General features: G+C 39.9%; 4 protein-coding genes across 15 annotated transcripts; 2 read left to right on the forward strand and 2 right to left on the reverse strand.

Annotated features, from left to right (window-relative positions):
• The first annotated feature begins 1836 nt into the window (after positions 1-1836).
• On the forward strand, positions 1837-13511 carry usp38 (ubiquitin specific peptidase 38). Of its 2 annotated transcripts, none has more exons than XM_057330934.1 (11): positions 1837-1999; positions 2545-3270; positions 3714-3849; positions 4086-4215; positions 6003-6104; positions 6581-6739; positions 6829-7022; positions 7213-7306; positions 10707-10813; positions 10976-12224; positions 12787-13511. In XM_057330934.1, exons 2-11 carry the CDS (start codon positions 2589-2591, stop codon positions 12949-12951), a joined length of 3018 nt encoding a protein of 1005 aa, XP_057186917.1. In that variant the 5' UTR covers positions 1837-1999; positions 2545-2588; the 3' UTR covers positions 12952-13511. The 2 variants fall into 2 exon arrangements, with proteins under 2 accessions (XP_057186917.1, XP_057186918.1); XM_057330935.1 differs by lacking the exon at positions 1837-1999 and adding an exon at positions 2003-2114.
• Positions 13512-16329: 2818 nt separating this feature from the next.
• Positions 16330-133415, forward strand: gab1 (GRB2-associated binding protein 1). 7 transcript variants are annotated; one of them, XM_057330941.1, is made up of 13 exons: positions 16339-16860; positions 16958-17079; positions 115871-116168; positions 119048-119273; positions 121118-121764; positions 123956-124050; positions 124158-124455; positions 126336-126419; positions 126700-126741; positions 128947-129040; positions 130574-130649; positions 131362-131490; positions 131582-133415. In XM_057330941.1, the coding sequence occupies exons 2-13, from the start codon at positions 17008-17010 to the stop codon at positions 131738-131740; spliced, it is 2220 nt and encodes a 739-aa protein (XP_057186924.1). In that variant the 5' UTR covers positions 16339-16860; positions 16958-17007; the 3' UTR covers positions 131741-133415. The 7 variants fall into 7 exon arrangements, with proteins under 7 accessions (XP_057186926.1, XP_057186927.1, XP_057186924.1 ...); XM_057330939.1 differs by lacking the exon at positions 130574-130649 and adding an exon at positions 129429-129555 and having other exon boundaries at positions 16344-16860; positions 121118-121734; XM_057330938.1 differs by lacking the exon at positions 130574-130649 and adding an exon at positions 129429-129555 and having other exon boundaries at positions 16346-16860.
• Positions 133416-134106: 691 nt separating this feature from the next.
• Positions 134107-182985, reverse strand: frem3 (Fras1 related extracellular matrix 3). Its single transcript, XM_057332796.1, has 24 exons — positions 177844-182985; positions 177627-177716; positions 163717-163863; positions 163032-163262; positions 162637-162762; positions 156602-156853; positions 143871-144020; positions 143550-143759; positions 143214-143411; positions 142962-143126; positions 142668-142850; positions 142327-142457; positions 141727-141885; positions 141327-141630; positions 140997-141128; positions 140549-140880; positions 139803-139995; positions 139494-139598; positions 138414-138541; positions 138166-138300; positions 137517-137643; positions 137226-137413; positions 136902-137048; positions 134107-136804 (listed from the first exon to the last, which is right to left on the reverse strand). The coding sequence occupies exons 1-24, from the start codon at positions 182870-182872 to the stop codon at positions 136277-136279; spliced, it is 9390 nt and encodes a 3129-aa protein (XP_057188779.1). The 5' UTR covers positions 182873-182985; the 3' UTR covers positions 134107-136276.
• A 4340-nt stretch (positions 182986-187325) lies between these two features.
• On the reverse strand, positions 187326-218366 carry si:dkey-27h10.2 (uncharacterized). Of its 5 annotated transcripts, none has more exons than XM_057332482.1 (10): positions 218254-218366; positions 215395-215583; positions 215091-215186; positions 209412-209453; positions 209208-209236; positions 208887-208980; positions 208721-208810; positions 205764-205937; positions 203787-203863; positions 187326-188069 (listed from the first exon to the last, which is right to left on the reverse strand). In XM_057332482.1, the coding sequence occupies exons 1-9, from the start codon at positions 218306-218308 to the stop codon at positions 203814-203816; spliced, it is 819 nt and encodes a 272-aa protein (XP_057188465.1). In that variant the 5' UTR covers positions 218309-218366; the 3' UTR covers positions 187326-188069; positions 203787-203813. The 5 variants fall into 5 exon arrangements, with proteins under 5 accessions (XP_057188465.1, XP_057188463.1, XP_057188464.1 ...); XM_057332480.1 differs by having other exon boundaries at positions 209208-209287; XM_057332481.1 differs by lacking the exon at positions 203787-203863 and having other exon boundaries at positions 209208-209287.
• Positions 218367-263425: the final 45059 nt, after the last annotated feature.

A 263425-nucleotide genomic window follows, 5' to 3' on the forward strand; every position in this document is an offset into this window, starting at 1 on the left:
AAGATCATGTTATGTTGACAAGGATGAGACTTGGACACACAGGATTGAACTCATTTCTATTTATAACTGGAGTACATGAGAGTGGTTTGTGTGAGTTTTGTAGGGAGTGGGAAACAGTGGAGCATGTAATATCTGATTGTAAAAAATATGATGAAGAAAGGAAGGAATTAATAACATATTTAAGTGGAAAAGGAAAAGTAATTAATGATATAGGATATGTGTTAGGATATGAGATTAATAAAGACATGAAGGATATAGGTTACTACTAAGGTACTTTAACAATACAGGGTTAAATGTGAGGATTTAAAATTAGGTTGGACAATGTAGGGATTTATAGGAACATTCTGGAGGAGCTGAACACGCAGCGCCAGATTGGACCATAAACCCTACGAATTCGTGTTGATAGGGTTTTTTTTCTCTCCTTTTATTTATTATATTTATTTTCTAAATGTCTATTTTCTAAATTTTATTTTCTGTGTCTCAATTCGGGGGTTACAACCTTCTTACGTCGCAGACTTAAAAACGATGACTTGTTTTTCAAAGCACGCAGCCTGAAAAGTCCAAGAACCGAACTGAAATGAGACGATCTAGCCTCGCGGAGGATTTCCTAATTGCGTCACCTGCTGCTCTTTTTTTATTTTTATTTAATTTTTATTATTGGAGATCTTGAAAATTACAATATTATACAGATCCAACAAAGGACCATACAAAGAGGAAAAGAAACAAGAAAAGAAAAATATATATATATAAAAAACATGTATTTCTTCTCCTTGCTATGGACAAATTCTAAATACAAAAAAAAGAAAATTTAAGATATTAAATTGAAAAAAAAAAACGTCTCCATAAATTTTAACAACTTGTATTTTTTTTGTTATTCATAAGCAATAGAGATTTTTTTAAATCAATTCTAACAAAAACAAATTGCAGCTAAGTGCAGATTTTACAAACTTTAGTCTATGAATATAATATTTGCCATGTAAAATATAGAAGTTCACCACATAATCAAACATTTTACAATCATTAGTGTATGAACATATAATATCTTTAAGAGATAACATATAAAAAAATTTTTTATGGGTAAATAAAAAGGAGCTAACATCAGACCAAAATGTAAGAGTTACATGACAGTTATAAAATAATTGCGCCAAATTTTCCTCCTGCATATTACAGAAAGAACATTTATTACCAATATCCATAAATTTAGATATAAATAAATTGCAAGGGGCGTCACCTGCTGCTCATGTTGCGTGGCGACACAGCAGTGACGTTTCTGACTTTTTTAAACAAATACGGAGCCAGAAAAATTAAATTTTATTTTAGAGACTATGACACGTTTATGTAGCTTAAAACAGCCCAACAGTATATTAAATTAACCAACCTTAAAACACAGTAATGCACCAATAATGTTAATGAACAACATATATAATATTAAAAGACTGAAATGGACCGTTTTTGTGAATTACATACTTTTATTTAACTAAAGTTTTGAATGATTATTAAAAAAATTCAAGCCGTTACAGGCGCGCAATGAATCTCGGGATAGCCGAGGCTGTGAAGGATACATTCGTTCTATCCTTAAAAACCCACGGAAATAAGGTCGCATTTTGGGGCTGCATGTGCCTTTAAATCGGGACAGGCTTACCAGCCTTCAGTCGCGCTGCTGTGACGCAAACGGTCTTAAAATGCCCCCCCCCCCAATTACAATTGTATTTTGTGATTATTGATGTAGACTCTTGGCATGTTATATTCGTTCTTTGAGCAATAATTAAAAAAAAAAAAAAAGAACGCGGCCCCCGAATTGGGACACAGCTGTGGCCGTTGAATCGACTGTGCGGTCCTGACAGCGTCGACGCGCGTTCAGATGACGTATGTGAGTTTCAACAGCTGATTGAAAGAGGTCGCAGTTTATCAAACAACTCACAACATAAACCTGCAAAAAAATCCTTTTGGTGTTTATTGTGACTTCTACACTGAAACATTTACGTAATGACTTAGTCTGGTGAGTGTCGGTGATTGTTGCGGTCTTTACGTAAGGTCAGGGAAGGAAGAGATTTGTTTTTGCTAAGTCAGTGCTGCTGCTGTGTACCGGTTTTATTTCGAAGTCAGTCAGTTAGGTAGGAATTTTATCTTACTAAATATTAAAAACGTATTTAACGTAGTAACAGTGTTTGTATTTATTTATTTTCTTTGTTGTGTCGTACTACTACATATGTTTTAATTCATTATTGCTCTTACTGTTAGCATAGCTAGCTAGCAGGGCAGTTACGTTTCAGTGTAATCTTAGTTATAGTTTAAGAGAGAAAAGATGTTTGTTGGATGTGTTGCGGTTTTACTCTGGCCTACTATAACTTTTTTCAACTCATTATTTTCATCATTCATCTTTTTTGAAGCGTTGTTTACATACATGGGGGTGATACAATAATGCCAGTTGGAATTTTGCCTTTTTTTTAATAATTGTTCAATAGTTTAACTAATTAAACTTTAAATTTAATAAAAGTTTATATCAGTTCCTCGTGTTTAATGCCAAACCTTCTCTTTTTGTAGTAATATCTTACCTCGCATTTTCTGTGGCGCCACACTGTCCAACCATGGATAAGATTTTGGAGGCACTGGTCAGCTCCTCCCACCCCGTGTCAGTCAAACGTGCTATTGTGAAAAAAGTAATGGAGGCTGCAGAAAAAGAGGTGACAGAGGAGCAATGCCAGGCCTTGTACCATCTCACTACCCGTCTTATTCTCGTGGGCGAGGATTCTTTTCAGCAACAGGTCGGTCTCCAAGTGCAGGAGGCCTATGCACGCTACCACCGTGATGAGTTTGCAAGCTTCTTCAGCAAGGAGTATGTGATTGGTCTCCTTCAGCAAGGTTACGGCTCTTTGGACCGCCGAGACCCGGCCATCCTGGATTATCTTCACAGCTCCCTGAGGCTGCTCATCAGTTGCCCGGCCGTGTTAGAGTTGGCACCACTGCTACAGACGGAAGTCCTGCGGATCATATGTGAACGGCCAGAGCCAGCAACCTGTGCCAAGCTAGCCATCATACTGACGGACTTCCCCCAGTGCATTCCACGAGAGAAGTCAGGAGTTCTCTTCTGTCAGCAGCTTGTACGCACTTTTGTGTATTTCCACTGTTCTGCCTCTGAAGAGCGGGAGTTGCGGGAGTATGTGACCCAGGTGACCAGGGTGAGCACGCTACTTCAGGGCATCTGGAAGGTGGAGACGGCCACACTGCTGCCCTCGCTTCAAGAAGTGTTTGCAATCATCTCCTCTACAGGTCAGCAAGCCCCTGCCTTTTCTTATGGTGAAATTTACATGATGATGATGTTATGGTTTTATGATATTTCAAGTAGAGATTCCCCGTCAGACGTTTTTAGATTGTAAGGTTGTAGTCCTGTATGATGTCAAGTTCAAGTGTGTATCAAGTTAAAGTAGATTTAAAGGGTTATATGGGAAAATAAGTAATATTACTCAAAATGTGTGACCATTTTGCGTTGTGACCATTCACAGGGCAAATACAAAACATTTAGAGTTGGCCCCTTCTGAGGCCCACTGTCTAAGCTTTGCCCTTTGAGGAGCGTTTTGTACACAAAAATGTAATAATAATAATAATATTAAAAGTCTTATGATCCGCTTTAAAGGATTCTAAATAGCTTAAGGACACAAAAATGATGAACTAACAGTTTCAGTTTAATGAGATGTAATTTGTTTCTATTGCAGACCCTTCATTTGAACCCTCAATTGCCCTGGCAAGCCTGGTCCAGCACATCCCTCTGCAAATGATTACAGTCCTCATCAAAAGCCTGACTACTGACCAGAATGTCAAAGATGTCAGTATGACACAAGCACTCTGCAGGTCAGACAGTGTGTGTTTACTGTGAATAGTGCTTTTGTGTTTTAAAGCCCTCTATCCAACTGCTTGATGAATGGCCTGATGTATTTTAAATGCTCAGTGATGATGTGTTTTTGGGGGGTTGTGAGGATTGAGGTCAAAATGTTGGCAATGTTGTTTTTTGTGTTTCTGTTATGTAAGGCTTTTATTTGATATGTGACACACGTTGACCTTTTTCTCTTGCTATGTTTCTCTTTCAGGATGATTGACTGGTTGTCCTGGCCTTTGGCCCATCATGTGGACACCTGGGTCATTGCTTTATTGAAGGGACTTGCTGCTGTTCAAAAGTTTACCATTCTCATAGATGTCACACTGCTTAAAATTGAACAGGTTTGTCTGTATTTACTAATGTAGAAGCTTTTGTGGTCATTCAGAGAACCACAGACAGCACACAGAAGAGAATATGTACAAACCCGATTCCAAAAAAGTTGGGACACTGTACAAATTGTGAATAAAAACAGAATGCAATGATGTGGAAGTTTCAAATTTCTATATTTTATTCAGAATACAACATAGATGACATATCAAATGTTTAAACTGAGAGAATGTATCATTTTAAAGGAAAAATAAGTTGATTTTAAATTTCATGGCATCAACACATCTCAAAAAAGTTGGGACAAGGCCATGTTTACCACTGTGTGGCATCCCCTCTTCTTTTTATAACAGTCTGCAAACGTCTGGGGACTGAGGAGACAAGTTGCTCAAGTTTAGGAATAGGAATGTTGTCCCATTCTTGTCTAATACAGGCTTCTAGTTGCTCGACTGTCTTAGGTCTTCTTTGTCGCATCTTCCTCTTTATGATGCGCCAAATGTTTTCTATGGGTGAAAGATCTGGACTGCAGGCTGGCCATTTCAGTACCCGGATCCTTCTTCTACGCAGCCATGATGTTGTAATTGATGCAGTATGTGGTCTGGCATTGTCATGTTGGAAAATGCAAGGTCTTCCCTGAAAGAGACGACGTCTGGATGGGAGCATATGTTGTTCTAGAACTTGGATATACCTTTCAGCATTGATGGTGCCTTTCCAGATGTGTAAGCTGCCCATGCCACACGCACTCATGCAACCCCATACCATCAGAGATGCAGGCTTCTGAACTGAGCGCTGATAACAACTTGGGTTGTCCTTGTCCTCTTTAGTCCGGATGACATGGCGTCCCAGTTTTCCAAAAAGAACTTCAAATTTTGATTCGTCTGACCACAGAACAGTTTTCCACTTTGCCACAGTCCATTTTAAATGAGCCTTGGCCCAGAGAAAACGCCTGCGCTTCTGGATCATGTTTAGATATGGCTTCTTTTTTGACCTATAGAGTTTTAGCCGGCAACGGCGAATGGCACGGTGGATTGTGTTCACCGACAATGTTTTCTGGAAGTATTCCTGAGCCCATGTTGTGATTTCCATTACAGTAGCATTCCTGTATGTGATGCAGTGCCGTCTAAGGGCCCGAAGATCACGGGCATCCAGTATGGTTTTCCGGCCTTGACCCTTACGCACAGAGATTGTTCCAGATTCTCTGAATCTTTGGATGATATTATGCACTGTAGATGATGATAACTTCAAACTCTTTGCAATTTTTCTCTGAGAAACTCCTTTCTGATATTGCTCCACTATTTTTCGCCGCAGCATTGGGGGAATTGGTGATCCTCTGCCCATCTTGACTTCTGAGAGACACTGCCACTCTGAGAGGCTCTTTTTATACCCAATCATGTTGCCAATTGACCTAATAAGTTGCAAATTGGTCCTCCAGCTGTTCCTTATATGTACATTTAACTTTTCCGGCCTCTTATTGCTACCTGTCCCAACTTTTTTGGAATGTGTAGCTCTCATGAAATCCAAAATGAGCCAATATTTGGCATGACATTTCAAAATGTCTCACTTTCAACATTTGATATGTTATCTATATTCTATTGTGAATAAAATATAAGTTTATGAGATTCGTAAATTATTGCATTCCTTTTTTATTCACAATTTGTACAGTGTCCCAACTTTTTTGGAATCGGGTTTGTACAAAAAAGGAGTATGAGATGGCTTAAAAATGTATTAGAAAGCTGTTTAGTTTATATTTCTGTTTAGTGGTGCAGCTCTTCATCTGTGTTTGTTTATGAATGTTTGTTTGCAGGTCTTTAATCGTCTCTGGTACCCCATTGTGAGACAGGGAGCGCTGGTGGTTCTGTCACACATGCTGCTTAGTTTCCAGCACTCTCCTGAAGCCTTCCACTTAGTAAGGCCATCATAAACCATTGCTTTACTTTAATCACTCCAGAAACCTCTAGAGAATTGAGAATTTTAGAATTGAATGTAACATTTTTAGCACAGTTTTATTTCACATGAAATTAATAATATTCACTAAACATTTGCTGATTCATGATATAAATCAAAATAGAAGTGCTTTTAATTCTCTATTGCATGCGTTATAAAAGTGATGTTTAAAATATTTTTTAGAAGAAAATTAAAAAATATTGTCTGGGGGAAAACTGACCAGTGATTTTGCTTTTTTCTTTAACAAACATGATGTTTACAATCGTAGTGTAAAAATAAATGGATAAAAATAGGGAAAATATACCTGAACAAAAAAAGGCATCTTCGATGGGATCATTGAATCTCACAAAAAACGGACATTTATATTAACATTATAACTAATATTCTCTAGTGGTTGCATTTATTGCATCTTATTTGATCTACTCTCGTTTATACCAGGTAGTACCCCACGTAGTGCCATTGGTGCAATCTTTGAAGAATGATGGCCTTCCCAACAGCAAAACCTTTCTGCTGCAGTTCGCAGAACTCATCCACTGCATGATGTACCAATATTCTGGCTTCCCAGACCTCTATGACAGCATTCTTGAATCCATTAAAGTAAGACGGGATGTTTTATGAGCTACCTTGCATAGTTTGTTTTATTTAAAGTGATTAAGACACCTTATTAACATCTGGTTCTCTTTTAGGACCTGCCTAAACCCAATGAAGAGAAGATTACATTTGTTCTGAACCAAAGCGCCTGGACCTCACAGTCCAACTCATTTGCCTCAGGCTTGCTCAAGCTCACAGGCAAATCAGAAACGGGGAAGACGGGACTTGTGAATCTGGGCAACACATGCTACATGAACAGCATCATCCAGATTTTATTCATGGCTACGGAGTAAGTCTGACATCTATTTTCTTGTATTAGATTTGCATCTTAACTCTTAAGTAATTTGTCCAGCTATTTTTAAGTCTTCTACATGTAGTGAAATTCATAATACATAAATGATTCTCCAGCATTTAAATATTTTCCATTAAACTATTCAACCTAAAGATATATCTCAGCTCTAACAGTTTCCCCTTAAAAGTTTCAGACGACATGTTTTGTCACTGCATCTGAATGGCTCCAACACCCTTATGAAGAAGCTCCAGCTTCTTTTTGCTTTCTTAGCCCACACACAGGTTTGTTTGCAGTTTGTCTGTCTGTAATTTAGAATGTTGCAGAAATAGCTGATCTTTTAGTGTCTTAACTCTTTCCCTGCCATTGACGATCTCGTCATTTAAAAATCAACCTTCCCTGCCAAAGACAAGTTACGGCAATCGGTGTTTGTACTGTTGTACAGCAGGTGGCGCTGTTACATACCTTTGGAAGAAGTACAGAATCTCTGAACCTAGAATGTATATATTTGATCTGTTTTTAATCATTGTTCTGAGTCTAATCTGGGCGGAGTCTTTGACAATTTTTTTAAATTATCTCAGCTGTTTAATCAAAGTGATGCATTTTTGAAGAAACCTATCCACATCTAAGGGGTGATAAAAAAGAATCAATGAAGATAGAAGAATACGGTTTCTTTTGTTTAAAAGCAGAGAGACTGTTCTTTCATTTGAGATATTGTTTGTCCATATATTAGTTACAGAAAATGTACTGTGAACCATCAAAGTTGAGTGAAAAATGTTAAAAACGCTGGCGCTGGCTGGCAACCTTTTTTTTTAAAGGCTGGTGGGGTCGTGGGGAAAGATTTAATTGTCCCAAAATATCTTAAATTTCTTAATACCCAAAAATATAAATGTAAAACATTAAAATACAAATATTTGTTTATCAAAAAAGGAGATTCCCCCCATAATTTGTTTTTGCAAGCATTTACAACAAATGGGGACTGGGGCTTTTGATTGGTTAATGCTAAAAGGAAAATTTAGTAAATATTTAGATATTATTTGTGTTGTGTAAGTTCTCATGGCTTTCTTCATTTTAGTACTTTGTATTCACGAGCTATTGTTTTGATTTTTGCTTTCATTGGGAGTGGATTGTCACTGCCAAGTCTCAAGAGGACACAAAGGCTTCATAAAATTCATCTATGTTACTCCTGTCCTGTTGCATATTTGGTTTCTCAGACAGCACTTAGATTAAGCACAAGAGTTGGCCTTAGTTAAGATAAGACATTTAAGTTGCTTATACAGTTAGGTCCATAAATATTTGGACAGAAGCACATTTTTTGTTATTTTAGCTGTGTATCAAAATGTATTCAAGTTACAGTTTAATAATGGATATTGCCTTAAAGCACACACTCTCAGATTTATTTAGAGTGTATTCACATCCAGATTAGTTGAAGGATTTAGGAATTACAGCTCTTTAATATGAAGCTCCCCCCTTTTTCAAGGGACCAAAAGTAATTGGACAGTTGAATCAAAAGCTGTTTTATTCACATGTATGGGCTTTTCCTTAAATAATTTCTTCATAAATGAAGCGTGTTAAAGGTGTGGAGTTGATTCTATGTGTGGTGTTTGCATTTGGAAGCTGTTGCTGTGAACCAACATGGGGTTCAGGGAGATCTCCATGCAAGTGAAACAGACCATAGTTAGATTTCAAAAACGCAACAAATCCATCAGAAAGATGCCAGGAACATTAAGAGCGGCCAAATCAACAATTTAGTACATTTTGAATTTTCTGAAAAAATTCTGTAATGAATTACTCACTCTCTAGTTGTTCCAAACCTGTATACATTTCTTTGTTCTGATAAACACAGAGAAAGATATTTGGATGATTACTTGTAACCAAACAGTTCTTGGACCCTATTGACTACCATAGTAGGAAAAAATACAATGGTAGTCAAAAGTGCCGTAGAACTGTTTACTGTCCTACATTCTTCAAAATATCTTCTTTTGTGTTCAACAGAACAAAAAAATATAAAGTAATTTTAGAAACACTTTGCATTAAGGTTCCCTTCATAAAGCATTTATAAATGTGTTCATTAATGATTAATAAGTAATTTACAATGCATTACAAAAGCAGTTATAACTGCGTAAATAAAAAGGATTCTAACGAAATACCTGCCAAATAGTGAGCCATTTTTAATTAACATGTTATAAATGCTTAATAAATGTATTTATTCATTATTTATTTGCAAAAATAGGCTGTCAGACTGCAGACTGTAGGGTGTTATGTTGTTTTTTCTTATTATTGTATATTTCATATGTTATGTCACTTTTCAAACCATGTTGCTTACTTTATCCGATTCTGAATGTATTACGGTGCCCTCCAGAATGGGCTTATCCAAATCAGTTTTTTCTTGCTTACCAAGAAAAATTAACTTTTGATTCAACTTTTGATCACTTTTTAACACTAAATGCACAAAGGTAGTTGTAAACTTGTTTGTGTACAATGTTTTATTAATGATTCAATTACTTCCAATAGTTAATCAAAACCAGAAAACATTTATTTATTATTTATTGTAGAAACAGAATGCTTCCTCACAAGGCTACATCTCTGATGTGAATCTTATATTTAGAAGTATTGACAGCCCATGACAGCACTTTAAAAAAAAGTGGATGCCTGTGAAGTATTCATTCACAACTTCAAAACACCAAACTTGAAATAAAAAATGTTAAGAGTTGTAAATGTTAGCAAACCATGAAAGTGTGCCTTAATATAGTGGATTCATGTGAACCATTTATTAATGTTGCATTTTCACAGGTTACTAACGTTCATAACTCATGAATAAATGGTTCACAGGTGATCACTTTACATTAAGGTGCATTTTCACAGGTTACTAATGTTCATAACTCATTAATAAATGGTTCACATGAATCCACTATATTAAGGAACACTTTCATGGTTTGCTAACATTTTATAAGTTAGGTGTTTGAAGTTGTGAATGAATACTTCACAGGCATCCATGTTTCTTTATAGTGCACTTTCATGGGATGTCAATACTTCTAAATATATGATTCACATCAGAGATTCTGCATTCTGTTTCTACAATTAATAATAAATAAATGTTTTCTGGTTTTGATTAACTATTGGAAGTAATTGAATCATTAATAAAACATCATAAACAAACAAGTTTACGACTACCTTTGTGCATTTAGTGTTAAAAAGTGAGCAAAAGTTTGATGAATTTATCTTGGTAAGCAAGAAAAAACTGCTTTGGATAAGCATCATGATCTGAAAGCATTCTGGAGGGCACCGTAAGACATTCGGAATCAGATCAAGTAAGCAACATGGTTTGAAAAGTGACATAAGATATGAAATATACAATAATTAGAAAAACCACTACAATCTCCAGTCTGACAGCCTATTTTGCAAATAAATAATGAATTATAACAAAAATGTTTCATGAATTTCAGTTCGGCTTTAACACAAATCTAGTAGGGCTTTTTGTTGTGAGATGAGAAATACATTACAATTCTATGAAATACTTCAATGGTGTTTTTGTTCTCTATTCATTGTAACCACACAGAATAAAAGACTGTTTTGTCTTACACATAAGAAAGTCATTGCATAGTAAATTAAATAATTTTAGAGTGATTTTTCCTTAATGTCTGTTTATCATTGACTACTATCTTTATATATAATATTCACCAGAGAGCAGCATATTCACCAAGAAATTTTTTGGAGGCATCTCGACCGCCCTGGTTTACAGCTGGATCCCAGCAAGACTGCTCAGAGTATTTACGTTTTCTGTTGGACAGGTAATCTGTCTTTCAAAATGGTTACAAAAAAAGGAATTTTAATGTTCAGTGCAATACATTTTTTATCAAAATATAAATGTTGCTGACTCGCAACAGCAGGGAGAGTTGTTTGTAAACCATAGGCTTTACAAAGTTTTTCCTCTGTTTATCTGTCATGTCAAGGTTGCATGAGGAGGAGAAGACCCTCTCTGACCTTCAGGTGATCAGTCCAAAACCTGAACCTGCTTCCCCATCTGCTGAAACCGTTCACAGTGCTGCAGGTCAGCCGGTTGCTGACGTGCCATCAAGCTCTGATCCCATGGTTGCCAAAGAAGGACGTACTCTCGTGGAGCGCATGTTTGGTGGAAGACTGTCAACAGCCATCCGGTGCCTGAAGTGCCACAGCCTGTCAGAAAAAGAGGAGCCGTTTACAGATCTCTGCCTCGCCTTCTGCCCCTCCATGTCCCAACCACAGGGCCCCACTGATGAGTACAAAAGCTCCTCCAACGTGGGGCCCTGCCAAGGGGCAATGAATGGGGGCAGTGAAAGCTCAGAGAGTTCTGTAAAAGAAGCAGGAACCAGGACGGATAGGCCTGTGGCAGAGCCCACTTTGTCTGTGCCAGATTTAGTAGACTATTTCCTGGCACCAGAAATCCTAGAAAATGACAACTGCTACTTTTGCGAACACTGCGGCTCGCTCCAGAGGGCCGAGAAGGTCATGCGGGTGGTGGCAGCGCCCGAGTACCTCATACTGACTCTGCTACGCTTTTCTTATGATGCCACGTGCCACGTACGTCGCAAGATTATGGACAACGTAGGCATCCCGCTGCGCATGTGCCTGCCTCTGTGCCAACATGCCAGCGCTGCTTCCTCAGATGCAGCTTCACCATCCGAGTCACCCGACAGTGGTGAGAATCTAGCTAAGAAACTCAAGCCTTCTCAGAAAGAAGAGGGTGTGACGGACAGCAGGACGAAAATCGAGAGAGCCGAAAGCGGTTTGGAAACGCTTCCAGTGCCGTATGTTTTAAGTTCAGTTGTAATGCATTCTGGTATGTCTTCTGAGAGCGGTCACTACTACTCGTATGGAAGGAATGTGAGTAGTACCGATGGGTATGTAGCTCACCCATGTCCTAAAAATCTGGAAGGTTCCAGCCTATCACAAGAAGAAATGGGGTGTGCCGACCACAAGCCCATCGACTGGTTCTTGTTTAATGACAGCCGAGTGACTTTTACAAACTTTCAGTCTTTGCAGAATGTCACAAGTCGCTTCCCTAAAGACACAGCCTATGTTCTGATCTATAGAAAACAAGAAGTTAATGGACAAGAAAGCAATGGAGGGGCAGTAGTTAATGGCTCGAGACTGAATGGAGAGCCACCCCTACAGAAAGATCTGATGGATGCTATTACCAAAGACAATAAACTCTTCTTACAGGTGGGAACATATTACTTGTCACTTTTCCTGTGATTGATGAGATTTTCCGACTTTCCATGTTTTTTTTCCAAGTTTGCAATTATTGTAAGTTCATATAAAAGAACATATTGGTGCCATCAAAGTTTTGTGAAAGTTATAAAAAAACGCTGTCATGGGCTTGCAATTTTTTTCAAATCGCTGACAGGGAAAGAGTTAATTCATGCTGCTTCTAAAAAGTAAGGTGACAGCCATAAAGCAGTCCCTCTCATTTGTTCTTTGCCCTGAGTAATGCAGATCAAAGTGCCTCTTGTGTTGGCAGGGCATAGCGTCTGGTTGAACTTTTGCTGACAAATTAGAACTCCTTTTATTTATCCTGTGTTTGTACATTTTTTCTTTAAAAATTAGATAAGAGAACCTAATGCTGGTGCGAATGCAACCAGCAAAACCGTCTGATGGAAAAAAAATTGTGGGGACTCGCCCTTATATCTGGTTCTGCAACTTTTTTCTTATAACTATCCAGTGCACAAATGGTTTATGTTACCACATCCAGAATTTAAAAGGATATTCATTACTTTCCTTCCAGGAGCAGGAACTGAATGCCAGAGCCCGGGCTCTCCAAGCGACTTCGGCCTGCTCATTTCGGCCCAATGGTTCTGATGACAATGATCCCCCTGGCAGCTGTGGACCCTCAGGTGGAGGTGGAGGTGGAGGAGGAGGCTTCAATACCATCAGCAGACTCGTCTTCTAAGAAAGCATCAACACTGGACAGTCTCACCGACAACATCAGACTCAATTTTGTGTCCTAATTACACTAATCTGGTGCCACTTCAGATCAGATTTGTCTTTTTTTGTGGTTTGCATGCATTTTTTGCTTTTCTTTAAAGTTTAATGAATCCAGTACTACAGGTCAAAAATAGGCATGCAATAAATTTGTACAGAATACAGTCATTTTGGTCTCAACCTAAGAACTTTTGTTCCTTTTTTAAACAACACCTCATGAGGCAGAGAATAATTGTAAAAATTTAATATTTTTGGATCAAACAATAAACTATGTGCATTATTTTTTAACCGGAAGTTCTTTAACTTCTGGTTTTGGTATTATAGTTGTAGTTGTAGCGATTATTTAATTGCACTTAAGTTGTTGTATTCAGGGGAAATGTTTTTACATTTTTAGCTGATTTTATGTGCCTTTCAATTAAGATTTCACCGAATTATTTGACTGGATAGAAAAGAACCTTGCTCTTGCTGTACAGTGTCAATATGTAATGATTGTTTTTGCTCTTTAGTAAAGAAGACTCCTTAATGAATAGTGTGTATTAGTTATTAATTCTTAATTAAAACTTTAATAACTTTTAGTTTTGTACGTTTTGTACATTTACTTTGCAAAATGTCAAAAGACCATACATTCCACCTTTGGTGCTTAGCAATGTAACAAATAGGTAAAATTACTGTTCATTGTGTTTTATAATATTTGAATTGAAGACAAATACACTACACAAGACAGAGTCTTACCCTGTAGCTTCCATCGATAACCAAAGCAGAATTTAAAGGGGTGATATTACACGGCTAAAACAAATATTATCGTTTGTTTTAGATGTAATGCAATGTGTATACACATTTTAAGGTTAAAAAACGCTGTATTTTCCACATACCGTGCATGTTTGTATCTCCTCTTTGCCCCGCCTCTCTGAAACGCGCAGATTTTTTACAAAGCTCATCGCTCTGAAAAGCGAGGTGTGCTATGATTGGCCAGTTAACCAGTGCGTAGTGATTGGTCGAATACTGCAAGCGCATGGCGGAAATGTAACGCCTATTGCCATATTTGGAACATCAGGTTCCAAAGCAATTGTACTGACAGTGGTACGCCCACCTTACTTGCGTATACATTTGGGCGGTCTTAGTCAAATCATACCACGAACTGACGTAGATTTGTTGGGGTGTGGTTAAACGAGGCGTTTCAGGCAGGTCTCGGTGAGCATTCGCTTTTAGATAGATTGCATCTTTTGTCCCGACACTTTAATTTTTGCAATTATAAGTGTCTAATACATGCATGGGCAACTTATAACACACCAAAGACAGAAAAACACATATTCGCGCCATATGACCCCTTTAAACAAGTGTTTCGTCTGGGAACATGATATGGGAAGTTGGTTGAAATAGCACAAAGCATGAGGTTTGTTTTTTACTATCAAAACAGGAGACCTCTGTCAGTCACCTAATGGTCATCAATCTATAAGTAACCCCCAATCCTCCAATGTCCTCCGTTTGAACCATTGTGCCCCTGTCCTTGGGTGAACTCTAATACAATGCTTCTGTTCTTCAGCTCAAAGTTCTGTTAAAATCAGTACAGCACCACCAGCCTAGCACATTAGCTTGTGACCTTCCTGTTCAAAATGAATAGACACTATATTCTGTGTAACTGTTCACTTTCTTGAGATGCACATTAATTGAAGAAAACCAATATATGTAATGTAGTAAAACAGGGCTTGTGGTTTTGAGATGAGGGCACCTTCATTCTCTCACAGAGCCATTAGCTTTATAACATGTTGTGAGCTGCAGTGTTGCACCACTCACGCTGTCCCTAAGACCATTTGGTAAAATCAATGACACTCAATTATTCAACAACTGAAGCCTACATATTTCCTTGATAGACCACTCCCACTAACATGTGAAGACTGGGAGTATTTAATGTTTTTATTTTAATTATGTGTGATTTTTTACATTTTGCATTATGTCTGAGTTTGCAATTGAAGAAAACAGCCATGATGCTGATTGTAAATGATGTCTTTGTGGGGTATTAGTGCACACACAGATCATGTGCTTAATATAAATTCTAGCCTACACTGATAGCCTACACCTACATTAGATTTGCTTTTAACATTAACAACAGGCCTGTAGGCATTTTTGATTTTGTCATTTAAAAATACATTATTTACGATTTGAAGTTGATTATTTACATTACTGAAATGATGTCGTTTCTGCCAAGCACATGTAAACAGTGCTACACATCTAGTTTTACAATTTCTTAATATCACTGTTAAAATATGTTTTACTTTTCTCACCATCATACCATTCCAAATATGACTTTCTTCTGCAGAACACACACAAATCAAAAAGAGTAGTATATTGACAAATAAACCATAAATATGTCCTACGTTGTGACAGCAAAAAATAGAGTACAAACTGTTAATAATATATTATTTTATATTATTAAAATGTATATGTGTTATATAAAATAGCATAGAGAAATTTATCTTCATTGTTAGTTTTTTCAATTTTTTTGCCATGTCATAGGACACATGTACGGTTTATGCAACTACCCATATTTTGAGCTAAAAAAACTACACGATGTATATAATTAATAATATATGTAAATAATATTTTCTTAAAAATGTACATTTACATACATACTACCTCCAGTGGACTGGAATGTTAGTGCACTTCCATAAATCCAGACGCGAAATATTATAGGATGGTAAACCGACTAAATCAATTATTTGCACTGCAAATCTGATCACTCAGTCAGTAGGCACAACGATACAGAGATAACTGAGTCGTTTAGCATTACAATAACATTCCGAAGATGCCAATCCCACAAAGTTTCATGAATGTGCTTTTCTGTAACTTTTTCGATATACTGCTAGTAATTATCACTAAAATAATCAGCATTACTTAATAATACTTTAAGGGCAATTACTTACTTTTTAAAGAGTCCCATTTTGAATCTTTATTGATGTATACCCCCATATATTTTTGCCTACGATTAAACCGAATTTAAAATAAAAAACATAGTGTTTCTCAAATTACTGATAAAAAGTAATAAACTAAAGTAATTTATTATTCTCTTTGATGTAATTTGATTTATGGTTGGGATAACCGCAGGCTAAAAGTGTGACAGCATTCTGGTAAGTGTAGTATGCACATGATCATTAGCGTTCAAGACGTTGTCGCTTTCCACAAAGCGTTTTTTATCACAGTCTATTATGACTAAACCAAACTCACACGTTTCTATTCGGAACATGTGTAAGAGATTTGTTTACAGTGACTCAGACCACTGAGTAATAGAAGCCACGGTCCCTGTGTTTTCCTTCTGACGGGGCAAAACTCCAAGACTACATTTCCCATGATGTAATGTGCTTTATTCTCTGTCTTGTCCGACTTCTCCCTGCCTCCATACGCCAGAGGAGGCTGAGTTTAGGGAAAGTATCGACGTTTAAGCTTGTCAATCATCGAGGAACCGTGGGGAGTGAAACTGGAGGGAAGGTCGACGATCGAGGAGGATTTCTAGTTCAAAAAGCACTTCGGCGCCAACGCGACCATGTTTTGGAAAAATATGGGAGAACTGTATACATTTTTAAGGAAACTATTTGGTTTTACTTTTAAATAAGAAAAGCTTTCGCTACGGTGAACTTGGCGAGCGCCTGTCGCCGCTTCGTTGCATTTCAACTCGGGAAAACGAAAACAGTGGATTACTTACGCCAGCAAAGTGTGTAAGCTCAACTAAGAGACGGATATTGTTGAGTTTAAGTACACTGTGTTTGATATATTTCGCCCGTCAGAGGAGAGGATTCAATCCAGAAGAATTTGTTAAAGCCGCGTCGCTGTTGGGAAGCTCTCTTCTCTTCCAGTGTGGACGTGCTGGAAACCAGGAGTGACGGTATTTTCATATCGTTTTGAAACATTTAACGTTACTAAAAACACGCCGACGCAACTTCCATCTCACATTTCGGGACTTGGGCTTTGATGTTTTGCAGGTCGAAACTCGAAACATAAGTTGGGTTTTTTCCTGAAAGGCTGCAAGAAAATGAGCGGAGGAGATGTGGTGTGCTCTGGGTGGCTCAGAAAGTCTCCACCTGAGAAAAAGTTACGGCGTTATGTAAGTACGGTTTTAATCGTATTCAAATGCACAAAGACCGCAGAACTGTTGGCACAAGATTCATGCAAATGTACAGTTTGCTTTCTAACAACCGCTGGTCAGTCACTACTCCACGGCCGGACGCACAAGGGTTTGGCATTTGCTTTGTGTGTGTTTAAGAAATGCTAACATTCAAGAATAGCTTTCGTATCAGCTCCAGTCCCTTAAAATATACGCGTGTGTGAACGGGGACTTTGGCGTTTTGAGCCGTTGTGTGATAATGGCACTAAAATAGTTGTTTGTGCAGAACCCCTTTTGTTTCGTCATCATGGTATGTGTGAGACACGCCTACCTGTGCTATGTGAGAACATTTTTGGGTTGTTTATTTACTGTATGTGTGTTTGTGAATGTAAATCGAAATGAGTAACTGCGACATGATCTGCATTAGCAGGAGTCATACATCACCTACTGTAATTACTAATTACTCGTGCGAAAGTTGTTAGCAACCTACTTTGGCTTCATGCTAAATATGTACTCTTTTAGTATACAGATTGTTTGCGCAATGTTTGGATATTTGAACGTGAAATAAGAGCTAAATGTTGTTCAGTTGATGTGATTAATAGTAAACAAAAGTGATTGTTTACTTAGACTTGTGATTTAGCTTGCATCTTGAGATTTAGAAATGAAGTAGGCCTATGCATATTATGGCAATATACTGTATGTACAATAACTAATATATAATACACTTCAGTGCTTAAAATATTTTAAGCTGTGTCTTTTGTAAAAAAAACTAAAACATGTTTTTCTGGTTTACAAGACATTGCCACTTTCTATATTCAAGGATGATTAAATATCAAAAATTATTTTCACCAAATCATCTAAATTTCTGTTGTTTGCTACTTCAGTTGCCAAGACAACTGAACACTAAACTATCCATTCTGTCTGTGCCTGATGAGTCAATGCGTTCAGTCATTCTCCCATTGTACTTTACCATGGGGTCTTCCCTTCCTTTTAGTGGTAATACACACTGATAATCTGTAATGAAATCACTCACTCACAGCCCTGCCTGCTATCAAGCTTCAACCAAACATGTTAGAAATGTCCTCTAGGCTCATGTGATGCTTTTTTTATTGGATTCCTTTAATCTAGCGAAGCTCTGCTTGGAACACTGCTATTGAATTCATATTTATCTTCTTATATCAGCAACACTTTTTTCAATTGATAGAGCCATGTATTTGGCAAAAGCAATTTTTTTTGGCATTTAGTAATATTTTGATTGGAAAAACTAATATGAATAGTTTGCATAAGGGCTGCACTAAGATTAATCACAACTAATCGTTTGCAGAATAGACGTTTTTGTTTACATAATATATGTTGGTAGGTGTACTGTGTATAATAATTATGTAATATATATAAATGCACACGCATGCATGTATCATTTTAAGAAAAAAAGGTATTTGTATATTAAATATTTATATATAATATAAATTATGTATAAATATAAAAATGTATATACGCATGTAAATATTTATTAAATATATACATACATGTGTATGTGTTTGTATATAATTATTAAACACAGTACACATATATTGTTGTGTAAACCAAATTTTTATTCTACAAACGATTAGATTTATTTTGATACTGTCAAATGCCAGCCACGTCCGTAGACATTTCCAATTCATTTTCAAGTTCATTTCAATATGCTTTGGATATTAGCAATATAGAGCAGATCTTTTAGGGTCAAAAGTATGTTGTGTTCTTGACAGTGTGGCAACAGTTCAAGAGCAGAGCAGATCATTTGACTCAGCTGTTTACAGGGAAATGCTCTTGATGGCTCGAAGTGCAGTGCTAAGGACCCTCACAGTTCAAGGCTGCTACACTGACTGCTGTTAACAGCATCTGTCTATTAGACATCAGATTGGAGGAATCAAAAGATTGTACACTGTGTCTTCCCACAACAACCACTTTGTAATGCACAAACAACAAACACAATGACGTTTGTAGAAAATGTCCCAGAGGACCAATTTTTAGCATCTTTGCAATTTCTATTTGGCCTCATCCTCTCATTTTTGTAAACTTCCTCTTTCGCACCCTTCTTGCAAAACAGTCAAGTGCAATTGGGAACAAGAACTTTGCAGGAATCTGGCAGTTTGCATTAAAGTTGAATATTAATATTCACATATTTCGTCACATTATTATTTTTCAGTTATTTTGTATAATTAATCATGTAGGGTTCCTGCAGATGGATTAAATTTGCATGCGTGTTTTCTTCATTGTCTCAATGTAAGTCAAACGTTTATCAATTTAAATTACCAAAATGTGGATGTGTGTATTTACTTTTGCTTTTTCAGTTCTGTTTTTCAGTAGCTTATTTCTGAGATTGTGAAATTGTTGCGCACAGTGGTATACTACGGAGCAATAAGTGTCAAGGATGATTAAGGAATCTGAGCTAAACCGAAAGAAATGGACAGACCGACCAACGACATGCTCCACCCTTCTCTTTTAATGCAACTTAGCAAGCTACTAGGTGCTCTAACCATTTAAGAAGGCCAGTTAGCCAGAAAGCCATTATCCGTACCGTGCTGACCTCACTCTCTGCTACTAAGCATGCTGTTGCATTTTAAAAGCTCTAGTGAAGTGCTCTGAAAAACAAAAGAATAGTTTTTTTTAATTGGTCATTACATTATTTCTTCTCGTCAGGATTCATTAAATCTGCTTAGGTGGGGAAATGTAGCCATGCAACTGCTGAAACAAACATGCACAGAGAGCAGAAACAAACAGTGTTTGTGGCCGGGGTTATCGGCTTAGCTAGGTGCTGGTGTGGACATTTTTGCTTTTTTGTTTTTTCTCCCCTCCCCCGCTTCTTGTCGGTCTCGCTCCCACCCTGACTGGTCTGCCGTTTGTGTCCCGAGGCGGAGCCCTGAAAATGTATTGGCTTTGCTATCAATTATTAATTGTAACAAATAAGAAAAACTTTTTGCAATATTAACATGCTGTGTTGTCACGATACCAAATTTTTGACTTCGATACAATACCTAAGAAAAGTATTTCGATACCAATACTAAATTGATACCATGCAAAAAGACCATACAGGAAGTAATTAAATAGAAAATGATGAAGCATAAATAGCTTAAAATTCTGTTATTTTATTTTTTACACTTACAACTTACACTGTGTTCCTGCCTTGCTTTTTGAGCATGTCTTCCCCCTTATTTAAAAACAACATGTCACCACACAGACCTACATATGAGTGTCAGGTGTCAATCTATGATACAGTCCTAAACGTGTACCTGTCTCAGTGTTTGCTGCTGTCTATTAAGGTGAAACGAGAAAATAAACTGTTTAAACTTAAATGAATCTACATAAATACTAGCTAAGACCTTAAAGCATGGTTCAATTCATTCACTTCAACACATAAAAATTCATTTAAAACATTACATAATGCATTCTGACATGAACTAACAATAAATCTCTTTTTACAGCATTTGTTAATTTGTTTATGTAACTTAATACAAATCTAGTTGTTTATTCATATTCGTTAATTGATAAATGTTAACAAATACAACTGTTAATATTTTAAATTGATTGAAATATTTATTAAATATCGAAATATTTATTAAATCCGTTGAAATGAACCATTACGACAAATAAATGCTGTAGAAGTATTAGTATCCATTATTAGTTCATGTTAGCTAACTAATGTTTAGAAATGGAACCTAGTTGTAAAGCGTTATCAATAATGTTGGCCTGTCACAAAATAAATCAAAGCATTATTCAGGCTATTGTTATCATTCACATACTACCTGTCAATTTTAAAGTTCTTTTGGTGAAATGCTTTGCCAAGCCGATCATGTTGGCCCGTTTGCGCATCTGCTTTACTGACAAGTCGTGAACAGACGGAAAAGGCACTTATGTTTGCCGCCATGACTTTAATTTCATCGTCACCCTGAAATCTGCAGCGCAAATACGAGGAAAGAAAGTTGTACGCGTCCACTGACTGGAGAGTGCGCTGAGAGCATATGCGCGCGCACATACGGCTGCCGCAAATGGACGCATGGGATGTGTTTTCTCTGAAACGCGCCCGTCATTAAAGTATTGGTACCAAATAAATGAGAAATTGGTATCGTTTTAACAGAAGGGTATTGCGGTTCTTTTCTAGTACCGGTGTATCGTGCAACACTAATATGCTGTATAGTGAGGCTCGAAAATTCTTGGCCAAAGCTGAAACTTTTGGGCATACAGAAGCAAAAAAAGCTAATTTTAAAGTTAGCAATGATTTGGAAAAACTGAAATTGGATTAACAGGGCTCTAGACTAACATTTGAGAGAGATGGCACTGGTGCTCCAGCTCTTAATTTGGTTGCACCAGAGTCATGGAGTGAGGTAAGAAAAATGAAAATAGAATTACTAAAACTTCATTCAAATGTCAGGGCTTGACATTAAGCATTGTCATGTGGTTGTCCTTCGGACAAGTAAATTTGACAATCACTTGTCTGAGTACAAAAATTACTTGTCCAAAGATAAAAAAAATTATATTTCATTTGAATTACAATATAATATAATCAATATTGTTTCGGATTTAGATTGGTCACGTTTGCTTCTAAGCATTTTAACTAGTGTCCGCTTTGGCCGCCTGAATTTAATTATAGGCCTACGCTCCGTGACTGCTATAAAACAAAGGCAAGCAGTAATTATTATTAGTGTTAAGGCTGTAAATTAACTTTTTTTGCACATAGCACTGGTGCTAGAGAGGTTTAAAGTTTGGTAGCACAGGCAGAAATGTGCAAGTGTAGTTCAACATAAATAAGCAGATAACTGACAAAAGACATTAATGTTACGTACAGATGGATAAATTAGGGCCATATCATTTTTCGATTACCTAAATTTGTTTTAATATTTCTAAGTTCTGTGTCTTTCCTTTTTTACTATACAATAGTGGTATATTTGTCCACATAAATTACTGTAGGTTACTATAGTATTTACTATAGTAAACTGCAGTAAAATTCCTACTATATTGTTTTTGAACTTTACTATAGTACACAGTGTTTATCAATTTACTACAAGGGCACTTCAATTTTCAATAGTACACTACAGTATTTTTTTGTCTGAGTGTTCAATTTAACGGGACTTTTATTTTGACGGGTCTTTGGGAAGAGGCTTGTTTGCAGATAGCTTCACTCAAACAGTAAAACACTCGTAAAATAAACTCTCAGAGCAACTCTGGAGATGAAGTTCATGTGTTCATGTCCTCATGCAGTGCAGCACAGATAAATCCTCGACCATCACTCCTGTTGTATGTTAAACTGTGCACATAATTCACTCAGACACCCAGAACAGCCAGATGACATTTAACGTTAAATAACAGGATTCCGCGTCCGCGTGGACTCAGTGCGGTGCGCATTGATTATTGTCACACACAAACAAGCACAACCACGACAAACACGCACCTCTGTCTAATGCACATATTCTTATTATTCTACATATATGTCGCACTGTTATTTTTTTCAAGTTACTTGTCCGGTCGGGCAAGTAAAATTCTCTCTCACTTGCCCATACAAAACATTTACTTGTCGTTAATGTCGAGCCCTGAATGTGTTAAACACACACAGCCAATCTCATGTTAATCTTGAGTACCTATAGAGTGGTATTGCATACTTTGTATCTTCGAAGAGTATTTAGTTTGATCACATTTATAAACGACAGATACAGCTGTACGATTATTTCCGAAAGCATACGGCGCGTGCCTAGGCTGAACTAAAGCACGTGCGTATCCATTGCCAACAAAACATAGACATCAGTTTCACTCACCGCATGCGGTTCATGTCCGGCATCTTTTAGCGCTGGGACGGCTCCATATATCAGTTTCAAACAGTTTCCAAAACCAAACAGGTTCAAACGTTATATCCAGGGATGCACATGGTGCGCATGCGCGACCAAAATTAAAAATGTGCTCTGTAAATAAGTTTAGAACGCTCATTTGCGTACTGACATGGTTGAAACCTTTTGATGCATAATCACTGTTTTAGACCGACTAAATGTAATTCTGGATAAGATTTCTGTTTGTACTGATTGCTGCCAAATCTACTGATATCTCGTTTGTTCCCGGTAATAAACGGGACCTGGGTGTAAATGATGAAAAACGGAGTATTGGTAGCTCCGCTTTCGTTACTAGAGAAGCACGCGGGCGGCACGCGCAGCCTCTGTGAATGTCTGGACCTGCACTGCGCTGCACTGCACGTCTACCAAAACACCGCTTCTCTTAAACTTTCTAAAAGGACAAGCTGTTTAAACTTGACACTTGCACGCAGCTTGTGTTTCTCTATGCTATACTCGATCCTAGCTCCGCACCGCAAGTCTCCATGTGTGCTCGCAAGTGCACTTCCCAGCAACCTGCCAAAAACCAAAAAGGTTGTCGTTTTAGGTTTCAAAATTGGTGTTGAAAATTAATATTTACTAATGTAAAAAGAAAAACAAGAAGAAATACATTATCATTGTATTTTAAGTGTACTTTAAAGTAATATAAATATAGTATTATCCCACTTTATTATTTTGTTTATTGTTCATTAAAAAGTAGCTACTTTTTTACTTTTATTTTTAATAGGTAAATATAATTTGTCACACTATGTGCAATGTGAGCACCAAACCGAATCTCCAGGTGCTCTCTTGAGAACCAGATAGAAAAACTTATGTGCACCCCTGGTTATATCCACCGTTTATATAACATTCATCACCCAAATGCAGTGAACAAACGAACACCTGAATTCGCGAACGTATGCTCTCTCACTCTCTCCTGCACACAAGTGACATCTGCACATGCTCCTTCTCCTGCTCTCCTTTATGCCGCGTGGGTGTGCCGCATGCTTTTTTGGGAGAATCGTCCAATAAGGGACTAAGAAAAATTGTTACGAAACAGTTTTATCCACCTTAGGATGCTCATATTGACCGTTTAACCGTTAACTGATAGTAAAAAATTTGACCGATTAATACTATCAGTTAAACGATTTAAAAGGTATGTTTATTTTAAGTTAAATAATATATTTTTTAATAATAATAATTTAATAATACGTTTTTAAATAACTATTAAATCATACATGTTTTTAGTTTTCTGTATGGTGAAAGAAAAATATGCTAAACATGTGTTAACTCACAGAGCTTGCAGACGCATGCGACCAGGTGTAAATGCCCTCCGAAACGTTTTCGAGACAGATTAAAATCACGCAAATCGCTTGACAAAACTGTACAAGTGTAATTCATCTGATTGTTGAGGCCACATTTGTCAGGGCTTTACTCCTCCAAACGGAGTGCGTCACTGGCAGCCTTGCTCAAGTTCGTTGTTTTAAATGTAGACACGCGACATGCGCTGTGACATTCTCTGTCTTCCCGGCGTGTCTACACACCACAGCGAAATGAAGCTCAGCAAAGTAAATAGCAGAGCTACTGCAAGGGAATTTTAGTGCTAGCCATCAATTTATCCTTTACATAAACTTATCTCATGAATGCTTAGCATCGGCCGCCTGTGCGCTTTGGAAAGGAGAAGAAAACGGCACGACCCGTGGTTTCCCTTTTTTTAGACGTGATGTAAAAATGTGAATGTGAAATATGAATAAGTCATAATAATGTTTGTATTTTGCGTGGGGTTAGCAGATCGGATTTATATATGTTAAAACAAATTTATGCCCTCTTTGGATATTAATCCTGGCTGTTGGAAAGCAAATGAAACGCGATTCCCGAGGCGTTATCTCTGCATTCCTGGGACATCCGTGCCATCTGAAAGGGTGTTTTCTGCCGCGGGTCTAACTGTCAACAGGCTCCAGACTGTCCCCACAACACGTAAACATGTTACTTTATTAAATAAAAACTCCAAGCTTTGTATTGAGGTAGGCCTGCTATTTTTATTTGATGATAAAACTTTCTGACAGAAATAAACTTTGCCGGTTCTTCTGTGTTTTCGTTTTGTCATAATTTGTTAATTATTCAAGTTATTTTCTTGCCTGTTATTTTATGCTTTGGAATTATATTTTAGTTTTTCTCCATTTTCCAAAACGCCGCAGGTTTGTGAAAAATCATCATGTGAATGCAGGTGCTGTTGATGATTTATTAGTTATGCTGCTGTTTGCATGTTAAAATAAATCTGTGAAAATAAAATGTTTGTATTTTTAAAATGTCACAGACCCTCGTCAACTGTAGCTGTGTCTCATTTCGAAGTCTGCGTCATCCGGATGTCGCATGCAATGGCGGACAAACGCGACCTCCGGTGGACGCCTTCGAAATGAGACGCAGCATGTATCTTTATTTAATATTATAATCTCATCAGTTAACGGTTAATGTTCGGTTCTCGGTTAGGGAAATTAACTGAAATGAGCATGCCTAATCCACCTTTTTCTTGACGTCTTCATGGAGGGCGCCATTACCGCGAGTGACTTCCTGCTTTATGCTCTGCACTTCCGTTTTGTATTTGTTACTATGTTAGAGGACATTTCTGTTAATGGGTAAAAATAAAGTTTCTCTAATAATTTTTGCGGTAAAAGGCTTTCACAACAGCCACAGAAAGCTCAGAAAACCTTACGAACGAGTGTTACCACATGACACAACAAGAGCGTAAAGTAAATAACATTTAAAGACAGCTCGGTCTTAGCTCTGACTACTGCATTCTGCACATCTCAAAAACATCACAATATTGTTTACTTCGATATTTACTTTATTGTTATTGCACAGTACATCACTGTTAACACATGAAGCATATATCCAGGGCTAAGTGACATAATAATTCATTATAATATCAAATGTTAAAGTTTAAGTTTAATATTACAGTTGTGCTGTATTCAGACATACGTATTCGCCATGGATGAAGCAGGAAATGCACACAATTTAAAAGTAATTTGTATGTAATTTATTTAAGTGTATGTTTGGCCAAGTCAGTATTGTAGCTCTATAAATAAACTAAAGGCACGTTTAACAACACAGCAGTTGTATCGCTACATGACATACCAAAACCAGTCACACTGAAGCATCCAGATGTCTCCAATACTGCGTTATTTTATAAAAGATCCTATGCGATATGATCAGGTTTATTTATATCTGGTGTGGGTATCAAAAATCTTCCCGTTAGATTATGACTCCCCTGTTAAGAACACTGGATTCAGCAACCTCCGCTTTAGAAATGTGAACTGTTGAGGGTTGATGTAGATGGCAAAGAATTTGTCCAATGTTAACGCTGCGTAAAGTGTTTTTATTAATTGGCCGCCTACATACATAAGGATATATCAAATGTGCCTGCTGGCTGGAGTTTAATGTCATCATCCCAGTAGATGTCGCTGTCCAACTTCTTATGGTGAGAGACAAGGTTGTTTTTTACGTTCTAGGTTAAAAACTCATGCCTGTGCGGCCCCTGTGAAGTAATTTAGAGACTGCTCTTTGACATTATACTGTTTTAAATGACATAAAAGTGTTATAACGTCCGTTTAAAAGCTTTCAAGCTAACTTGGTAATGCCTAACTAATGGGATCAAGCGGCGAACCGGAACTCTTAAGCATCAGCCCTACATGCATACGCAAGGCATAATGGGTAATTTCGCGCATCGCGAAAAAGGTGAATATGTTGGAAAAAAACTTTCGGAAACCTGTACGATCGCTGGGGGAGTGTATCGAGCACAGAAATACTACGTAATACGCCCAACTCGTTTTTTGACAAGTTGACCATGTTAAGCATGAGAAGACAGCACGTTTAACATTGTAAAGTCAGAATGCATGACATAATTCTTTTAATATCAGTGTGTGTTTTTGGGCTCGTCCTTTGTTGTTTGATGAACATTATAAACAGAGATCTTTATTATGCTGCTGCCCCTTTAAGAGCTAACGTACTATACTGTAACACACATGCATTTTGTTTCCCAACTGTTTGTTCATGAAACGAACTACCTTTACAAGGATTCATGTTAATATGGGAATTTTGACGTCCTTTTGTGTTATATGTCCGTTTCAGAGTAAGAAGACGTGAAAGAAAACTCAGTTTAGTATTTTGTGCTTTGACTCCCTGGGCGTGCGTATATCTCAAACCAGCAGCGAACCCTCAGGGTCCTATCGTAAAAAATAATATTTAAAAACTTTAAAATATTATTTTCAATAAAAGTTGGACGATTTTCTCTATTAGATATGTATATTTGACTTCCTGGATCGATGTGGACTCTATCCACGTGAGATTTCCAAGTCTCACGAGAGTATTTCAAGATCACAGAGCAGTCACAGTTCTGTGATGTCATACGCTGTCTGCACAGCCTGCGCATGCTGCAAGAAGTCGAACGTGTGCTTACACGGGGTTGGGGCGCCTTCTAGTAGCATACCGCTGGCTGACAGTACAGTAAATCAATGGGAGAGATTCATTTTGAGTGACAGTAAATGAGTAAAACTTGACTTTTCTCTAAATGGGTGTGCTTTGTTTTTTGCTAACTTTCCGCCAATTGGGGGGTTGTTCACCCACAGTCTTGTAAAGCAGAAGAAGCACACGAAGTTGGTTCGCCAACTGCCAAAAAACTGCAAAAGAAGAAGGAATGTGGAAAACGTCATTCAAAACAGCATGTGGATGAACTTTATCAAGTCTAGGAAAAAAAAAGAGAAAAGCTGATAAAAATTGTTCAAAACAACTGGAGGGAGAATTCATTTTGGTTGCTGATGTGAACAATTGAACAATTGAACATTGACCTTTATTTGAGACGAGTGATTTTTTCTTAAATTTCATATTTGCTGTTATTCTGCATAACAGTGACATTTTATCAGATAAATGGTAAATTTACTACGGTCAGTTCCATACGTTTAGTTCACTGTAACGTTACCAGTTTAATATTAATGTTTATTATATTCATAGTTTATTCGCTGGTGGATCTCTGTTTACTGTCTGCTAGTGTAGCACCGGTTTTCTTTGCTGAGAGCCCTCTCATGAGGTGTCGCTTTTTAAACTGGCATTGTGTACGTTAGTCTGTGTTGGTTTATGATCAAACTGGGAGGCAGTATCTGTCATGTGGTCCATTATTCCGTTGAAGAGCCGATCATAATGCATATGTTTAATAATGATTTGTATTTGTATTGCATGTTATTTTTGTGATAGCTGTCTTGCTGTGTTCGGCTTGTTGCGTAACAAGTCTGGAGTAGCATTGTAAATGTATCATGTGGTAAGTGTGATGGTATAATGTAGGGATGCACCGATATGTAAATTTTGGCCGATAACCGATAATTATTTAACACTGGAAGCCGATAATCGATATATTGGCCGATATACAGTATCTAAATATTAATATTGCATCTTCTGAGACTGAAACAAAAGGCAAAAAGTGGACAGCTGCTTTTATTTGAAAACATTCACTGCAGAAAACAAGGTAACCATTAGTTCTCTTTTTCCCAGAAAATCATGCACCAAGCCTACTTTACACTAATTAATGATTCTTTAACTTTTAAACTTTTCTGGTATGTTTATTTAATTAAAAAATTATAGATGTTCTTCCAGAGCAACCCAGAAAAGTGATTTTAATAGCCACGTGTCTAACTGGTTTCAAGACAGAAAGCCTTCAGACAGCAATCGGCTTTAAAAAAATATGCTTTTGTTCCTATAATTTACACATTCATAAATATCTACACACTGTATCTACATTAACAATGTCTTGCTAATAAGTAAGTGAATGATCATGACAGAACGACAGTATTGTACTGGGTTTTAACTTAGCGTGCAGCTGAAGTGGTTTAACCAGAGAAAATGATTCATAATTTATCGGCTATAATTTACCGATATGGCCGATAATTTATCGTGCATCCCTAGTATAATGATGTAGTCTCACTTCTATTGGAAAGCACAGTACTGTGGTAAGTGTGTGTGTGTGTGTGTTGGGGGGGGGGCTGCGCGTGCGCAGAGGGCCAAGGCTCAAACATCACGGCTCACTACTGTCTCAAACAACCTGCGAGACCTGAAGGCTTTTAGTGATTATTCTTTTTTTTCATTCTTCATGAAAGCTGCATTGATACGCGTTTGGCTTTTACCAGTAGCGACTCACAATTAAATAGTATTTAACGTGATGTATAGCGTTAACATTTTGTATGCTTTGCAGTATTGTTAGAGAGCTTTATACAATAGTATATTTCTTAAAGTTTAAGCAAAACATATTTATTTCAGTTACAAGATTAAGTGCTTCACTCGTTTGCTCTGTCGGATCTTCCGCTTCATCATAGCATGCGCCTCTTACACGGCTTTGGCTAGAAGGGATACAGCTACCTCCACTGGGTATGCTCACTTCAATACCGCATGATTTTTGTCACGCTGACAACAGTTAATTACTATTTTATTATTGTAAGGTTAGGTTTAGGGTTGGGGTAGGCATTAGCTAATGTAATTTATTGTAATTTTATTGCGAGATTTTGCATTACTTCCGGCCGTAGCTGTATCCCTTCCAGCAACAACCCTCTTACACCCGCGCATTAGGCTTCGTCTTTGGGGGTGTGGGCACTGATAGATAAGTGAATGGTTGAAGGACGGGAGATGAAAATGAGTGACTGAATGCACAATATAACATTCCTGCCTATTAAATTTATTATATAAACATTGGTTAGGCATAGAATTTTACAGTCATTTCAAGGTCCTGACATAAAAAGCGAGCACATCTCTTATTAATAATAGATGTGATTATTGACTGATGAAAATTAGAATAGAAATTAAACTTTATGAAATGCGAAAAGGATTAATAAGGTTGTCTGCTTAAGATTCAGCAAAACAGCTTACGTAATCATCTGCGAAATGGATGTCTTTGGTTGGTTGCATATGAAGAGTTTGGTTCCAAAATGAGATAACTCGGTTTAAATTTTTTTTTCAAAAATCATGTTTTTTATTATGTTATCATGTTTTTATTGTGTTATATTGTGTTAGTTAGCTGTATTTTTGAGTTATTATTGCTTAAATAAAAACTGCAGTTTGATTGATATTAATTGGAATGCACAATAAAAAACATGATTCTTCAAAATGTTTAAAAATCTAATTTTGGAACCAAACTCTTCATATTTAGTTACTTGATGTTTTTTTGTCATAGGACTTGTTTTGCGTTTTGTTTAATATTAAGTTTGCATACTTGTTTTTGACAGGAATAAAGGCTTCTAGTTGTCTTCTAATCCTGTCCAAACAGTTCAGACATCTAAAAACAATCCAACAAAATATTTTTTTTGACGTGTTTGTGCATAGTTGTCACTGTATTTTGATATTGAAATGTGATGTGGTGTGTTATTGCTGTCTCTTGTGTCTTCAGAAGCTACACCCATCTCTCATCAAACTGCACAGTAATGGGATGTTTATTGAACACCAAAAAACTTTTTCACGTGAAATATAAAATTGAATGCCTTTCAAATACAATGACATAACATTTTCATACTATAGACTGTAATTCCTCTGAGGAGAATGTGCATAAAATTGCATATGTTTTGTTATGATGCTTCACCCTATTTAAAAACAGAAAACATACTAAGGGTGCTCCGATTGATCGGTCGCCGATCATTATCGGCCAATAATTGCTTTAAATAGCTTCACTATATACACTGCGTTCCAAATTATTATGCAAATTGGATTTAAGTGTCGTAAACATTTAATTTTATATTGTTCAATTAAACTTATGGATGGTATTGTGTCTCAGTGCTCTTTGGATCACTGAAATCAATCTCAGACACCTGTGATAAGTAGTTTGCCAGGTGAGCCCAATTAAAGGAAAACTACTTAAGAAGGACGTTCCACATTATTAAGCAGGCCACAGGTTTCAAGCAATATGGGAAAGAAAAAGGATCTGTCTGCTGCCGAAAAGCGTCAAATAGTGCAATGTCTTGGACAAGGTATGAAAACATTAGATATTTCACGAAAACTTAAGCGAGATCATCGTACTGTGAAGAGATTTGTGGCTGATTCAGAGCACAGAAGGGTTCGTGCAGATAAAGGCAGAATGAGGAAGGTTTCTTCCAGACAAATTCATCGGATTAAGAGAGCAGCTGCAAAAATGCCATTGCAAAGCAGCAAACAGGTATTTGAAGCTGCTGGTGCCTCGGGAGTCCCGAAAACCTCAAGGTGTAGGATCCTCCAGATGCTTGCAGTTGTGCATAAACCTACTATTCGGCCACCCCTAACCAATGCTCACAAGCAGAAACGGTTGCAGTGGGCCCACACATACATGAAGACTAATTTTCAAACAGTCTTGTTTACTGATGAGTGCCGTGCAACCCTGGATGGTCCAGATGGATGGAGTAGTGGATGGTTGGTATATGGCCACCATGTCCCAACAAGGCTGCGACGTCAGCAAGGAGGTGGCGGAGTCATGTTTTGGGCTGGAATCATGGGGAGACAGCTGGTGGGCCCCTTTAGGGTCCCTGAAGGTGTGAAAATGAACTCTGCAAGGTATGTAGAGTTTCTGACTGAGCACTTTCTTCCATGGTACAAAAAGAAGAACCATGCCTTCCGTAGCAAAATCATCTTCATGCATGACAATGCACCATCTCATGCTGCAAAGAATACCTCTGTGTCATTGGCTGCTATGGGCATAAAAGGAGAGAAACTCATGGTGTGGCCACCATCCTCCCCTGACCTCAACCCTATTGAGAACCTTTGGAGCATCCTCAAGCGAAAGATCTATGATGGTGGGAGGCAGTTAGCATCAAAACAGCAGCTCTGGGAGGCTATTCTGACATCCTGCAAAGAAATTCAATCGGAAACTATCCAAAAACTCACAAGTTCAATGGATGCAAGAATTGTGAAGGTGATATCAAAGAAGGGGTCCTATGTTAACATGTAACTTGCCCTGTTAGGATGTTTTTGATTGAAATAGCTTTTGATTTCAGTAAATATGACCTCCTAATGCTGCAAATTCAACAAATGACCATTTTCAGTTTTTTACAACCTATGAAATGTTTTCAAACTCTGTTGTGCATAATAATTTGGAACAGTGCATTTTGAGTTTTTCATTTTTTAAATAAATACTGTTGTCAGTGGGAGGTTTGTTCAATAAAATTCCAAATGTACCCTAACTGTTGATTACTTGAAAATTATACTGACTGTCATTTGCATTGACAAATTAGGAAAACCAGAGAAAGATATCATTTGCATAATAATTTGGAACGCAGTGTAGAAGGCCGATCAAAAGAGCTCAGTCACTCACTCAGCTGTCGGTTGCCTGTCACTCCTTTTTGTTGCACTCTGAAGTAAACTGCAGTACACACTGCAGATAAATTCTGTTTACCAGAGTGATAACTGCATTCTACTATCGAATTAACCCCCGAAAAATGCAGACAGTGACAACAGCATTTACCAAAATTATATGCATTGTGTACGGAACCGAACTCAATAATTATGTGTTCATGACGTTTCTAAACGCCCATGTGCTTTTGTCTGTATGTGAGGTGCTAGAAAACAGCAATGAAAGAAGTCTTTTGATACGGGGCTAACGTTAGCCACTCTCACGAGCCCTTCGCTAAAGTGACAGTGTTGCCAGATCTTCATAGAGGAAAAAAACAGGAAACAAAAGTCATATTTGCACTGGATTAGTATTACCTAGGGCAGTGTTTCCCAACCCTGGTCCTCAGGGCACACCGTCCAGAATGTTTTAGATATCTCCCTATATACTGTAAAACTCACCAATCAGGTGTTTCATATAGGGAGAAAACTAAAACATTTTGGAAGGTGTGCCCCGAGGACCAGGGTTGGGAAACACTGACCTAGGGACCTCTAGTCATTTGTAAAAATTGCAGAGGTTGTCTGTGATCTTAATCCTGTGCGAATCGGCCATGTCTGTAATTTGTACAGTAAAAATTCCCCCGCAAATTACCTACCATATTTTGACGAAAACCGAGGTCCTGTGGTAATATTAGTCCCGTGTGAATCGGCATCTCTGTGATTTGGCGGGCTCATATATCATTTTTTAAGGTTTTATCTATCGATATCGGCCCGATACCAAGCTCATGTACTCGTAATTACAGACCGATACCAAAGACCGATACCTCACGTGACATACATAGAGCCCTATGATTTCCGCAATCTGGAAAACGCGGACAGAATCGAGGAATCCAGGCATTTCCTAACAAGAAATTAGCACTGAACAGCTAACGTAACAGTTAACGAAATATTCAGATACTGTTTAAATATGTATTCTGCTTGTTTTATGTTACAGTGTGTGAAAGAGTGGTGCGGTTGCGTGTACTGAACGCATTGTGCTTGTGGAGCTTTCAGCGCCAGCGTTTCACTGCACGAGGACACGAACACATAAACAAACACCATTTGTGGCGATACGTCAAAATAAAAGTCCGGGTAATTTAAACAAACGCTCTTTGCAGCGTCCCGTCAAAATAAAAGTCAGGTTGACTTGAACAAGTTATAATACACTCACATTTTACCACACCACCCCCCTTAAATTTTTTATAATTTGACCACAGAGTATATTGTTTACTTCAAACTGAAGTAAATGTGCTAGTAAAATTGTGCTACTTATCATAAAAAATAGAACTTGATTAAAAAGTAGTACTTAAATTTAAGTAGACCTAAAAACAAAAGAAAAAAAGAAAATGCACCAGTAAGATACTGGTTTATTAACATTATTGTACATTATACAGGCATCGGTTATAGGTATCGGCGAGTACCAAAAAAAAAATATCGATACTCGTACTCGGTCTTTAAAAAATGGTATCGGTGCATGCCTAGTTTTATCCACCGTTTGCGAATAATGGAGGCTGTGTTGAAGTGTTTTGATATTATTTCGGGTGCTATGTCATATCCATAAGTCTGCCAACACTGTCGTTTTGGCCGGGAGTCTCCCGTTTTGTTATTTCTCATGGAAACTCTCGATCTTCTGTCTGGTTCGCGATCGCGGGTCTCAAATGCTGACAGGTAAAGTCATATATCATTATACACCATACAATATAGGCTATACAAACTATATGCAAAGCCTTGCCATCATATCCAGAAAATAAGTCCTTAAATTTGAGTAAAATCACAGGCTTCACTTATCCCGTGCGAATGCGCCACGTGAAATACAGATGTGGAGAGGTCATTTCTAAATCGCACGAGGTCCCCAGATAATACTAATCCCGTGCGAATAGGGCTAAAGACAAGCCCAAAATAAACCTTAAAAATACAAATAATTTATATTTCATAAGACCCAAAAATCTCTTGTATCTGCAACTGACCATTTTTAACACCTAAAGTGTCGAGCTTTATAATCTAAGACCAAACAACAAACATAAAAGTGGTTAAAAATAAATGAACATGGCAACACTGCAAAAGAGCGCTCTACAACAAAACACCAAAACATCTGTCAGAGGTACTGATGGGTAAAGCGAATCTCTGAAGAATAACAGATACCAAACGGGTTATATTCTTACAGCTGCGAGACGCCAGAACCAGGGCTTGACATCAAGCATTGTCATGTGGTTGTCCATCGGACATGCAAATTTGTCATTCACTTGTCCGAATACAAATATTACTTGTCCTAATATAAAAAATGATATTTAATTTGAAGTGTCAATATAATTGTTTTGGATTCTGATTGGTCAAGTTTGCTTCTAAGCATTTTACCTAGTGTCTGCTGCGGCCACCTTAATGTGTTAATACTCTCCATGATTGCTATACAACAAAGGCAAGCATTAATTATTATTAGTGTCAAGGCTGTACGTTAACTTTTTTGCACATAGCACTGGTGCTACAGAGGTTTAAAGTTTTGTAGCACAGGCCAAACACTTGTAGCACAAGTGTAAAACATCTGTTGTCATCTTAAAAAAAATGCAAGTGCAGTTCATCACATGAATACAGGCAGGTAACTGACAAATGACATTAATGTTACATACAGATGGATAAATTGGGGCCAGTATACTTTTTAGTTTAATTTTACATAATTTAATTTTTACCTAAATTTGTTTTATTTTTTCTAGTTCTGTTTATTTCATTTTTTACTATACAATAGGTATATAGTATTTGTCAACATAAATTACTATGGTATACTATAGTGTTATTTGCTATAGTAAACTGCAGTATATATAGTATAATAGTATACTACAGTGTTTACTACAGTTTATCAATTTATTACAAGGGTACTACAATTTCCTTTAGCAAATACTACAGTATCTTTTTTCGTCTGAGTGTTCAAGTTAACAGGACTTTTATTTTGACAGGTCATCGGGAAGACGCTCGAGTTATTGTGCGTTTGACGATAGCTTCACTCAAACAGTAGAATACTTGTAAAATAAACTCACAGCAACTCTGGAGATGAAGTTTTTGTTTATATCCTCATACAGTGCAGACGCAGACTAATCCTTGACCATCACTCGTGTATATGTTTATCTGTGCCGCTCAGACACGCAGAACAGCCAGATGACACTTAACGTTCAATAACAGGATTCAGCGTACGCATATATCCGTTATATGGACTCAGTGTGGTGCGCCATTGATTATTGTCACACTCAAATAAGCACAACGGCAAACGCAATTCACACAAACACGCGGCTCTGTCTAATGTGCTATTCTTATTATTCTTAGCACAGACCGATTTTTTTTCGTAGCACTGTTATTTTTTTCAAGTTGCTTGTCTGGTCGGGCAAGTAAAATTCTCTGTCACTTGCCCATACAAAACATTCACTTGTCCCGGACAAGCAGACAAGCATTAATGTCGACTCGAGCCCTGCAGAACATTGCTATGGTTACTAGTGTGTCAATCATCACAAATGCGGACACGTGTAACTATCAGAGCATTCACTCCCACATTTAAATGGGGTTGTCATTCCCGAAAGTTTGCTGTTTGTACGTGTTTGTTTTATTCTGTTGCTTTTTCATAATTATTAAACATGTTATACTCTGTTCCTATGGCTGCTTTCATTTATGTTTACTTTCTAAAAAGGCAGAGGAATATGTTGTTTGCAAGTTGTCAATTTATGATTCCTTTTCATCTCTTAATTCATTAGGTAATATCCACCTTATTTTTGAATGCGGATGTAAACAATGTGATGTACTTCCTTTTTGGCTTGAGACTTCCGTTTCATTAGCCGACCAGTGGAAAACAATGGAAGTGGTGTCGCGGGAGCATGCTCAAAACACCTTTAAAACAGCTCTGGTGAATATTTTTCCACACCCGTGATGTATTACACAGTAGGAGGATGAAGTGGCCTGATATATATGAAGATATATTCAATTCTTCGATGCGCAACTATAAAAGCACAGAGACGTAACGTTAAGTAACCAGTAACTTACATGCACAGTGGGAAAGTTGGTCGAAATTTGTACATGACATAGACCAGAAATTCGTGTTTTTAATAGCAGATGTGAATCCCAGTCAAAGTGGAGCAAAATGGATATTTTAGATCTTTACAACTAATAACGGAAGAATGGAGACGGCTGGTTGCTCTTGTATCGCAGGTCTCCACCAAGCTGCAGCATCCATCACAACTTTCTAAAAACAACTCAACACATACTAACCAATAACTGTCTGTTTGTATGTCTATTAAATAAAAATGATTTCATGTTGTTCATTCTCTCCCTTGTTTACTTCAGCTTTAATCCTCATAGTAACATGGCCTGGTAAGCTAGGCTATCAGTACTGTTTAGCGTGTTGACAAAACGTTAAATGTGATTGGGATGAAAGTGTCTGCCAAATTAATGAAAAGTCATATCCTGTAACTGTTAACTTAGTTATGCAGCTGCGATCCGCTGGCAGGAAGGTTTACTTTAGCCTGTTAAGTTTTAAACTGCTAAATACACATAAAAATGCTAACAGCTAAATTGTAAATGCTGCTAATATTATTATACCACTATTTGCGTACTGTTTATTTAGTTGTGCTAACTATGTTTTGTTTATGTAATTATATTAATACATTAATTATGGAATCTATGATATGTAATAATTATATTTTTCTACATTTAGTGTCACTCTCACCATAAATGCCTGCCTTTGAACGAGGTTTATTAGTTATTTTAGTCTAGAAGGTGAATTGTCCAGTAGGGCTGTGACGGTGGCAGTTTTTTACCACCGCGGTGGTAATAGACAAATCGACCACGGTGGTGCGGTGGTTGAGAAATATATATTATTTATATAAATAATATTTATATTATTATATTTGCATGTAGCAACCACTTGACGAGTGGAAGAGAAATACAGACCTTATTTAAATACTTGAAATTGTTAAATACTTGAAATTGAAATAAATGAGGATGAAACATCCGTCAATGTTTAACGCGCAAATCCGTCAGTGAAACGGCACACTACAGCATATAAAACATTTAAATAAACATCAGTAACTAATGAAAACTTAAATGATATAAGGAAGTTAAATATGAAATAAAAAAGTTGCAGTAACTCTTGTTGCAGTAACTTCAGTCAGTGGTGTATTAACCCTTACAGTCCTTAACAATTCCATTTGAAACAAACTGTTTAAACCTACATTGGCTTTCCTATTCAGATTGCCATAAAAACTTTACTTTTTCCGACTCGTTGATGTGAAACTTACTTGTTGACATTGTCCAGATTAAAATGTGTACAGCTGCACTAAATGCGCGTTCAGAAGATGTGCGCAGGAGCGCAAATGAATAGATGTCTCTCCTAGGGCTGAAACGATTCCTCGAGTAACTCGAGTTTTTCGTATACAAAAAATCATCGAGGCAATTTTTGTTGCCTCGAAGCCTCGTTCAATCCATTTAACTACAGTACACACGGAGCACTGCGTTTCCCCACGGACCGTTATTACTGACGCACAGCCCGCTAAACTCTATTCATGTTACAGGGCTCTCAAGTCTCATGCAAATGCATTCACCGTGCGACACACGCATTTTAGTATGTTCACACGCTCACACGTATTTCTCATGCTGATAAATAACTGATAGCTTATAGGGCTGTGACGGTTGCCGTAACAACCGCACCCGATGGTAAAGTGCCATGACGGTGGCGAACTGCCACCGGCGGTAGTGCACGTCACTCTGACAAATATAGGTGTAATAAATATGAGAGTTGCGATAACGATTGCTAGTTGTAGCCTTTCAGTTGTGGATGGTTTTATTTAAACGATTTTAAATTAACAGAAATTATTGGCATACGTTTCCGTTGGTGCGTTCGAGCGCAGGCCTGCACGGCAAAACCCAGGTTATTCTGCGGGTTTTGCAATGGATCTTGTTGTGAAATGAACAGATACGTAAAACCAAAACTGGCTATGACCCGCTTGCTTTTTTAGTCGGAGCGCGCGCAGGTTTTTGCCGCGGTTGCGGAGAGACATCTCTTCATTTGAGCTCCTGTGCACATCTTCTGAGCGCGCATTTAGTGCAGCTGTACACATTTTAATCTGGACAATGTCAACAAGTAAGTTTCACATCAACGAGTCGGAAAAAGTAAAGTTTTTATGGCAATCTGAATAGGAAAGCCAATGTAGGTTTAAACAGTTTGTTTCAAATGGAATTGTTAAGGACTGTAAGGGTTAATACGCCACTGACTGAAGTTACTGCAACAAGAGCTTTTTTATTTAGTATTTAGCTTTCTTATATCATTTAAGTTTTCATTATTTACTGATGTTTATTTAAATGTTTTATATGCTGTAGTGGGCCGTTTCACTGATGGATTTGCACGTTAAACATTGAGGGATGTTTCATCCTCATTTATTTCAGATATCATATTTCAATTATTTAACAATTTCAAGTATTTAAATAAGGTCTATATTTCTCTTCCACTCGTCATGTGGTTGCTACACGCAAATATAATAATATAAATATTATTTATATAAATAATATATATTTCTCAACCGCCGCACCACCGCGGTCGATTTGTCTATTACCACCGTGGTGGTAAAAAACTGCCACCGTCACAGCCCTAATAGCTTATTGAAATGGTGAACTGATATTTTACTTAGTTTTAGTCTATTTTACGAGTGAAACTTGTTTTCCGGCTGCATTGAGTCCATCAAACTAGATGCGGACTAGTGGACACCGAATCCTGTTATTTACACATTTCATCTGTCTGGTCTGCGTGTCTGAGTGAATGAACTGCACAGTTTAACGTGCTACACGCGTGATGCTCATGAATTTGTCTGCGTCTGCGCTGAATGAGGACATGAACTTCACCTCCAGAGTTGCGCTGAGAGTTTATTTCACAAACATGTTATTGTTTGAGTGAAGAAACAGACATACTAAAAAATAAGCGTCTTCTGACAACCTGCCAAAATAAAAGTCATAGGCTATTGTTTGAAATTATTATTTCCATTTTTATTCATGTTTCTTATTTATATATTTGTATTATATTGCATTTTGAATTTAATATGGCAATGGAATGTACTAAATGGGTTTAGTTTTCACAGATATTAATGTATGCTATTTCAGCAATAAAAACTAATTGTTCTAAAAAGGAAACAAATTAGTTGTTTTACTCATTTTAAGAGACCTGTCTTATTTTCTCTTGTATATTTAGTATTGCTTTTTAATAAAGAAAAAGTACTTATTATCCGAATACCCGATTAATCAATGGAAAATCAGTAGAATACTCGATTAGTAAAAGAATCGATAGCTGCAGCCCTAGTCTCTCCGCAACCGCGGCAAAACCTGCGCGCGCTCCGACACTAAGCAAGTGGGTCATAGCCAGTTTTGATTTTACGTATCTGTTCATTTCACAACCAGATCCATTGCAAAACCCGCAGAATAACCTGGGTTTTGCCGTGCAGGCCCGCGCTCGAACGCACCAACGGAAATGTATGGCAATAATTTCTGTTAATGTAAAATCTTTTAAATAAAACCATCCACAACTGAAAGGCTACAACTAGCAATCGTTATCGCAACTCTCATATTTATTACACCTATATTTGTCAGAGTGACGTGCACTACCGCCGGTGGCAGTTCGCCACCGTCATGGCACTTTACCACCACGGTGGTGCGGTTGTCACCGTCACAGCCCTATTGTCCAGGAGAAAGGGCATTCAGTGGGCTAAAATAATGAATAATGGATGCAGATCATTGGGTTCGCGACGTCCAGATTCAGCTCTGGTGCGTGGATTAAGGTAAAAACCAATGTTTTGTAGACATTTTTTTGCATTTGTACCGGCTATTATGGCAAGCTCTAACTGCACACATTAAGCCATAATAAATATTAACTAGCCAATCAAAACAACACACTTGTCTCATTCGCAATGCAACTGCCATTAGCTATAGTGGCTCACTGGAAGACTAAACACAAACAGTTCAAAGATGGCGGCGCCCACATTTACGGCAAAAATAAGGTGGATACACAGTTCTTTAAAATTGTTAAATAAATAATTCTACATAAAAAATAGAAGGCTGTGATCTAGGGCTGCAACAACTAATCGATAAAATCGATAATAATTGATAATGAAATTCGTTGTCAACGAATTTCATTATCGATTAGTTGGTCTGTGACGTCACTTGCGAGCTGCGCAGTTATAAATCAAGCACATCTTCTTCCCTTTTAAAATTACCGTTTTAGATGTGTCTCTCCGTGCAGCATGAGTTGCGCAGTTTTAAAGTCAGACGTGTCTCTCCGTGGATGCGTCTCTTCGTGCAGTGCGAGGTGCGCAGTTTTAAAGTCAGACGTCTCTCTCCGTGCTGCGCGAGGTGCGCAGTTTTAAAGTCACACTTGTCTCTCCCTGCAGCCGGAGATGCGCAGTTTAAAAGTCACACGTGTCTCTCCGTGCTGCGCGAGATGCGCAGTTTAAAAGTCACACGTGTCTCTCCGTGGATGCGTCTCTCCGTGCGACACAAGTTGTGCTGTTTTAAAGTCAGACGTGTCTCTCGGTGCATGCGTCTCTCCGTGCAGCGCGAGGTGCGCAGTTTTAAAGTCAGACGTGTTTTACATGCATCTCTTCAAGCTGCGCAGTTTTAAAGTTTAAAAGGGAGAGGTGTTTTAAATGACAAAATTAAAGATTATATTAGTAAAACCCAATTTGTGGCGTTTGCACTTTGCAAAGTACATAATAGGCTAAATACCCTGGTTTGGTGGTTTATTTAGTTCAGAGGTGGGTAACGAAGTACATTTACTTGAGAACTGTACTTAAGTACAAATACTCAAAAAGTGTACTTAAGTATTACTTTTTCTGTTTACTTTTTACCGTACTTCACTACATTTGAATGACAAATATCTCACTTTTCATGGCACAAAAAAATGATTTCCTTGGCCGACCCTCCCCTCCCCTCGCTCCCACGTTTGGGAGAGACTATTGTCAGTTGCTTCTAATATGACAAACCTGAATCAACTCACCAGGTGTATTAATTATGGAGACATTCACAACATTTTGGGAGAAGGCTAATGAGTTCAGTTGTGTATACTTTTCCCATATCTGATTTACTTATTAAAAGCAAAAGATGCAATTACATTTTTATCCGATTAATCGAAAAAATAACCGCCCAACTAATCGATTATCAAAATAATCGTTAGTTGCAGCCCTACTGTGATCGGTAATCGGTGATCGTATCGGCAGATACTGGTTCTAAAGATCGGTGATCGGTGCTCTACAGTTCTCACAAGATACAGCTGGTATGATGTTGGCACTTTTAATGCATACTTTTGCCATAGTTATGTTGTCGTATTAGGTGATCTATGTGGTCGGTTCCAGGCAAGTTCCAGTGCCATAGGTGTGTGCCGATTCTCACGAGAGCCTTGCGTTAGCAATGAGCATTTGTTGCTCAGTTGATGTGATTTTATTGGCAAGATGGTTTGTGTTTTAGGATTCTAGTGGTGAGGGAACAGGCATCAGCTGTCGTAACGCATTCACATAGTCTTCTCTCTAGAGGGCCTCCAAAGGCATCCTCTGTCTGGGAACTGGGAACTGGGAAGGGGACCTGCCCCTTTAAAAGGCACGCACGCACACACAGACAACCATACATAGTCTCCGGCTTTACTCTGCGACCTTTCTATTTTTGGTTTGTAGCTTGAGATGTCTTTATTATTCAGGGCTCCATTTGTTTGATCCAGAAACAAGAGCACACAACTTTATTTGCATTCCTTGTTGGTGGGAAAATTTCGGAAACAAAATTGCATTGTTTTCATTTCGTCGTTTTAATGGCTAATGTGTGAAGTGTTTAATAGACCTTGCATGGTTGCTCGAGAAAATTTGAGTTCTGTGGCGTTTCGTCCATGTTTGGATTTGAAGCCATCTGTATAATAATGTACAAGTAAAAGTTAACGAAAAGCTTTTGAAGATTTAAGCATTTAAAAATAAATGTATTAATTTTATATAATAAAATTATTTTGGGGGGGAAATATAGCTTTTACGCATCTTGACCTACACAGATTTTTGTCCAATCAGATACTCTCTAGAACAGTGGTTCCCAACCTTTATTATCTCATGGCCCACACAACCAAACACAAATGTTTCCGCGGCCCACTGCTATTTTGTTAATGAACCCGCTATTTGTGTCGTGTTGGTAATTGAGTACTCAGAAGCATTACTGTTACCTGTCTTTATTGAATGAACTGGTAATTAATTGAATAAACATAAAATGTACATAACAAGTCACCAAGCCCCATGAGACTCGGGTTGACACTTCTTAAATGAACGGAAAACCAAATCCAGGCAGAGGTCGGCAGCGGGTAGACCGTCAGCGGAGCAATCAGTCAGAGGTAACAGGAAAAGCAGGGTTGAGCCCGTCACAAACAGTCAAAACCGGAAAAGAAGAGAACTGGAGCACTGGACAAAGCAAGATTAGAGTCTGGCGCGAGTGACAAGCGCAAATCGAAAGCACGTACAGAGCGAACAACCAAGAAAGTTAAACTGATAACAAAAAATCACTTAACAATCAGACATCATTAACAATCATAGGCTAAATCTATGTCACTCACCTAATGCGAAGGTTGATGTTGTTTAGCATTTACTAAGCGCTGTATGTCGGGCTGGAGTGAAGAAAGTTGCCAGCGGAGATCAGGCTCGACGTTAAGCTTATTCCGGTATTTTGTCTTGAGTGCCACCAATGCAGAAAATCCAGCTTCGCATAAGTATGTTGTCGGAAATGGCATCAAAAACAGAGAGAGTATGAATCCAAAAATCAGTCAAAGATTTTTGAGAAAACGTAAATTTTAAAGCACTGTTACAAGATAAGTCAATGAGGCTGTCATGCTCTTTTGCACTTAAACTTGTGACGGATCCCTCACACAAGTTTGCAAAAGGATTTTCCATCCAGGTTACCTGGACATCTAGAGATGGAAAGTAGTCACGCAACTGGCTCTTCAACCCTTGGATATGCTCTTCAATCAGCTTTTTAACCAAAGTGGGTAGGCTCGTTGCTTCTTCTGAATGAATTAAAAGAGCCCTTTCATGCCTATCCTTGAATCACTTAACTAATCAAGGTTGATATACACTGTAAAAAATAAAAAGTTGACTTAACTTAAAATTTCAAGGCAACTTGCTGCACAGCTTTTTTGAGTACTCAACTTTGGACCAAGTGGTTCACTCAACTCAAATCACTGAGTAAAGTCACAGGTCACTTTTTTGTTCAGCGAACATAGTTTTGTTAGTTGAAAAGACTTCTAATTCTTTTCCAATCTGTCTCAATAAATTATGTCAAGTGAACTTTTTTCTGTGAGTTTTTGGACAAAGATGTTATGTTCTTGTGTTCAATGTTATAAAATAAAACTATAACTGCAGGTTTCAAGTTTTGTTTATTATCCTTAATGTTGAAAGAAATATAAATAAGGTCAAATAAAAGCCATACTTCCTAACAGGAAAAAATGTTGAAAGAAATATAAACAAGGTCAAATAAAAACCATACTTCCTAACAGAATCAAAATGACAGGCAATAAAATAAAAAAATCCTGGAAATATTTCAAAATGAATTTAAAACTAAAGGAGGATAAATTAAGATTCACATTTAACCTTTTAATATGCTTAGGCTTTGACTCTATTTCTTTGAATGCATAAAACATTAAAACACCAATAAACATGTGAAATAAACAGTTTTTAGAACTGCAACTTTGAAACAAAGCAGTTCAACACTGGATGGTCTGCCCACCTTTCAGCAATGTAATATTGTCAACAATGTGATCGTTTATAATCAGCATTAACATTTTCAAACAAACAATTAACTAAATAAAAAAAAAAACAAGAGTAAAAATACAAATTAAATTCAAATAAATTAACAAATAACATGGCACAAAAAAGATTCTGAAAAATAAATAAAAATAAATGCACTATCAACAACAAAACAAATTTTTTATTAAAGTGACATTGTGAATTTGCATTTCAACAACAACAAATTTCCGATAACTGGTAAATATAGCCAGGATTGCAAAACATGAAGTTAGATTTGTTAGATTGCATGTCGCAAACAATATGCTTAATGGTCACACTGATGTTTTACAAACATTTTAACAATCTAATAAATATAACAAAATGAATAAATATACTTACTTTAAACGATGAAGTTTGAAAAGATTAAGTTTGTCGTGATCTCGTGCTGCACGTTTGACTGAGGATCAAAATGGCATATCATGTTACAGCGCCCATGCTCCAACCACCAAACCAACATGTGTGCTTGTAAACTTGCATGTGCACATCCAGTCAACAGTTTAAATTAAGTTGGTCAGACAATTTTTAACCAACTTATTTCCACTTGTTAAGTCAACTTTTTATAGTTTTATTGTTCAGTTAACTAATAGATAATAGTTTTTACAACTTTTTGCAAGTTGGATTTTTTACAGTGAATATAGAAAGTAATTAGTAATAAGTAACTAAATACTTTTTGGAGAGAGTAATTTGTACAGTAATCTAATTACACCATTGAATATGTAATTAGTAACTAGTAATTAATTACTTTTTGAGAGTAACTTACCCAACACTGCTGAAGGGGCCTAGTCTTTATGAAATTTACTATTTTAACAGCCTCATCCAAGACACATTTGAGGTCTGTGGGCATCTTCTTGGTCGCTAGTGCTTCCCGATGAATACTGCAGTGTACGGAGCTCACGAGCGGTGCAAGTGTTTTCACGCGCGGAACGAGTCCGTTGCGATGCCCAGTCATGGCTCTTGCACAGTCTGTGCTCAGACCCACGCATTTAGACCAATCAATTCCATTTGAAACAATGAATGCATTCAAAATATCAAATATGGCTTGGGCAGTTGATTGACCCGGCAGCGGCTTACAGAAAAGGAAATCCTCTTGTAGTTGTCCATTATGTACATACCGTACAAAGGCAAGAAGGTTGGAAAGGTTTGCTATATCAGTCGATTCATCCAACTGTAGGGCATAAAAAGGACTCTCTCGAATGTTTTTAACCAACTTCTGAGTTATATCTTCTGCCATTTCATTTATTCTTCTCTCAACTGTATTATCTGAAAGTGAAATCAGATTTAACTGCTTGCGAGCTTTGTATCCACACATCACGCTAATCATTTCTTTTGCGGGAGGTAAAATCAAGTTTTCACCAATTGTGTGAGGTTTTCCAGCCTTTGCGATGAGTTTGGCAACACGATAAGATGCCTCCACTGCTTTACTGTTGTCGTTGCTAGAGAACGCAGTTTCAAGAGTTTTTTTCCTGCTTTGGTACTCTTTAAGTTTGTTCTCAAAAAACTCAATAGGCTTGGATGCATATTCGCTATGTTTTGTCTCCAAGTGTCATCGTAGTTTGTTTGGTTTCAATGCTTCATTTGACAAGACTTCTGTGCATACAACACAGAGCGGTATCTGCTCGTTCTCCGTTCCCACACATGTGAAACCTAGCGCTAGTTAGTCACTACTATATTTTCTTCGTTTAGGTTTATTTTGAGTCTTTTCAGTGTCGTGCTTACTTGTAGATGAAGAAACGTCTGTATTTGTCCTTTTCAGCGATCCCGTTGACAACCATTTATCCATGTTTAAATTAGAGATCCACCGATTGCAATTTTCTTTGCCGATTCCGATTTCCGATTTTATTACAAGTGAAACCTGCCGATTCCGATTTTCTATCCACAAACTATAATTGACAGTATACTGTATATAAAACCATATTAACTTTTCTTCAATACACTTTTTTTTAATTTTCATTGAATAAATGATTGAACATTACAATTTCCCCAAATTTCCCTAAATGCAGTTCTCCAAGCTGCATTAAATTACAGAATCTTCTCTTTCCCAAACAACTCTTAAATTTACTTAAATTTAATTTATAAATAGTTTATAATTTATATACAGTACTGGGCAGTCGTGGCCTAATGGTTAGAGAGTCGGACTCGTGACTAGAAGGTTGCCGGTTCGATCCTCAGGGCCGGCGGGTTACGACTGAGGTGCCCTTGAGCAAGGCACCTTACCCCTACTTGCTCCCCGGGCAGCTGCAGTGATAGCTGCCCACTGCTCCAGGTGTACGTGTGTTCACCACTTGCTGTGCGTGTGTTCACTACTCTCTGGATGGGTTAAATGCAGAGGTCACATTTCGGGTATGGGTCACATGCGAGTATAAACGAGCCGAGAAAGACAGGCTGTGCGCGCGGACGTTTACATGTTTACTTGCGGCTTTGAGTGTACTGACGGCTGTGACGTTCTTGCCCGCATCACGGGAAACAGAAGATCGGCTTGGAATCGGCGAGATGTGAGACTGACCGGCCGGTCACCGGTCGGGTCGATCATACGAAAAACCGGCCGATTCCAATCTCTTGCCGGTCAATCGGTGCACCTCTAGTTTAAATCTACTGTAGCATGTATGCAGCAGAAATGTGTAAGATAAATTGGCGGGTTGTTAATACACCAATCAGTGAGCTCTAATAGTGAACGCATAGTAACAGTTTATTATTTATTTCTTGTTATTTAATTATATTTCTCAAATTATATTTAATCACGACTAGACATTTTTACATATTAACAATAGTATTTCTATGAATAATTGGTGGCCCACAGGTTGAAAACCACTGCTCTAGAATGTCCCTTCCCCCAGCACCACTACACAGTTATGTAATGCACATTTCCTGCTGGTACTATATGTGTCTCATTCAGTGTTTAAAGAAGTATGTTTGTTTCGAAATTCTGTTGATTTCAAGAGCCCACTGCAGTCATGTGCTCCTGACGTGGCGTTATCTATTCGATCATTGACCATGACAAGCTCAACTAATTATATCCACTGAAGTGGTCAGTAGGCCACGATAAGTTTGATTCATGTGTGTGTCATCGTCTGGTCTGCATATGCACTCTGTTGCTGTTGTTTGATAAGCGGATCCCAATTTAGCCTTTGGCCTTAGTGACAAAATTGCACAAGCATGGACACCGATGAGAGGGTGACAGGAAAAGACAGATTCACCTTAAACATACAAAGCCTGTTTGCAAGTTTTCATCTGGCAGAGGTTTAGTTTTAAGTAGATGAGTGTGCTTTTATGTGCGGGGGTATTTGTTCAGTCATGTACTTTCCCATGCAGAGATTAGATAAGTTCAAAATGGAAGGCTCACGCTTTAATTTTCTTAGCTTTCTTTTTTCCCATCATGCAGTACATTCACACAGCAGTAGAAAAATATGACGGCCAGTTTTCTATTATTGCTGACTACAGATTATGCTTAAAATAAAGTACATACACAGATGTTGTTGGTTAATTAAAAATATATTTGGTAGACTCGCACCTCCACTGGTCTCCTTAAGTAATTTTCCAGTACTGCAAAAAAAATAAAAAAAATATTTGTATGAAGACAATATTATTCGTTTATAAAGACAGAAGGTTTTTAAGCTTCTCCTGTGCAATGCCCTGCGGGGTGCTTTGAAAGTGAAGTGAAAAAGTGAAAGTGACCTATTAGTCAGATATGGTGACCCATACCCGAAATGTGACCTCTGCTTTTAACCCATCCAGAGAGTAGTGAACACATGCACAGCAAGTGGTGAACACACGTACACCCGGAGCAGTGGGCAGCTATCACTGCAGCACCTGGGGAGCAAGTAGGGGTAAGGTGCCTTGCTCAAGGGCACCTCAGTCGTTACCCGCCGGCCCTGGGAATCGTACCGGCAACCTTCTGGTCACGGGTCCGACTCTAACCATTAGGCCACGACTGCCCATGTGAGTGTCGAAGTGTTCACTTGAAGTGATTTGATTAAATTGAATGCCGTTAGTTTTGATCACAAGCCATATTGATTAAGTTCTCAAGTTGATGCCATGAATTTGTCACCACCAGTAAAGTTTGACTGTAGTATACCTTTATACATTTTGCTTAATGGAATTAGGAGCTGTAAAAGAAGCGTAAAGAAGCTTAAGAAGGTAAAGGACATTTTACATTATTGAGTTTAGTTTAATAAATAGGTTTGAACATTTTTAGAAGGCGCTGTTTTAAGACCACAGTCCCTCCCCATAAATGTACACCGATGACTAAAGATGGTCCCTTAGGTTTGCCCAAAGAATGTTTAGCGCAGGACAGCATATCCAAAATACGTAAAGCCGAACTGTTTTATGGACATTCCAGTATTCACAAACCAGTTCAACAATTTTATAAAAAAAATACTTTTGCACTGCTGAGTGGCTATATCAATAATTCATTTTAGTTAACTTAAGGTTCATTGCTAACACAAAAGAAGATCCTATGTTTCTGCTACAGGTTTGAAATGACTATAACACCTTGTGTACACCGGAGGCGGCGTGACAGCTTTTTCTAATGTGATTGTCGCGCCGCGGGTTCTAATGTCTTTTGTCACATCGTATCACACCGTGTCAATTATGACAGAATTTTTATTTTGGGGTGAACTGTCACTTTAATTCTTTTTGGAGGCACCCTAGAAGTTTTTTTCCCCAGAGACCCATGCTGGGGCCTCTTAGGTCTCTCTCTCTCTCTCTCTCTCTCTCTCTCTCGCTCTCTCTCTCTCTCTCTCTATGACATCATCATGGCGACCATTTCCTGTGCTGCTGTGTTACCAATGCTGATGGATCACAGATGGCTGTTGAGAGTTTTCTCTTTTCTTTGTTTGGAATAAAGCCTAGTTATGGGCTCAACTACATTAAGTACAGTATGAGATAGGGGTGTAACAATACACTCGGCTCACGATTCGGTACATATCTCGATGCTGGGTTCATGATACGATACACATCTCAATATTTCGAACAAAATTTAAAAATGAAACTGAAATTCAAATAACATTTATTTTCAAAATATTAACAGTTTCAGTAACTTTTTTTGTTTCACATACAACTTAATAAATAATTTTAACATTTTAAGGCTTAACTGAACCTGCTGTACTGCAGGTTTGTCACCGAGTGTCAATTTTGACAGCAAATTTTGATTTAGATTTAGTCATAGTCTTTTCACTAAAATGCAATTTAGTTTTAGTCATATTTTAGTCACATCTGTAAACAACTTTTGTGCAACAAGATGGCGCCGCAGATGGCTGCCTCGGTGTGGAGCTCTCCAGTTGTTTTAGTGTTTTTCCTGTTTTATGTTTTTCCCATACAATCAGTTTCACAAGAGATGAACTGCTGAACATTTGGCAGTGCACACCATCTGATCTTTTACCGGTTTTTACAGCCCACTCATCATCTCTTCACAATCTTGTTTCGAGTGCACCGATTGGAGTGTTTTTGAAGCTGCTACCACCGATCTGGACGAGCTCAATGATAAACCATGGTTCTCAGCAAAACTCTGACAGATTCGCCAAGCCAAGGAGGATGCCTACAGAAAAGGGGACAAAGTCTTGTACAGGCAGGCTAGGAACACATTGACAAAGGAGATCAGAGTGGCTAAGAGAAACTACTCTAAAAAGTTTGAAAACCGGTTTTCAGCCAACGACCCTGTGTCTGTGTGGAAAGGCCTGAAAGACATAACTAACTACAAGCCACCATCCCCCAATTTTGCAGGCAATCAACACCTGGTCAATGATCTGTATGACTTTTACTGCAGATTTGAAAATGCTAACTTTACACCTCACACCAACTCTGACATTCTCTCTACACAACACCTATCACCTTCAGTCACCCCACCTCCTGCACTTCAGATCAGTGAAGAGGATGTGTGCCGAGTCTTTAGGAAACAAAAGACAAGAAAAGCACCAGGCCCAGATGGTATCTCACAAGCCTGTCTTAAAAGCTGTGCTATTCAACTGGCCTTCATCTTCTCACAGATCTTCAACAGATCACTGGAGCTGTGCACAGTTCCTTCCTGTTTCAAGCGCTCCACCATAATCCCCATCCCAAAGAAACCCAAAATCACAGAACTGAATGACTACAGACCCGTCGCTCTCACATATGTGGTCATGAAGTCATTCGAGAGACTGGTACTGGCATATCTGAAGGACATCACAGAACCCTTAATGGACCCCCTGCAGTTTGCCTACAGAGCAAACAGGTCTGTTGAGGATGCAGTTAACATGGGGCTGCATTTTGTCCTGAAACATCTGGATAGACCGGGACCTATGTGAGGATCCTGTTTGTGGACTTTAGCTCCGCTTTCAACACCATAACCCAGCTATCTGTTCCTGGCTCTATCTGTGAGTGGATCACCAGATTTCTGACAGACAGGCAGCAGTTAGTGAGAATGGGGAAACTCACATCCAGCACCCGCACAATCAGCACTGGTGCCCCCCAGGGGTGCGTTCTCTCCCCACTGCTCTTCTCCCTATACACCAATGACTGCACTGCCCAGGACCCTTCTGTCAGACTTCTGAAGTTCGCAGACGACACCACGCTCATTGGCCTCATCCAGGATGGTGATGAGTCTGCGTACAGACAGGAGGTTGAGCAGCTGGCTGTCTGGTGCAGTCATAACAACTTGGAGCTGAACACGCTTAAAACAGTGGAGACGATTGTGGACTTCAGCAGAAACCCCCCTGCACTCCCCCCTCTCACCATCATGAACAGCACTGTGGCAGCAGTGGAGTCATTCAGGTTCCTGGGCACCACCATCTCTCAGAACCTGAAGTGGGACAATCACATTGGCTCCATTGCTAAAAAAGCCCAGCAAAGGTTGTACTTCTTACATCAGCTGAAGAAGTTCAACCTACCACAAACTCTATTAAAACAGTTTTACTCAGCTGTCATAGAGTCTGTCCTCTGCACATCCATCACTGTCTGGTTTGGCTCAGCCACAAAGTCAGACATCAGAAGACTACAGAGGACGGTTCGGACTGCTGAGAAGATCATTGGTGCTCCCCTGCCCACCCTCCAAGAACTGTATACATCCAGAGTGAGGAAAAGGGCTCAGAAAATCACCCTGGACCTCTCACATCCAAGCCATCANCTGAAGTTAGTTGTTTACCTTTGAAATTATTCTTTCTATTTTTATTAATGTTTCATATTTATACATTTGTATTAGGCCTATATTGCATTTTGAATGTAATATGGCAATGGAATGTACTAAATGGGTTTAGTTTTCACAGATATGAATGTATGCAATTTCAGCAATAAATATGTTAATTTTTCTAAAAAGGAAACAAATTAGTTGTTCATTTTAAGAGACCTGTCTTATTTTCTCTTGTATATTTAGTATTGCTCTTTAATAAAGAAAACATACTTATCCGAATACCTGATTAATCGATGGAAAAATAAGTAGAATACTCGATTACTAAAATAATCGATAGCTGCAGCCCTAGTGATGAGTCTGCGTACAGACAGGAGGTTGAGCAGCTGGCTGTCTGGTGCAGTCATAACAACTTGGAGCTGAACACGCTTAAAACAGTGGAGACGATTGTGGACTTCAGGAGAAACCCCCCTGCACTCCCCCCCTCACCATCATGAACAGCACTGTGGCAGTAGTGGAGTCATTCAGGTTCCTGGGCACCACCATCTCTCAGGACCTGAAGTGGGACAATCACATTGGCTCCATTGCTAAAAAAGCCCAGCAGAGGTTGTACTTCTTACATCAGCTGAAGAAGTTCAACCTACCACAAAATCTGTTAAAACAGTTTATACTCCGCAGTCATAGAGTACAGAATACAACTTTTTCTGTAAATTATATTTCATTCTGCTGTATATAGCACATACCTTGTACTACAAAAGTCTATTCTTATTTTTTACTTGTACATATTTATATACACACATAGCTCTACTCTCTATATATTTATCTTATGTTTATTGTATTGTATTTCTTAATTTTTTATACCCATAGGCCCTTATTTAAATCATCTGTGTACTGTATTCTATTGTGTTATGGTCTCTGTGTACTGTTGTTGCTGTTTCTGTGTACTGGATGCTCCTGTCACCAAAACAAATTCCTTGTATGTGCAAACATACTTGGCAATAAAGCTCTTTCTGATTCTGTTACGTCCATGCTAATAGGTGTCAACATAAAGGCACATAAGGCACATAACCAGCAAAAAAAGAATACTTTTTGTACCTCGAAACAGCAAGACTCCAACCACAATGAAATAGAGCGGTTGGTGTTTGGAAAGTGGCTTGTTGAAACTGGAGACGACGGCCCTTAAGGAAAAGGTTTTTGAATTTTGGATGTCCCAGTTTCTCTCTGTACCCAGTCTGTATCACAGTGGGGTACTGGACTGTAGGAGGGGTCAGTCTGGAGTCAAGCCGCGAAATGCCGCCGCCGCCCCGTGTAATTTCTCGGGTTACTGCGAGTCTGCAGAGCCCGGTTCACATTGGACTGTCCTCTCCCCCACTTCACTGCCAGAGTGTGAGAGCGAGAGAAAACTCTCAGTGGTGGTCCTGTGAGAGTGCTTTCTTTCTCTCTTTCTCCTGATTGTATTAGAAGGGCTGCTCACTGTGGTTTGATATCTCCAGCCTGGCATTAAGCCAACTGAGATACTGTTCACGTATATAGCAGCAAAAGGCAGAAATGCTTTCAGTATTATAGAGCGTGCAATATACACGCACTGTTTTTTTCCGATGTGAATCACCAATGTGTTGTGGATGCATCTGTCCACTCACAGTCCTAATTCTGGATAGCTTGGCAAATCTTGACTTCAGTCTTATCAAGCCTTACATTATTAGTCTTTTTTAGACAACTTTGGATTGAGTTTCGTTCCACTGTTTAGTGCTCAAGGTCAGTATGGATTCCTTGAATTTTCTCATTGCATGTTTTGTTGATTTTACTGGACTTGGAGAAAGACAGTTTCTTTGTACTGCAGGTGAGTGGCTCCAGAGTTTCTGTTGAAATCTTGTCATGAGCAGGTGCTTGTAAACTGCAGGTGTTGAAACTGACAAGGAGTTTGCTTAGGTTGGAAAGCAAGGTTATTACATTTCCTGATATATGAAGCTAACTGATTTGTATCTGGTTTGTCTCATTTCAGAGTACTTTGTCTTTCACATGCAACTTTTTTGAAGAACTATGTTTATAGATGTTTCTTTCTGTTATATTTGATTTTATACAACAGCGGGTCCTGGTTGAAGAAGCAGTTATCTTAAAGTGCTAATATTTAGTATAACAGAGGGCTCTAGACTAACATTTGAGAGAGGTGTCCCTGGTGTTACCAAGTTATTCAGTTGGTGGCACTGGGGTGAGGTAAGTAAAAATAATCACTAAAACTTCATTAAAATGTGTTTAATACATTAATAAATAAAATAGAAATTAATACAAATCATTGTTTTTGATTTAATTAGTTTTATTGTATTTGTAAACTCTGTTTCAACACTTTACCATATTTAAAGCACATCTTTCTTAAAGCTTCCTTTATTTGTTGTGAACAACTCATATAAGAGAACACAATTTCTTTAATATCAGTGAGTGTTTTGGGCCCCTCATTTGTTGTTTGATGAACATTATAAACAGAGATCTTTATTATGCTGCCGCCCCTTTAAGAGCTAGCGCTAGGTGTGTGACGAGACGACGAGACACCGAGACTGGGTTCACGAGAATGAGACGAGACGAGATTTTAAGTCTTTTTAAAAAGAAATCCTCAATGATGAAATATATAGGGAAAATTTGTTTTTTATTCACCTTTACACAAAATGCAAAAAATGTAGGCATTGTAAATCAACTTGTACTTTATGAAACGCATTATAAAGTCAACTTGTACTTTATGAAACAAATTAATTAAAAATTCTATTTTAATGAATTATATTATGGAGTAATAAACAATATGTAAACACTGCAAAATGTTTTGTCACAAACTCAAATGACAGGCAGTAATTGCACAAAATGTATGTTTTGTTTTCTTAACAGGCGTAGCTTTTAGTAAAGAGCTGTGGTTGTTTTCTCTATGATTCAGAGGTGGCGATCAAATCACACTGTCAATCCTCCTTCCTCCACTGACTGAACCCTCATAATCTTCAGAGAAACAGTTAAAACTATATAAACACATCATGTTTTATGCTTACATTGCACATAAAGACAGATGATCCGTTTTGTTTCCTAACTGTTTGTTCACGAAGCGGACTAACTTTACAAGGATTCTTATGCAGGTAAATCGTGCCAAAAAGATTTGCATGCGCAGGATAACATTTGTAAAGCGTACGTGACATTGTAAGCATAAAATAAATTTGCATTCGCAAAAAAGTTTTGTAAAGGTGTAAATCAAGCTGCAAGCAAAAGAAAGCAAGTTTTGCAGCATTGTATCATTTTTCGTAAGCGTAATTCATGTGTTGTGAAACGGCAACTTCATATTACGTCAAATAATTATGATCTGTATTCTTCTGACCTCCATTTTTTCCACGCTTACACTTTTGACACGTTTTTTGCACTGAAATACTATGGCGTTATTATAATGACAAATGTCGCGAGCGCATTATTACAAGGCGAGAGCGCATTCTTGTCATACGAGCGCGCGAATCTCTCCGCTCGCACGCCGATTTCCTTTGCTCGTGCACAAAACTGGACGCGCGCTTTCAACTATACGCTGCTCTCTTATGAATTGTCTCTCCTCTCGCTCAGTGAGCGTGTGCGCACTCAAAATGCGTTCCGTGCGTCCACGAATCCTTCGGTACTCTTGCTCTAGAGAGGTCCTCCTGTGTGTTCCAGGCATTATAGGCTGTCAAAAGTAGTCAACCAATCAGGGATAGGCTTCCACGGCGGGCCAATGAAAATGCGACCTCTTAACTACAGTAGGCCTAATTGTTAAAAATGCTTGATGAAGAGTTGTTTTTCGTGTTCTTTTCTACAAAAGTGTCATGTTAATGTGTAATTCTTGTAAAATAGTATATTGTAAATTGCTGAGTTTCATTCTTATAAAATCTTTTAATATATAAATCTTTTAATGAGTGGATTCTTGCGTGTGGGTAGGTGGGTGGATGGGGGGCACCAAGAGGTCTTAATACGCCTCTGGATCCACCACGTTCTCAGGTAACAATTTTAATATATTTGATGCAACATTATTCATCAAATGTATATTATAAATGAACGGTAAGGGAGCGTTTGGTATATTGCATAGAAGTTCAGTTGTGTGCCCTGAACTTCTGGAACACTGAATGCAGAACACTTACAGTGTGTGTCTGCAAACGCATTAAATGCATAACCAAATAGGTATAGAATATTATATGATATTTCCAAATGCTCCAGTGCTATTATTGTTTTGATATGTACCGTTACTTGTAGTAAATATTATTTTAGAATAAATCTAACTTAAGACACCAATCTAAATTGTTCGGTAATCAATTTAGTACTATTTTGACAATACTATGTTTAGTGTAGGACATGCATGAGGACCACATGAACTTGAGGGTGTTGGCCTGTTTTGTCTGAATAACATGGTAGTTAAACTGACGTTTATATGTAGCCTACAAAGCATCCTAATGCCCCGTTCATTTCTAATACACATTTGACTAATAATGTTGCATCAAATATATTAATATTGTTACCTGAGAACGTGGTGGATCCATCTCGCTTCGTTGAAAACGTCGAGTCACTTTCAACCAATAAGATGCCATGTAAAAGGTCGCGTTTTCATTGGCCCGCCGTGGAAGCCTATCCCTGATTGGTTGACTACTTTTGACAGCCTATAATGCCTGGAACACACAGGAGGACCTCTCGAGAGCAAGAGTACCAAAAGATTCGTGGACGCACGGAACGCATTTTGAGTGCGCACACGCTCACTGAGCGAGAGGAGAGAAAATTCATAAGAGAGCAGCGTATAGTTGAAAGCGCGCGTCCAGTTTTGTGCAGGAGCAAAGGAAATCGGCGTGCGAGCGGAGAGATTCGCGCGCTCGTATGACAAGAATGCGCTCTCGCCTTGTAATAATGCGCTCGCGACATTTGTCATTATAATAACGCCATAAAATACGGCCAAAAGCATTGCGAGTCTGTAAACAGAGGTGTGCGTGCAAAAACAATGGTGTTATGAACTGCAAAACGGATTCATCGCGCAGAACCTGTCTCTGTGTATGTAAAATAAATCTGTTGCAAACATCTTGCCTACGCAGGCGAATACTGTTTCTTGCAATAACCCGATGTGTACGGTTCCGTCTCGCTTGTAGCTGCGCTTACACTTTTGGCACGATTCTCTCACTAATTTGAGTTTGCAAGCGTGAAGGGGGAGGCGGGGCTACCTTCTTGTGACCAATCAAATGAGGTTTCTGATGACTCATCGTTTTCTCTTATCTGATTGGTTCAATAACGCGCCAGTCAAGCAGACATCAGACACTTTAATGCATGCACCCAGACGATCATAGATATCTTAATACTTAATATATACGATTCTTTAATCATTTAGCTGATTGACATGTGTTGATACTGAATTCTTAGCTGGTGTCTTGGAAAGAAAATCTTGTTTAAAATGTATTGAATTATCAGTGCTATAAATTCTATACATCATGTAAATCTGCTTAAACCATTAACTATAATTATACAATCTACAATTAAAACAGTTAATACCAAGTTTCTAGGTCTCGCGTTTATGCAGTGCTTCTTACCATCAATACCAGAAGCCATAATTTACTGCAAATGGCTGAGATTTGGGTGACTCAAGTTCTCAACACGTTTTTATATTTTTAAACTGTTTATGCAGGAAATTTATAAAATGTGAATAGCTAATATGCATAGTATGCTAAATCCTGGGAAAACTTAAACTCCAATAAATCTTAATCAATTGGTTGTGGACTAAGCAGGTGGGACAGTCGCAAATGAGCCTATCCAATACAGCATCCATCATCAAATCCTTAAGAGACAATTAAAATTACAGTGTAAATTCTCATACATTTGGAATTAACAGTTTTAATTATAGATTGTAGCATCAGTTCAATGGTTTAAGCACATTTTCATGATGTACAGAATTTCTATCCTTATGAAATTAACCATGTTTTTGTAGTAGCAACCATGGTGTTAGGATTACCATTAGCAAACCCATAGTTTTACTGTGGTTAAACAATTATTTTTTAATTTTCATAAGGGTATATAGTAGTAATTCAACACATGTCAGTCAGGTTAATGTTTAAAGAATCGTGTACAAATGAGATATCTATGATCGTCTGGGTGCATGAAGTGTCTGATGTCTGCTTGACTGGCGCATTATTGAACCAATCAGATAAGAGAAAACGATGAGTCATCAGGAACCTCATTTGATTGGTCACAAGAAGGTAGCCCCGCCTCCCCCTTCACGCTTGCAAACTCAAATTAGTGAGAGAATCGTGCCAAAAGTGTAAGCGCAGCTACAAGCGAGACGGAACCGTACACATCGGGTTATTGCAAGAAACAGTATTCGCCTGCGTAGGCAAGATGTTTGCAACAGATTTATTTTACATACGCAAAGACAGGTTCTGCGCGATGAATCCGTTTTGCAGTTCATAACACCATTGTTTTTTCACGCACACCTCTGTTTACAGACTCGCAATGCTTTTGGCCGTATTTCAGCGCAAAAAACGTGTCAAAAGTGTAAGCGTGGAAAAAACGGAGGTCAGAAGAATACAGATCATAATTATTTGACGTAATATGAAGTTGTCGTTTCACAACACATGAATTACGCTTACGAAAAATGATACAATGCTGCAAAACTTGTTTTCTTTCGCTTGCAGCTTGATTTACACCTTTACAAAACTTTTTTGCAAATGCAAATTTATTTTATGCTTGCAATGTCACGTACGCTTTTACAAATGTTATCCTGCTCATGCAAATCTTTTTGGCACAATTTTACCTTCATAGATTCTTGTTAATATGGGAAATTGGACGTAATTTTGTTTTTATATATCCGCTTCAGAGTAAGAATCCGTGAAAGAGAACTCAGTTTAGTATTTTGTGCTCTGACTCCCCGGGAGCGCGCATATCTTAAAAAAACCCTGCGACTCGAGACCTGGAGGCTTTTAGTGATTATTCTTCATGAAAGCATACACGTTTGGCTTTTTTCAATAGCGACTCACAAATAAATAGGATTTAACGTGATGTATAAGGTTAACATTTTGTATGCTTTGCAGTATTGTTAGAGTTAAGTGCTTACAGTATTGTGCTTAACGTTTAAACACATGTTTCCTGTATTAGCTCCACATGTACAGTATACAATACACGCAACACATTTCGTTATCTTTGCTGTTTTGTACCTTAGCCGGGGAAATTATTGTATTCTGCAGGCGGCAAAACATATTTATTTCAGTTGCAAGAATGAGCGCTTCACTCCTTTGCTCTGTCGTTCCTTCCGCTTCGTCATAGCATTAAATGCGCCTCATACACCCGCGCATTACGTCTTTGGGGGCTGGGGCACTGATAGATAAGCGAATGGTTAAAAGAGGGGAGACGAAAATTAGTGACTGATTGCGCCGCTTGCTCAATATAACATTTCTGCGCATTATATAATTATTATAATTTTATAATACGCAAAAATTATATATTGATCATTTTGGCAGTTGCAAAATGATATATTGATCAGTTAAAATAGTCGCAAGATTCGACCATTTGGTCTCAGTCTAGAGCCCTGTAACAGCACTAGAATTCCTCACAGTTTGTCTGCCTTGCAACACTTAATTTGGAGCTTTTTAAAACCGAGCAAAAATATACACAGGGCAAAAATATACACAATAACAACCCGTATTATAGGGCTGTCAAACGATTAATCATGATTAATGGCATCCAGAATAAAAGTTTGTGTTTACATATATTGTGCAATTCTTATGCTCAGTTTCTCAATGAATTTGCCTATTTCACGAAATGGCGACAGAGACTGGAAGTAGGGAAAAACTTTTTCCATTTAGAATTTAGAAGAAGAACCATTTACACATGTAGTTCTAGGAAATGCCAATGAGCAAATTCTATTGCTGTTCTTCAAACCTTTTCAGGTATTATCATGATAATAAAGTATATTTGAAGAGTTTGGTTCCAAAATGAGATAACTCCGTTTTTTTGTTATCATGTTTTTATTGTGTTTTGTTGTGTTAGTTAGCTGTATTTTTTAAGTTATTATGGCTTACATCAAAACAATCCAACTGCAGTTTGATTGATATTAATTGGAATGCACAATAAAACATTTTTAAAAACGTAGGTATCCATTTTGGAACCAAACTCTTCATATATAATGATGATGTTTGACGAGTGTTGCTTTTCAAATGCACGTTATAAACGACTCAATCGCGTAGTGATTTTAGATTGAGCAGAACTTCGTACTGATCAAAAAGCCGTAGTTCACAGAAGAGCTGTGCATAAAACACAGTATCGAAGCCTTTGCGATTTCAGAATCGCCCTAGACAGGTATAATTAGTGTGAATCGCGGTATATCCTCCCAGCCCTATTACATAATATATGTCTGTGTACTGTGCATATTATTTGTGTATATATAAACACATACACATGCATGCACATATTTAAGAAAAATATAAAATACAAAAACAAATAAATATTTAATCTACTATTGGTTAATATAAATAAATACATGTAAATATTTCGTAAATATGAATACATGTACAGTGTTTCCCACAGGATTTTGAGAGACTTGTGGTGCTGATGACATCACAGACTAATTAGCATATTCATGACATCATCACGTTGTGTTTGCGTTTGGACTTGACATCGGTTTCTCTTCCACTCTCTGATCTGTCACATTATACTACATTTTATACAACTGAATGCCATTCTTACATATTTTCTGTTCTGTTGTCAGAAATGAAACGACTATATAATAGTTACTGAACGTGACCCAATAATGTTTAATACAGCCAGCAGTCACTTTAACTGCTGCTAAATTCCTGATTTATAAACTCGACATCGTTTGACAAAATCACCATACATCTACATTAAAGAGTGGATATATGGTGTGATTTTGGCTATGCCACTTATTTGTCTCATGGAGCGCACATCCTTTACTGATGTTGCTCTTTATCCTCAATGTGTTGCTGTATTATGAGCGCTTCTTTGATTTTAAATGCAAGTTATAGTCTTATTATGCATCGCGTATGGTGCAGACAATTCGGCACAAATCCAGAAATATGTGAGAATACACTGTTAACACGGAGCTAACTATACGCTCACACACACCGTACCAAACTCATTGGTAGAGGGCGAGGGCTCGCGCACACACACCGAGCTCATCCAGAAAGACAGAACATGCGACGCGCACACGCCACTCACATCAAACAAGTCAGCAAAGAGCTGTTTAGAAGCACTGTTTATCAGCTTAATCGAACACAAATACAGTCATTATCACAGATGGATAAAACATTGCAATATGTGATGCCAAATATACTTGGACGGCCATTAATATAGATGCCCAAGTAAAGTCTATGTGGGAAACACTGCTAACCTTCCGTTAAGTCCAGCCGTCTTCTCTGTCAGTAACTCTGTGACTGTTGATGTTTACGTGGGAATGCAAGTTCACGGAGTAACGAATATTGAAAACACGCTACCTTTTAATTCGTTCACTGTCATTTGAGAGAGAGAGGCGCTTTGCGTTGAGGCGCTGCACGCAACATGAGAGAGAGAGAGGCGCTGAGCGTCAACAAGTTGCATGCAACTCTACAATGAATTAAGCTGTTTTAAATAAAAATTTAAAGGGGAATCGGGCAAAATCTATTTGTGGCAGCCAGCGTTGCTATTGTGGCGGTCCACCAAAAATAAATCAATGTATGGGAAACGCTGCGTGTATGTGTGTGTTTATAAATACAAAATTAATATGCACAGTTCTCATATACTGTATATATTAGGTAAACACAAACTTTTATTCTGGATGCGATTAATCACGATTAATTGTTTAACAGCCCTATCATAGTTTGCCTGAAATATCAGGGTTTTTCCTACATTGAAATTTTTTTGTGGCCGCCAAAACGAATTTTTGCCCCGCCAAAGATTTATTTGATCACTGAATGCCATTTTTGAGCAATGTAGATGACTGCCGTGCTTGTGATGACTGCAAGAAAGAGCAAATAGAGAGCCCTTGCAATCTACAAACTAAGGTTCCACTCATACAACTGACATAAACAAACGAAACAAATCCTATGCAGCGATTAAGTGTTTTCCGTGTTAACTTCTATCTTTTGCACTGTCCTAACAGCTGTTATTAACACACAGAACATTTGCTAATGTCCGATTCGTGATCCACTGATTTCTTTGAACCGATTCATTTTAATGAATGAAATAAGAACTGTTACTTAAAATATGGATGTGTATTAAAGCCACAATATGGAATATTTGGACCGCTAGATTGTGCACTTTCGAAACAACAACAAGAGGCAAAGCTAAATGATGTAATGTAGGAGAGTGGAATTATGGGACATCCAGGTTTTCACCATCCAGAGGCGTATGGAGATCGCCCATCATGTTCACGGACGAGGTAATGAATGAATTTTATTTTATGTGAGCTTGAAAGAAACGTGGAATGTAATGCTACGTTAGGCCGTGATTTTACGTGTTTAAAACAGTCATACAGTCGTCGTTTAAAAAGTAAATTTGAACGAACCCACAGTATTTACAAGTCACGTTACTGGCTACATATTTTTGTGCGACATATACTTTATTTCATAGGGTAACTGCATCCATAACTATTCAAATAATCTGTGCATGAGTATTTCGTGTACAATAAAAAATTTTTGCTTACCGGTCTATTAAAACACATGCAAGAGCGGAGTCTCTGTCGAGTCCAATAAGTTGGTCGTGAAGCTCTCTCCATTTAGAAAACGCCACGCCGATATTAATCCTTGTTTTATTTCGTCGTTTGTCCATAAGCCTGCTTGCCTCATTTGGCCTCTGTTTACACTTTTTTGGGTTTCCTTTACTCGCCAAAGAGTAATTGTGATCCATAATAACAAAACAACAGATGCTGCGTAACCATTTCCTCATTTGCATGTTGCCGTAGTTTTTACAACCAGAAACTGGGGGTAGTGCGGAGCAGCGGATATTAAGTCACTATGCGACAAATACAAGGGAGACAAGGGACGGGCCATTATTTTAAATAGGAATTTCTCTGGATTTGCACATTCTTGGGAACATTTGGGATCATGTAAGTACACAACTGCATGAAATATATCACACTGTACAAGTGATTTTTGGATATTTCATAACAAAATTATTCCATATTGTGGCTTTAATATACTTTTTAATACCCTTAGATGGCAAGAAAGGAGTGAGAGTGACAGGTAATATATCTGTGACATAAGATTTTAAAACCTTTATATAACTATCAAATGTTTCTTGGCATTTTTCTTGGATTTATTGTCAGTATTAGGCTCGCAGTTCAAGAGTAGGTGGATGGATGACTATGTTCGTCAGCCACCACTGAAGACCAATTTTGACATGCAGGAAAAACATATATTGATATTAGGGCTGTCAACGTTAACGCGTTAACGCATGCGATTAATTTTTTCAAATTAACGCGTGAGAAAATATTTATCGCAATTAACGCAGCATCCGTTTGTTTTGACATCCTTTGTCTAGCGTTACATTATGTAATCACGCTCTTATTCGTGTACAGGCTTTTAAACCTCTTAAGCGCGATTTTAAACAGTTGCTTTGACGCGTTCAATGGAGATAGACCGCTTCTAAACTGTGGGACGCGGCAAAACGCAACGCAAGGTCCAGTCTGGTGTAAACAGTCACCTGCTAAGGGCTGCGTCGGTGAATCTCTGTCAGACAGCGCATCCGTGTTAAGTTCTCTTTCGTGCTTGAATGGATAAAACCACACAAGATTATGTCAGAAAGCCCGTTTTGTCTAGCATTTTCTTAAGCAAGACTTCAAAGTGTAAAATAAAATCTTAAATGAATGCAAAGTGTTGTGAAAATGGGAGTGCGGTGAGTCAGATCTGCGAACTGAGACAGCTCTTAAAGGGCCACGTTCTTAAACGTGCTGCTCTGACTCCTGTCACTAATGTTAATCAAAGAACAAAATAAAAGAAGAAATCAATGTGATTTTGTAGCTTTAATGAGAATTCTTCTGCATTTAATTTATAATTTAGCATTAATAAAGACTGTAAAGTGTCCTTCAATTCCTGTATGTTTCCTACATGAGCTCTCAATTATACTGTTGAATGGCTATAATTCATGTTAAAATAATCAATTTAATAGAGACATCAGTTACAGTACTAATATCAAAATGCTAGCTTTCATAAAATGATGCTGTTAAAGAAATATGTTGTTTCTACATCAATTTGAAGATTAAATGTGAAATTATTAAAATGTAAAAGTATATTTTAAAATATAATACAAACCCGATTCCAAAAAAGTTGGGACACTGTACAAATTGTGAATAAAAAAGGAATGCAATAATTTACGAATCTCATAAACTTATATTTTATTCACAATAGAATATAGATAACATATCAAATGTTGAAAGTGAGACATTTTGAAATGTCATGCCAAATATTGGCTCATTTTGGATTTCATGAGAGCTACACATTCCAAAAAAGTTGGGACAGGTAGCAATAAGAGGCCGGAAAAGTTAAATGTACATATAAGGAACAGCTGGAGGACCAATTTGCAACTTATTAGGTCAATTGGCAACATGATTGGGTATAAAAAGAGCCTCTCAGAGTGGCAGTGTCTCTCAGAAGTCAAGATGGGCAGAGGATCACCAATTCCCCCAATGCTGCGGCGAAAAATAGTGGAGCAATATCAGAAAGGAGTTTCTCAGAGAAAAATTGCAAAGAGTTTGAAGTTATCATCATCTACAGTGCATAATATCATCCAAAGATTCAGAGAATCTGGAACAATCTCTGTGCGTAAGGGTCAAGGCCGGAAAACCATACTGGATGCCCGTGATCTTCGGGCCCTTAGACGGCACTGCATCACATACAGGAATGCTACTGTAATGGAAATCACAACATGGGCTCAGGAATACTTCCAGAAAACATTGTCGGTGAACACAATCCACCGTGCCATTCGCCGTTGCCGGCTAAAACTCTATAGGTCAAAAAAGAAGCCATATCTAAACATGATCCAGAAGCGCAGGCGTTTTCTCTGGGCCAAGGCTCATATAAAATGGACTGTGGCAAAGTGGAAAACTGTTCTGTGGTCAGACGAATCAAAATTTGAAGTTCTTTTTGGAAAACTGGGACGCCATGTCATCCGGACTAAAGAGGACAAGGACAACCCAAGTTGTTATCAGCGCTCAGTTCAGAAGCCTGCATCTCTGATGGTATGGGGTTGCATGAGTGCGTGTGGCATGGGCAGCTTACACATCTGGAAAGGCACCATCAATGCTGAAAGGTATATCCAAGTTCTAGAAAAACATATGCTCACATCCAGACGTCGTCTCTTTCAGGGAAGACCTTGCATTTTCCAACATGACAATGCCAGACCACATACTGCATCAATTACAACATCATGGCTGCGTAGAAGAAGGATCCGGGTACTGAAATGGCCAGCCTGCAGTCCAGATCTTTCACCCATAGAAAACATTTGGCGCATCATAAAGAGGAAGATGCGACAAAGAAGACCTAAGACAGTCGAGCAACTAGAAGCCTGTATTAGACAAGAATGGGACAACATTCCTATTCCTAAACTTGAGCAACTTGTCTCCTCAGTCCTCAGACGTTTGCAGACTGTTATAAAAAGAAGAGGGGATGCCACACAGTGGTAAACATGGCCTTGTCCCAACTTTTTTGAGATGTGTTGATGCCATGAAATTTAAAATCAACTTATTTTTCCCTTAAAATGATACATTCTCTCAGTTTAAACATTTGATATGTCATCTATGTTGTATTCTGAATAAAATATTGAAATTTGAAACTTCCACATCATTGCATTCTGTTTTTATTCACAATTTGTACAGTGTCCCAACTTTTTTGGAATCGGGTTTGTAGTTATGTGCGATTAATCGTGATTAATCACAGAAAAAATGTGTGATTAATCCGATTAATTTTTTTAATCGATTGACAGCACTAATTGATATATTGAAATTTGTACATAATACTGATGCATAAACTCATTGTCACACTCGCAGTGGTGCTGTTGTACTGTACATCATCACTATCCAAATTCAGTGCAACACAACTCTTTCTTGTGCTTAACAAGCTTAAAATTGTCTTCTGACAATTGTTTGGCTTTTCTTCCATACACCTGAGGTTTGAAGGTGTTGCTGTTCGTTTGGGTCCTGTTGCCCTGTGCACAGAGTGTGTGGTGCTACAAAAGAGGGGATTGTTTGAGAAGACAGTCGAGCAGACCTAAGCAGTGTTCCAGTCATGTGAACACAAGCTGCCCAGCCCAGAAGAATGTGTTGAATGTGAATGACGCAGCTTTGACGAAGACATGTGACTCGGAGAGCGTAAGAGAGAGAGGAAAGAGGACCAGGGAGGAGGGAAGTTGACTCATGCAGGCAAAGTGCCACCCCGCTGACCTTTTTATGCTAGCGTAACTATCGGCTGCCTTGGATGCAACAAAGGAAAAATCGGAGGGTAGAGGCAAGAATGGGAGGAGATGAAGAAGAGATTATTGCCCTGTTTGCGTATCTCTGAGGTTATTGATGTCATGCCCCTTTGTTCCACTTCTTGGTCGCATGGTCTATAGCCCATGCTATACTTCTTGGTATCCCACAGCTAGTGCTTGGAAACTAAATATTTGAAATGTATTTCGAATGACCTAGTAATTGGTACATACCCTTATAACTGCATGCGCAAACTTTGCTAGTTTTATTATGTGCATTAGTTCATAAAAGGAACACCTGGACTACAGGCTAAACAAATGTAATTGTTGGTCTTTGGAATAAACTTTTTCCTTTATTTTATCATAATGCAAATGCACCGTAACAGCCAAGTGACTTTGCGTGGCCCTCCTTATGACCCAGAGATTGGGAACCTCTGATATAATTGTCCCTTTTAAAGACCAGTGTTAATGTAGCGGGTTGAGGCATGATTTAGGCTACATTTGGGTTGCAGGTTAGCATTTCAAAATTAAATAAAATATCCAGGGTTATATGCAATTTAAACTATTTCTGAAGTACGTCTTTTATTAAAGAACACCGCTATCTTATAGTGGATAATTGATTGTTGAGCGATCGTTATCCATTTATTCGGCACCACCGCCATGGACAGCACCTGTTAACGTGGCATATAGTTCGGGGAACACACGTAGAAAAGGTATACCTGTAGTTAAGGTGTACCTTTAGTCTTCGTAGCATGCTAAGAGACAACGTTATCGGGAAACGTAGCCCAGTTCAAATATGGTGGCATGTCAATAACATCGAATCTCATTGGTCTTATGCGTGAGTAGTCATATGCATGCTTTGTCACGAGATGACAACCAAGAACTATTGAAATTTGATGCCAGATTTGACCTTGCCACTTTTATAAAACTGTTCTTATATACACTTCTATATACACAAAATGTGTGTTCTAGAAAAGGTCTACCTTAAGGTCATAGTCCAGACTAGCCTGGTTTTTGCATTCTAACTGGCATGTTTTTTTCCCGGTCTGCTCTCGAACATAATGTTCTCCTTTAGGGGGTCACTGCCTCTAATGGGCCGAGAACATGCTTTTTACAGACTTCTCTCAGCCTGCTTTGAGTTTAACAAGACTTTAATATATGTGTGTGCACAACCACAGGAGACATGCTATTGTTGATTTTATTAACTGATTTATTATTTGAATTAAATATAATATAGTGAAATTCTTGAACATAGCGTTTTTTAGCCAGTATGCATTTCATGCCTTTGTGCAAAACCTGATCAAAGTTTTGTCTTGTTTTTGTATAAAATGTAAGCACACGTCTCACTTACACACAGGTCTTGCATGTAAGGCTTTGTGAATGTGTCCGAAGGTTCTCCAGATTAAGCTTGTTGCGATAGTCGGTGTCACCGGTGATACACGGTGTCCACCCATCTACCGATTACATCACTTGTCCACTACGGCACCGACCCACTAAGTTTGTGTACCGAAACCCGGTGCCAATATCCCGTTCATCTCACCTACGCTATACATAAGTAAGGTATACGGCTCAGTTCAGCAGTGTTGAACTCCAGTAAGAAGGCTAATTTATTCACGTTAAATGAAGTGATTCTCTTTAATGTAGTTGATGCTGATTCATTAATAAATTACTTGTGGAAAAAAAGGCTGATTACTGATGTATTTTTCCATGAATCTGCTATGTTAGCAATTAAAACGTTACTTGGCTAGTTAACATTAGCTTGTTTACAATATCTTGTTGCATAGTGCGTCACACACTGCAACTAACACGCCGAAGCCATTTCCCGTGCATTGTTTTATTTGTGGCGACCTGACATAATGTTAACATTAACAGCCACAATTAGCCACCGATCCTTGCCATTCAGGTCCCGTGTCACACACAGTCGCGCACATACCGGTGACAATTTTGTGACTTTGGCACTATATTTAGTGAATTTCAGACCCGTTTTGTCCACAGAAGGTGCACAGCTTTCATTCAGTTGGACAAGCTCGTTTTCTCAGCATCTGTTTTGTGCAGTGTGTGCGTGGCGGATAAGCTAAACATTCAGTTGATTGAAACTCGACGAATCATCAACGAGTACAACACATAATTTAAGCATCTGTCACTGTTACTGACTGTTTGGGTACACGAACATGAACACAGTACATCTATGCACATAGTTTGTTGGCGGAGGCAGTGCTGCGCACTACATGGGAAAATAACCACCACTCTTTAATGTAGATGTATGGTGACTTTGTCAGACGATGTTGCAGTATAAATCAGGATAAAATTTAAAAAGCGTTTAAAAAGTGACTCATTGTTAACATGTAGTATCATGAGTAGTGTGTTTCTTGACAACAGAGACCAAAAAATGGAAATGGAAACAGCTTTATTAGGTGTTCACTTGTATTACAGTACATGGCAGTTCAGTTCAGTTATAATATGACTAATATGCAAGTCTGCATGATAAACCTATGAACCTAACGCATATTGACGCTTTGTGTTGTAGTAAGTACAATTTTGACTGTATTATTTGTGTTCCCTTCAAAAATTGCACTTGAGAAATTTTATGTTTATTGTCCCCCCTACTGTTAAATGAGATTTACCTTCCTGAATGCAAGCGATCACAATAAAACTGTTGCGCACGTTTAAAATCAATGGGCGCTCGTTCTTAACACAGTAACGCATTTGACAAGAAAGACAAGCGAGACAGCAGTGAAAGTGCTAAAACCTTATAATTATAAACCTTATAATTATCAAGCTTTTTACTTTGACTGCATGTATAGGCATACTTATTCATTATAATGTCTGTTTTTAAAATAATGCACATATAATGTAGCCAAGAAGGCTCTCTGTTAATGGACTTAATCTGTCGATATATTCAACGCATTTTCTGCCCCTATTTAATACAACTATAATGAGCATTTAGTTGTAGCTGGAGGGTAAACCGTAAACACGATAACTTCTTTCTAGCAATGTTTGTGTCCATGCTCATTTCACATTCACTTAAAACTTTAATCGTGAATTTGTTGTGTATGTTTTTATTACTTAATAAATATTTTTTATTGGAACATTTTGTTCTTTAAAGCCACAATATGGAATATTTAGACCGCTAGATGGCGCACAATATATCGCACTGTGCAAGTGATTTTGGGATATTTCATAACAAAATTATTCCATATTGTGCTTTAATGTCATCCACCTGTGTTTTGTGGCTCTTTTTTAACAGTATCGATTTAGGCACAGTTTAGGCACCGGTACCATTTTAAAAGTATCGATTTGGCAACGGTATCGGAAAAAAACCCAAACGATACACAACCCTACGACCCACCAGCGTCATTTTGAATTTTTATAGTAATAAATCACTCAACAATCAGATGAATTACACTTGTCCAGTTTCGTCAAGTGATTTGTGTGATCGGATTTTACTCTGTCTCGAAATCTTTTCGGAGGGCATTTACCTCTGGTCGCACGTGTCTACATGCTCCGTGAATTAACACATGTATAGCATATTTTTCTTTCACCATACAGAAAACTTAAAACATGTATTATATTTAAAAACTTAAAAAATTATAATTATTAAAAAATATTATTTAACCTAAAAAAATAAACATCTTTTAAATCGTTTAACTGATAGTATTAATCGGTCAAAATTTTTACTATTGGTTAACGTATAAACGGTCAATAGGAACATCCATAGTTTCTTAATTATTTTTTGCTTGATGTGTGCTGAGATTATTCGTTTTGTAAGGTCTGGGTTTAATTTAAGCAAATGTCATTGTAGTTTTGTGTTTTATTAATGGAGTCATCGGATGAAAATCCAAAATTTTCTGTGTTTAAGTGCTATAATCGGGTCCCCTGTGCATCTAGCAACCCAGAAAATGTGAAAAACAAGAACCCAGTAAGTTTGTTTTGGTAAGCCTTTCCCTGCAAGCATGTGAGAAATCGAGCCATTCAGATTTCGCTCCTGTTGTGACGTAAAAGCAGATCTTATTATAATATTACCGCCCCTTAATCTACACAATTCCACCCACGGCGCTGCCACCATTGTTGTTTTCACAAGCGACAACGGTGTACGTGACGCCATGGCTAAAGTTCGTGGACAACATGCAATGTAGTCGCAGTACAGAGTCCTAACGTCGGAAGAGACAGGAGTGGATTTATTTTATTTTTTTAGTGAAAATCCCTCATAAACCATAAGTAAAAACCTGATTGTTTGCACGAATCACTTCAAGCCGGAGTGCTTTATCAACCTGGGACAGTACAAGCAGGATTAAAAAAAGTTGTTCCTCAAGAGGGATCGAGACCAACTGAACAAGACAAAGCTGTCGATGTAAGTAATATTTATCAACAGTCTGAATTGACGTGCATGTACCGTATATATAGGAGAATAACGTTAGCATATGATAGCGAAGGGAGCTAAGTCAATCACAGGCTAAATAGAACATTCAAAGCCAGTGTTAAACTTACTCTATATATATGTTATCTGGCAAATGAGCACTTGGAGTTTAGCTGTATGTATGTTAATACATTATGTGCGTTAATATGTTCAGCAGCAGCTGTTTGTTTTGCACAGTTTTGAACAGGGGCGAACACTGCGGTTAGTTTCGTTTTAAACGTCTCAAATCATTCGTCCTTAGGCTGAAAAATCTGTCGCAGCATACTAGTTGTGCTTTCACGTTGTGTGTGTAACGTTATAACTTGTCAACGAAAAGCGCTAAAATCCATTTTAGGCAAGCATACATGCACAACGTGAGCGCATTAGGATGCGCTGTTTGCTGTGACGGATTTTTTAGTCTCCAGACGAATGATTTGAGATGTTTGAAACTAACCGCAGAGGAGTTCAGGAAACATAATTTAGCTAAACCATTGCCATGGCAGTACTACACGTGTGTTGTGTTGACATGCCAGACGGAAGGGGGGTGGAGTGCACTGTAACTCATTATCATTTAAAGAGACATGCCCAAAACGGGTTGCTGTGAGCATAGCTGTTTTTGACGAGGCAAAAGGGTTTTGTTTACACAGCCATTCAGTGTTTTTAAGCAAAATATGTTCCAGACATTTCATGAAGACCCTAATAAATCATACCAACTTGTTGAAAGTGCTCATCCGATCAGTCCTTTAAGACATTGAACTCTCCATTAATTTAAGCAGTTGCTGTTTCCGAAGTGCCGCTAATTCAAATCTGAAAGTAAAATGCGTAATGCGCACGGCTGCATCTTAGACCACCCCACAGCAAACCCCCAGTGTCACCGGTACTACCAGTGTTTTTACACGTTTTTCGACCACCCCACAGCAAACCCCCGGTGTCACCGGTACTACCAGTGTTTTTACACGTCTATTAACCGGTGGGAAAATTTCATCACCGCCACATCCCTACTCCAGATCCACTTCTGCAGTTCTGTGATCCTGCAGACACAAATACTCCGTTACCAAGTCAAAGTGCATGACAGCATACCATGCATGGAATCACCGCTTAAGAACTTTTCCTATGCTGGTGAGTTATATGGCGGTCATAAATAACTGAGTGACAAACATCAAAGCTGGTATTGTTTGGGACTTATCTAATCAGTGCAAGAGAAGCGTGTGAAGGATGCTCTGGGATGCGGCCTCTTTTGCCTTATCGCCACTACACCGTAGCTCTGTTTCCTGTTCCTCTCGCTTCTTTAGGCATATAGGGACACTTAGATTTGGCCCAAATAAATTCTAGCCTGGCGCTAAATATGATTTGCTGTGGGTAGCACTGACTTGTGATTGGATAATGCTGTGTAAATGGGATGACATTGTGTTATGGCAAGAGGCAACCAAGTTTGCTTGAAAAAGGTCTTTCGATGTCTGGTTCATGGGAGCTGCAATACAGTTGGCAATAGGTATGAAAGCAGTCTGAAAAGCGAACTGCTGTTCACAATGATTGTTTACGTCTTTGCATGGTTCCATTCAGACTTAATAGAGAATAGTGCTTTTTATTTTTGCTGTTTCTCTTCGAATAGATAGCCTTCAGAGAGCAACTCTCTTTTTGTGTCCTGCAAAACATCTGTGGCAGACAGATTCAAGTGTTTTTCATGTGAAAAGTTACTTTGGTACATCAGTAATATCTGTGGGGGCAGGTGGAGGTAGATGGAACTGAACTCTGGTTTGGGCCAAGGAGTTGAACCGAGTGCAAAAGGTTCATGGGCATAGTCAAAGTGCTAAGAAATCCCATAACTTAAATGACACATAGAAGTTTTCTGAGCCTATAGAAACTCTAAACATTATTTTCAATAGGTGTATTGTTTTGGTCCTGTAACACGACGTAGAAAAGAGGTGTTGTTGTCGTCTAAGGGAAGGTGGAGTGAGGAAAATGAAGAGAGGGGGAGGAGGTGGCCTCTTGTTATTTTCAGTCTATTGTGTCTACTTCCTGTAGGTCAGGGGTTATTGGAGTAGGGAATTGCAGACTAGCTGTAGAGCAAGAGTGAGACAGAACTTCCATCGATTCAGCATCGCAACGGCAAGATAAATTTGGAGAAAGCTTGGGACTACCAGCAACCAACCTCAACAGGTAAATGCAAGGCAGGGCAAAAATGTTGGTTTATGCTATCACTTATTTTCTGACTCTTTATGCCACGTGTTTAGTGTGGGATGTTTTGTGCATCTCTTTCTTGTTCTGCAGTACATTTATTAGCGTTTGTGGTTTTGCGCGTAAATTAGCGCGCACCTCAACATGTTTACTGCCTTTAGTAGTCTCGTGACCAGAAGTGGATGAGATCGGAAGAGGTTGGAATTGTATTTTTTCAAATTGCTCTTATGTAACTCACAAGCTTCCTGAGGTTAGCCATATTAGAGCCTAGTTAATGGAGAAGGGAATCTCTCCTGCCATTAGCCAATATAGCAATGGTCAAATCACATTAGCTCTGGACTGCAGTACTGCAGGGAAAGATGCAAATCAAATAATCTGCGTTTATCTGGCTCCTTCCGAGTCTCTCTGTTTGGTTTTTCAGAATAGCTTTCAGTGTTAGGTGACTGAGGTGTAGGTGTAGAGGGGTGTTTTCTATGTAGAACTGGATGATTTTTAACAGTATATGTTAATATTTAACATGTATTTTGCATGTTAGGATGTTGAAGGTGCTAGCTTTGCATTGAGAATCGGAAACATTTTTAAACCTGGACTTTTGGTTGATTGTAGGGCTGTCAAACGATTAATCGTAATTAAACGCATCCAGAATAAAAGTTTGCTTTTACATAATATATGTCTGTGTATTGTGCATATAAATGTTGCATTTATAAACACATACATTCATATTTAATTAAAATATACAAATTAATAAATGTTTATATATAATTTGTTATTTGTAAATATAATAAATGCATCTATATATATATACAGTATATATATATATTTATATATATACACATCCAGCTTTTGTGGGCGGAGTTTGGAGAAGAGTCGTGAACTGATATGGTTGTCAGTCAGCATCAGTCAGAATTGCTTGCATTGGATGTTTTTTTTCTTTAAACCATTTTGCAATGTAGCCTATAATAATCCAACAGTTTTCGTTTATTCGTATTTTTACCTTATAGGTTGAACACTTTTTAATTAACCGTTTTGTTGTAGGGGTACAGAGTAACTTACATTACATTCTTTTAGCACTCAGTTATAGGCCTAATATAGCCTATTCATGAAGGGAGAGGGCTAAAAAATTTTTGTTTTAATTGATTTTGTTTTGCTCAATTTTATTTTAAGTTATGTTGTATTTTATTGAAAAGCAAGACAAATTATAAAGACCACATTTTGACCATTCAGTTTATGCAATAGTGAAAAAAGGGCTAAATAAATAGAAGCAATGCAAAAAAACATGTTCGGTTTTCGTCCTTCGGCCAAGTGTTTCATTTTTATTCGGCTTCGGCCAAGAATTTTCATTTCGGTGCATCCCTAACACATTTATACAGTATATATATTTATGTATATATTGTGTTTTTGTGTTGATAATACAACATTTATATGGACAATACACAGACATATATTATGTTAACACAAACTTTTATTCTCGCCGCTATTAATCACAATTAATCGTTTGACAGCCCTAGTTGATTGTATGAAGTTTTGAAATTGAGCATTTTAATAAGCCTTATGTTGTCCTTATTTTGTGGTTACTGTTTGATAAAACCAAAAAGGCAGTTAACAAAGGTGATGTATTGTGAATGTAATATGATGTATATCAAGGCCCAGGACATAATAGAACATAGAAGTTATTAGGTAATAACTTAATAAAATAGGTGAACAGTACTTGATTATTTTCAGGTGTGTAGCTGTAATATTACAGTAAGTGTTTAGGTAAACATTCATTGTTTGAAAAAAAAAATGTTGACATCCCTAATTAAATCTCAGTTTGTCATGTCTCGTGGAGTGTCTGTCTTGCTCTAGTTCTGACATCTGACAAGGAATAGTTCACTTAAAAGTAATAATTCTCAGTCATCTTTTATTCACCCTAAAGCTTGCATGACTTTATTCTCTATATCAGAATAGATTATTTTTTAGAAATGTTCCAGTGGTTTTGTATCCATACAATCAATGGCAGTCAGTGGGAGCCAATGTTCTCATGCTTGAAAATATCTTGCAAACAAGACATACATCAGTCATACAGGTTTGGAATGATGTGAGGGTTAGTAGATAATGATTTTTTTTCCAAGTACAAAAAGTTTAGAGATTTTTTGAAGGCATCCCCTTACCAATATTAAACGTCTAAACTTAGACGTGACCAGCCAGCAAATGAGTGACAATGGAGGAAAAACAGGATGTCTTTTTCTCAAAGTGTGTGTTGGGAACAGATGACCAGGAAAATGAAAATTGCCAACGAAGTGGAAACTTCCACTTTGTATCTGTGTGTTTTTGCCCAGTTGAGACCAGTTGCTCATCTGTTGGCCCATAGCCGAGTGTGATGGTGAACTGTAAATGATTAAGCCCCTCTTTCCTTCTCTCACTAATTTCTATTTTTTTTCTTTTTCTGTTCCACACTCTAGTTCACTTCTCGGTTAATGCTTTACTCAGTCCTGAATCCCATTTCAGTGCAGATTTTTTAGGTGCCTGTCGCTGCATCTGTGCATCTGTGGGCTCTCAGCTTACATTACTCTCTAGCGGAGGGAGAGATAAAGAAACTGAACCAACTATATAGAGGAAATGAAACCAGGCTGTTCCCCTGGGATGTCTTTTAAGGGCTATTGATCTCTCTCTCTCCCCTAATGATTTATATGGAATGACCTCGGCTTGAAAACATGCTTCTCTTCATGTCCTTATATCTGTCACATTAGCTGTCATTTGGAGAGGGAGCAGTGTGGAATAAGAGATAAACGCCTAGGTCAACTATTCGGCATGAGATCCAAGGACAGCCCCAGTCGGAATCTTTCATAGGGACTTGTGGACGATAGTTAAACCTGCTTTCCAGAGAAACAGTTTACAAAGTATCTGCTGATACACAAAGCTGGAAGTGAGACCATGTTTTGTCAGGAGTGAATTTTAGAGCTGAAGTGTTGCAGGACTCTCCTTGTTTTTATCTTGTGTACGTCTCGCTTCGGAGCAGTGGGCGAAGATCTGCAGTGGAGAGTACGCCACAACTTCAGGCTCAAGGTGAGAGAAATGTCTTATTTCATGTCCTGGCTGAGTCATGTCTCAGGCATCTTATCATTTGTGTCCTTTCCAGCAAGTATATCCACCGTGTGTGAAAGCCCTAACAACTCTCCAAAAAAAGAACGATGGTGCCAAGCTTTGTTACAAAAAGCTATTTATGTTAGGTGGGTTATTCTGAGCAGGAACTGTGCCTTATGACTGTTGCAACTTGTGTTATTTTCTAAACTGCTAGCTATTTTGATTAGGGCTGCAAGGACGCGTCGGATTATTTACGTTTATCTGCTGTAATAGCAGTTTCTGTTCCCGGGCGTGTGTAAGTGAATCAGCAGAACAAGAGAAAGTATAATACACTCGACAAACAGCGATCGAGAGCCTCGGATGCAGTTAGGTAGTGAATGGACGGAGGAATTCCCCCTAACGTTACCCACGGAATGGGATCATCACAGCATGGACACGCAATCACAAACGGACGGAGGGGGAACGTAGATGTAGATGTAACGGAGGCCAGCTAGTGAAGAGCTGTGCAGTGTGTAAACCTCACTCCCCGACCAACAGAGACGCTCTAGCGACAGATGCTAGAGACTGCGGTCTTTAGCCTCCTCGTAAGAGGGCCCGTCTCCCATCCGGACCGTCGCCGGTTCGAGGCCCGCGTGGAGCGGGGAAAGTAGGACCGGTTACATAGACTTTCATAATAAATTACTTTATTTTAACACTACGCTTTACATGGATGATTTACATTAACGCTATTGTACTAGTGTAAGTTAGTGTATGTGAACCTTTGCAGATTGTGACCCTGCTTAAATTACTCTTAAGCTTCAAAAAGGACTAACTATCATGAAACCACCAATGCACTTTTTATGTCATACGATGAATAAACCAATATAACATAATTAAGAAACTCTGACCTCCGCTGGTGCTGTCTGTCAATTTCCAGTCAGCATGCGTGTGTACGGTGACGGTCAGGACGCTACTCTTTCCAAGATGTTCCAATGTTTTCATTATTCTTCAAAATGACAAGATGATAGTCTATGGTTTTGTTTAAAATGTATTTTGCTAGAGACTGTGAGTTAACCTTACTAGCTGAGTGTAGCTTAGCTTATTAGAAGCGCTGGAAGCGGTCTGAATATTTTGCGTCTTCATACGAAATAACTCTTTTTAAACCTCTGATTTAACTGTAAACTGTTGGATTGATGCAACGCACTATGTGTTAAACATGTAACATATCATCTCTTCTCGTTGTGTTCTAACTATTATTTACTTTGGGGAGCAAAATTATCCCCGGGACTTCAGAAGGAGTAGGTGCTTTAAGCGCATCATTGTGCGTCCGGGATGCGCATAACTGTAAATATGAAGCGAATGCATTAAGCGCATCATTCTGGGTTCAGGGTGCGTGGGCTCGCTTTAACGCCACTCTGAATTAGAGTCTTTTATACAGTGATAGTTTTGTACAATAAATAGAGACAGATAGTAGTATTTTTACTTTTACTCAATTACATTATGAGACTGAAAATACCGATTGGATATAGATATAGAGTTGGATGTTACAGGGAGGAAAAAATGCAGAGCATATATCATGCTCTAGTATTTCATATACACATTTTTTAATGTTTTTACATTTACATTTATTCATTTAGCAGACGCTTTTATACAAAGCGACCTACAGATGAGGGAAACAATGGAGGCAATTGGAATAACAAGGACAACAAAAAGCATAAGTGCAATAAAAAAACCAGTCTCATATAGCCTACCACAGTATACAGACTCAGAGCTAAGTTTATTTTTTTCACCTTTAATACAGTACTTAAGTACATAAAAAATCGGTCTTTTTTACTTTTAAAATTAAAACTACTTAATTAAAAGAAGATAGTGATTTTAATGTAAACACGGATTAAAATGGTCTCATATAGCCTACCACAGTATACAGAGCTAAGTTTATTTTATGTTTTCACCTTTAATACAGTACTTAAGTACATCAAAAATCTGTCTTTTTTACTTTTAAAATTAAAACTAATTAAAAGAAGATAGTGATTTTAATGTAAACACGGATTAAAATGTTAAAACAACAATATTTATTTATAAGATGTAGTGAAGTAAAAAGTATGATTTGCTTTATAATGTAAGAAAATACTAGCACTTATTGTTTATTTGCAAAGTTTGCCAAAGGATTAATAAAGTAATCCAAAAAATCTTTATTAGATTAATAAAATAATAATCGTTAGATTAGTCGACTAATCGAAAAAATAATCACTAGATTAGTCGACAATTAAAATAATCGTTAGTTGCAGCCCTACAATGAATGCGCTTAGTAAAGACATAATTGCTACTGTACAGGAATAAAACTTTAGTGATTTTCTTTATTATCTGAATTACATTCATTTACGTGAGGATGAGGAGGACGCTTGGATCCACACCACGCATGACTTACCTACTTCAAATACCAATTACTAATATACTAACTAAATAAGAAAGTAGTTTTAAGTACAAACAATAAAGATAACAGCATGCAGATCGTTCTCTAAGATTCGTTGCACTGTACTGTCTTCAGTATCGACTTCCTTGTCAGGGAGCTATCAATCAAAAACTCACTAGCCAATCAGCGTAAAGCGGCCATAAATCCTGCCTACTCGTGAGATTTGTGCCAGAAAGGCGAACGAAATATTGAGAAGCGTAAACGAAAACTCGGAAAGTGCAAATGAAAAGTCCAGCAGCGAATTCAAAACTATTATTTGCAAAAACGAAACTTAGAAAATTGTTAAGAAAAATAGCAGTTTATTTGAAAATCAAGTCACATTCTTGCAATTGAGTTTATTGTTTTCATTATCAAAGTGTTTTTTTTCTTTCTCATTGTATAATTTTGTTCGTTTTTTAAAAGTTTGCGTTCATTTTTATTGGCACAAAAGGAATCCCATATTAACCCGGCTTTGTTCCACAAATCTATTAAACCCCCTTTCCCTGAGGCTCCACACCACCTCACATCTCCAAGTTTGTCCGCGAGCTGCCATGCTAGTGCAAACTGTCAACAACCACTTGTCATCATTCTACGGCAGCTGGTTTAGTCCAAAAAAGTGCAGTACTTTTTGCATTTGGGTCTGTTCGAAGTCGGATCACATTCTCACCACAAACAAACCGCTCCAGGGTTCGTTTGAAAGCGTACTAAGACCACCTCTTCAAGGAGGTCTCGGTACGCTTATTTGGTCCGCTTTTGGTGCGCACTCGAGTGCGATTGCTGCATTCACACCTGCCTAAACGAACCGCACCAAGAAGAAAAACAAACTCTAGTTAGATTCAACCATACTAAATGAGTCAGGTTTGAAAGCACTCTCAAACATCAACTTAACTGAAGCGAATGAGACGAGTGGATGAAATCATTGATGAGCGCACATAAAGACAGAAATCCGTGCAATAAACATGAGAACTTTTGTGGAGACTCTGTACTGGCCATCTTTCTAACATAAACAATGTTTACCCAGGGTGAATGAAACGAGTGGATGAAATGTGACCCTGGATCACAAAACCAGTCTTAAGTAGCACGGGAACATTTTTAGTAAAAGACAAAAATACATTGTGTGGGTCAAAATTATTGATTTTTCTTTTATGCCAAAAATCATTAGGATATTAAGTAAAGATCATGTTCCATGAAGATATTTTGTAAATTTCCTACCTTAAATATATAAAAACTTTATTTTTGTGAGTGGATGGTCTGCCACAGTGCCCCTGATTAACAACTTCAAAGGCAATTTTCTCAATATTTTGATTTTTTTGCGCTCTCAGATTCCTGAGTTTTAAACGGTTGTATCTCAGCCAGATATTGTCCCATTTTAACAACTCATATCTATAGAAAGTTTATTTATTCAGCTTTCAGATTATGTAAAAATCTCAATTTTGAAAAATTGACCCATAAGACTGGTTTTGTTGTCCAGGGTCACAAATTATTGATCAGCACACACACAAAGAGTGCTATGGTAAACATGGGAAGCGTATAAGCTAGCGTTCACCAAGCACCAGATGTGTTACTGATAGTGATGCATAGGGATGTAACGATTCACTCAGCTGACGATGCGATGCGATTCACGATTCTGATCTCACGATGCGATTTATTCACGATTTACTCACGATTTATTTTTACAAAATGAGTTGAAACAAATTAGAAATGAACAACTTCCCTTGCATTATTTCTTAAATGCTTCACGTTTCTTTGTATAATAAAATTATGTTTTATTTCAAATAACAAAACTAAACTGCAATTTTATAACAAATTAATAATAGAAAAAGTCTCTTTAATATAAACAAACTAATACTGTCTGTGTTTTTCTTGGATTTTTTGCATTTAAAAAATATCAGCATGTCAAAGTTTAGGTTTGCAGTGAACATGGCGGCCCGATTCAGTTCACACCTCAACCGATTTGAATCGTCACACATTATAATCGATTTTCAACCGGCTCACGGTGAATCGTTACATCCCTAGTGATGCACGATATTGGATTTTTGCCGATATCCGATATGCCGATAATTTCCACCTCGATTAAGCCGATGCCGATACCGATATATGCTGTCTATCCACCGGGCGTTTTTACGCAGCTAAAAGCGCAAGGCGCTGGACAGTGTTTTTTCAACCAAGGTGCTTTAGTCGCAATTATAAGCTGCATGGAAAAAAAATAAGCACCAGCACTGAGCCTGTGGAAAAAAACAAGGGGGCATAGCCCGGTCACTTCAGTGACTGTGCCTTTTCACAGGGCTTGACATTAAGCATTGTCATGTGGTTGTCCTTCGGACAAGTAAACTTGTCATTCACTTGTCTGAGTACAAAAATTACTTGTCCAACGATAAAAAAATTATATTTCATTTGAATTCTCAATATAATTGTTCCGGATCTAGATTGGTAAAGTTTGCTTCTAAGCATTTGAACTAGTGTCCACTTTGGCCGCCTGAATTTGGTTATAGGCCTACTCTCTGTGACTGCTATAAAACAAAGGCAAGCAGTAATTATTATTAGTGTTAAGGCTGTAGGTTAACTTTTTTTGCACATAGCACTGGTGCTAGAAAGGTTTAAAGTTTGGTAGCACAGGCCAAACTGTAGGAGTATAAATCGTCTGTTGTCATGATTAAAAAAAAATATGCAAGTGCAGTTCATCATGAATAGACAGGTAACTGACAAAAGACATTAATGTTACATACAGATGAATAAATTAGGGCCGTATCATTTTTAGATTACCTAAATTTGTTTGAATATTTCTTAGTTGTGTATTTTTCCTTTTTAACTATACAACAGTGGTATATTTGTTCACATTAATTACTGTAGTATACTATAGTAAACTGCAGTAAAATTCTTAGATACTATAGTGTTTTTGAACTTTACTATAGTATACAGTGTTTATCAATTCACTACAAGGGCACTACAATTTTCAAAAGCAAATAAAAATATTTTTTGTCTCAGTGTTCAATTTAACGGGACTTTTATTTTGACGGGTCTTCGGGAAGACGCTTGTTTGCAGATAGCTTCAGTCAAACAGTAAAACGCTCGTAAAATAAACTCACAGAGCAACTCTGACTGGAGATGAAGTTTGTGTTCATATCCTCATACAGTGCAGACGCAGATAAATCCTCGACCATCACTCGTGTTGTATGTTAAACTGTGCACGTAATTCACTCAGACACGCAGAACAGCCAGATGACATTTAAATAACAGGACACCGCGTCCGCATGTAGTTACATGGACTCTTGCAGTTACAATGGTGCGATGCGCCATTGATTATTGTCACACACAACAAGCACCACCACGACAAACGCAATACACACAAACACACAGCTCTGTCTAATGCACATAATATTCTTATTATTCTACATATATGTCGCACTGTTGTTATTTTTTTTCAAGTTACTTGTCCAGTCGGGCAAGTAAAGTTATCTCTCACTTGCCCATACAAAACATTAACTTGTCCCAGACAAGCGTTAATGTCGAGCCCTGCTTTTCACATTTTAAAATTATGATAAACAAAATATTTTAAAACATTTGGAAAATGAATTTGGTGAATATTAATTAAAGAAGCAACAAGAGCATAGGTGTCTTTGAAATGGAGACTACAAAACGGCAGTGTGCAGAGACGAAAGTCACAGGGCGGTGCGTTGCATATTATGCACGCTTCAGCTCAAGTTCAAAGTCTACTCCCGATGGACGATGGGCAGGATTCAACTTTATTTTTACTTTGTGTTTTAGTTAAAAACGTTAATCAATAAAATCAATAAATAGGCAGTGCGCGGCTGACAGGCGCAGAGATGGATTTCTTTGCGCACTCAGTTAATGTAAGAATGTGCTGCTTTTACAAGCATGATTTAAATACAGCTTCCTATCGGCGAGGCATATCGGCGTTATTTTCTTTATCGGGCCGATGCCAATAATTAATTTATAAGCCATTATCTGCCGATAATATTGGCGTGCCGATAATATCGTGCATCCCTAATTACTGAGACTCTGCACTGGCCATCATTTTTAACATTACTGCCGCAAACGAGTCAAGTCTCTGAGAGGAGGCGGGGCTGTGTTGTGACTGCGTTCACGTGCAGTGTGTGTCAACTTATCGTTGGAAAAAAAGAGAGAGCGAGAAAGCGCAGCTGGTATCGATACGTGGGACATGCGTATTGGAACCGTTTCAGATTTTCAGTATGTAGTGTATTTCACATAAAAATATACTTTTATGTATAATTATTGTAATGTGTATTTTTGCAATGTGCCATGAATGCCTCTCTCTGAAGGGTCATGAATAATTATTAGAAACGCTTCTTTGATGTACTATCGTACATCGCCACGTCACAGATGAGGATTTTAAACCCAGAAGGCAAAAATAGCACAAAAATACTCAAAATTAACTAGTTTTCCCTACTGTTTATAACTAACAGTTGCTAACATTGTTTTCTATGATGTGCAACACAACTAACTCTGTTGACATCTAAACAAATATTGTTTACTGTTTCATGATGCTTTAACATTTATTAGAGAAGTCACGTCAAAGTCACGAAATTGGTTTAATAACAACCATATTTTAGTAAATAGTATCTGTGTAACTTGTTACTACTAACTGTTCTGGTATAGCCACCATTAGTCATTATGTCCTAAACAACACGAGAGAGAAAATGTATCTGCTGGTGTGACATTGTTTCTTCAGAAACAAAATACATTTACATTATCTGAATATTTCATCGCCTTAGAATTATAAGGTTCTATCTGACATTTTGGTCAAATATTCTTATTCTGACAACTTATTTACATTATGCCATGTTTGTTTTTTTAATGTGTGCATTTTTGGGACTTTTTCAAGGAAAAAAAAGGTTCTATCTACAAAATCCAATTATAATTTGGTTCTATAAGGTTCAATCTGCGAGCCAATCAGGATCAGCTTTCTTTGTCATGTGGCCGGGCTCCTCGGTGACAGTGGGAAATATGTGAGGAAACATTTAAACCAAAACAACGCTTAAAAGAAACATCAAGGTTGACTTTTATTGATACTCTTGTCAAGGAGATCAGCTCAAACTACAATATTTTTTTGTTTTGTTTTAGGTTTTGTTGAGGAGATCATTTTTCTATATTTATAGATACAACACTAGCCAGGAGTGCTAGCGTCCTAATTCCTATGTTTACATACACTCTCATAATGCGATTAATGCCTGAAATGTTACAATATTAAGCCCTAAAAGCCAAATAGTCAACAATGTCAACAGTCTTAATTACAACAATTAACATTACACATACTCATCATTCACTCGAAAATAATTTTACCTGTCCCACCTTCTGTGGATAAAACATTTAGATACAACAATTAGCACAGCATTTTAGGCTTAACTTGAACAAGAAAAAAGCATCTAAAATATAAAATACTGTAATTGTCATAAAACCCATGTAAATGTAACTTTTTTTACACATTATTATACACTGATTTGATTGAAAATGTAATATATATATATATACATATATATGTTTTGCAGATACAACCTTATAATTGTAAGCTGAAAGTGATTTTTCAGAATCAGAATGTTCTATCTGCATTTGACCTGTTCCAAAAAGCCCTGTTTACAAATTTCAGAAAATGTTAATATTGTACATTTAGAATACATTTAGGGTCCCTGTCTTTGTCACATACGAAAGAGATTTGTTGTTCCTCATATCATTTTTGCTTTATGAAATCCAAAACCTTTGAAGCTCAATATCTCAAAACTACTCAGAACGCAATTCCAAGGCGACGATTTGTTACTGCTGTCATGGTGTTTTACACAAGTATTTTGTTTATTGTTGACCAATTAATAACAAACATTTTCAGCTGTCTGGGAAATTATGCTGTGACACGTCAGTTTCACATTAACTTGTACCTAGGGTAATTATATCAGATTTCAATGCTAAGTTTTAGGTAGTTTCAGAGCATGCTAGCTCTCTGGATGACCTTGCTATGGGCTTGGCTTCATAAAAAATAAAATGATTGGGGATGGGTGTTCTGCACAGCTGCCTGAATCGTTCCCAAGGTTATTTGAATCAAGGGTGTACAGCAGGCCCAACCCTACTCGGATGCTAGCCTAGATATCTGTTTTACTTTCTCCGTTCCCTCACATGACATCCTGACAGAGAGATTTCCTTCAAGATCTACTACAGTACTTCAGGTTTTCAATGTAGAGTGTAGGTCATAGAGCATGCAGAGCATGAGAAGTTTATCCATGGACAGGAAGAGCAGAGCACAGCAGTCCAGACTTCATTTTACGTTGTAGCTCACTTTTCTCCAGAAAATATTTTCTCATTCTGTAGAACCGTTTAGGAAAAGCAAAACAAATGCAAAGTGCCAAGTTGTGTCAGGTGTTGATAGAAACTAAACACAGCTTTGGCATGACTGTCTGAAAATCTCTTTTCAGAAATGGTAGTTGAGAAAGCGGTATTATGGTTCAAGGTTGGACAGTCTGACTCACTTTTCACACAAACATTTCTTGAGCTACTCACGTGTGACCTGGCTCCCGGCTGCCCAGCAACGTCAGTGCTGTAAACATGAGCATCCTTGCCTGGATTTAACACGTGTGTTTCTGTCTGTGCAGAAAGAATAATTGTGTCTGGTAATGTCCCAGGATTGCTGTGCACAAATTGTAATGCTAACACTAAACAGAGAACAATAATATCAATCTTGGAACTGAAGTAAATAACAATTGCAGTTATTATTCGATTGATATGTTTACTGTATAGTCACAGTGTGAATGTAGTACTTTCTGTATGTTAAACTTTTTTTTACTAACTTGTTTATCTATCAGTTACTTTTTTTTGACGTTCTCAGAACTTTCCTCAAAAATAAGAACTTACAAATGTAATTAAATTCTTATTATTTTATTTATCTTTTGCCAAGAGAGTATTGTAGCTTTTATTGTAGCCAAGAGAGTATTGTAGCTTTAATCCTCCTAGTAACATGGCCTTGTAAATTATCGGTACTATTGGTACTGTTTAGCTTGTTGACAAAATGTTATATGCTCTCCTACTTGTAAGTCGCTTTGGATAAAAGCATCTGCCAAGTTAATAAATGTAAATTGTAGAAAAAGTCACTCCCCTTCATTTATTATACAAAACGTATCTGGGGCATAACAGAAATTAGATATGCATCATATCATACCGAACACGTTGAAACTGATATCTGTTACATCTGAATATCCGAAGTCAGACGAAGTGTGCATAAATCAAAATAATTTATGATAATTACAGAAATTTTGGGAAGTACCTGGGGCAACATTTCCTGCCCACTTTCCAATTTTTTTTCTTTTTCTTGCTACATTCGTGATAAGTTATGTAGATGGAGTATTAAACTTAGCGAGTCTGTTTCTGTGCAGCTGAGTGAAAATCCATATGATTGCTTAATACGGTGGGTCAGTGTTAGGGCTGCACGGTATTGAGAAAATATGCGATATGCGATTTTGTTGTTGAATATTGCGGTAACGATATTTCTTGCGATATAACATTTCCTAGAGAAATGCACTTTTTTTATTTATATACATGTAATTATCATACTGAAATAAACAGGTAATATATATTCTTCTAATGTAACTAACAAGAGACATTAATGTTACATACAGATGGATAAATTAGGGCCATATAATATTTAGATTACCTAAATTTGTTTTAATATTTCTAAATTCTGTGTTTTTCCTTTTTTACTAAACAATAGTGGTATATTTGTCCACATAAATTACTGTAGGATACTATAGTAAACTGCAGAAAAATTCCTACTATATTGTTTTTGAACTTTACTATAGTATACAGTGTTTATTAGGAGTGTAACGGTTCTCGGTAAATAATTGAACCGCACGGTTCTCCACCAACGGTTCAGCACACGGTCCAACGCGCTTGGACCGCGGTTCGTCTTAAATCTGACGACGCATTTATAATGTGGTTCGTTAAAAATGATAATGCATAAAACAGACTGACAAAGTTCAGCTAATGTATGTTTGTCGATGGATACACATTTAATACCTAAAACAAATAAAATAACGTAGACAAATTTCAATTGACGTATGCTGTAATATGACCAGTCATTTATGCTTTCATCACCCGGTGTTGTGAGCGCGCGAGTGCAGGTGAGACCTGAACAGCACGTGTTGCTGTTTAAACTAAACTCATTCAAGCCTTGCCAATTTAAACATTTAAGTGCAAGATGATGCAGAAGAAAACTCACTTGCGCGCTGTGAGAAGATCCGAAGCGCGCATAAGGAAAGTCTCAGACATGGCGCAAATATTGAGTTGTCTTTGAAGCGCTTAAACGGACAAATTCACACACGAAGTAGGTCAACATGCCTATCTTGTCAAGTATCTTAACAAACATAATAGGTTATGTCCTAAGTGAACGGACGAAACGGACGAAAAACAATGCATGTGTACAGTATCAGTGTTCTGGATGTGTTTCATTCCTCTTAAAGCGACAGCAGCATATTCCTGCTGTCTGTTAAAAGTCAAGGAAATCACTCACTGCTTGTGACTCAATAGCTTCTGTAACTTCAATTATGATTCGTCTTTATTTAATTTGTACATATGCAATGTTATGTTTTATTTGATTACTTTAATCCATTTCTACCTTAAAAGGTATATATACAGTATCTTATTTAATTTTCTGCTTTGCTCTGTTGTTTTATTGCTGTGTTTAGTGCTGTTACTTGTAGCTTGATTATTTGTTCTTATTTTTATTTGTCTGTAGTCCCTTTTCCCTGAACATAGCACAAATCGAACCGAACCGAAACCGTGACTCTAAAACCGTGACACAGACCGAACCGTGAGTAATTTGAACCGTTTCACCCCTAGTGTTTATCAATTTACTACAAGGGCACTTCAATTTTCAATAGTACACTACAGTATTTTTCGTCTGAGTGTTCAATTTAACGGGACTTTTATTTTGACAGGTCTTTGGGAAGACGCTTGTTTGCAGATAGCTTCATTCAAACACTAAAACGCTCGTAAAATAAACTCTCAGAGCAACTGTGGAGATGAAGTTCATGTGTTCATGTCCCCATACAGTGCAGCGCAGATAAATCCTCAACTATCACTCGTGTTGTATGTTAAACTGTGCACATAATTCACTCAGACATGCAGAACAACCAGATGACATTTAAATAAGAGGATTCCGCGTCCGCATGGACTCAGTGCGGTGCGACATTTATTTTTATTTTATTTAGGTTTATTTGAAAGGGACCATGTACAATTATAACATTAATGTTTCCATTTCATGCATTGTACCGAATTTAGCCCACAGGCTAATTTCCATCCGCAGTCCCTTGGCAGGTAAACATAAATTATAACACAGATATACATATACAATACACTAGAACAATACAATATAGTTACTTATACACATCCCGTCAGAGCAAGGAAAAAAATTAAGGGGAAAATAAATAAAAAAATAAAAGGTCAATGGTCACAAATTTGTGTTAATTTTAAATAAGATTTAAATTTTACTTTAAACAAATCAATAGATGTACACACCCTGATTTCTTCAGGTAAAATTTTCCAATTAGTAAGAGCTTTCACTGAGAACTAGGATAGTCCAAAAGCAGAGCGACGAAATGGAATCACACAGTCACTAGTAGAGGATGATCTAGTGTGTCTAACAGAGATTGACACACACAAATTTGAAAAAAGTTTGAAATTGTCAAAACTTAATAAATTATGTTTCTCTAAAATCCTACAAAAGTGATAGCGAGTAGGCTTCTGATCTAAAAAATTTTAGAGTCTGTTTATAAAGAGAGTGTAGTGGTTTGACGACTGTCTCTCCTGCTTGACTCCAGCATGTTAAACAGTATGATAGATGAGAATAAATTGTAGCGTGCATAAAGGTTTTCGCTACACCCATTGGAAGACAATGTCTAATTTGCCTAAAACTGTACAAATTATATTTTATGGTTCTCACCAGTTTCTTAACATGTTTCTTGTAGTTAAGATTTGAATCCAGAAGCAAGCCTAAATAATTTAGCTCTGTAACAGCTTAAATCTTCTCACCATTAATGAAAATATCTGTACCAGAAAAACAAGCATTCGTTTTAGAGAAAAACATAGCTTTTGTTTTACCCGTATTCAAGGTAAGGCATGACTGCTCTAACCACTGTGTAATCCTATCCATCACAGCGTTTAGTTTTCCAGCTACTAACTCTGCTGTTTTTGCGTATGCGAAGATAACAGTGTCGTCAGCATACATTTGCACCTGCATCCCTTCACACCGTTGTGGGAGATCGTTAATATACTAAATAAATAAAGCTAAATAATAAGGGTCCCAATATTGCTCCTTGGGGAACACCCATCTTGCAATTTAAATTAGTAGAGCGAGATCCTTTAATTTTTAGACATTGCTGTCTATCTGATAAATATGATGAAATCCATGTTAAAACTGCTGATGAAAGGTTAAACTCAGACAATTTAGAAATGAGGACCTTGTGATTTACAGTATCGAAGGCTTTATGCAAGTCTAGAAACACAGCACCAATTATCCCACCTTTATCAAACCTGAATTTTATTTGCTCTGTTAAGTGCAAAATAGCTGTTTCAGTTAGGGCTGTCACGATTATTAAATAATCGATGGTTTCAGATCATCGCGATTATTGCACATCTCTATAGAAGACACTAGGGGGAGCTGTAGTGTATCTGCATATTGCATATTTTAGTGTATATATTGTTACTTAAGCATGGTAATACTTGAAAAATGTACCACCACAACACAATCACTTAAAAAAAACTAAAACATATACAAATTACCTGCAGTACAATTTGATATTATTTAAGCAAATCTAAGTGTGAAAACCAGTCTACCAAAATTTCACTACCACACAAGTTAAATTTTACTGTAGTCTTGCAAGTGAGAAAAAAACAGACTAGAAGCTTTTCTATGACTGATAGTATTTTAATGGAGGCTTCAATTCACCCCTGATCAATTTACTTCATTTACAAGTATTTGGCAGTTATATTATTGACAGGTAAAAGCCTAAACCTTAAATATATGATGACCCAAATTTTTCCGATGTATTTCCAAGAAAGTCTTGTATTCAGAACAATATGGTCGTTTCAATCGCTGAATCAAAAATGCATGAGAATTAAATGTCAAAGCTCAAAAACAGACAATTAATCGGCATAATCGCCAAAGCCCTAAAACAGACAATTAATCGCCATAATCGCAATGATTTATTAGACAATTAATCGTCAATCAAATTTCATAATCGTGACAGCCCTAGTTTCAGTAGAATAATTAGCTCTAAAACCAAATTGCATACAGTGTAATCCAGTTTTTGCTGAGTTGAGATAAGATGTAAGTTGTTCGAGAACTATCTTTTCCACAACTTTGGATACCACTGGCAGAATGCTGATAGGTCTATAATTGCTAACCTCCGAACTGTCCCCAGATTTAAAAATAGGCGAAATGATAGATTGCTTCCATACAGTGGGAAAGATACTATATTTAAAAGATAAATTGATTAGATGAGAGATAACAGGAGCTAATATGCAGTTATGAGTTTTAAGAAATTTGGTATTAAATTGATAAATATCTCTACAATTAGAGTTTCTTAGCAAGCTGATCACTTTGGTAACCTGCGCTTCGTCTGTCATTGCTAAGTTAAAACATTGGTTATCAGTATTGCACGTCAAAATACTTTCCTCGGCCTTTATTGCAAATTTTCCCCCCAATTTATTAACAGAATTTATAAAATAATTATTAAAATTAGTAGCAATGGAGAGCTCATTACTAATTATGTTACCTTGCACTTTAATCCTAAAGTCTGGTTGATAATTACCCTCCTTATGTATAAGACTATTTATATTATTCCAGATTAATTTAGTATTTCCTTTTGCTTCATTCAATAAGTTAATGTAATATTTAGATTTAGCTACTCTCAATTCTCGAATAACTTTATTCCGCAGTCCTTTGTAACAAAGCCTATCAATATCTCTACCTGACTTCATAGCTGCCTTTAAAGCAGCATCTCTATTTTTCATCAGCTCCCATATGTTTTAATTTAGCCAAGGTAAATTATTTTTATGCCAATTTTTTTTCTGAATTTTTACAGTGAATTTATCCCTTACGGTGTTTATCCTTTTGATGAAAGTGTTGTAGCCATACTCTATATTGGTAGAAGATAAAATGTCGTCCCACTTTAAACTAATTATTTCCTCATTAAACTCTGATAACTTTCCCTTAGGTATGCAACTGAAGGCATTGTTTGAGTTTGCCTTATTATTTTTGAATCTGTTATTGGTCAATTTCCGAGCAACCAGTGTTAGGTTATGATCCGATAACCCAGTGATCAGGTTATAACTCTTAATTATCCGTTCCGGTTTGTTGGTAAACATTAAGTCTAGCTGCGTTTTGGAGGATTTAGCAATTCTGGTGGGCCCTTTAGTTACCTGGAGTAAGAGATGTTTGTCTGCAAGGTTTTTCAATTTTTTCTTTTTAGATTTATCCTCCCAGTTCACATTGAAGTCACCCATAAGAATGATTTCTTTGTTATGGTTACATTCCTTTAGAACTTCTGAGAGTTGTTTGTAAAATATGTCATTTGCAGAGGGTGGTCTATAGACACATATGATAATAAATGACATTTGTGGAGACAAAATAATTTTCAGCCCTATGAGCTCCAAATTATTAACAGAGTTAAATACAAGGCGTTCACACATAATGCCATCTCTCACATATATTAGTACTCCACCTCCCTTCCCCACAGGTCGATCACGTCTGAAACATTGGTAACCAGGCATCATAAATACACTTGGAGATGAATATTGATGCAACCATGTTTCAGATATGCAGAGGAAGTCCAGATTAGAATTAGATAGTAAATGAGACAACTGATCGCTTTTTGAAGCAATGCTTCAGATATTTAAATGTCCTCCAAAAAGTCCTCTGGGTTTCACAGTGCGGTCCCAAAGAACCTTCGCGTGATTAACAGCTTTCTTACCGCTGGGTTTAGACACGTGGGGACGCCAATAGCAGTAGTTGTTGTCTCGGAAGATCTTGTAGAATCTCCGCCGAGCAGTGTAGAGATGTTATACACTTGAGGATTTTGCACATTGTTGGTTGAAACGACATTGCTAGCTGATAAGTCGAGTTGATCCCTAGCAGGGACCCAAGCAGTCATCGCGTCGTGAAACCCGGTCGAGCTCGATCCCAAAAGAGGTTCAGATCGTGAGTCCACCACAGGATTGCAGCACATGGAGACGTTTGAAACTGCCACTGTAGCCTCGGAAGATCTAGTAGACTGTCCACAGAGCAGTGTTGAAACAGGCCCTGTAGGATTTTGCAGGTTGTTAATTAAGCAGACGTCGCTGTTAAAGGAGCAGGCACAATCCCCAGTATTCATCGCATAAAACACCGCTACACTCGATCCCAGATGAGTCTCAGCTCCAGAGTCCACCTGTGTCCTGGGGCTAACCGGTCCCGGATTCATTTGGACATCCCCGGAAAGCAGTAGCAGAATAAATATAAGCCCATGAATTTTCCGTGAAGGCGCAGCAGAACCCTGCTGTCTGGCAGGATTTTTGCGTATCACAGCGTGACCAAAATCCAATACAGATGAGTAAATTGCATAATATCCAAGCAAGTTGTGACGAAAACTTCCCAAAGAGGATGAATGTTGAACAAAACCAGGATGTTGGCAGTAATTACCCTGGGCACCCAAACGACTTGAGTTATAAGAAATCAACTGGCCCTCGTGGATAGTTCTAGTCACAATTCGTACCGGAAGCGCAGCCAGAGAAAAAAGCAGTAGTACGATAAACACACTGCGAAGCGAAGATTCGACGTATCCATAGTTGTAGCGTTTAACTCCGCGAATAAGGTTTAAAGTAAGCACTGACAGGGGTGTATAAAAACAATACAGGCGGGCTGCTAGATGTAAAAGAAATGGAGCCGTTACGCCTGCCAGAGTACGACAACACGTACCCGCCATATTGGATTTCCTATATGGATTTCCTATATGGTATCCTATCAACCTTGATTAGTCCCTATTAACATTGATTATTGTCACACACAAACAAGCACAACCACGACAAACACGCAGCTCTGTCTAATTCACATATTCTTATTATTCTACATATATATCGCACTGTTCTTTTTATCAAGTTACTTGTCCTGTCGGGCAAGTAAAATTCTCTCTCACTTGCCAATACAAAACATTCACTTCTCCCGGACAAGTGTTAATGTCGAGCCCTGCAAATTATTGCCATATTTCAGACGTAACGTACCGTTCTTTTTAGGCACAAGTTTGTCGCTGTCATTTTCCTCGCTCGTCTCTATTCCTGCCATATTTATTTTCCGCTCTCTGCTTTGAGCCGCTAGGTTCACCTTTGGGCCCGCGATCTAGCCAATAGTATAATAGCACCTACTAGTTGGTGGGTATAAAGATTGTAATGCCCCTTCTGATTGGTCCAATTTGGACAATCTAAGCATTCAACACACAAATGATTGACACATGAAACAAATTTAATTTATCGCAACTCTCTGCGATATGGATATCGCATATACTATTATCGAGATAATGACAATTTTTCGATATATCGTGCAGCCCTAGTCAGTAGGAGTGTAACGGTTCTCGGTAAATAATTGAACCGCACGGTTCTCCACCAACGGTTCAGCACACGGTCCAACGCGCTTGGACCGCGGTTCGTCTTAAATCTGACGACGCATTTATAATGTGGTTCGTTAAAAATGATAATGCATAAAACAGACTGACAAAGTTCAGCTAATGTATGTTTGTCGATGGATACACATTTAATACCTAAAACAAATAAAATAACGTAGACAAATTTCAATTGACGTATGCTGTAATATGACCAGTCATTTATGCTTTCATCACCCGGTGTTGTGAGCGCGCGAGTGCAGGTGAGACCTGAACAGCACGTGTTGCTGTTTAAACTAAACTCATTCAAGCCTTGCCAATTTAAACATTTAAGTGCAAGATGATGCAGAAGAAAACTCACTTGCGCGCTGTGAGAAGATCCGAAGCGCGCATAAGGAAAGTCTCAGACATGGCGCAAATATTGAGTTGTCTTTGAAGCGCTTAAACGGACAAATTCACACACGAAGTAGGTCAACATGCCTATCTTGTCAAGTATCTTAACAAACATAATAGGTTATGTCCTAAGTGAACGGACGAAACGGACGAAAAACAATGCATGTGTACAGTATCAGTGTTCTGGATGTGTTTCATTCCTCTTAAAGCGACAGCAGCATATTCCTGCTGTCTGTTAAAAGTCAAGGAAATCACTCACTGCTTGTGACTCAATAGCTTCTGTAACTTCAATTATGATTCGTCTTTATTTAATTTGTACATATGCAATGTTATGTTTTATTTGATTACTTTAATCCATTTCTACCTTAAAAGGTATATATACAGTATCTTATTTAATTTTCTGCTTTGCTCTGTTGTTTTATTGCTGTGTTTAGTGCTGTTACTTGTAGCTTGATTATTTGTTCTTATTTTTATTTGTCTGTAGTCCCTTTTCCCTGAACATAGCACAAATCGAACCGAACCGAAACCGTGACTCTAAAACCGTGACACAGACCGAACCGTGAGTCATTTGAACCGTTTCACCCCTACTAGTCAGTGTTTCATTCAATTAGATTACAGAGGCCTGGAAGACATTAGACTGGCTGCAGAGCAGCTCAGGGCCCAGAGCTTGAGTGCTTGAGAATTCTCTGCCAAAGATTTGATTTGCGATATATTACAGTAATTCAGCACACACACTTTAGTACTCAATGGGCCTCATTCACGAAACATTCGTAAATATATGTGTAAATTCAGAGTAATTTGCGCATAAAACAGACAGATTCACAAATACTTCGTAAACGTCAGATTTAATAGTAAAATGTGTGCGTGTTAATGAATTCCAATCACTCGTAAACAGGCCCTGCATGCACGCTCATTCGCAATTAGCATAATCCCCGCCTATGAATTACAGCAACGCAAATTACATATTAGGAATGCTGGAATCCTCTGGACTTCATTCTCTGGTTTGGCTACATTATATTGCATAAATGCATAAGAGACTAATAGGCTATATGCTTACAAATAAATTCATCAATTAAACTGTGTCCACCAAAGCGTTTTTAGCCAGCTAAAATAATAATACCTGGTGCTCTTCTGAAAACGACCAGCTGGTGTCGACTGAGAACACTTTGGAGGCACTAAGCATTATTCAGGAGATACGTTGGTTGGTGTGATTTAGAAAATCCGCAACAGTTAGCCTACTTGTTACTAGTATCTTATTATAAAGAATATTACTTAATATGAAAATGCAGTAACCATTAATATTAACTTCTACATTGTTGTGTATGATGGTTGCTCAATGTAGTGTTTGTCCTGCCTCTTCTCCACTGTGATTGGACAGCTGTGTAAAAAAGGACAGTGACGAGCTCTGCGTTTTACCCAAAGTAAAAATGATAAAAGACAGGGCAAAAGAACTCATGAAATATCATTATGATACATAGTGCATCAAAATGCAGTGTCATCAGTTTGTCTAAAAGAGTAAAGAATGTTATGTGCGGTTTTACGCACTATTTACACGTGGTATGGAACAGGTGTACATTTCTTTCTTACCAACTAAATAAAAAAAAACATTTTCATGAATCCGAAAATTTACATCAAAATGACTTTACGAACGATTACACACAAAAAAAGGTTCTGCTGGTGTTTCATGAATGAGGCCCAATGTGGGATTGATGAGATGCAAATATTTCGAATGGTTGTGGTTTTTGAAGTCTGCTTTTAGTTATCGCTGACAACAAGTGCCAGATATTACAGAAGATTACCTATTTTTGTCTGTCGAGTGTTCTGAAACCAAACAGTTTAAGAATATGTTTTCGTTTTTTAAGTTCTGAAGTATTCTGTCAGCATGAGTGAGTGAGTGAGTGTGTTTGTTTATATGCGTGCACACCCTTTCTTCTCCCCTGCTTTCAGTTCACCCCAGACCCTCTGATTTAGTGGTCATGGTTTGCAAGGCGTTCTGGGAGGGTCTGATTACCCGTACACAGGAAGTCAGAGGTGGGAGAGGTCCCTCCAGAGTTCCATGTAAAAAGACTGGTATTCTTGATAAAGACTCACTCGTGCTACACATTACAGACACATCACTCTCAGCTATACTGTCTTTGGAAACTATGTTAGGAAGGTAAGCTCATTGTTGATTTTGAGATCTTTAGAAATCGGGGTCCACCCAGGAAGGGTTGTTTTGGGTTCCGGTGTTGATGTGAAAGCTTAAAAGTATCAATACGTTGTAGTAAAGAATGAAGAAGTTTTGTGTGCTCTCGTTTTGGTGGCTTGTTTATGCAGAAACCTTGTGGTGCTGCCATGCCGCTTTAGGGATGACCCTGTTTGGGCTGTTTTTCTCAGTTGAAGCGGTGCACCCTTACGGTGGACTCTAGAAACTCTAGTCACTCTTCAGTTACATTTTGATCAAACATCAGCATACAACAGTTCAGATTTATGAGGTCAAAATGTAGTTTAAAAGAACTGATTTTGTATTGGATTTAAGGAGTAGAATGTGTGGATTGAGTTGTCATTCGCTTAAAGGGGAGACCTGAAAATTGTTTTGGGAACGTTCCTAGTTGTTTTTTCCTGAACTTATTTCATAAATAATACACTGCTCACTACAACTAGAGTAGACAGTCAATACAGGTGTCAATTCATGCACTTTAGAAAATGTCAATACATTTTAGAAGTAAAAGCAAACCTGGTATAACAAACCAATCAAATGTTGGTTTTCTATGGTTTTAGGTTTCAGGTAAGATTGTTCATGAAATTAGAAAGTGCTGAGGTCAAGTTGTCTTTCTGTTAAACAGGCCTGTATTTGGCCCGTACAAAGAGTAAATAAGTGCAAGATGTGTCATTAAAATTGAAGGCAAGCTTAAAGGTGACGTGACATGATAATGGTCTGTTGGATTAGTTTTTCTATTCTGTAACGGGCTAACCCTAAAAACTACTGTGTTTGCCAAAGTTACAAAAGTGCCAAACCTGGTGTTCACAGCAGATTTGATGCCAATTCTGACCAGGCTGCTCTTGGATTGCTTGGAAAGAAATAGCATTAGTCCTCATTAGGGATTTTCACACTGCGCTTAACCCTGGGTTATCTTCATTCTAAACCCCGCTTTTAACCCTGTGTAAATAAACGTTTCACACTTGAAGCGGGGTTAGCCCTGCTTTTGCAGGGTTTACCCTACATTGCAGTGCCAAACGTGTGCAGTGTGAAAGGAAGCGGGGGTAGAAGGATACGACCAGATGCTTTGCAACTAGGGCTGTCACGATTATTAATAATGGTCTCATCACGATTGTTTGACTTCATCGCAATGGTTTCAGATAATCGCAATTATTGCACATCTCCATAGGAGACACTAGGGGGAGCTGTAGTGCATCTGCATATTGCATATTTTATTGTATATATTGTAACTAAAGCATGGTAATACTTGTAAAATGTACCACCACAACACAATCACTTTAAAAAAAAACTAAAGCATATACCATAAAAATAACCTGCAGTACAATTTAATATTATTTCAGTGTGAAAACCAGTCTTCCAAAATCTCATTAACATAGAAGTAAACTTTTATTGTAATCTTGCAAGTGAGAAAAAAACAGACTATAAGCTTTTCTATGACTGATAGCATTTTAATGGTGGCTTCAATTCACTCCTGATCAATTTACTTAATTTACAAGTATTTGGCGGTTGTATTATTGACAGGTAAAAGCCTAAACCTTAAGTATGATGACCCAATTTTTTCCTATGTATTTCCAAGAAAAAGAACATAGTCTTTATATTCAGAACAATATGGTCGTTTCAAAGCTGAGTAGAAAATGTATGAGAATTAAAAGTCAAAGCTCTAAAACAGACAATTAATCGTCATAATCGCAATGATTTATTAGACAATTAATCGTCAGCCAAATTTCATAATCGTGAAAGCCCTATTTGCAACGGACACCCAATCAAAAACTGAACAGCTCTTACCTCATTTTACAAGCTGTGCACACTGCACAGTCACAGAAACTTGAGTAAGTAACGTCTTAGCAGGCTTAAAACAGCCAAAAAGGATTTGTAAGGTGTCATTTTTTCTCGGATGCGGAACAACTAGGTATTCGGTTATTTAAAGTGACTACGCACTATTTTTATTCAGTCAGTTTGACACTACATTTATCCAATCATGACTGTTGACACCGCAAATATGCAAATAAGAATGTTAAGTTTAGGGTTTAGTGATGTACAGTGTGAATTGCCATGTTATGAATACCCAGGGTTATCTCTTAACCCCTGGTAAATTATAAGCAGTGTGAAACGTGAAACAGATAACCCAAGATTCTGTTTATCTGGGGTTTAGAATAACCCAGGGTTGAAGATCACGTATCACAGGCAGTTTCTGCCAATCTCATATTAAGCTTGAGTGCCTATACAGAAATATTGCATACGTCGTATCTTCGAAGAGTATTTAGTTTGATCAAATTTATAAAAGAGAGATACAGCTGTACGATTATTTCTGGAAAAACACGAGCTGCTAGAGGTGGGACTAGTAGGGAAAGTGGGATGGAACTACAGCACGAACAAGCAACACATCGTCACATTAATCCCTTCGACGTATGACTTAGTTTACCGCGTGCATGTCCGGCATCTTTTAGCACTGGGACCGCACCATCTAACAGTTTCAAACGATCTCCAAATCCAGCGTTATATCTATCGTTTATATAACATCCATCACTGAAATGCCGTTACCCGGCAGCGCAGCCCATCTTGACGCAGCGCAGATAATCTTGATGGTAAGCGGGTCTCGCTCGTTTGTTGGCTCGTGGGCGGGCTATTTCTTTCGCCTTGCCGTGCTTTTCTGGGAGAATTGCCCAATAAAAGGAATAGGATCCCTGTTAGGAACAGTGTTGGGCAGTAATGCGTTACTGTAGTTTGATTACTTTTTTGGTAACGGAGTAATTTAACGATTATAATTCCTAAAATAGTAAATAGATTATAGTTCCAAGCCCAGGTAACTATACGTTAAAGCTGCATTACATCGTTGCCGTTGTATCGTTTTATCATTTAAATTGTAAAAAGCGAAATAGCTTTTTCAAAGTCTGGATGCCTGCCGGTCGTACCTGCGACGTCATCAAACTGAAACGCGCCTGCGCGGAAAGTACTACCAAAGCCATTCCATGGAAAGCCTGCCACCTTAAGCTAAAAACTCGTAACGGCCAATGCTATCTCCGCGCGGAACGTAGGCAAGGAGACTAGACACCGGATATGATTGGCTGAGGTGCCTCTCGTGATCGATGTTAGCCTTTATGCTCCAATTGTACAGACCCATACATCTCCCTATCACAAGACAATCTTTGGTACTACCAGTGAAAACAAACTCAGCATGGAGAGAGAAACGTATGCGTTCTGTAGCTGGAAATACAATCATTATTTTGAGTTTATTTCTGTCAAAGGCAAGAACATTGTTGTGCGTTGTCTGTCATGTGGAGGTAAACAAAACCCTCTCTCCCGCAAAAACAGTACAGCGCGGTTAAACTTCTGGAGAAAGTAACGTCACCGGGCACGGAGAGCAATGAATCAACTTCTACTGTCGAGTGCCAGGCTGCTATTAGCAACATGTTATGTTTTGTCAGACTAGTTTTTGCTGCTCTAATGCTGTTATATTTGTTAAATGACGAAGAAATCATCATAGAAATATGCAGAAGCACTAGTTAAGATATACAAGTTATAAGAAACTAAGGAGAGACTTTTTACATTATGGAGTATGCCGGTTTAGAAATACTAGTTAACATATGAAAAAATGTTTTAAGTTAAAATATCACAGAGTTTAATTATTATTATTATTTATGACAGGCTTTAGTATGGAATAAGCAGAAAGAATGTATTAAAATAATTAAAGACAACAGAGTAGAGTATGCACTTCCCAATAAAGTTTAGTCTTGAGAAGGCTAAACAGGTTATTTTGTGTTTTTGAGGGGTGGGGGTAGTAATGTAATGAGTAGTGTAACTTATTACTTTTGAAATAAAGTAATTAGGGATGCACCGAATGTTCGGCCACCGAAAATGTTCGGCCGAAAATAGCAAAAAACACAAGTTCGGTGTTTGGCCATATATGTGAAATGACAGAATAAATTTTACCGAACATGACTCGTGATACGATCAAGCAGCAACCAGCGCAGAGAGAGAGACAGAGACACGCGTGCGCTTTATTACTGCCGCAAACATTTTGGCAGTGCGTGTGTGTGTGTGTGTGTGTGTGTGTGTGTGTGTGTGTGTGTGTGTGTGTGTGTGTGTGTGTGTGTGTGTGTGTGTGTGTGTGTGTGTGTGTGTGTGTGTGTGCGTGCGTGCGTGTGCGTGTGTGTGTGTGGAGCATTTTAAAGTGTCAGAGAAAGACACAGCACGAGACTTGTCGCATGGAAGTAAATTTCCGAATGAAAGCGTCTTTACCGGTCGGTAACTTTACTTCAGACGGAAGCGGGCTGTCTGACAGTAGCCCCGCTGCTCGTGACATCCTTTGACATCATACAGTCTTCGTGTGCACACAGTTCCCTGTACTAAACAACTTGTCAAAGTATGTTCTGTGCATCCCGGCCACGAGTGCACCTTCTGAGAGAACAGTCAGCTTTTGTGGGCGGAGTTTGGAGGAGAGACGTGAACTGAAATGGTTGTCAGTCAGCATCAGTCAGAATTGCTTGCATTGGATGTTTTTTTTTTCTCAAATAATTTTGCAATGTAGCCTATAATAATCCAACAGTTTTAGTTTATTTGTATTTTTAGCTTATAGGCCTAATGTGGAATGACAGTTTTTAATGAACAGTTTTGTTGTAGGGGTACAGAGTAACTTACATTACATTCTTTTAGCAGTCAGTTATAGGCCTAATTAATATAGGCTATTCATCAAGAGAGAGGGCTCAATTTTTTGTTTGAATTTACTTTGTTTTGCTCAATTTTATATTAAGTTGTATTGTATTTTATTGAGAAGCAAGACAAATTATAAAAAGCACATTTTGACTATTCAGTTTGTGCAATAGTGAAAAAAATAACTTAATAAATAGAAGAAATGCAAAAAAGCATGTTCGGTGTTCGGTATTATTCGGCCTTCGGACAAGTGTTTCACATCATGTTCGGCTTCGGCGAAGAATTTTCGTTTCGGTGCATGCCCAACTTGCCCAACACTGGTTACGAAACAGGGATCCAGACTTATAAAAAACTTTCCGAAACAAGTTGGCGTGCTGGGGGAGTGTATCAAGCACAGAAATACTATGTCATACGTCAAACTCGTTTTTTAACAAGTTGACCGTGTTAAGCATGAGAAGCCAGCACTGTCAGAATGTATGACATAGCATGATACCCGATCTTTAACGATTTCAAGTGTGAAAAGCCCTATTGGCTCTTTTTGCAGAGGTTACTGTTGATTTTGAATAACTAAAAAACTCAAGATTCAACCTGAAGCACTGAACAAAATGACGATGAAATGTTATCAAGGTTTTATTAGTGAGAATTAGGGGTGGGCAGAATGACCATAAATCTATTTCACGGAATGAGTCATTTTATTTCATGGTAACAATATTTTTCACGGTAAAATCTCCCATTATAATTCTATATCTTATACCTAATTTTTCTTAGATTGACTTTATTTATTTATTACAGTTCATTTGAATGCTCACCATAGTTATAATGTAGGCAAGTTATGAAAATGTACTAAAGATATCAAATTAAGTTCTGATAATGAGATTTATCATGTATTTATCTTCTGGCTATATCATATGTATACAGTAGGAAGATAGACAACAAGTATAAAAATGAAGTTTGAATATGCACAAACAATGAGAGTACAGACTGATGTTATAAACTGGTGTTCATGGGGTCTGTACTGTAGGTCTTCATCGCTCTTTACTCTCTATTAGATTCATATTTTTAGTGTATTGCGAATCTCTTTCTTTAGGTTTGTTTATTCTCGCTCTTGTCTTTGCAGTCTCTGGTGACTCCACACGCGTCTCCCAAAACGGAGTTTGTGGCCCGTCACGTCAAAGCGCTCACGCTGTGAGCATCATCGTGCATTTCAACGCAAGTTTCGCCTCGGCTCGCCTAAAGTTGAACTATTAAAACTATTAACAGCTTTACAAAACAATCTGACTTCTGAAATACGTGAGAAGGAGCTTTTTTAATATGCATGCGCAGATTCCTGCACCCCTGCACGCACTGCAGCGCCGGACTGGAGCGAATCACGAAACTGAAAAGAAGGTCAAAAGAGTATTTGATTTGTTACTTTGTTATGGGTGCATTAATTCACATGTTTTTTCATCATAACTCCCAACTTACAGAGCACCGAGTTAACGACGCCAGCCCTAGCGAGAATGCACCAAGAAAGACATTTTAAACTGTTGTTGCTGTAATAAGAAATGTCTGATCTAGCCTACTATTCATTCTACAAGGCCAGCGATGCCTTTCAGAAAACTGGCTTTTGAAGCTATCACGTGGGTGCGAGGTAAAGATGGTTTATTAAACGTCTCATCTGTTCCACAAGTGCCGACGATGACAACAGTGTACCATTGTGACAACAGGAGTCGTGCCACTGGCGCATTAGTATCCGTCACTAATTCTGCACTGATGTGTTTTAGCTGTGGCTATTTTAATGTTTCACTTTTTTGTAAGAATTCCAAAAATCTCATTTTTTCTGTAACCCATAACAAAGGCTGATTTTACAAAGATGTTGGAACAGCACAGAAGGTCTTTGTAGCTTGTCTCCTTTAAGACTTCATCACTCTATGAACCACGGTAGCACGGCCAGGGTGGTCGAAGACTTTGACACTTCAGAGCAAAGCTCTTTCAAGAACTACATTGTTCCTTTGCGGCCTAAGGGACTGCAAAATGATTTACATGGTGGTAGGGTTGGGAATCGAAAATCAATTCCAATTTGGAATCGGAATTGAAAGGCTAGGAATCGGATCGGAATCGAAAGGAATAGGAATCGGATACTTGAGATTAAAATTTGAATTCCTCTTATCAATTCCTGTGTGCATATTTTCAGAAAAGTACATGCGTTGCATGATCTGCTGATATCTCAATAAAAGCCCTTATGAAAATTATCGATATTTTTTACTATAGTAAGCATAGTTTAGCTATAGAATTTGCATTAAAGCACAGGAATCACAAATTAACCATAGTTGCATTATAGTAACTGCAGTTTAACCATGATGTAGTTCAACTATTATAATACAAATTGTAATAAATCAGAAAAGGTGTGTTTCTATGTGTAAATATATACAAAACAATGAGGGGCCGTACAAGCCGAAATTCATTCTAGCACTCTCACACACTCACATTCTCCTCTCACACACTCACATTCTCCTTTCACACACATACATTTTCCCTCTCACACACTCACATTCTCCTTTCACACACTCACATTTTCCCTCTCACACACTCACATTCTCCTTTCACACACTCACATTCTCCTTTCACACACATACATTTTCCCTCTCACACACTCACATTCTCCTTTCACACACATACATTTTCCCTCTCACACACTCACATTCTCCTTTCACACACTCACATTCTCCTTTCACAGACATACATTTTCCCTCTCACACGCGTACATTTTTCCTCTCACACACGTACATTTTCCTCTCACACACTCACATTCTCCTTTCACACACATACATTTTTCCTCTCACAAACGTACATTTTTCCTCTCACACACTCACATTCTCCTTTCGCACACATACATTTTTCCTCTCACACACGTACATTTTTCCTCTCACACACGTACATTTTTCCTCTCACACACGTACATTTTTCCTCTCACACACGTACATTTTCCCTCTCACACACGTACATTTTCCCTCTCACACACGTACATTTTTCCTCTCACACACGTACATTTTTCCTCTCACACACGTACATTTTTCCTCTCACACACATACATTCTCCTTTCACACACACTTACATTCTCCTTTCGCACACACAAATTTTTCCTCTCGCACACATACATTTTTCTCCTTTCACACTCACATTCTCCTTCCACACACATACATTTTTCCTCTTGTGCTCAAATATTTTAACGCGCACATTCTAACGTTTTTCTCTTATATTCATATATTTTTACGCACACATTTATACATTTTGCTCTTATGTAAACGTATTCAAAGTATACATTTAGTATTAAAAATTATAAATGTATGTAAGAAGAAAATATATGTATGTAAAAGAAGAATGTATGTATGTGTGAGAGAGTATAGTGAAAACGGAAGGTGTATGATGGAAACGGAAGGCAGGTCATGCAGACAGCGCTTCCGTGTATCAAAGACGTCGTAAAATGCGGCGTTTTCTATAATATTAAAATCAGCAGCGCCTTTTCTACACAGTCCAGCCCCTCCAATGAACAGAAAGACCTGTGTAGTAGAATGTCGATCTGAATAACGTTTCCTGTTTTTAACTTTATTGCGAATCATGTTTACACTTTCATTGTGTGATATTTTTTCATTGGGCACGTTTTTGAGAGTGTGTACGTTCATGACTCTGTGTACGTTCATGTTTGTAAGTTGTCAGCCTCGGTAGCGGAGTGGACCGCGTGCGCGGCAGCAGCACAGTCTCGCTTTTAACGACAGAAGTTCGACTTCGCGGTCCGACCATATTCTTCGTTCCTTTTGAATTGTTTTATTGGGTCATGTTTTTAAATGTCGGAACACTACCCTCATGCTGACATCTGATTAAATGACAAGAAACGCTTATTAACAAGCCAACCGGTGTAAGGCCTTAATGCATGTAACAGCTGCGGGCTAAATAAATGTCTTTACGATCTAATGTGTGATGGGAAAAAGAGGCAAATGGGAGGTTCGGACTCACTTACACTTAAACAAAATCACTTACATAATGCTGTTATGCATAAGTCCCAAACTAAAACTGAGATAAGTGAATGCGGCCTCGCCTGCCTCGTCAAAATAACCATCCCAAAATACAAAACGTTTTTAACAAACGCGCACGCGGTCCACTCCGCTACCGAGGCTGACAACTGTACAAGTCATGAACGTACACACTCTCAAAACGTGCCCAATGGAAAAATATCACACAATGAAAGTCTAAACATGATTCGCAATAAAGTTAAAAACAGGAAACGTTATTCAGATCGACATTCTACTACACAGGTCTTTCTGTTCATTGGAGGGGCTGGACTGTGTAGAAAAGGCGCTGCTGATTTTAATATTATAGAAAACGCCGCATTTTACGGCGTCTTTGATACACGGAAGCGCCGTCTGCATGACCTGCCTTCCGTTTCCATCATACACCTTCCGTTTTCACTATACTCTCTCACACATACATACATTCTTCTCTTACATACATATATTTTCTTCTTACATACATTTATAATTTTTAATACTAAATGTATACTTTGAATACGTTTACATAAGAGCAAAATGTATAAATGTGTGCGTAAAAATATATGAATATAAGAGAAAAACGTTAGAATGTGCGCGTTAAAATATGTGAGCACAAGAGGAAAAATGTATGTGTGCGAAAGGAGAATGTGAGTGTGTGTGAAAGGAGAATGTAGTGTGAGAGGAAAAATGTACGTGTGTGAGAGGAAAAATGTATGTGTGCGAAAGGAGAATGTGAGTGTGAAAGGAGAATGTGAGTGTGTGAGAGGAAAAATGTACGTGTGTGAGAGGAAAAATGTACGTGTGTGAGAGGAAAAATGTACGTGTGCGAGAGGAAAAATGTACGTGTGCGAGAGGAAAAATGTACGTGTGTGAGAGGAAAAATGTACGTGTGCGAGAGGAAAAATGTACGTGTGCGAGAGGAAAAATGTATGTCATGTGTGTGCGAAAGGAGAATTGAGTGGAAGAATGTGACGAGGAGAATGTGAGTGTGTGAGAGGAAAAATGTGAGTGTGTGAAGAATGTAAGTGTGTGAGAGGAAATGTAGTGTGTGAGAGGAAAATGACGTGTGTGAGAGGGAAAATGTACGTGTGTGAAAGGAGAATGTGAGTGTGAAAGGAGAAAAATGTATGTGTGCGAGAGGAAAAATGTATGTGTGCGAAAGGAGAATGTGAGTGTGTGTGAAAGGAGAATGTATGTGTGTGAGAGGAAAAATGTACGTGTGTGAGAGGAAAAATGTACTGTGTGAGAGGAAAAATGTATGTGTGTGAGAGGGAAAATGTACGTGTGTGAGAGGAAAAATGTATGTGTTGAAAGGAGAATGTGAGTGTGTGAGAGGAGAATGTGAGTGTGTAGGAGAATTGATGTGTGAAGGAGAATGTGATGTGTGTGAGAGGAAAAATGTACGTGTGTGAGAGGGAAAATGTACGTGTGTGAAAGGAGAATGTGAGTGTGTGAAAGGAGAATGTGAGTGTGTGAGAGTGAAAATGTATGTGTGTGAAAGGAGAATGTGAGTGTGTGAGAGGGAAAATGTATGTGTGTGAAAGGAGAATGTGAGTGTGTGAGAGGGAAAATGTATGTGTGTGAAAGGAGAATATGAGTGTGTGAGAGGAGAATGTGAGTGTGTGAGAGTGCTAGAATGAATTTCGGCTTGTGCGGCCCCTCATACAAAACGGTGCTCATAAATATATATATATATTTTGCAAACAAGTCAATAAGCAGGCTAAATGACCATACAGGTTGATATCTAAATGTTTTACTTCAACTGTGGAATCGAAACTGGGAATCGATAAGAATCGAAATCTATAAGCAGAATCAGAATTGGGATCGATAAAATTGAAACGATTCCCAACCCTACATGGTGGTAATGTGGAATGGGGTTGGTCTGACGCTCAGTATGCTTTGGAGAGATGATGAGGAGACTGAAATGACACATTTCAGGAGACACAGTCCTGCCCTGGAACGGTTATGCAATCTTGAGCACATCAGGAGTTACACGCCTTGATGCGCTTTCTAAGAACCTAAAAGATATTCTGTCGACTGCCTTCTCTTTTTAGCAGATGAAGTTATATTTGCTTCATGCCTTTATCGAACATGACATTGTTGTATAGACACATATTTTGTCAGCATTTGTACCCATGCAGATATGTATTAGTTTAGCTCTGAATAACTGTAAATTTGGAATCTGACAGATTGTCAGATTAAAATGTATCTTAAAAACGGTTGTATAGTTCTGGTGTGAGTTCTAAACAGGTTTTTGGGGTTCTGGAATCGTCAGGTGTCCAAAGTAAAACTACATTATTGCACAATAATTTTATATTCCGATAAGAACTGCAATCTGTTTGGTTGAGCTGCTCAACTTGGCTGAAAATTACAGTAAGTTGGTACCATTAATGGCTTGAATTTGTCCAACCATTAGCACATGTTGAAAAGTTGTTTTGAATGTTTTTGCAATTACTTTTGAATTTTGATGCCTCTACAGGGCTCTAGACTCATTTTTCCAGTGCGACCCACTTTCTCAATTCGTCGCACCAATTTGGTCGCACCTTTTTTATAGTAATCATATAGTAATTTATATATTATTCTGCTATCCACATTCCCCTGCATAACTTGTATATAACACAGTATAATTTGTATATAGCACATCTGTACAAACAATATACTGCCTATTGTCCTTTTGACTAATATTGTCCTTTTTGCCAAATGTGTATTGTCTCTCACATATTTATTTTTTACGTTTTGTTACCTGTGCCTTATCACTTTTTTAACCTGTATGTGCACTGGAAGCTTCTGTCACTACGACGAATTCCTTGTGCATCCAAGCACACTTGGCAATAAAGCTCTTTCTGATTCTGATAAAGACCTTGCATAATGACCTCAGTTGATGAATCGTTCTGTTAATTTGTCACTCTGTCTTTTAAAATAGTCAGCTGTAGACCACTTTATATTTGCGCTTTAACACTTGCGAGCCCAACAAATCCAAAATAAATGCAAAGAAACGTTGTATTTGTTACTTTATACAGTTGTTATTATTTAGTTTTATATTCAAGTTATATATTGGCTATGAAATTATCTGACACAAATATAACCTGTCACTCTTCACAATCCTCATTTATTGTCCTCTTTACATAAAGCTGTAATTTTGCCACTGCCTTCTTTATTTTTACCAATTAAAATTAAATCAAATTAGCTAGCTCAAAACTCAAAAGTAACTCAGAACTTAATTATTATATATGTACTTTACTAAACATTGTCATAAATAAACTTTAAGTAGTCAATACTAAATCTTACTAACCACTCTTGTTAAATGGTGTAAGCATGCTTGTGTTCTGAGGTGTTGTGAGTGACTGACTTGATGGGTTCAGACAGTGAGTCTTGTGAGTTCAGTGTTTGACATACAGTATGAGTTGTTTCAAAAAAATGAATCGGTTCAAATGAGTCATCACGTCGCGAATCGGACATTAGCGGAAATTGACGTGCTTTGTCTTTTTCACAGCTGTTAGGACGTCGCAAAAGATAGAAGTTAACACAGAAAACATTTCATTGGATAGAATTTTTCCTTTATGTCGCCTGCATGTTCAGAACACTTGTCAGGGAAGAAAAGTCAACATGTTTTTGAGCACATTAACACTTCAGGTAAAAATATTCTCAGAATGCGCCACGTGAAACATTGATTCTGACTTCCGACCTTGCTTTTGATTAAAATGTGAGGGAGAGAGACAGTTCAGAAACCAACGTGTTCGACTTCATTAAGTGCTGCACAGAATGATCGGAATATGACATCAATGTTCCGTGAGAGCGTTTTTAAAGCATATGGAGCGCTCTGTCCCGCGATGCTTTTATGCTGTTCGGTCTGCGCAACACCGAATGAAGTCAAACACACACTTTAGTTTGGAGACAGAGGGAGTGCACGAGCTCTCTGCTCGCTCTTTCCTGCACTAATCACAAGCGCGTCATTCTTCACTCGTAAATCACATTAAATGTTAAAATAAATCTTTGGCGGGGCAAAAATTTGTTTTATGCACTCGCACCAATGTGACCCTCTGAAGTTTTATGTCGCACATTATAAAAAAGGTTGCATTTGCGAGCATTTTGGTCGCAGTCTAGAGCCCTGCACTAGTGATGTAGAAAGTACTTCAAATGCTTGTGTTATGAATTACAGTTTGTATGTCTGTGTTATTCCAGTTTATTACATGGCTCGTTGGAATACTTGATTCTGATTGGGCAGTTGCGACATTCCAAGGTCTGTTATTCCCAGATAACAACCGCTCAAACTAATAACACGTGACCGGTACTACTTGTATGTTTAATATCCCTCCGCTCCAACAAAGATTACCGTCTGGCACCATCTTGTTTGTTAGGAACGTTCATAGCCGCTTGGGACTACATCTTTTCGCGGAAGGTTTACGCTTTTAAGATAAAACATTAATAAGCTAATAAAGTTTCAAAAGTTTAAAATGTTTCAAATTCATATTTTTTGTCCAGTTTTTTTTCTCATGTGGCAAGTAGCCGTGTAATAAGCGGGATAATGTTCAAGCAGCCGGTTGTTATCGCGAAATGAGCCCCATCTGTGTGATACAAGACCCTCTGCTTCACGCCGGGTCCTGATCACATTGTCGGGGCTCATTTCTGTGATAACAACCGGCTGCCTGTACATTATCCCTTACTTAACACTCAGCTAAAGCCACAAAGTGGATAACCAAAATCACTGATTAAAAACAAGTCTGTGGAAAAGAGAAGTAAAATCTGCTTCTCTCACTTCTCTTTTCTATTCTTTATACTTTAAGGTGGAGAAAAAATAAGCAAAGCAAATGTGCTTTTTTGTGAACTTGAATACAAATGTTTACAGAAAATAAATTTACTCACCCTCAGGACATCCAAGATGTTGGTCACATTCTTTCTTCAGTTTAAAAAGTTTAGTACGATTTTATTACAATGTTTAAGTTAAAATGTCAATTGATCTATTTTAATTGCATCATCACTGTGCAACTCCAACATGCTCTGGGTTCCTTTCATTTTCACTTTTGCATATTTTCAAATATTTTTGACCATTGCAACTTAAAGGAATAGTTCACCCATAAATGGAAATTCTTTTCATTTACTCACCCTTATGCCATTCCAAACCTGGATGACTTTCTTTTGCACAACACAAACGAAGATATTCTGAAGAATGTTTGTAACAAAACAACATTGACCCCCATTTACTTCCATTTAATTTTTGACTGAACTATCCATTGGTAAAGCTGATGTAAAAGAAAGACACGGTAGACAAAATGACCTTTTTTCAGATTTGCAAAGAGCATTAAAACATTTTGCACATCTACCTAAAACAGAATGCACAAATGCACATTTATTTGTTTACCCAGCACTAGTTATTTATTTCCTCTCATCTCACTGTTGAAGATGAATAAGGTGTTGTCTTGTGTTTTTTACCTCTCATGCTTTGAAGTGCAAGTAAGTATAGGAGTTATGTGGTCAATGTTAGATAGGAAAACCATTAATGCTGTGGTCCAACAAAAGGCTATCAAACACAAAGTTTGTTTGCTTTGTACTTATTCCAGTATAATGCATTTGAGATCACAGAGCAAGAAAGACCCGTTCTGAAAAGCAAATGTTATTCAAAAGATGAGTTTTTGTTTAAACAGTTTAATATCAGCCTGTGATGTTAATGGCTTTTTTCCACGCTGTCTTTGGCTTTCTCTAAGCACTTCTAACAGTGTGTATAAATGTTTTGTATCACAACGCTGCAGTAAAAACACGGAATTTAGAACAAATCGAACATTGTTCCTATTCCAGTGAACTCCCTTTAGGAAAAGAGTAAAATGGGTAACAGCATTTGAGTTCACTGCATCCAAAAGCAAAAGAAAAGTGAAATGTTGAAAATAAATTGAAAAAAGCTTTTATATTTAACCTAATTTTGTTATTACGTATTATGAGAAATAGGGAAGAAACTCTTAACTGTTTTTAGTACAAAACTGATGTGATGTCATAGATGAAGGTATCAACGCTGTTTTGCAGTTTCACACTGTCACTAAAAATAAAGAAAGTGAGACCGAGAGCAAGTTGGATGGTAAACAGACAAGTGGCAGGTGTGACCCAACCTGGGCTTTGCCCTGACATGTAGCCAACAGCGTGTTCTTGGCAGAATGGCATCCCGACACACCCCTCTTTACCCGAGAGAACTTGAACTGCGACGCATACTTGCACATGCTCTATACTTGAAGTCACCTCTGAGACCAAAACTGAACCCCCACATCTAGATTTAAGTACAGATACAGAACGCTGACAAACCACCAAACTAACCGCCACTGTCACCCATTTTACCCACTCATGAGCGTCATTGGACTACTGTGGCGGCAGTCCTGTTAAAGTACACTGTACATTGGCCTGTTTAATGAGTGTAAAATCAGATTTGTCCCACCAATCAGAAGCCATTTAATGAATTTCAGCAGTGACTAGCATGGATACTGCACACAGAGTGACCTGTGTCATGTAGAGATTCATGGGAGTGAGGCTTAAGGGAATGATGTCATGCAGAGGACATGGAGAGGCGGTAAGCGGCGATGGGGAGGCGTCTGTCTTCATTTATTCAGGTCTGGACAGGCTAGTTCTATTATTATGCACTTAGCTCTCTACCCAAACACACAAGGCTGTTTCCTCATGTCACAGGGTTTAAAAAGCATAAAAGATCTGGCCCCTCAAGAAGTAGTTCCACATATATACTTAATATACCAATATACTAATAATACAATACAATATACTGTATTATTTTTATTATTTTTTAACCCACAAAATTTTGGCAATAAAGCTCTTTCTGATTCTGATTCACAATATTATATCTCAATATTGTTTTATTATTATCATTTTTTGGGGACGAAAAAAGATTAACTGACACAGTTTAATGCAAATGTAATACATAAGCTAAGAATATAAGATGTAAGGTCTTTATTCTTCAGTCTATAGTATTTTTGTAGCTGTATTATTGCCTGTTGTTAAATTGTTTAAAAGAATATGAAACAGACTCTTTTTGACTGAAATGTATATAGACGTGGTGTGGACGTGGGAATGTTACAAATTCTTAAAAATATACATGCTTTAAATTGTGTGTGTGTGTGTATATGCTGTAAATATTTTGTTTGTATTTTATGCAATATTGTGTCCCTGTTGCTGCTTTTTTTCAGCACTTTATCACGTGCCTTGCACTTTTCATATACATTATATTGAATGCAGGTGGCCTTTACATGCCTGTGAACCTGCTCATCAGGTAAACCTTTGTAATGAGCTCATATATGACATACTACACACAGCGCATAGTCATGATGGAGAGACTTTGGCAGGCAAACGCGATCATGTCCTGGTTATTCCGTCTCTGAACGATCTCACACTTACAAATGATCCAACTGTCAGTTCTCTCGCGCTCTCCAGCTCTGGTCTCCTTAGAGACCGCCGATATACCTCGTGCTGCCTTCTAACGTTCACAAATACTGAATCATCTCAACTGTCACATACCAGTGGGTGAAATGTCCTGAAAATGAGATCATGGTATTTTTAAAGGATTTTGGATAGAGTTGTATTTATAACACATTTAGCAGTGTGGGAAGCATTTATGTGGGAACAATAGAGTTTTTCACTTTTAGAGTTGTTTGTGGATTTGGCTGACAACTCCGCTAAGAATAATATTGTATTTCAAAGAATAATGCCCAGTGTTTGTAAACTGAACTATTCAATATTTATTAAAGGGATACTTTACCAGCAAATCAAAATTCCCCCATGTTTTACTTTTAAGGCATCCTAACTGAATATGGTTTTCTTCTTGAAGAATAATGCAGTCGGAGTTATAATATCACGTATCATTTTACTTCCAAGCGGTAGAATGGGAGTGAATAGGGGTTGACTTTTTGTAGCTCCAAAAAGTGCATCCATCCATCAAAGAACTGCTCGACACGGCTCCGTGGTCTTAACAAAAGTCTTCTGAAGTGAATAGATGCGTTTGTTTAAGAGAAATATCCGTATTGACAGCGCTATTAACGCCAATGTCCAGTTTCCGTCATCTCTCGAATACGTGTGAACCAGAGGCTTGTTTTTCCAGCAGATGCCACAGGCGTGTCGTAAGTTCTGGTGACGAACGCTAAATTTTTTGTTTTGTTCCAATAGGATAGCGTCTACACTGGCTGGAGCTTTCGTCACTGTCATTTGCTGGAAAAACAAGCCTCTGGTTCACGCGCATTTTCACATTGCAACTTAAAGTAATAGTTCACCTATAAATGGAAATTCTTTCATCATTTACTCACCCTGATGCCATTCCAAACCTGGATGACTTTTTTATGGACAATACAAACAAAGATATTTTGAAGAACGTTTGAAACAAAACAGGAAAATAGCGAAGTCCACAACACAACTGTAATGATAATGATACAGAGAACAATATCAACAATACATTATTTATCTAATACTCGCATAATTACTGAAAAATCAAGCAAAATCGAAAGGGACACATTAAAGCTGTCTGCTCTTTGTGAGGGTCTTTGTGGTTTCAGAGCTCTTGAGATAGAAGACTGAAACACTGTGCATGTCCAGATGCTCCAGAAAGCAACAGTCTCATTGTGCACTCCATCCGAAATATAGCGCAAGCTAATGCGTATGGAATTTCAGGCATGAGAAAACTTTGCAACCTTGCAAACCGATGCATTCGCAGTACTTGCGACTTGTGCTGTTTTGCAACAACAGCAAGAGATCACGGTCTAGCGTAGCATGACATTTTTGCATTACATTATTTATTTCTGTCTCTCTGTTGTCGTTGCGCCCGTTTTACGTCAATTATACGCAGAGAGACTGACCACTTAGTGATTCAGTTCAGCTGGCATTCCCCTATATTTGGGCCTCAATGGTGTCTCTGTCAAGCCAAGACAGTGACACTGTGGCCCTATGCCTTTGTATGCATCACACTTGTGTGTGTGTGTGTGTGTGTGTGTGTGTGTGCGTGTGCGTGTGCGTGTGTGCGTGTGCGTGTGCGTGTGTGTGCGTGCGTGTGAGGCAGACAGCAGCTGCCACACTTGGAGGGGCCTCTTCAATTTAGTCCCACCCTGTCCCCACTCCCTCTGTCTCCTTATACACAGACACGTTTATTTTACATACTCCTCCTGGACCTGAAGGACTTTCAGGAGGACATTCGAGAAGATCACTGTGCAGCTCAACTAGTCTTGGTTGTTGTTTAAACTGGTCTGGGGACAATTTGCATGTCTTCAGACTTTAAGTGTTCTCAGATGCAAGTCCGTCTTGTAGGTTTTTGGAAAGTAGTGCATCTCCTGTTCTTCTTAAGATCAGTCTTCATCTGAGAGTCTTTGGCTTTATGAGCTGTCGTTGGTCTCTGGCATCAAACAGAATGGAAGAAACACTCGCAACAGGTGGCTGAACACTACACGCCCTGTGTCTGTGCATTCGGGAGCCGGGACTCAAGGTAGGATTGAATCGAGTTGAGTTGGATGGCTGGATGGGTGTCATGTGGGAGTGTTTTTGTCTGAAATGGGGACATCTTGCTCTGGTAACAAAGGAGAGTGTGTTGGAGAGATACCACAGTTTGTGTGTGTGTAAGTGACGGAGAGAGATAGAAGAAGTTGGAAATTGGAGAGTGGCACTCATGCCTTATTCAGCATGCCACTCTTCTCAAAAATAAAAATATTCTCCTCCGATATGGAACAAATTTGACACCTTTACTGCAGATGCTACGGCTCAAAAGTCCAGTTATACTCATTTTTCAATATTATAAAACACTATGGCGTAGACACAATTTTTTTAAGTTGACTATTTCTAATCTAATGGAATTTTATTGATAGTTACTTCCCCCACTTTTCTGCATTCTTCTTTTATGACTAGATTTCTCTTGAATGTTCACTTAAGCCATTCTCTTGAAGATGTTGTGTTCTGTTTGTGTCAGTGCATGGATGTAAGATGATCCGTGCAGCAGGTTAGCTGGGTCTCTCTCATGCCAGTAAACATAGGCGGGCACACACTATCTGTGTAACTTGAGCTGCAAGTGCTTTGTTTTGAAGCAGCGGTTAGCGTCTAAGAGCTTTCTGTGTTGGTTTATTCACAGCAGACAAACAAAGCTAATGCTGGTGATTGTAAAGCTTGTGATGTCAGACTCTATCTGTGGATTTTTTTTAATCTATTACAATATACTGTGTTGCAATAAAACGGCATAGAGGTTTCCAAACTCATGGGTGGCATGGTGCTGTGATGATACTTCATGGAAATTTAGGTCACATCACACAGTCAGGTCTATCATGCTGATCAGTTCATGAGTGTCATGTTGTGTGCGTTCGTGTGTGTGTATTTGGTTTGGCATTGCGGGGCTGTTGCCTCTTGTGCTGTGTGGTGGTATCCAGAGGGTATGAGCTTGGCTCTCTAACAAAGGGAACCCTGTGGATGGAAAAAACAGCTGAGAGGGGAGGGGGGGTAAAATACAGCATGGTTGATTCGTCTTTCAAACCTGATGGTAAAAAATAAACAACAACACAGATTAAGCATTCCTGGCAGTCTGGTTAGTTACATGATGGAAGCCTGTGATCTGTTCCTGTTATCTTGTTTATGACAAGAGTTCTGTTGTGTGCAGATCTAAGGAAAACTGTTTTTTTGGGGGGGGAAACAAAACCTTTGGCTCTGATTAGGTTTTAAACTGTATGTCTATATAACAAATAACATTGTTTGAATGTTTTTTCTTACGTTTTTTTGAAATACCTTTTTCTGATTGGTCAATTATGGCAATAAGCCATCAAGTACCAATGACTGCTTAAGCCCATTGCACATTGAGTCCGAAATTTGCGTCCGAAATTTCCACGCGTTAAAAAATAAATACGACCTCACGTTGTGTCAATCACATTTACACACTGCCTCCGATATTTTCGTCCGTCATAAAAAAATTCGGACCAGGTTCGATTTTCTGCGTTTTTCGCATCCGTCAAGCATTTTGAGTGGCCTTTTTTAACAATTCAGAGACACAGTACAAACGAGAGCCAAATACGAAAAAAACGCATACGACAATTTCGGACTGTATGTGCAAAGACCTTTAAGCAGAGCGTTTTCCATGGCCACATATTGGTGCTACATTCATGTCTTTTGTATCACTCTATGGTATATCTTAAGTTATATTCAAGTTATTTTGTAGTAAGGGGTAGTGAGGTGCTTTTTGGAGGACTTGAGCATTCATTCATAGTAAGCATAATATTTTCAGTGTAACTCAATGTTACCTAATCAATTTAAAAAGTAACCTGGAATGCAGATAGCACTGTCAAATCGATTAATTATGATTAATCAATAATCATCGCATGCTCCTTCTCCTGCTCTCCTTGCTGCAGCGTGGTCGTGCCGCATGCTTTTCCGGTAGAATTGTCCAATAAGGGACTAAGAAAAATGGTTACGAAACAGTTTTATATGTTAAAAAAAAAAACTTTCCTAAACCTGTGCAATCGCTGGGGGGGTGGATCGAGCACAGAAATACTAGGTAGAACGCCCAACTCGTTTTTTGACAAGTTGACCATGTTAAGCATGATAAGACAGCACATTTAACATTGTAAAGAAGTCAGAATGCGTGAAACACCGTTCACGGCCACTTTAAATATAAACAAGCATGTTTGTGTATGTATACGTATTTATGTTGTGTGTGTATATATATATACGCCACACACACATATATTATATAAACACAAACATTTATTTTGTAATCAAAAAATAAAGCTTTGCGAAAGCTTTAAGCTAATATAAAAGTGCTTTACTGTAAACTAAACCCTGACAGGGTGATTGAGAATGGAGGGGTCTTGTAGGTTTGTTAAACACATGCACACTGAAAAGAGATCTGACTGTAATGACCGTCTGACCCCTTAGTTTTAAATGGGAAAAAATATTTTCAAGCTGTAATTGGCAGTTACCTCTTTTAGACCGAGTGCTTTGCATACTTTTGGAGTGTTTGCGGGGGGGACTGTTTAACACCAAAGTGTGTCTGTAGAGAGTTTAGCCAGTATCTCCAGGCAGAGTTTTGAAAGGAGTCTGGCCAGAAGGAGCTGGACAGAACCCACAGTGTCCACTTCATGGGGCTGGATCAACAGGATCAAATGCCACAAAATGGCCTGCAATGATTTTTCTGGGTCTGAAACACAGATTTACACAAAATATTTTAGCACAAAACAGAATGTATCAATTTATCAAAACAAAAAATAGGAATATTTAATTACAGAACTTTGTTTGAACGTGCGACGCTATATGCAACATGACTCATGGTTGCTGTCTCTTCTTTCAGGCATGGAAGAAGCGATGGTTTGTTCTGCGCAGTGGGAGGCTGACAGGAGACCCAGACGTGCTGGAGTATTACAAGAATGACCATACCAAGAAGCCCATCCGCGTGATTGATCTGAATCTGTGCGAGCAGGTGGACGCCGGTCTCACCTTCAACAAGAAGGACCTGGAGCACAGTTTCATCTTCGACATCAAGACCATCGACCGGATTTTCTACCTAGTGGCCGACACTGAAGAGGAGATGAACAAGTGGGTCCGTTGCATCTGTGACATCTGTGGCTTCAACCCTACCGATTCAGAAGGTAAATCACATATAAACCGCAAAAACATTTTGCTTACTGATGGACACTTTAAAGGGGTCATATGGCGCGAATACGTGTTTTTCTGTGTCTTTGGTGTGTTATAAGTTGCCCATGCATGTATTAGACACGTAAAATTGCAAAAATTCAAGTGTCGGAACAAAAGATGCATTCTATCTAAAAGCAAATGCTCACCCAGACCTGCCTGAAACGCCTCGTGTAACCACACCCCCACAAATCTACGTCAGTTCGTGGTATGATTTGACTAAGACCGCCCAAATGTATACGCAAGTAAGGTGGGCGTACCTGTCAGTACAATTGCTTTGGAACCTGATGTTCCAAATATGGTAAGAGGCGTCACATTTCCGTCACACGCTTACAGTATTCGGCCAATCACTACGCACTGGTTAACTGGCCAATCATAGCACACCTCGCTTTTCAGAGCGATGAGCTTTGTAAAAAATCTGTGCGTTTCAGAGAGGCGGGGCAAAGAGGAGATACAAACATGCACGGTATGTGGAAAATACAGCGCTTTTGAACCTTAAATCGTGTATATACTTTGCCTTACATCTAAAACAAACGATAATATTCGTTTTAGCAGTGTCATATGATCCCTTTAACAAATTATGTTTAACAGCAGGATATATGTAAACTAAATATACATGTTAAACTAAACTAAACTTGTCTGAAGTGTCCAGTGTCTGACAAATCCATGTCATAGTTTTTTTTGCACTCTCTGGTGTGTCCTCTTAGGATCGACTCTGTCAATGCATTCACTGTTCTGTATTGATCTCAAATGTATTCACTTACTGTGTTCCTTTTAGATCTCATGTGAAGCTCTGATGCTTGTGAATACTGTTTGTAAATGATGCATTTACTGTGGTGAATGATGCTGATGTTGGTTACCACTAAATTGCTTAGTGTGTTTGGGCTACTGCTGAGGTAGTGGGTTGTAAGCTCTACATCTGGCTTTCATTTCCTTCAGTTTTTGTTGCTTAATTTTCTGGAAACAGTAGATGACATTTTTGGGAAACAGTGGAAAAATGGCTTCTGGATTGTTGTAAGCTACAGTCAAGCACCAGTGACTTGTTATTTAAAATGTCTATAAATCATAGTAACTTGGTGTATGTGAATTTGACAATGTTGGATAGTACACCTTAAAATGTGTTCGAAAATGTAAGTTTAATCTGCACTACTTTATGACTTGCTGATGTTATTGTAGGCCACTTCTGGAAGTTTGTAACTGACAAGCATAATGAGTGAATATTAATTGTGCAGACATTGCTAGAAATTAAATGAATGTTGAATTTGTAATGTGAAATGTATTCCCAATACCTTGTTTTTTTTACCATATCAACAGCGTACCAGGCCGTATCCAACAGTTAATTTTGTCTGTTGTGAGACACCTACCGGCCTGCCATTATTAGCAACCAATATTAACTGACAATACAAATGTGCAGGGGGGATTTTCCAGGGCTTGGATGAATCAGCAGCATGTCTTGACAAACACCAGTGAGGGTGGGGAGAGAGAATGAGGAAAGGAGGAAAATAAAAATAGTAAAGAGCCCGAAAGAGACAAAGTGGCCCTGACAGCCTCGAGCCGCCTGCACTAAGAGAGTCAAATGCACCCAGTGAGTGAGTGGGTGTGTGTGGGTGTCAAAGTGTGCTCGCAAGCTATGTGTTTGTGTGAGTTTCAGCAGATAACTGAAAGCAGAGATTTGTACAAAAACATGCGTAACCAACCCCGATAACCGCACTACTGTGACCTTGAGAGGAGGCTGTTCAAAGAGAAATAGAAATAAGAATAAAGTCAAAGATGTACAAAAGCTCATTTAAAAGACTGTGGACAAAAACAAACACACAACTGAGATTCAGCCAGGACTGGATTAGTGGCATCTTGTGTTCAGGGTTCCTCTTTATGTACTTCTGTACTTTCACATGGCCTGTTTAGGTGGCTGTCCTTAACCTGGTTTGTTCCTTTAAAAACAATGATTTTAAGCTCAAAAACATGAACATCTTCGCTCCACATGTTTTATCCAAACACAATCCCAACAATTAAGGAATCGGTTTTGTAAAAGGCAGCCAGAAGCTTTGGCAGAAAAGAACAACAAATTGTCAAGGTTCTTTAGCTAAAGGGGTTTAATACAACTTATTAACTGTTTTAAATCAAATTGAGTGTTAATTGCGTTTTGGTCCATCTCTATTGGCTTTGAAGTCAAATGTGGACAAAACCTTGTACTACTTGAGTTTGGCTATTCCAAGAATTTTAATGGGTGCAAATCATATTGGCACACCATAGTAATACGTTCTATAGAGCTTCCAAATTTCTTAAGGCAGCTTGTTAACAGCATTTTTTGTTGTTGGTGTTGTTGCTTAATGCCAATGTGCAACTTGAAGTCCATATAGAAAAGTCAATTTTCTGGCGTTAAAGAACTTGACTGGCCTGCACAAAGCCTGGACGCAAACCCTGCATTACTGAACATTTAACTTCAAAACATGACAGGAAACATTAACCTTTAAAACAGCTTCCACAATTTTGGAAAGACTGTCGCTGGATGTTGGAACATGGATGCAGAGATTTGATCCCATTTAGACAAAAGAGCATCAGGGAGGTCACAGACTGATGTGGGGTAATGGGGTTTGGCTTGCAGTAAGTGTTTCATTTCATCCCAGAGGGGTTTAGGTTCAGTGGGGTTGTTTGCAGGCTAGTCATTTTTTTTCCACTCTTGACTCTTTCACTATGCTGTATAAGTGCAGTTTTCGAGACAATTGTAATTGGTCCGTACATGGATGATTTGAGAAGTGGGACACATTTGATCTGTAGTTTTTCTCAAAGTGTGCGATTAAGTTCTCCTCTCTCACTCCTCCATGTTTTTTTCCAGACCCGGCAAAGGTGTCTCACCAAGCAGGTGTGGCAGGAGGTCTGGTGGTGGATGTGTCCCCGAATGTTGGCCTGGGGGGAGTTGTGGGGGCTTCTGCACTGGCTAACATGCCCCCTCCCTACCAGCCCGTCAACGTCAGACACCTGGAGTCCTCCTCCAGTCAGGATGCCCCTCCGGACTACTTGTTGCTGGTCAACTGTGAGACCAAGAAACCTGAGCTGAACAGGTAAGACGCCGAGTAAGGGGATAGTATAATTGGTTAATACGAGTAAGTAGTTTATGAAGTTGGTAAACTGAGAAGTTAGGGTGGGCTTTTTTGGTGACAATAGAAATATAGCATCACAGGTGTGATTATATGGGTTAATAGCTTTGACTGTTATATTTCAAACATTCACAGTTCTACTGTTATTGTTTTGAGTCTTTTGTTTTTAGCTCAAGTGGATTTGTAATGTCAAGCAGCTGTTTTTTCGCTTGGATTTTCTTTTGTTATGAATCATCTCAGCTTTTGTTTTGCATATGTTCGGTTTGCAAATTAAGTAAATATTTGCATTAATACATGTAATATGTAAAACATTTTGGGATTAAAGTAATAGTTCACCATTAGTTTCTGTCATCATTTACTCACTCTCTTGTAATTTCAAACCTGAACGACTTTCTTCCGCAGAACACAAAGAAGATATTTTGAACAATGTTGTTAACTGGCCTTCATTGACTTGCATTGGTTTTGTGTCCATACAATAGAAGTGAATGGGTGCTGGCACTCTACGGTTACCAACTATCTTCAGCGTACTATGCACCATGCACCACAGTACAACAATGCAATTTCGCATTACGTTATTTAAATACATCAATGAGCAAAATATCTTCCAGAACGTCATCAGAGCGCTTTTTAAGTAGATTGCATAACTATGATTTGTTATATCCGCCTGCTTCATGCTCTTTTAGATCTACGTAGTACAAGTTATGAATAAAAAGCCATCGTGCTTTGAATGATACGAAGTCACTAAAGGGTTAACTCACCATAGGAGAGAGTGACTGACTTGTGATGCGAATCGCTTTTCTCTCACACATAAGCAATATAAGCATATAACATGATGTCTATGTAGTTTTATGTTTTTTCAGAAGGTGATGACAGTGGGTTTCAGACAGTACACTGATAGCGTAATGCGATCGTTTTCCACTCCTTCATATGTAATAAAAGCATTTAAGATCTACTTGTATTATAAATCCTTTAAATGTGCTGTTGTGGTTTTGGCCAAAAAACTCCTGGCAAAGGTGTTTTAAAAAGTCATGTCGACTGGTTAAACATTAGACACCACTTTAAAGGTAAAAGTGTTACTTTTTTCTGTCAATCCATGTGGATTTTGTCCGTAAAGAATGCACTGTCGCTTTAAGTGAGCGTGAGCAGCACAGCAAAAATAGACTCCGTGCCGAAATGATCGCTGCACTGCTGCTTACACGCCACTTCTGCTCCGCGAGCATGCGCTGCTTACGTGTGCGGTATGAATGCTCACATCTGTAAACATGTGCGCCGAAAAAAATATGCGCTGCTTACGCACTGCTTGCGCACTGCTGACGCGTGCTGTGTGAAACGGCAGTAAGATGTCGTCAGGTTTTTGCTTTTTTGTCGAATGAGATAACATATTTACAAAACACGCTCTGTAGAGCAGTTTGTCCATTCAGGGCTACTGTAGAAACAACATGGCAAATTCCATGCAAGGGGACACACGATGTATGTAAATAGAAATGGCTCATTCTAAGGTAATAAAAACATAACACTTCATTATGTAAGGTCTTTGTACACCTCTGAAGACATAGTAATGTGTATTATATTGCATTTCTGTCAGTAGATTCTGCAAAGAATTGCACGTTGGACCTTTGAGACTAATTTGCATTGAGATTTCGTGACGTCCAAAGTTACTTGCAAGCAGCATTGATATGATTATGATGCTCTGCTTTTTTGTACATGTACAGCATAGTGCCTAAATTTGTTGGTTATGAATACACTTGTCATTTGTTTTGTGTGTATTATTTATCTAATAGTCTTTATGTGCATGGATATCTCTGCAGGGCTCATGGCGACTGTTCCAAGTCTACCTCCTCCGAACCCGACTGTAACGACAACCTCCCTTCCCACTGCACGCCCACATCCGCTTCCTCCTCCAAGCACGCCTCTGTCAACGGCTTCTTTCCTTCCCATCATGCCGCTGTGCTCTATGACTCCCCTCCTTCGCGCGGGCAGTCTTTGTCGGCCGATTCGCAGGGTCTTTACCACCTGCCCCGAAGTTACTCTCAGGACACTGTGCTGCTGCCGAAGTCTGCGTCCTCCCCACATGCTCCCGATGGCGACTTTGGTGAACTCTATGTGTTTAACACGCCTGCTCGCAAACCCTCTATAGAGACCCAGTTTGGGACCTTGTTGGTCAGTTACGATATTCCACCCACACCTGGAAGCAACAGCACCTACCAGATTCCGCGGACGGCTGGGGTGGAGACCGTTTCGGGAGCCACAGACGTGGTACCACCTCCTCGTCCGCCCAAGCCTTCACTAACCGCGGGATTGATTCCACCTGAACGGTCGCCCACAGACACGTATGTGGTACCGCGGTCTGTGTCTGAGACCGATGGGAATTACTGTGTGCCCTCTGGTTCAGGAGGGAACAAAACACTGAGGAGCAACACCATTGGTACAGTGGATTCATCACGCCTCCGTAGGGGTAGGGGCTGATTGGGAATCTCGCTCACCTGTGCTATTTTAGCTTGATTGTGAAAGGGATAGTTCACCCCAATGTAAAAAATTCTCATCACTTACTTATGCTCATGTCGTTCATGACCTATATATGACTCTTTCTTCTGGGCAACTCAAATGAAGATATTTTGAGAACTGTCTCAGAGGTTTTGTGCTCATGCAATATAAGTAAATGGGGCCTATGGTATTTGGTTACCAACGTTCTTTAAAATATCTTCTTTTGTGTTCTGCAGAAGAAAGAAAGTCATTCAGGTTTAGCTAAAGAAGTCTGCAGTTAGATATTTAGATATATGTATGCATCCTGCAAAATCGCAAGAAAATAAGGTTCAGCATAAATTTGAGAAATTTGCCAGTTTCAATCCCAAATATGTCATTTACTTACTTTGTATAAACAAAATATTTGTGTTTGCAGTGCAAAGGGGATAGATTTGATTCCCAGGTAACACGCATACCGATAAGACAGATAGATTGCATTTGTAAGACATAGAGGTGTAGGTTGAGGGCCCTGTAAGGTAGCTTTGGATAAAAGCTAAAATAGTGTAAAGATATTACATATGTAATTTAATAGCTACGGTGCAGTTTCATGGTGGTTTTGTTTTGTCATTGTCAATTTTCATCCTGTTTTCATCTCAATGAGCCAGAAGGATTCACATGTACATTAAAAAGCACTTACATATGACCTATGTTTCCCAGGCAACCAAAATCTTGAATTTATTTAACATCTCTTATTGTTTGGATCATTGAAAGTGAAAGTTGTTTGTGCAGTTGCGGCAGGTTGTTATGAGTGGCTCCCTCTAGTGTTGTTTAATGGTATTGTGTGAGGTGGTTTTACAGTTAGGTCCATAAATATTTGGATAGAAGCACATTTTTTGTTATTTTAGCTGTGTATCAAAGTGTATTCAAGTTACAGTTTAATAATGGTTATTGCCTTAAAGCACACACTCTCAGATTTATTTAGAGTGTATTCACATCCAGATTAGTTGAAGGATTTAGGAATTACAGCTCTTTAATATGAAGCTCCCCCCTTTTTCAAGGGACCTAATGTAATTAGACAGTTGAATCAAAAGCTGTTTTATTCACAGGTATGGGCTTTTCCTTAAATAATTTCTTCATAAATGAAGCGTGTTAAAGGTGTGGAGTTGATTCTATGGAAGCTGTTGCTGTGAACCCACATCATGGGGTTCAGGGAGATCTCCATGCAAGTGAAACAGACCATAGTTAGATTTCAAAAACACAACAAATCCATCAGAAAGATGCCAGGAAGATTAAGAGCGGCCAAATCAACAATTTGGTACATTCTGAGAAAAAAACAACACACTACTGAGCTCAGCAACAAAACATTCCTGGGCGTGGAGGATGATGACATTATCCTCTCCATGATAAAGAAAAACACCTGCACAACGTCCAGACATGTTAAGAATTAATCCGGATGCTTCTGTCTTCTGTTACATCACCAAAAAACACCAGTGATGGAGTCACACTGCCTGAACACTATTTTACTGAAGATGTTGTCTGCTCATATCATGAGATATTCCAAGCCTTCTCCATATCTTTTATTCTTTTTAGTCATATGCAGGGTGAAATTAATTTGATCTCTCCAAAAAAAAGCTTTTTTAAAACAAATAGCTAGTTCAGCTATTTTAGAAGTCTAATCTACCCATCCTATTCTTGAGGCTTTTTGCACCTTATTGTGAACCCTCTGTATTTTTCCATGTATTGTCTTGATTGTTTTGATTGACAAACATTGACATGTTTACCTCTTGGAGAGTGTTCTTCACTTGTCTGGAAGTTGTGAAGGTGTTTTTCTTTATCACCACAACCACTTTTATTTCATATGGACACCCAGGATTGTTTTGTTGTTGAGCTCAGCGGTGTGTTGTTTTTTATCAGAATGTACCAAATTGTTGATTTTGCCGCTCTTAATGTTCCTGGCATCTTTCTGATGGGTTTGTTGTGTTTTTGAAATCTAACTATGGTCTGTTTCACCATAAAACTGTAACTCGAATACATTTTGATAAACGCCTAAAATGTGCTTCTGTCCAAATATTTATGGACCTAACTGTATGTCCACTTCCTTCTTGACAAACATCTCTATGATACATATAGTATAGTATATTAATTTTACAGGATTTAATATTTGCTTTTTATGCATTTCACAGATTATGGATCTCAAGACTGCTATGATATACCCCGTCCCTTCTCCTCAGACAAAAGTTGCTCATTCGATTTTAATGAAAGCTTCAATAACTATTTTGTAAGTTTCCTTTGTTATTGTTGTATATTGTAGCTACATCACATCCAGCACCAAATCTATCCATAACTTGCCACTAATATTTTCCTCCTGTTCGCTGATGTCTGTAGAAGAATAAAGGCATGGTGCCTGTAGGAAGCACTGAAGAGATGGATGAGAACTACGTGCCCATGAGCGTCCACCCTTCGTCACATCACCACTCGGGCAGCCTTTCCGAACCCATCCAGGAGCCAAACTACGTGCCCATGACACCTGGTTCAGTGGAGTTCCCCTCCCTCGGCAAGCAGGTTCCCCCTCCAGCCCACATGGGCTTTCGTTCCAGCCCCAAGACCCCGCCACGCAGACCAATGCACATAGGCGAATGCCAGCCTCCACCCGTCGACCGAAACCTCAAACCTGACCGTAAAGGTGAGTTTTGAGGGTTCTGTATTTTTTGAGAGGTGTATGTGTGCGTGTGTGAATTAATTGCTTTGTAAAATTGTGTGGGTTTAGGGCTTTTAAAAATCTGCTTGCATTACAACCTTTCTCACTAACAGGTGCTGGCCCATGCTTATGAAACGTCTGTTTTGCATGAAATGTTGCCATGTACTGACATACAATCTACTAACATTATTCAGACTCTTTCTTAAGTTCTTAAGGTGCCTAGTCCGTCATTAGATATTAGATCGTAACTCGCATTAGAGATCTTGCTTAGTGACCTAGTCTGCACCACTGTTTCGGTGGCCTTTGCTTTTTAATCATTAGCATGTGACCTCACAAATGAAAGCGGCTATTGTTCGCAGGCTCGGAGCCCTGGGTATGAGGGAGCCTGTCTGTGCTGTTAGCCTGGAGCGGTCACCTCTGTCCCCATTGTGCCTTAGTGAAAGACCCCTTTGATGGCCGGACCTGCGAGGGGAATTTCAATCTGGTCTGAGAGAAAAAGGGGGACGCGCTGAAAGTTGCACAAGCGGGCAGAAACATCAGCAGCCAGCTGGGACGGCGTTATTGATCAAAACTTTAATGGCACCAGCACTCCGCGCTCATCCAAAACCATTTTGCATCTTGAGTTACATGTTACTGTTTGTGAGCCGACTGATGTCTGTGCACAGGAAGATGCACTACGTGGCTAAACGTATGTCGATGCCCCTTTATAATCAATGGGTGTGGCTTATTCGGCTACATACTGTACGTTACTGGAACGTGCGTGTCATGAACCACTCAACCTTACATGAACATTTTAGAAGAATGGGAAGTGCTTTTTTTACTATAATGAACATCATTATAGTAAACTGGAACATCGCCCGACATCTGTACCTGACCTCACTAAAGCTCTTGTGTACGAACTGAAGTACATCCCCACATCTACGTTCCATCATCTACAGAAGACGTGGAAGCTGATAAAACAGCAAAACAACGACCAACTTCTTATTAAAAGTTATGAAATGAACCTGTATGATTTCTAGGTGTCCTCATATGAATGGCCATGTAATGTATATACAGTAGAATAAATAAATTAGTTCAAATTCCACTGCAGTACGCCACAATTTTTTAACCATGGGCCAAGCACAATACTAACTGTTCACTCATCACTTTTCAATGTCGAGTTTTGTGTAATTTCTGCTGTTTCACTGCAGCTTGTGTACACTTTTGTGCCGTATGTACATGCTTTTGCTGAACATAGCGATATTCAAATGGCTTTGGTGGTGTTTTATCTTCAGTTGTCGGGTACTTTGTGTCTTGGTACATTGTACTCTTTCGTCTCATGCTACTAGTGGCTGTTTTTTTATTATAAAGCTTTCACATTTTGGTGTTGGTTCTGTTTTCTCTCTTTCTGACTTTCCTTCACACTTTAGAAATAATACTTTGTGTATAGGGTCTGTATTGTTTCATGTTGTTAGTCGTCGCTGTTCATGTGTGGCACTTTTTTGTTGTGGCTACATGGGTAAAACAGCAGGAAAAGTCTGTATTTTGTCAAATATTTCTGACTGATCCATGTTGTCTGGCTGAGCCACACGCTGGTGTGTTGTCAGTTGGTGCGAATGCTAAACTCACCCACGTTTTATCTGTTTAACCCTGTGCATGTCTCGCCCGTCCGTCTTTGTGGGGAAACCTTGTTTGTCGCATGACTTACAGTAAATGCATGAAGAGTTGTTGCCATGGCAGCAGCCCAATACATATTTGTGTAGCGAACGATTAGACGAAAGTGATGGAGGTGGCTGTGATTTTTCTACATTGCATGGGTGTGAGGTTTAGAGGAGTAAAAATGCGCCAAAGCCATGTAACAAACAAGTTTTCTCTCACCAATTTAGGTCAAAGCCCTAAAATAAACAGAGCTGTCGGTCTCGAGCGAACCGACTCCCAAACCATAGGTGAATTCTCAAGACGCCGTAAGGGTACGTACCTCGACAGAATGCTGCTCTCACTGTTAACTCCTTAGCTTCAACAAGCTCTTTTTTGTGAATAACACATGTCCAGTGGAATATTTCTTTAAAAAGTGTGGCCTCCATTTCATGCCTGAGACTGAAAAGGACTTTGAGAGGAATCATAGACTAGTAATACAAAACACTTACGTATAGGAGGATGCAAACTTGCATTTGCACTCAAATGATGATGCAATTTTACAGTTAGGCCACTGATGCTGTTGTCCGTGTGTTGTATTCTCTGTGTGCATAGATTGCAGTCCCTCTGAAGACGCTTGGACTTGTTTCATGAATGGTTGGTCAGCTGTTGGGGACATATAGAGTCCTATACATATAGATTTCAAGTGTTGACATTGGTAAAGGCTCTTTCACACTGATCGTGATGTAAAGTGACACAGAACACAACACGAAAACAGACAACACAGCGGTTGAAAAAATAACCATGACTATGGCATCTTGTTTGAATAGCACTATGTCGATCTATTATTTTGATTCAAGAGCATCAACAATATTTCGCATCACTTCATCACGCTCAGTGTGAAAGGGGCTTGAAGGTGGTGCTTAACTGGTGAAGGGAATCTAACACTTGTTTATAGGAAAAACTAATTGATTAACATCGTCTCCACAAACACTTTACAAGCTCTTTTCAGTACTTTTGATTGGTTAATTATTTGCAAAACCTACAGAAAAACATGAAGGTTGACCAATAGTAATGATTCATGAAAAATATAAAGATTGAAAAATTGAGAGGTGTTAGTTCGACAGCGAAGATTTGCATTTTTGTGATATATTGTAAAGGCTGCCGGTGGACAGCTGAATTAGAGAACCTGAAGGTCACATTCAAGTGTCTGGTTAAAATATTGGCAACTTCTAAACGCTGTTTTGTTTATTAGCATAAAGGTATGTCTGCCATGATCAGTCTTATGGTGGTTGCACATGGTACGCGGCAGTCGCGTTTGTCCAGTTCATTTTCAAAGGGAAACATGCGGTAAGCAGCAAAATTCGGGCCGCTTCATCGGTGGAGCAGAGGCGGTGCGCAAGCGGTGCTAGTACATCCAAAATCATGAACTTCCACAGGCACGGCTCATTGTGGCATGCGCAGCTGAAGATAAAAATATTTTATCTTTTTGCGAACGGCAGCGGCAGCCACATCAGCTTAAAGGCGGCTACCGCGTGGCAATTCCACCACTCGTGTGAATCCAGCATTACAGGCTTAATCATTTAGAAGGTTGAACATGTAAGAAAACATATAGAAAACATAGGTGTTCTTTATTGCAATGAGCCTATTTCCAAGGCTTATTTGTCTTTTTAAACCGTAATTGACTCCTGTTGGTGTGAAGGCATAATTTTTGTTCCTGTTTACCAAAGAATTAAGGTTTAGCTGGTTATCATGGTCCATTGATTCAAAAATGTATTTATACAGTGTTATACACTAATATTGGTAATGAAGGCTGTGAAAAAAAATCTTTATTGTTTAACCTTTTGATATGAATAAAAATACTCTTTTTATTAAAAAATAAAAAAACAATTGCAAACACAACATCTGTAACAAAAAAGCAAATTTGTAAAAATATGTGACATAACACACAGCAGCTCTCAGTCTTCTATAATACTGGATGATGAGGCTGCCGGAGAATACATAGCAAATGATCTCTCCAGATATTTCAAAGATCGCCACTGGACACAGGAGTTCATATGCAATAATACACCCATGGCCAGCAAAAATGGCAAAACTGGTCATGTGATCTTAACATGGTAGACAAGGCCTGTCTGGGCCCATCCGTGTTGTGTTTTGGAGTTAAACTATTGATTTGTTTTTGTGACTTCCTCAGGCCATATTATGTGCCCGAAAGTTAAATTAGGGCTTTGAAATGCATTGCCAATCTGTGCTCTCTTCCCTCACACACTGGCACCAGCTGGTGAATGTTTCAGCCAGTTACAGCTACTCCTCGCATGCCAGATTGGGCTCTTCTCAGCTCAGCGGAGTTTCGGGCCAGCTGCGAGAACTGAATCAGATGCTGTTGATAGGGGGGGGGTTTGGAGCAAATATGTGTTTGTGATTATCACTTATTTATGTATTTCGTGGAACAGTGGCCTTGCCTTTTCAGTCATCTTTTAAGAGTCATTTTAGTTCATCTAATACTGTGTTTAAATAAAACTTTGACTGTCAGGCAGCGGAAGTGGCGGATGGTGCTCTCTACTGGCTAAATGACTCATTTCAACTGAATGGAATTCTCCAATAGCTGTATCTTCCTGTGAAGTCATAAGATTTTGTTTAATCTCTCATAAATTCTCATGGTAAAAGTATTGACACCGTCCCAAAATAGAAATTCAAGGGTAATTTCATCAGTTATGTTTGAAAGCCATTTTATTCGCTTACCTCTTAAAATGACATACACTTGATCTTTTTTACAATGAGTGCTGTATATGCATTGGGGTGGGCTTTCGGGGGGTATTACTTACATTCTGAACATTGTGCATTGAATTGCCTCTCTTGCAGTTAAGCCGGCCCCTTTGGAGATCAAGCCTGTCTCTGAGTGGGAGGAGCTTACGGCACCAGTCCGTTCACCTGTGACCAGGTCCTTCGCCAGGGAGTAAGTGTCAACTAAAACAGATCACCGTTTGGGCATGATTCTGCATGGCGTCCACACAACAGACTCCACAGGCTAAATAACTAATCGTTCATGCATTTCTGTAGTCATGTCCTAACATCCCATCATATAGAAATGGTAGTGATAAGAGAAAAGGTTGAATTGTATTCTTGAATGCTTTATCTATATAACAGTTTTAAAGTGTCAGTCCGCAATCAGCTGAGAAGTTCCAGACAGTGAGAGTTTGTCATGCTGTTGTGTGTGTGTGTGTGTGTGTGTGTGTGTGTGTGTGTGTGTGTGTGTGTGTGTGCGCGTGCGTGCTGTGCGTGCGTGCGTGCGTGCGTGTGTGTGTTTACACGAGCGGCAGTGTAAACGTTGTCCTGCTGCTCAGCCCCTCTAGGTTTCCCATGCCTCCCAGACCGCCCTCGGGGCATAGCACTGCATCCAGCACCGACTCTGAGGACTGTGAAGAGAATTATGTAACCATGCAACACGCTAATATGTCTACAGATGAACCAGTATGTAAAACCAACACCACAGCTATTGTTCCACTCCAGTTATATTCTACTTATTCGTGCAGTCAGGATTGGAAACTGAAGATGTTTTTTTTTTTGTTAGTGTAGGTTTTTGAGATGTAATGTACGAGAACAAGTGTTATTTCGTGTATATAGTCAGTGTGTGAAAACCCTTCAACTGAGACTATATTCACAATATGACACATCCTTGAGTGCTTTTTATAAAATGATTACCACATAATAAATGCACATTTTGATTTTTACATTTACATTTAGTCATTTAGCAGACACTTTTATCCAAATGATATTTTTAGAAATATCATTGCACAAAATTATTTTGTTTTGCAACAAAAATAGAGGGAAGCTACAGTATGGGTTATGCACAGCGCTAGAAATATATTATCTCAGTATATAATTGCGAATGTAAATAAATATATTGATCAGAATCAGAACTATTATTTTTTATATCTATTAACAGAATAAGAGCAATATTAAGTAATTCCTTATATAGTATACCCAATTTGTGGTGTATTTTACTTAGAAAGAAATGCCAGTTTTGCAGATTTGTAGGATAAGATGTACAGTAAGTGGTGAACAGCATCATGTGGGCATCTAGCAGCCTGAAAAGAAGGACCCCTCGCTCATTTTCCTTCCTTCATTTTTCTCCAGGGTTTTCTTCATTTTTATGCTGTGTCTGTCCTCCCATTCATTTTTGGCTTCATGGTTTTACCTACAGATGAATGGCCTCCTATCTTTTCTGTTTCGTGTTTTAATGCATTTCTTATCTAATTTCTTATTTAATGCATGAATTGTTTGGTTTTCTAACAAGTTGTCTTTCAAAAAACTGCATCTCAAAGAGTGTTTAACCAAACTAACAGGTTGGTCCCTGCATTCTGTGTGTCCTTTCATTCTGTGTGTCCTGCTTTTTATTTGCTCTCATCTGTTTTCTGCTCGTCGCTTCTTTTTTCTCTGCTTTGCCATCGGTTTCCTTTTTCCTCTATGATTTTTTTCCATTCTGTAGAGAGGAGTCCTTCTACTGTACTGTTCCCATCACCCCTATAAAGAGAGAAGTGTCAGGTCTAGACCACCTGGAGGAGGTGAGCAGGGTGGATGTGTGTTTTCACACAACGTAGATGGCATATAAAGCAAAAACAACTATAGATGTTATTCCTTCATCCATGTGACTGAGTATTGGTGTAAATGCGTTCAACGTGGGTCAAAGTTAGTAGCGGTTTTAGCGTAGATGAATGCCTAAACCAGATTGTTTTCACACGTAATGATCAGATTGTATTGATTTTTTTCTTGTGCTTTTTATTAGCAATGCAATGATGTTACTCCTCACAGTCACATAATAATTTTGCTTGTATTGAGTTAATTTCGCAGAATGAGAAGGACTTTTGGAGATTATTTAAAAAATTATAATCATGTAAGTCTGCAAGCAAAAGGCAGCAATTCTAGACTTGGAAAGGAATTGTTGAAAGGAAACAATGTTTTTAACAATCTTGTAGAACTAATGGTACATCATTTTAGAATGAGCAGGAATCGTTATTTATCTAGGAGCCCATTTCTCTCTTAAAATATAAAGACGCATCATATCTCAATGATTCAATCTTAGTAATGTTGTGTCAACCAACATTTGTTTACATTAAAGAAAACTTTAGTCTGTTTACTCATATCACCTAGCAGCAGCGTCATACAGTAGTTTCATATATCAGTAGTATAAATCTTTTAGTGACTAATTCTGACTGCCATATTGATCATTAAATGATTATATAGTTTTGTAAGTGTTTCTTTCTTTTGGAATCTCAGAACATAAAGCTAGGTGCACCAATGAATGCTGATGTTGGGGGAAGTCCCATGGTGAAGCCCAAAGGAGACAAGCAGGTGGAGTACCTGGATCTCGACCTGGACACTGGGAAATCAACTCCTCCTCGAAAGGTAAGGCACGGCAGAAGATGATTTGCATTTTTATTACTGGAAAAGTGTTTTTCCCTATGTTTACTGCTGTCTTCCCCATCTCCAACTTTAGAAGAAGAGTAACGGGACTGGTATTTCAGTGTCAGACGAGCGGGTCGACTACGTGGTGGTAGATCAGCAGCGCACGCAAGCTCTCAAGAGTACACGTGAAGCGTGGAGCGACGGACGGCAGTCGACGGAAACAGACACCCCTACCAAAGGGGCCAAATGACACCCATCTCTTTCCTCCTTTGCGCTTGATCAGGACTCGCATTAGGCCTGGGAACAGAGAGAGCTGCAAGTAGTCCCAGCCTTCAGCCTCCTCTTTTTCGACCTCCATCTTTGATTTTTAGATACAGCTGTGTAGGTCACAGCTCCCAGATCAGCTAGCTTACACTGCTTCCTGCTAGACGACAGCACCCGTTGCAGGGGAGAGCTGATCTGAGGGAACCTCATGTATAAGCTGACAGACTTTAAGTAGGATGGACTGGAATGTGCACATAGGGGCTGAAGGACATGTTGAGCCTTTCTGGCTAAAAGCCAAATAAACAATTGTGCTAACAGAGGAGCATTATTCATAGTACACACTGCCCAACACTTCACCTTTTCTGATTTTGGAGATCTTCCCCTCCATTTGTGGTGTTAAAGCACACTGTTCCACAGGCTTGAGATGCATCAGGTCTGTCAGATATGGCTGTTTGACTAACTTGAACAACTGAAGTTTTTTCTTTTAGTTTCACATGCTTACAAAACTGCCACGGTGGGATTTCAAGACCGCTTTTTAGAAGCTGTTCTTTTTATAAAGTTCCATGATAATCTGAAAACTGTAGACATCCAGGTTTTTCCATTTGTTTCATTTTTTAGGCCTCACTTGTAATTCAGTAGTGCAATCAAAAGGTTTTGAACTGCTTGTGCAGCAAATGTACTACAGTTTTAGAGATGAATTACATTTGCAAGACAGCAGACAGACTGTATAGTGTTATGTACATGAATAAAAGTGTCCTTTATTTGTATGTAATATCTGATATGTTAAGGCTAAAGTGTAGATTCTGCAGGGTAGAAGTCTACACGGTCTGAGGTGGTATCAGAAACTTGGAAATGTTATTTGGTGGAATTAGGAACTGTGATCATTTTAAACAGAGAACTCTGTTTTTATGTGTTGTTTTATTTTTCTTTAAGCAAGGTATCAATTTACAGAATCGCCAAGGTTAGGTACTCACTGAAAAGTTTAACACAGATTTTATTTTCTGCTATCTTGCAATTCACATGTTCTCATTGAAACCTTTGGTATTTCGTAACATTGCAAGATATTATTGTGCTGTATAAGATGCCTTTATAGGTGAGGAGCGGAAAGCCGGTCGTGTAGTTTCAGGAATTTTTATTTGACTTTGCATTTTCTGTGACTGGTGTATCAATGCATTTTAGCGCCACTTTGATAATTTATTTCAGAATTCCTCGGCTCTTGGAAACTAATTGCCTTACCATTGCAACTTTTTTGAATGTTGTAAATACGATCCGTTCAGTGATTTTTAGCTCATGTCGGAATACATTCAAATAGAACTTCACTGTTTGTGTGTGTGTGTGTGTGTGCGTGCGTGCGTGCGTACGTGCGCATGTGTGTGTGTGTGCGCAAATTAGCTCTACTAACTACTGTTCTTAAGCCAAGAAGACACAGGTGATGTGTTGCAATACCATTGGTGACTTCAGTTGTATATATCTATACAGGCTTTTCAAGCATGTCTTTTTTGATTCAAACAAAGCTGTGCCTGTATTTTTTCCCTTCTACTCAAATCTTTTTTTTTCTTTACGAGTCCTCAGACCCTGATGCTTTTTTATCTTTTTTAATGAATCCAAAAGAAATGTACATTTTAAAATGAACTCAATAAAAATGATACTTCAGGAGATTACTGCTGACATTGCGGTGTTTGCTTTTTTAACATTTATTAGCTGCACTTAAAAATGAAAATTCTGTCTGTCAGCATTTATAAGTAGCTCCAAATCTGTATAAATTTCTTTGTTCTGTTGAATGCAGAATGCAATTGGAAGAATGCAATTTTCAGTTCTGGGACATCACTGACTACCATAGTAGAAAAAATACTGCTTAATTTTTGTTCTAATAAACACAACATGAGATATTTTGAAGAATTTAGGAAAGCAAACCGTTCTGGGCACCTTTGACTAGCATTTTATTTTTCCTACTATGGTAATCAATGATGTCCCAGAACGGAACTAACATTCTTCCAAATATCTTTCTTTTTGTTCATCAGAACAAAGGAATTTAAACAGATTTGGAACATCTTGAGGGTGAGTAATTGATGACAGAATTTTTCATTTTTAGGTGAAGTATCCCTTTAAGTTCATTTAGTTACATCCCATGTGGTTGAAGATAAGACTAAAATTGATGAAGTTGAAGATACCCCAGCTTTTTCTTCCTTCCAGTGAGTATAAACTACAAACACAGCTTATTTTCCAGTGTAGATAGATTGTACTTTGAGACATGTTGCATGTCAAGTGCGCCAAAGAACTATTGAATTGGAAGTTTAATTAAAACTCATCACAGGTTAGAGAAGTAGGCTTTTAATTTATACTTTAAGCATTTAAACAGGCACTTTATGATGAAACAAGTATATTTTTGCAATGTCAAGAAAACTAAAATTCAAAGTAAGGTAAACTATCATTCATTATCTGTTGGCTATGAGAAATCTTGTGCATTTCAGGTGAGGCAGTTTTGAACAACAATTTTGTACTAACAACGTTGTACTAAAAGGTGTGATAAAATATAGCAACAAGGATAATGGTCAGTAGTTTCTTTGAATCTGCTGGTGACTAAACCAGCAATTTCCACAATATAGTATACATGAAAAAATATATAAAAGTTGGGAAATGGAATAACGTTTAATGATTGGTGTTCTGTCCACTGCTGTATTAATTTAAAAATATATAATGCAATTTAATTTGAATGCATTACACCAGGGGTCTCAAACTCGCGGCCCGGGGGCCAATTGAGGCCCGCGGGATGATATTTTGTGGCCCCCTACTTGACATCAAAGTTTAGTGTTAGTGCGGCCCGCACGTTGTTCTCAAACGCACCTTTTTGCTGAGTCTTGCCACGCTTTAATTTTTATTTTTTTATCACTTACTTTTTCTATCACTTATATCACCTTTTTTATGATATGCGCTGTTAATGCAGCGTTAGAAAACTCCGTCAATTTTTTTTTATTTTCACTTTCTGTATGACTGAAGTATCAACGTTAGTCACTTGGTTGAAACGTGTTCCGGAGTGACACCAAGTGGACGGAAAATATATAGTGTCACCCAGTTCCAGTCATGTCTCTCTCAAAACGTGCTGTGAAGAGAAAGGTTGGTCGACGAGCACAGGCAATTTTAGGAAAAGTGGGAGACGGAATATTTTTTTGTCGAGCACAGGGGCACCCCTACGTGTCTCAAATGCACAGAGAAAGTTGCGGTGTATAAGGAATACAACGTCAGACGTCATTACTCAACTAGACATGCTGAGGAGTATACAAAATACCAGGGGGATGAGAGAAAGAACCGGGTCGCCAATCTTAAAAAATGTCTATTGAGGCAACAAGATTTATTCAAGAAAGCAAGCAAAGAGAATGAAGCAGCACTTAATGCGGCCCAGCCTGACCCAGACTCTACCTCCAGCGGCCCCCAGGTAAATTGAGTTTGAGACCCCTGCATTACACAATGCTTAAACCGTAAAAAGGGTCTGGCTATTTTGGAAGTAAAAAAAAGCACCTTAGTCAAAGTAGCAAATTCACTATTCCTATAACAATGATTGAATTGTGTGGGTTGACAACTTTTCAAGTTTTACCAGGGTGTTCTAAAACCTTTTGTTGAAACTCTCTCCTTTTGACACCAGATGTGAACAGCCATGTACACTCAATTTCATGTGTCATTCTGAACCACATTTTACATGTCCGGAAAATGTATAAAAAATACATTCTGAATATTTACGAACTTCAATTAATAAACATGATGCTCCCTTGCATAGCAATACAATCATGTGGGAACATGGATATGTGCTCTTGTCATGAGGCATATAAAAATAGATTTATCACATAAACGTGTAAAGAAACCAGTTCCTGCATCTTTTCGTTTGCTCATGAACCTCCCACACTGGCATAAGAACTGTTACATATAAATAAAACAGACTGCTATTAAAAAATACAACTACTTTCAATACTCCTCACAAAATTTAAATCACTGAATTGTAGAGGCCACTGCTGCCCAATATATTATTCATGGCAAAGTGAGGTGACCTTTATCTTTGCTTTGAAATAAAAAATCTATTTTTTACTCTTTTTTTTTTAAATGTGTTCATTCATCTACTAATAGAGCTAATGTAACATTTTCAGATACAAGCTGAGGTAACAGCGAAGCACAGATTTCCTCTGTTTGTCCAAGCACAGGTTTACTGCGGCCACTAATAGTAGCACACTACAACAATATTAGTACTATGAAGCTCAACAAGCCAGCTCCATTGGTTAGACTAGGTCATATGAGAGTCACTACTGATCTTTTGATGCAAGATGAGTTCAGAATTAAGATGATAATTGTAACTTGGCCGAAGCCACATATGAGGTGGTGTCATTTTTAGTGAGGCCTAAAATGCCGGCACTGTTTCCTCACCTTGAATATTTATGTGTCCTCAATTTCATCCGCTATGCTTCTTTGAGCAACCTTTTACTTTACGTGTGAATGTTTGAATGAACAAGGATGATTTGAGGAAACAATGGGCTGTTTACACCTCAGAGCTATCTCCGTTGCTCCTCACTCTTGAGGTATTTCTGCCGTAGGCTGCGCAGGAGGAAGTAGAATACACTGGATACTTTTTCTCTTTCCTCTTGCGGCGCATCAATAGAACCACCAGCAATACTACCAGACATACCAGCAGGATGAGCCCAGCCACCCCCAGCAATGTGGACATACCGGCAGGAAGAGAGAAATCTGAACCGGGCTCCTTACTCAGGCTCCCCTCCACCAGAGGATGCTCCAAGTTGATCTCGTGGCCCCATGGCTGGCTCACCCGCAGTCGGTTGGAGCTGTCCAAAGCAATGTGCTGGATGTTGGTGCCTTTGTTATTCTCAGCACCGATGTCCAAAGCCTCTGGGTCAGGCACGGCACGTCGGTTGCGACTTTGTATGCCGGGTTCAGCTATAGCGGATGATAAAGCATGGTGGTACTCGAGGCTTCTTTTACCACGGTTCGCATTATCTCTAGAACGGACCGTGTAGATGGTGTGGATGAACCATTCACGGCCAGCAGCGACCTGAAGAATGAAATGAGAATGTGAAAATGCATCTGTTGATTTAGGTCAAACAAAGGAAACTATGGGTTTTGCTTTGATTATGAGAAAGGTCTCTGACCTGGAAAAGAGGAGATGATGACAAGGTGAATCCATCAGATCCAGGTTGTAGGACTAAGGAAAGAGCTCCAGGGGTATCCAAAGCCAGGAAAGCATCAAACGGTACATTTCCAAAGGCAGTGGCCTGGGTTTCTGGCTGGGCTTTGTCCTAAAGTTTAAAAACCAACATGTTTTCAATTTGATGATAAACAAAAAGGGGATTTACTGTACCTAAAATGGAGCCTTTCTGCAACTGTAAACTGTGAAAGTTTGACACAATCCAGTATTTCACATAATTGTAAGATAGTAAGTTTATACAGTACGAAAAAAGCAAAGAATCACATACCAGGATCTTGAGTCTGTAAAGCAGTGATGGAGCATCAGCCAGACATCCGTACTCTTTATTGATAGGGTTATACTTGGGCACGTAGCCATCGGTGCCTGTACAGAGGAAAACCTTCTCTATACTGCAGGAGAAAGAGTCACCCAAATTCTGCACTGGGTCCACCATCACACGCCCATAGATATTAGAACCTAGAGAGAAAACCAATATGAATTAGGTTTTAAATGAGCATCTATACTGAAATAATAGTGATCCAATCCAGTTTTTACTTAAATATTTTGTTAATATCAGCACCTTCAACAAAGGCAGTGTCCGTTCCATCGCCAAAGCCCATGGAACCATCAGACAGCCACAGCTCCTTCTTTGACAGCAGAAACATCTGTGTATTCAAGCTGAACTCTGCTGCTACAGGATCACTCACCTGAGAAATACCACAAAAATATCAGATGTTTACACCGCAATGCTAAATGACACTGTCACCCTCTTACATTCTCTACTGATTCCTTTAAAGATGTGCAATCCAAAATCCATATAAATTTTTAGAAATACATTTAGGCCCGGTTTCATAGACAAGGCTTAGCCTAAGCCAGGACTATGCCTTAGTTAATTTAGGCTATATTGAAAATGCTTTTATTGAAATGCCTTAAAACAATGGGACTGACATATTTTAAGATATGTCCCAGCAAGTTATTTTCAGTTAAGACGGCTCAAAATTCATTTTAGTCTGGGACTAGTCTTAAGCATTGTCTGTGAAACCGGGGCTTAATGTTTTACAGGCATGATGATCACTATAGTTAAATTTCAAATGAGTTCCAATGTTGTCAGATGAAAGCAAATGTATACAGTTTTAAGCAATTAAAACCACTTTGTTAATGTCGTTATTTTAATAAAAAGTGGGAATATGGAAATAGGGTGGTGGAATGATGAGGGGGCTGTAACCAACCTGCTGGAAGCGAATGTCCATGTCAAAGGTGAGAGGCTCCCGCGGATGACATACGGGAGGAATGCTGAACTCACCATTAGGTGAAGCACTGCACGGAATCAGCTTCACAGTATAGGTACCGGAATAATCCCTCACCTAACAGACATAGAGTATTTTTTCTTTTAAAATTTTCAAGAAAAATCTTAAAATTTGTATTTTACACATTTTAATGATAAATAGTGAAAGATAAATAAACCGAATAAACTTACGGCAAAGTCAGAAACAAAGCTCCACTGTTGCATGGGCTGGTTGTAAGTTGGCTCAGTTCGGACCAGAGTGAGGGTGAATGTGAGTCCAGGGTGATCAGCTGACATTATCATGGAGGTCAAAGTGGTTCCTGAAAGTCGACACACATTCATGTTGTTGACATTCATTAAGGAGTATTTCACCTGAAGGCATATTATTTCGTTCTAGTGTACCTAGAACACTTTGTTAATTCTAAAATCACATTTATAATTATTTTACTAATTATGTTAACACGAAAACACACAAAAGTATATAAAAAGTACACAAAAGTATACAAGTTAACTGTACAAAGAACACAAAATACATTTTACAGTATTATTCATTTAGCCAAAATGTCAGTGTGTCGACCAATCAGATGCCCAGGTACAAGCGCGCGAACAATGCTGGGCAGAACCAAAAAGGCGTGTTCAACACGCTCAAAGATGCGTGAGGTAAATACGAAGATAAATGTATGATGATATTTTCACGTTGTCTGAGTGGAATTACGTTATTATCGTGGATTGGTGGCCAAGAATTCAACAACTTCTGTTTGGGAGTATTGTAGTTACGTCGATATCAGGTAATTTGCAAGACAATTTCCACGAAATAAGCGCCCTAAATATTTGTTTGAACACATAACGTTATATTGCTGACAAAAAAAGAGCGCCAACAACACGCCCATTACCATTACTCCGTTATTAAGGTGACATTTAAATTAAAAGACATGCCACAACCACTCCTAGCAGTTTCCATAGCTATTTTTCACACGCACGCACGCACGCAAAGAAAAAGTGAAACACTAAATCATGTTTAAAGCATCATAAACTGTGTAAAACATACTTCCCATATTCATTTCTTACTTTTTTTTTAAACTGACATGCTCAATGTACTAGATAAGCACAGCAGGGGCGACATAAAAACAGCCAGAAGATGGCAGTAATAAGCTTCTTTTTGCTTTTGTAAAATAACCTGAGTAATATGGAGGATGACCAAAAGTAATACGCATTTATGCTGTTTCAGTGAAACGGTCTATCAGGAGGGCCTGTCTAAGTATTTTGGGTTACCTGGATGAGACATGACAAACTGCCCCCTGAATCGAGCCTCGGTCTTGAAGTTGACTACAAGACGGCCTTCATCATTGATTCTCATGCTGGTAGGATACATGGCGCCTGTAATAAAATGATTGCACAAATTAGGATAACGTCAGAGATGTTCAAATTTTTTGGATTCATTTGTAGACAAAGACGGACATTTAATGAAAGCTGTGTTTAACCCGTCTAAACTGTATTAAACTATTCCTCAGTATTTTTGTGAGCACTATCAGTAGTTAACTTTGGTATTTCAATACTTGCAGTATGGAATTTGTATACTACCTTGTAGCTCAGCCTCTGGTGGGCTTCCAATACCATCTTGCCATAAAATGGCAGTGTCATACACAAAGGTGAGCCTTAGCTCAGATCGCAGGTCAAAATGTTGCCAGCCGCCAACCGCAACAGGAGAGTGGAAGACATAGGACACGAACAGAGGCACCCGTAATGTTACATAGGACTGAACAAGATTCAGCACCTACAGAAACAGGTACAGAAACAACATTAAAAATGACAATAAAACATTTCTTAGTCTTAAAGAAATAGTTACCTCAAACATGAAAGTCCTGTCATATGTTCACCCTAATGTCTTTTACAACCCATATGTCTATGGAACAAGAAACTAACTATTTATGAATGTGCTGAATGTCCAAGCTTTTCTTTATTTCAATGAAGGTGATCAAGACTGCAGAGCAAAATCTTTGTTAGAATTTGTTTGTTTCCGTCTTAACTACAATATTTTGTCCATTATTTTGTCCATATTTTGTCAAGCCTCCACTTATCCACTTTCTTTAGTGTCTAACAGATAAGGAAAAGTCACATGGGTTGTATATAAAAAAATATATAAAAAGTGTACGCCATTATAATACTGTAGATGCTGTTCCAAGAGGATGCAAAAATGTTGTGTATAAATGTTGGGTATATGGTTTCAAACTCCCTCACACACTATTTTAGGATAATCTTTACATGAAAAGTCTTTTACTCCGTGCATATCTTTACATTTTCAACTGTCTAGTCTCTGAAGTCCTCACCTGTCCATCTGTGCCAATGGATCCCCCACAATCATTCAACAGCTCTGACATGTCAAAGTAGCTGCTGAACTCCCACAGACATGCCTCCTGGTTGAGATTACGGTAGAAGCGAAGGGAATTGGCGCTACGCATGGCCACACTATACTGGTATGGTGCCGTCTCGCCAATAATTTCTGGGTTCTTAGTGCCATCAGTAATGAAGCCATGTGCTGTCTGGATCTCATTGAAATCTAAAAGGTTAGAGCAGCGGTGGTTCCCTACTCGTGTCCCATCTGGACTAAGAGTAAGCTCAAAGTTGGACAGCGGACGTGTGGAGATAACTGGCAGCATGCCTAAGGAAAAAGAATAGAGATTAATGTGATCTGTAGTTTAATTTATAAAATATCTTGGCCTTTTCTTGACATTTAGGTTGTTTATTGTGTTGTTTTTGATTGTGATAGTTGCTTACCATCCATGTGGGGCATAGTGACAGTGAGTTTGATCAGATTAGGATAGTCAGGGTCATCCGGGCCAGTGTACCGAATTTTAGCTGAGAATGGTTCAGCGCCCACTGTGCCAGGTATACGAGGTTGACAGAGACCTGTGGTTGGTAGACATCAACATGTTACCTGTTTTTCTGGGAGTCACTTTTATCAATCTTTTAAATTAATTTTACCCGGCACTACAAAACACAGAGAAACAAAACAAGAAATGCTAAGTAAAACCTAATGTTTATTTTATAATCTCAAAGTAATCCAAAACTGTGTAATCCACACCGTGGTGGTGAAATCAACATTACCCTCCTTTCGGCTCATGACCACAATGGGTGAGCTAAGCTCTAGCCCAGCGTCCCCATTGGCATTTATGGCTCGGGCAGCACATTGCACGCGGGAGCCAGCCTGGAAATAGATGGAGTCCAGCACGATAGACTTAGTGTTAGTGAAGAAGGTGTTGGTGTCCACTTCCCTCATGGGGGTGGTAACTCCATCTGGCCCACTTGGGGCACTAACCAACCACCGGTACTGAGTTAGTGTGTCATTGATGTTCTCTACTGAGCAAATGGAGCCAGTCTTATCAAAGTCAAAGTATTTGGGGTTGCAGGCCTGATGAAACATGGACATAAACAAGGCAATTAGAAACAGAACAAAACTACAAACAATTAATTGTACATAATTGACTAAATGATTGGTGTCACATACAGTCACACACACAACAGGATATCCAGTCGGAGGGTGGGGGTTGTCCTTAGCCCGAGTCGTATCATCGTACAACAGCAATGACACCACCTGAGGTACAGCTGGGAAGGTGACATCAGCCACACTATTCATCTCTTCAATGTACACAATAGCCTTGTTCATCTATAAAAAGTAGAAGAAGAAAAGACAACCATAAACGTAACATAATAAAATCCGTACAGCAAAAAGATTAAACTCAATACGAACGTTGGATGTTATGTGTTAAGTTATAAATTACACCCAAATTCAATTTGACTTGCATCTATTCCCCTAATCTCATCAGAATATTAGCACAAAAAAGGGAAAAAATCAGGGTTCTAAGGTCGTGACTGTAGAGGGCAGTGTACATGTTCAAGGCATAATTCTGTTTTTAGGTCAGTGTGTCCACTGAGACCCATTTACATCACACAGACTCCTCTGAAAGAGACTGGAGGCTGTGATTGCCCCTCGCTGACAGAAGCAGCTGCCACATGGCTATTTTAGCAAGAGAGGGATGTTGGCGAGTGTCTACAAGTGTGTGATGTGGCGACTTGGGGGGTATTTATAGAGATGATGGTCTCTGACCTGTGTCTCAGCCACCATATACTCGTCAGGCTTCATGTGAACGGTGAAAGCCTCACGGATCTCTCTTTGTCCATCATAAAGAACCTGGATCTCCACAACATGCTCTGTCTCACCCTCCTTAAACTCCATGTCTGAAAGAACATAAAATCAAAAGTACATTGAGGACCCTGATTTGAGTACTCTTAACTGTTTTACATACAAAAAGTGACAGAATATGTTATAATGTCAAATCTTCATTCCGGTAGTGCAAGATGTTAAGTGTTACTGATCATGGTAAATTAATATCTCTAAACACTGTGGAATGGGATCCTGGTTTGGTTGTTTATGAGACTCGTGCTGACCTTGAGAAAGAGGATTGTAGTCCTCTCCTGATGTTGCAGAGCCGTCCTTGGTGTGAATTCTCACCACAGAAACCTTGGATGTATCACCCTGACGCACGACAGGGATCTTCACTACAGCAATCTCGCCAGGAACCTGTGGCTCTTTAATGCTGTATTTGATCTCAGCGAACCTGATGATGGGTTCTGGGAGACAAAACACACATATTCATTAACTCATTTCTTGTAAGTGAAGCTCATTTAATTTTTTTATGATTTTGTTTGTTGCTCAATGTGAGAAAACAAAAATATACTTACTGTCCTTATGATCGGTGATGGTGACCAGAGTCACTTTTTGTTCACCGACTGAAGCTCCATATGGTGATTTGCTATTTGGTGTACCCAAAACTAAGCGGAACTCCTCATCCTCCTCATGAATGGAGTCATCCACAAAAGTAACTACACATGGCTTCTCAATTTCACCTGTAAGCATTTAGATTTGTGAGCATATCATGAGACCATAAATGGATAAAAGGATGAGTAATGGAGCAGAGGGTGGGTGGGTTAGACCTGGTAGGAACTCTATGATAGAGGCATCAGTATTAGGTCGCTCATTGTAGTCCATCATGACTTGGGCAGATCCCTGGCGAGTATAACAGCGAACTGTGGACTTCTGACTGACGTCACCACTACGGTACACCATTGCCTTTAACTCTCCATCAGCCTCATCCACCTTGTACTCCGCCTCTCTGAACTGTACCTTGGGCACTGCCCGCACAAAACCCAGCATTGATAATTACCCAGTGCCACTTGTACTTTGATCGACACTAATACACACATTTTCTTCTCACATAAAACTGCTAGGTCATATTTAAGCCCATTAATACATTTTATTTAATTACTTACAGTCTGTGACAGTGTCATTTATAGTAATGACAGTCTTGCTAGGCTCTCCAAGAACTGCGTTCATTGGCATACGCAGCACCATCTCAAACATCTCTGGTCCTTCCAGCTCTGGCTGACCCAAGTCATCCAGGATTGTGACACGGAAAGTCTGTACGGTCACTCCTGGAGCAAAATCCAAGTTACGGCTGATTCCCACATAATCTAGACCCGCTGTGAACAGGAGATAGGGTGGGGGAGGGGTGGTATAAAATAAGATTCACCTGAATTATTGACATTTTGCTCAAAACATTTAAATGTTTATTTTTTGACTCCTCTCTTTACCTTCTGCCGAACCAGGGTCACTCTTCCTGGACCGGACTGTTACGGTGGCTGTCTTTGAAAGGTCAGTGCCAGTCCTCCACACTTTTACCTCCACAAAACCGTCACTCTCATCCACTGTGTACTCCGTCTCTCCAAAATAAAAAGATGGCTCTGTACCAGAGGAAAGTTAATTCAGCTTTCATTCAAAAAATAATTTTGTGCTTTTTAACCCTTTCATTACCAATAAATGTCACTTTAGAAGGAAACAAGCTAGCATATTTCACATATATTAGACAAATGCAAAGAGTTGGCAGCTGTTACAACAACATTTAGAGTCACCTTCCTCATGTTTGTGTTTAAAGTTACACAGAGGTTTTCTCTCCCATTAGTGCTTCAGATGAAGAGTTGGATCTGTCATCACCCCCATGACAAGAAACCACCTACCAAGTACCATCATTTCCAGCTTCCTGTCTGGGTGTCAAAACCAGACAGTTGAGTCTAATACCCCAGTCAGGATGCCTTTGGGTGAGTGTTTACTTTTGTGTATGTTTGAGGGAGTCTGAGAGATATATCAGCTTCATGTGGCTCAGGACTTATGAATGCGGTGGGAAAAGGGCTTTCCAGGGTGGGGGAAGAGGCCGTAAGTAAGGGGAGGCGTACAAAGAGAAAGAGTTGTGACACCTCCATAGAAAACAACTCAGAGACACAACAAAAAGATCCCAACTTTGTGTGGCATCCGGACCACAAGTCTGTCCAGCAGAGTCCCCATCCCCCTGTAACCAGACACAGATATACTACTGAGCCTATTCAGACCTACCAAGATGCTGAGCTACAATATGAGCATTAATCTCTGCTATTAAGCCTAGGCATGTAAAGTACATAAATTATTTACACAAATATCTTTTAGGGTTTTGGTTCCAAATTGTGAAGGTTGTGGTTGATGTTGGTTGGAGTCACTATTGGACAGTCACATTTATTCCAAATACATTATAGGGCAGTTTCCCAGACAGGGATTAGAGTAAGCAAGGACCAGGCCTTAGATAAATTAAGACATTTAAGTATTTTTTACAAGCATGCCTTACAAAAACATTACTTGTGCACATTTTTAGACAAAACAATGGCACTGATATTTTTAAAATACTGTATGTCAGTGTTAACATTACATTTACATTTAGTAATTTAGCAGACGCTTTTATTCAATGTTAACTGTTGTTAACTTATATTAACTGTTTAGACAGTTCTAACATTTATTTTAGTCCAAGATTAGTCTTAAGCCCTGTCCGGGAAACCACCGCTAAATGTTCTAGATTTCTAATTTCCAGATCAAAAAGCAAAGTTAGTTTGGTACAAGGAGCAGGGCTTCAAAAGTCACATTCTTGAATTAAACAACAGTTTCACCGACTGCAAACTATGCCCTTTGTTTGGATAGTGCCCTGTTCCCTTTGAGCAATGCACACAAATCTTTAACCAGCATGGACAGGATATTCACAGAGCTCTTTCATTGCCCACACCGAGGTTTATGGGTGGGTGCAGAGGTCACAGGGCCTCAATTGTACTCACTCAACTTGTTTTGGGTTATCATGTTACTACATAGTCAAGGAAAACAGTGGCATGACCAAAACGAGGATGGATTGTTATGTGGATATCTATCCTGTCAAAGTATGGGTAATAAAAAGAACAACTGCATTGAATCAACAGGTGCGATGTTAACGCAACCAAAGAAAATGGAAATGCTTTTTTTGTCTTTGAGGATGAAGGGATACCATTTTACATCTATGGTTATGAAAGGGCATGTTGGTAGTTTATGGAAATGCATGTGGGCTTAGTCCCAACTGTAATGAAATACATATGTACATATGGATATACAGCATATACACACAAAACTGGGTTCCCCTTCAGTCGGTCTCTCGACATTGTGTTGAGAGACAGACTGGGGTTTGATCTTGAGAACCTATCATCTCCGAGAGGAATTTTAAGACGCCAATGGGCTTGGTGAATGGCACACGCACGCTAGTCCCCACCCCGTGCATACGGGTATAAAAGGGAGATGGCGGCGGCCATTCACTCATCTTCCTTTGTTCTTCGGAACCTGCGTGGCTTATGTCAAGCATTATCTCTTCAAGACTCTTCACGATTTCTACTGCTGGATTTACGACGCAGAGCAGCGGACTTCTTCCTCCTGAGAGCGGACTTCCCCTGGGCGTCTCGGCAGCGAGCTACAAACCTAAAAGAGCAAATTTCTCACAGTTGCGAGCATGTCTTGCAGCTATGTCCTTGGGTGTAACAGACTCATCCCTGAGTCAGATGGGCATGACACCTGCGTCACATGCTTGTGGGTCAAGCTTCCTGTCAACTCGTCTGCTTCCCAGGCGAGTTCGACTGCCACCTCGGCAAGGTGGACCGCTTCGTGCGAGCAGCGGGGGTGATTTGGGGGTACCTATGGATGTCGCTCCATCAGCTTCGGCTTCGCGGACCACCTATACCCCAGCACGCTCACCTGGCTCGTCCCCGATGGGCAGCGGTGGACCGTCCCATAGCGGGCAGACTCGACAGAGGGATGAGCCCGCAGACAGCTGCCACCTGGAGGGGTCGGCCTAGACTTCCATCCAAGGCTTGTAAGCTTTCTTCGACACTCGTGTCGAAGGCTTACAACATTGCAGGACAGGCTGCTTCCGTCCTCCATGCTATGGCGGTGCTTCAGGTTTTTCAGGCTAAAGCCCTGAAAGACCTGAATGATGGGAAGGCCGACCCAACTTGCATGAGCGAGTTACGCACGGCCACTAACCTCGCGCTCCAGGTGATGAAGGCCACGTTACGTGCCTTGGATCGGTCGATGTCCACACTTGTGGTCCAAGAGAGGCATCTGTGGCTCAATCTTGCAAGCTGGGCTGTTTGGTGACACCGTGGAGGATGTGTCGTAACAATAGATCAAGCAGATCCACCTAGCAGTCATCACAGTCCTGAGCGCAGCCTGCTTCCCAGCAGCCCCACTCCCCACGGCAGCTCCTCCGGTTCCAGGGCCCTCCCAGATGATGGCCCGCCCGAGACGCAGGCCCCAGCGGAGGAAGGCATCTGCCGCCCATCAGCAGGCCGCTAAGAAGACCTCTAAGCGGCCCTGACGGGAAGAACCCAGGGAGTTCAACATCGGGCCCGACCCTGGCCATACCAGTTTTATTTCTCCACAGCACCCTCGACTCGACGGTGTCTTGGACGGACGAAGCTGCCGGCCGCAACCTCCACCGGACGTTGCGTCGGTCAGCGACAACAAGCAGGTAAGTCAGCAGAGCCGTCGACCTCCCCAGGGTTCCGCCCCGTGCGAGGTGACCGCTCTGTCAGTCACCAAAACAGCCTCTCATGGCACGGTGAAGCAGATCGTCCCTCTGGTTCCGCTGTCACGGTTCTTGGGTGCTTGGCAAAAGTGCACCAGCCCGTCACGCTGGCTAGAGAGGACGATCCGTCTCGGTTATGCGATGCAGTTCACCAGGCACCCGCTCAAGTTTCGGGGCATTCTCCACACCTCGGTTCGAGGGGAGAACGCTTCTGTGCTTCATGCCAAAGTTGCAGCTCTTCTGGCGAAAGGTGTGATCGAACCCATCCGTCTAACCGAGATGTCTTTTGGGTTTTTCAGCCCGTACTTCATAGTGCCCAAAAATGGTGGGGGGCTGTGCCCCATTCTGGATCTGTGCCTCCTGAACAGGCACCTACACAAACTGCCATTTAGGATGCTGACGCAGAAGCGCATCTTGGGCTCAGTTCGTCACCAAGATTCGTTTGTGGTAATCGACCTGAAGGACGCGTACTTTCACGTCTCCATCCTCCCTCGGCACTGACCGTTCTTGTGGTTCGCATTCAAGGGAAGAGCGTATCAGTACAAGGTCCTGCCCTTCGGTCTGGCCCTGTCTCCTCAGGTTTTTACCAAACTCGTAGAGGCTGCATTAGCGCCCCTCAGGGAGCAAGGCGTGCGGATACTCAACTATCTCGACAACTGGCTTATCTTGGCACACTCGCGAGATGTGTTGTGTACGCACAAGGACTTCGTGCTCTGGCACCTAGTCTGGGCCTACGGGTCACTGAGGAGGCTCTGGCCCCTCATGCAGGACAAACATGTGCTGGTCCGTTCGGACAGCATGGCTGCCGTGGCGTACATCAATCACCAAGGCGGCATACGCTCACGGCAGATGTCACGACTCGCCCGACACCTCCGACTCTGGAGTCAGCAGGTGATCAAGTCCCTGCGAGCCACTTTCATTCCAGGCAACCTGAGACAGCCGATGCGCTCTCTCGTCAGGGGATGCCACACTGAGAATGGCAACTCCATCCCCGTGCAGTCCGGCTCATATGGGAGCGGTTCGGCCAGGCGCAGGTGGACCTGTTTGCCTCCCCGAACTCCACCCATTGCCCGCTTTGGTACTCCCTGACCGAGGGACCCCTCGGCATGGATGCCTTAGCACACAGCTGGCCGCGGGACAAGCGGAAGTACGCCTCCCCCCCCAGTGAGCCTCCTTGCACAGGTCCTTACCAGACTTTGTTCTCAGACCTGGTTGCTCTGACGACAGTTCCCCCCTGGCCGATTCCCCTGACGAAGCACGTTCTATCGCAGGGGAAGGGCACAGTGTTGTACCCCATGCCAGGCCTCTGGAATCTCCATGTCTGAGGGACCTTGGAGACCTTGAGTGACTTGCCGCCGGCGGTCAGAGAGACCGTCCTGCAGGCTAGAGCCCCCGCCACTAGGCGTTTATTTATTTTTATTTTTTGTTTTTATTTCACCTTTATTTAACCAGGTAAGCTAGTTGAGAACAAGTTCTCATTTACAACTGCGACCTGGCCAACATAAATCAAAAGCAGTGCGACACAAACAACAACAAAGAGTTACACATGGAATAAACAAACATACACAACCCCCCCAAAAAAAACCACATATATATACATATATACACATATACATATATATAATAATAATAAATAAATAAATAAATGGGGATGAGATTGGGTGGGCTAATTTCCGATGGACTATATACAGCTGCAGCGATCAATAAGCTGCTCAGATAACTGATGTTTAAAGTTAGTGAGGGAAATGTAAGTCTCCAGCTTCAGCGATTTTTGCAATTCGTTCCAGTCATTGGCAGCAGAGAATTGGAAGGAAAGGCGACCAAAGGAGGTGTTGGCTTTGGGGATGACCAGTGAGATATACCTACTCGAACGCGTGATACGGGTGGGTGCTGTTAATGTGATCAGTGAGCTAAGGTAAGGTGGAGCTTAACCAAGCATAGTCTTGTAGATGACCTGGAGCCAGTGGATCTGGCGACGAATATGTAACGAGGGCCAGCTGACTAGAGCATACAGGTTGCAATGGTGGGTGGTATAAGGGGCTTTGGTAACAAAACGGATGGCACTGTGATAGACTGCATCCAACTTGCTGAGTAGAGTATTAGAAGCTATTTTGTATATGACGTCGCCAAAGTCGAGGATTGGTAGGATAGTCAGTATCACTAGGGTAAGCTTGGCGGCATGAGTGAAGGAGGCTTTGTTGCGAAATAGAAAGCCAATTCTAGATTTGATTTTGGATTGAAGGTGTTCGATATGAGTCTGGAAGGAGAGATTACAGTCTAGCCAGACACCCAGGTATTTATAGTTGTCCACATACTCTAGGTCAGAACAGTCCAGAGTAGTGATACTAGGCAGGCGGGCGGGTAAGGGCAGCGAACGGTTGAAAAGCATACATTTGGTTTTACTTGCGTTTAAAAGCAGTTGAAGGTCACAGAAGGAGTGCTGTATGGCATGAAGCACGTCTGGAGGTTAGTTAACACAGTGTTCAAAAAAGGGCCAGATGGTGTCGTCTGCATAGAGGTGGATCAAAGAATCCCCCGCAGCAAGAGCGACATCATTAATATACACAGAGAAAAGAGTCGGGCCGAGAATTGAACCCTGTGGAACCCCCATAGAGACTGCCAGAAGTCCGGACAACAGACCCTCCGATTTGACACACTGAGCTCTATCAGTGAAGTAGTTGGTAAACCAAGCGAGGCAGTCATTTGAGAAACCAAGGCTACCGAGTCGGCCGATAAGAATACGATGAGCTGTTGGCCGGGGTTGCAGAAGCCAGGAGAAAAGCGTGGCCAGCCGTAGAGAAATGCTTATTAAAATTTTCGATTATCATGGATTTATCAGTGGTGACCGTGTTGCCTAGCCTCAGTGCAGTGGGAAGCCGGGAGGAGGTGCTCTTGTTCTCCATGGACTTTACAGTGTCCCAGAACTTTTTGGAGTTAGAACTACAGGATGCAAATTTCTGTTTGAAAAAGCTAGCCTTTGCTTTCCTGACTGACTGAGTGTATTGATTCCTGACTTCCCTGAACAGTTGCATATCGCGTGGACTATGTGATGCTTTTGCAGTCCGCCACAGGATGTTTTTGTGCTGGTCAAGGGCGGTCAGGTCTGAGGTGAACCAAGGGCTATATCTGTTCTTAGTTCTACATTTTTTGAAAGGGGCGTGCTTATTTAAGATAATAAGAAAATTACTTTTAAAGAAAGACCAAGCATCCTCGATTGATGGGATTAGGTCAATATCCTTCCAGGATACCCGAGCCAGGTCTATTAGAAAGGCCTGCTTGCAGAAATGTTTTAAGGAGCGTTTGACAGTAATGAGGGGTGGTCGTTTAATCGCGGACCCATAGCAAATGCAAGCAATGAGGCAGTGATCGCTGAGATCCTGATTGAACACAGCAGAAGTATATTTGGAGGTCAAGTTGGTCAGGATAATATCTATGAGAGTGCCCATGTTTACAGATTTAGGGTTGTACCTAGTGATTTCCATAATAATTTGTGTGAGATTGAGGGCATCTATCTTAGGTTATATAACTGCTGGGGTGTTAAGCATATCCCAGTTTAGGTCACCCAGCAGAACATACTCTGAAACTCTGAACTAGGAGCTGAGGGGGGTCTATAACAGGCGGCAACAGTGAGAGACTTATTTCTGGAGAGATTATTTTTTAAGATTAGAAGCTCAAACTGTTTGGGTATAGACCTGGAAAATATGACAGAACTGCAGGCTATCTCTACAGTAGATTGCAACTCCTCCCCCTTTGGCAGTTCTATCTTGGTGGAAAATGTTGTAGTTGGGTATGGAAATCTCAGAATTGTTGGTGGCCTTCCTAAGATAGGATTCAGACACGGCAAGAACATCAGGGTTGGCAGAGTGTGCTAAAGCAGTGAGTAAAGCAAATTTAGGGAGGAGGCTTCTGATGTTAACATGTATGAAACCAAGGCTTTTTCAATTACGAAAGTCAACAAATGAGAGAGCCTGGGGGCACGCAGGGCCTGGGTTAACCTCCACATCACCCGAGGAACAGAGGAGAAGTAGGATGAGGGTACGGCAAAAAGCTATCATAACAGGTCGTCTAGTGCATTGGGGACAGAGAATAAAAGAAGCAGATTTCTGGGTGTGGTAGAATAGATGCAGGGCATAATGTGTAGACAGGGGTATGTTGGGGTGTGGGTACAGTGGAGGTAAGCCCAGGTACTGAGTGATGATAAGAGAAGTTGCATCTCTGGACAGAGGTGGGAGGTGGAACAAACAAAGTATTTGAGGCATGTAGAGTGGAACTAGGGGCTCCGCAGAAAACTGATACAATGATAACTATCATAAACAACAGTAGACAAGGCATATTGACATTTGAGAGAGACATAAAACCAGACATAGAATAATCACAGGTGTTGATTGGGAGAGATAAGTAAGACAACAACAGGTAAGTCAACATCAGCTAATCAGCCAAGACAACAAACAGATGAAATGTCCGGGGCTAGGGCCGACAGTAGGGATGTAACTGTATCAACATTTCACGATACGATAGTACCTCGGTATGAAGACTACGATACGATATTTATTGAATTTTGTGCTGGAAAAAAACAAAACAAATGAAGACTTTGAAAAATGTGGCATAAGTGTTTATTAAACTATGACTGAACAAAGATCACATTTATTATTTTTAGATTAGGTAATTTTAAAAGTGCAAAGAACAGTAATATAATAGCATAAAAATTAATAACATAAAAATTGAGAACATGAAACATGAAAAAATTTAAATGAAAAAAGTTTGAGTTGTTTGTCAACTTTTAACAACTCACAACCAGTCAGGTACTCACCTCATTCACTGCTTCACTCACTGCTATTTTTTTTTCTCCTCGTATCATCATGAAACTTTTCGGGGTGATGTAACAAATGGCTCTTCATATTAGTCGTATTCCCCGAATTGTACTTCACCGCAGTCTGGCAGTGTCTGCATATTGTTTTTTGTCTGTCCGTCACCTTTTCTCGTTTCTTGTTACGGGAAAACCGAAATGCTTCCACACATGCGATTTATTCGCTTTAGCTTCAACTAGAGGTGGGCGGAATGGCCAAAAATCTATTTCAAGGAATGAGTAATTTTATTTCACGGTAACGATATATTTCATGAAACAATCTCCCATTATAATTCTATATTTTATACCTCATTTTTCTTAGATTGATTTAACTAATTTATTTATTACAGTTCATTTAAATGCTCACCATAGTTAAAATGTAGGTAAGTTATGAAAATGTACTAAAGATATCAAATTAAGTTCTGATAATCAGATGTATTATTTATTCATATGTATACAGTAGGAAGATAGACAACATATATAACAATAAAGTATGAATATGCACAAACAATGAGAGTACAGTATATGACTAAACTGGTGTTCATGGGGTCTGTACTGTAGGTCTTTATCGCTCTTCACTCTCTATTAGATGAGCACTTTTAGTGTGTTGCGACTCTGTCTTTAGGTTTGTTTATTCTCGTGCTTGTTTTTGCACTGCGAGTCTCTGGTGACTCCTCACATGTCTCCCAAAACTGGAGGTAGAAGCGCGTCACATCAAAGTGCTCATGAGCATCATCGCGCATTTCAACGCAAGTTTCACCTTGGCTCGCCTGAAGTTAAACTTTATAAAACTATTAACAGCTTTTCAAAACAACCTGACTTCTGAAATACGTGTTGAGAATTAGCTTTTTTAAATGCTGGCGCAGATCCCTGCATGAGCACTGCTGGTGAGAGAAGCGCCGGACTGGAGCGGATCACTAAACTACAGACTGAAAGAAGGTCAAAAGAATGTTTGATACGTTCATTTGTTACACGTGGATTAATTCATTATTTCTTTTCAGAATAGCGCCTAATTTGCAGAGCGCAGAGTTAACCACGCCTACTTATTTACATTCCGCGGAATACATGGAATAGAAAAATCTCTTACGGTTGACATTTTATTCCGCGGTAACGGAATATTCCGTCATTCCGCCCAGCCCTAGCTTCAACAATTTGTAAATCCATTTCTATGCCACTAGCGGCATCCGCCATTTTCGCTCAACTTGATCTGTAGCGGGCGGCAGCAGAGCGCAGAGGATGATGGGCACGCATGGGTTGATGGGAATTGTAGTTCCCGCTTCCCTCAACTCGCTCCATTCGGCTGAAAAAACTACACTTTGCCTGGAAGATCTATCGTCATGCGACCACGATAGTATCGAAAAAAAATGCTATCGCGATACTTCGATATTTACAATACCGTTACATCCCTAGCCGACAGATAAACAAAACAAAAGTAAACTAAGTAGAGTACCGTGATAAATGAATGAGCACTCCAGCAGGCGTCAGCTATGTAGTCAAGTGATCATAGGGTCCAGTAAACAGCAATAGATGGAGCAGGGGAAGACGCGGCGAAGTCGCCGCAACCCCAGCACGCGGGAAAACACGACACCCAAAGTCGAAGGCACAACGGACAGAACCACGTCCGCAGACCAGTCGCAGAAGCACGGCGGAACGCCACGCCGACGAAGGGACCGGGCCAGACGGCGAAAGAGGTAATTGTTGTTGTAGTAATTTTGTTTGCTAGCCGGGAGATGCACAGGGGTAGCTTCGAGGCTAGGTCATTCTGTGGAAGCTAGCTAGCTGTGAAGATCAGGAGTAATGGTCCAGGGGTTAGCGGCAGGAATCATTTGTTGTAGTGGAGAAGGACAGTCCAAGGCTAGCAGGTATTTGTTCAGGAAAAATAAATAAATAAATAAATTCCCGGCTGGTGCCTGTGTAGAGGGTAAAGGTCGTTAGCAGTAGCTAACGGAGGCTAAATAGCTAGCAGCTATCGTAATTATAGTAATTAGCTGGCTAGCTATAATGGAAGTGGGTTACCGGAAGGTATATTTAATTTAAAGTAGGAAAAAAATAAAAATGAAAAATAAATAGAAATGTATACAAAAAAGACGAAAAATACAAATAGTAGAATGAGAGGACGCCAAACACGTCTGCATTGCTACGCCATCTTGGGACTGTGGGACATCTTCAACCAAATCAAACCAAACATTAACCATAGTTATAAGCTCATAAGTGGCGTCTCTTCTCGTCCTGGTGTTTTTCCCGCAGGGAGAACCCACAGAATTGCCCGATCGGGTCAGCGTTGAGAGTAATTCGAGAGTAACCTCTCCTCAGCCACGTTGAAAGTCCACGTTGCCACTATTGCCGCTCATCACGATCTCGTGGAGGGTAAGTCTCTCGGCCAACATGACCTGGTCACCAGGTTCCTTAGGGGTGCGAGAAGGGTGAATCCACCTCGACCGCGCTCCGTACCCTCTTGTGACCTTAATCCTTCAAGGCCTTTGTACGGCCCCTCAGAGATGCCAGTCTCCCTCATCTAACAATGAAGACGGCACTCTTGATGACACTCGCTTCTATCAAGAGGATGGGGGACCTCCAAGCATTCTCTGTGTCCCATGGGTACCTAGAATTCGGGCCTGGTAGTTCTCACATTATCCTGAGACCCCGGCCAGGTTACGTTCCCACCACTCCCTTTCGGGACCAAATGGTGAACCTGCAGGCGCTCCCCTCTGGGGAGGAAGACCCAACCTCCAAAGTGTTGTGTCCAGTACACGCACTGAGCCTCTACTTGGACTGCACGCAGAGCCTTAGAAACTCTGAGCAGCTCTTTGTCTGTTTTGGGGGACAGGACCAGGGGAAGGCTGTCTCCGAACAGAGATTGGCGCACTGGATCGTGGATGCCATTATCTTGGCATACCGGTCCCAAGATTGCCCGTGCCTGCTTGTAATGAGAGCCCACTCCACTCGGGGTATGGCCTCTTCGTGGGCACTGGCTCAGGGTGCCTCTCTGGCAGACATATGTAGTGCTGCGGGTTGGGCTACGCCCAGTACCTTCGCGAGGTTTTACAACCTCCGCGTGGAACCAGTGTCAGCCTGTGTCTTACACGCTGCCGGCGTGTAAGGTCGGCAAATGGGTTGGGCGTACGCCCGCGAAAGCGCTTTCTCCCCTCTCCAGGCAAGTCTAGAGTGCTATTTCAGCCGCCCTACTTCCCCCACCCCTTAAGGTGAAGTACAGGCATTCCATCCATCCATCACTAAGCATTGGCAATTATGGTGACAGACTGGGTGGTGCGGTCTGTTGTAACCAAGTTCAGTATTGGTAGAGTCACCCCTGCTCAGGTGGACCCCTATACTCGGACTGTTGCCCTATACGTAGTGCCTCCCCAGCAGGGTCGTCCCGTATGATGAATTCCTCACTCTTGGTTCCCCTGTCGGTGAACCTGTGACCTCCCCTCCGGTGGTTACTCCACCTGGGTTCTTCCCCCCCATTCAGGCTGGGGCAGTTTTCTTGCATGTTGTTCTCCCCACTGGTGAGACCATGTTGGTGTCTCCACATGTAACCTCCCCTTGTGGTAGGATGTGGCCTCCGTAATATACTGTTCAACGAGGAGAGCAGTGTTTCCCCAGTGTTCCTTATGGCGCCGGGCGGCATCTCGCTAATTGAGACAAACGCCACCGAGCCTCTCAGGGTATGCTACTAAGTACTGATCCCACTGGAAGATTACGTCTCGCAGTAGCGCTCACTTGTGACTCGCTAGTCCAGTCAGTGTCTCTCTGCTGGAGGTCGTGATACGGTTCAGCGCCGTGGCGTGTAAAGATAGGTCCCCAGTCTGTCTCTCAACACAACGTCGAGAGACCGACTGAAAGGGAACGTCTCTGTTACGACTGTAACCTCTGTTCCCTGATGGAGAGAACGAGGCGTTGTGTGTTCATGCCACAACGCTTCACCGACCCGCTGCAGCGACCGGGAGATGCCTCTCAGGTTCCTCAGCCCAAAAGATGAGTGAATAGCCGCCGCCATCTCCCTTTTATACCCGTATGCACGGGGCGGGGACTGGCGAGCGTGTGCCATTCGCCAAGCCCATTGGCATTTTAAAATTCCTCTCGGAGATGATAGGTTCTCAAGATCAAACCCCAGTCTGTCTCTCAACACAACGTCTCGTTCCCTCCATCAGGGAACGGAGGTTACAGTCGTAATCGAGACTATAGATACTACAACTATAGATTGTGATTCGAATTCAATACCAGAATATATTTTTGTGAAAGCCAAATTGGAGGTATGCAATTTAGACTAGACAAATGTTTTAGGTACTGGGGAATAGGATGACTTTCCATGTAGAAATGTCAAAATTAAATGTATCTGATATTTTCTTCCATTTTATAACTAATAATATTATGAGGTGCGATGACAGAGTTGTTTTTTCAGAGGAATTTCAAGAATCTTTAAAATGCATACTCATTTAATTTGATTTTGTTTAGAAGATAAATTTGTATAAATTAGTTGATTTTTCTTCTGTAATGAAAAATGCACTTTTAAAATACACAATAAAATGATCATAATAAAATCTAGCGATATGTTTGTATGAAAACCAACTCACCATCTTCACTATCAGCCAAAATGACAACTTTGGCACTGGGGAACTTGGCTCCCACTTGGCCGCCCATAGGCATGCTGAGTGACACGTTGAAGCTCTCCTCTTCCTCATAGAGGGAGTCATCAATTATTATAATTCGACATGGCTTTTCCCTTTCATCCTTGTCAAAACGCAGAATACTGGTGTGGTCCTCTGGTCTTGTGATGTAGTCAGAATAGGAGAGCACAGTGCTCGGGGTGGTGCCAGTTGCGCTGCCTGTACAGAAATATATCTATACTTTCATACATGGAGACTTTAATTCAATTCAATTTTATTTATATAGCGCTTTTCACAATGTGCATTGTTCCAAAGCAGCTTTACAGGAGAGAATAAGAAAAACTGAAAAACAAAAAAGGTAAAAAACAGCACGGTGTTTATAGAACAATCAAGATTATTCTAGTAAATAATATCTAATAAATGGAATCTCCCGGTGGTTTATTTAGCATATTTTGCATTAAGTGAATGCTTTGCTGAAAAGATGTGTCTTTAATCTAGATTTAAATTGGGAGAGTGTGTCTGACCCTCGAATAGTATCGGGAAGGCTATTCCAGAGTTTAGGTGCTACGTATGAGAAAGCTCTACTCCCTTTGGTGGATTTAGTTATTCTAGGTGTTATCAAAAGTCTGGAGTTTTGAGATCTTAGAGAGCGTGATGGGTTGTAGTGTGGTAGAAGCTCTGTTATGTAGGTAGGGGCTAAACCGTTTAAGGCTTTATAAGTGATTAAAAGAACTTTAAAGTCAATACGATACTTAATGGGTAACCAGTGAAGGCTTGATAACATTGGGGTTATGTGATCGTATTTTCTGGACCTGGTTAGAACTCTGGCAGCTGCATTCTGAACTAACTGTAGTTTGTTTATTGATGCTGCAGGACAACCACTAAGCAGTGCATTACAGTAGTCAAGTCTTGAGGTCACAAATGCATGAATAAGCTTTTCTGCGTCAGCCACACATAAAATATTTCGTAATTTGGCAACATTTCTAAGGTGGAAGAAGGCTGTTTTTGTGACATTTGAGATGTGATTTTTAAATGACAGGTTGCTGTCTAATATAACGCCTAGGTCTTTAACTGTATTTGTTGGAGTAACAGTGCAGCCTTCAACTTGCAGGTTATAATCCGAAATATTCTGCTCACGTGTCTTTGGTCCGATAAGTAATATTTTTGTTTTATTAGAATTTAATAGAAGGAAATTACAAGTTATCCAATGTTTTACATGTTTTCTAATAATGTTTCCAAGGGGCAGCATGTATATGGAGAATAGCAAGGGTCCTAAAACTGATCCCTGAGGCAATCCATAATTTACTTGCATTAGATTTGATGATTCCCCATTTAAGTGGACAAATTGATGTCTGTCTGATAAGTAAGATCTGAACCATTGTTGTCACGGTCCCACCGTCTTGTTTATGAAATTCTAGTCGTGTGGTGGGATCGGGACAGAGTTCTTGGGTTTTATGTGGGAAGACCATGAGATGTTTATGCCTCTCATGTGTTTTTCCAGTGTCTCGTCTCTGTTCCCGCCATCTCGTTTCCTCGTTATCCTTTCCCGAGTGTTTAATGTCCCACACCTGCCCCATGTAATTATCCCTTGTTTGTCTTGCCTATATATACCCTCATGTTTCTTTGTCCTGTGCTCGTGGATTGTACTGTGTGGATTATGTTTGTGCTCTCACCCATGTTCCTGGTCCTTGCCCTGTTCGTGTTCCGTGAGTCTTGTGGTCTACCCTGTTGTGTTTTTAATTTAAGACGTTTGGTCGTGTCCTTTAGTTTAGTTTAGTGTTCTTGTTTTCATTTTGCCCCCCTCGTGGGAAGTCTTTTATTTCAAGTTTGTTTCTTAGTTTAGTTCCTGTTTTATACCCCCTCGTGGGTTTTGTTTTGTGTGTTTTTGTAATAAATATTTTCTGTTAACCCCTTCACTGCCTGCCTGCGCTTGGGTTCTTCTCTCTTGCACGCCAGTCGTGACACATTGTAGTGCCTGTCCCTGAATACCGGTATAATTGTGTAAGCGATCTAGAAGTATTTTATGGTCTACAGTATCAAACGCAGCACTAAGGTCGAGCAGGACTAGGAGTGAGATGTTACCTTTATCTGATGCTATAAGCAGGTCGTTTGTAATTTTAACGAGCGCAGTTTCAGTACTATGATGCGGTCTAAAGCCTGACTGAAATTTTTTGTGTTTGTCATTATTTTGTAAGAAAGAGCACAACTGAGTGGACACTACTTTTTCGAGTATTTTAGGCATGTAAGGGAGATTTGAAATCGGTCTATAGTTTCCTAGTTCATTGGGGTCTAAGTTTGGTTTCTTGATAAGAGGCTTAATGACGGCCAGCTTAAAGGGTCCTGGGACATGGCCTAGATCAGTGGTTGCCAAACTTTTTACAATGGCGTACCCCCCCAGGGATTTAACATCATTCTGCGTACCCCCTTTCTTAAAGTCACAATTGTGGTCTCAAACATTTTTTTATTTGCATTCTAAATACATGTAATTTTCTTTTATCAAACAATAAATTATATATGACTCATATATAAATAAATGACTAACTGTTTAATGAGATGGATGTGCTTGAAATGACTTGCATGTCATGTCAACTGTGATGTTTGGTTGTATCGGAGAAAGTCTGAGTCTCAAATCATTCTCTATGCAGAGTCTGTGTCGATATTTGTTCTTTATGTGGGCAAGTGCTGAAAACCCACTCTCACAAAGATACGTTGTGGAGAAGGGCAGTAATGTTTTCAAAGCGCGATCGGCTAACGCAGGATACTCTGCATACAAAGCTATCCAGAAGTCTGTCAGTAATTTTTGTGCGAAGTCAATTCTCAAAGCGCCTCTCGTAGAGATTTCAATGAGACTCTCTCGCTCAGAAACAGGAAGGTGCGCTGTGCTGTTTGCAGAGAATGGATTGCGAATCCAGGTGTTTGAATTGTCTGTCTCGGGAAAGTACTTGCGCAACTGCAAAGACAGCTCAGAAAGGTGTTTCATTATGTCACGCTTAACGCTATTAGTAAGGCTGAGTTCGTTTGCTAGCAAAAAATCATGCAATGATGAAAAGGCTTCGGTGTTGTTCTCGTTAATGCAATTAGTCCAGAGAGCAAACTTTCTGATCATGGCCTCAGTTTTGTCCTGTACATTAAATATGGTTGTGGCAACTCCCTGCAATCCGATGTTCAGCTCATTCAGATGGGAAAAAACATCACCCAGGCCAATATTGTAAGCCACTCTTCGTCATGTAAGCGGTTACTCAATTCAAAGGGATGGTCGATAAAAAAAGCTTTAAGTTCATCCCTCAATTCAAACAATCGTGTGAGAACCTTTGGACAGCCATCGTACATCAGTATGTAGTAACAATGTGACGTGGTCGCTGCCCATTTCATTGCACAATGCAGAAAACAAACGAGAATTCAAAGGCCTTGCTTGAATAAAGTTTACAATTTTTACAGCATCTTGCAAAACTTCCTTAAGACGTTCAGGCATTCCTTTGGTGGCCAGTGCTTCTCTGTGGATGCTGCAATGTACCCAAACCGCGCAGGGCGCAACTGCTTGCACTCGTGTTACCAGTCCACTCAGCCTGCCTGTCATGGCTCCATCAGTACAAATGCCCACACAATTTGTCCACTGAAGTCCATGTGATGTTACAAAGCCATCTAAAACTTTGAAAATTTCCTCTCCAGTTGCTCTGCCTTCCAACGGTTTGCAAAAAAGTATATCTTCCATAACTGAACCATCATAAATATACCGGACAAATGCCAGCAGCTGAGCCAAACCAGCTACATCCGTTGATTCATCGATTTGTAAAGCGTAGAATTCGCTGGATTTTACGCGAAGCAATAGCTGTTTTAAAACGTCTTCTGCCATATCAGCGATGCGACGTGAAACTGTGTTGTCTGATGACGGCATCTTGTGTATTGTTTTTTTGGCTTTTCCCCCAAGTATAATACCCGCAATATCAGCTGCAGCAGGAAGAATTAAGTTCTCCACAATAGTATGGGATTTGCCCGTTTTAGCCACTCTGTAACTCACCATGTAGGATGCTTAAAGTCCTTTCTTATTAAGGTATTCTGAAGCTGTTATAAGGGCCTTACAACTCCCGAGTTGTCTTAACTGTCTTTCGAAAAACTCTCGCGGTTTATTTTTCAAAGTCGCATGCTTTGTTTCTAAATGCCTGCACAAAAACGCTGGCTTCATGCAGTTATGAGAGAGTACTTTTGCACATATAACGCACTGTGGTTTGGGATTTTTGTCACTGCTAATGTAAGTAAATCCATATGAAATGTATTTCTCATCATATTTACGCCTTTTTGATCGTCTTTCTGTGAACTGCTGAACCTGAGTTGACGGTGTAGTCTCTGATGCATCGCTATCTGTGTCGGTGTCAACCGGAGCGGGTGGTTGATTTACACCTGCAGCCGAAGTGCTGTTGGAGGGACCCGGGGTGTGGTCAGAGGACTGTGGATCATCCGAGCTGCTGGGAGTCGATTTTCTTTCTGTGGCTGCAGTCCTAAATCTTTGCAACCATTTATCCATTTTAATTTAACAAGCAGTTGTTGCTTCGTTCCAAGCCGCGTGCAGTCGAATTACACGCGGTACGTAAAGACGTGCACTTACGCATGAGTGGACGCATATTTTTTGATTGGATGTCATGAATTTGACCTTTTATGGCACTACGTGACTACTATTTTGCTGTGTGTACACTAGAGGGAGCACGTCTTTATATTTAGCTTGTGAGAAAAACATGACTGGTTGATTGTCAGGTGCGTTATAATTAAGTAATCGGTAGATTTCAGGATTTTGTTCACGTACCCCCTCCGTCACCTGGCATACCCCCGGGGGTAGTTTGGGAACCACTGGCCTAGATTAATTGACGAGTTGATAATGTTATAAATGGGCTCAATTGCAACGGGTAATAACTCTTTTAATAATTTAGTTGGTATGGGGTCTAATAAGCAAGTTGTAGGTTTAGATGTTGCAATAATTTTAATTAAATCTTCCTGCTTTATAGGGGAAAAACACTGTAGCCTTTCTTTTGGGGCGATGGTTGGTACTAATTCATAGGACAGACTTGAAGGTTGAGTTTTTACTATTTTGTCTCGTATGTTTTCTATTTTCTCTGTAAAAAAAATCATGAATTCATTGCTACCAAGGTGCGGCGGAATAACCAGGTCAGGTGATGTCTGTTTATTTGTTAATTTAGCAACTGTACTAAATAAAAACCTTGGATTGTTTTTGTTAGTTTCTATGAGGTTGCGGAGGTGCTCAGCCTTTGCTGCTTTTAGTGCCTTTTTATAACAGTTTGCACTCTCCACATAATTTTAAAGACCTCTAATTGGGTTTGTTTCCATTTGCGCTCCAGTTTACGTGTTTCTCTTTTAAGGGCGCGAGTGGTGCTATTGTACCATGGTGCTACATTTTTCTCATAAATCTTTTTTGACTTCATAGGTGCGACAGCTTCTAATGTATTAGAAAAAATAGTGCACAATTTGCTGGTCATGTCATCGAGCGATTCTGTATTTATTGGTATGGTTATTAAAGGAGTCAGATCTGGCAAACTGTTTGCGAAACTATCTTTAGTAGTCGAGGTAATTGTTCTTCCCTGTCGATAACGAGTTAAACGGCTGATTTCTTGCGCAGTGTACATGTTATAAGATAGTGTTATAAGATTTAGTACTTTTACTTTAAAGTACTAAAGTCTATAAACAACACAAACTCACAGTAATTTGTAACTATGTAATTTGTGACTAATTCATATGCATTCATAGGATCTCATTTGTATGTTTAATATGACTTGATTTTTAGGGGTGGGGCTTCAGTATTGTTCCCCCCATAATAATCTAGTACATATTTTTGAGATTTACATACGAATTGGCCACCTCGTAAAATAGTTAGGAATTCAGATCAGGTTGGTATTTGTAGGTTTACAGTTATAGATGTCAACATCAGATGAAGAGTTGGTAAAATTAATCTTCTCATTAAACAAGTGTATAATTAGATGATTTATAGATCTCACCTTGTTGAGTGTAACATATCACCATGAGTTCTTGGCTGACATCTCCTGATCTGTGGATCGGGACTAGCAGTTCTCCTATATCCTCTTCAATACGATATTCTGCTTGAGGGATGAACACTGTAGACTCTGAAAAATGATAAATCCAAATAAGTTGTAATAATATTTGAACAAAAGCTATTTTTAGGGTCAAGCAACAGCAAATCATCATTAGCATCAAGTATTTGCAAATGCCACTGTAGTTCATACAATGAACTTTTTTGCACAAAGATTAAGCAAGAAATGATTACTAAAATAGTTGTCCTAGATGATACTACAGCTCTTCACCTCAGCACCGCAGGTCAACACAGAAACTGTATGTTTAGAGCCTAAGAAATGATTCATCACAATATATTTACCATCACCAGGATCCACAATCTCCACAGTGGCTATATCAGGAAACTCGAGAACAGCCATTACTGGTTCAGAAAGCTGGATTTCGAACATCTCTGAAGTTTCAAACTCTTGATCAGTGAATATCTTTACCCTCCAGGTTGCAGTGGTTTGGCCAGGGTTGAACTGAACCTGTTTCTGAGCTTTGCCTCGGAAGTCTTTGTCCACTTTCGCTGTGCCATCCTTGGTGGCAATGCCTTTGAAATAAAAAATTGCTTAGAGACCAAATTTAAAAATGAACTGAAATTGTGTGAAAAATATGTGCTGTAGTTTTAGAAAGAATAGGACTAGCTATGAGCGCTTTACTTTATAGTGCCTAGAATTGTCTGCTGACTACTAAAAGTCAACAGTGAAAAGGCTATGGTATAATTTAAGACCGTGCAAGTCACAGTTAAAGGCCTGTGAAAATACCAAACTCAGAGGTAGTAACTTATACAGCTGCAAATAAACTTCCCGTGGACACCCAAATTACAATTGATCTCTGATTGATTGATTTTGATTGATTTTAATTGATTTTAGAGAAAAAGAGAACAACTTTTCCGTTGCTTAAAGGCAAATCAAACTAATCAAACTTTTCTCTTTCTTTACATTAAAAGATTGCTGAACACATTTCAGTGTAACCTCCCTTTGTCTACCTTGGAAAATACTTACTGACAAATGATGTCTCTCCCAAGTATCCCCTTCGTTTGAGGGTGACCTCCAGAAATTTAGCATCCTCATCCACTATGTAGTATTCCTTCTCCAGAGATATCCAGGCCCAATTAAGGCGAAACGGTTGTGGCTTTAACTTGTTACCACCTGTTTCAAATAGAGTAAAGCACAATGAATTGGAAAATGGTCTAAATTTGACAACATTGTGAAACATGATTCAGTAGATATTCCAGCTAATCATCTTTTTCAACCTCAGAATTGTAAAAGAAAGAGGGACCAAATGAGTGAAAACCGATATTGAGTTTTGGTTGTCCTGCAGTGTATTTTGTTCTACCCAAATCTACACCACCCTTTTTTTGTCATTACAACTGTAAAATTGCAAAATAAAAAGTAATCTGTGACAGTGTAAAAAAGGTAGTTTTGGAGTATTATGGTTTGTGTAAAATAACACAAGGATGTTGAGTTACCACTGCTATCACTAGCCATGAATACAGCAGCAGGGAGGGTAGAGAACACAGTCTGACTTTGTTGTTGAGCTTTATCTACTACACCAAGGCTCCTGTACTACTGCACATTTATCGATCAAAAACCTAAGGGTAAGAACTGAATTTAATAAATTCAGATAAATCAAATACATATTGTGTAGATTTTAACATTAAAGAGTAACATTAAAAGAGCAGCCATATTGAGTATTGCATTTCCTCCACATTTATAGAAATGGCAGTCAATAAGCAATTCAATTCAATTAAATAAGTAGTTGCCAGATTAAGCAAATGCCATATTTTCCAGTCTTAAATATTTAAACACAATGCAGAAATTAAATTATAAATCTGAAGTAGTATGAAATTCCCTATCAAAAGCTACACTCGATGCTGCGTTTCAAACGCTATGGGAGAACGTTCTTTGTTCGACCGGTTGTGAAGCACGTGTGTCAAACACACCAAGAATTGGCTTTAAATAACCTCGGCAGGTGACATGGCTAATTATACTCACCTGCAGGTTATAAATATGCGTGAAAGCGGACGCGTCTTCAGGTTCTTTTGTCTTCAAGGACCACTTTGTGTGTACGTGTTGTGAGGGAGAAGTCTCCCTCTTTTCTTTTCTTTTTTTTTCTCCTACGTGAAAAGAGGAAAAAGAAAGAAAGCTAGCGAAGTAGTTTATATACATTTAGTCACTAAGCACATTCTCACTTAGCCTAAATATATAATCTACATAATCATGTCTGACTCCGATCGGAGATGTGTGCCTCCTTGTGAGAGTTCTTCGTGCTCGGCTCTCCTTTTTTAAGAAGGGAAAACCGCGATGGCCTCACGTCCGAATCCGAAGTGTGCGCCGGCGCTTCTTCGGATTGGGCGGAGGACGAGGCATCCTTTGCTTCTGCAATGTTGGATAGCGCCGTCTCGGGATGTTCCTCTCGCGACAACGCGGCGCTTGAGGAGCTTCTCGGGGCGGTGACTAAGGCAGTCGACCGCCTTAAGCTCGACTGGCCGCAGGAGCAAGAGGCCCCCAGAGGCTCAAAGCTAGGCGACAGATATCTGTCGGGTGGCCAGGGAGAGGAGCCACAACATCGCGCTCTCCCCTTTTTCGAGGATCTCCACAGCGAATTATCTTGCTCGTGGCAGAAGCCTTATTCCTCCCGTGTGTTCGTGCCATCGACGTCGATTTATTCAACTATCGTTGGTGCGAAACCACGGGGGTATACGATGGTACCCCATGTGGAAGAGACGCTGGCGAGCTATCTCTCACCTGGGACATCGTCGTCCCTGAAAAAGCCTTCTCTCCCCACCAAGCCTTGCAGGCTTACATCTGCGCTGGTGGGGAAGGCTTTTCAGGCAGCGGGTCAGGCTGGTGCTGCCCTGCACACCATGGTGGTTTTGCAGGCGTACCAGGCTGACCTGCTGGATGATGTGAGCACTGACGGGGTGATTGATGAGACGGCGTTTGCAGAGCTACGCCGGGCCACAGATTTGTCTCTCCGTGCTACCAAGCAGACGGCCCGTGCTATCGGCCGTTCTATGGCTGCACTGGTCACAACGGAGAGGCATCTGTGGCTTAACCTCACGGGCATCAAGGACAGGGACCGGGCCTTCCTTCTTGATGCCCCGATCTCACCTTCCAGATTGTTTGTAGACGCAAACAATGATGAATACCGTGGTCACCAAGTTCTGGGAGGCGAAACGCCACGAGGAGGCATTCGTGAGGTATCTCCCCCGTCGTGCTCAAGCGTCTGGAGTGTCGGCCACCCACTCTGGACTAGTTCCCCAGTCCCGACCAGGCACACAGTCTCGGGTGGATCCGGTCTGCCTGAGGCGCGAGGCCATCAGGGAGAGTGTGGCGAATCGCGCCCCCCCTAGCAGAGGCAGGTGAGAGGCCCACCACGCCCCTCAGGCCGCCTCGGGAGGGCCGGACCTGAGGCACTTCATCTCTGCCAAGAAGAAAAGATCCTGAGACATGTGTGCCCTGGACTGTGGGGGTGTGCCCCCCCCCGGGGAGGGGTGCATAAAATTCCAAGAGAAATTAGAGGCTCCTAGCCCGGCACACTCACAAGGCCGCTTTGCAATCTCCGCCGCCACCGGCGTTTCGGGGATTAGCGGGCTCAAAAAGAATGCTAGATGTTCGGTCGTCTCCTGCCACATCTCAGGACGCCAGACATCTGGCATCCCCCCAACGAGACGAAGTGCCAACATTGATACCCCTTTCAGAGAAGCTGGCAGTGTGGAAACTACTGCCAGGTATCTCTCCATGGGTAGAAAGAACCGTAGACAAGGGCTACAGGATTCAATTTGCATATCGCCCTCCGCGTTTCAACGGCGTGGTCTTCACGTCCGTGCAACCGGAGTGAGCGCATCCGTTGGCACAAGAATTACAAGCTCTGCTGGTCAAAGGGGCCATAGAACATGTTCCCCTACCAGACAGAGAATCACGCTACTACAGCCGGTATTTTGTAGTTCCCAAAAGGGATGGAGGATTGCGTCCGATCCTAGATCTTCGCGGATTAAACCGCTATTTAAAGATGCACAAATTCAAAATGTTGACAATCAAGATGATTGTTTCTCACATTCAGTTGTACGGCTGGTTCATGACGATCGATCTGAAAGATGCATACTTTCATATAGAGATCCTGCTACAACACAGGAAATTCCTGAGGTTCGCTTTCGGGGGCGAAGCTTACCAGTATCGGGTTCTTCCTTTCGGCCTTGCCTTGTCACCCCGCACATACACGAAATGCATGGATGCAGCTCTGGCTCCTCTGCGACTCCAGGGCATCCGCATTTTGAATTACATAGACGACTGGCTGGTTTTAGCTCAGTCTCAGGAGCTAACGCTTCGACATTGGGATGTAGTCCTAGCTCATCTCAAAACTCTCGGGTTAAGACTCAACGCCACAAAGAGCGTTATCTCCCCTATGCAAAATACAACATATTTAGGGATAATATGGGACTCGACCGCGATGCAGGCACAACTGTCTCCTGCACGTGTCGAACCCATCCTGATCACCCTGAGGAGCATCATGCTAGGCCAGAAAGTCAAAATTCATCACTTTCAAAGAGTTCTAGGTCTCATGGCGGAGGCTTCCACAGTGATACCTCCGGGCCTCAGTTGTGGCTCAAAACCAGGGGGTTTCATCCAAGGGCCAACCCCCAGAGGCAGACAAGGGTGACGCGCCAGGGGCTTCGCACCCTTTCTATGTGGTTCAGACCTCGGTTTCTGACTTTAGGTCCCACTCTCGGTCCGTGTTGTCGTCGCAAGATGCTAACGACAGACGCTTCCCTCATGGGCTGGGGCGCGGTGTTAGATGGCCGTCCATCCCAGGGGGTCTGGAGAGGTCAACTTCTCGATTGGCACATCAATTGCCTTGAGATGATAGCTGTATTTCGGGCTCCGAAATACTTCCTCCCAGAGTTACGAGGCTACCATGTCCTAGTGCGGGTGGACAACACTTCAGTAGTCTCGTACATACATCACCAGGGTGGCCTGCGGTCGTTCCACCTGAACAAATTGGCCCAGTAGATCCTGCCTTGGGCAGAGGGCAAATTCCTGTCCCTCAGAGTGATTCACATCCCGGGGCATATGAATGTGGGAGCAGACGTGCTGTCCAGACAAGCTGTGACGAACGGGGAATGGAAACTCCCCCCCGAGATAGTCAGACAAATCTGGGAAAGATTTTACGAAGCAAAGGTGGACCTCTTTGCTAAGCAGGAGACAGCGCAATGTCCCCTCTACTTCTCTCTGACTCATCCAGCTCCTCTGGGTCTGGACGCGATGGCCCATACATGGCCCAGACTGCGTCTTTACGCGTATCCTCTGATAGCATATCCTCCGACAGGGCTCTCGCCTCCTATTGGTAGCTCCCCGTTGGCCAAACAGAGTCTGGTTCTCGGACCTAGTAACCCTCCTCGACGACTCGCAATGGGCGATCCCAGTCAGGAGGGATCTCTTGTCTCAAGGGCACGGGACAATACTTCATCCCCATCCCGAGCTCTGGAATCTCCATGTCTGGCCCCTGAAGGGTACCAGGTGCTGGGCTTGCGCCCAGAGACTATTCTAAGTGCTAGGGCTCCCTCCACTAGAAGGAGCTACGCCCTTAGATGGAGCGTTTTTGACAGATGGTGCATGGCACAACATGCAGACCCAATTCACTGCCAGATTGTTTCAGTGTTGGAGTTTCTGCAAGAGAAACTGTCCTCAGGAACAAGCCCCGGTACTCTCAAGGTTTATGTGGCTGCCATTTCGGGCTGCCACGCCCTGATTGATGGGGTTTCTGTGGGAAAACACCCTTTAGTCACCCGCTGTATTCGTGGAGCGAGGCGGCTGAGGTCTCCTTCTAGACAGACAGTCCCTTCATGGGACTTAGCTATAGTGCTCGAGGGCCTGGTTGGCGCCCCTTTCGAACCTATGGAGTCAGCACCTGTCAGGCTTTTGACCCTTAAGATGGTTTTTCTAACGGCAATCACTTCTCTTAAGAGAATTGGAGATTTGCGGGTGCTCTCAACCTCACCCTCCTGTTTAATTTTTGCCCCTGGGATGGTCAAAGCTATTCTGCATCCTCACCCGAGTTATCTGCATAAAGTTCCATTCTCCACCATGCATCCGGTTGTTCTTGAGGCCTTCTGCCCGCCGCCGTTCACGACGTCGGAGCAGGAACGATTACACTTACTGTGTCCAGTACGTGCTCTTTGAAATTACGTCCACCGCACCAGCCAGTGGAATATATCATAGCAGCTTTCCATATGTTATGGGGGCCGCAACCGGGGAGCGGCTGCCACCAAGCAGACTATATCACATTGGATGAGGGATGCTATTGCCCTGGCCAACGAGGCGCGCGGTCAAGGAGTCTCCTCTAGGAGTCAGAGCTCATTCAACAAGGGGGGTTTCATCTTCTATGGCCTTAGCAAGAGGTGTCCCCTTGCAGCAAGTGTGTGATGCAGAGGGCTGGTCCTCTCCGCACACATTTGTGAGATTTTATAGTCTGGATGTCCATGCTACTCCAGGCGCAAGCGTCCTGGAGTCTATATCCCAGACTCACGTCTGAGACCTCCTCTCGGCTTGTGCACACACACCACACAACCTTGGGGGTGTCCAGACACTTCCAGTGCGGCGGCATTGGTATTCTCGTTCCCATAGCGTTTGAAACACAGCATCGAGTGTAGCTTTTGATAGGGAACGTCTCGGGTTACTTGGCTGTAACCCTGTTCCCTGAAAAAGCGGGAACGAGATGCTGTGCCTCAATGCACACTGTAGGCGTGCCCGGACGTCCTTTCAGACAAAGTTGGAACCTGAAGACGCGTCCGCTTTCACACGTATTTATAACCTGCAGGTGAGTGTAATTAGCCACGTCACCTGCCGAGGTTATTTAAAGCCAATTCTTGGCGTGTGTCAAACACGTGCTTCACAACCGGTCGAACAAAGAACGTTCTCCCATAGCGTTTGAAACGCAGCATCTCGTTCCCGCTTTTTCAGGGAACAGGGTTACAGCCAAGCAACCCGAGACGAACTATAATGACTTTGAAAAGATCTTCAAACCCATCCTTCCATAATCCTTGCTACCCCGTGACTCTCATTATCCCTTGAGAGAAAAATGGTCCAGAAAATCCCTGGACACTTGTTCTTGAGATTTTCTCTTATTCTTTGAATAAAGGTCTGAAGCTAATGCCATCTAAAGGCAAATGAAGAAATTCAGAGGCGTTGATACCTCGCTGTGATGACAGATGCCAAGACTTTTAAACCTTTTAGTGGTCAAGGGTAGGTTATCTGTCTGAGATGGGCGCTAGAAAAATGTCACAGAAATCTAATGCCGAATAAATAAAAATGTAATAATATCACAACGTGCAGTATCATCTTGCACAATTACTAAACCTTTAAAGATATTAAACCTTAAAAAAATATTAAAGTGGAGGTAACAGTTTCTGCCAATCCCATATTTATCTTTAGTACATATATGCCCGGTTTCACAGACAAGGCTTAAGGCTAGTCCCAGACTAAAATAAATGTTTGAGCTGTCGTACCTAAAAATAACTTGCACACAATACATCATCGCATTATCCCTGCATAACTGTTGATTCACTATAAGTTTGTGTTGTTCACATTATGCATGTACGTGATTGCCAACAAAACACAGAAATACTACTTCATACGCCCAACTCGTTTTTTGACAAGTTGTCCATGTTAAGCATGTGAAGCCAGCACGTTTAACTGTGTTAAGAAGTCAGAATGCATGAAATAGCATTTCAACCCTCCTTTAATGCACTACATTTCAAAGTAAGGAGCTGCCACAGTTTAAGTTTAGTTTAAATATGCAGTTGTGAGAAATGTACAACATTAATGGATGAATCAGTAGCAACCAGAAAGCAGTGTCACCGTCATCGTCTTCCTTACCCCCCTATATAACTCATTTACCATTTATTCAATGCCTAGCCAAGGGTTGTTAATCACATACACTAATTAATATACGATAAATTGGATGTTTTATTCCTTGTTAAGCTTTGACAAGAGTGGGAATATTGTGAAAATCTCAGGCACACTTTTAGGCCTGTTTCACCACCACTAAGATGTTCTAACTAGCTGAACCAATTTTACAAGTATTCAAAAGATGTTGTTGTTTTTAACACCATACAAAGGTTAAAGGTTAAACACCTTACAATGTTCACACTGTGAAGAACGCATGTCAAAGGCTGAGTGAAAGCTATAGGCTATAGAAACTCAGCCAAGTGTCTCTTTCTTCAGGAGACAATTTTCTCAGGCACACTGCCCAGGGTGAGTATGAGCTGATATTAAGCTTAGTGGGGCTGTATCAGAGGATTATCAAACGTACAACATGCAGACAGAAAGCTCCCTTTCAGTTAAACATCCAGCGGTCAGGTGGACCTGGAGAAGTGCACTTTGTAAGATTATGGAAAATAGTTCCATTTGCAACAAAGACAGTGTCCTTCTAGTCAATAAAATATTCCATGAGAAACATCTTGTCATGTATATACAGGTAAGGGTGTAACAATAATGTGAAGTGTATAACGATAAAAATTATGATAACAATATTTTTATGATACAACATATTTTTTGTCCTATTGGTCGACCTGCTAATTTGTGACCTTTTGAAACGTATAATGGTTTGTTTGTTATCTTGTGCTTTTACTACTTTAAGAAGGATTTCGCTTTCTTAAGGTCTTTCTTAATTTTAGTTTTGTTAAAATTCATTTTTATTTTCTAGTGGCAGGCCTATTCAGTTTTTATTAATTTACTTACAGTAGGCTCAATTAAACATTATATGTAGTCAGTTTTATTATGTTCAGTGTTACTGGAAAATGCTTTGGATTAATTTTTTGAATCGTAATTTCTGGAGTCATTCGAATTTCATTTTTTACATTTTGTTCAAAACATCCTGATTGTATCATGAGCCCAGTATTGTGTATTGGTGAGCTTTGATACACCCCTAATTCTGTTGTATCTGTCACTGTTTAATACACATTATAACCCAGTGAGTCTTATGTCATGTTCCATATAAAGAGATCATCACTAAGATAACTAACAGAGTCATCAGAGTCGAGAGTAACCTTGGGTAATTTCCTAACTAGTTTTATTGCTATGTTTGGAAGGCAGGTGCTTTTAAGAGTGACCGTGAAGGCCACCTTAGTCTTTTGACTGTGCGCTATTCCCCTTTTCTCACACCATTTCTTAGTGGTTTTCAGATACCAAGAGAGGGGACTGACAGCTGTATCCTCATTCCCCGCACTCATACCCTCCCTTGTTCTCCCCTTTGTCAGCTTTTATCTGTGCTTGGGACCAACAACTTTGGCAGACAGCAGGCACAGTCTGGGTGGCTTCTTTCTGCACTCAAGTAGGATTTCTGTCTACAATGAACAAATAACACAAAAGTGCCTCTCTGTGAAACCACAATGTTTTGTCATGAGTGTGTTTTCTCATGAATCATTTATATGAATGTCTTTCTCAATTAAATGTTATTCATGAGAAATAGGGATATCATTGTTGCTCTAAAGTATTTTATTATGTTTTTTTCAAGGAAGGGGTCAGTAAAGACCAGTAGGCCATCATTGAGTTGTGCTAATGGGTTCAGGCATCACAGGGGATGTCTGAAGCTCTGAAGGTATTTATGACCGCAGTAACACATAGAAAGAATGTAGGGCTAAGTAATGGTCACATTCCCACTTAGTCAGGTCAGCCAAGCCTTTGATAATGCCAAAAGGAGTAAAAAAGGCATAGCGAGTAGGAATAAAAACTAAGACTCCTGAATATAATGTATTCCTAACTTCACAACTGACATGTCAACCTGATCTTACAGGATTTCATAACTATTTTACGAGGTGGCTAATTCATATGAATTTGTACGTTGTGAATCGTACAAAAACGTACGATTACTAGAAAAAAGCAATACTGAAGCTCCACCACTAACCCTGCCCCTAAACCTAACATCACTGATACGAAAGCAAATCGTACTAAAATGTGCACATGAGATCGTATGTATTCATATGAATTAGCCACCTCGTAAAATAGTTAAAATTTTTCCATGAGATTATGTTCACTGCCAACAATATTTTAAAAATATTTTTAACTGAAAATATTGCATGTAGCCTCAGGTGCAATGTTACAGTAGCTTGAGCATCACCAGGACAGCTTAAATCTTAATAGTGCCTTCGAAAAAATTTGTTGAGGTTCTCAATTTGGTTTCTTGTGAGCACCTGATTTTGCAAAACAACTTTTCATCTACAGGTTATGATGTTCCATTATACACAACACAAATAGTTGTCCTAGATGATACAGATCTTCACCTCAGCACCACAGGTCAACACAGAAACTGTATGTTTAGAGCCTGAGGCATGGGAGGGATTGCTGAGAGGATATCAACATTCACTGCCAGAGGTATATTGCAAGACTAAGCTGGCCTACTATATACACAAATAACAATAATGATATCATTTTTCAGTTTAAATTCACCGGGAATCTCATATCCACGATAAGTATCCCAGGCATTAAAGACCATGCTTCTTACTTTGCGTAATAAGAATTCATATTTAAATATGAGTCACATCAATGCAACTTGACCATTGGCCATTTCCTATGTATCTAATAATGGCTTCTCACATGCACCAAGCTGAAAATCTATGTTAGGCGCCTCATGTAATTCCTGGCATTCCACAAAGGGGATGTTTGACAACTGGACACTGGCAGGTACTGTACTTGTCCACGTGACATCCACGGTAGCCAGGGATCTGATCCCCAAACTGCAGGGTGATGAATTATGGCACGGCAGAAAAGTCGCATCCTTTTTGACACCAGTCGCTTATGTTGTCTATTGCAGGCAGTGAGATCAAGAGAAAGTACTCCTAGGGAGAGGCACCACAGGGCTACCTCAAAGCTCAGATCAAAGGGCACAGGAAGAACTTTTCCATCTGTGAGCGATAAGAATAACCTAGGAACCATACAACATATCCTCTAACACTCTCACAAAATCCCATAAATCTGAGAGTCGAGGAATAGAAAGGTGGCTCCAGTGTTTAGTGTGGTTGGAGAAACCGCTGGCACCACGCAGCAGTAAATCTTCTGCTGGGTGTTTATGTCTGACTCACAGATTAGGTGCAGACATCTAAGATGACAAAGAAACTGCTAAACTGAGGAAAGTTGTAAAATCCATTTATGGCTTTCTTCATTTCATTTCTTTGTTTGCAAGTCCATAGGTTTAAGCTTAAGCTGACTGTTCATGAATACTTATATAAACTTTTGATCTTGTGAAATTATTGGGGGAAGGAAATCTAGACCAAGCAGCATGATCTACTCCATCTTCTACATCTTGAAAGAACAACTAGGAAAGGGGAAGCCCCTGGGTGTTCAACATATCTTGTGATGGCTTTGGGTTACAGTCAGGCGTAAAGGAAACTTTGAAAGCAGATCTCTGCTCCTTGAAACACACATCCCTGTCTGCAGTGACTTTCACGCACAGGGTCAGTGTGGCTGGTGCCACAAATCTTAGAGGAAATGCCTTCCACCATCTAATTAATGTTAACTGTGCATATAACTTGTGTCCCTGTTGAAGAAAGATTATGTTACCTGAGTTACTTACTTTGTAGACCTATACATTTTATAAATAATAATATAAATGGAAGGTAGAATTCTGTATCACAATTTTAGAATTAATATTGACATGTAATTTAATACACCAGTCAGTCCCAGTCCTCAAATCTGAATGAATGGGAGACAACCTGAGAGTGCTATACTGTAGCTGGTGAGTAAATCTACTGGTAACCGCAATAACCATTAGGCCAATACTACAACAAAGCTATCAATTTTTTCACTGGACGTGTTATAGTAGACTTGGGCAACCATACACGCTCAGTTGTGCTCTGTCTGTTGCTCTCACATGTCCTGCCTCCTTGCTACTTTAGCAACTTTTCAGAAACCCAAGCCCATCGTTCTTTGCTAGTTCTAACATGACATTTTAGAATTAGTAACATGGCTTTGATGCAACCTTTGAACTAGCAATGGCAGATTCAGACTCTGTGTCTTAAGAAAGCAGTTGTGCACATACAGTACACATGTTTTGGGGACACTCTTTAGTTTTTCTGCTTGTATTTACTTTCTATTGTTAGAGGAAATCAATGTCACTTGCAATTGTGTGTTATGGTGTATGGCACAGCTGTGATTGTCTGCGGTCAGGTATCCTGTAAAAGTTGACCTGGTAGATTATACTCTTAATTCTTGCCACACGCAAACAAACACACACATTCTCAAATACACATACACACATATAAATACATAACTCTGCTGGTATGCATAGCTGTGTCCCAATTCAGGGGCTGCAACCTTTAAGGTCGCAGACTTAAAAACGAGGACTTGGTTTTCAAAGCACACAGCCTCAAAAGTCCAAGAAGCGAACTGAAATGAGACGGTATAGCCTCGCGGAGGATTTCCTAATTGCATGATTTGCGTCACCTGCTGCTCCTGTTGCGTGGTGACAGCAGGACACAGCAGAGACGTTTCTGACTTTTTTAAACAAATACAGAGCCAGAAAAATTATATTTTATTTTCGAGAATATGACACGTTTATGTATATTAAAACAGTCCAACAGTATATTAAATTAACCAACCTTACAAATTCAAAAAACACAATAATGCACCAATCATGTTAATTAACAACATCATATATAATATTAAAACACTGCAATTGACCGTTTTTGTGAATCACATACTTTTATTTAACCAAAGTTTTGATAGATTATTTTAAAATTTCAAGCCGTTACAGGCACGCAATGAATCTTGGTATAGCAAAAGCTGTGTAGGATACCTTCGTTCTATCCTTAAAAACCTTCGGAAATAAGGTTGCATTTTGGGGCGGCTTTTGAAGCAACCTTTGAATCGAGACAGCCTTACCAGCCTTCAGTCTCGCTGCTGTGACGCAATCGGTCTTAAAATTCAGCCTTCAAAGCACGCGGCCCCCGAATCATCCAGGAAACTCAGCCTATACATAGACTTGTGTGTTACTGTATCCTGAAATGCAAACCATTGTGTAGTGTATCTGTGTTTTTAAGGTACTAGTTTGTTAGTATTAACGTGTTAGTCTTTTATGTTCGGAAAGTTTATGCAAGTACACACTAGTCTGCCATTTCAATGTCCAGACAAAAAGCCGGTTGGAATTCAGCTGTTGGACTAAGTAAACCTGTCCCATTCTTTTGCACTCACTGTTGCCTGAGCAGTCTGTTGGTAGACAGAGTAAAACATCTTCAGGTTCATGTTTAATGCAACATGAAATAAAGTTATGGAATGTGATACAAAACTGTTTGTACAGTTTATTCACTGTAAAAATGAATAACTTTCGTTGTCCCTCTGTCTTGTAATTACAAAAACACGAAAAACTGATTTTAAGTCTTGCCTTAGGCTATCCCTGAATGTTTCCCTGTATTGTGTCTACCATCCTTGCTTAGCCTCTGACAATGTGTATCTTTTGCTGGCTCTTATAGCAGTAACTGGCTCCAGCTGAAATGTTGCCAAAGTGATGGAGTGCCAGCCCTGGTGCATGTTTCAGTTCCTGCACAGTTAAAGTGCCATCAGTTAAACTACTAACAAGTAAATGTCTGTGTGACGAGGGAGGCGTGACGAGAGCCGTTGGAGGAAGAAGCGAGGCCGGGACGCGATTGATAATGAGTGTCAGCTGGGCGTCATTCCGGCCTCGTATCTCTCACGGAGGAGCGGAAGCATAAAAGGACGAACGGCAGGAGAAGACGGCGAGAGAGGACCGGGCCCGGACATTAGTTAAGTTTTGTTTAAGTTTGTGTGGCCGGCAGTCGTCCGTGAGGGGCTGCCAGCCTGTTTTATTGCTGTTTATTGTTTATTTATTTTGGAATTAAAGTTTGTTAAATGTTCGCCGGTTCCTGCCTCCTTCCTTCTGTTTTATTGAGCTTTATTACAGTCTGCTCTTTTAAATTGATCAAGGATTATCTACAAATCGGGTTAGCTGATTATATGAAGTAATCACCTACAAAAGTTTCAATTACATAAAAAAATTTTGTCTTGAAGAACTAACCTACTGTCTTAAAATTACTGGAAGTTAATTAGGCACTCAAACCACATCAGTCAAGAGAAGTCTTAATCCTTTTTATATGCTGACCACCAAGGCTCTACCAACATGTCTCATCCAAGTAGAAAAGGATTCTTTGTTAAATTGGTGTTTTCTTTGTGTCTGTGTGTGTGCACTCTGCAAGTATTAGTTAGTAATGCTGATGTGGGATTTCTAAATCTCTTGCACACATTGATGGACCTATGATTACAAAGACTTTACATTGACCTGATGGTTGAACTAATGATACTTACTAACCCTTTTGAATTTAGCAAATTCCAGGCTATCCAACATTAGAATAACAATTTCTCATAATGTAAGTGGCGCTACTCAAGTACAAGCCAAGTATACTTTATACACACTAAGATTACATTAAGATCTGTTTGTTTTGTTAAATATCTCTCTCTGTCTTGTTTGCATAGAGTGTTAGGGTTGCATTAACAGAAATGATTTATAATTAGTTACAAATATTAGAATGATTTAAACGGAAAGGAGTTGTAAAAACACAAGTTAAACTCATAACAAATACATAAAAAATGCTTTAGAACAGGTTTTTCTAATATGAAGTATTTTTACCAGACAAATATTTGTATACTATCAATTTTCTGAAGATGCTCTGTAGATTTTTACCAGGGTCTAAACCTTCGTTTTGAGGCTTAGGTATTAGGAACTTTTTTCTAAAAGTTCTATTTACTTCATTACTTCTGACAAAGAAGAATCGTCTAATGAACATGTGCCTGCAGCACAATTTATTTAAAGGAGAAACTGAAAGCTTTGGCATTCCAACACCAGCTTTAATGACACATGACACTTTCAGTTAATGAGAGGGGCAATGAAGAGACATTCTTACCATTGTCTTCCACTGTAAAGTAGAATATGTCACTTGTGGCGTTGGACCCATCCAGGAGCACGTAACAAATCTTTATATCATCAATATCAGCTAATGAAAAAGAAAATAAGAAGCAAATGCATAAAAAGATGGAGATTAATACTTTAAGAGGTTACTTTTTACATGATGATAGGTCTTTCCTAACATTTTTGAAGACAAAATTTACATAACCACTTACCCTGCGAGAAGGATTTGATGCTGTCATTGCCCAACGCAGCATTCATAATAAAGCCATGGAGAGGGGTTTTGGTCACAATGTACTTGAGCACATTGTTTGGACTGTCTCTGTCTTCAGCCTTTAGAACCTTACTGGTAATCAAAAAGCCAAGGTGCCCAGTATGAAGAACTCTGAGAGTGGGTGCTGCTTTGTTAATAACAATTTGAGGCACTCCATTGTCCATTGTGTTAATATAAATGGTCATCATCTGAGGCTTACGAGTTTCATATACAGTATTGGGGAAAACATAAAAGTCAGTATGAGTTCCATCAGTTACTGTAAAGGAGAAGCTGTCTTCATTTGTCTCTGTGCCATCATGATCGTAAGTAATGAAATTCTCATTTAGGTCCTGCTTGGTGAATGTTGTAATGATTTGAGTTCCGTTAAACAAAAGTTGACCATGAACTGGCACCTGAGTCACTATAAACCTTAACAGGTTGTCTGGTGTATCCCGATCCTCCACTGTCAGTTCAAAGGGTGTGATCAGCTTGCTTTCTCCTTCGCCCAGTACCAGTTTGTTTATCGTTACGACTGGCTTCTTGTTGTCGACATCAGTGATGGATACACGGAAGGTGCGGAACACAGGGTTGTAGCCATCGGTCACCTCAAACTCAAAGCTGTCCATCTTCACTTCATCGTCAGATGTGTGGATGTAGTAAATTTTGTTGCCAGCAAGCTGCAGCTGAGCGAAGGTGGAGATGGGCACACCTGGGAGATCAGTACATTCCAGATGACCCCTGCTGGGAGCACGTGTGATGCTGAAACTTAGATATTCATCTGGACTGTTGATGTCAGTTGTGCTGAGAAGGTCTGTGGTTAAGGTGACCTTACCTCCCTCTTTGAGGGTCACACCCTTGTTAATAACATCAGGGAATACCATATCGATGCTGCCAATATTAATGTAGAAGTAGCGATCAATTAGTGGATTAATTCCATCTGTTACATCAAACTTTAGTAGGTCACGGATACCTTCCTGGCCTGTGTGAACGTACTGAATCAGCTGTTTGTCAAGTTCATCTTGAGTGAAATTCATTCCAATGCTAATATTGCCAGTGACAACTCCATGTTTAGTGATTCGCTGGAGATAGCCTTGACCTGGGCCATAGCGGATGATGTAAGTAAGCTCTTTGTCCTCTGAATCCAAATCCGTGGCCTTCAGGATTTTGTTGCTAATTACTTTGGTTTCTCCTATTTCTACTTCAAGACCATCATTGATTGCCATTCTTGGGGTTTCATCATCAACAGGAATAATCATTATGATGACCTTCTCCTCAACAGTATGCTTTCCATCAGTGAGTTTAATTTTAAAACGGTCTTCCTTGGTTTCAGAGTCATCGTGCTCATAAACAATATTAGATGCCTCCATGATCTGCTTTAAGGAAAATTTCACTTCTGGAACTGTGCCAGTACTTAACTGCTGGACTATGTTTCCATGTTTGGGATTTTCAATGATCTCAAAAGATAATTCATCACCTGGGATGTCAGCATCAGCAGAATTTAAAATAGGAGTGTCAATCACCAAACTCATTCCCTCCATCACGACAAACTCACGGATGAATATCTCTGGCTTTTCATCGTTGGCTGGGATGATGACAATGGGAAAAAGGTGCCTCTCTGAGAAGTTAATACCATCAGAGCAGCGGAAAGTGAACCTGTCCTCCACCGGCTCCAAACCCTTGTGAATGCTTTGAACATAATAGATGTGGCTAAGACCAACATCTTTAATTGTAAAAGCAGTGATGGCAGTGCCTGCTCTGGATTTTTCAGACCCTGGAGCTGGTGAAATGTTCTCCACATAACCAGATGTGGGCTGAACAATAATAGTGCACAAGATATCATCATTATCAGTGTCAATATCCTCAGCTTGAATGTGCTCCAATGTGATAACATTCTTTTCACCCTCTACTACTAAAAACTGGCCACCCACACTAACTACAGGTGGCATGCTGTCTAAAGGTAGGATGGTGACATGGACACGAACGCCTTGGACTTTGTTGCCACCAACAACCCATTCGTCAGACATGTCAGATATGGTGAGGTTGAAGGAGTCATGCTCTTTGATAGGGCCAATTTCACCACTTGTGTGAACGTAGACAACCACACCATTGATTATATCTTGCTGGGTGAAGCGCTCAGCAGGAGCTCCCCTTACCATTATTTCACCCAATCTGGGATGCTCATCTACTATGAAAGTGAGCATGAGGTCATCTGTGTCTTCATCACGACCCTGAATGACATTGCTGGTGATTTCTGTTGCACCATTCTCAAGTACATCAATGGAAGCTCCAAACAAACCAGAAGGTAATATAATGGTTGGGGTTTCGTCATCGACAGGCTTGATGCTGATTTTTATGACAATGGGCACCTCATGGAAGCCATCGCTAATGTCCAGTTTAATGACATCACTGAGAGATTCTTCACCACTGTGAATATAGGCCAGTCGACTGTTTTCGATGTCCTCCAACACAAAAGTCTCTCCATTAGACATGTCAATTTCCAAATACTGCAGCTGTCCAAATCTTGGAATCTGGGTCACTGTGAATACAATATTTTCATCCTCTGTGTCCTGGTCAGAAGCATTTAGTTCATTTCTGGTTATTATAAATGTATTTTGCTCCTGAACAGTGAAACCAGTGTTGGTAATTACAGGGGGTTTGTTGTCAACGGGCTGCAAAATTATGGTAAAAACTCCATCAACAGAATTGCTAGCAGTGTCCTCCACAGTGTACGTAAACTGGAGCATTTTTGGAGTAATACCAAGCTCTTGGTCTGGGGGTTTGTATGCCACTTTATGGTGGTTGACCTGAGCTTGTGTAAACTCACTGATGATAATGTCATGACTGTCAGTCAACACAATGGCACCAAGAGGAATGGGGTTGTTTTCATCTGTGTCAGTTGGAGGTTTGATGATGGTGTACTTAAGGTCCCTGTCATCGCAGTCCAGATCTGTATAACGTAAAGATTTCTTCATAAAAAATGTCAGCTCATATTCTTTGACTGTCATGTGTAGTGTGGTGCCAGGGTAAAGTTCTGGAGGTATGTCATCCACTGGATGGATTTTAATGGTGAATGTGTGTTCTCCTGACTGATTTGGTGGGTCGTTGTCATCCTGGACTCTGAAGACAAACTGGTCAATCACAGTGGTTGTACTGTGAGGTCCTTTGTGACGATAAAACAGCTTTCCATCCAGAATATCTTGCTGGAACCATTCCGTCACCACCTGTTCAAACATCTCATCTGTTGAGCTGAATTTCCATGCAGATGGGTCTTGCGGAGGCTCCGCCTGCTTGAGGAGCAGCTCTCCAATCAGTGAATAAGGCTCTTCTAATATAAATTTAATGGTTGAGTCTTCAGAGTCAATGTCAGTTGCACTCAGGATGAAGGGGGAGATCTGCATCACTTCATTTTTAAAAAGTGCAATACCTGTATTGGCGTTTATAATGGGAGGTTCGTCATCGGTGGGGGCGATGGTGATGGGAAACAAAAACTCTACTTCATTACTGACATCTGTCATTCTGAATATAATGTTGTCACTGTAGGTATCACTTCCATCGTGCTGGTATACAACAACTCCAGCATCGAGATCAGCAGGTGTGAAAAACTTTCTTTGAGACCCTAACACTGTCAGCTCTCCATGTTTTAAGCCATCAACCACAGTAATCTTCACATCATCAAGATTGTCCTCATCACTAATCTCTAAATTTTGTGAGCTGGATAGAGATCTCGATTGTCCCTCAAAAAGCAGCTGCCCTGTATTTTTGGTCACCACTGGGGCTAAAGTGTTCATTGGTTTTACAACAATCATAAAAGCAAAGAGATCAGACACAGCTCCATCAGTGTCAACAATTTCAAATTCAATCTGGAAAATTCTTTCTACATCTGAATCCTCAGAGGGAGGCTTATAGGCTATTTTCAGGTCTTTTATGTCTCTCTGATAAAAAGAGGTGATTGACTGGTTTTGATCATCTGTGCTGATAATATAGCCCTGCTGATAGCCGAGAGGAGATGTTATGTTAAAAATTAATTGATCGGATTTCGATTCAACATCTTCAGCTGCCAGCATATCTGAAGTAATGGCTGTCATCACAAATTGGTCAATCTCCATCATCATCATAGATATAAAGCTAGGCTTAGGTGGTGTATTTTCAGTACCCTCTTTGATTCTAACCATTATCTGAAAATGCTCTTGTTGAATAGTATTACCATCATTGTCTTGTACTTCCACAAGCATTGGAATGTAATCTCTGTTGGGAGAATTGGTAGTGGCAGTATGTTTATACTGAATTCCCTTCTTGAGAAAATCATCACAATTAATCATCTGCCCATTAACCGAGTTATCAGTAAGAGTGCCATACCTGGGAAGCTTGCCCGCACCAACTAGCGTGGTCACCTTGCATGTAGTGACACCATCTTCAAAAGCGAACTCTAAGGTTTTTTTGTCAATCGGGTTACTTAGACCATTGAGCTTGTCCACAACCAGAGGCATGTTACGAGTGAGAATCTCCAGTTGCTGAAATACCACTTCTACTTCGAGAACAAAAGGAACCACCACAGTGTCTGTGTGGGAGTCATACCTCAACTGCAGTTTTATGTGATCCTTGCTAGGGCTCCGGGAACCAAAGTGAGTGTATTTGACCTCTTCTGCTCCAAAAGCACAGGGGAACTTCTTGGGTGTTAGCATTCCAGGTCTCTGTGCAAGTGGGTCATTATCCAAGACTGTAATATGACAGCGGTCTCCTGCATGCACTTCAGTAACAAGGTCATTGACAGGGTCCAGATACACAGAGCGTCCAAAGGGAACTCTAATCCCATTGTTGGCTACCAAAATTGTTTCAGCAGTAGGTCCAGATCGGTGCCTATGACGAAAAGCTGCGTCGAAAGGATCTGCATTGGTTGTAGAGAGACAACATCCGAATGAAAACAATACAAAGAGGCACTTCAGAAGTGCTCTTGTTGTACTCAGCCTCCCACTTTGCAGACAACCAGCCATATCTATAGCTAGTTGCACTGCACTTTTTAAAGAAAATGCAAAAATAGATGCACTGCAGTGTCCAGGTAAATGTTAGAATGTCTCAGTTTTTTCCTCACTGTTGTTTCCTTATCTTTCTGTCCTCACACACACGGCACAAGTGCAGCCGACCTACTGAAGCTCTGCAGGTAATACTCAACAAGGGAGATAGTGACAGTGCAAAGCTCCACCCTCAGTCCAGCCTCTCCCCCGGCTAATTTAAGGCAGCACATTAGACATCCCCCCAAAAGCAATGAATTCACTATAGCCCTGCCCTTTTCTCCCTTCTTACCCACCAAAGGCAGTGCCTCAGTGAGGAAGCATTCATATTAGGATCATAGCCAGGAAACCCCATCTAGATATCTTTTCTTAAAACCTCAAATTGAAACTTATACAAATAGAAGGATAAATATTTAATGAATCACATTCTGATCAAATTCTGAACTTAACATTGATTTGAGATGTGTGACAATCTGTCAAGAAATAATGATTGCCCAAGAGCTTTATTGCCAAGCTTTATGAAATGATTAGAATATTCAGTTTTCACTGTTTATTCATTTAACAATTAAGTTAGAAAAAATAAATAATATTATTTAAAAAAAGAATGAAATCTGTAAATATTTCTGAAGAGTAGCGACAGCGCCTTCTGTTGGTGTGGCAGAGTCAAAATGCTTCTGAAATCTGTCACCTGGATGTTGCAATTTGGCATTTTTTATTGTATTGAAATGTATTCTCCCTAATACTTCCTTTTTGGTTTATTGTTATAAGTGGTTGTGGTATTTTCTAACAAAGTCTTTTTACAGTCTAAAGTTACTGTCTGTTCATGTTCTTGTAACTTGGGGGTCACCTCATGGTGCTGTTGAAAGGTCAAGCAACACAATTCTCATTCCAGTTGGTTAAACAGGTGGACAGAGGGTTCCCAAGGACCCTTTATAACGTAAAATGATACAAACAATGGTTGCTGGTCCTCAGTCCTTGATATTTCTTTTTTTTATTAAACAAGCATAAATTATGTGCAGTGCTAAGTTGTTGAAAGATATTTAGGCACATTTCCCATGTCACTTTATTTGTCAACCATCAGCATAGTTTGAGTTGATTCAAAATGCTCGTAAGCTTCATGTCCTACTGCCTGTCTAAAAAAATCCTCCCATATAATTTTATTTCTAGAGAGTCCAAATATATATTTTGCGATTGCAGTCACCGGGGATGAGATTTTAAATATGTTCAGCAGATAAGGATGGAAATCCCCGATGGCTGTCAGGAGTATATAGAGTTTATCACTTAATGTCACACATGATCTAAATTGGCAATATATGCATCAATCAATTATTAAAAGAATATTAATTATATGTATTTGTTTATTATTCATATTTCATATATATTTTTTGATTTCCTGCTTTTTTTAAAGGGGGGGGGGCTTTTGGAATGTTTATTTCATGTTTTTCTTTTACAACATCCGCTTAGCATGACCTAGCTGAAGTGAGAATCAGGGTAGATACTTGAGAATACATACTGTGTATGGAAACCTTGTGGTCACATCTAGATATAAATACCCTCTTTCCATTTATGGAGCAGTGTTTCCAACGGATATATGGCTCACATATCCGATTAAATTACCAATAACATTTTTGTTTTGGTCATCATTTTCACTAATAACTGACATTTCCTCGTTTAATAAAACTGAAACAATAAACTGAATTAAACTCAACATCAATTATTTAATTAATGTGTCATGCTACTACTGTATATCTATACATCTGTTTTGATAGTTAACTATGCACTAGGCATAGTACATCACGTGATCCATAATCATTTTTAATCAAAGAATAAATATCATGTACAATAATATATTTTAATTTTAACAGTTTACATATAAAACAAGGTGCAGATGGATACTGTAGGAAGTTCTTAAAAACCAACAAGTTTAATTTAATATGACTGAGGCCTTTCAGCACATTGTAAACCAGAAATCCCTTGGAGTAGACAAAGGCCATAAGTCTTCATAGAGAGTAAATATACACACACTATTTAACAATGCAAACTGTAAAATTATCATTCCGCTAATGAATTGTATGATGCCTTTGAATAACACTTACAAAAATAAAGGGCACTCTGTTTATTCTGATACATGATTGGGACAACACTACACTTAGCAACGCTTGTGAAAAACCCGTGTTAGCATACGCTGGATACCCAGCATGCCATGGGTGTTTGATGAGCACGTTTCTATTTTGTCGGTTTGCTAAAATAACCAATGGTGCACTCATAACTGGCACGCAGCTTGTTGCAAAAGTGGTCTAGTGTTGTACTGAGTGATTGAAGGAAATCAGCCTATATGCTATACATTTAAACCTGTCAAGTTTTTTACAATGCTTGTACCATCATAGCACTAAAAAGTGTCAATCTGTTGGTCAGAGAAACAAAAGTCATGAATCATTATTGACATTCCCATGTCGAGTAGCCTCATGTCACTTGAGCATCTCCCAGCCTTATCAGACATATAACCGTCCACCTGCACACAGTAGTGGCCAAGTAACATATCACAGGATACATAGATTACAAACACTGCTACCAGCACTCTTCACCTCATAGTACAAGCATACTAACAGGCAAAATGCTACTGTGTCAATACAGTCATGTGGCCTTTACATGTATCCAATGAAACTGAAATGTTGACAGCCACATGCTACTCTATCAGCACTTGCATATAAATTCTGTCACTGGAAAGCAAAGCAGGCAAACTTTAGAACAAAGAGATGTTTTACAAATTGGTCACAATAACCTTAGAGAATTTACGCACAAGATTACATATACTGTAGTGCTTTACATTAGTATAGATCATTGGTTCTCAAACTTTTTTTGGTGTAGGGTGCATCCCTTTGTGCCGCACCCAAATATATACTTATATTATTAAACTTAGAATTTTAATGAAACCAACATCACATTCAATTATACAAGGCTGGAACAACAGTTATTTGGTTGGTGGTCTTATTGTTCTGATCTTTGATTGCACAAAATGCGTGATCAATTTCTATTTTAAAATATGTTACAAAAACTGCGTCCCCTGTGTCCAGTTTGCCACGCCCCCCAGTTTGAGAACCACTGATCAAATATAGAATTGTGGCCTAGATTGTACTGCCAGATAAAACCTTATACATTATATACAAACATCGTTTGGTTGAGTTCATGGCAGGTTCAGTGGAACAAGTCATGGCAATTATGTTATTCAGGTTTGCCTGCATCACCCGAAGCTCCTTCTGTCTTAGAATAACTCTTTCCCAGAATGGATGCTAACATTTCGCATTGCTCTCGCACATTGCAGCATCCCAGTCATCCGGTGCAGTAAATATAAAAATATATAAATAGAGGATCATGGGATAATTTACCCCTCCGGATCATGCACAGGGTGAGCTGGGAGAGGGGTGGTGGTAGCCTCCTCCTGCGGTCACGTCAGCATTGTAATGCTACCTCTCCTCATGTCCTCCTGCCCTCATAAACACACATCCCTCTAACTGACCACAGGAACCATACAGGAATATACATGTGTATTGATAAACCACACTGCCTGTGTCGTCTTTTAAATATCTTATTAATGTATTTGTTTATTAAGTGTGTCATGTATAAAAGTATAAAAGAATGTACATAACGTTATGATAACTTGGTATAGGTAACACCGTGTCTACACCGGACACGACCGGTGCAACGCCATGACACCGGCTTGTTAATGGGTTTGTCGTGTCACGTCACGCCGCATTCAGTGTGGAAATTATTTTAAATTATAATGTGTTCTAATGTGTTTTATTGTCTTTTATCGTGTCGCGCCGCGTCCGGTGTAGAAACGGTGTTACTGTAGGTGAACTAAACTCATTGCACATCAGCCTTCCAGTCTCAGATACATTTGCTCTATGTTTTTCATTTTTGATCAACATTTGCCTCAAAACATGATTTCATGTTCAGCTCATGATTTTGTTGAATGATCAAAATGCCTTTTTTTCTGTTGTTTTTATGGAGATGTTAAGTCAGGGGCCTCTGATGTTCAGGTGTTTGAGAAGAATCTGAGGTGACAACTTATTCCTGTCTTCCTGTCTTTTAGCAAAGAGGTTTTGTTTCAGTGTGCATACACCAGGTGCACGTATATGAGCTTTGAATGTTTGCAAGAGATACATTTTCAATCTACCTAGAAATAAGTGCCGTACATATTAATGCATTTGTATTAATGTTGGTTATTTTATTATAAGTAAAAATGTTATTATAAGCCAAGAATAATATTTTTTGAGCATGTCGGCAGAGAACGGTTAATGTTCTGCTAATGTATAGAATACAATTACAAAACTTCATACTAGAAAAAAAGAAGTGGCGGTTTTATTCTTTGAAGCTCACAGTGGGATCTTGGAGCAATTTTTATTTACAGTTTTAAATCATTGTGGAGATGATACAAATACAAAAGCCAGGTTTATTTTAGTCGCAAAAAGGTGCAAAGTAGCCAGAACAGGACATTACAATATTGAATTACAACTAGATATAAAACAATGCAGACAACATACTGTACATAAACACTAATCCAAGCTGTTTAATTAAAAATATTACTAAAAATACATAAAATGACACATGCTATTAATAATAATAATGAAAAATGAGTCGTCTAAGTGTAATTACAACAATGTAAGATTATACAATTATAAGCACACAAGAAAACTGATTTAACTGCAATCAATGTGGTGTTAATGACAAATTATGTATAAATACAAGCTGTGAAATATGCCATAACAACTGTATATATTTTGAAGAAATATTGGTGCATAATGTTGTTGAAACTATATACTTCATTGCAATAATGATATATTGTGGTAATCTCCCTGTGTTTTAAGAGATTATGGCCTTTATTTCAAAGACAAATCCAGAAAGCCATGCTGACTTCACACAATGTAAAAAAAAATAAGAGTATGATTCAGTAGCCCACCATAGTGTGAGCACAGCTGGGCAGAGACACAAGAAGGAAAGCAGTATTTTTTTTTCATACATTTAAAACACCTAAAACACCAGTTATTTTGACATAATATTATTACAAAAATTCCACAGGGAAAACAATAATGAGTATTTTATTCTTTGTTGCAATTTACAGTACATCATCATACCTTTACATACAGGTTGAAAAAATCCATTAGTCAGGTTCAGAGATCTGCAAAACAGAAGATGGATTATTGTTATAACATTTTCAGTTTAACCACACTATTAATACATTTGAATCATAAAATCTATACAAATACTACAAAGTATTTAAAAGGTAAACCTGCTAATAACATAAGAAATAACTGAAAGCTACTTTTTAACACAAGTTGTAAGGCCAGCTTTTAAAACCTCATCCACTTATTTAGCCTTTTTTGTATGTATTTAGGGTTGACATGATCTTATACTAAACATTTTTTTGATGAGGGTAATATATTTATGTAATCATGAAAAACATATAAAACATATTCAAGGTGTCATACACTGTTAAACTCCATCCATATTTTAACAAAAGCTTCAAATCCGTTATAATCTGCTGACATGTGCACACTGCACAAGTGTTCACCTAAATACCCACTAAAAGTAACAGTTAATCATCATTATAATATTCACAAAATGGCTACTCAAATCATGTTATAAGAACAGATTATTTTATGTCACAGACAACAGCATAATAATGTACAGTTCATAAACGGCAAATTAATGTCTACATATCATCGTTATACATCGATTTACCATGGTGAAACCAGTAAATCCTTCCAAAGCACATTTAAGTAAACAATCAATAAAATAAATGTTCGGTACTACGAATACAAATGAAATTTTATGATGAGATATTTTGCCCTATGTTTGTACATCTGCAAATGTATCATGTTTTAAAAAGAAACTGAGAAATTGCGGTTAAAAACTCAATCCAGGGAAACAGTTAAATGCGTAAAAACATTAATATGTTCATTTAGAGATGACAAGCATATGTAAATTTGTACCGCTTCATCAGCTGCTCGTTCTGTGTATCATATGCCCTTACGTCTGTACGACCCAGCGTCTTCTTTGCACATGCGCAAAACTTCCTGCTTTGGTTTTCAAGTGTTTATATGTCCTAGCGGATTACAAACGGCATAAACCACTCCTTACAATCCGACTGAAATTTAAATCGGTTTTGGCATTTTTAATCTGATTGATGAGCTTTCCTGTTGCTCAGCAGTTAGAGCATGGCGCTAGCAACGCCAAGGTCATAGGTTCAATCCCAGGGGATTGCACATAATCAGAAACAAATGTATAGTACAATGCAGTTTAAGTCGCTTTGGATAAAAGCGTCTGCCAAATGTAAATGTTTATATGGAGCATTTTTGTTTCGGACTGAATTTTTAATCAGATTACATTGGTCCATGTAAGGGTAGCTAATCATTAACAGCCAATTCATTTTCACAAACTGGAAAGCTGGTTGTTTTATTTAACACAAACTCTCTTTACAGTTTAAAACAAAAAGTGAACCATACAAGTCTAAATAGACTGGTTAGGCAGAGCTGGGGTACATAGTAAACTGAGACTGAGATAAAAATCTCATGACCCCCCTTTAACTATAGAAAGAAAGGCAGGTAGCTGGAAGACTACACATTCCTTTGAGGATTTAACAAAGAGGAACCAAAGGACTAATCTCAGAGCCCCAATCTGTTAAATTTAAGTAGAACTTCCAATTATAGAAGAGCTGTTTGGGAAAGATTTGTAAACTCATTTTAAAGGTGGAATATGCGAGATTTTAATGTATGGACAAATACAAAAGAATCCCTATAAATCATCCATGAGATAACATCCAATGATCCACTAGAAGTATGTATTAAACCCATTGCACATTGAGTCCGAAATTTGCGTCCGAAATTTCCGCACGTTTTTTTTTTCGTCTTTCGTCTTCGTCTTCGTCTTGGAACAAGGATCGAGGAACAAACTTATTTTCCTGTGAAAAATGCACATTTATTACTATTTATTTCTGCCAAACTAAAAAGGGTAGGCACTATTATTTGGCTTTCTTTGGTTTTGTAGTCATGTATACAAAACGTGCATCCTCTCATCTCCCTCAGCATATCCTCTCATGTATAGAATGACTGCACGGCAACACCTAAATAAACTTCAGAATTAAACTGTAAACAGTCCCTAAAAGCAGTGAGCATCTGCATGTTGTCGCTGCTCCATTTCTGAGTGTCATGCGTGTTTATTTGCTTCAGGCGTGGCTAACTTTTCTGTGGACTTTTCTGAGGTCTAAAGCATCTTAAAAGTTGTTTCAAATAGCATAAGATTGTGCCTCAACCTTGTTGCATGAATGCCAAAGTTCCCTTCTGAAGTTTTGTCTTATACTAGCAGTTAAAAGAGTCTGTGTTGGTGATCTGGGGGGTGATCTGTCAGTCCTGGTCTGTGGAATGTGACTATTATGTCCAGGGCAGATATGGGCAGGTGAAGGTATCTGTCTGTCAGCAGTGTCCTGATCACAGCTGAGCCTGTAAAGCCGCTGCTCTAGGACACATACTGGTAATAGAAAGAATTAAAGAGAATGTGCTACTGGATGACCCTGTTTTGAGTTCTGCATTTTTAATTCTGTTATCCGTTAAACCTTAATGTGCCTGAACTAGTGTGCATAGGCGGCTTTGTAGCTTACTGCTGTATTGGAAGTAGCAGTTTATGAAATTATTGTTCTCCAGTGGTTCTCAACCAGGGGGGCGCAGAGGTACTGCAGGTGGAGCGCGACGGTTCCCCGAAACCCCAACCTTTGGAACTCGATCGCGAACGCACGGAGGAAGGCGATTGCAAATTGACGGAGGGCAATGTTCCGTCTGAACAAAGCTGCACTCGTGAGCTGCTGCGCAGACTTACTGTAGGACCAGCGCAGTGCAATTTTAGGCTGCGCACAAAAGCTTAATTTCTACAAAGTAGGCAAACGTCCACCCAGGAAGCAGCAGCAATTACCTCTACATCATCTTGATTATATACGTATGTTTGTCTTTCAGACTGTAATTTCAGAATAAGCACAAGTCTTTCTCCCGATTGCGCGTGAAGGGAGTGGTGTGTAAAATAAAGTGCCTTTTCATATATTTCTGAACTTGGACGGCTGTTTAAAGCTGTTAAAACAGTTATTATTGAAGTAAAGCGCTATTTTCGACAGGCAAATGACACCACAATGCTTCTGTATTATAAACTGCGAATAAACTCTTGCTCGTGTTAAAAACAATGAAACGTGCACCGTTCTCGTGATCTGGCAGAATGCTTTTGGAATAATGCCCAAAACACTACAATTTTGTAATGGTTTTAATGCAAAAAGCTAATGGTTCACAATGGTATTTGAATGGAAACCATTAATTTCTGTGATGGTTTCTTTTGGGTTTCTTTTGTTTTTATCAGCAGGGTTGTTACATTTATAATCTGATCTCTTGAGATCAATCTGTCATATACATGTATTTTTTGCTTCTTTACATACAGTATCTCACAGAAGTGAGTACACCCCTCACATTTTTGTAAATATTTTATTATATCTTTTCATGTGACAACACTGAAGAAATGACACTTTGCTACAATGTAAAGTAGTGAGTGTACAGCTTGTATTACAGTGTAAATTTGCTGTCCCCTCAAAATAACTCAACACACAGCCATTAATGTCTAAACCGCTGGCAAAAGTGAGTACACCCCTAAGTGAAAATGTCCAAATTGGGCCCAAAGTGTCAATATTTTGCTTGGCCACTGCCTTAACCCTCTTGGGCATGGAGTTCACCAGAGCTTCACAGGTTGCCACTGGAGTCCTCTTCCACTCCTCCATGACGACATCACGGAGCTGGTGGATGTTAGAGACCTTGTGCTCCTCCACCTTCCGTTTGAGGATGCCCCACAGATGCTCAATAGGGTTTAGGTCTGGAGACATGCTTGGCCAGTCCATCACCTTTACCCTCAGCTTATTTTGGGGTCGTTATCATGTTGGAATACTGCCCTGCGGCCCAGTCTCCGAAGAGAGGGGATCATGCTCTGCTTCAGTATGTCACTGTACATGTTGGCATTCACGGTTCCCTCAATGAACTGTAGCTCCTCAGTACCGGTAGCACTCATGCAGTCCCAGACCATGACACTCCCACCACCATACTTGACTGTAGGAGAGACATACTTGTCCTTTTACTCCTCACCTGGTTGCCGCCATAAACGCTTGACACCATCTGAACCAAATAAGGTTATCTTGGTCTCATCAGACCACAGGACATGGTTCCAGTAATCCATGTCCTTAGTCTGCTTGTCTTCAGGAAACTGTTTGCAGGCTTTCTATTGCATCATCTTTAGAAGAGGCTTCCTTCTAGGACGACAGCCATGCAGACCAATTTGATGCAGTGTATGGTCTGAGCACTCACAGGCTGACCCCCCACCCCTTCAACCTCTGCAACAATGTTGGCAGCACTCATACATTTATTTCCCAAAGAGAACGTCTTGGTTACGTATGTAACCTCAGTTCCCTGATGGAGGGAACGAGACGTTGTGTCGAGCCGACAGATGGGGTTCGCTCTTGAGAACCTATCAACTTCTGACTAGTTTAGAAAAGGCCAATGAAATTGGTGAATTAAATTTGCATGCCGGACTCCGCCCCCGGATATCCTGGTATAAAAAGGAGACGGCGTGCTGCATTCATTCACCTTTGGTCTGAGGAGCCTGAGCATCCCTCGATTGCTGCGGCGGGTGGCCAGCGTTGTGGCAAGAAGGACACAACATCTCGTTCCCTCCATCAGGGAACTGAGGTTACATACGTAACCAAGACGTTCCCTTTCTGTCGGTCTCTCGACGTTGTGTCGAGCCGACAGATGGGGTTCCTATGGAAAACGCTACAGCGCTGTGCCGTGTCACAATCTCCAGCGGAGCAACGCTGACTGGCCTGGGCGAGTCAGACGAGCGCTAGCGCAAAATTGTAACCGTCCAGTGGAGAGGTAGGGGGTCCCAGAGGTTTTGAAGAAAAGGTGGGAAGCCCCTGCCACCGGCCGTCACGGGCGGAGGCCTTGATTCTCTTACAGCGAGAAGCCGCCCGGCACCGTAAGGGCCACTGGGTAAGCATTATTCCCCCCTGGGGGAAAAACGCTACAGAGACCACTACCTCCATAGGGAGGAATTAGTGGAGACACCAACATGTTCTCACCATCAGAGGAGAATTCATGGGAAATTATGTGGACTGAAGGAGTTAACCGCAAGGTGGGAGTCCACCTAGGGATGTCATGGGTTACCGAGGTGGGAACCAATCATGAGGATACATCAGACGGAACCGCCCACTGGGGGGGTTACCACGTCTGGAGCACTAGGTCCGGTTAGAGCTAAGTAGATGGCTCAACTGTTCCCCGGCCTAAGGGGGCAGGGCTGCTCTGCCCAGCCTACCCCCAGGAAGGTGCTTAGTGATGGATGGAATGCCTGTTTTTTACCCAGTGGGGAAAGAAGGGAGGCGGAAATAGCCGCTGACCCACCTAAGGAAGGGTGTAAGGGCTTTCGCAGGTGTACGCCCTACCGGCTGCCGGTCCTACATGTTGCCTTGCAGGACGCGCGGTTCCACGCGTAGTTTGTAGAACCTCGCGAAGGAGATGGTCATAGCCCAACCCCGCAGCTCTGCAGATGTCTGCCAGAGAGGCGCCCTGAGCCAGTGCCCATGAGGAGTGTGCCTCACTCCTAACGGGCAGGGGCGATCTTGAGATCGGTCTGCCGTAGCGACGGAATCCACGATCCCGTGCGCCAGCCTCTGTTTGGAGACAGCCCACCCCTTCTGCTGACCTCCAAAACAGACAAAGAGCTGCTCAGAGCTTCTGAAGCTCTGCGTGCGATCCAAGCAGAGGCGCAGTGCGCGTACTGGACACAACACGGATGGGGTTGGGTCTTCCTCCCCAGTGGGGAGCGCCTGCAGGTTTACCACCTGGTCTCTAGGGGGAGTGGTGGGAACTTTGGGCACGTAGCCGGGCCGGGGTCTCAGGAAAACGTGAGAATCACCGGGCCCGAGTTCTAGGCAATCTGTGGACACGGAGGGTGCTTGTAGGTCCCCTACCCTCTTGGAGGTGAGCGCCATCAGGAGAGCCGTCTTTATCGTGAGGTGAGAAAGAGCGGCAGCTCCGAGGGGCTCGAAGGGGGGGGCCTCTTGAGGGTACGGGGCGCGGATTAGGCGGTTGCCTTCTCGCGCCCCTTTGGAACCAAATGACCAGGTCGTGGTGTCCCAGAGGCTTCCCAGCAACTGGGTCGTGATGAGCGGCCGTAGCGGCTACATACACTGCCAGTGAGGAGGGAGGAGAGGTTACTCCCCAGTCACTCTTGAGGAAGGGACAGCACGTTCCCGATCGAGCAACTCCGCGGGTCTTCTCTCGAGAAGAGCACCAAGACGATACGCGTCACTTATGGGCATATAGCCGCCTAGTGGCCAAGGCCCTAGCCTGAGAGTTGTCCCAACCATCGCAGGGGGTGGGCCACTCAGGATCTTCTCGTCCCGTCCAGACATGGAATTTCCAGGGGTCTGCCTGGGATGCCGTTATGTTCCCTTCCCCTGTGACAGAAGGTCCTCTGTCAGGGGAATCGGCCAGGGGGGAGTTGTTATCAGAAGCACCAGCTCTGAGAACCAAGTCTGGTTGGGCCAGTAGGGCGCAACTAGTACCACTTGATGCTCCTCTTCCCTGACCTTGCACAGGGTCTGTGCAATGTGGCTCACTGGGGGGGAAGGCGTACTTCCGCTTGTCCCGCGGCCAGCTGTGCGCAAGGGCATCCGTGCTGAGGGGTGCCTCGGTCAAGGAGTACCAAAGCGGACAATGGGTGGAGTCCGGGGAGGCAACAGGTCCACCTGTGCCTGGCCGAACTGCTCCCAAATGAGCTGGCGCGGGTATGGAGTCGCCACTCTCCACGAGGCATCGACTGACGAGAGAGCGCGTCGGCTGTCTGGTTCAGGACGCCTGGGGTATGTGTGGCTTGCAGGGAGCTGATCACCTGCTGACTCCAAAGAAGGAGGCATCGGGCGAGTCGTGTTAGCTGCCGTGAGCGAACGCCACCCTGACGATTGATATACGCCACGGCAGCTGTGTTGACCTGATTGATATACGCCCAGTTGACCTGTAGCCCAAACCGATCTAGGTGCCGGAGCGCCAGGTCCCTGTGTGTACACAACAGATCTCGCGAGTGTGCCAAAATGAGCCAGTCGTCGAGATAGTTCAGTACCCGCACACCTCTTTCCCTGAGGGGAAGGAGGGCGGCTTCCACGATCTTCGTGAAGACATGTGGAGACAGGGACAGACCGAAGGGGAGGACCCTGTACTGATATGCCCGCCCCTCGAAAGTGAACCGTAGGAACGGCTGATGTCGAGGGAGGAAAGAGACATGAAAGTACGCGTCCTTCAGGTCGATTGCCATGAACCAGTCCTGACATCTGACAGACATCAGGATGCGCTTCTGCGGGATCCTCCTGAACGGCAGCTTGTGTAGGTGCTTGTTCAGGGCATGCAGATCTCGGATGGGGCGCAGCCCCCCGCCTTTCTTGGGACAATGAACTACGGGCTGTAAAACCCGTTAAACATCTCGGCTGGTAGAATGGGCTCGATCGCTTCCTTTGCCAGAAGGGTGGTGACCTCGGACCGAAGCACGGGAGCATCCTTGCTTCTGACTGAGGTGGAGAGGATGCCCTGAAACTTGGCCGGCGTCTGGCGAATTGGATCGCGTAGCTGAGACAGATCCTATTCCCTTGCCACCGTGACGGTTTGGGAAGCTCTAGCCAGGCTCCCAGGGACCGAGACAGGGACTAGGGGTTTGATCTGCTTCATCAACCCCCTGGGGGGTGGTTCCCCCTTGCAAGATGGCAGGTCGAGAAAGCAAACTTCCTCAGCGTCACACATCTGCTCAAGATTAAGACAGAGGTGTCTCTCCTGGGCCACTAGTGTGTACATCGTCCGACCCAGGGCCCGCGCTGTCACCTTGGTCGCCCGTAGGATGAGGTCAGTGGTGGCGCGGAGTTCCTGCACAAGCCCTCAGGTCGGTCTTACCCTCGAGGAGCTCTTTAATTCCTCGGCCTGCAGGATGGCCATGGTGTGCAGAGCGGAGGCAGCTTGGCCCGCGGTAGTGTAAGCCCTCGACACCAGAGATGCCAAAAGCTTACCTGCCTTGAGCGGGAGGCAGAGTTGACCTCCACAGGTGGCCGCCGTTGACAGGCATAAAGCACCGCAACTGCACGCTCTACCTGGGGCACGTCGACGTAGCCCTTACTGCCCCCCCTTTGAGGGAAGTAAGGACGATGAAGCTAGTTTGACAGGAATGCACCGAAAGGGGGCGTTTCAGGTCTTACTAAGCTTCCTCATGCACTTCCAGGAAAAAAATGGTACCGGGCTGAGTGCGGCTTAAAGTCACGCTCAGACCCGAGGCACCAAATTTCCACCCGGGAGCACTGGGGAAGGCGGTGCACTGCCACCCAATGCTCGTGGCGGCCCGGGAGAGCATGGCTGAGATCTTGACGTCCGCCTCTTCCTGGGCTCGACCTCCTAAGGGAGGGAGCTCCTCGGAATCGATGGGGTCGGACGCTAGTGGGTCGCCCTCCGATGCTGCCTTCGACCTCTCATCTTCATCACGCACCATTTCCGAATACGTGGCTGAGGAACAAGACGGAACCGTCTTTTGGGGAATGGTCAGACAAGCGAGACGGAGCGCGAATGGTCCACGAGCCTGTGGCTGACTCTGCTCACGATAATCCCCATATCACCCTCGCTGCTCGCAATGGCGGACAGCAGGGCCGAAGCCACTGCTATCACGGGACGGGAAGCAGACGAGGTGGTGGCTGGGTCCATAAGAACACAACCACGCGTGACTGCAACATCTGGATCGTCATCCGCCCGCACTGCGGGCAGGACGTATCCACGAACATTGCCTCAACGTGCCGAAGCACTTGAGGCAGACGTCGTGTCCGTCCCCCTCCTCTATGAGAGTGTGGCACCCATGAGAACAGCGGGACATGCCACGCTGGACAAATTTGCTTTTTTAGAAAATAAACACCTCTGGAACTGCCGAGACGCCCAGGGGAAGTCACTGCCGAGGGACAATCTGCTGCACCACATCATAAGAATCCGGCAATTTTAGTGAGTCTTGTCATCAGATACGAAGGATCCGAAGAACAAAAGGTGAATGAATGCTGCACGTCTCCCTTTATACCCAGATATCCAGGGCGGAATCCGGCATGCAAATTTCATTTGCCAATTTCATTGGCCTTTTCAAAATTAGTCAGAAGATGATAGGTTCTCAAGTCAAACACCATCTGCTGCTTCGACACAACGTCGAGAGGCGGACAGAAAGGGAACCTCTGGATATGACGCTGAGCACGTGCACTCAACTTCTTTGGGCACTTCAACGACCATGGCAAGGCCTGTTATGAGTGGAACCTGTCCTGTTAAACCGCTGTATGGTCTTGGCCACTGTGCTGCAGCTCAGTTTCAGGGTCTTGAAAATCTTCTTATAGCCTAGGCCATTTTTATGTAGAGCAACAATTCTTTTTTTCAGATCCTCAGAGAGTTATTTGCCATGAGGTGCCATGTTGAACTTCCAGTGACCAGTATGAGAGAGTGAGAGCGATAACACCAAATTTAACACACCTGCTCCCCATTCACACCTGAGACCTTGTAACACAAACGAATCACATGACACCGGGGAGGGAAAATGGCTAATTGGGCCCAATTTGGACATTTTCACTTAGGGGTGTACTCACTTTTGTTGCCAGCGGATTAGACATTAATGGCTTTATGCTGAGTTATTTTGAAGGGACAGCAAATTTACACTGTTATACATGCTGTACACTCGCTACTTTATAGTGTAGCAAAGTTTCATTTCTTCAGTGTTGTCACATGAAAAGATATAATAAAATATTTACAAAAATGTGAGGGGTGTACTCACTTCTGTGAGATATTGTAAATATATATATATATTCATATTTTGCCACTAACCTGCTTTATTTATTTTCCCTACTATGGCAGTAAATGGTGGGTGAGATCTGATATTCTTCCTAATTTCTTCCTGTGTGTTCAGCAAAACAAAGAAATTTATACAGGTTTTGAACAATCTAAGGGTGAGTAAATGATGACAGAATTTTCATTTTTGGGTGAAGTATCCCTTTAAGTGCCAAAATCAGTCAAAAAACATTTACTTCTGAGAAAAAATTTAGCATCATTTGTTTGCAGATGCCATTTGTTTCGATTTTGTTTGTTTGTAATATAATAAAAACCCAATCGTGTCCAAATATGTGACCCTGGACCACAAAATCATAAGTCGCATGGGTACAGTATATTTGTAGCAATAGCCAACAATACATTGTATGGGTTATTATTGATTTTTCTTTTATGCCAAAAATCAATAGGATATTTAGTAAAGATCATGTTCCATGAAGATAGCTTGTAAAATTTCTACCATATCAAAACTTTATTTTTGTGAGTGGGTGCAGCAAAATCGAGAAAAAAAATGTCTGGAAACATGCCTACAAACTTTGCTCGCTGCTGCCCGCTCTTTGGGAATTACCCACTCAAGTTTGGTATCTTTGTAAAGCTTCTTATGTTCATCTACTCTCCACAACATCATTACAGCAGTAAGCCATTAGAGAGCGCTAAAACAAACCAATTTCTTCTTAGCAACAGCGCCTTACAACTTTCTCTGCCAAGTATAACAAACCAGCTTTCAGGGGATGCATAAATCTCAATTTAATAAAAATTGACCCTTGTGACTGGTTTTGTGGTCCAAGGTCACAAATTTGTATCACAAAAAGGTGCTTTCATACAGACTTAATATTGTATTGCTTCTGCATTAATGCTTTTTTTTAATAGGATTTACTATTGTGGGACACAACGTATCATACTCTTGAAAGTTGGTTTTCTGATAGAAATGTTTGTAGACTCTAGCAATGACGATTTCACTTTACAAATACCGAGTTCCACCATATGGAACTGAGGCATCTTAAAATGTCCATTTCTGGGCACTTCCGTTTGTCTAGACAAACATGACTAGACCTCAGTGGTGGTCAAGAAACTTCACGTTGGTTGTTCAGAGCAGCTGTCGGGTGTTTAATTGCGTGTAGTGTTCTGAAGAATTACAGCCTTGTTTGTGTTAAAAAAAGGTCTCTGCCTTTAGGGACTACATTGTAAACATTAACCAAACAATGTCTTCACCAGTAAAAATTCACAGTAAAGAGGACTACACTTTCCAACAAGATGTTTTTTTTTGTCTATGCATATACACAAGGAGCGAGACACAAAAGTGTCAAGAAAATCACAGAGATTGTTTAAAGTCTCCATGTATGTTTGCCGTGGACTAATTATCACCTCACTTAAATGACTTCACTGCTTGTAAATGTATCCTCACCGAAAGCATCCATCATTAAATGTATGAGTAGCGCAGGATGGTTAAAAAAAGCTCACGCAAAAGGACAGCTGGAGAAGGGGAAAATATAGATGAACTTTAGGTTCCACAGCCACTGGTGGCAATAACCCAGGAAGCAGCCAGTGACAAGAGTATGCCTTTCTTTTTTTAGCTAACAGTTTTTGTTAGCTGAACGGATGTCCCTTAAATAAATTGTATATTAGAAAAGAGTGACAACAGAAATGCTGTGATCTTTGAGAGCCACACCAGAAAAACAAAAATCACAAAAATGTAGCGAACGCTATATATACTATAAATATTTTTGCTTTTTATTAGATTTAATATCTGAAAATGCTTCCAAAAAGCACCTGTGCAGGCTAAAAATCATCTTGTGGGGGAGCAACTGTGATTTTTTTTCTTTAATAATTTTCAGTATTAACTTTTTTTGACCGTGTTTGCTTTTAATGTTTGTAAAAAAACAAAACAAAAAATGTTGCGTGGCCTTATCAATAGGCGAGAATGACAGACGTTTTCTGCCTCCCAACTGTGGAGGAATAGAATCCATTGGCTCAACATAGGCATATAGCATTTCTTTGATCCTGTTCTACAAAAATAGCTGCAAACAAGGAAGGTGTGAGGATTTACAGCAAGGGACATTGATGGATATTTCCCATGTGAATCAAACCGATAATGTTGCCGGATCGTGGTGGGACAGACCTACATGGGTGTGGCCTCAAAATTAGAAACGTTCATGACATCTTAGGGAGGGTGAATTGGAGAAGCTGGAGAAATATGAGAGGGTATAAAGTAGCTATATTTATAAATAAAGCCACACACCAATCTGAACCCAAAATGCTTAATGGCTTCAGCGCTTCAATACTTATGTGGCTTCTCCATTTAGGGTAGTGCACTTTAGTGTGTAGAGTGCAGTATAATAAAAACTGCTCCTGTACTTTATTAAAGGAGCAATGCGGAGATTTTAGCGGCACCAATTACCCCTCCCTTTTGAAGCACTACGGTGGCTAACACAGAACAAAGATGTCGTCTCGTTTTTGTTTCTTTGCCGAATGAGATCACATGTTTACGAAACACTCTGTAGAACAGTTTGTCTGTTTAGAGCTACTGTAGAAACAACATGGTGAATTCCATGCAAGGGAACCCGCAGTGTATGTAGATAGAAATAGCTCATTCTAAAGTAACAAAAACATAACGCTTCATTATGTAAGGTCTTTATACACCTCTGAAAACATAGTTATGTATATTATATTGTATTTCTGTCAATAGATACTCCTAAATAGTACACACAGCACCTTGAGGAAGCTAATGAGGAAGGCTGTGAGAACATTGCTGGAGCTGAACACCCAAAAGTTACCCAATTCTTTGTGTAACTTTGCCCAAATATGGCTTTTTACCAGAAACTACAGACACCAATGGTATGTTTACGATACAACAAGTGTCATCTTATAAAAACAATATTTTAATTTAACCATGGAAACATAACAAATGACTAATATGTGAAAACTAGTAACAATGACAATGAAACTGCGCCAATGGCCTAGATTTAACCTCTGTGTGTTCCAGTACAATTACCTCACCAGCATTTCTAGAGAACTAATTTTCTAACATGGTGAAAGAGCATGTTTCCGTTCGTGTTGTAATTACTGAGTAAAAGTCGTAAAAATTACATGCAACTTAGTTAAAAGGACAAGCTTATACAAAAATTGCTGGGTTAGAATTTTACAAGAAGGTACCATCTGGTACAGCTCTGAGTATCTCTTCCTCTCAACCCAAGTTACAGCTGGCCAGGTGAGGTGTTAAAATGCTGGGAAGTATAACAGTAACAAACATACACACTGCAATTAAATCAAATACTTGGGTTAGTGGCAGATTGTTTTTGTAATTCTAGCACAGACATATGTTTTTTTTTTGTAATTGAAACATACTGGACAGACCACTCCTAAAATCGTTTAGAGTGTTTTCTTTAGTAGAACAAATAGAGCTTTAACACCCCATACAAGGGCCTTGATTAAGCTTTTGTAGACTCTCAAAATGTGTCCTGTCTATGACCAACTGCTGTTTATTATCAGACTCTTTCTCTCTATTATAATTAGACTAAATGGCATACGGGTGAAAACATGATGTCAGTAGGTACAACTGAAGCATTTATGAGAGCCCTATCAAATTTCCAAAACCTGGAAATGGAGCCTCCAACAATGGGTGAAGAGCACATAAAAGCATACCAACTTATTGAAAAATAATACTCTGGGGCTCTAGCTAATAATACTTCTTTATGATAAGTCATGGTCATAACCTCTTATCTTTGGGGATGGGAGAACATGGCCTCTTTCAAGTTTATTTCTCAAGTCGGTCCATCAGTTCCAAACCAGCTGTATTGAGTGAGACATTTTCTTTATGTTTCCTCTCTTTATTTCTTGCACTGTTGCTTTTGTGAATAAGCAATTATTGTTTGTGTGCGTCTAGCAAAAGGGTGCTTGTGCAGTATTGACACACTGCATATATGTATACTGTATGTATATGTGCGTTTATATATAAAGAGTTTGGTTCCAAAATGAGAATATGAATATTATTCAAAAATCATGTTTTTATTGTGCATTCCAATTAATATCAATCAAACTGCAGTTGGTTTGTTTTGATTTAAGCTATAATAACTCAAAAATATAGCTAACTAACACAATAAAAAAATAAAAAAAACATGATAACATAATAAAAAACATGATTTTTGAAAATTTTTAAAACTGAGATCTCATTTTGGAACCACTCTTCATATAGACATATACATACAAGAAACTAAACAAGTCAACTACTGTATGCACTCACTGTAAAAATCCATTCATCATTTCAAGGGGTGATATGACACGGCTGAAATGAATATTATAATTGGTTTTGGATGTAATGCAATGTATATACATGATTTAAGGTTCAAAAACGCTGTATTTTCCACATACCGTGCATGTTTGTATCTCCTCTTTGCCCCGCCTCTCTGAAACGCACAGATTTTTTACAAAGCTCATCGCTCTGAAAAGCGAGGTGTGCTTTGATTGGCCAGTTAACCAGTGCGTAGTGATTGGTCGAATAATGCAAGCGTGTGACGGAAATGTAACGCCTCTTACCATATTTGGAACGTCAGGTGCAATCCAACGCAATTGTACTGACAGGTACGCCCATCTTACTTGCGTATACATTTTGGCAGTCTTAGTCAAATCATACCATGACCTGATGTAGATTTGTGGGGGTGTGGTTACACGAGGTGTTACAGGCAGGTCTGGATGAGCATTCGCTCGCTATTAGATAGAATGCATCTTTTGTTCCGACACTTTCATTTTTGCAATTGTATGTGTCTAATACATGCATGGGCAACTTATAACACACCAAAGACACAGAAAAGCACATGTTTGCGCCGTATGACCCCTTTAAACCCAGTATCCATTACATATGTGCTATTTATTAACGATCCTAATACCCATATACAGCTAAAAATTACTATGGGACACTATAAAATGTTAAATAGACGGATATAAGCACCATGAAGTCTACTGTTGTCCATACCACAGGACAGCATGTACTGAAACGATAATGAGACTCTCTCATCAACTGTTACTTGATAAACAAATTTTACTTGGAGCTGCAAAAAGAAATTAGGTCTCAATCTGCTTGTGCACAGGTGTGCAGAATTAAACCTGAGGTATCTCTCTGATGACATGAGACCTGGTGCAGACATTTGTGATTGAGCTATGTTGACTTGATGTGATGAGAGAGTAATACCCTCTATTACACATCCACCTGCAAAGGTTTGATCATTTTATTGTAGCTGATTTTAAATAATAAAGGCTACCTATATTTAATGTGTATTGTTATTTTATGAATACCTTATAAGAATTGTTAATACTCAGGACTTTTTGTATAAAAATTGGGATAGATTAGTACTGGGGCTATATTTAGTGGTTACAAGTACCAAGAAAACCGCACTGATATTTTTGCTCTGCTACGGCTGCTCTGTGATATTTTGCATGTTGCAAAATTATTAATGTGATTTAAAAATCCTTTAATGGTCAGCACCGATAGCACTGTGATTAGCATGCTGACATACGGGTGATCCCGTCTTGAGAGTCCTTGGCTAAACCAAACAAAGCTTGTAGTTAGTTTTGTTTCCATTTCATGTTTGCATCTGAGTCTTATTTACCCCTGATTAGTCTGTATATTTATTTAGTGTATATTTTGTGTTTGTGTATCCTGTGTTGTTGTCTTTGTCTGGTATTGTTAATGTCTGTTGTTTGGAATGGAAACTTGTTTGTGTTTTGGAATCTGGATTCTGGATTTAATAAACACCTTCAATTAGATCCATCAGTTGGATCCTTCTTTTGTCCCCTGACTCCCAGTTAAATTTCCATTGTATACATTAGGCTTTAGATGAATTATAACTAACAAATTCATAAACAGACACATACCTAAAATAGAACAGTGCTCTATGTGTTGCTTATGTGTTGTATTTGTGGTCTGACTGCTGCAAAACACTTACCTTAAAATGTTAAAGAGGGGGTTCATTCTATAGGCCGGCAAGAGAGATTTCAGTGAATTCATGTCCTTCGTCATTGGCTAAAATAGACAGTGGTGAACAGAGTGAGGAGAAAAAATAAACGAAATAACTTCTAAAAGATGCTGGTAACAGGCCTTAAAACACTATGCCACGGTTTCACAGACAAGGCTTAAGACTAGTCTCAGACTAAAATTAATTTTGAGCTATCTTAACAGAAAATAACTTGCCCGGACATATCTTAAAATATGTCAGTGCCATTGTTTTTTCTCAAGATGCACATCGGTAATGGTTTCTTATAAGGCATTTTAATAAAAGTGACTTAAATAGCCTAATTTAACTAAGGCACAGTCCTGGTTTAGGCTAAGCCTCGTCTATGAAACCGGACCCATAGGTTATAGTCTGCTATCATCTATCAGTTGTCTAATACGCTAAGGGGCGTAAACCAAGGCTTCACAGGGCTTAATGATTTTATAAATGGTTAGTCCATATACGCAGCAAAGTTTCATAAAATAAATACAGCAAATGAAATGTAATGATATGAATAAAAAAATCAAAATCAGTTTTATAATGTCTCTCGCTTAACACAAAAACAGAGGAGTACATTTACTAAATGTACGCAATATAATTTTGCACACAATATTTGCAACAGTGAGGTTGTGAATTGCAACCAACGACTCACTCCACCTCTCCCTTTCAAAACACTACTATGGCTGCACAGAACTAAAATGTCATCATGTTTCCCTTGTTTGCCGAAGGAGATAATGTATTTATGAAATGCGCTCTGTAGAGCAGTTTGTCAATTTAGGGCTACTGTAGAGACATGTAAAAAAAAAGAGATAAACATAGGAGAGACCCCTCAGGCAGAACTGTATGCAGTGCTGTATGAGGAATCAAACTACATTTTCTACTCCCACTTTGGCTTTGGGATGTCTTACTCCTGCAGTAACCAGCAGTAAAATGCAACAATATCCGAAATGACCACATGCTTTTGTAAATCATCTTGAAACAAGAGCCCTCTCCTCATCAGAGACGAGATCCTTGTGGAAAATCTCTGTACAGTGTGCGTGTCTCTGTGTGTGTGTGTTGTATGAATGAAGGATCTGAGTTTATAACAGTGAAAGCAACATGTGAGCAAAGTAAATCTAGTCACAGTTTGGATCAATAACCCTGTAAGTGTAAGAAAACTGAGTATGCCTGACAGATTATGACAACTGGTCTAACCATTTTGCATTGAATGACTAAGACGATGAACAAATTACTAGATGCTTAGAGGGGTAAGACAATTGCATAGAGAACTATATAATACATTTTGAGCAACATGACAATAGCAACTGATAATGTAGGAAACAACAGACAATTGTACATAATCAGTTGCATGAATGTACTAAAGCAATTGCAATTTGTTAAAAATAATAAAAAACTACTTTTCTGATGTGCACAAGTGACAATATGATGTGAAGGTTGAATAACTAGTTTTGAGAATTTCATTTCTGATCTGAGACATATGCCAAAGCGACTGAGAAAAACTGTAAAAATGCAGTTTTCGCGTTGTAATGTGGATGGGGAGGGGTTTAAAAACGATGACGCGTTTTTCGTCATGTGATGCAGTTGTTTCGGCTGCTCTCCTGTTTCGTGCATACTTTAAACTGCATTTTAGGAGTCGGAATATTTAATTACTCGCAGTTATTGTTTGTCAGCGGATTTGAGTTAAGTTTCACTTTCGCTTTTGCAGCTTTATAGTCTTGTGTTAACCGCAGCAACATGTCTAAGTTACCTCATTGTCCGTCTATTAAAAAAACTGTCTTTGCTCCATTGCCGTGACATAACAAGGCAGAAAGTAAATAAACGCCAGACAGAAATGACACATTCTGACGTTTCGTAGGTTTTACTCATGCACAGTACATGGATGAAACGAAAACGCGCTAGTATAGACTACATCTAAGAGAAACTTATACCTACCAACCACTGTGTTGTTATTGTTGTTTTTATTAGGAGGCTCATCTAGTGATTCTATCGATGTCTTGGTGGAGATGGCCATCTCTCCATCAGTCAGATCTATGGTCAGCTCCTCTGCTTTGTCCTCTGGGATCACTATGGCCCGGGTGTTAGATTGTTCTTTAACAACAGCCGTTTCTGTAGGGAACACATGGTGAAGCATTCATTTTTGGCAATGTTTTTGTCAAGATGGCTTGCAATTATTTGTATTTTGTAAGAGGTTAACATGCCCAAGTTATAGTTTCTGACTGTAAGATTTACAAATAGAGGTGCAGATTTTTGTTGTTTTTAGTTTCGTTGTCATGCACTCTATAAAGGTTTAAGCTTTTGTAAACATGCTTACCGATAATATTACACACTTAACCACACTGTGACAACACTAAACCACCTGGGTGTCTGGTCTTTGCGTTCTCAAACCTAAGGATGTGTCTTGTGCTCCTATCATTTTCACTGCCATAAATCTTCTCGAAAATTATTAGTGAGAGAATAAACAGGTGGTTGGAAGAGACTTGACTGGAAAGTCAGCACTTAGAAGATAAAGGCATATCATAAAACCATTAGCAACCATGTCATTGCAATGCACACTTCTGTTTTATTTTTCCTCCATGGTAATTTTCTTTCGCTCTTTCATTGCTCACTCACTCTCTCCCACGTAAGGTTGATTCAGACTTTAGGAGTTTGCAGTAAGTAAAGCGCTAAGCTAGGAAATGGATAAAGACCCCTTAGTGACTGCAGTGCTGTCAAAGACAGGCAGCAGATTTTGGTGGGAAAAATAACAATCCTGTGATTACAGGGAACTCAAGCAGACGTTTAGACCGTAGGAAGTAATGCTGTGCTGTTTAGTCATTCCTCTGCTTGCTGCAGGCAAGCAACCCCACTACTTTCTCTGTTATACACATTTGTTACTTTGTTATCTTGTCTAACGTTTACAAGCCTAATCCACAAAACAAACCCGCATAGTTTATACTGTAATTAGCTGCAATCAATTTGACTTGATACTTAAAGTAATAGTTCACCCAAAAATGAAAATTCAGTCATCATTTACTCACCCTCTTGTCATGTCAAACCTGTATGAATTTCTTTCTTCAGCTGAACACAAAATAAGATATTTTGAGGAAAGCTGGTAACCGAACAGTGTCAGCACCCATTCACTTCTATTGTATAGACACAAAACCAATGCAAGTGAATGGGTGCCAGTTAACAACATTCTTTAAAATATCTTAAATAAATAAATTTTAATTTTTGGGTGAAACAATTTTAGTAATTAATATTGTGTAAATAAAATGATAGCTACTAATTTGGTCATTTTGAACTATTATACTGTTGTTATTTTGGGAACTTCTAAGGTTCCTCAAATTGCTAGACTGTGCAAATAGTGCAATTTCCTGTTGCAAAACTTCTAAGGCACATAACGTAAAGCAGACCACAGTGAAATTCAAGTTTTTATTTTCTGTTCGTCGGTCCTTGTACACATATATCAACAAATGTTCCTTAACAAACTAAAGAATTAACTATTTACTAGGTTTCATAAACTAAAACCTATGAAAGTTGATGGAAATGGAAAATGTATCATGCCGTTGTACATTAGTCCATATCTACTATTAGAACTATTAAATCTGAAACCTGAGAAGGAATTATTCAAATTGATAAATAAAAATAAAAAACCTAGATGTGCCACAGTTGCCGTTGTTTCTATTATGAGTCATCCAGATTTGAAAGAATTAGGACAAAGTCCAGAAACCTGCGGTCAATGTGACCTTATCTTCGGTGCTGGAGGCATTGAAACATGCCTAAACAAGCTTACTTCACAAACTCGCTTATACACTTGAGATTATCAGAACAAAGGCCAGAACCTTTAATGTCTTTGGACATTTTGCTTTGTCAATATTTTACACAAGATCTTCCCGTGATAATTTTTTTGAAGGTTTCTAGAATATTTACAGTCCTGTTTCCCATGTACATACTGTGTACTTATTACAGTAAATATAATAACTGGGTAATCACTAGGTATTAACCCTGAACCTACCCCTAAACCTTATACTACCCAGTACTTTCTTAGCTAATTATACTGTAAGTACACTATAGGTACACGTACTGTTAAATAAAGTGCAGCTAATAAGTGTTAAATCTCTTTATGCCAAACTAATAACACTAGAGTTATTCATATATTTACATTATTTAAGTTTTTTATTAATATAAAACAAGAAATTCTCTCCTTCTGTAGCAGCTACACTCCTGTCTTAGAGGTCCATCCGGTGGTGGTCTCTCTTATTGCAGCTAGTTCAACAACTTTGTGACTATTAAGATTAAGAAGGTTTTAAGATCACGCACGAACTGCTTATGAAAAAATTTGAGACATATTATACTTGCATTGTGGGGGTTAGTACAACCAGAATGAGAATTTGTAACTTTTTCTACAAGTTTTCAAATGTGTTTAATTTACAAATAAAATGTAATTGTAGCGCTCCACCCCTAACCGCTCCAAAACCTAACCATCATTGGTGTGTGATCAGATTGTACAGAAATGTTCGAATAAAATCGTACAAATGCATATGAATTTGCCACTGTAGCAATAAATCATCATGAAAGTGTGTAGGGTTGGCATCTAGCTACTTGCATTGTCCTGTAAGTAGTTTGGAAATCTTATGAAGTTTATGCTACTTTGTGCCCTTGCTGTTTTTACAGATTTTGAGTTACTTAAAGGTTATAAGTAACAGCATAAGATTTGTTTGTTGTTACAGTACATGTTAGTCAGTGAATTCATAGAGTTTAAAAAATTGCTTTCTCTTCACATACACTTGTTACTTAATAAAATGCTCATAGTTCTTTGTGGAAGTCTTTACACTTTAGAACCACCAAAGAATCATTTACTTCCTTCTGCTTTCTATGTTATGAAGAAACCTCATGTTGATAAGTCTTACCTTTCTCTCCGTCTGGCTTTTCAGCTTCCTTCACAGCTTCAGGGTCTTTTATTGGCATGTTGGGCTCAACAGGACTAAATGTGTGCATATCTTTGGAAACAGTAACACAAAATGAGTTTAAGAAGAGAAATCCCCATGGTAACAGAGTTTTAGAAATGACATTTACCTTTAACTGATGTGGAGTCAAACACTTCACCATCCACTGTGCTGAGCGGAATCTGAGCTTCTTCCTTTTTGGGATGTAAATCCACGGAGTATCTCTGCATTACATAATCATAATTTATTCAATCTAAACATGATAAAATATCAAATGCACAGAGAGCTATGAATTATGACTATTGAATTTTAATTCTAAGTCCTGGATTTCAATGGTGACTGTTTTTTAACTCCTGCACACTCTATCCAATTTTGGCGTGAAATAAATAAAAATGTACTGTTTTACAACAAACAAATGAATAAATGAGTAAATAAAGTACATTTTTCTTACCCTGGAGTTCTTTTGAAGGCAGCAATACGCTGTTCCCCCAATGATGCACACAATAATAATAATTAAGATAATTACGTAAGCTGTTGAGAGTTTAAAAAGGGGTCGAATTGAAAGAGAATCTGGTCTGCATATTATTATGTATTTATTCAAAATAAGCATGAAACTCAATGAATAAATTAATCGAAAATAAGGTGAAAATCTCACTTGATCCATAGTTTGATCTAGTTGATTCTTGTGTTGGTGGTACTGTTAAAAAATGAATAAAAGATGCAAAGATGTATAATACCATACATGGATAGTCAGATTAATGTGCAAATTGTCTTGAGTGCTCTGAATGCTCTGTTCAAAGATAAAACTAATTTGGATTACACTGTAAAAATTCCAACTTGCAAAATGTTCTCCCTACAAAGATAAGTAACTTGAACATGGAATTTTTAGTTAAAGAATCAAATTATTGTTTTGCATATACTGAACAAAATTAGCCTAAACATGTTTCTAATAAAGATTATTTTGTTGACTGGACTTAGATTCTCAAGTTTTTTGGCCAAAATGTGTCAGAAAGTTTGCCCAACTTACAAAACAGTGTATTCTGAAACAATATTGCAAGAGTTTGAAAGTTCCCAAGATGCATTGCAGCATGCAATTCTGTGTTTCTTGTTTGTTTTTCTTTTAAAGATTAGTGTTTCAGTTCTTGCTGGCTTAATTTATGCTTAAATGTTGTTGTTACTCTTAGTTCATTTAGTGTTTTTAAATGAATGACTGTTTTTGATTGTTACCATGGTTGAGATTTGTGTGTTCAATGTTGAGGTGTAAGTGCATGACACAATGTCAAAACCGGTATAAATGCATTTGATCAAAGAACTGTGTAACAGTTTGTGTTAAAGTATTGGTCTGTTTGAGGCAGAAAACACATACAATTGTAGTAAAAGACAAATAAATTAATTACGTAACTGAGACGTTCCCTTTCTGTCGGTCTCTCGACGTTGTGTCAAGACAGAATGGGGTCCCTATATAACACGCCACAGCACTTCCGCCATGTCACAGACTCTAGCGGAGCGACACTGACTGGCATAAGCGTGTCACTAGTGAGCGCAAATGCAAATCTTAACCTAAGAAAGGTACGATATCAGGTCTAATGAAGTCTGAGGGATCTTACCATCGGCCTTCTGTTCTCTATAGCGAGATAGCCGCCTGATACTGTAAGGAACACTGGGAAGTGCTACCACCTCTTGCAGAAGAGGCGCTATGGCGACCACATCCCACTGCACGGAGGGGGGAATGTGTGGAGACTCCATCATGGTCTCACCAATTGGGAAGAAGGCGTGCGGCCCACTCTGAGGTGTGCACAATCGCAGGTGGATGTTCCACTGAGGGGAGTTCACAGGCTCACCAATGGGGGAACCGTAAATTGAGGAAACATCATATGGGACGACCTCAAGTGGGGGAGTCACTACGTATGAAGCACTAGCACAGATTAAGGGGTTCACCTGACTAGGGAAACTCTACCGAAACCAGGCCTGGCAGGAAGCCGCTCCGCCCGACTCCCTGTCGGAGAAGTGCTTAGTGATTTATGGAATGCCTGTGCTTCGCCGTGAGGGGAAAGCAGGGAGGCTAGAATAGCGCACTGACTCACCCGAGGGGGAGAAGGCGCTTTAGCAGGCGTACGCCCAGCCGGCCGCCAGTCTAACTGTTGGTACCGTGCCGGACACGGGCTGACACTGGCTCCACACGAAGGTTGTAGAATCGTGCAAATGTATTGGGCATAGCCCAACCCGCAGATGTCTGCCAGAGAGGCGCCCTGAGCCAGGCTCGAGCCAGGCCCACGAGGAGGCTACACCCTGAGTAGAGTGAGCTCTCACTGCCAGTGGGCACGGGAGATCCTGAGATCGGTAAGCTGTAGTGATGGCGTCCACGATCCAGTGCGCCAACCTCTGTTTGGAGACAGCCCTCCCCTTCTGCTGTCCTTCAAAGCAGACAAAGAGCTGCTCAGAGCTTCTGAAGCACTGTGTGCGGTCCAAGTAGAGGCGCAAGGCACGTACTGGACACAACACTGAAGGGGTTATCTCTGCGGGTCTTCTCCTTGAGAAGCACACAAGGATGAGAAGAGGCGCCACTTAAAGGCGTATAGATGCCTAGTGGCTGGGGCCCTAGCCTGAGAAATAGTCTCAGCGACCGCAGGTGGCAGGCCACTCAGGATCTCCTCGTCCCGTCCAGGAGCCAGACGTGGAGGTTCCAGAGGTCTGGTCTCGGGTGCCAGACCGTGCCCTTCCTCTGAGAAAGAAGGTCCTTCATCAGGGGAATCGGCCGGGGGGGAGTTGTTGTCAGAGCCAGTAGGTCTGAGAACAAAGTCTGGTTGGGCCAGTAGGACACAACTAACAGCACTTGATGCTCCTCTTCCCTGACCTTGCACAGGACCTGTGCAATGAGGCTCACTGGGGGGAAGGCATACTTCGGCTTGTCCAACGGCCAGCTGTGTGCTAAGGCATCCGTGCCGAGGGTGCCTCGGTCAGGGAGTACCAAAGCGGGCATAGGGTGGTGTCCAGGGAGACGAACAGCTCCCAAATTAGCTGGACTACGCAGGGGTGGAGTCGCCACTCTCTGCGAAGCGTGACCTGACAACAAAGCACGTCGGCTGTCTGGTTTAGGTCGCCCGGGATGTGTGTGGCTCGCAGGGATTTCACCACCTGCTGACTCCACAGGAGGAGGCGTCGGGCGAGTTGTGACATTTGCCGTGAGCGAATGCCACCTTGTTGATTGATATACACTACGGCACTCGTGCTGTCTGAACAAACCAGCACATGCTTGTCCTGAATGAGGGGCTGGAACCTCTTTAGAGCAAGCAGAGCAGCCAACAACTCCAGGCAGTTGATGTGCCAATGCAGGCGGGGGCCCGTCCTATGAACCGACACTGCATGCCCATTGCACACCGCACCCCAACCGTGCAGGGTCCATCGTAAACACGACGCGTCTCAAGACCTGCCCAAGCGGAACTCCTGTCTGGAGAAAGGTCATGGATGACCAAGCGGTTAGGGTGTGATGGCAGTGAGGCGTGATGGGAATACGCCTGGTGCCGGTGTCCCACGCTCTGCGGGGAACCCGACTCTAGCCAGTGCTGAAGCGGTCGCATGTGCCTCAACCCGAGCAGGATAACCCCAGCCGAGGATGCCATGTGTCCCAGGACCCTCTGAAATAGTTTCAGGGGGACCGCTAACGGCCGCCTGAACAGGGTCAAGCAGTTCAGCACTGACTGTACTCACTGACGCGCCATCATGAAACATGAGTCTAGTTCCATACCGAGATAAGAGATGCTCTGCACCGGGGAGAGCTTGCTCTTGTCCCAGTTGACCCGAAGGCCCAAGCGGTCTTAGGTGCTGGAGCACCAGGTCCCTGTGGGTACACAACAGATCTCGAGAGTGAGCCAAGATAAGCCAGTCGTCGAGATAGTTGAGAATCCGCACACCTCTCTCCCCACGTTGGTGAAGACTCGCGGAGACAGGGCCAGGGCAGGACCTTGTACTGATATGCCCGACCCTCGAAAGCAAACCGTAGGAATGGTCGATGACGAGGGAGAATCGAGACATGAAAGTACACATCCTTCAGGTCGATTGCCACGAACCAATCCTGGTGTGTGACAGACGCCAGAATGCGTTTCTGCATTACCATCCTGAACGGTAACCTGTGAAGGTGCCTGTTCAGGGAACGCAGCCCCCCACCTTTCTTGGGGACGATGAAGTACGGGCTGTAGAAGCCCGAAGACATCTCGGCCTGAGGGACGGGCTCGATCGCTCCTTTTGCCAGAAGGGTGGTGACCTCTGCCCGGAGAACGGGGGCATCCTCGCCTCAAACAGAGGTGAATAGAATGCCCCTGAACACAGGCGGGCGTCTGGCGAACTGGATCGGGTAGCTGAGACAGATCGTCCTCTCTAGCCAGCGCGATGGTGTGGAAAGCGTCTTGGACGCTTAGTGGACTGATCTGTAACATTGTGTCCATGGGAGGTGGTTCGGTGGCTGGCAGGGCGGCGGCCTCACGGTGGGACCGACCCCGGGGAGGCAGGCGGTACTGCTGACTTACCTGCCTGCTGCGACCAGAGGTTGAGAGCACTAAGTGCTAGAGAGCACTGAAACCTGTGGGTCTGCTGCGGTACCACAGTCCATGACGCAACGTCGGGTAGAGGCTGCGACTGTTTGTGGAGAGAAAAACCCAGGGAGAGTGGCCACCAGGCCCTGAAAAGGGCACAGTGGAGGAGGGGATGGGGAAGGAACCACCCCCCTCGGACCCGGGTATGATGGAATGGCTGACATCGGGTCCGCACTCGATCCCCCTGGGCTCCGCTCATCAGGGGCGCTTCTGCTTTCTCTGCGGCTGCTGACGGGAAGATGATGCTCTCTTCCACGGGGTCTTGCGCTTCTGGGGGAGCAGATGCCGCACGGGACCTCGACGGCCGGGTCGCGGCGAGGCAAAATATGTTTAATCGCCTCTGTCTGCTTTTTTACGGCCGAGAACTGCTGTGCGAAGTCCTCGACCATATCCCCAAACAGCCCACCTTGTGTCTCTCCTGGACCACCAAAGTAGACATTGTGCAACCCAGGGCTCGTGACGTCACCTTAGTCGCCCAGAAAGCGAGGTCAGTGGCGGCGCGAAGTTCCTGCATAATCCCTGGGTTGGACTTTCCCTTGTGCAGCTGCTTTAACGCCTTGGCCTGGTGTACTGTACCTACAGGATGGCCATGGCGTGCAGGGCGGAGGCAGCTTGGCCCACACCGGTTGTAAGCTCTCGACATGAGAACTTACACGCTTTGGACGGGAGTCTAGGCCGACCTCTCCAGGTGGCGGCCGTCTGCGGGAAAAGATGCACCGCGACAGCACGCTCAGCCTGGGGAATGTCAACATAGCCCCTAGCTGCCCCGCCATCGAGGGAAGTCAGAGAGACAGAGCCCGTCCGACAGGAACGCGCTAAGAAGGGGGCACGTATCAAGGTGTTGCGGTCACGGGTGGCTGTATTCTGTTTGAATACAGCCACCACCCCGTTTGCTTCCCGATCAATGGCGTCTGCCACTTCGGCGCAGCCTTCCGTCTCGGCGAGCAGCAAGGGTGATATGGGGATTCCCATGGACGCTTCTCCGTCAGCCACTGGCTCATGGACCATTCATGCTTGTCGTTCGTGCTGGCGACCCAGTGATGCAGGTATCGTGTGTGTCCCCATCCAGGATGAGCCCGCCGCATCCACGAGCACAGCGGCGAGACATGTCGAGAGACACGCTGTGGAGAGAAAAAAAGAAATCTGCTCTTTTAGATGCCTCTGACTCTGCCGAAATGCCCAGGGGAAAGTCATGGAAGAGGGGACGATCCGCTGCTCGCGTCGTAAATCCAGCAGTGAATTCTTGGAGATGAATTTGCTCAGCATATGCCTCGCAGGTTCCGAAGAACAAAAGGTGAATGAATGGGGCACGCCATCTTCCTTCTATACCCGTATGTACATGGCAGAGATTGGCATGCTCATTCCATTCGCCAGTTTCATTGGCCTTTTAAAAGTCAACTCAGAGATGATAGGTTCTCAAGTTCAAACCCCATTCTGTCTCGACACAACGACGAGAGACCGACAGAAAGGGAATTAATGACTTCAACATACTTTTTTAAGTTGGGGGAACTTCAGTCTCTGTTGAGTTAATTCAAAAAACGTGCTTGTGATAGGTTGCCTTATTATTTTAAGTTGACTCAACTTTTTTTTTACAGTGTAGGTATTATATTACTATTATTACTATTACTACTAGTAGTAGTAGTAGTTTCCTAAACAACTTTACCATTAATGATAGTTCACCCAAAAATACAAAATCTGTCATCATTTACTTATCATTTAATATTTCAAACCTGTATGAATCACACCTGTTATGCTGGCTTTTGTAGACATCATACGGGTATGTTCTGTGGTGGTATTGTTGGTTTGAGGATGTTCTGAGACAGGAGGAGGAGTAGGAAAATCTGTTGGCAATGCAGACAGACAAATCACCAGATGTCCTTTTTCCATTTAAAGCTTCCTGTTTATGCATGGTTAAGAAAGCAGCATAGCTTTTAAAGTGACTAGCAATGTTAGTGATATCCCTGTGTGTTGTGATCCCTGTGTGTTGTGATATCCCTCTTTAAGCAGCAAGCAAGCAAGCACAGAGCTACTTATGTCTGCGTTAGCTACCCGATTTGGGTAAGGTGGTAATCTCAGCTGTGGTACGTCGCAGGTCATCCGTGACATTCTGCTTTGTATCATTGAATTTGGTGGTATTTGGAAACAGTGAAACTGGAGCAGATGAGGTTTCCATTATGTTTTCTCTGCTTGTGTTGTTTGTGGCCTCTTCAGCCACAACATTCAGGGCAATTACGACACCTGCATTTTTACAGATAAAGATTGGGTCAGTTCATCATGGTTAATACAGTAGGTACTCAACCAAAATGCCTTTCTTGCGGTGGGGAAATTTTAATTCCTACTTTTGATCGCTAAGTGTCAGTACAACCATAGATTTTGCAGTGAACATGTGTCACATCATGTTTTATGAGTAACAGTCAGTAGAAAAGTGGAAATGCTATAAACAACATTACTAAAAGTTAAATTAATATGAAACCTAATTTATAACCAAATGCCCATGTGTTTAAGAATGAATTCAAACATAACTGTCACGGTCCTGCCTTATTGTTTTTGTATTTCTAGTCATGTGGCAGGATCAGGATGGAGCCCTTAGGTTTTATGTGAGAAAGCCATGAGTTGTTTACGTTTTACATCTCATGTGCTTTCTCGTGTCTCGTCATTGGCCCCGCCCCTCTCGTTTCATGTATTGCTTCCCTGCTGTGTCTAATGTTCCTCACCTGCCCTGTGTAATTATCCCTCGTTTGTCTTGCCTATAAAATGCCCTCATGTTTCTTTGTCCTGGGCTCGTGGATTGTGTATGTACTGTGTACCCTGTACCCTGTGCTTCGTGTTTTGCCTTGCCCGTGGATACCCTTGTCTCGCCTTGCCTTCCCTTCCCTTACTTGTTTAAGACGTTGTGTCGCTGGTTGTTTTGTTAGTTTATTTTTGCCCCCCCCCGTGGGAAGTGTTTTGTTTCAGTTTTATTTTAGTTATCGAGTCTTGTTGTCCCCATTGTGGGTTTTTGTTTCTTGTTTTGTCATTAAAGTCTTTCGTGTTAACCCCTTCATGCCGGCCTGCATCTGGGTTCTTCCACGCCATTCGTGACAGAATCTAACAGCCAACACCGAACCCAGCAGGCAGCATGGAGGAGACGGACGAGGCATTTAAGAGCCGCCAGGCTCACACCTTGTTCGGCTTTCGCCAGAAAGGCACCCCCGTGAAGACCTTTGCCATGGACTTCCTCTCCACAGCGCGCCACTCAGGGTTCGACGAGGCGGAGTTGAAGGTTATCTTCAACAGCTGCCTCGACGAACCCTTTGAGCCTGCGGAGATGCACAGGTTGAGGCCCCTGGGCTTCGTAGATCAGCTCCAGATCGCGAGGAGTCCAGGGGACTGTCCGTGGCGGGGTCTTCTATGGGGCTGGCGACAATCCCGGAGGGCCAGACCCTGCAGCTCGGGGTCGTGGGCCTCTCCGCACCCTCCACCTCATCGGATGTAGCCTCTCCACCACCGGCTAGCCTCCGTGGCAGGCGTGGACGGAGGGAGTCGTGGGACTCCCCGTCCGACTCCTCTAGCACAGAGCTAGTCGTGCCCCCCACCGCTTCCCAGCAACCGGCCACATGTCTTGTGGGCCGGTCCAGGAAAAAGAAGCCAAGGAGGGGGAAGTCCGGTCTGGTGCAGCCGGCGCCCAGTCCGGTGCGGCTGGAATCCCAGCCGGTGATCCAGCCGGCGTCCAGTCCGGTGCAGCCAGCGTCCAGTCCAGTGTCCAGTCCGGTGCAGCCGGCATCCAGTCCGGTTTCCAGTCCAGTGTCCAGTCCGGTGCAGCCGGGATCCAGTCCGGTGTCCTGTCCTGTCCAGCCAGTGCAGCAGCCGGCGTCCCAGCTGGTGCAGCAGCCGGCCTTCCAGCCTGCCCTCAGCCTTGTGCGGCCAGCCTTCCAGCCGGTGCCCAGCCTTGTCCTGACTGACTGAAACGACTGAAATGTCGGCGGTTCTCTCCCCAGGACTTCCTCCCCTAAATCCCCCAGAACTCCGTGCCCTCAAGTGCAATCTGGGACTAGGACCATTCCCCCAGCCCCTTTGGACTTCCCCCTTTGAACCCTTGTTTTGCCCCACCCCCGCTCCCCCCCTCCCATGTTTGTTATTTATATTATCTCACCCCAACCCCGCTGTCATTTTGTCATGTTTGCCATTGGTTATGTTGTCTATGTGTATTTGGTTCTTGTCTATGTCCCAGTCTGTCATGTCTTGTTTGTCAACCCCTTGGTGCTCCATCGTCGCTATTTCCCACACCGTGCTAGTTGAGAATATCTGATTTGAGTTTTAATTAGAATAATAAATAAGGTAATATATCAGTTAAATATTATAAAATCAGTTAATATATATAAAATTATTTATTGTAATAATTATTATGCTTTCTCAGTTAGAGATTGATCATTAATAGAACAACTAAACCTAGCTTAAATAAAAGTTAATAACTAAATAGTACTGTATAGGCCTACAGTATTTAATGTTGGCTATGAAAAAATATAAGCAATTGCGTGCAAATATTAAAGGTTCTTAAAGCATTTATTTTTATTATTATTATTTTTAAAGCATTATTTTCCATATTCAGGCAAGTGCCGCTGGCATATCTTCTTCATGAATAAGCACATGAAATCGTGATAACTATTTTATGTTTTATGAAGAACCATCCATTCTCCATGGGTATTGTTGCTGCTTGTATAATTGACAGAAATCCAACAAATTATGTAGCCTAATCTCTCATATTTGTCACATCCCAGATTGTTTTTTTAAACAGAAAATATTTCAAGTTTTGACCGAAAATGTCATATTTTAGAGAATTTTTTGTAAAAAAAACTATTTTCATCAACTTTATCAACTTTCTCATCTTAAATTTGTACAATAAAAGATAAAAAACACTTTTATACATACCGATAAGGAGATGCAGAAAGGCACAGCACATTTTTACCATATGCACAGACTTCATCCAAATGAGCTTCCTTCCTCAAGACATTACTTTTTAATGTAAAGTGTCATATGAAACCACATAACTTCCACTTCTATGACCAGCACAGGATGCTGCAGACAGTTACCCAAAAATGGGCTAAAGGAACTTGCACACTCTTGTAAAACCCTGTGTAATACCAAATGTGTTATGTTCTACAAACTTAGACATTCAGTTTTCAGGTGCTGCAGTGATAGCTGCCCACTGCTCCGGGTGTGCGTGTGTTCACTACTCTCTGGATGGGTTAAATGCAGAGGTCACATTTCGGGTATGGGTCACCATATCTGACTAATTGGTCACTTTCACTTTCATCATACACTGTCAGAAAAACAGAATAAAAGCTGTCACAGGGTGGTACCTTTTCAAAAAATAGCTACAACACATATTGCTATCAAATGTATACATACAGTGCCATCCACTAATATTGGCACTCTTGGTAAATAATAGCTGTAAAAATAAATGCAGTTTATTGCAGTTTGCCGAGCAAACAGGTCTGTGGATGATGCAGTCAACATGGGACTGCATTATACCCTACAACATCTGGACAAACCAGGGAATTACATAAGGATCCTGTTTGTGGACTTCAGTTCAGCCTTTAACACCATTGTCCTAACACACCTCCAGACCAAACTAAACCATCTCTCTGTTCCTAGCTCTGTCTGTCAATGGATCACCAGCTTTCTCACAGGCAGGCAACAGCTAGTTAGAATTGGTAAATTCACATCCAACAGCCGTACCATCAGCACTGGTGCCCCCCAGGGATGTGTGCTCTCCCCACTGCTCTTCTTCCTGTACACCAACGACTGCACCTCTACTGACCCCTCGGTCAAGCTCCTGAAGTTCGCAGACGACACTACAGTTATTGGCCTCATCCAGGACGGTGACGAGTCTGCTTACAGAAGTGAGGTTGAGCAGCTGGCTGTCTGGTGCAGTCATAACAACCTGGAGCTAAACACCTTAAAAACAGTGGCGATGATAGTGGACTTTAGGAGAAACACCCCTGCACTCCCCCCACTCACTATCATGAACAGCACTGTGGCCGCAGTAGAGTCATCCAGGTTCCTGGGCACCACCATCTCACAGGACCTAAAGTGGGACATACGCATTGACTATTGTCAAAAAGGCCCAGCAGAGGCTGTACTTCCTTCGCCAGCTGAGGAAGTTCAACCTGCCACAGGAGCTGCTCTTACAGTTCTACTCGCCACAGGAGCTGCTCTTACAGTTCTACTCAGCTGTCATTGAATCTGTCCTCTGCACTTCCATAACTGTCTGGTTCGGCTCAGCTGCAAAAACTGACCTCCGAAGACTACAACAGATAATCGAACTGAGCGAATCAATGGCACAACCCTCCCCAATCTACAAGAACTGTACTCATCTAGAGTGAGTAAAAAACTTCACTCTGGACCCCTCTCACCCCACATACTTTCTCTTTGAACTTCTGCCATCTGGTCGGCGCTACAGAGCACTGAGCACCAAAACAGCCAGAGATAGGAAAAGTTTCTTCCCTCAGGCCATCTACCTCATGAACAATTAAATGTTCTACTGTGCAATAAAAACATGTGCAATTCTGTCAGGATCGGGGTGTGAGGGGACAGAGGACCCAGGCGCAGATAGCGGGTAAGGGGTTAACGCAAGACTTTTTAATAATAAAAATAAAACAAAAACCCATAACAGAACAGGTAACATAACAGAACAAGGGTATAAAACACGATGGGTCAACAGGAACATAGACTAACTACACTAGACAAGACTAAAGACAACACATACAACATAAATTACAAATAACTAGACTAGACTAAACTAACCACAGGAACTCACCCACACAAATCAAAATGAACCAGCACAAGACAGAAAACACAGGGGCATTAAATAGGGACTAAAACCAAGAGGGGAACAGGTGTTGGGCATAAAATAATTAACAAGCAATAATGAGGAAACGAGAGGGGCGGGGCCAAAGACTAAATAGTACTGTATAGGCCTACAGTATTTAATGTTGGCTAAGAAAAAATATAAGCAATTGCGTGCAAATCTTAAAGGTTCTTAAAGCATTTATTTTTATTATTATTATTTTTAAAGCATTATTTTCCATATTCAGGCAAGTGCCGCTGGCATGTCTTCTTCATAAATAAGCACATGAAATCGTGATAACTATTTTATGTTTTATGAAGAACCATCCCAAATGTGTATTGTCTCTCACATAATTATTTTTTACGTTTTGTTACTTGTGCCTTGTCACTTTTTTAACCTGTATGTGCACTGGAAGCTTCTGTCACTAAGACAAATTCCTTCCAATAAAGCTCTTTCTGATTCTAAGTAACACAAAGCCCAAACTCCCTTAATCATTCATCACAATGGGTAAAACCAAAGAAAATAGTTCTGATGTGCAGCAAAAGATTGTTGAGCTACACGAAATAGAAAGTATATTTAAAAGGAAATGGTTGAAACAATAAAAATTCCCATTTCCAACATCAGGGCAATAATTAAGAGTTTTTATTGGACTAGAGATGTCGCAAATCTACCTCAAAGAGAACGTGTGTCTATATTGTCTTAAAGGAGCGATGAATTAAGACATCAATTTTAACCAAATTTAAGACATTTAATTTTTATAAGAGGGAATCGTATTCAAGCAAACATCCTGTAAGTGTCAGAACTGAAAACACCCTTGTTACTGAGATTACATGTTATTGACACCAGGCCCAGCGAACACCAGGTCCTGGAATGCACCTATCTATCATTGATAGGTTGAACACCGCCTCCACAGGAGAATATCAACGACTACTTCTCTAGCGCCGCCCACTGGTTTGCGCATGACAGTACTAAAGTTGCACGGAACCAGATAGAGCGAGCAAGCAATAAACATGCCGTTAAAGATCGCAATATATTGTGCAGTCAGTGCCTGGTTTTGGAAGAAAACAGTCGCTGCATAACCTTCCTTCAGATTCCGGATCCATTAGTAATACGTGGTTGAAGTTTATTTTTAAAGACGTTCCAGTTCACGTGGGTAAAACATTACCGCGGATTCCTTTGTGTACAAGGCACAGGTCGACGCTGGATTTGCGGAGAGACTAAAATTAAAAAGCAGTGCTGTGCCATCAATATTGGATCCGATAGGAATGGCACAGCAATCTTATGTGAGTACAACATTTTTGTACTATGCATCACTATTGCTTTATTAGAGATCGCTTGATATGCCCTGAGCCCTATTCGCACGGGATTAGTATTACCAGGGGACCTCAATTTGTAATACTTGTAGAAGTTGTCTGTGATCTTAATCCTGTGCGAATCAGCCATGTCGGTAATTTGTAAAGTAAAAATTCCTCCACAAATTACCTACCATATTTTGACGAACACTGAGGTCCTGTGATAATATTAGTCCCGTGCGAATCGGCATCTCTGTGATTTGGCGGGCTCATATATCATTTTTCAAGGTTTTATCCACCTAACCTAACGTTATGTCTCTAACCAAATTCACAGAAGGCTCCAACTAAGTTTACTACGCAAACTGCTATCCAATCATAGCAGTGGGCGTTTACTTCCAAGTCTTCAATGCGGCACGCCCATTAAAACTGAGCGTTTGTCGAGCTGGCCTCAAAACCCGGGTAGAAAATATCCTATTACTTATTGATTTAGATGTTTTTGAACATCATAAATATACCTCATACAACAGTATAAAACAATAAACAAGCCCAGTTCATGAGACCTTTAATGCACAGCGAGGAGAATCATTTGAGTGGCCAAAGACTCTTCAAGGATCACAGATGAAGAATTGCAGAGATTTTTGAATTTTAGTGTCAGACAAAAATAAAATAAAAATTAAGGAAAACTGCACGTCCATCACTACAAGTTGTTTGGGACACTGTTCTTGATATCTGATCTTCTGCTCTCATACAAAAACAAACTCCACCACATAAATATTTCATACTGGAACTTTTTTGGGACAGCAATAACACAAGATAGGTTTGGTGTACACATGGATAAAAAAATGCCCCATGTCCTGGCGTCTTGTATTGCCTTCTCAAAAGGGCAGTAAATCGCTTTCCCACTCATTCTCCTACACAACTCCTTCCTGGTGGAACATTTTTCCTAACTCAGTCCGGTCAACCACATCTCTCACAACATTCAAAAAACTACTTAAAACACATCTCTTCTGTGAATACTTGACAGACAAATGTGAAGAAAAAATAAGAAAAGAAACTAACCCTCTCTTTTTCTCTCAACAGGTATTCCCTCAACTTTGTATTAGCACCTATTGTATTATTGCTCCTGTATGACATAGCGCTTATTGCTCCCTGAACTCTCTGTTAGTCGCTTTGGATACAAGCGTCTGCTAAATGACTAAATGTAAACGTCCACAGTTAAATATACCGTCAGCTCTTCATTGTTGTGGACATACTTTTATACCAGAGGTTCTAGACATCTTGTTCAGGTCCATGGCATCATGTATTATTTCAAATACCAACAGATAAAAAAACCTGACTTGCTCTGCTAGAAATAGAAATATTATAATGGGTCATGGTTAGATCTTCCATCAGCACACTGGTTCAAAACAAACATCCAAATCAACAAAAAATGGGTCACTGAACACAAAATCAAGATCCTGCCATAGCAATCCCAGTTCCCTGACCTGAACCCTATGGAAAGAGAGTGGGATGAACTGAAAAAGAGGGAGCACCAACATTTCAATTTAAGATTATCCATCGATTCCATTATAAAACAATATTACACAGAGTTTTTCTAGATGTTTCCCCATTTTGTGACAAATGTCAGACTGATGTAGCCACTCCCTTGCATAGTTATGTTCTTTGTTCTAAATTAACCCTATTCTGGACTAAAGTATTTGAAACTCTGTCAGATGTTTTATTAGAACCTGACCCCCTTCTGGTGATATTTGGAATCTGTGATAAAATCATATCTCTTCAAAACCCTCAACAGCAGTTGCTGTCCTATAGACTTATTGTGGCAAATAAACTCATCATAAGATTCTGGAAAACAACAGAAACCCCATCAGCAAAACTTTGGTTGGAAGAAATAATTAAGTAGTACTAAATTTGGAAAAAAAAATGATTCCCATTGGTAAATAAATTGGATAACTTTAATAGGATTTGGTCCCCTCTTCTGATATAACTTGATAATGCAAGTTGAATAATCACATTGTGTTGACCATAAGTGTGACATGATTTAAGTCCCAAGGGTTGGGAGGGAGGTAAGGGGTTGTTTTTTGTTTAGTTTTGTTCTATATGTTTGTTGTACTTGTATGTTCAGATTTTCAAGTGTTTTTTATTTGGTTTTATCTTATCTCTATTTTCTTTTTTCTCCTCTTTAATAACCAAAATCCTGTATGTAACAATGAATATTGGATTGTTTCATTGAATATCTCAATAAAAAGACTCAAACACAAAAAAACTCACCAGAAAGAAAAGAAAAGACTCAGAGCTGTTTTTGTTACAAATTGTGGTTTGCAGAATGTATTAAATACAAGGGTACCAATAACTGTGGCCAACATGTATGGGATAATTTTTTTACAATGTGATATTCCCCCTACTTCAATGTACCTACAGTTATTGGAACATACTGTATACTATAGGACCTTTTGAAAGGGTACCAGTGACAGCTTTTGTACCACTTTTCCAACAGTGTAGGCATGTTTAGTTTTTCCATTAGTCACTAGCAGACTTTCATAAGACAAGACTTTCCATGGGGTAACAGCACTTACGAAAGAATTGTTGTTAGTTGCAACTGTATTTTAGGTTTAAAATCATTTGTAAAACTGGTAATAACCTGTATTTTACAAAATACTGTACATCAAATCATTTAAATGAGGTAAATTGATTTTAAAGACTAAAAGACAAATTTCAGCTTGAGCAATTAGTTACTGCACTCAGGGCATTTATAAACTGGAACCTGTCATGTAGAAACCACATGTAGACACTAGGTGTCGCTAAAAGTATAAAAACGCAGTGAGAATAGCATGAAATTGTTTATTGCACAAATTGGCCCTTATTCCTGCTTCAGATTGGTTGAATTTCTTGTAGACTAAAACCTGGTGTATTAATCAAATTTTCCTAATTGCTTCCATTTCAAATATTTATCATGGCAGAAAATGTCTATTGTGCTTTTTCATCAGGGCTTATTTTGCAGGTGTGTGAATTCTATTGGATGGATGGAAGGAGGTTATAGGTTCATTTATTACTGTGTATTTCCTCATGCCAGAGGTAATCAGTGACATGATTAGTGCAAACTGCCACCCAGTTAGTCGTGTGTTATTAAAAAGGGCCCACCTGCAGCCCTTCAAGAAGAACCAACAGCAAGAGAGGCAGCGGCTCCCTCTGCGGTTCTGACCATGCAGCTCGCTCATGAGGCTCTCTAATCTAACTCTCAATGAATCCAGTCTGTGCCACTGACTGCCACATCAGAGCTTAAGTGCTGGCCAGAGTGGATGAGCTAATCGTTTCTCTTGGAGGTGTTGGGATAACAGAGGAGTGAGAGAGTGAGTGAATTAGAGAGAGAAAGAGAATGGGTGTGGAGAGAGGAGACCACCCACCCGGTGGATTCAGGATTCGGGAGGCCCAGAAGCGCAGCTCCATTCTCTGACCCTCTGTGCCACTCGGAGCTTCAAGCCGGACCCTTCGTAATTGTGCTGCCGCCCCAATGTCCCCTACCCTTTGCTTCCCTCGAGCTAACACGGGGAGAAGGGAGGAGGGGATGGTGGTAAACAGACTGTCCCTGTCATTCTCTCTCCTTCACAGTACAATGGGAGGGAATGCAGTGGCTGAAGCACTTTTAGAGTGGCCAAATGCTGCAAAGGCTGAATGAAACATCTGTGGAGGCACATAGCCTGAGGAGGGAAGGCTGTTCTGTTGTGCTCTGAACTGGCAACCTGTTTTTGGACCTTTTTTTAAACTTTCTTGGCGCATGTGAGCATACTGTACAACTGAATTTTACAAGGGTGCCAAAGATGTGATTTTATGTGTTTTGTTTTTCGGGGGGAAGATTACGACATATGTTTTCCACACCCTTATAAATTCATACATATTACAAGCTGTTACAGAGACATAATGTAATTTTGTGGAAGTTATAAACTGGAAAGATTTAGGTAAACATTCTTAAAGAGAAAAAATAGGCAAAATAACCAAAGAATGTATAATAATCAACCTTATGCCATTTCAGAGTGGAATTAATGTCATATGTTTAGACTGAAACCAATACCATGTGTTTTGTCTCAAAGAGGTTTTTGGAGATCAAAAGCATAATAATCATATTTAGTTAATGTAAATAAATTGTTTACCCTTCACGGAGGCTTGTTACTTAGACCTCAACACACCCGTCTGGAAAGCACACAGACGTTGCCCGGTCTGCAGATGGGTCATAATGTATGACTGTGGAACATGAACATTGTGTTAAAACAGGGTGGCATGTTGCCTGTTCTGTTGAACCGACCCCTTCCTTTAGGATATTAAGTTAAATTGTCATTCAATTGAACATGATTTGCAAATCACCGTTTTTTTTTTTGCATGTCTCTAGTCCAGTCACGTACAGTATTTGTGCAATGTCATCTATTTTTGCTCGTCTGTGTTTTTCTTGAGATGTTTATCAGATGTTTGTACACAATTAGCACACAATGCTTTCCAGACAATGCTCTTTAACAGATGTACTGTATGTGTGCCTACTGCCCACAGTCTCTGTTTATTTCCAACCAGAAAGAAAGGTGCAGTACATTGTTTGCTGGAGTACTAGCAAATTTCATTTAATGAACCCAATCCATGTTTCAAATCAATCTTTTTTTATTTAATGAACTTACTGTTTAGTCTAGAATGCTGTGTATAATTCCTCACCATTCCATCACCATGCTTCCTAGAAGTTGTGCTCCATGTACCGTGTCAAACACCCCAACCCTACAGGCTTTATTGAATCAATGTGCTTTATTGGTGCTTTATCTTAAAACATAAGCAACACAATGTATCAAGGGGACATAGAATTGAGACATCTACTCTGTTTAGTAACTTGTTTGATTGTCTTAAAATAATTCCTATACTGTAATTTGACATTCATGACCAGTTCATTAACAAACACCACACCAAGCCGATATTTTCTATCCCCAATCCTACCTTTAACCTTCACACAAGTCTTTTCACCAGGGGGCATTTTAAAGCATAGAACAAATATTTATTAGCTGTTGGCATCCAGCGCTACTTTGAGAAAATTATCCAAATCATTTGCATAAACAAGAGGGTTCATTAAGGTCTCAGTTTTACAACCTTTTTGTTTTTGGGACAGGTCATTTATGTAGGCTACTCATTGAAAATGAATGTAATCTCCCTTGTTATGTTTCCGGTAGACGAAGGTAATCCACAGTTTGAATATATTTAATGAAAGCACTCGATACAAATAAACAGAACTCCAAGAAGGCAGTTACCACACAGTAAACAAGACAAAGAACAAATGAAAAAGGCAGTGGCTAAATAGTGTACAAGTGATGACGATAACAACTAACAGGTGCGAGTTAAACAAACGAGGTACAGGTAAGGGATCATGGCAAAATTAAGTCCAATGGCAAAACCGGAGAAAACTAAATAGGGAAACAGACGTAAATGTGACACCCTTACCAAGTAATTCCAACTCTACTCCATGACGCAGGTCTACAGTTTATTGAATAGAGTTATTTAATTTAGCCAAAACATCAAAATTACAAAAACATGTTCTGAACTGTGAAAACATGATTAATTTTGCAGATCAATTGTGTTACTCTTCCAGTCGATAAATGATGACCCCAATGAATGTTTGTTGACAACACTCCCACCTGCCGGCCAGAACAGTTACTGTTTAACATCCCAACACAATTAGAGGATAATATATTTTTATTTTGTGAAGTGAAAGTTCAGGGGCTTAATAAGATCAGGGGCTTTCGACAAGACATAATGGGCTTAAGCCGCCAAAGTCACCCCCTCAGAACACCACTGCACACCACATAATTAGATTTACATTAAAACATAATTTGCCGAGTTTTTATTTATGAGCTTTTTAACTAGTGAAGTCTACCTAAAAACACCAGAGACCACCAAGCTGTTATTTTCTGTTAGATAGGAAACTGTTGCTGGCCCTCCAGTCTGCCACCATATAGTCGCTTAAGATGAGCTCAACTTGGTAATAGGCGAGGTGTAAACTTACAAGACTTCTAATGGCAAAAGGTCAGGAACTGTGAGCATTCAAGCCTGCTGCCTCTCTTTTTTTCAAGCACTCTTTTATCCCTCCTCTCTATGAAAGATTTCTGTGGGGTTGTGGAAAATCAATTGTTCACATTGTTTCATTTAGGCCTACTTATATATCCTATGCTGCTAGAAGCAAGCAAAAAAAATGCAGGTGATTATTGGAAAAAGTTAATCTACTGTTTTTTGTGCTAATGAAGCATTGCGGTTGAAGATACACTTCTGTCATCTTACTCATTTTTACCAGAAAACCCCAAAAAGACCATTTATATAATGTGGTTCACTCAGCACTTTACCATAAGTAATTTGTAAGCTGAAAGAGGTGGTTTTGAAGAATGTCCAAGCAGGAATATGAAACACTTTTTCTTGAAGACCACACAAAACACATCCTGTTTACAATTAATGCTCCCACAAAAACACCAAATGAAGCCGTGACAATAAAAACCACATTAGAAAACAATCTCCAAAGAGGGCAAAAGCGAGACCTAAAGATGAGACAAAGGATAAGTGCATCTGGAAGTCTGAAGGGAAGAGCTGCTTGTTTTGAAATACCCATATGTTTTGGTTTCCCCCTGTAGTAGCTACAGTACCTAATCATACACAATAGATATGGCTACGTTTATATTTATTAGAGTTGACAATATAACTTTAATGTTGGGATATAGTTGCTTTCAATATCTGTAACTAAAAATTAGATTTAAGTACCTAATAATAATACTGACATTGGTCTGTAATTTCTTTTTTTGCAGTTAAGGGGCTAATCTACTTTTACAGTGCAGAGGAATGCTGTTGTGTCAGGGTGAGTGCAGGGACAGAGAACCCAGATGCAGGCAGCGGGTAAAGGGTTAACAAAAATAATATTTATTTAACAAAACAAAGACCCGCGAGGGGGTAAAATAACAAGGACAAAGCGATAAATAGTCACAGGCAACACAGGAACGAAAACTGAACTAAACAACACTTGACAAATCTTACAGTAACTAGGCTTGACTACGGTATAGAACACGAAGAAGGAAAAAGACGTAAAGTCTACAAAGACATCGAACAAAACAAACTCGCACAGGACAGAAGACAAGGGCATTATATGGGTAGCCTAACAAGGGGTAAATTAACACAAGGCAGGTGCAGGGAATGAAACACTAATGGAAGGCTAAACGAGGAAACGGAGAGAACGCATATTATGTCGTGACCGACAATAATATGTTTCTCTCCACACAAAACAAGAGGTTCTGTCATGATTCTGCAACTAAATCAAGAAAAGCAAGACAAGGTGGGACAGAACCATGACAGAAGCCCCTCTTTAAGGAGTGGCATCCTGACGCTCCTCAAGGTGATAGACAAGATGTGACAGTGACAAAAACCAACAAAACATTGCATACAAAATCAAGGGCAGACAAGAATACATAATAACTGGGTTGGGGTGACATAAAAAAAAACAAGCGAGGGGGGGTGGGGAACACAAGAGTTCAGGGAGGGAAGTCCAAAGGGTGTTGGGGCTAGGTGAGGGAGACTTAGTCCAGGGGGGCGCTCGGAAGCGTGAAGTCCGGGGGGGGGAGCTTAACAAGGGAAGGGGCAGGCTTGGCTGCCGGCTGGAATGCCGGTTGAAATACCGGCTGGACTGGACTGGATGCCTGCAGCTGGACCTGACCGGGACTGGAAGCCGGCACTGAGGCCGGACCAGGAAACTAACTAAAACTGGACTAAACAACACTTCACAAAACTTACAGTAACTAGGCTTTACTACAATATAGAGCACGAAGCAGGAACAAGATGTAAAGTCTACAAAGACATCAAACAAAACAAACTCACACAGGACAGAAGACACAAGGGCATTATATGGGGAGACTAACAAGGGGTAAATTAACACAAGGCAGGTGCGGGGAATGAAACACTAATGGAAGGCTAAACGAGGAAACAAGATGGGCGGGGCCAAAGACGAGACCAGAGAGAACGCATATTATGTTGTGACCGACAATAATATGTTTCTCTCCACACAAAACAAGAGGTTCTGTCATGATTCTGCCACTAAATCAAGAAAAGCAAGACAAGGTGGGACAGAACCATGACACTGTTGTATGTTGAAATACAGGGCGTTCTAGATCAATGACAGACATATTCTTTTTTTTAGTGCCTGGTAAACACATGCTATGGCAAGATGAAAGGACATGACAGCTGTGAACCTGTAGTTCAAGAAGTGGTATCAAGAAGATGTTAATTAGGTGTGAACAACAAGCTTATGTCAAGATTAAAAATTATTCTGTTTTATGAATTTACTTTTAGCTCTACTATAAGTATTGGTATTATTCAACAGAGCAAATAAAGCCCACCTTGATCACAATGCACCTTTCATTTCTTTAATGCTGATGTATGTTTTATGCCATGCAATCCACAGATATAAACTGGATTACATTTTACTTTTCAAATCTGTTGTTTCTGTCTTTACTCGGTTCTAAAATGGCTGCTAAGACCAGCTCTTGAGCGGCTGTGAAACAATTTCTATGAAACAAGGTCCTCTACTGCCTCAGTCCCTTCATTATAGTATTTGTCAGAGAACCCAAATGCAGGCAGCAGTACACGAATAAACTAAAAGTTTATTATACAAAACAAAAGCCCACGATGGGGGTAAAACAAGAACGACACAAACTAAAAACTTAGTATACAAGGTATCAAGACAAGGTAGCAAATCCAAGGAAGGAATATAACACATAAACGTGGCAAGGCACAAGGCAAACAAGGCACACGCATGACAGGGCAACAAAGCAAAACGAAACAGCACAGGACAGCAAACACAAGGGCATTATACAGTATAGGGGAACTATGTGCATTTTATGTTTTGGACAGTTGCTCTAAAATACGTTTGTTTGACGCAGTTTGCACAACAAAAACTGCCACATAGCATATGTCATCACACATCATATATACTGCCTGGTAAATCCATCATCTCACGTGGCAACGTAAACTGCCTGAACATGAAAGTATTGTCTATTATAAATCACCAAGGCAGGCTGCATGTATGCCTCCTGTTCAGGTTGGCACAGCAGACCCTGCTCTAGGCTGAAGGCAGTTAACATCCCCTGGCATTCAAATATATGATCAGAGTTAGGGACTAAAACCCGGAGAATGGAGACTCCAGCTACATGTGGTAAAACTGATACGTCTGAGCTTCATCAGAGTGGAAGTAGACTTGTTCGCCTTTGTTGAGTCAACCCACTGTCCACTCGACCCACCCTGGATGTGGTTCTCGGACCTGAGGGAGGAGGACCAATTCTTAAACTCTGTTCTTTCAACTAAGGTCGTTGAGACCATTCTGAATGTAAGAGCTCCCTCCACAAAGAAATTGAATGGACTGAAGTGGCAGTTCATTGTATTGTGATGCAAACACCACCACTTGGACCTCATCCACTGCCTAGTTGGTTCAGTACTAGAGTTTCTACAACAGCGTCTAACAGCAGGGCTGGTCCCTGCTATATATTGCTACAGGTCTACAATGACTGCCATATCAGAGCTACCTATGAAGTTTTTGATGGAACCTCCCATAGCATCTCAGTTTTTATTTGGTGCTGGACGGCTGAGGCCTACCTCTGGGTCCTCAATTTGAGCCCTCAGAGTCTGAGAAATTATTAACCCTCTCTTACCATCTCTAACATTTTTCAAGAGGGGACATGTACAGGCCTTTTCAGTTGCCTCATCTTGTTTAGAATTTGCCTCTGGACTGGTCAAAGCATTTTTACACACTAGATCAGGTTACATAATTAGGCCCATCCTGACCAGCTCTTGGTTTGCTTTGGTGGATGCACCAAAAGTGCTGCAGGCACAAAGCATGTGTCACATTGGAATATAAAGGTGGTCTCTCTGGTCTATGCAGTGCACTATTTGCCCTTTTCCTCTAGGTGTTAGGGCTCACTTTACCAGGAGTGTGGCTTCCTCTAAGGCAGTGGTTCTCAAACTTTTCAGATAAAGTTCAACCTTTAATAAAATTAGTTGTTCCATGCAGAGGCGGATTAACCATATGGGCAATTGGGCGAGTGCCCAGGGGCACCAAGACTTTAGGGGCACCAAATAAACCCGCAATACAATTTTTTTTTTATAAATGTACATAAGCACTTGTTTTCTAAGACTTAAGTCACGCATCTGCGCTAAATAGGTGTGGCACCATGTGCGGGAATACCCCCACTTCAGATAAAAATGGTTCTGTCCTCCGCACTTTTTCGACACACCTCCGCCAACATTCCCGCCCATGTTATCTGGTTAGTTACATAGATTTGAGTGAACTAACATTCAGCCAATCACAAGTGATAACACTCATTAGTTCACTCAAGCCACAGCAGAGCAGTGCAGTGTTGGCTTGCTCACCGGGAGACTGCATTTATTTATTCATTTATTTATTAGATATTATTTATTATAATGATCTTGCTTGGTCTATAAACACCATGCACTGTGCTGTGTTTTACCTTTCTGTGTTTTTCTTATTTGCTCCTGTAAAGCTGCTTTGGAACAATGCACATTGTGAAAAGCGCTATATAAATAAAATTGAATTGAATTGAATTGTTATGAGGCGCATTGTTCTTTCGTATACACGGAACGATGCAGATCACATTGTTGTACGAGACTAAAAATGCAGGGATTAGCACTGATATAAAAATGTATATATACTGTACATGGCATGCGTCAGAAATAAGATGTTATAGTGCCGATAATTATGCTAATAGTACTGGAGGTAAGGCCACTAATTAAGGTCCAAACCTGGTTTTAAAGTGAAAGTGAAAACGTTGTCATCACGTATATGTCCTTTTTAGTGGAGTACACTTTTATCTTAGTACTTATGTGATCGTTTAGTAAGAAGAATATACACATACTGTGCTTAAATAGAGCGTTTGAATAGCTGTATAGCAGTTAAAATTGTAACAATAACGTTTCATGTTATTTGAATAACCTTGCTATACATTGTAATCTGGTGAATGCCACTTTGGTGAATTAAAGTCCCAATGTCCTGAAAATCTGTACATTGTTCCATTGTCCCCCTAATGTGAATACATACATGCAAACTATATGTGTGTGTGTGTGTGTGTGTGTGTGTGTCGCTGTACCCCCACTTTGTGGCATTTACACCTGTTAAAAAAATGTTAGTGATTTTTTTTCACTACATCAAAACCTGAAATGTAACGTTACAACAGAAAGCAGGTGCCCCTTAACTACAGTAGGCCTAATTGTTAAAAATACTTAATGGAAAAGAGTTGTTTTTTGTGATCTATTCTACAAAAGTGTAATGTTAATGTGTAATTCTTGTAAAATAGTATATTGTAAATTGCTGAGTTTCATTCTTATAAAATCTTTTAATATATAAATCTTTTAATGAGTGGATTCATGCATGTGGGTAGGTGGGTTGATGGGGGCACCTCTGGGGCTGTTGCCCAGGGGCACCATGAGGTCTTAATACGCCTCTGGTTCCAAGTACCACCTAATGACCGCCATAGAAAATCATATGAATAAACATTAAAATTAATAGTAGAGCTGTGAATCTTTATATTTACACATCGTCCTCTGATTCTAATGTATTATTAATTATAAAAACACTTTTTTTATTTACCAGCTGTTTTCAAACTAAAGAACATGTTTTTTTTTCATGTTTTACAAGTTAGAAAGCAGTAATAGTGGACTCAAAACACTTTTCTGTAGTGCACAGTAAACCAGGCTCTGTAAATGACTTTATGGGGGATTTATTGACTTTGTGGGGACTTGCAGAAAGACTACAAACTGATATTAAAGACAAACAATGTTGAAAGAATATTTAATACATTAGATAAATAAATATACTGTACGTATACTTAAACATCAAGAGAACAGCTGTATATAACAAACAGAGATTTATACTTTACTGCAGCGGCTCTTGTCAAAGTGGCGTATCAAAAATACTTTGAAACATGCGCTTCATTGATTTAACCTCGAGTAGATGCAGACGCGTGTTGAATTAGCACTTTACAGCAATAACAATAGCTTTAAACAGCGGTTCAAGTGCAGAAATACAATAGAAACTTAATTTGCACACGGCTCGTTGGAAGAGAGAGAGGGACTCACAAGCGCCTGTCTGCTCCTACTCTGTGTTTGAGCAGCCCGTCACACGCCTGAGTTACATCGACCAATGATAAATAAACAATAATTCATACAACTATTTTAAAATTGCACATAGGCTGAGATGTATTCCGTATTTACAGTTTTCTGTCGTGTCACGTACCACCGGGGTCTCTTCAAGTACCACTAGTTTGAGAACCACTGCTCTAAGGAAATATTTAAGGGTGCATATTTGCAGGATGTTTGTGCTGCTGCAGGGTGGGCCTCTCCACACAGATTCATAGGATTTCATAGCTTGGATATGAATAAAAATTCTAGGCTCTCAGGTCCTTTGGGTTGGTCCATTTATTGGCCCGCTAAGGGTTATGCTTGCTTGTCTTTTTTCATGCTTGTGGGCAAGCATTTTTCAGTATGATGTAGTGCAGGCGTGGGCAATCCTGTGGTCTTGCAAATTTAGCTCCAACTAGCTCCACCACAAGTTGCTTGTAATTCTGTCTTTAATTAGGATTGGAGATAAACTCTGTTGGACAGTGGCCTACTAGGACTTGGATTGGCCACGCCAGACGTAGTAGGTATTAACATTCCCATATCACCAATGAATCTGGTGAATAGCACTTCACAATATATTTTGTCATAATATTATGTATACTGTATATAATGTGTATGTTTGTATGCTCCTGTGGCAAGCCACCACATACATACTGTTCACAATTCCTCTAAGATGAAAAGTATTTGGACACTATCTTTCTATAGTTAATATAATAAACTATACTTTTGATTGGTTTGCTATGACACCTGTCTATGCTTGAGAGGAGCTGATTTACAGTCTTTCACTAAAAATTCTTTAGACAATATGCTTGAAAGTAATTCCGAAAAAGCTTAAATTGTTTGCAGATGTTTTGCTATTTTATTTTCTAATGCAATGACGTTCATATCTTTCTAGGGGTGACTAAGTTATTCTAAAACTTTGTGAGGATGCTGTAAAAAAGCACATGACAAGCTTGCCTCTAAACTAGAATTTATAGGTGCCTCTGAATTTATAGGTGTATACAAAAATAGTTGTATGTTAAATATTTTTGTGTATATATTAAAATATTTTAGCCTCCTAAATATTGATAAGTTGATTTGACAAAAAACTTGTTGGAGATTGGATCCATGGGGTCTGTAAGTTCATGTTTTAACTGTAAGCTGTGACCACTTTAGATATTAAATTGTTACTGCACATTCTGTAACTGGCAGCCAGTATCTCTGCTGAACACTGACGGTAAGTTCATTCATTAAGAATGGAAGTTTAAAAAAGTTCTTTGGTCTCAAAGGGAGTCCACCTGCTGAAAAACACACGCACAGACTGAGGTCCACAGGAGGTACGCAGATGTTGCACAAGCTTTTTAATGTGAGGTTGGTCTTGGACGTGCATATGGCACTAATGTTGCAACCTGACATCATTTCCAGTCTGAAATATGTGTGGCCAGAGGAAGGAGACAGGTCGATTTGTCAAAAACAAGTATCCAACTCACCACTGAATCTTTGAAAACTTTGCCTAAAATACGCTTTGTGTACACAAAAATATGTATATGTTTTGTGCACAGTGTATTTTTTGTGTGTATCAGTGTTTATTAAGTCTTCTGTACCGAGTTCACTTTGACATTCATGTCTGATAATCCTTATCTGATAATCCTAATAAAAATATATGTGTATGTCTGGAAAATGTATTATTTCTCAAAGGCAATTGTTTGGGGCTTTGTTTGTCTTGAGCAGAAGCAGAGTGGGGGGTCATGCCACGTGTGGTGGATTGGTTGTGTGAATGTGCGTGTAATGTTTTTGTTATGACTAAACTTTCTAATGACCAATTCACTATTGGAGCCGACACAGGGTTCAACTTTGATTGGTTAGTAACTTGTTGTTTGTTATGTTAATTCCTTGTTCATCAGTCAGAATGAGTATATAAATTGTGGCCTCAGAACTGAAGCAATGTTTTTGCTTTTCTGCTCTTCTACAGTTTATTCTACCTGTTATGTGTTCTGTCGTCTTCAAGTCTCAAGTTATCAAATGTATAACTTAACCAAAAAAAGATTTATAAAAATGTACTGTAGACTCCTGGAGAATAATTGGAAACACTTTTTACAATGACCAAATTTTTATCACAATATTTTCTTTTTTATAGTTACGTATTCAAAGGTTGTTCAAGTACAGTAGTTAAAGCGATATGTAGCGTGACCAAACTAATTGTATGAATGTGTAAAACCTTGTTACCCAATAATGTGTTGTTAATTCCTACTATAAACTTTTAAATGAGTCTGAAGGAGATAATGTGTCAAATACCGTAAAGAACAGAACACAGCAGTTCAAGCACAGGCACTTTGCCACTACGTCATCAGTTCCTTGAGTCCTGTGATCTCTAAGATAAGTGCCATACCTAATCAATTTGAAGCACCGCATGCCACAGAGGAAGGAAATTCCAGTCATAATGGCAACGTATCTGTTCCGCTGTTATGCGTCACATTCCTTGGGCTAATTAGGAGTAAATATCTGACCCAAGGACCGTCCGTATTATCTCCCACCAGTGTGGTCCATCTGTTCCACTCGCTTAGTTTTTTTCCGCTCCTAATTTGCAACACAGATGACACAAAACATAAGGAAGCTCTCCATGGATCTCTCTCTCTCTCTCTCTCTCTCTCTCTCTCTCTCTCTCTCTCTCTCTCTCTCTCTCTTTTTCTGTAACTCTCTTCTTTCCCTTCACGCTTACTCGCTTTCATGCTGGCCTCTTATTCTTCTCAGCTTCTTTCATTCTATGATATCAGTCTGATCACTACAGCCGGTCTATCGTTTATTATTTAACTCCAATAATCTACTACCACTGACCCAAAGGGTCATCTTAGCATGTGGCCCAAAATACTTTCCCTTGTTGTTTGGTTCATATCACTTCCTGCAACATATTTTGGATCAGTGACTCATTATTATATATATTATAATTATATATAGTGACTTATTATTATTTCAATAGAATATCCCCATAATAGCAGTATTGTGAATTTTTGCCATGATAAACATGCATTGAAAGCCTGATATTGTGACAGCTCCATTCTAAACCAAAGCATGACCCAAAACTGATATTTAATGTTTAATTCTTTTATTTTTAATTGTAATTATTTTAAGGTAGGAAACATTGTTATACATACATAATAGCTGGTCCACACAATAGCAGAGCATTCTGTTTCTGTTCCTCTAGTTTTAGAGGATTTGCCATTGTTCAGGTCATTATTGAGTCATTGGAAGTTATGATATTGTACAGTAGTACTGTCAAAAATAAAAATTACATCAGAACGACTTACAAAACTTCATCTTATATTGTGACATCATATTGTGTAACGTACTGTCCAACTTTAAAGCTTTATTCTATTGTTTTCTGAATAAGATCATTATTCATAACTGCTTATGAAAACTGTAAGCAAAATTAAAGTATCTTTTTTATGACGCGTGTGAACAAACATTGGCGTTCTCCCATAATACCATTTTACCTTGTAATCCCATTTTCTCCCATGTACATTTTCTTGTTTATTGTTAGAATCTAGGGCTAGACAAATGTCTCTTCAGTGTATTCTGGTTTCATTCTACTAGCCCCACAAAGATTAATCATACAACGCAAGAACAATGTCTTATACAAAAAGACTGAAAATAATGCATCTATATGTGTTTAAAACAGTTTACATTATGCAAAAGATGCCACTACGTCACATTAGCTAATGATTCCGACCTGTATACTGGTAGATATCAATAATGTTTTTCCAGTTGGATGCTGCTCAAGACCAACACTATTTGAGGCTTGGACTGTGACTCAAAGAGTGCAATTGAGCCAAAGTGGGCAGTAAGGATGAATGGAGGCAGGCTGAGGTAAACTGAATTCACCACACAATGATTTGTTACCCTGTATTTATAAAGCAGTCATAATTTATGTGGCATTCCTAATACTGCTGCAGTAGACTTTATGACAGCTGGCTGTGTATGAGTGATGGCCAGTGATGGACCTGGTGAGAGCTGAATGTTACATCATGCAATATACTGCTTCATGGGAAATCTTAAGCACCGTGGTAAGAAGTTCAAAGTATGCAATAAATTATATTGAGCTGGATGCTATGGATGCCTCTTTAACGTTTACAGTATAATTTATGTTCAGTGAAGGAAACAGAATGGACACCACTTGTAAGTATGAAATCAATCAATGCTTCTTAAAAGAGGAGTTTGAGCACCTCTTAAAGAGCTAAAGAAAATGTATAGTCATTGGATCATACAGTACATAAATATACAGTAATGGCAACGATCCATCTTGAATATACAGTTATTTCTAAATACGTATATTTGGTTGCAGCTTGGCCAGTCTTTTAAGCTGTGTTCAGATATTTAATCGTGAAAATGTATTTTTATATATGCAGATCAAGATACATCTTTTTGGAAATGTTATCATTTGAATAAAGTATAAATATTAATTGGGATTTAGAATATTTTAAGAAACAGATTTTAAATTTGTCTATTCAATATATTATCCTATAATATATTATATTTTGATATTGCTTTGAATATTTGGACATTCAGACACCTAATTTTGAATTATTGTGGCTTGGCTCTTTTAGTGGATATGTGTGGGCAGTGCTGCTAGTCCTTATCTTCTGAATATGCTCTTGACTTGTAAATAGAGGAATGCTCATGAATGGAATATTTGGAAAAACAAATATTTTTCATTCTGTTTCTATTTATGACATCTAAAATGTGTTGAACACAGGCCAAAAGAACACACAAGGCTGACAAACAAGCTGTGGCAGTAATGCTGGCATTCCTATCAAAATCAGTAAAGCCATGTTTATTAATTTATAAATAATTATATTATAATTATTTAAATATATATATATAATATATATATATATATATATATATATATATGTTGATGTATAAATGTCAAATAGCTGCTGCATGCAAGAGCTTCATATGTTCTGGATTTTTTGCAAGTCTTACAATAATGCTGAAGTACAGAAAAAGTGTGTTACCCAACTGACTAACATTCCCACTGATATCTTCATAACCTTGCTGACATTATTAGTTTTCCAGTAGATCACCGTGCTTCAAAATTGCCACCATCATTGCGGAACGGCACAGGCAACATGCCTGAATGAATATTGCCCTTTTGCACTCACCCCTGCCACAGTGAAGTGCCTGAAGCAGAAGGTCATGACCCACATCAAGACTTCCATCCCACCCACATTGGACCCCTTATTCACAATGAAGTTTGCTTACAGGAAAAAAACATCCCACTGTGGATGCCATGTCATTGGTCAGTCACACACTTGGCTGTCTCCTGTCCATATACTTTGAAACACTTACGTTGGAATGCATTAGTGTAGTTTCAGTTTAGCATTCAACATTACCTCACCAAGGATGCTTACTAGCAAAGCAAATATATTTGGACTGTGCATCAATCTTTGCAACAAGATCATTTACTTCCTGACTAACAAACCTCAGGCAGTAGGGATCTATGACCAGACCTCCCAGACCATCGTCAAGAGTACAGGTGTCCCCCAGGGCTCCGTCCTTAGCCATCTACTTTTCAAACTGCAGACACACAACTGTTGCCAGGGACCTTGACAATCATATCATCAGGTTCAGTGATGTCATCGCAATGGCAGGGCTAATCAGTGATAATGATGAAATAGTGGACATAGAGGAGGTACTTAGAGAAATTTGAACTCCCTTTATGACAACAAGACAAAAGAGATAATAGCTGACTTCAGGATATCTCCCCTCTGCATGTCACCAGGGCAAAGGTGAAAGTAGCCCACAGCATCAAGTTTTCACCTCAAAGTCTTTTAGGTGCTGGGATGATTTCAACCAAAATCCTCAAAGAGATAGTTCTGCCATCATTTACTGAACCTCATGCCATCTGAAATTAGATTATTTTCTTGCATGGAAGACAAAAAGATACATTTTGTATGTTTTTGAGAAGGATGTGGGTGTTATGAACATTCATTGTAATTGCTTAAGGAAAATACATTTGTTTCTATGTCAATATCAGTTACGCTTTATTGATTTGTGGCTTAATGTTGAACACAACTGGAAAAAAAACACATTTCTCCCTTTGTTTGTAATGGAAAACAGAGAGAGACACATTGGTTAGGAACAAGAAGTTGAGTGGCTGATAAAATAAACATTTTTTTAAGACATTATGGTTTTAAAAGCATTTCCAATGGGCAAAAACAGACTTGAATTTGAATAAGATGATAAAAATAAGTAACAATTAAGAATAACTCAATTTAATAACCTTCAGTCTCTATGTATGACTAAGTCAACCTGAATCTTTTCCAAGTTGTCCTTACTGGAATCAAAAGGTTTACAATGTAAACTGAATGTACCTAAACAAACCTTTGGTAATAATCATCACCCTAACAGTATGAAGTGTTGCGCACACAGGAAAGAGCCCTGTGGTACCGAGCGAGGCATGAAGAGCAGCGGTGTGAGGAAACGTAAAGAAGGAGGGCTGGGGGGCATTGATCTGTGACTGCAGATAGCAGAGGGGCTGTGAGGGGTCAAGCAGCCTGCCAGCCGGATGACACCCACTGCATTCATCCAACACACACAAACCTGCCCACAGCAGACATGGGTCAATGGCAGGAGCACACCTACTCATTATAGGGTGGTTTGTTTGACTGACACACCCGGCGAGTGTGTCAGTTAGTTTGTGTGTGTAAGAGTGATTGTGTGTGAGAGTTATGCATGGTGTGTGTGGTTGTCGGTAGTGTGTATATAAACATGATGTGTGGCCCTGTGTATTAATGTGGGTAATGTGAAAGGAAAAAGTGTGTGGAGTTCAGATTTGGCTGCACTTCAATGGGTATCTTTCAAATACTGTACTCATAAACTGCTCAAATCATGTTTTACTGTCAACAAGTTTGTCTCATCTTAGTATTAGAGTTATCTTAGTCTGAAGATAATTGCACCTATGAGAGGGCCTCACTAACATGGCTTCAAAGTTCTGTGTGTGTGAGCTTGTGTATGCGAAACATGGTACTCCACAGGGAGATAAGCATCCCAGGTGGTCCGGCGTGGGCTGAAACATGAACGTCCCCAGTGTCAGTGGCATACCTGTGAAGCACAGCCCTTAGACTGGCAGTCTCCACGTTGAGAGGAAACTCTACACTTCACACCCTGTGCTTGCAGCTGGTCCTGTACTCCCATAGGAGCCAGGTCTGTCTTTACATGCTCTCTGCTTCTTTACCCAACACGAGCAATGTTAATACCATCACAACCTTTCCGGATCCCCTTTTTCTGTCTAGGTGGTACAAGGATGGATGGATGAATTTGGCAAACGTTGCCATATTGTGTGTCACAACCCAATCTGTTTCGTCCCTTGACCTCACCCCCACAGACATAATGGTTTATGGGTGAGTGCATCACAGTGGTGTTGTTTTAACTGGGGTTGTCACTGCACGTAGCTAATAACAGATATATTTTCTACTATATTTCTTCTGTGTGAATGCTTATTGTAAAGTAGGCACATAATGCAACATACAGGTGAATATTATACTATGCTTAAAAATAATTCATCTAATAATTTGCATTTAGCTAACTGCATTTTCTGAAGAAATTACTATTTGTTTTGCTTTTATCACAAGATGTTTAATGAGTAAAAGAGGGGCAATATAAGCCAGATGCTGAAGCAGGGGAGATGTGTTCACGCACAATAAAATATGTTCCTGCATTTTACTTAAAGGGATAGGTTACCCAAAAAGGAAATTTTGTCAATATTTACTCACGTAAACAGATCGTGGAACTCTTGGCACAGGAACTCACCATACAATCACAATTAACCAGCACAGGACAGAAAACACAGGGGCATTATAAAGGGATCAAATCAAGAGCGGTACAGCTGCAGGGCATGAAATAATTAACAATCAATAATGAGGAAACGAGGGGGCGGGGACAAAGACCAGATCGGAGAGAGTGTATGGCAAGCCATAAGTGCCAAAAATGCCTCTCTCCACATTAAACATGAGGTTCTGTCATGATTCTGCCTCCTCATGTCATGTCTTTCTTGGTCTGGTGGCAGGACCATGACAATTATTTATGAGTAAATAATGACAAAAATATTGTTTTTTCTTTTTAACCAATCCAGGCCATTCTTTAAACATTGCCAATAAACCAACCACTGAAGAGAGCTAGACATTGAACTGTGAATGAGATTGGTGGCAACAGCAATACTAAAAGCCGGATGTGTTCAAAAATTCCATGCAGACATAAAGCTCTTATGGGATATGCAAGTACACGGGTGGAATGAAAACTAGAAGCGGATGCTGACATACATCATCATAAGGTCCAAAAGAGTGCTGTTGGTATACTGAAACTGATTCAACAGCACCAGCACGAGATGATTTAATTACAGATAACCAGTACAGGGGTACTGAAAGCTGAATGCATTACAGATTTTACTTACTGATGAGTGAGATGACAAGAAAAAGAACAACAAATGAAATGATTGGGTAACAGAGATAGCATTAAAGGTATAGTTTACCTAACAATGACAGTTCTGTCATCATTTACTCACCCTCATGTTGTTTTATGACTTCCTTTCTTTTCCAAACACAAAACGTACATTTTTGAAAAGTATCCTTGCCAGTCTTGTCTCTAAAATTAAAATATGTGAGGACTAGTCTTGTTTAGAGCCAAAATGACCAAATAAATGCCATAATAGTATTATAAATGTGAACCAGATACGCCACTATGAATGTACCATTATGCTTAATATTTAAAGGTGCTGAGTATAATTTTTTGGAGGATCTATTGTCAGAAATGCAATATAATATAACTGTCTTAACCCTCCTGTTATGTTTGGGGTCAAATTGACCCCAAAGCTACTTTTACATTTTTTTAAAAATATGCTAAATACATATTTAAAACTTGATTCTTTCTGACTTTTCTAATTTCATTAAAATAGTTCATAGACATGTTCATCTTATGTTATAGAGTTTCCAGAATGTCTGTACACATTTAAACTTAATCGTTGATGTATGGGGTCATTTTGAGCCCACGTTCTTTTTATGCTTAACTTTCTATGCTAAATATTTTTTTGTTCTATTTTACCTTTTCCTGATGAATCTCTCTTGCCAACATAAGTAAAATATTCGTTTTAGTTTGTACTTATCGTATCAAACATCAGAAACACACACGCACACACACACACACAAACACGCACACACACACACGCACACACACACACACACACACGCACACACACGCACACACACACACACACACACACAATCTGCACAGATTCCCAGTAGCAAAAAAAGTACTAACTATTGTGAAATTGTATTTAGTGTTCAGTTTACATTTACAATTTTGCATTTTGGTGGATCTTTTTATTGAAAAATGACTGGCAGTGAACAGGGTATACTGCAGTGTATGGGACCCACGACCGATGCTCTATCAACTGACAAACAGGAAAACTTTTGAAGCTGTTGAATGTTGTTTTTTTGTGTGTGTATATCTATACATATGTATAGCCTATATACAGAAGTGTTTCTGTAGCTCAGTTGGTAAAGCATTAGCAGTGCAAAGGTCATTGGTTCAAAAGCCAGGGAACACGTATTGTGTATAAAACAATGTATACTGTAGATACAGTATACAAATAATGTATAGCTTGAATGCATTTACCCTTTGAAAAAAACTTGCAACAAATGTAAAAAATGTTAATATTATCCTAAATATTCTATAAATTCAAGTGGTGCAAAATGCTATTTTTCTAGGTAAACGCAACAGGTCTCATGTAGAAAAAAAGTATATAAATATTAAGAAATTATGAAAAAGCTGTGTTTTTTCTTAATACTAAGTAAAATAGTAGGTAGGTTAATTGTGAGTAAATAAATAACAAAACATAAAACTTTATTTTTGAGCAATTTTGTATATATTGAGGTGTCAAAATGACCCCACACATTAAAAGTGTTGCCAAAAATTGAACATAATAGGAGGGTTAAGAGGTGTATAAAGACCTTACACAATGAAGCATTATGTTTTTATTACCTTAGAATGAGCTATTTCTATCAACATACACCGTGGGTCCCCTTACATGGAATTTGCCATGTTGTTTCTACAATAGCCCTAAACGCACAAACTGCTCTACAGAGCATGTTTCGGAAATACGTTATCTCCTTTGGCAAAGAAGTGAAAACGTGAAGAGGTCTTAATTCAGTGTCAGCCTCCGTAGTGCTTCGAAAGGGAGGGGTGGAGTGAGCCGTTGGTTGCAATTCACAATCATTTCACATTTCATTCACTGGACATTTAATGAAATTTTTTTTTACAAACTCTTACAAACTTGAAAGCTAGGCCAGTTGTTAAGATCTCTAGTGAATACCAAATTATGTTTTTTTGTATGGCTTCACAACACCTTAATGATATTGCTGCTATCCTTCTGAAACATTGGATCTCCATATTTCGTGATTTTTATTTTTTGCCATAATTCATTATTGTAAGTCACCCTTTACGTTTGTCACTGCAGGTTTTGCAAATATCTAACCAATAAAAAGTATAAAAAAGTACTTGTCAACTTTGATAAAACACTATGTAATCATTGTTTCATCCATTTCCTAAAATACAGCTAATTTGGACATCTGAGGTTTTAGAAGGACAGCGGCGATATATCGTCACCTTGGAATTATAAGGTTCTATCTGCGGTCTGAGTAGTTTTGAGATATTGAGCTTTAAAGTTTTTGCATTTCATATAGCAAAAATGATATGAGGAACAAATCTCTTTTATACATGAAAAAGACAGAGACCCTAAATGTATTCCAAATGTACAATATCAACATTTTCTGAAATTTGTAAATGTTTTTTTTTTGGAAAAAGTCAAACGCAGATGGAACATTCTGATTCTGAAAAATCACTTTTGGTTTAGAATTATAAGGTTCTATCTTTTAGCAACACAAATAATTTACTTATAGCTCTTGTTAAAACATGAAATTAGTGTATAATAATGTGTAAAAAAGGTACATTTACATGGTTTTTATGACACTTGTTTCATATTTTAGGATGCTTTTTTCTTGTTCAAGATAAGCATAAATGGCCGTGCTAATTGTTGTATCAATGTTTTATCCACAGAAGGTGGGACAGATCAAATTACTTTTTAGAGATGAGTATGGCTGAAATAACGTAATAATGTTTATTGTTGTAATCAAGACTCTTGATGTTGTTGACTATTTGGCATTAACTGCATTATGAGAGTATGAGATGTAAACACAGGTATTAGGAAGCTATAGCGCTGCTGGCTAGTGTTGTGTCTATAAATATACATACATACATTATAAATAATCTCCTCAACAAAACCTAAAACAAAAAAATACTGTCGTTTGAGCTGCTAGAGTATCAACCTTGAGGTTTCTTTTAAACATTGTTTTGTTTTGCACTGTTCCCTCGGATATTCCGTCACTGAGGAGTCAGGTTACATGACAAAGAAAGCTGATCCTGATTGGTCCCCTTGTGTGCATTCAAAGTGCTGATTGGCTCTTGCAGATAGAACCTTTTTGTTTTCTTAAAAAAGTCCAAAAATGCACACATTAAAAAAACATGGCATACTGTAAATAAGTTGTCACAGAATAAGAATATGTGAATAACTCAATTTTGACCAAAATGTCAGATAGAACCTTATAATTCTAAGGCGACGGTATTTCTAGTGGGGGTTTTTTTTGTTGTCATTTTGGATCTTGACAGTCCCAGTTGTTATTTCTCTTCATTTTTTTGAAAAAGAGTGGTTAGGAAATTCTTCAAAAACTGCTTTTGGAAGGAAGAAGTCATATGGATTCGAAACATGTGAGTAAATAATGACAGAATTTTCATTTTTAGGTAAACTGTTCCTTTAAGGGCATCAGATCAAACAGCAATCATTGCATGCTGTAGCCGGTCCAGACTTGTTCAGACATCATTAGGACACATACTTTCCCCTTTCAGCATCCAATCTTTGTGTTTAGAAAACATACACTGAGAAATATACAGCAGTTGCTTTTCATGTGTTTACCCAGTAACCAAGACACAGTCACATCACACGTTTCTGAGAGGGAGGATTGAAGAAGAACCACCCAACCAGCAACTGAAAATAAAAACAATTTTAAAACAAACATTTTTGTTTTAATGTAGCGAAAAGCATGGTGTCAACTATTTACTGCATGTTGTGAGGTTGTCAAGATTCCATGATGCAGGGCCAAGCTGAAATAAAGCAACTTTCAGGATGTTCCTCAGAAATGTACATTCGTTTTTTTCCATATATTTAGAAGTAGGAACTGGCCAAAGCTCTGTGTTCCATGTGATTATCTCTTTGTTTAGAAGCATCCATTTTGTTCTCGATTATAACTTAGCACAAAAGTAATCATATGTTATCTTAATAAAGTAGAACTTTGTGCACTGCTGCTATACCTACAACCCTGACTCTAGTGCATGTTGGGCCACATACAGAGAAATACCCAATCATTACTGTGCAAAATTAGGGAATGAGTACATCATGTATGTTTAATTTGGACATGAGCACAATTGCCAAGTGGCCTCTAATTTCGCAGCCAGCCCTTTACTATTTATAGATATGTTTTTATGTAAAATGGTAATTTTATTTCATTCTGTGAACTACTTACAATATTTATCCCAAATTTCAAATAAATATATTGTTTCTATTTGCATTTATTTGCAGAGAATGAAAACTGGAGAAACAGGTCAAAATATGAGAAATGATGCTCTGTATTTTTCAGACCTTAAATACTTCTTATAATAACTTGTTCTTAAAAATGCTTAAAAAATATTCAGGTTGATGTTACCAAATATAGTTAGGTTGAATCTATAATATAATTTACATATATTAAATTATATTTTTGACAAAATCTGCAGACACATAATCTGTTTATTTAATGACATTATCTTTTGAAGAATGATGTATCAAGCTTACATATAAGTGCACTATACCTTCCTCAGTGCAAAAACAGCAATATCTGTCACTTCCATTCCAATAAAAAACTTCACTCTCCAAAGCACACATAGAGTGTTAGCACCTCATCTTTCCTACTTGTTTCATCCCCTCTCTCACTCTTGCTTTTTCTCTTTCTTTCTCTCTGCCCTGAGAAGTTATTAATGCTGAGGGTTCATTACAGCTGTTCAAACATGGGGTCGGCAAATGACCCATGGTTTAGGAAAACACAGTGATTTACTCGGCAGTGTGTGCTAAAATAATCTAAAGGGGAGCGTAATAACATTTGTCATTACTCACAAGACGCCACAGCTCACAGAGGAGAGGAAGGGAAAGCGAGAGAGAGTGAGTTGTAGCAACTGCGCTGAGGGTTCTGAGGGGTGTGGAGGGCAGTAAGCACAGGCATAAAGACGATGACCCAAAATCCTATTACGGATTTAGACACACAGAGCAGGATGTGATTGAACCCAGAAGGGTGTTTCTCCAAGTCGCCTTCATCTTCCGAGGAGGTCTGAGCTTTCCACAAAGATCATGGTAGTACATCACCTGTTAAAGACCAAAGACAGAACCTGCGTCCCTCTCCGCCCCCACCCACCCATGTTTCATAGCAATTAGCATGAAACTCCACATGGTTCCAATGGGCCTCAGTGCCCAAACAAACTCTCTCTCTCTCTTAGGAGGGACACATGGGTATGTGTCACAGTTGGAAGCCTCTCTGGCATTACCAATCTCTTCCAGTGAGGAAGAAAGCAAGAAAGAAGTAAAGGGAAAAGCTTAAATGAGAGCAGGAAGAGATCGGGAGCTGAGCTGTCTTGCATTAGCAGTGTCGGGCCGCTGTTTATATATCTGTTGTATTTTCCAGGCTTTACTTGAAGGAGATTAAAAAAGTCGCTCCGACGATGGCGATCCACCCTTACGATCATACACACGCCACCACAAGAAGCTCTCTGAGTGTGAGGAATGGGCCCCTTGACGTTAAATTAGGCTGTCCACAAGTTGATGAATTCAACTCCATTTTCTTCCACAAACAAAACGCTCGATGCACATATCATCAAGAGCTCTCTTACACAAACAAATGCTATCATCAGCTGTGCATGTTTTGCGTTACCTAATACTCACTGTTAAAATAAAATGGCTTTTCTTGAAAGAGGAGTTGGGCGGTTAAACTAATTCATACGCGCAGTGTTTAGGATAATGTTGCGGTGTATTGTAATGTTTGTGGATGAGCTGTAAGTTCCAGTGTTTGAAATTCAAAATAATCAGACCGTATTTACTTACAGCACCCACATAGATAAATATAATTTATTTTACACAGAGTTGGAGACTTAATTTACCATTTGTGTCAATAAAATAATATAATTTATGTTATAAAAATATAACAATATAAACAAAACAATGGTTATTATTTTTTTATTTAGATTAACTTTGAAGATTTGATGGAGTGACACAAGGACAACGACAAAGTTATTCAATAGGCATGGTGTATTGTTCCGTCATATTATAATTCTGTACAGTTATATACAGTTACATAGTGGGAAGTAAAATTGCAAAAGATTCATAATAAATGCACTGAATTTTTTTTTTCATTATGTTATATTTTGGTGCAGTCTGCCTTACACCATATCTACACTGGACGCTGCGCGGCGCGACGCGAAACGACACATTGCTTGTTCTAATGGGATTGTCGCGTTGTGCCACACCGCATCCAGTGTGGACAATATTTTTATTAGTGTAGACACGTTCACCCAAAAATGAAAATCATTTACTGACTCTCTTGCAGTGTTAATTTCGTTGACGAAAACTATGACGAAAAGTATTCTTTAACGACATGCTTTCACTGACGAAAACGAGACGATAACTAAATAAAAATGAATGCATGATAACGAAAACTGTAATAAAAATATACTGACATTTTCGTCAACTAATAAAAACGAGAGTAAAATATTCTTGTCCCACCTGGCGGAGATCAGTTTGCGCGCATGTGCTTATCTCATATAAACGGTAGAGAGAAGTCTCTGGGAGAAGGGTAAGCACAGACATACAGTATATTCTGTGTCTCCACGCGGTTTACAAAGCGTCTTATTTTCCTTCACGATCGCCGGTAAAACGCCGCAAACTTGAAGCGCGACTGCAGGCGAGTCACCCCGAAACACATTACGAAGGCAGCACAAAGGTTTTTATATGCCTATGTTAACTTAACACGAGCTGCTGCATAACGTGAAATGCAACATAAAGTCAGCAAAAAGAAACCAGCGCTGTCCTCTAATGATTATAGAAGTGATGAAGTGAGTCAAACTGTACATTCGAACCAAGTATGTAACATGTTTGCATGATTAAAGAAATGTAATACAATTTATATAATGTCTTTTTGAAAGCTATTTCTCATTCATTGCTGTCTCAAGCAAAGACAGTGCAGCTCTTTCTTCAAAGAGGCATGCCATGAGCCAATAGCCTTTGATTGTGAGCCCTGTCAGAGCGTTTCATTGGTTGAATGAACTGAATAAATACGCCCTACTTAACGAGTCAATTGAGTCAAATGGGAAGAATGAACTGGAACATGTTGTTCATGGTCTAATATTCTGTGTTCCAACAATGCAAATCTAGTTACTGAACTTTTCTAAAAAATAAAGGTAATGACCTGGTTTAATTTCATTCTAAGCTGAAGTAAATTATGTCAAAAAAGTTTAATCTTTGTATGGAACATTTAATTACACCAAGTAAATGATTTAAACCATTTAGATTTTAGTAGACAAATATAATGTATATTTATTCGACTAAAATGTTTTTCATATTTCGTCGACTAAAACTAGACTAAAACTACAATGATGGGGTTGACTAAAATGTGACTAAAACTAAATTGCATTTTCGTCAGAAGACTATGACTAAAACTAAATCAAAATTTGCTGTCAAAATTAACACTGTTACCCACTTGTCATTTTAAACCTGTATGACTAACTTTCTTCCGCAGAACACATGATGAAAGATGAAAGTTGAAGAAAGTTGGAAACCGAATAGTGCCGTCACCCATTCACTTCTATTGTATGGACACAAAACCAATGCAAGTGAATGTGTGCCGGCTAACAACATTCTTCAAAATATCTTCTTTTGTGTTCTGCGAAAGAAAGAAAGTCACACAGGTTTGAAATTACAAGAGGTTCAGTAAATGATGACAGAATATACATTTTTGGATGAACTATCAGTTTAACATCAGTGATGGGTATGTTTAGAGATGGGGCTTTGTAATGTCTTTTATAATTATGCTTTTATGAACGTAAAATAATTACAAATTTCTGTAAGATCATTCTGTTTATAATTGTTTCCGTCTACTTAATCTTACAATAATTTCTATAATTGCTGTTTGAGTTGAGTTTTTGGAGTTTCAACTGTATTTTTTCATCAATCATTAAATTCAAAGGGGTCAGTGTACCTATAACTGCAGGTCATCACTTAGATTTTTCCTAATTTAGGGCAACATTTGTACTCTTGCTCTCACTACTAACCTTCAAAGCTTTAGTGACATCACCTCCCCCTGTCAGTTTCAGTTACACCACCACTCATATGTTCTTGGAAGAAGAACAGAAGAACAAGCGAGAGAAAAGAAAGCGAAAGAAGAGTATCTACAGATAAATCAAATCCATCAGCACCAAATATACATAGGTGTTGAGTCTGCATACGTGTATGTTACGACCGTTTTTTTTTATTTCCTCATGATGTACATGTTGGGTAATTGACCCGAGCACAGGCGCAAATCCGTCACCAAGTGGATGTGAGCGGTGCTGTACTGTATGACTCTGTCTCTCTTCCTCTCTCTCTCTGTCCCTGAAAGAGCGGCCCCAGTCATAGCAGACATTTTTGTGGTGAAATCATTAAACCCACGTGCGGAGCTCTCTCTGTGGTCACTGGGGGTCTTGCTCCTCTGCCTTTGGCTGAATAAATCATAAAGTTTGCTGGGAGACCACACAAGAAGCAGCAGCGGTGGAGGCAAGCAGGCAGGCAGACTCAGCGCTGAGCCGAGCGAGTAAAGCAAAGTACAGACACACATACACACAAACCTTTCCAGTCTGTACAACCCCCCCCCCCCCTACACCAACCATCCTTTGCTTTTTTCAGAACTAGGGAGCAAAACAGCAGCGGAGAGAGGGTGAGTGTTAAACGTGCAAGAGAAGAAATAATACTAAATGAAAGGAAATAAGGGAAAGAGGAAAACAACAAACAAAAAGATTAAATGGGAGTAGTGCAAGTAAAACAAAAATAGACAAAGCGGGCAAAATGATGGGTGAAGATAGGATGATGAAGATAAAGAAATCATTTTAAAATACCTGTAAGAAAAAAGTGTTACGAATCACTAACTGTTAATCTTGTTTACAGGATAAAAGTCTTGTTTAAAGGAAAATGCATTTTGCATCCAGACAGGAAACCCAAGTGCTTGTCCGAGGGACCCACCTTTTTGCTTACTATACTACAAACTACAACTTAAAAAATGCCTGGTTATTTTCAACCCAGCGTTGGATAAAAAGGAACAAACCTACAGTAGCTGTTGGGTTATATTAACCCAAAAGATATTTTTATATTTGACCCAACAATTGGCTAATACAACCCAGCATAGGCCAATTTACAACCCCACGGCTGGATTCGTCCCTTTTTGCCCCAAGGCTGGGTTGAAAATAACCCAACATTTCTTTACCCCAAATTTCTTGAATATTTACTATTGAACATGACTCACTTGTGTGCTAGTAAATCATTTGTACTGTAATTATCAATTCAATTAACACAATATTAGATATAATATTTCATACTCTATCCAAAATGAGGAACACAGAGCATCAATTATTTAAACCAATCAACTGGTTCTAAATAGATCAGTATTACCATGTTTCTGAACAATTACACTCTACTTCTGCGACTGTTATTCCATTCGCATCTTGTTTACATTGTCTGCCCTCCCAGCCAATAAAATCGTGGCCATCATACATGTCTCTATGAAAAATGGATAGAGCAAGGGTGAGATAGGAGAGAAGGAAAAAGGTAACTCTAGCCTGATCCTTAGAGAGGGGCAGAGCAGTTCTTGACCCATGGGTTCAAACATTTTACGATGACATTTGACCTCACAGCAACACGGCTGGTGTTAGGTGGCTCAACCCCACCCATCTCATTACACAAGCAGGCCCTGAGCTTTGATTGTGGCAGGAGAGAGGCTATTATTTAGAGATGGTATCAGTGTCACTAGTGTGAATGGCAGATCCCAAAGGTGAAACGTCACAGGTGGCCCCTGTGAAAGAGCTCCCATTAAAAAAGACCTGGAGGCTTAGCTGGCAGGGATTGATGTCTGGAGAGCAGTTTCAGTACCCCAAATCAATAACAAAATGTGAACAAATAGGACAACTTGACGTTAAAGATTTCTGGAAAGCTAGCAATATAGTTTTGCGCCGAACTGCAATTAAGCTAAACCTTATTTTTTCTCACCTTTTTCTCACAATAACTTCCTAGATTCATTTTACCTCAAGACGCAGCAGGTGCCTTCTCTAATCGATGAAGGCACCAAACCACCAAAGAAGACACTGCCTCTGTTGTCCTGATGTTCTGTATTGACATTGAATCTTTGTGCTATCTGCTACATGGTCTATCGGTGGGAATAATGGGTGGAGTTTAGTGTGTGTGTGTGTGTGTAGCAAGGGCTTTCTATTGCACAGATCACTCTTTATACTACTGTTTATTATGGTCAAGACAAAGTCATGCCTTGTGCACTGCACAAGAGCGGCAATATGTCAACATCTTGCTGGAGGTTCTCTGACTTTCAAACAACAGATAGGGTGCAGTGAACCTGCCATGTAAACTTTGGACAACACATTTAGCAGAACTGTAATTATTTACAAAGCATGGGATTTTTCCTTCTTTTATTGCTTGGTAACGGTGGGAATTAAAACTAATTATAACGCTCACCTACATTAATATTCAAGCTGGGTATAATTTTTTAGTTGTAAATCAGGATTATAACTGCAGAACATGTGTGTGTTTATGCATAAGTGTTTATGTATCTGTATTTAGTTGTTCAGTTGTTTGTTTCCCATTATAGTTCGCACCCTCAGTGCCTGATGAAAAGTTCCTACAAAATGTGCTTCATCTTTCTGGTGCATATGTGTGTGTTTGTTTGAGAGAGCTTGTTATTGGGGGGGATATTTGTGAGCGCTCCTACAATGCCCCACCTGTGCCTGAGCCGTACCCCCTCGGACCACCCACTTAGGGGAGAGACAGGCCTGTAGGAAAGGCCTATAACCTCTCTGGGTGGGCAATAAGACCTTGAACTCAAGTAGAATATTTCAGACAAGAGTTGAGAATCACAGAGAATCTGTCTGTGCCTGTTAGATCATTAAGGTTTTGACTGTAGCGGCATGAATAGGATGCTTTCTACATGTGAAAAATAATAGAGCTGAAATAGTCTAGATTTGGCGTAAATGTAAATGCTAGTTGTGCTTTCTACATTTAAAGTCACAGTGAAATTGAAATGGACATGGAATTTTTTTAATGGAATTTTGTAGTGTTTTTCATGAATTACTTTTTATAATTCATGCGTCCTCATAATCTTTCATCAAAAACGTTAAGCTCCCCCCTCCTCAAAACAACATCTCTTCACTTCCTGTCATGAGCAATGGAGTGAGGGCGGAGCTCTCGGAGACTCTCTTCTGCCCGTGAAGTGATCACAATGATTAGCAATTGACAACAATCTTTTTTTTTATTTCAGAAGCCATTTCACTTGGATGTATCATGGCCTTGGACTTATAAGGTTCTATCTGACATTTTTTGTGAAAACTGAGTTGTCTGTTGTGACAACTCATTTACATTATGTTATGTTTTTTATTTACATTGTGTACATTTTTGGACTTTTTTAACAAAAGCTTTATCTACAAAGTCAAATGGAATGCAAAAACTTTGAAGCTCAAAGTTTCTCAAAACTGTTCAGAATGCAGATAGAACCTTATAATTCCAAGGCGACGATATGTCACGATATGCAAAAGAAGACAATCGCTACCTCCGTTTTAAGCCGACTTTAAACCAACCTGGTTTGCAAGACTTTATTGTATTTTTATTTGCAAACAAAGGGGCAGAGAAGGAATTAACTATAAGACGGACATGCTCCTTAAAAGGAGAGTTAAGCTTTTAGTCAATGGTGATCAGAGTGCTGTTTGTTTCTGGATTTTAAGAGGTCACCCGATGGAAACCGTAGTCCAAGATCCGCTTCCATGTGATTCTGTGAGCTGTAATTGGAGTGATAAGGATATCTGTGTACTTGGGGAAGACCAGAACAGATAGAATGGTGAGCCAGGATGGCTGAGAGGAATAACCCTTCCATGGTGGTCTGAAGACAAGCTGAACTCGCACAGCCACAGTGCACTGGCTGCTACTGACCCCAATTACCTCAGCACTGACATGGAACCAATGCTCTTGCACTCTCTTTCTACACGATCCATCCATCGTTTATTTGTCCTTGTCACTATATTGCCATGACTTTAGGTCGATTCGACCCTCTCCCTTACCTTCCAAAAGACACAGTCTGGTTTCCTGCAGAAACTGACCTATAGTATGTCTTTTGTTGTGGAACAAACATGGATTGGAAGATAAAACTAATTCAAGCGTACTGCATGTGGTCAAATAAACACAGGAGTTGAATCAGGGGGCCAAAAAGAACAAAACGCACATTCACGTACTGTTCAGCTCACATCAGCTTTACAGCAAAATCAGCCCCAACCTTATAAGACAATCAAACACTGCTACTGACCCTTGGCATGCCCAGGTTGGCTAGTTTACACCCGGCCCACCGACCACCCCCTTCGTTGTCCTCGATTCGCCAATCTTTGCCCTGACTGATGGATTGTATTGTTTGGCCTTGCTTCATTATTACTGGCTCTGTTGTACAGATTAACGCTTGATATATACTCAGCAGATCCCAAACATGCCACGCATGGCCCTTGGGTCAATAACACTTCTATCAGTCTAGGGGCCTCTAAATAGTTAACACGGTCAACTTCAACAGTGGTCCGCTCCTTGACTCCAGGTCCAAGCGCACATATTCAATGGAACAACTGACGCTTTTTCCTCTCTTTTTTTTCACTGAACTGATAAATATTTAGTCAGTCCTAAAATGATGTGACAGATTGGTAGTCCAAACAATTCACTAAACAATTGTCGAGACATGATCTGTATACTGTTCTGCCTCTTTGAGGCAAATGCTGAAAATAATATTCTAAACAGAGAGGTGCGTGTCTTCTCTTATCGCTACGGAACCATTAGATTTACTCAAAACGATACATTTAAAGTCATACAAATTCGATTTGAATTTATAACAACGCTCCGGATTTAATACGCATCCCAAGGAACCAGGACATTCCTGTGCAATGTGGGGTCTATGAGGGGCTCTGCCAATAAGCAAGCAATCCTTATACGGGATGTGCGGGAAAGGCCTCGCCTGCCATTCAGAACAGGGCATGACAATTAACATCATATCTTACTTGAGCTTTCGATGCATTTCATTCATAAAAAAAGCAAAATGGAGAGAAAGAGAAGGTTGGGAATTCAGAAAAAGAAGTTTAATGAGGTAACTGGTTATGAGCTCACTTTGCCTACAACACCTGAGGTTGACTTGTTTGTACAATCTAACATCAAAGAGTAAGCCAAATTTCTTGATGACACTCCTGCAATCTCATGTCAACAAAGATTGCAAGCTAAAACAACTGTACACTAAACATTGTCACAAATATAATTTACTGGCCTTACTCTAATTGTCATAATTCTTGTTAAATTACCTATATTTACATCTTCCCTACATCTATAGCCATCATCTGTCTATAACTCCTGCATGTAATTTAAAGAGTTAATACTTTGAAAGCTGAAGTGTTTGGACATGACTTGTGGGCTGCAACCGCAACAGTACACTGTCCAATTGACCATACAAATATTTGGAGTCTGCAAAGTGCTCATATTTGGCAGGCGGCTATTCCTTAAAACGGCGTGGAAACCGCAGGTTGAGAGTGATAGAAAAAAGGCTCTCCCAAAGGAAAGACAAGTGTTGAAAGGTCTTTGAGAGTTCTGCTGCACACAGCAGTGATTGATCATCAATCAGCCGCTTTGTTGCTGCATCAAAACAGGCCGTGCGAACTTAGCAATGCAGATTCGCTTAGAAAACTCAGAAAACTTTGTGGGCCAAATGCATCCGATTGTAATGTCTCAGCTCATTAAACTTTTAATAAAAAACACACCTTGTGGCCTTGTTGCTTGGCACACAGAACAACGGAGACGGCCTCAGTTTGGTGGGAATCAAAGGGCTGCATGCAAATGCGACAATGATTTTGGAGATTGATTAGAAACACTGCTAGACTGCAATGATGTTTGGTATGATGCACATGAGCACACCAAGATCCACTGCAATTTACAAGATGAATACCTTCTGGATTAGTAATTTATGCCTCATTAGCACAATATGATTTCCTATTCAGTAAAGGCCGTGCATTACAATGGAAAATTCCCATGTGTGGCACACAGTGGGTCTCAACTCAGTGATGACCAATCTCATTTTACATAATGTTCTCCTAATGTGTTCGGGTTGAAATCCTAAGAGAAAACAGCACAGTCTGTGAAGTGTTCCAAATGCACAGAGTAACGCCAGCTGACATTCACTCAGGTGACAAGAACATGTAATACGTTATGTTAAAATATATACTACTCACTTGCCAAAATATGCACATATGTTATTCATGTGGTTTAACAGGGTATACTAGTTTCTTTCACTTCAAGATAGAGTAGGTCTCTTCTTTTAAGAGACAGAGAAGAACTATAGACGCTGCAACAGAACACTGCTTTCATCACAAAGCACAGATCTCACTGTCAAAGCAAGAAATTAACAACCAATAGAGCAAAGTTCTTTATCTGAGTTTTTTACATCTTAAATCAATAAAGGGTACTTTTTTCTTTGGTGGTCTTGACTTTTGTGGTCTTCTTACGGTGCTATCAGCATCCTGAATGCTGCAAATGCCATGTGGACCACAACTAGCACAAGCCCTATCACTGTGTCTTTGCAATTAGCTGAAGATAAACTTGGGCTTTTGCATTTTTCTGTATTTTGTTGCGTAGGATATGTACACAATGAGACGTTTGGCTCAAAAGCAGTAAAACCAACACTCTAAAAGGTGCTATATAGCACTAAAAGTGGTTCTTGGCTCGTAATCATAGGGGAACCACTTCTGGTGCTATATAGCACCATATCTTGGTGGTTCAGTGGTTTTTCAGCAATTCTTTGGCATGACTGAGGTGCTATATACTGTAGAACCGCTAAAGAACCATACAGGGGCTTAACAGGTTCCTTATTTGGAAACGGTGCTATATAGCACCTCGGTCATCCCAAAGAACCGCTGAAGAACAATCCAGCATTGGGTTAAAAAATAACACAGCAGTGTGTTCTGTCCAATATTTATCCAGCATGGGTCAAAAACAACCCAACACTTTTTAGTTTTTGATCCACGTGGATTTTGAATGTCACAAAAATTGTAAATCTTTAATAAAGTTTGATAATTAAGTGTTTACAGTCTGAAAAATGCTGGTTCCATAAAATATAGACAAACCCAACCACTTGGTTTAAAAAAATATGCTGGGTTGTTTCAAACCGAAATTCTGGGTGGTTGTCCTTATTTTACCCAACCACAGGTTGAAACAACCCAGCATTTCTTAGCGTGTATGGAAAAGGTTGCGGCAGAAATCCTTTCATACATTCCACCAGACTAACTAACTAACTAACTTATTTTATGTAAAGAACTGCTAAGTTATTAAAATGTGCCACCCTCAACGAATAACTACATGACGCCTTTGGCTTCATGGGTGTTTGAGTACGTTGAAGGACTTCATCATAGCCCTGCTGAGGTTCAGCAGAACAGACTGTCCCATGGCTCTCTCTGGCTCCATGACGCAGTTATGGAATGAGAGAAGACGTGTGCTGTTAGACAGGGTGATGACCCCACTCCCTGCAAGGGTGAAGGCCCTGCTGGGAAAAGTCAGAGGCCCCGGCCTGACTAGCTCAATCACATTGGCCCAAGCCACCACTCAATAGGCGGACCTGAAGAAACACCCTGACACCCGCGTCACCCGTGAGCTAATGAGAACCTTCAGGCCGACCCATATGCTAACACCCATATGCATGAACAACCAGCCATTACTGGTAATATAACAAACGGGTTGAGTGTCAGCAACTTCTCAAAATATGCAAGAAAACATTTTGGACCAAATGAAGCAAAGCGACATGGGGGGCACAAAAGAAACTGTGAATGCTTGACTTGCACTGTCTGTGTGGCATTAGAAACAGCAACCAAATACCCGCCGTGGACTGTTTCAGCAAATACAACACTGACCACAGTTTGTGTTTCATTCAGGGTGGCAAGATGAAAAAATATACCCAAGCTGCTGTTCTGTGGTTTCTGTTGGACTTACCTTCTCCCTTAAAGAAAAAAACGAATAACAAAAACATACGGACATCGAAAGTTGAGTTTACTAGGGGTATGATTTGTTCCTGGTACTAAGATGCATGTCAAAGGGAAGTTTTCACTTTGTTTTTCGATATAAAAGAATAGCCAAAGGGCAGAGCTGGGAAATATTATGAGACCTCATACCCTTCTCTGGCACAATAAAATGTGGTGCAGTTACAGACACATGACCTTTTGAACTGAGATTAAAGTGAGAGCTCAGCATGGAGCACACTGGACCAATCTATGCCTACCCACTGTGTATCTGAGCCAATCGGCACTATCAGATCTGGGCACCCGCTCTTACTGGAAAAAAACAGCAGACTGAGTCAACATTGTTTCCATGTCACATTTCGGATTCCCACACACATTTTAGATCAGCATTAGTCAGTTTTATTACAAACTTGTCCGCTTTGAAATCGTGCTATATTCCTATATTCACAAACAAGACGTTTTTTATGTATTCCTGGCTCACTTTGAAGTCAGATCAACCAGCTGATGGGCACATCATTTGTTTCACTTTCATTTGAACTTTTTGTTTGTACTGTATGATGTAAGTCAGATTGATATCTTAGGAAAATGTCAGTGTATCCTATAAGTTACCCACAAGCTCAGAATGGCCGGGTATACAGAGGAGTCGACTTAGTCAACACTTGTAAATTGTCCTGCCAGTTTTGGTTGCACAAAACAGTAGAAGTCTTCCTGACAGGGATTCAAGGAGGCCGAGTCAGAACAGATGGGCCGAGCGTGGGGCACTGGTGGGATCATGTTGTAGGACCACCATCAATGCTGCTATGCACAGCACATCATGCTCAAAGCCCATTCCTCCCTTTCAACTCATTTGCAGTAAAGTACAAGATGCAAAATCACAACAAAGCCCCATGACATATGGGAGGCAAATCTATGGGTCTACTTTGGGTAGTGCCTTTGGCCCCTACTGGAACCGTTTACAAATAATTAGCCTAAGGACAGGAAAAAAGAACGAGAGAAAAGAAAATCCATCTGTGTGCTAACCCTGCACTAACCTTTCAGGATAGGAAGCGTTGTGTGATCAGAATGAAATTTGGGAGTCCAAGCATAAAATGGACATAAATTATGTGGTTTATTTGACATTATCCAATCCACAGGAACTCATAGTGCGCGGTGCAAGTTCCTTCTGGTCTGCAGAGGAATCAGAAAGAGATGGTCATGGATGATGAAAGGCATGTGTGAGTGTGCGTGTGATAGGGTGTTGTTGGGTGGGGGGATTGCGGTGTAAGTGTGTGTGGTAAATGAATGCCTCTATGATGAAAATCCAGCATGCACACAGGTCAGGCAGCAGTTTTAGGTCATGGTTTGGCGGAGTCTCCTGAGACGCCTGCTTTTGGCATACCGATCACTAATCTGTGTTCTTTATAGTTCCTGTGACAAGCTGCAATCCAACGCCACACTGATCCATTTCCATCCCTAAAGCGACGTCTACCACCTTGCTCCTAACCAGCAGCATCACACTTTGGCTTAAAGATGAAAGAAGAGGACACAGAAGAATCAAGTGTCTTGTAAACACTTGGGGGCGGTTTCCTGGACAGGGATTATTTTAAACCAGGACTAGGCTTTAGAAAAATTGGGATATTTAATTTGTTTTAAAAAACATACCTTACAAAAAACATTACTGGTGTGCATCTCGAGACAATGGCAATGATCTTTTTTAAGATATGTCAGTATAAGCTGTTTTCGATCAAGACACCTTTAATATTTAAGTTAGTTGGGACTAGTCTTAAACCCTGTCCGGGAAACCGCCCCTTGAACTAATTCAGCATCTTGACTGACTTGCTTTACTGCAGCGTTTCTCAAAGTGTCGGGTGGACCCCACTGATGGGGAATAGAGACATGACAGGTGGGGCGCGACAAACGGGAGGAAATTGGGTCATTTTTATTAATTCCTTTATTTATTGACCCTACACTCAAAAGAAAACAACGACACATTTAAATGCAAGCCTTACATAAAACAACATCAGACTGCGAAGAAAATGTCACATGGAACCATAGTAGCCTTCGAGAATGATTTCACGTCGGAATTTTAATTGAAGCGGCACAAAAACTTTGGAAAATGTGGAGAGGCGGCAGCGGGTATAAAAGCTAGCAATGGATTATGTATGGTTAGGCGATGTTTACAAGCATCGGACGATGGCTACAGTGAAACATTGCGATGGATGATGACATCGCCCTGTGACGTTTTAAAGTGAGGCGCGTGTAGCACGAGCTGCGCAGAGACACATCTTTATACAGCGTGAGCTGGGCAGTTATCAATTCAGGCATCTGTACAGTGCGAGATTCACAGTTATAAAGTGAGGCTTGATTGTATTCTTATTCTGATGTTATATTAATTAAAAGAGTTATAAAGTGAGGCACGTCTTCTTTATACAACGCGAGCTGCGCGTTCTCTTTCTACAGCGCGAGCAACACGGTTATAAAGTCAGGCTAGTCTGATCTGTACAGTGCGAGGTTTTATGCCTCTTAGCCTTGTTCATATTTGTTAACAACACGCAGCCCGCACAGCAGCGAGAGTCATGTGACGAAAGTGAAACTTTTTGTTGGAATCACGATGCCAGCTCAACATCGTCATGTCTATCAGCCATCGCCGATGGATGATGGCATCGTCTATCGGCCCAACCCTACAATGGATAAGTTTGTGACATGGAATGAAAAGAAAACCGGAAATTCTGCACCAGCAGATAAAAACAAGACAGACAGTGGACAAAGTTTATTACCATTTTGTTGGGGCGATTGGGGACAGGGTTGCTCTGAGCCCTTCCCTACCTCCAAAGTGGGGAATGGCAAAAAACAGTCCAATGTCAGAAGCTCTTAAGGGGTGTGCGGGGACTTCAGTAACTCAAGATCTGTCAGAAAGTAATATAAAGAAGGAGAAATAACAGGAAAGGAGGAAAATAGATACACAGATGGAAGCTTGAGATAATCGAGGGAGAGTATGACCTGAGTTTGGGAAATAAAAAGAGAGATATGGACCAAAGCAGGTAGTCAAACTGAAGCAGAGCAAAAGGACAGGACTGAAGGAAACTTCGTGTGGTCCAATGGCAAAGGCCAGTGATTTAGAAGTTGTTGATCCTGGGCAGGCAGCCCAGCAGTTCAGCACAACCAGTGACTCACTCACTCTCACACACACTCACTGGGAGCTGCTGGCTCACTGTCTAAGTCACCACACTTAAAACATCCTTATGTGTTTAGAGTCATTGAAGTGGAAACCAGGGCCTGCACCCATCGCTGGAAAGAGCTACCGAAACCCTTGCTCTCTCTCTCTTTTTCTACAGAATGTTCATAAACAGATGGCCAGACCTTATTAGCCATGTCACAACTACCGAGAACATCGAGAACACATTCCATTCCCTCTGAATATGAAAGGCTATACATACTGTAAAATGCTAGACAATTACCATTAGTGTTGAAAAGCAGGTCACATGTTTTGTCTCTCTTAAGTGGAGATGTGACAAGAGTTAGAGGGCAGTGTAAAATAACAGATAGTTAATTTACTAATTGTTTCGTTTACATATGGCGAGATTACAGGTTAGTCATGTGATTTAGGGATACCAGTGAAAAGGAGCCCAGATGATGTCACACCCCTATGATTTAGGACTGTGCACTTCTTGAGTCGTGCATGGTATAGTAGGAGAATTTTCAATGGCATTATAGCTCTCTTAAAACAGAGGGGTTGTTTCAAATTGAAAGGGGCAAATTAATTGTGTCATAAATAGTCCTAACAAAAGTAAATTTGCTACACCGTAAAAACTATATATTTAGATTGTTTAACAGATTTTTGAAATACAGTAAAAAACATTGAATTACAGAAAAAATACTTTTAAATTTAGAAGAAAAACATGTTATTCTACGGTATTTTACTGGCGCCCCAGCTGCCGAAAAGTACAGTTTTGTTTTACAGTGTAAGGTCACTATAGCCATTTTTATTGACAAGTTTTTATTTGCAATTTTGTCATTAAAACCCAATGGGAATATCTTGTACATTTCTTAACATGAAGTTAAATGTACATAAAAGATAAAACAAGCTAAATTTGACCCAACAGGTTTATAAGATGCTATTTTGTCAAGGTAACATTCAAAACAAAGTGGTAGTGACGTAGTTCTTGCAGAGCATTCCAAACGTGCATAAAATGCTTGTCTGTCCTTTGGAGTGAGGTACAATAATTCTTACTTTCATGGAATTTGCACCACTGTATGTGAAGTCTTAGACTCAGTGTTGACACAAGTGCCTTGTTTTTTCTCCTTTCTTTATAAAAATTAACATTGTGTTGCTACAGTAGGCATATTTTAACCACTATATTTGTATCAAAATTATGGTTGTAAAAATGGCAATGGCATTTTCTGTGATTTACTGTTTTCTACATACAATCATTCTACATAATGTAAAGAACATTCTGTTGAATTATAATCATGATATTTTTAAGATTTAGTAAGGCCATGTCAAAGATTGAAATCATGATTAAATTAATTATTAAAGTTAAACGTTAATGCTTGTTAAGTAACAAACAGTGAGAAAATGAACCTTTCCACTAATCCACTAATAGGTGTACTGACAGTACGCTCTAACAACAATGTACACGTTTTTAAAAGGCAGAAAAGTTATTTTATCAGTTCAAATGTCTGTATATGATGAGTGAAATCCAAACATGTAGAGAACATTTGAAAAAAGAAAAGAGAAGTATTTTGGATGTAGTTTATTTAAGAAACACACTTACATGGCTGACCTGTTTCACGTAGTAATTATGCTTCTCAAAAGGTTTTACCCTGATTTTACCCAGTTCTTCCAACTGACTCTTAACTGCAAAACGTTTTGATTGACATATTACACACAAATACAACTTCTCTTTATTTATGTCATTTACATATTATGTTGTTTCAAACTTGTATGGCTTTTCTTTCTTCTTTAGAACACAAAAGAAGACCATTTAATTAAAAATCAGTACGACACTCATACATTTTAACACTTTTATAGAAGAATGTTTGGCTTGCTGATCATTTTTCAGTACCACAAATTGTGTCATGGCAGCCAGCATGATTTTTGTGAAGTAGCCTAAATATTTGTTTGTGATTGTAAAAATAATCAAGTAAAAAAACGGAAATCTTCCAGCAGCTGGGGCACCAGAAACAAACCGTAAAATTAATAGTTTTTCCTAAAAAGACATTTGTTCATGTTTTCTTGTAAATTTAGAGTCCTTTTCTATGATTTGACAGTTTTTGACCGCATATGTGAAAAATAACAGTAAAATTCTGTAAAATTACATTTTTTAAAAGTGTATGTGAGAAAAACGATTGGCGATCTACACACACTTTT

Source organism: Triplophysa rosa, linkage group LG4 (genome assembly GCF_024868665.1).
Source record: "Triplophysa rosa linkage group LG4, Trosa_1v2, whole genome shotgun sequence".
Classification (NCBI taxonomy): domain Eukaryota; kingdom Metazoa; phylum Chordata; class Actinopteri; order Cypriniformes; family Nemacheilidae; genus Triplophysa; species Triplophysa rosa.

Bases quoted from the DNA above. Each gene is read 5' to 3' on its own strand.
- usp38 (XM_057330934.1), top strand. From the start codon at position 2,589: ATGGATAAGATTTTGGAGGCACTGGTCAGCTCCTCCCACCCCGTGTCA. The intron at 4,216-6,002 runs GTTTGTCTGTAT...GTTTGTTTGCAG, and splicing joins CACTGCTTAAAATTGAACAG to GTCTTTAATCGTCTCTGGTA. The intron at 10,814-10,975 runs GTAATCTGTCTT...TGTCATGTCAAG, and splicing joins TTACGTTTTCTGTTGGACAG to GTTGCATGAGGAGGAGAAGA.
- si:dkey-27h10.2 (XM_057332480.1), bottom strand. From the start codon at position 218,308: ATGAAGTCTGTGCATATGGTAAAAATGTGCTGTGCCTTTCTGCATCTC. The intron at 215,584-218,253 runs GTATGTATAAAA...GTAAAAATGCAG, and splicing joins CTTTCTGCATCTCCTTATCG to GTGTCGTAATTGCCCTGAAT. The intron at 208,981-209,207 runs GTAAGAAAAATG...TATGTAATGCAG, and splicing joins GCCTTCAAAAGAACTCCAGG to AGATACTCCGTGGATTTACA.
- frem3 (XM_057332796.1), bottom strand. From the start codon at position 182,872: ATGGCTGGTTGTCTGCAAAGTGGGAGGCTGAGTACAACAAGAGCACTT. The intron at 141,886-142,326 runs GTCAGAGACCAT...TACTTTTTATAG, and splicing joins ATATGGTGGCTGAGACACAG to ATGAACAAGGCTATTGTGTA. The intron at 138,301-138,413 runs GTAAGTTTATTC...TATGTCTGTTAG, and splicing joins GCTTTGTTTCTGACTTTGCC to GTGAGGGATTATTCCGGTAC.
- gab1 (XM_057330938.1), top strand. From the start codon at position 17,008: ATGAGCGGAGGAGATGTGGTGTGCTCTGGGTGGCTCAGAAAGTCTCCA. The intron at 126,742-128,946 runs GTTGGTCAGCTG...CCTCTCTTGCAG, and splicing joins TTGGACTTGTTTCATGAATG to TTAAGCCGGCCCCTTTGGAG. The intron at 131,491-131,581 runs GTAAGGCACGGC...CTCCAACTTTAG, and splicing joins AATCAACTCCTCCTCGAAAG to AAGAAGAGTAACGGGACTGG.